The sequence below is a fragment of the Pituophis catenifer genome, unplaced genomic scaffold, assembly GCF_029215685.1.
Source record: "Pituophis catenifer annectens isolate HBS135680 unplaced genomic scaffold, rPitCat1.0.hap2 SCAF_3, whole genome shotgun sequence".
In the NCBI taxonomy this organism is placed as follows: Eukaryota; Metazoa; Chordata; class Lepidosauria; order Squamata; family Colubridae; genus Pituophis; species Pituophis catenifer.
This window is the reverse complement of record NW_027256883.1, coordinates 89550068-89838425: the sequence shown is the minus strand read 5'-3', so window position 1 is coordinate 89838425 and position 288358 is coordinate 89550068. Positions and strand designations below refer to the sequence as shown.

General features: G+C 38.2%; 3 protein-coding genes across 7 annotated transcripts; 1 reads left to right on the top strand and 2 right to left on the bottom strand.

The window, feature by feature from the left end:
* The first annotated feature begins 31612 nt into the window (after positions 1-31612).
* Positions 31613-142768, top strand: SLC12A7 (solute carrier family 12 member 7). 5 transcript variants are annotated; one of them, XM_070940779.1, is made up of 26 exons: positions 31613-31902; positions 82339-82433; positions 83974-84096; positions 85600-85746; positions 88583-88637; positions 92438-92568; positions 93620-93846; positions 95688-95902; positions 96378-96545; positions 100435-100533; positions 101187-101244; positions 101552-101726; positions 105018-105136; positions 106575-106673; positions 108010-108129; positions 109197-109301; positions 109508-109676; positions 112126-112321; positions 114833-115002; positions 116389-116520; positions 118553-118660; positions 122938-123054; positions 126525-126706; positions 129242-129256; positions 136599-136732; positions 139620-142768. In XM_070940779.1, exons 1-26 carry the CDS (start codon positions 31704-31706, stop codon positions 139709-139711), a joined length of 3450 nt encoding a protein of 1149 aa, XP_070796880.1. In that variant the 5' UTR covers positions 31613-31703; the 3' UTR covers positions 139712-142768. The 5 variants fall into 5 exon arrangements, with proteins under 5 accessions (XP_070796880.1, XP_070796882.1, XP_070796881.1 ...); XM_070940783.1 differs by lacking the exon at positions 31613-31902 and adding an exon at positions 31929-31945; XM_070940781.1 differs by lacking the exon at positions 122938-123054.
* A 4496-nt stretch (positions 142769-147264) lies between these two features.
* Positions 147265-156524, bottom strand: CAVIN4 (caveolae associated protein 4). Its single transcript, XM_070939104.1, has 2 exons — positions 155935-156524; positions 147265-149551 (listed from the first exon to the last, which is right to left on the bottom strand). Exons 1-2 carry the CDS (start codon positions 156340-156342, stop codon positions 148907-148909), a joined length of 1053 nt encoding a protein of 350 aa, XP_070795205.1. The 5' UTR covers positions 156343-156524; the 3' UTR covers positions 147265-148906.
* Positions 156525-158230: 1706 nt separating this feature from the next.
* On the bottom strand, positions 158231-271393 carry TMEFF1 (transmembrane protein with EGF like and two follistatin like domains 1). Its single transcript, XM_070939103.1, has 10 exons — positions 271199-271393; positions 215616-215725; positions 212892-213021; positions 194079-194105; positions 186403-186499; positions 174398-174546; positions 170570-170635; positions 164583-164706; positions 162111-162269; positions 158231-158315 (listed from the first exon to the last, which is right to left on the bottom strand). Exons 1-10 carry the CDS (start codon positions 271371-271373, stop codon positions 158231-158233), a joined length of 1122 nt encoding a protein of 373 aa, XP_070795204.1. The 5' UTR covers positions 271374-271393.
* Between the last annotated feature and the right edge of the window lie 16965 nt (positions 271394-288358).

Below are 288358 nucleotides of genomic sequence, written 5' to 3'. Positions count from 1 at the left end.
AAAAAAAAAAAACCTCCATAAATTGTGGTTACATGACCACAGAATGTGACAGCTGGCTGTAAAAGTGAGCCAATTGCCAAGTATCTAGTTGTTAAGTGAGGACTGCCTGTATGAAGTGAGGAGAATTAATTAGGCAAGAGAGAGGATAAGACAAGGGTTACTGCCAGTGGATAAGTCAGTCGATAAGCTTCAGCATTCTTAAAGTACAATCACCTTTGCTGTAGTTTGTCTTACCAACTGTCTGGGTGAGAAATCAAATTAGCTCTCTTAACAGGAGGCTGCCAAATCAAAGGGACCCAGAATCAAACGGACAGAGACATATAAGTTATATATGGAATTGCTCCAGCAGCTCAAAGACTGAACTTCAAAAATAGACAGGACTAAGGAAACATTCTGGAAGAGAGGTACAGGAGTTTTAAGTGAAATCCATAGAACTTCTGCCCAGACATCATCATCATGTAGATGATTGTAGATTCACTACTAAAGGCTGTAATTTGGACCCCCTTAAAAAGTCTGCTATTGACACCCACCCCATCCCCGCCTTAGAAGATACCATATTATTCTTTCCTCTAATCTATCCTCTCTCTTCACTGGGACAGAAAAGTTATTTTTGGCATGCAAATCTCTGCAAAGCAAGATGGTGAGAAAACTTGTTCTTGAATCAGACTTGCTATGGCATAACATATCCTACATTTAACTGTGCCCTGAAAAAAGTACATCTTTTTGGACTTCAGTAGTGTAAGAAGTAAAAACCACATCAGCTTTTCTTTTGTTGCATCACATATTCACACTCAATTCATAGAATTGTCAATTTGCTTCAAGCAACAATGCCTTCATCCACCCACCCCCTCCCCAAATTAAGCAGTACAGTGTAACGTTGAAGAGATAATATTGCTCTTAAGCTTGTAGCTATCTGTAATTCTGCAGAAAGTATGCTAAGGAAAGGGGAGAGTAGAGATATAAATAATTTGTTCAGAGAGTGTTGAAAGAAGTGGCATGATAACAACATTGTTTGCAGTACACACTCAACCTACTATTATTTCTAGTCACACATTTACAGTTTTTTTATGATTTGTCTAACAGCTGCAATACTGGTTTGGACAGAAACAGCAACTGATCAAAAGAAAACAACATAATCACCACAACTAATGTCTCTCTTGCATTACTTTCACCTTACACAAAAATGCTATCTGTCATCAACCAACAACTGCAACACTTACTGCCCACATTCAGCAGATCATGCCCACAAATCAGAAGCCTTAATCCTTAGGTATTTGTTTTGAAAATGCCTTTCTGTCTTCCCATCAAGGGTATTTTTGTTAATGCGATTATTCATAATCAGTTTCCCATTGTAATAACACATGAGGTAGATTCAGAATTATGACTTCATTAGATTAAGAAGAATATAGCCACACTAAAACTAACAGAATGATATTTTTACCATGAGGAAGATGCATTGTCTTTCAAAAATGAAATGAGTGTAGTTGATTGTCATCAAATGTTATATAAATGAGAATATTTTATTTGGTATGTATGCACTTTTCTGCTCTGGCAAGCACTCATGATGATTAGCAACACTTTTAAAAATAAATAAAATTTAAATATACCAATCACAATTTGCAACAAATTTAATACTAAATTCATCTAGCAGTAAAAAATCCGGTGAAAGAGATGAGTCTAAATTGTGAGATAGTGAGTGTTTATAAGATGGTTACCTAAGGGAGGCAATGATTCTAAACCAGGAATTGTATAGGTATCACTCTTGTTTAAAGGCAGAGACAAGGCAAGGAACATAATCAGGAAATCCACTTATGTGGGATCCTCTTCCATGACGGAGAAGAATTTATTACATCAGTTACTCTCAAGCACTTAATCTATCTCTTAGGTTTTCAGCAGATGAATGAGGAATTTCCCAAGGATCTGGCAGGCAGTTCTTGACTCTGGTTATCCACTGGAATAAGGAAGAGATTAGGGTGCCTGATTGGATTGCACTAGAATAATCTCTCCTGTCATAGCTCAACTGCAGCTCTTTGGTTTGTTAAAGAGCTCAGAGAAGTGAAGCAGCTGGAGAGATACCTAGAACGTCACTGGAAGTAAACCCATCTGGAGTGTGACTGCCTACTGATAAAAGCTCATGTTCAGATCTATACAGAGGTGATTCAAGCAGCAAAAAGGTGTGGTTTTTGCCATCCTGATTGTATCTGCAAAATGCTATCCAGCTCTCTTTAAATTCTGTCTTGAGAAAAGATGTTCTCCAAGACTATCTGAAGGCCCATTGTGAAGAAATGGCTAATGAAACTGCTCAGATTCAAGAAGAACTGGGCTCTACAAATGCTAATAGGGATGCTGGGATTTCATATTGTGAATTATCTAGAATCATTTTGAATCTGTGAATTCTGGAAGAGAAGATAGTGACTTTGTAGTTTCAGCACCATCGTTCTCTATTTGCATCTTCATTTCTCATGGTTGGTAAGATCTCCTATGAGGTGAAAGAAGGTTGAATTTGGATAGTAGTCAACACTTCTTTGAATGAGAGGGTATTTCTGTCATCTCACAAGGAGGCTATGGCATGTCTCTGCCAAAAAGACTTTACTCACTCAACTATTTGGGGTAATTTTAGATGTCTCCAGATTTCTTAGAAAGATTTAGAAAGAATGGCAGAGTCCTAGAGGAAGCTGATTATATGGACAATTGGTATGCAGGTTTTGGACCAAGGTACAGTACAGAAACAATGTTGGTCACACTTGTGGATGACCTATAGAATAACCATAATTGGGAAGTGTAACTGGCCTGGTCCTCTTTGATCTTCCAGTAGTTTTCTAAACTATTAACTATGATATCCTACTGGCTTGTTTCCAAGGAACTGAGTTGGGAGGGGGGAATATTTTCTAGTGATTCTCTTACTTTCTGAAGTGGTAAATCCAATTGCTGGAGAGAAGAGCTTTGGCAGAGAATTAAAACTATTTCTTTTTATAAGCATTTATATGAATGGATCATTTGTATTCAGTTTGCTCCACTTTCCTTTCATATTTTAAATATTTTTGTTGTCCTTGTTTTTAAAGCACACTTGTACAGTTTGTACAATTAACTTTCTGTTACCTAAGAAAACAATAGAAGGTATGTAGCGATATTATGTGCCTGCTCAATCAGTACCCCAATCAGTGGTGGGTTTCTACCAGTTTGCCCCAGTTCGGGCAAACCAGTAGCGGCAGTAGCGGGAGGCTCCGCCCACCCACCTGGAAATCATCATGGACGCTCTGCACATGTGCAGAAGGTTCTGCGCATGCGCAGAAGCACTGTACACAAGCACGGGCTCACAGTTCCGAACCGGTAGCAAAGGTAAGTGAAACCCACTACTAACCCCAATGGATACCATTACTTCAATTCTACCCATACTATTCTGCATATTTGCAAAACCAGTTTTTAATACCTTATCTCTGAAAGAACAAAATTGCACCAAGTAAATACTTGCTTGGAACCAAGTCTCACTGAATCCAGTAACTTTTGCTTCCAAGTAAACATGCTCAAGTTCACATTGGAAAATATATTTTCCAATATGAACTTGAGCATACTTGGAAGAGAGAGAGAGAGAGAGAGAGAGAGAGTCACTCTTTCTATTTATTTATTTATCTATCTATCCATCCATCTATCTATACATTATATGTCTTAGAAAAGCAACAAGTATTTTTCTCCAATTTAGCTGAAAAGCAGCAGTGAAGGTAGAAGTTGTGAAAGAATTAATGCTGAACTTATCTCCAATTTCTTGATTTTTCTTCAATTGTTTTCTCTAGAATTATATGTCAGTGGGAACAAATATTAGATTTTTTAAAAAAGGAAAAGCAGTTGCCAATAAAGTTGAAGGGTGAATTTCCTTCAGGTGTATTTTGAAGCCGATGAAGAAAAGGAGAAATGACTAATTTGAAAACACTTAAATTTTTTCTCATTAAATTTCTCTCCACATATGTACATGTTTCTTTTCTTGAGTTATATTAGTCTTACATGAAGCTTCAAGGAAAGTAATAAAAAAAATAGGACAGAAAATACTAGCATATTAGTTCACCCTTTTAGAGACATTACAAGTGTCTGAATCTGACATGAATGCATAAAAGAACCAACTGATATAACTAGTGTGCAGTTGTGTCCAAACTCTGAATATTGAATTTATTTTATTAACCCTGTTTAAATGGTTAATGCGAACACAGTACATTCTCATTTGATGTTTTTATTTTATTTTCAGAAAATGATATGGCCTCTTTCAAAACAAGGGGCTTAAGCTTCCAATCTTAAATAGCAAATAAGAAAGGAATGTGTCCATTCCAGTTTGCTTCTGCAAGTGAAGTGGGAAGACGCCATCTTGCCTTCAAAATACTTCTTTGGGCTAATTTAACCCTGTCTCCAAACTGAGAGAACCACTTGGAATTTGCATACGCACACTTTAAAAACAAAAATTCTTTTCTTATTCTTATGTTTTCATCCATTTTTAATACTGACTGGAGGGAAAATAAAAAGAGCAAAAAATATGTTTGTAGGTGTATGAGTGTATGAGAGTGTTTAGGATTAGGTGGGGGGGAGTAAAGGCAAACTTTTTGTGGACTATGATGGCTGAAAACAAAAGATAGGAAGGAAAGTACTCTCCACACCTTAACCCACTTACCTTTTTCTTTTGCTGCCATCTTGGCTTTACATAAACCCAAGTAATCTCCTGAATTTGCAATAAGTTCTCCAATCAGAAACTCAGGCCTCTAAATTCATACTTCCATACTTAACACTTTCCCTGCACAGCACCCTCTGCAGGATCTCAGTAAACACTCAAAATTTCCTTTTCTTAAACTCCTGGCAGATATTTTCCAAAACACTGCTAACAAAAGCAGCAGTCTCATCTTAATTTGATCTCAGTCATTCCATTTGAGAGAAAGTTGCCCAGACATACCTGCTGTCTTAACAGAGGAACCCTTTATTTAACCCATCTTCTGGGGTGCATGGAATTTTGATTTTTTTGCATTTAACAGTCTGGTGATTTCTAGTTCCTTTGGATGAAATTGCTATTGGCCTTAGTTAGTAAATCCAGTAGGACAGAATTATAGGAGCTGTAGTCTGGAGAGCACCAAGTTGCTTATCCCCAGGAGTGTCCACAGCAAAGTAGGTCCAAGCTCCATCTTTACTATCCTGCATCTTGATCTTATGGGGGACAGGGATTATGGAGTGACATCATTGCACAAGCTCAGATATTGCAAATCACATCTCATTTCTTGCTTGCTGGCAAAAAAACAGACCAGCCAGCTTGTTTTCTGCTGGTAATTACTAATTACCGGCCATGAGCAGACTGGCAGTTATCCTGATTTTGCCAGCAAGTAATAATTATGTTGCAATATTTTCAGGATCAGACTCAATAAAGATAATAGAAGTTAGAGATTTAAATATATTTCTCTTTAATCATAATAGGCATTCTATATTCGCTGAATATTCAAGATAGAAGCCAGGAAAATGGGGAGGATGGCTCCTTATATATACAAGGGGTGGAGCCAGGAATGGGAGTGGTAAATTATGAATACATTAAAGTCCAAAGAATAAGTTAACCCATGATGTTCCATATATACATTATTTACACATTAGAGAATAAGGCATTTACATCTGACAAATCCCCCTCTAAATGCCGGTTCGTTATACAACACCAGTTACATTCAGATTCAGGACAATATAATACATATAATTTAGAAGTTAAATATTTGTGTTGTTTAGAAGATAAGGGTTTTGTTAATATATCAGCTAATTGTTCAGAAGTATCACAATGTATTGCTTTGATGAATCCGTCTTGAGATAGTTGTCTCACGTGCTTAAATTTTATATCAATATGCCTGGACCTTTGTCCAATTGCATCGGATCTAGATATTTCAATGGCCGCTTTATTGTCTTCATGCATAATAAATGGTAAAGTAGGTTTCTTCCAAACATCTGTGATCAAATCATTGAACCATACAAGGTTATTTGCAGCTTTAGACAAGCAAACATATTCCGCTTCTGTGGTAGAAGTGGCTACCAGTTCTTGTTTACCAGTATACCAGTAAACTGGACAATCGTTCAATAGAAAAACATAACCAGAGGTACTCTTTCTGCATGATGTATCACCAGCCCAATCTGCATCAGCATAACAAGTAATTTTTGGTTCTTTGTCATTATTTGGTTCCAATATTAAACAAAAATCTAATGTACTTTTCAGATATCTTAAAATTCTTTTGACAGCTTCCCAATGATACAAGGTTGGTTTGCTAACATATCTTGACAATAAATTGAGAGGTAATGCAATATCTGGCCTAGTCCAATTAGATATATAAAGGAGTGAACCTATAACTGATCTGTAAAATGTGTTGTCTTTAAACTCAGGGGAAGATTCATCAGTGTTTCTAAGAAAATCAGTTTGCATAGGTGTGTCACATGTTTTGGCATTATTTAAGTTACATTTTTTTAGGAGTTCAATGATTTTATCTTTCTGAGTAAGTTTGAATCCCCTTTTAGTTTTGTTAATTTGTACACCAAGGTATTTATTCACTCTACCTAGTGATTTCAATGAGAAATGTTCGTTTAACTTATTTACAAAGATTTCCCTGCTCTCTTTATGCTTTCCAATATATAAAATATCATCCACATAAATTAATACAAATTCAATATGATCATTACTCTTTTTAACGAAGAAACAGTTATCAGCAGTGGTGGCGTTGAAATCCATGGTCTTAAGTACTTTTACCAAACAATCGTACCATCTTTTGCCAGATTGCTTCAATCCGTACAGACTCTTATTTAATAACCAAATTTCGTTCTTATTAGTGTATTGACTGTGTGGTGCTCTTACATATATTTCCTTATCTAATTTTGCGTGTAAGTATGCAGTCTGTATGTCATATTGAAACACGTCCAGATTGAGTGCAGATGCTACTACAAGAGCTGTTTTGACACTCTCTGTTCTCACTGTTGGTGAATAAGTGTCAGTATAGTCTTCTGGATATTTTTGTGCATAACCTTGTGCAACTAGTCTGGCCTTGTATAAGGTATTACCTCCTTCCAAATTCTTAATTTTATAAATCCACCTGGTACCTATAATTGTTTTATCCTTAGGTGCGATCGCAGGTGTGAATACATTTAATCCTTGTAAACTTTCCATCTCTTTTTCCATAGCTAGTTCCCATTTTTCTCTTTCTTCACGGGGAAGTTTCAATACTTCCTCATATGTATTAGGTGTTATTTGTTCTCCATCCATATGCATTATGTAATCTTTGTATTTATTTGGTATTTGGTTTCTATTGTTTCTAATATTTCTTTCAGGTTTGCTATGGTTGTCATGCAAATATCTGGCTTCCTTTTTTGTTAATGTGTCTGTCTTTATTTTATGCTGACTATTTGTCCAAGTTTTGGTTTTGTTCTTACTTTTGTTAATATTTTGATTTTCTGTTGTTCCTTCCTCGCAAGATATATTATCTTTGCTTTTATTAGGAAATATTTCATTAAGGTGCAATTTAGACCAATTGGCCTGCTCATGGAACACAGCTGTTCTGGATACTATAAATTTGTTATTATTATCAATGAATCTGTACCCTTTGGTTCCAGTTTCGTATCCCATGAATCTTAATCTCCTGGATACGTTTTCTCCCTTTCTCCTCAATTGTTTAGGTATGTGTACGTCTGCAGTAACTCCAAATATGTGCATGTGTGCTAATTTGGGTTTTCTATTGTACATCACCTCATATGGTGTCTTATTCACAATACTGGACCATGTTCTATTTTGAGTGTAATTTGAATAATGTAAGGCTTCTGACCAAAATTGTTTGCCTAAACCAGCATCCTCTAATGTGCATCTAATCATGGTTTGTAGTGTGGAATTCTTTCTCTCTGCAATCCCATTTTGAAATGCAGAAAATGGATTGGACGTGAAATGTAGCATCCCTCTATCCTTTAACCATTGGGAGAATTCTTTAGACATGAATTCACATCCCCTATCTGTCATAATTTGTTTTATTCTGATATTATGCTGTGTTTCTATGCGTTTGTAGAATTCCTTAAATTTCTGAAAGGTTTCATCCTTGTGCTTTAATGTGTAAACAAAACCATAGCGACTGTAATCATCCACTATTGTTAGGAAGTAACGTTTTCTATAGGTAATTGATGGAGTTAATGGACCAACTAAGTCCATATGTACCAAATCAAAAATATTGTTAGTTGATCTGTTAGATTTTTTTGGTCTGGGACTGGTTTTTAGTTTAGTGGATTTACATACTGAGCATTCCAAATAATTTTCACAATTTTTTATTTTGACACCTTCTGCGTGTTCAGTCATTTTTTGTACTACGGGAAAGCTTGCATGTCCTAACTTCCTATGTAAGATGTGAGCACACTCATCATGAATTGGTTTACCTATTTTTGGTTTCTTCTCATTGTGTGTATTTTTGTTATCATGAGTTATTTTACATTCATCATTGTCACTGTTACTGGCATTTTCATCATCTGCTTCAATACAATCTTCCATATTTGAATCAATGTTATGTAACCATCTTTCTTTGGTTATCAGATAGGGTAGACCCCCTTTTATCATCACAGTACCTACATTTGTTTTGTTCTTTTCTATAGTTGCTTTCCCCTTTGAGAAAACTATATTGATGTCAGATTCTCTGCTTAGTTTTATAGCACTCAGTATGTTGTGAGGTATTTCTGGGATTAATAATACCCCCTCTATTTTCCCTAAACCAGGCAAGGTCACATTTCCTCTGCCTAATACTTGAACCTTTTCTTGATTAGCTACCTTTATCACAAACTTATCTTCTGTAAATGAAGATAATATACTTTTGTTGTTGGTGGTGTGATTTGTTGCACCAGAATCAATAAGCCAATTATTGTTCTCATCTTGTTGTGTTCTGGTGCTGTCTTGTTTATTTAGCCCATTTAGTGACCCAGATTTTCTCTCTTTTGAATTTTCTCTACCCCCTCTACTTTCTCTGTAATTTGGTGGACTTCTATATTTGTGTCTATCTGTGGAAGATTGTCTGTAATTGTATTTGCTCCTATATTCTGGCCTATGTCTCTCCCTTGGGACTTTGGGACAGTCTCTTCTACTGTGTTCCCTGGATCCACAATTGTGGCATCTAAAGGCCTCATTATATTTATCTTGAAAGACTACTTTCCTAAAAGATTTGTGTTCTGTTTGGTTACTGGAACGATTTTTTCTAGAATTGTCTTCTGCTATCAATTTGTTAGATAGACTTTCTATTGATAAATATCCCAAATTAATGGTATCTAAGTGTGACATAAAGCTATCCCATGATGGATCAAGTGAATTGATAATAACACTTTTCATTGTTTGATCTGAAATCACTTCCCCCCTCAATTGCAGCTCAGCTCTTATTTTGTTTAGATTTATCAAATGCTCACTTATAGAAACCCCTGGTTTCACTCTAGAAGAAAAGAAATCCTTAGACATTCTTGTGGTTGTGGCTACGCTATCGCTGTGAAATAGATTAAACATGCATTGAATTATTTCTGATACAGTTAGGTTTGGTTTGATGCTATGATACATTGCAGGAGACATGCTAGAAATTATTATGAAAAATGCTCTATGATGTAAACAATCTATTTTTAAAGTCCAAGGTCTTCTTGGAGGACTAGTTATAAAGAATAGTAAATTTTCTTTCATGAAAATAACCTGAAGCTGTTGGTACCACTCTTGTAAATTAATGCCATCAACTCTAAGTTTTGGGAAGTCACTGGGTAAGTTCCCCACATTATTTTGTCCATTACTTACAACCTGAGGCAGTCCGTGGTCTCTCAAGTGCAGGAAATTACAGAACGGCATTGGGATGCTTGTAACGAGTCTGCGCGGTTCTCTGGCCAGTTCAAGTCTTTCGGGGCCGTCTACGTAGTTTTGCACATGCGCGTTGCTCATTTCTTCTTTGGCGCCGTTGTGGAAGGTTCTCTCCATTTCAGCTCTCTCGATCCGCTCCTCTTCAGATGAGTCGGTCTCTGGTTCGGTTTTTGGGGCTTTGGTGATGGCGACGGTTCTTCTCTTTCTCTTGTGTGCGCTGGCACTCGATTCTGTCTGCGGTGTAGGACGGAATCGGCATGGCTCTCTGGGCTCGGGTGTCGTCGTTTTCGAAGTCAGGATGGGAGCGTGCAGGTTTTGAGTTGTCGGTTTGATTTCTTGCTTCTTCGTTGATGTCTTGGAAATTTTCAATCTTGGCCCAAAAGCAGCAAAAAGCGTTTTCATTGCTGACTTTACTTGAGACTTTGTTAAATCGTCTTCACTTTCTGATTTTGGTTCATCTGAAGAGTTTGAGACTTCTTTTTCACTTTCTTCGTCTGATAGCGTTTTTCGCGCCAGAAATTTTGAACTGAGCGTTTTGATTGGCTCTGCTTCACTCTCTGTTGAAGTTCGTTGGAACCAAGATGGCTGCCATTCAAAATTTCGCGCGAGGTCACATCTTTTCTTTTTTACAACTATTTTCTCAGTAGTCATTTCACTCACAGTTTTTTGATCTTTGGGTTTTTCTTTAATGACGTTTTTCTCTCTCGCTGCTCCGCTGTTCCTCAGCATCTCCTGGAGGTCCGCGATGAGGCTTTCATCATTCTTTTGGCTTTTTAGTATCTTTAATATCTCTGACCTGAGTTCGTTATTTTCTATCTCAATTTCTTCCTGGTCGTTGTTTTCACTCATCAGTTCTTCTTCTTCAGTGGTGTATTCTTCGGATTCTCTCGAAATCGCATTAGTGGATTCGTTGATCATCTCTTGATCAGTTTCTATTTCTTTGCTGTAGGCCCTGGTGTTGGGCCTATCTTTCTTGGACATTTTTAATTACTTATTGAGTCAATTAACCATCCTCTGCTACCAGCTTGTTGCAATATTTTCAGGATCAGACTCAATAAAGATAATAGAAGTTAGAGATTTAAATATATTTCTCTTTAATCATAATAGGCATTCTATATTCGCTGAATATTCAAGATAGAAGCCAGGAAAATGGGGAGGATGGCTCCTTATATATACAAGGGGTGGAGCCAGGAATGGGAGTGGTAAATTATGAATACATTAAAGTCCAAAGAATAAGTTAACCCATGATGTTCCATATATACATTATTTACACATTAGAGAATAAGGCATTTACATCTGACAAATTAAAGTCTTGTATTCCTTTTCTTTTCTTTTCTTTTCTTTTCTTTTGCTGTTCCCTGATTAATCTAAAAAAAAAAATCTGCAAATCGAGTTACGTTAATTAACTTCACTACCTGTGGTGCAGATACTCCTATCCTCTCTTACTATAATATATCTACCTAGATACTTAGAAGATGTAGAAAAGCAATTTCCATAAAAAGTTAAGTTGTTCTACAATACGTTTCCCCTTAAGCAGTGATATAAGTTTTAATGCAAAACTTCAGTTTTACAAAAACCAAAACTGTGATAGTATGAATGCTCCTCCTTTGGTACTTATCGGTACCAAAATATAGTTTCCAGCTTATGACTATAAAAGAGCCCAACATTACTGTTGCTAAATGAAACATTTGTTAAGAGAATTTTGCCCCATTTTACGACCTTTCTTACCACAGTTGTTAAATGAATCCCTGCAATTATTAAGTTAGTAACATGGTTGTTAAGTGAATCTGGCTTCCCCATTGATTTTGCTTGTAAAAAGGTTGCAAAAGTTGATCACATGACCTAGGGATACTGCAACTGTCATAAATATTAATCAGCTGCCAAGTGTCCAAATTTTGATCACATGACGATGGGGATGTCACAATGGTCATAAGTGTGGAAAATGGTCATGTCACTTTTTTTTGGTGCTATTGTAACTTTGAACAGTCACTAACAAATTGTTGTAAGTGGCAGATTACTTGTATGCATAAATTTACCCAAGCCTTTGCAGGCTTGTTCCACTAAGATCATCAATTTCAGAGATTATGATTTTCAGTCCTTTTTTTGTCCGGAAAAGGTACAAAATAGATCCATTAAGCCAATATATAATATAATGCATCTATTTTGCTTTTGTCAGAAAAGTCGTTTTCTGTTTCCAGTGAAATTACTACAACATGTACATGTTTCTGCTGTTTTCAGCAGCATCCCTACCCCCAAAAAACTGCTACTTTTAAAAAATATCACTTTTTCTAGGATTAATTCTAAACTTAGAAGTGAACTTTTCTAAAAAAAAAAAAAAAACTGGCTGCAGGAATTGCTCAGTAATCTGCACACATGCTTCCCTTTTGTCTCAACAGCCGTCCTTTTTGTGAACTTTGATAAGTAACTAGAGCAGGTCTTTCTTTCTGAGGCATGTTTTCATACATGTTTTTATTCCTATCACATCTACTTTGACCTTTACTTTAGTTGTTAAGCCCTGGCCAATGTCAGAATTATTTTTTATGAAAAAGAGCACTGTTTATTCTAGCTCATTTAGTTTTTCCCTTGTCTTTTCAATATTCTGTAACTTGATAACCTCTATATTTCATTGTAATATTAAATATCCTTTTTTTAAAAAAGTTGTAACTACTCTATATAGCTTCGGCAGATTCTTCTGTTGCTCAAATAGCAGCCAAACTATTGCTATAAGAAGTGAATAGTTTTCTAGGAATAAACAAGTTTTTAATTCTGAAGTTTCTTATCTAAATAGTTCATCAAGTGGGCAAAGAACCAGCACTTCTGTCCTATCTGTCATTAAACCTATTTAGAACAGTTTTGATTTATGCTCGATCTTCTCATAGTCAATTTTATCTTAGTGTCAGTCTTTCTTTTTGTGGTCCTTATTAGCAATATTGTTACTAATAACAATAAATTAAGAATTAAATATGCTTTGAATTCTCTGTATTGATGTATAACATAGTTTTATACACAAGGTCACGATTAACTGTTAATCTGTGCTCCTTATAAATTCAGCTGCTGTTTACTAAACTTTCTGTAAGTTTTCCAATGTTCGTCTTTCAAAAGTCCTGGCCTTGTAATGCTGCATGAGAAAAACATCAATAAAACCAATAAAATGAGTTTCTGTAGCAAATCCCACACTCCTAACTTTAACTCCCTGTGTTTGGAGCAATGTTCTTGGCTTCAGTTTCCTGGGACACAGTTCTTCTGTAATAAAAATAAAAATTTATATGTTCTCCATGAACAGAAAACAGTCAAAAAGTTTGCAATGTAGGAGCATTTTCCACCCATGCCATTGTGCTGTGTGCCCAGACAACTAGTTACCTCTAAGGGATGGGTTAATGTTCAATGTTTTATGGGCAATGATTATGATTTTGAGATTTCTTTCACATACGTTGGTTACAAATTGTAGCTTAATCTACTGGAGAATCATAACGTTTCAGGATGCTTACTACAGACTCTAGAGCACATCAATGTTGCAAAGAATCTCCAGTGGGCATAACCTAAAACGTGACAGGTACATAGCTGACTAACAACAATTCAGATTATAAAATAGTAGAATCTCATCAAATAATGCTTTGCAGCATTTATACAGAAACCAAAAACAATAGGATACATTGAAGCTACAGCATCTCATTCTGTTATATAAAGGACAGAAAACATATAGTTCACTAGGAACCTATAAGTACAGTATCTACAAATGAGTTTCTCATAAATTTTAGGCACTGAAAAATATGGAAGTTTTGAATACAACACCATTCTTGGAACTTCCGTGAGCTTCCTCAGAGCTGCTCCTCTGAATATTTGCAGATCTTAATCCGCTTACCTGATGTAAATTGTTATTTGCAGAAGCCCATGCTAAACAAATAAGAAACCTCTATTATGCATCACACATTATATTTAGGTATTTTTTTTTCTTTTAGTGTAAAGTATGAATGAAACAATATATTTGTATATAAATACAGGTGCACATCAAAGGACTAGGAGTGCTGTAATTCCCTGCCATGTATGTAATAGTTGGCTTGGTTATTCTGTAATGTGTGGCATCACTTTTTAACTTCATGGGAAAGAAAGAGATCATCGCTAATATTTCACCCAGTGAGAATGAAAAGGGGCTTGCTGTTTTTAATACATCTAATCTGCTTAATACACTAGCTTGGCAATGGTGTATAATGGTTAAGGAGAAAACTTCTAATTTTGGCACATTACTTCAGCCTGGAGTACATATCTGTGAATCCAATCAGCATTCTTAAATCAGATCTTGGCAAGTGTTTCACATATCCAAGGAAACTAGTCCTGCCATGGGCGGAGAATTATTGGCCTCAAGGGATTAGAAAGTTTTTCTGACTTTAATTGTTGTCATGGACATCAGATTTAACTCACTTTTATTTAGATAAGATTGGCAGGATAAAGGGAACAGAGATAGGACGGATGGAGGAGAAATGTTAACTCTAACAAGTCATTAGCTTCCCATGCTAAAGAGCCAGTATGGTGTAATGATTAAGATATTGGACAGGCACAAGAGAGCCAGGTTCTATCCACTGTAAGAGGAGAAGCTTTCTAAGTAACTTTGAGTCAATCACTTTCCTTCATCTCAATCTACTTCAGAGGGTTGCTGTTGGGAAATATTGGAGAAAGCACTGTTATATGCATTGTCTTGAGTTCCCAAATGAAAGGCAGGATATAAATCTAACAATAAAAAAATAGGCATGGAAGCCTAACAAGGACTCTAGAAATGAAGAAATTACCTTGCTCCATTGATATCAACTTCATATCCATGGAAATCCTGTAGCATAAAAATTATATAAAAGAACACCAGCACACATTTTTTTTTTGCCAAAGACTCTCCTTCCACACTATTATTTCCTCTCCAAAACTACTGGGGAAGAGCCACAACTTATAATTTGGGAAGTTGCATTAAAGCAGGGTTGCTTTACAAAAATATGTTTTAGTTTCCTTTTTGTTCTACTTTTTTATAGTACCATTAAACTTCAAGCATAAGACCTAATTTTAAATTCCAGGAGAAAAGCAGGGGATAACCCTACCAAATCCAGGCTGCAATCATCCAGAGTGAAAGTTTTCTGTATCACTTTGCTATTATTTAATGACTCTCTGGAGTTTTGCATCTCATTCTTATAGCCCAAGAAAAATGCCCAAACAGTTATTAAGTGTTGCCCAAATAGTGTGTACAGTTATGCAATCATCAGAGTTTCTGGTTAGGCAATAGTTTTGGTTTGTTTCCTTTTTTAATTAAGGGTACTTAATTATCAATTATTTATTTTATTTATTTTTATTTATTTTAAATTTATATACCGCCCTTCTCCCGAAGGACTCAGGGCGGTGAACAGCCAAAGGTAAAAACACAAAATATAAAATTTAAAAGCAATTTAAAAATAAATTAAATAATTTGGCTCAACAGTTTAAATACCCCATTAAAATTCAGATTAAAATTAAACAATTTAAAAATTTAAAAAATTAGGCCAGCCCGGCTTGGTGAAATAAGAAAGTCTTTAGGGCCCGGCAAAAAGTTTGTAAGTCCGGGATCGTCCGTATCTCCGGAGGGAGCTCGTTCCAGAGGGCAGGTGCTCCCACAGAGAAAGCTCTCCCCCTGGGGGCCGCCAGTCGACATTGTTTAACCGACGGCACCTCGAGGAACCCCTTTCTGTGGGAGTGTACTGGCCGGCAGGAGGCTCTCGGTGGCAGAAGGCAGTTTCGTAGATATCCAGGTCCTAAGCCATGGAGTGCTCTAAAGGTGATAACCAACACCTTGAATCTCACCCGAAAGACCACCAGAAGTCAGTGCAGCTCACACAGGAGAGGTGTTACGTGGGAGCTCCAATTATTATTATTGTATGCTCCAATAATAAGATCATAGCAAAGTGTAACTGAGATTCTTAGGAAAATTCTCTTCTGAGCCTATTGTATGTTTTAGGATATCACTATTTGCATTCATTTACATAGCAGTGGCCTTTTCTGTAGTGACAGCATATAACAAGCTATAAAAGTTTGTTTCTAAATAGGACATTTTAATTCTCGTGTTGCATCTTAGAATCAGAGCTATCCAGTAACAAGTTATTGAGATCCATGGTTGTGAGAACAGGTAAGTAAGAGAAGCTCTACAATGAAATGTTATAACAGTATCAGGAATGCCGGAGGAGGCTTTATTCCTTACTGCCATAGTAGGATCATCATACATATTTCTAGCATTACATGTTTTGTTAATTTTTTTCAGAAATTTTCAAGCCATTTTGAATGCAAAAAATATGAAAACAGGATTCCCTGCAATTGCCCTTTAAATGAAAAAAGGTGACTATGTCTATTTAAACTGTGAAAATCATTTTAACAGGGATGGAGAAGCCAAGGTTAAATGAGCTGTAGTGTCCAACCCCAGATATATCTGTTTTAATTGTAAGTCTTACTGCAAAGAGCTTTGAAGATATACATTTGAACACCTGCAGAATTATTTTGCTAATAAACACGATCAAACCTACTACTCCCTTCTTGCAAACAGAGATGCAAAAGAGAACAGGTCTGTTCCCGTTTAGCATAACAGGCTGTATCTGTTGAATCAAACAGAGCATATAATTAAATCTCTCCTTCTACACAGCCGTGGTGGTCTGTATCTTCCTTAAAGAAGGCAGATTAGGAGAGTTGGATATCCAGTAAGTTAAAAGTAAAGAACCATTAGAAGGGAAAGTTATATATTTCTGTTTTAGGTTGTAGCTAATTTTTAAATTTGTACCTGAGTATGTATGTATATATACACATATGCCTATATCTCTTGATGACCCCTTTTGTTTCCTTTTGAGTGATACACATTCCTCCTCCCCAAAAATACTAGCTGCCATGATAACCTCTCTTTAAATTAGGTTTAACCACTGATCACTTCAAACACCTGTCTATGTATTTGATAACAATACATGGGTTTTTCCACTGTTGTCTTCGAACAGTTTTATCTTTTGACTTCCCAGTAAAAATACATGGGGCATTCAAGGTTTGCACTGTAGGTTATTATGATGATGATGACCCTTGTAGAAAGCATAGTTCTCAGTTTCCTATACAAATCTTAACCTGGTCTCAATTCAGATTTTTTTGGACAAATTTGTGGATATTGAAAGAAAGAATAGCAAGTATGAGCAGGATTTCCTTCCCAGTCTGATGAAGTGAATTGTAGCTCATTGTACTTTTTAATAAAACGTGTTAATCTGAAAAAGTGCTAGGAGACTCCTCCTGATTTTTAACTACCATAAAATGAAAAGACTCTGCTCTACACTCTGTTCTGTGGATAACTGAAATGGATTGTTGCATTGTTCAAAATATTTTCAAGAACCAATCCTTTATGGACAGACAGCATACAAATATAGTAGTGCATATCCTACTTTCAAAGCCCTCCAAGAGCTTGTTGTTCCTCCTATCTCTTCGGCCTTTATCACTTTCTACAATCTTCTGCCATCCAATTTCTCCTTCAGCTTTCTTTTGTTGCTGCCCTTTTCAAGGTAACTACCTCTCAAGTGCATGGAGTCAATTACTGATATCTCCCTTGTTTCTTTTAAGTCCTTCCTCATATACACTTTCTGGGGAAGCACAACAAACATTTGAGTATCTACTGTATTATAAATAAACAATGTAAATTGAAATAAGCACATATTCGTCTGTTGCTTACCTAAGCATTTTCCTGTTTCTGTTTAGATTGTAAACATATTGGGTCATATACTATCGTACCTCAACCCTTTACAGTATTCATAAGTACAAACAATAGTAATAATTACCTTAAAGATTTAATGCCTTTTGTTAATCATTTGAAATATATATATATTGGCAGGCTTGTTTAACTATGGCTTGTGAAATAAACTATATTGTAAATTGGTTCTCACTAAAGCCATATACCATGAATTACAAGGCATAATAGCTGAGTTTGCACAGGATGCCATGGTAAAACCAAACAAGTTATATTAGAGCTCAGGGTATATACACATATCCTTGATTCAAGACAACCATTAGTTTCATTCGTTGCCCCCATATACCCTCAGCATGTGTATGTGAGTGTGCCTTTGAGTCAGTTTTGACTCCACAAGGGCTAGCCTCCAGAGTTTTCTTGGCAAGGTTTTTCAGAAGTGGTTTGCTGTTGCCTCCTTCCTAGGAAAATCTAATCAGGAATTGTGGGTAAGCATTTAGTTGTTTTAATGGTTTCAGAAGGGTAATGGAAGAAAATCAGCTGGTGTTATTATGAATATGGTATAAACAGGTATAAATGGTATAAACAGAGAATATTTGAGAATGGTTTTGAATAGAATTCTTGTGAAATAAAATAAAAACTCAAATTTGGCAATCCATGCACTATGATTTTCTTTTGTACTCAACATGCTATATTTCTACAGAATAATCATGTCTTTTTTAGCTTTGGTTTGAAATATCTAGCCAAACCATGACATATCTAAAATTTGTCCAACAATGTTTTATAAAGAGATTTCAAATCATTCTTAAATTAAATGGCAGCAAAGAATACACATCTAGAAGCATTTTCCCTAGCTTCAAAGTGCCTTAGCACTTCAAAATTCTTAGAGCAAACATTCTTAGTAATCCTTTTTTGTTTTATTACTAAATCTTACTACACTTTAATAATTATGACTTGCATTACGTTTTTAGATAATTGAGGGATAACTAGGTAGGCTAACAGCTCAAGACCTCAGATTGTGATCATCTAAATTGTTAATAACCTTTACCCTTCAACACATGGCCATCAATAAATTAAATTGCTTCTAAAATACAGATGTAATATTTCTATAGAATAACAATGGCATGAAGTCTCTTTCATATCCATGACCCTTATTTGTTATAGATTATCTATAGCTCACCAATCACCACCTTAAATAAAGCAAATACCGTAATACTGAAATATTATAATGATAGCATATTATAAACATACCTATTAAACAGATCTGAATTAGCTATTACAGAAGAATCAGATATCATTATTGCATTACTACACGGTGGTATACTTTAACAGATAATATTGATTCTCTAATAACATTCCAGATACAGTGCAATTTGATCATGTTTTTGCACATTCTGCTCTCTGACACTTGTACTCTAACTCCCATTCTGACTTGGAGAAAGATTAAGGAGTTGATTGCAATCTTATACACATGTACCTAAGAGTTAAGTCCAATTCAGTTCATTTAGACGTATTTCAGAAGAGACATACATAGGATTATGTAGCTGAAAACTGATCATTATAATTCAAAGACTTTTAGGGTAGTGATTAAAGGTTAGACTGTAAATTGTAAGACCAGCAGTATTTAATTATAGAAGAAATTACATAGTAACCATGACTTAATATAAGCTTGATGAAATCTTAAAAACCCAACATAACTACTATAGTAATGTTTAAATACAATAAAAGGGAATTACAATAACATAAAAGCACTAGTTAGAAATAAATTATAAGGATATATACTGCTGAAGGATAGCATCATTTTGCCTTTAAATCAGAATGCAGACTAAGAATAATTTTGTTCCTAGAATAGGGCTACTATATCTGTGCTGCAGGAATCCAAATGACCACAAGATAGCAGCATGGGCATATGTCCAGAAAACTGTAACATGCTACCATCTAGTAGTCATCCTAATTTTTGCAGTATAAATTACGATAGGTATTCCCAGTTAAAATTAACAACAAAAAAGATGAGCATATAGCTATGCAGATTTCTTTATTTCTGATATTATTTGATGGTGGGAAAGCATGAAAATATTATTGAAGAATCAAATGAGAAAAGGAAGTATAGAAGATCCTGGAAAAGTATTCTTCAGGGAAGTAGTGGGAATTCAAGTATGCCTCAAGGTATTTTAAATTCCTGAAGTAAAGGGTGGCTAAAATATTTGTCCTTACAGACAGAATAAAGAGAAATGGAGCCCTCTCATTGTCCTTGAATTGCTTATTGCCAGGACCATTCTAAGCTGAGACTAAAAGACTAAATTTATTCTGCAAGTATAAACAAAGACATAAAACACAAAAACATAATATGAGGTCTCATGTCCAGAAGCAACCTAAAAGCATTTGGGAGAAAAAAAGGACTGTGTAAAGAAAGAAACAGGAATAGCAGTAGTCTTGTAATTAAAACTGTATATTAAGTAGTTCTGCCAGTAGAAATAATGACTAAATTATTAATTTAAATATAAAAGTGGTATGTACAGTAAGCTGGAGAAACCTGCATCTTCCCTTCAGTTATTTTTGCTAAACTCTGTATTGAGGAGCAGATTAATTTATTTAGGATATGGCTTCACAGTGAAAACAAAGCTGACTGTACTGTAAAATTTATCTTTTTGTATTTCGCCCTTCCCTTCCTCTCCTGCTCAGTATATAAACTTTAAATGTTTGAATTGTACCAAAAATGAATACATTCCATTCTAATTTATTTCAGAACACACTCTACATTTATTCTGGGAGATAAATCAAAATCAGATTAAAAGCAAACATTTGTTACTGATTCATTCTAGAATAAAATTGCTTGCTACACAGATTAATGTACTTTTCACAATTCTTTACAAAGCTTTAGAAGTTAAATTTAAATGTAAATGGTGGCAAGTGTCAGACAAATAGTTACAAGGTGATTGCTTATGTTCCTTTGTTTCATTTGCCTTCCAATGTACTTTTTTAAAAGTACACTTGACAGAATGGGATGAAGTGCTCCTCTATGGAGAACTCAGGCCTAAGAAGCTGTTTATGAATAAGATCAGGGAGGGGTTGCTTATGATTTGTTTGGGGCTTTTAGTAGGCGTTATTAAAGTGATAGAAGCTTACATATGATCCTAGTCAAAGATAATTCAGACAACAGGGAGTCACCACAGGATTCACAGAAAGTGCTGTAAAATAAAGATATATGTGAATTATACAATAGCTGAGGCAGACACATTTGGATATATGGACATTTTCCAAGCAGCTGTCCAGTTTGCCTTCCTTCTTGGTCCAATAGATTCACCAACTTTGTTTTATTTTCTGCTTTAGGTAGAAACTATTAACAATCTACTGTGCATTGATTTACAATATCACTTTACTGAAGAGCTATGGTTGGGGAACCCTGGTAAAACTAACCATTATATAACCATTTAGAGCTGGCAGTCTCAAAATTGGCCTTCCCTTCTAAAGTTCTTTCTTTTTCCCAAGGGAAAAAACTTCCCCTGGAGTTTTACTTACATATTTTGAATTACCAACAATTTTTTGGAGAATCCAGATACTGATTCAGTTTTCCGAGATTTCCTGCTTGTGTTTGAACAATTCTCAGATCTACTTGAATCTCATTTTTATCAGGATCTGACACATTCCAAATTTCAACCTAAACATCATCCCTAATGTAAGTCTTTGTATTGCAACGCACCATTGGATATGGTAGCATTTTATCTCAACAGTATTGATTATCAAAGTAGTTTTCCACCTCTCTCATAATTTTGATTGCGATTATTATTTCTTTGTCATATAATCGCAATCAAAATTATGAGAGAGGTGGAAAACTACTTTGATAATCAATACTGTTGAGATAAAATGCTACCATATCCAATGGTGCGTTGCAATACAAAGACTTACATTAGGGATGATGTTTAGGTTGAAATTTGGAATGTGTCAGATCCTGATAAAAATGAGATTCAAGTAGATCTGAGAGTTGTTTATACATAAGAGAGTTGTTTATTTATAATTCAGTTTATAAAAAGCATATACATATTTGAATCCAAAGTTCATAAATTAATTTCTGTAATTGTATGAGTAGCTTGAAGCATGCCTTGAATTAAAAGGATTTTTTCTGCCAAAACTGTGATGTTTCCTGAACTGATGTTTAATAATTTTAATGTCCAGAAAGGAACTCTTGCTGCCATGAATTAAATAGCTTGCTTAAATCCACCAACTGTTTGTAGAGCACAATGTGGTAAAAAGGTAGTGCAAACCCTGATTTCAGTAGGAGTATACTAATTAGGGAAGATTTTATTTTATTCTAGTATGGATGACAATGAATGTTCAAAAACTCTTCAGTACAGTCATGTGCTATATATGATGCCTTATCTATGTGTACTGAAGTGTTGGGCTTTATCCTGAATTTCAAAGTAAATACACAACTAATTTCAGAGAGGAAAGCCTTGACAACATTAATTTCTATGAAACCAAATGGAGCTTTGCACAAGGTTTTTTCCAATGGCTAGTGCCTTATTTCTTATGCCCCAATAATGCAGGGAATTAAAACATTGCATGGTGGCATGTATTCAGATTGTTTCTATTAAATATTGTGTTGCAAAAAAAGCCCCTCACTTTTTCCCACCCAAGTAACATATACAGTCATTATTATATCTGTGAGATGTAAATGCCTTATTCCCTAATGTGTAAATAATGTATATATGGGACATCGGGGGTTAACTTATTCTTTGGTTCCTAATGTATTCATAATTCACCACTCCCATTCTTGGCTCCACCCCTTGTATATATAAGGAGCCACCTTCACCATTTTCCTTGCTTCTATCTGTGAATATTCAGTGAATATAGAATGCCTGTTATAATTAAAGAGAAATATATTTAAACCTCTAACTCTTATTATCATTATTGAGTCTGATCCTGAAAATATTGCAACAAGCTGGTAGCAGAGGATGGTTAATTGACTCAATAAATACTTAAAGATGTCTAAGAAAGATAGGCCCAACACCAGGGCCTACAGCAAAGAAATAGAAACTGAACAAGAAATAATCAACGAATCCACAAACGCGATTTCGAGAGAATCCGAAGAATACACCACTGAAGAAGAAGAACTAATAAATGAAAATAATGACCAGGAGGAAATCGAAATAGAAAATAACGAACTCAGGTCAGAGATATTAAAACTATTGAAAAGCCAGAAGAATGATGAAAGCCTCATCGCGAATCTCCAAGAAATGCTGAAAAACAGCGGAGCAGCGAGAGAGAAAAACATTGCTAAAGAGAAACCCAAAGACCAAAAAACTGTGAGTGATATGACTACAGAGAAAGTCGTTATGAAAAAGAAAAGATGTGATCCCGCGCGAAATTTTGAATGGCAGCCATCTTGGTTCCAACAAGCCTCCAAAGTGAGCGAAGCAGAGCCAATCAAAATGCTCAGTTCAAAATTTCTGGCGCGAAAAACGTTATCAGACAACGAAAGCGAAAAGGAAGATTCAAACTCTTCAGAAGAACCAGAATCAGAAAGCGAAGACGACTTAACGAAATCCCAAGTAAAGTCAGCAATGAAGACGCTTTTTGCTGCATTTGGGCCAAAATTAAAAATTTCCAGAGCGACAACGAAGAAGCTAGAGAACAAGCCGATACCTCAAGACCTGCACGCTCCCATCCTGACTTCGAGAGCGACGACGCCCGAGCCCAGAGAGCCATGTCGATTCCGCCCTACACCGCAGACCGGATCAAGTACCAACGCACACAAAAGAAAGAAAAGAGCAGTCGCCGCCATCAAAACTCCTAAAACCGAGCCAGAAACCGACTCGTCTGAAGAGGAGCGGAGCGAGCGAGCTGCAATGGAGAGAACCTTCCACGACGCCGCCAAAGAAGAAATGAGCAACGCGCATGTGCGAAACTACGTAGACGGTCCGGAAAGACTTGAACTGGCCAGAGAACCGCGCAGACTCGTTGCAAGCATCCCCATGCCGTTTTGCAATTTCCTGCACTTGCGAGACCACGGACTACCTCAGGTTGTAAGTAATGAACAAAATAATATGGGAAACTTACCCAGTGACTTCCCAAAACTTAGAGTTGATGGCATTAATTTGCAAGAATGGTATCAACAGCTCCAGGTTGTCTTTATGAAAGAAAATTTGCTATTCTTTATCACTAGTCCTCCAAGAAGACCTTGGACTTTAAAAATAGATTGTTTACATCATAGAGCATTTTTCTTAATAATATCTAGCGTGTCTCCTACAATGTATCATAGCATCAAACCAAACCTAACTGTTTCAGAAATAATTCAATGCATGTTTAATCTGTTTCACAGCGATAGTGTAGCTACCACTACAAGAATGTCTAAGGATTTCTTTTCTTCCAGAGTAAAACCAGGGGTTTCCATAAGTGAGCATTTGATATCTCTAAACAAAATAAGAGCTGAGCTGCATTTGAGGGGGGAAGTGATTTCAGATCAAACAATGAAAAGTGTTATTATCAATTCACTTGATTCATCATGGGATAGTTTTATGTCACACTTAGACACCATCAATCTAGGATATTTATCCATAGAAAGTCTATCTAACAAATTGATAGCAGAAGACAATTCAAGAAAAAATCGTTCCAGCAATCACACAGAACACAAATCTTTTAGGAAGGTAGCTTTCCAGGAAAAATACAATGAAGCTTTTAAATGCCATAATTGTAGGTCCAGGGAACACAATAGAAGAGACTGTCCCAAAATCTCAAAGGAGAGACATAGGTCAGAGTATAGGAGCAAATACAATTATAGACAGTCTTCCACAGATAGACATAAATATAGAAGCCCACCAAATTACAGAGATAGTAGAGGGGGTAGAGAAAATTCAAAAGAGAGAAAATCTGGTTCACTGAATGGACTAAATAAACAAGACAGCACTAAAACACAACAAAATGAGAACAATAATTGGCTTATTGATTCTGGGGCAACCAACCACACCACTAATAACAAAAATATATTGTCTTCATTTACAGAAGATAAATTTGTAATAAAGGTAGCTAATCAAGAAAAGGTTCAAGTATTAGGCAGAGGAAATGTGACCTTGCCTGGCCTAGGAAAAATAGAGGGGGTATTGTTAATTCCAGAAATACCTCATAACATACTAAGTGCCATAAAACTAAGCAGAGATTCTGACATCAATATAGTTTTCTCAAAGGGGAAAGCAACTTTAGAGAAGGACAAAACAAATGTAGGCACTGTGATGATTAAAGGAGGCCTACCCTATCTAATAACAAAAGAAAGATGGTTACATAACATTGATTCAAATATGGAAGATTGTATTGAGGCAGATGATGAAAATGTTAGTAACAGTGACAATGATGAATGTAAAATATCTCATGATCACGCAAATACACACAATGAGAAGAAACCAAGAATAGGTAAACCAATTCATGATGAGTGTGCTCACATCTTGCATAGGAAGTTAGGACATGCAAGTTTTCCTGTAGTACAAAAAATGACTGAACACGCAGAAGGTGTCAAAATAAAAAATTGTGAAAATTATTTGGAATGCTCAGTATGTAAATCCACTAAACTAAAAACTAGTCCCAGACCAAAAAAATCCAACAGATCAACTAACAAAATTTTTGACTTAGTACATATGGACCTAGTTGGTCCATTAACTCCATCAATCACTTATAGAAAACGTTACTTCCTAACAATAGTAGACGATTACAGTCGCTATGGTTTTGTTTACACATTAAAACACAAGGATGAAACCTTTCAGAAATTTAAGGAATTCTACAAACGCATAGAAACACAACATAATATCAGAATAAAACAAATTATGACAGATAGGGAATGTGAATTCATGTCTAAAGAATTCTCCCAATGGTTAAAGGATAGAGGAATGCTACATTTCACGTCTAGTCCATTTTCTGCGTTCCAAAACGGGATTGCAGAGAGAAAGAATTCCACACTACAAACCATGATTAGGTGCACATTAGAGGATGCTGGTTTAGGCAAACAATTTTGGTCAGAGGCCTTACATTATTCAAATTACACTCAAAATAGAACCTGGTCCAGTATTGTGAATAAAACACCATATGAGGTGATGTATAATAGGAAACCCAAATTAGCACACATGCACATATTTGGAGTCACTGCAGACGTACACATACCTAAGCAGTTGAGAAGAAAGGGAGAAAACGTATCCAGAAGATTAAGATTTATGGGATATGAAACTGGCACCAAAGGGTACAGATTCATTGATAATAATAACAAATTTATAGTCTCCAGAACAGCTGTGTTCCATGAACAGGCCAATTGGTCTAAATTACATCTTAATGAAATATTTCCAAATAAATGCAAAGATACAAAATCTTGTGAGGAAGGGACAATAGAAAATCAAAATATCAACAAAAATAAAAACAAAACCAAAACTTGGACAAATAGTCAGCACAAAATAAAGACAGACACATTAACAAAAAAGGAAGCAAGATATTTGCATGATAACCATAGCAAACCCGAAAGAGCTATTAGAAACAATAGAAATCAAGTACCAAATAAATACAGAGATTACATAATGCATATGGATGGTGAACAAATGACACCTAATACATATGAGGAAGTATTAAAACTCCCTCGTGAAGAAAAGGAAAAATGGGAACTAGCTATGAAAAAAGAGATGGAAAGTTTGCAAGGATTAAATGTGTTTACACCTGCGATTGCACCTAAAGATAAAACGATTATAGGTACCAGGTGGATTTATAAAATTAAGAATCTAGAAGGAGGCAATACTCTATACAAAGCTAGATTGGTTGCACAAGGTTATGCACAAAAATATCCGGAGGACTACACTGACACATACTCCCCCACAGTGAGAACAGAGAGTGTTAAAACAGCTCTAGTAGTGGCATCTGCACTCAATCTTGATGTATTTCAATATGACATACAGACTGCGTATTTACACGCAAAACTAGATAAGGAAATATATGTAAGAGCACCACACAGTCAATACACTAATAAGAATGAAATTTGGCTATTGAACAAGAGTCTATACGGATTAAAGCAATCTGGCAAAAGATGGTACGATTGCTTGGTAAAAGTACTTAAGACCATGGATTTCAACGCTACCACTGCTGATAACTGTTTCTTTGTAAAAAAGAGTGATGATCATATTGAATTTGTATTAATTTATGTAGATGATATTTTATATATAGGAAAACACAAGGAGAGAAGAGAAACCTTTGTAAATAAGCTAAACGAACATTTCTCGTTGAAATCTCTAGGTAAAGTAAACAAATACCTTGGTGTACAAATTAACAAAACTAGAAGGGGATTCAAACTTACTCAGAAAGATAAAATCATTGAACTTCTGAACAAATGCAATTTAAACAATGCCAAACCCTGTGACACTCCTATGCAAACTGATTTCCTTAGAAACACTGATGAATCTTCCCCTGAATTCAAGGATAATACATTTTATAGATCAGTCATAGGTTCACTTCTTTATATATCTAATTGGACCAGGCCAGACATTGCATTACCACTCAACTTATTGTCAAGATATGTTAGCAAACCAACAATGTATCATTGGGAAGCAGTCAAAAGAATTCTGAAAAGTACATTAGACTTTTGCTTAGTATTAGAACCTAGTAATGATAAAGAACCAAAACTTACATGTTACGCAGATGCGGATTGGGCTGGAGATATATCATGCAGAAAGAGCACTTCTGGTTATATTTTTCTATTAAATGACTGTCCAGTTTACTGGTACACTGGTAAACAAGAACTGGTAGCCACTTCGACCACAGAAGCGGAATATGTTTGTTTGTCCAAAGCTGCAAATAACCTTGTATGGTTTAATGATTTGATTTCAGATGTTTGGAAAAAACCTGCTTTGCCTTTTGTTATGCATGAAGATAATAAAGCAGCCATTGAAATATCCAGATCCGATGCCATTGGACAAAGGTCCAGGCATATAGATATAAAATTTAAGCATGTGAGACAATTGTCTCAAGATGGATTTATCAAAGCAGTGCATTGTGATACCTCTGAACAATTAGCTGACATATTGACGAAGCCTTTACCTTCTAAACAGCACAAATATTTAACATCAAAATTATATGTCTTATATTGTCCTGAATCTGAATGTAATTGGTGTTGTATAGCGAACCGGCATTTAGAGGGGGATTTGTGAGATGTAAATGCCTTATTCCCTAATGTGTAAATAATGTATATATGGGACATCGGGGGTTAACTTATTCTTTGGTTCCTAATGTATTCATAATTCACCACTCCCATTCTTGGCTCCACCCCTTGTATATATAAGGAGCCACCTTCACCATTTTCCTTGCTTCTATCTGTGAATATTCAGTGAATATAGAATGCCTGTTATAATTAAAGAGAAATATATTTAAACCTCTAACTCTTATTATCATTATTGAGTCTGATCCTGAAAATATTGCAACAATATCTGTTTTTCTAAAGATAAAGTCTTTTTTTGTGATGTATTTACATCAATGTTTCTCTGGATAGATTTTCCCAGTACAGATTTTCTCTTTAATCCAGCAGTTTGTTTCTTAATTAATGTCTTAATTAACAAGATTCATTCATGCTTTTAATATATTTTATATGGCTTTATAACGTTTTTATACTGAAATTATTTTAATATTATATAATAATTTAGACAGTAAATCTATTATATTTATAAACTCCAAGTTAAGAACTATATGCAGTATTTTAACTATTTTAAACAAAGGCACACGTCCTATATATAAACCAGACTGCTATCTTTCAAACAGAAAATAGTGTACACAGATTCCATAGTGGCAAATCAGGAATGAAAGAACTGTTGCTGGTATCATCATCTTTGCATGGAGCACTTCAAAAGATTTCACCAGCCAAGCTAGTTTTAGAAAAAGCTGCTCTCTTATGTTTAAAGGTCAGGCTTAATGGCTTTTGCTGCTTATTCTTCTCCTGCTCACATTTCTGTATGTCGGAACAGAGATTGTTAGAGATTGTGTCACTGAAAATAAGACAAGGTAATCTACTTTTTTAAAAGTAATACTTGCACTTCGGTAATTCTACAGCATGGTTACTTCATTTGGTTCACACACTATACACATACAAGTTTTCATTGCCTAGTACATATAAACCCAGTTACTTTGTCAGCTTCTGTTTTAACCCTTCAGTTTCCTTTCAATGCATCGGGTTTGATCTCATATTACCTCTGACACTGTTATAGCCTCATTCATTATTGTATGGAGTTGCCACTTATATCTTCTCTAACCATCTTGGTTCACTTACTGTGGATACATGGAAGTAATTGTCTCCATGACATGCCCACACATCATAATATGAGACTAGTCTGAAGCTGCCAGAGCCTAAAAACATATAGGACAAAAGCCAGGAATATTATCAAAAATATTCCTTGGGGAGATAGATAAGAAGGAAACAAATAAATAAGAATTAAAAGAAAAATATCACCTGAAACAGATAATGGAGGCAGGTCCTGCATAGAAAACTGAAACTACCAAGCTTATAAATCAAACAAACAAGGACTTTTGGTGATGAAAGGGGTCCTGAAGTCCATCAACTCTTTGAATCATCCTGGATTTGAATTTGGCAGCTTCCCTTCCTCCAAATACTACCTGGCAGCTTAGTTGAGAAGGACTTGGTAAGTGGAGATACGGATGTCAGTGAGATAGAACAAATGTATATTGTAACCAGTAAAGTTTTGCTGTTACTTTAAATTCATTGGGTCTCCATGTACTCCAAAAGAACTTGAGGTGCCTCAGGTTTGATTGAAAATTACTTTGGGACATTCCTGATTATTTCCTGGCTATTGACCAAACATTGTGTTTTGTCTGCTTTAGCTGCAATTATCTGGAAATCCAAATAAAAAGCAAAAGGGCTTTTAAGATTCATGTGCACCAGTCTACAGATGCATGAGTGACTATGAACCAAACCTATTTGTGCAATGGTGATGGACATGGGAGGTGGATGAACTACAGGGATCTTGTCAGGTATGGCCTGTATGATCATGGCTTGCAGTCTTCTGTTGACTTCCCAAATTGCTTTGCCGATATATTAAGTATGTAAATACGTACAGATAATAATACAGCTATTGCCCCCCATCCTGAGGTAACATGCCACAGTAATCTACTGCAAGAGCATAGGTTGTGCCTGTGGTTGAGATCTGGACCAATGCGATGTTTGATATATGACTACGTGCACAAGTTGCGTACTAGGGCCTTTGAATAAGAGCAGAGCCTTGGTGACTGGCTCCTGTCATGCATGCCTAGGTTTCCATAGGCTGTGATGGTGGTGTAGCTGAACCTGCTTGCAGGGAGAAAACCCAGTAAGAAGTGGTAAAATGCTTCTGTCTACAACAAAAGCAGAAGAGGAAAGGAATCTGCCGCATAAATATGCTGGCTGCTGAGCAGCCCATTTCTTTGTCAGTGATGACAACTGTGGGATAACACCCTGTAAAGGAAATGGCAACGTTGAACAGATATAGCACTTGACAGTGTGATCTTTGTGGCATGCTTCAGTCCTGTGCCCTGCATGCCACAGCATGAAGTGCCTTCAAAGGAACATCTTGTTCAACTGGGATTCATCTCTTTTCTACCGTAAAGTCAAGATACCTGGAGGCTAAGGACTCTCAAGCATCTGATGCTGGGGAAGTTGAGCAAGACAGTCCCTTTGAAGGCACTTCACGCTGTGGCATGCAGGACATAGGATTGAAGCATGCCACAAAGATTACACTATTAAAGGCTATATTTGCTCAACATTACCATTTAGCCTCTCATCCATGTTTCCATTGTGAGGACAAATGCCCCAGGAAAGTATCCAATGGCAAATTTCAAGATATGCCATAGTCAGACTAAATTCACTAAGGCATATCCTGAAACTTGCCATTGGGTATTTGCATGGGGCATTTGTTGTCACAGTGGAAATCATTCCTGGGAATTTAAAGGATTGGCTTGGATTACTGGTAGGTGAAGGTTCACATAGCTTTTAGCATGAGCAGGAGGCAGTTAGACTGCAATGTTGCAGTACAACATAAAGGTGGAAATGACATTACTTGTGGTTTGATAGATATGTGATCAACCAACCATCACAATCCATGATTAGGAACCAACATGGACATGAGGCTTTCATTGATAGCTCAATTTGCCTTCATGCACTCAACTACATAGATGGGGGGGGGTAGAGTGAGTTCAAAAATGATTGCCCTGGTTTCTGAGCTTACGTGGAACCAGTGATGCTTATAGGGAAATGCAATAGCAACTCCTTGATTTAGTGCAAAGCAATCTAGACAGAGATGCTGAGTGTACTTCCTGCTTAAAGGGCAGTGTGTGAGCAAATAGAAATTAGCTGCTTTTCAGTCATCTGGCACCAGTGATAGTTATGTGGATTTGGCCTGATAGTGCATACAAAACCCCAGTTTATTTCCTCCCCGTGAGAGATAAAATTAAGTACCAGATTAAATGGTTTATATGTTCTCCATTTAAAAATTCGGTGACTTTATGTTTTAAAATTCATGATCATTAGCTTTTTATTAATGAATACAAGTATTATCTCCTAAACCAGGTACTGTATGTACTGTATGGGCCAGCTGTGACTATCTTGTGGGAGATGAACACAAATTTAGATGCACAACGTTGACTAATTTGCATATTAGAGAGTTGAACTGTAACATTCAGGACAAATACTATGGAACTCCCCCAAATCAAGTGCTTTAAGGCTTGTATGCGAAACCAGTGGCATACAGAAGGAATATTGAATACGCCTGCGTTTCTCAGAAGTGTATAGAGGCCAACACAGCAGATTGAAAGAAAAGATGCACAGACGTTGCCGGTAATCAATATGAAGAGAAAGGCTCTTCGCTCTCTTCCCGCCTTTTCATTTTGGAGAAACGGCCCTTTCATGCGAGGCGCCTCTATTGCCTGGCTGATAGCAAAAGAGGGCGGCAAACAAGGTTTGTTGCCCGGGCAGCCGCTCTTAGGGGCGGAGAGGAGAGGCGGAGAAAAGGGAAGAAAGAGCCGCCCTCGCCGCTCTTCCTGCCACAACTACCCAGGAGGGGGCAGGCGGCGGGTTGTGGTTGTGCGAGGCGACTCTGGATCTCTCCAAGCGACTTAGCCACAGGCTAGCGCTCCGGTAGAAAGAGCGCTGCCATGCCTACCAACTTCACGGTAGTGCCGGTGGAGGCGCCCGCTGGCGGCAACGAGGCCCCGAGTGCCCAAGGGGTATTGCAGCAGCCGGAGCCTTTAGACGAGTCAGCCAATGAGAATAGTAAAAGCCAGGGCTGCGCTGGTGCCCACGACCGGCAACCACAACAAAGTGAGAGCGGCAGCGTGGAGCGCGGGAGCCAAGGTGAGTGGCCGAGTCTCCGGCTGGGATGAGAACCGACGAGCACGTGAGTCACAAAGAGTTGCCCAGGAAGAAAGGGAAGGGTGGGGCCCGCGTGTGCTGAGGTTAAGTCCATTCTGTCCGGCCGTCTTATTTATGTGAGTATGCGGGCGGGGGGGGGGATAGGGGGCGGGGGGGAAAGATAAATTTCAGGTCCTTTTCCTTCCCCCCCCCCTCCCGACGTGTGGATTTTTTGAGGTGGTGCCTGGTTGGAGGAAGCCCCGCTTAGGCTTTTTTGCAGCAAGCATGCAAGTTTGGGGCAACTCTCCCCTACCCCCAATGCAGAAACATATAAGGTGGTGCGGAGGAAACCTGTGAAGTCATTTTGGCTGATTGACAGAGCTGTATGAAGAAGTGAATTTTTGTAGGGTTGGGACTTTGCTGTTTGTTCTTGGCAGCAGGTCCCACAGGTGGCCTTTCCTGGCAGCGGATAAAAACAAGGAGGAGCTAACTTAGGCATTCTCGGTCATCGAAGATGGGCATTTTTTTCACTATGGGAAATTTACTAGAACAGACCTGCCTGATGTATTTTCTTTGTGAAGTTCATTCTCATTCGGCTCAAACCAATTTACTCCGAAATAGCCATGCATCAGATTATTTCTTAAAACAATTATATATGTAAGGAAGGAAGAAAGGAATTTTTTTCAGGAGAGAAAAAAACCGGTATACAAACGATTTAAGCATGATAGGGTAGTAGATTTGTAGCATGTGTGGTTTCATTCTGCAAAGGAAACGGCGAAATTATTTCAAAATACACTAAGTCCCAAATCTTCAGAATGTGTACTAATTCTGTTTTTGCCTAATATGGTATAGAGATCATCACCTGGTTGTACAATTATCTTGGACTATGGCACTTTAAATTGCAGATAGGATGTAGTATTTTGACTGATGGTTATTCCGTTGTAATTAAAAAAAATAGCACATCAAGAAAAAACATCTAGGTGAATTGTGTCTCCAGTTAATAACAATGTAAACATTGAAAAGTGAGATTCCTTAATTTTAGCATGGAGTGGGCCCAGTTGTGCCTAGTTCAACTTTCTTTGCTAATTGTATAAATCAGTAATAAGACATATTGTATAAATCATTGATAAACTTTTGGATTGGATAAACTTTACACCCATTTACTGTAAAAGGGTAAAAAAGATTCACTAGTAAAAGGGAAGTGAATGGCATACAGGAGGATAAATGTAAAAGTAATTTTAAAAGTTCCTTTGCTTTTCCTCTAGGGGGAAGGCAGGGGAGAGAAAAATACTGCAATAGAAAATAGGGCTGCATATGAATTAATTTAAATTTGGGGCTTTAGCTTTGGTCTGTAATAATGGTAGAATGGTAATATAATAAAAATACAGGGCTCTCTTTGTGTTATATGTTCTAGACAGTTAATCCTATTTCATCAGATTGCAAAAATACTTCACAAGTAATTTGCATCACAACATATACTGTACTTCAAATGTATATTAATAATGTGAGCCTGTCATCTGGCTAGTCCTTTGTTAGGTTGGTACTGTACCTAGGAGACGTCTTAAGTCATAGAAGGAAAGGGATAGTGTCTGGATATTATATTTTAGGAAATAATTTCTAGAGGGTAATTATGTTTCAGCATAGAAAGTAAAGTAAGTGACACTTTCAGTATTGATATTTTCATATGCTTTTGTGAATACGTAACTTTCATTTTATAAGATGTATGAACTATTATCCAAGAATAATTTTTATTTATAAATATTATATATATATATATATTTTCAATGAGAAGGAAAGTAAGATGTAAATAAGTTAGATCAGAGATAAAACTTATGGAATATTCAGATAGACCTGTTTTTAAATAGTGACTTTTCACAAGCATTCATTGAGAATAACTTGTATGTTCTTGTTTTAACTACTTATCTAGTGTGACAGAAATCCATTGTCAGGTATTTTGTAATTTGCATCATGTAAGAGCTACTAACTGTTGTAATTGCAAACTGTAAGCATTATAAACTATTTTAAATTTGTTGGCAGGAAGTATAAAAGGTAGAAGGAAGCATGAAAGTATTTGTCTAAGAACATTCAGAATTCTGTTGATAAGAATGATTGTCCATGTAAGAAAACAATTTACAAAAATATAGAATTTTAGATCAAAGCTGAACATCTGGTAAAAATAAAATCTATAGGCAATTTTCAATGTATGAAAATTATCTAATTATACTAGTTTTCAGCAGCGCCTGATAGATGCTTAATTAATCCTTCATGTTAAAAGTTCCTGGAGATAGTGGAGAGAAGGCAATGAAGATGGCCATAAACAATGCAAAACATATCTTATAAAGAAAGGTGTATAAGAGAATACTGAGACAGAACATCAGATCATTCTTGAAATCTTTGGAGGGCTAAATGGATACAGTAATTACAAAATTAAGAGAATCTTAATGACCAGTAGAATAAATTTGAGAGTAGAAATCAGATTTGTAGTGGTTGCCTCTACCCACCCTTTTTGGATGATTTTAAGAATGGGTTAGTTGTTTGTGGCTTTTAAGTATTTGATACTATTCTGGTGCACTGAATTGTTGCTTTTGCATTCTAAGATCTACATAATTATAGTGGTTGGTTTCTTTTCTTTCTGGTTTTATTTTTTTTAAAAGAACCTCTGGGTACAGAATACAACAACAATTTGCAACTTTTTTTTTTGTTTAAAGTTAGCAAATTGAAGAAATGCACTCTGGTTAAAGAACAGACAAATTTAATCTACCATATTAATTGGGAAAAAAAAGAACTGGAAAAAAATAGTTTTTCCAACATAGGATCAAATGTGTTGCTTGAAATTGCCTTTTTGTAGTTAGGAATGTGGGACGTGGTGGCTCAGTGGCTAAGACACTGAGCTTGTCAATTGAAAGGTCAGCAGTTCAGCGGTTCGAATCCCTAGTGCTGCATAACAGGGTGAGCTCCCGTTACTTGTCCCAGCTTCTGCCAACCTACTCAGTTCAAAAGCACGTAAAAAAGGCAAGTAGAAAAATAGGGACCACCTTTGGTGGGAAGATAACAGTATTCCGTGTGCTTTTGGCGTTTAGTCATGCCGGCCACATGACCATGAAGATGTCTTCAGACAGTGCTGGCTCTTCGGCTTTGCAATGGAGATGAGCACTGCCTCCTAGAGTCGGGAACGACTAGCACATATGTGCGAGGGGAACCTTTATCTTTACCTAGTTAGGAATGTAGGGCAGCTTAAAAGTATTGTAGAAATTTATGTAGATCACATATTGATCCAAGATAAAGCTGGGGTTGAAATCCAGATAATTTCAAGACCACAGTGACAGGGATATATATATATACAGTAGCCCTCCAGACAGGGATATATACAGATAACTGTAATGGAGCCTGCCCAATATGATCGAAAGTTGTAATGATTGTAAAATGAATTGGTCATGTAACTGATCTGACTTTACCATGATTTTTGCTACAGTCGTTAAGTGAACACTGCTGTCATTAAGCAAAACCATTGTTCGCTATATCACAGTTCTGCCAAAAATTGTAAGTGCCAGTTTTCAGCAAAACTTTGTAAAACCGTATTACCGGTCATGGTGTGGTCACATGACCAGAAATATGGTTGTGTTGATGAGTACCTGAAATGTCATGTGACTGCGGGGGTGCCTAAATATCAGAAATTTGGATCAAAAGCTCTGTTTTTCAGGTAGGTCATAACTTTGAATAGTTGCTAAGCAGACGGTTGTAAGTCAAGGGCTACCTATCTCTTCCTGAGACTGTACTACTTCAGAATGCAAGTGGGTAATTGGATGTTTAAAGCCTTTTTAGAGCATCTTAAATTATGTGTCAGTAGTAAGAATTTTTACAGAGCTTTCTATTCTGTTCAGGAGGTAATTTTTTAAGTAGAGTTGTTTTACTGCAGAAAAGATTCTATAATAGAATCTTTTATCGGCGATTCAAGTGACACAGTCCTAGAAAGATTATTCCACAAATTATTGCTGCATAGTTACTATTTACATTTACATAAAAATGAAAAATTCAGAAGCACAAGAACGTATTTGGTAAAGATTACAAAGACAGGAAAACAAAACACATGAGAACTCGCATTGGGACCCATTCAACAACAGTGGAATCCATCAATTAGCTCTTTAGAACTAAACACAAATTCTTACTTAAACTGAAACTAGAAAAAGCATTTCCCCCCAATCTTGTTAGCCATTACCTCTTAGAATCTTAATATGTTTCCTTTATAGCAAAACTGTTTGTGATTGGGCAGATATGGATTTAAAAATGTTGCAATCATTTTGAAAGTGAAAATTGTGTTAGTCATAGAGCAAAAGCAATGTGTGACAAAGGATAATCAACCGTATCCCAAATCCAGCACTTTCTTTCAACTCTTGCACAATATCACAAATGTTAATTGGAAATAGCAAATATGAAGGACTAATTCTCAAATGTTTGCATTAAGAACAATAAATTATTCAGCAATTTCATTCACTATTTGTTTTGTTCAGCTACTCCTCTATTTCATATCACTTCCTTCCTTGTTCTCCTTACTCTGTTTTTCTTTTCCCAGCCTTTGTTTCTTTCCTGTTTTTATCTCTGGGATTTCCTTCCTGTGGTAATTCCTAATTTATAGATTATAATCACATCCATTTGTTTTCTCCTTTCTTATATCTTATCAGTTGTTTGAAGTTCTTGATGCTGAGTTAAAAGTTTAATTCAAGTACTATAACCTAAACCCTTCATATATTTTATGATAAATTAGTCTCAATAAAGTACTGTCTAACTTTGAATTCCATTAAAAGTCATTTATCTCGTTATCTGTCTTTTGGTTCAATTATATTTGGCTTCATCGAGATTGTTTCACTTAAAAATTTTAAAGATACTTCAGGTCTGAATAGTTTCTGAGAATGATACAAATTATATAAAGCAAAACAATCTGACTTGTAGGTCCATGTTTACTTTATATAAGAAATGTATGGAAATAGAAAGAACAAGTTGCAGATTCTACCGAACAGTATTTCTAGGTGATAAAAATATTCAACATTAGCAAGAATGTGTGAAACTATATTTTTTCCCTCTTGAATTCCCAAACCTTTTACAATTCTTAACATGTCTATTTAAATCTTGGGTTAATGTGAAAAATAATTTCAGTGCACATGTATGTTGAGTGGTTTATGTTTTAGAATACATGCAGAAGAAGTGTCATACATATAGCAGGCAGTGGGAGAAAGAAAAATTAATAGGACATTTGTGGCAAAACTGAGAGATACACATAGACTGAGTTGGAAAGAAGAGTCTGTTTTAATTTCTGTGAATAACTTCATTTATGACAGAGCAATCCAAAGTTCTCTTCTCAGACTTTGAAGCATTTTAAAAGAAGAATTCAACTTCCAAGAAAATGTGCTGGTGGCAGTATAGAAAGGTGGTAAGGAGAAAGAAGAAAAGTTATTTTCTCCTATGATTTTTAGCTTTTACAAAAGCAATTTCCCCTTCCATTGCAATAAATTGGCTTGTCTAAATTTCCTTAGGAGTTTGGAGAAGGGCAGGAATTACAATTCTCTGTCCTATCACTGCAAATCAATTTATTTGCATTGTTAAGTTGCATTCCCTGGGGTGGTATTAGATGTGTGGGGATGAACCTGTTATATAAAATAGTAGGAAATTACTTGTAAATAATACAGGTAAGTAGGAACATTTTCAAGAATAGGCTGTAGAGTATTTCATTTCCTGAGTAAATAAATTGAAGTAATGCTCATGGATTTTAGGAGGGGGTGATAAAGCAGGTTAGACATGAATATAAGTATAGCTTTGTTTGGTCAGATCAGTGATTCATCTTTTCATAGAATCATAGAGTTTACAAGGTTTCTTTAGACCTTGGGTCCAAATTGCTGATTAATGCAGGATTCCAAATTAAAGCATCTCTGATAATAATACCCCTTCCCAATTCTTTGTTTATTAGTAAGACATTCAGCTCATCTGAGCATGGGGGTCTTGTTCATTTCTAATATCTAGTCATTGATAAACCTGTAATCTAGGAATATGAAGGCCTCATTTTAAAGCTACCTAAGCCTACAATCATCATAACATCCTATGGAAGAAAATGTCATGAATTTATGGTATGCATATGAAATGCTGCTTTCAATTTTTTTTCCTGAAAATATTTTGTTTAGATATTTCCCCCCTCCACCTTTGTTTAGGTTATGCATAATTTAAATTGTATTCCTTCTTGGAGGGTTCTTAATACAGAACGCAGAGTAAACTGTAACTTAAAATCATTTGTTACCTAACAACTTGAAACATATTTGTTACTTATTAATTTTAGACATACATAGTTCACTGGTTTTCTTTTCTTTTTTAATTTTTATTTTAATTAAAATGGAAAAACAAACACAGATATAATAATACAATATACACAACGAGTAAACATAAATCAAGTCTTACGACTTGTATTTTAGATAGTCACATCGGTAAACTATATTCATCAATATATATCTCTACACCTTTACTTATATAACAATATCTTAAATTCCCTTTTTGATTTATTGTTTTCTTAGTTGGTACTTGATTCCTATCTAACTATTCCATTTCCTTTTTTGTGTTCCTATTTTTATTTTATTTTTCTTTTCTCTAGCCAATCATACCATTTTTGCCATACCAGGTAATAATCTGTTTCCTCTTTTTCCTGTATTTCTTTCGTGAGTTTATCCATCTCTGCGCACTTCATCACTTTTAAGATTATTCACTGTTTTTTTTATCAGTTGTTCCTCTTTATGTCTGCTGCTGTATTTTTTAGTACTTGTAGCATGAACCATAAGTGTATATTTACTAACTACACTGTTCTACATTTTTTATAAATGTAATCAAATTTTTCTGACTTTTTTTTTGCAACAGTGAATTTTATTGGTGACCGTAATATATTAATTGCTGTTCAACAATTAATGAAAATGTTCTTTGTGTATAAAATACTTCATATACAGGCAAAGCAAAGATAGAACATGCTGTTCAAGGCTTTCCCTGATATCCTAATTTTTCATGTCTTGTGAATGGTTTATGTAGAGGAAAATGAAATTGTTTGATCATCTATGCAGTTATTTCATATGGGAATGAAATGTAATCAGTTACGTGAGGGCTACAAGCAGTCTAATTATGTGATACATGTTTATTTACTTTTGAAGACAATAAGTTATCATGATTTAACAGAAGAAATGGCTGTAACAAAAAGGATAAATATATACAGGTGGTCCTCGACTTACAACTGTGTATTTGTTCAAAGCTACAGCTGCCTTGGAAAATGTGATTTGTAACCTGTCCTTACACTTAACATTTGTCACACCATCCCCATGGTCATGTGATAGCAATTTGGGCACTTAGCAACTGGCCTGCATTTATCACTGGTTGCAGGATTCTGCAGTAACATGATTGCAACAGTCTAGGTCAGTTTCCAACAAGAAACATCACTTGGGGATCTGGAATCACTTAACGACCACAGTAAAAATGGTCATAAAATTGGCCCTGGTCATATATTGGCTCACTTTACAACCTCATTGACTTATGATGAAAATTGTGGCCTCAGTTGTGGTTGTAAATCAAGCACTACATATAAAACTACCTTCTCCAATTTGGTATTACTTTCCAAATTAAAATAGACTAGTAATTCCCAGACTCTATGGATTTCAGATTTACACTTAAGTGCTGAGATGCATTTTTTACTTCATTTTTCTTACTGCTGTTTTGTTCCAGCATGATATGGTAACCTGAAAAGTTAAACTTTCACTATTATGTTTCACATCACAGAGAGACTCATTGGTCACAAATTCCTAGTTGGCCAAGGAAAACAAGCATATGTACGTGTTTTTTATAGACACTCCTTGTATCCCCCAAATGAAATATGAATGTTGAGTTCATTTTCCTCATAAAAGTTTTATAAATATTTGGATAATTATTTTATGCGTGGCTGTTGTAATTTACTCTACATAAGGTTCCCCTCACACATATATGCTAGTTGTTCACAACTCTAGGGGGCAGTGCCCCTCGCCTCGAGACAACAGGGAGAAGAGATGGTACACCCTCCACGTGCGTCACGCTTTATGCCAGTACATTCGCAGGACGGCCTCCTTTCGTCGCACAGAAGCTCTTCTGGTATCATTTAATCCGGCTTCCATGGGCCAGAAGATCTCAGCCTCAACGGTCAGTAGATGGATTAAAGCCTGCATCGCCCTGGCTTATGACCTGAACTGCCAGGCCGCGGCTGGGCAGGATTCTACCCCACTCTACTCATAGTGCAGCCACTACGGCAGCCTGGGCCACGCAGGCGTCAGTAGCAGACATTTGCAGAGAGGCCACCTGGTCATCGCTGTCACCGTTCATTCGCCACTACAGGATAGATGCCTATAATTCGGCGGAGGCCTCTTTTGGTCGCAGAGTTCTCCAACGGGTCCTGGCTGAGGAGGACACTAGAGGCAGTCAGCCTCCCGCCCGTGGAGTTTAAGCTTGGGTATATCCCATTCATGGATAGTGGGAGCAGCGCACAGGAAAATGGACGTTGTCTTACCTGAACGCCCGTTTTCTGGGCACTGCGTACACTATCCATACCCCCTCCCTTGAATACGGCTGCCTGCCGGGGCGAGTTCTTAGCCCGTTATCTGTTGGAATTGCTGGTTAATAAAGTTACGTTATTTTTACTAGACGGAGGTTGTCATTTTGCTTTGCCTTCATTCAGACTGGGGTATCACGGGAGTGGGGGGCATGGCTAGGGAGCCGGGAAAGGGAAGTTTCTTTTAAAATTACTCTCAGTTTTTGTCAAAGGCTGAAGGATTTAACCCATTCATGGATAGTGTACGCAGCACCCAGAAAACGGACGTTCAGGTAAGACAACGTTCATTCTATTTAAGATATATAAATAATTTAGTTTATTCAGCATGAAATGGAGCTTAGTTATGTAGCATGAGGCTGTATATTCTGCAACACTGGGACTATCGGTGAGTCAACAGTGGGTCAAAGGAGTAGCAGAGATGACAGTCTTTAAAAATTATGATTTAAATCGAATTGATTTAAATCAAGCCTTTTTACTAGTGATTTAAATCATGATTTAAATTGTGATTTAAATCAACTCGATTTAAATCAAATCCACCCTGATTTGAAGGGACCTAGATCCTGCCTTATCTGTTACAGCACCTGCCCTTTGGAATAGCATTCCGTTTAAATTACCCCAACCCAATTTAGTTGAGGTTTTATGCAAACTTAATACTGTGGTCAGAACAAAAACTTAAAAAATGATTGCATGGAACAATTCTCTCTTTTAGTCAAAACTGATACCATTATATAGTACAAGGTATCAGCAGGCATGTCTACTTAGGAAAAAGTTTGAAGAAGAGGATGAGCTCAAAAGTCTTTTCAATGGCAGTCCATTTATAGCCATTCTAGTAATTATAGAGATTTTTTAAAGTTATTAAGGACTCAAGGTAACTTTTCCAACTAAAACTGTGAAGTTACTCCACCCTCAACTCTTCCCATTGTATTGTTGATTGCAGGATCATGATGAAGTATGTTGATGATACTCAACTCTATATATTCTTATGACTATAACTTTGTTGTTTGTATTTTATGATTTATGTTGATTGCTTATTTAGTACCTGTAACTATCACTGAATGTTGTACCTTATGATTTATGATGATTGTATTTTATGATTATGATCATGATTTATCACTTGTGGCTGAATCATTGTGGTTGTTAAGTTAGTAACACTTTTGTTAAGTGAATCTAGCTTCCCCATTAACTTTGCTTGTCAGAAGGTCGCAAAAGATGATAACAGGACCCAGGGACACTGCAACTGTCATAAATACATGCCAGTTGCTAAGCATCTGAATTTTGATCATGTGACCATATGGCAATGTTGCAAAAGTTGTAAATCTGAAAAACTGTCATAAGTCACTTTTTTCAGTGCCCTTGTAACTTCGAATGGTCACTTAACGAATGGTTGTAAATTGAGGACTACCTACAGTACATCCAGAAACATTTTCTCTTTTTTATACTCCATTTCCAGATGAAATGGTACCTGTGCAATAAGTAGTTCTCCTTAGCACATGTGTGAATGCTAACTTTTCTAAATACATCACCATCTTATGGACTGTGCCAGGAAGCTTGCAAAATTCTGGCTGCTTTTGTTGCAGCAAGAGTCTTTGTTTCTTCTGCCTTTTCCTATAACTGAACCTTAAATAAAATGACTCACTTGTTGACTTCCCTCATTTAACCTGATGCTCAGTTAACTCCAGTTAACAATTGTTTTTTTTTTTTTTACTCTACCACTGCAATTAGTAAAGTTAGTAACACGGTTGTTAAGTGAATCTGGCTTCCCCATTGAGTTTGCTTGTTAGAAGAGTACAAAAGATGATCACATGACCTGGAACACAGCAACCATTAGAAAAAATGAATCAGTTGCTAAGCCTCTGAATTTTGATCATGTGACCATGGGGATGTTGCAATGGTCATAAATGTGAAAGTCATTTTGTTCAGTGCCATTGTAACTTTGAACGGTGACAAAATGAACTGTCGTAAGTCGAGGACTACCTGTATTTTGAATCTGTAGAAGAAAAGTATGGGTTCCTTATTTGAAAAGGATCTCTGTCTTTCTACTTTAAAAGAAACTACACTTAACAGTAGTTAAAATCAAAACTGTCAGATTTTGACTATTCCATGTGAGATTGTAAATGTGTTTAGAATGTTTTGTTCTGGTTTATGTAATTCTTATTAAATCGGTCCTACTGAGCTAATTTTTTTTTTTTTTTTTTTTTGCTTTTGGTGTATTTTACGTTGATTATCCTTGGCTAAATCTCAACAGCAGCCTTTAAAATCAGCCAGTTACAGAGGAGATAATAGTTCAAGTTATTCAAAATTTGGAATTATGTAATTTGCCTGGAAGAGAACAGAAGTGGAAATTTGGAATTATGAAATTTGCCTGGAACAGGCAAATTCTCTAGGGAAGTTTATACTGAATTTTTGTTTGTTTAGTAGAATTTCTTCCACTTCTTAAGAGGCTCTTCAAAGAATATTTTGGAAAGTAGCAAAGTAACAGAAACTTCGTAATATTGCAAAATAGCCATTTCCCATACCCTAAATGAGTTCAATTATCCTGCTACTTTGCTAAACAAAGAAGATAACCTTCTAACATATTCGTGCAGTTGATCAACAAGTTTACAGTGCAATGCACTCCAGATGAGTAATTGGTTTATGTGTCATGCTATACATAGGATATTTAATATATTAATATGGCCTCAGGATATGGTAGGATCTAATTGCTCTTTCCCACTCTTTAATAATCTTGGGAGAAGGCAAAAGCAAACCACTCTTGTAATACTTTCAAATCCATATCATGGGTGTAGCCACCTGGAGTTGACTTTCAGTTATTCAGAATTTGAAATTGTTATTTGCATGGAATAAGATGATTCTCAAGTGAATTTATACTTTTTTTAAAAGTACAATTTGTTCCACATTTTATTACACTTCTGAAATACTTTCAAATAGGTGTAGCCATCAAGAATTGAATCAACTTGATACAAACATAATTTCCCTCCTTTTTCCAGAACGCTGCTACTACACTCCAGCATTGGGAAAATCCTCATGTCTGACAGCAACTGAGAGAACTTAAATTTAAATTAGCCTGCCACTCTGTGCTCCTACCATGCCCCCTTTTGCACCCGAATCCCCAGTCTTTCTCTCAGTTGCTGACAGACTGAGAGGGTTTTCTCGGTGCTCTGGAGTTGCGTTTAGGCCTTTATTTATTTTTGATTAGTCCCTTTTTTGTTTTTTTGCTTTCCTTCGTGGGAATAGTTAATTTCTTCATCTCAGTGACCTGACTTCCCCGCCTAGCAGCTGTAGGTCGGTTTCGTGCCGGTAAGCAAGGCCGTGCCGACGCGAGCGCTGTGAGCGCTTACAGCCACCGGCTTCTGTCCCTGCGAGGCGGAGCCGGCTGCCTTTGCCGCTGGAGGGCTTGGGGCTGGGCGGTTCGCCGTCCTCCCCAGCCGTCTTTCGATTGAACAGCGAAGCGGTGGCGGGTGGAAGGTGCCGGCGATTTGGTCGAGTGGACATTGCCCAGGCTTATTCCGGCGTCCGTCCCGTCAGGTTCCTGCGGGCGGCACCGCTGCTAGGCCCGATCGGCATTACCAGGATCGGAGGTCGTGAGTGAAGAGTGGGGGGTGTGTGGTGTGGCTCGCGGTAGCTCGCCACCCCTCCGCAGCCTTATTGGCGATCGGGGATCCGTTCCCCACGTGGCGATCGAGGGTCTGACGCCACGGGGCGCTACCGGCGTATTGGCGACTGGTGAGAGGTTCGCCATTACTTGCTGCACCACCTTTCTGGGGCCGCCATTTTGGACACGTGGGCGGCCGCCATTTTGTGAGCCTTCATTGCCTCATCATTGGACTCGGCCTCTAGGTGGTTGGAGAGCCCTTCGGCGGTGATTTTGGCCTTCCTATTAAGGCACCATCAGAGAAAGGGGGGGAATCGTTAGGCCCTACAGACCTTATTGATTAATTGAGGCTTATGTGTGCAAGGCATCAGTGTGAAGTCTTCCTGTGCCTCTGGTCTGCGTGCTTTAATAGCTCCGGGCCTTCCCCCCCTGAAGCAAAGTGTGACCAACTGCTTCTTCCATGAGAGGCTTTCTCCTGTTTGGTCTTGATTGGCCTAGCCCTAAAAAAAAACAAAAAAAAAAACACCTGTTTGCCCTCATGGCGGACTCCTCATTTTCTTCGGATGTGGAACAGGAGGCCAGTCCTGTGAGGACCACCAAGTCCTGAAAAAAGAAGTCAAGCAAAACTTCAGCTTCCAGGGGCCTTGGGTCTCACTTACCTAAGGGCACCTCTACAGCTGACTAGGACGCCCAACGACGTCACAAGGCCTTGGAGCGGCAGTGGGAGAAGGCCAAACAGGCGGCCGCATCATCCTCCAGCCGGGAGGCGGGGCCTAGCCAGCAGTACCCTTCCTTTCCTGAAGGCCAAGAATCGCGAGCAGCGGAGCCGGTCCCATCGACTTTACGCAGGGGCGTGTCTCAATCTATGCCAGATGTGTCGCTCGCTGGTCTGGATTGTCGGGGCCACCTCGACATCAGCCTTCAGCCACCTTCACTCCTACAGCGGCGGGGCTTCGGAGGGTGGACCCTTCTCCGCCACAGTCGCAGATGGACTTTCAGTCAATGCTTTCTACAGCCTTGGCATCTATCACTTGGCAGCGAGTGCACAAACGGCGGCCCAGACTCCCTCGACTTGATCTTCTTCGCGCGAATGGTCCGCCTCAGCTTCGCGCAGAGCCCGGGCTTCTCGAGAGGAATCCGATTCGTCTGAGAGCTCTGAATGGGAGGAAGATGAGGGCGAGGTCCTGGAGTTTTCTGAGGACGAGGGTTTGCCTCCTGACACCCTGGCCTTCACAGGCTTGTTCCGTCCAGCCTTTGACAACTAATTTGGGGTCGGTGGGGGCACAGCCATCGGCAGCCCAATCTGAACTGGGGCCTCATGATGCCTTGTTCAAGCAAGTCAAGCAGGAAAAGGACTTTGTACCATGCCCTCAGCTGTTTACGGACGTGTTGCAGGCCCCTTGGAACCAGCCAGGGTCGTCCACCGCTCCCAGCAATCTAGACAAGAAATTGTTTTGTCCAGCTCCTGAGCTGGAAGCTCTGTTGAATTTACCCTCAGTGGACCCTCCGGTTGCGGCTCTCACGACTCAATCGATGGTTTCGTCTGATCCGCTGGATGGTCTCAAGTCGGAAGAAAGGCGTACTGAGTTGGCCTTCCGGAGGGCCCATCAGGCGGTGGCCTGGACTATCAAGACTGCTTCGGCCACTTCTTTCTTCAATCGCGCTTCCTTAATCTGGTTACGTCAGCTTCGAGAATGCCTCCCTCCGGAGGAAACCCGCCTACGCCATGATGTCAATAAAATCATTGCAGCCACGGAATATTCGGCGGACGCCTCGTTGAATTCAGTGAAATTTGCCTCACGTGCGATGGCGGCTGGCATTACTTCACGACGCCTTTTCTGGCTGCACCCGTGGAAGGCTGATGTTAAGACTAAGTGGAAACTGGCGGCGGCTCCATACAAGGCTTCCAATCTGTTCGGGGAAGTCTTAGAACCAGTCCTGACTGAGGACAAGGACAAGAGGAAGGTGTTACCCTCTTCCTTTCGCAAGCAGGACAGACGTTATACCACTTATTCTCAACGCCAGCCCTTTTGTCCTTATTCGGGGGGCCAGAGGCCCCGCCACTTTCAGACAATCCTTCCAGCAGTCCGACCCTTTCTCGGATAGGCAGCGCTTCCGAGACCGCAGCAGACATCAGACCGCGTCCAAGCGCCCCTTTCGGGGGTCCGGTTCCAAGTCTTTCCAGAGGGGTAAATGACTCACCGACTCCGAGTCCTGTGGGTGGTCGTCTTCGAGCCTTTCATCGCAGATGGGAGATGTCCACTCCGGATCAGTGGGTGCGTCGTACGATTTCAGACGGCCTCTCGATAGAATTCACAGATCGACCCCCGCGACGGTTCATCCGTTGTCCGGTTCCCTTGTTGCTCGACCGTAGCAGACTCATGAAGGCAGAGATTTCACACTTGCTGGCAATAAACGCTATAGAACCGGTTCCATTAAGCCAACGAGGGACCGGATTCTACTCGATTCTATTTCTGGTGCCAAAGTCTTCGGGAGGCGTCTTGAACCAGACGGTACGTTATCGCCGCTTCAAGATGCACTCCCTTTGTTCGATTCTGGCTTCGGTCCGGAAGGGGGACTTTCTGCAGTCGGTGGACCTGAGGGAGGCCTATCTTCATGTTCCGGTTCTTCCCTCGCATCGACAGTTTCTACGCTTTGAATATGCGGGCGAACATTACCAGTATTGTGCGATGCCGTTCGGGCTTTCTTCAGCACCCAGGACATTCACCAAGCTGATGGCGGTGGTGGCAGCGACTCTCAGCACCGTCCCAGTGAGAGTTCTTTGTTACCTGGACGACGTTCTTGTCCTCTCGTCTTCCAGGGTTCAGGCAGTACGAGACATGGAGCACGTGCTGTCGACTTTCAGAGGGCACGGCTTCACGATCAACTTGGAAAAGAGCCATCTCGTACCTTCTACTTCGATCCTACACCTTGGGACCGTGATCGACTCTGTGAAAGGGCAGGTGTTCCTGTCGCCAGAAAGAGTTCAGAGCATCCACACGCTGGTGGACCAAGTCCTAGTCAAGAGATCAGTGTCCCTGCTGATTTTGTCGCAATTATTGGGAAAGCTGGTCTCGTGCTTCCGCATTGTGCCTTGGGCTCGCAGGCACTCCCGGCCTCTTCAATGGCTACTTCTTCCCTTTCAGAGGAAGGGCTGTGCCAACTCTCCGAGGAAGGTGAGCGTACCCCCCCAGGGCTGAGGGGGGTGAGCGTACCCCCCCAGGGCTGTCACTGAGGTGGTGGAAGTCTCCTGCTCTTCTGAAAGGTTGCAGTTTTCTGGATCTGGACCCGATTGTGGTCACCACCGACGCCAGTCTTCACGGGTGGGGGGCCCATCTGGGAGTCCAGGTAGCCCAGGGGCAGTGGACTCTGACGGAGAGAGCTCACAGTATCAATCTTCTCGAGCTTCGGGCAATTTGTCTCCACTTCCGCCCGTTGATCCAGGGGCGCCATGTTCTGGTCCTCACGGACAATACTTCTGCGAAGGCGCATGTAAATCGAGAAGTCGAAGGTGTTGGTGCTCGAATCGGAGTGGCTGTTCGGTTGGGCAGAACGCCATCTGTTGTCCATTCGTGCAGACCATATTTCGGGGACGGCCAACACTCGAGCGGACTGGCTCAGCAGGGGGATGATAGATCAAGCCGAATGGCAGCTGCTCCCGAGGCTGTTTCAGGAGGCCTCTCTTCGTTTCGGATGACCGGTGGTGGATTTGTTTGCCAGTCCTGCCAATGCCCAACTTCCCAGGTTCATCTCTCGTTACCCATCCCCGTTGGCAGAGGATGTGGACGCGTTGAGGTGTCGGTGGCCCGTCGGACTACTGTACGCATTCCCCCCGATCACACTGATTCCCCAGGTGATCCGGAAGATGATTGCGGAGAAGGCGGAAGTGTTGCTGGTGGCGCCCAACTGGCCGCGCAGGCCGTGGTTCGCGGACCTCGTGGAGTTCTCAGTGTCCGATCCGTGGGTGATTCCGCCTCATCGGGTAACCCTGTGCCAAGGGGTCATTCACCACCCAGACCCCCAGTGGCTCCAGTTGGCCGTTTGGCATTTGAGCGCGTCATCCTCAAGAAGGGGCGCTTGCCGGACACCGTGATTGGTACAATGCAGGCAGCTCGGCGACCTTCCACGACTAGAATCTACGAAGCTTCTTGGAGGGCCTTTTGTCGTTGGTGTGCCGGAGCTCACGTTGATCCGACGTTGGCTACGATTCGGGACGTTTTGGTTTTTCTTCAATCAGGACTGGACAAAGGTCTCGCCCCATCGACCTTGAGACGTCAGGTGGCTGCCTTGGCCACGGTGCTCTCCTTTCCTCCATACACTTCACTGTCCCATCACCCTTGGGTGAGGGGGTTTCTCCACGGTGTCACAAACCTGAGGGCACCCACTGTTCATCGTTATCCTTCTTGGGATTTGTCATTGGTTTTGCAAGCTCTTACTGTTTCACCGTTCGAGCCTCTGGGTTCAGTTTCACTCAAGGTGGCTTTCCTGTTGGTGATTACTTCGGCCAGGCGCATTTCGGAACTGGCCGCTCTGTCCGTCCGGGATGATTTGTGTATCTTTCGCCCTAACACAGTGGTGCTTCGTCTTGATCCGGCATTTACGCCTAAGATGAATTCGTGGTTCCACCGTTCGCAGGAGCTGGTTCTACTGGATTTTTGCCCATCGCCCAGACATCACCGCGAAGTCCTGTGGCATACACTCGATGTTCGCAGAGCTTTGAGACGCTACATCCGGAGGACGGCTTCGTTTCGGAGATCGGAGGCGTTGTTCGTTTCGTTCCATCCGGCTTCGATGGGTCAAAAGGTGTCATCAGCAACGATTGGTCGTTGGATCAAGGCTTGTATTGCCTTGGCTTACGAGAGGCAGGCCAGACCTGTTCCGGCGAGACTCCGGGCCCATTCTACTCGGAGTGCTGCAACGTCGGCTGCTTGGGCGACTCAGGCTTCTGTGTTGGACATTTGTAGAGCGGCTACTTGGACTTCGTTGTCGCCCTTTATTAGGCACTATCATATTGACTCTTTTGCTTCTGCTGAGGCGTCCTTTGGGTGCAGGGTTCTGCAGAGTGTGGTTTCTGGATCTGCGGGGGTGAGCAGTCAGTTGCCCGGCCCTGATAATTAGGCTTGGGTATGTCCCAATGCTGGAGTGTAGTAGCAGCGTTCTGGAAAATGGACGTTGACTTACCTGAACGTCCTTTTTCAGAACGCTGCGGATACACTCCATCCCCCCCGTTTGGGTTTTTCTCTTTGTGTTTGGTGGTTGCCGTTGTATTTGGTTCAATAAAAGAGTTTGTTTACTGTCCTGGGCTGTGTCTTCGTTCAAGACTGGGGATTCGGGTGCAAAAGGGGGCGTGGTAGGAGCACAGAGTGGCAGGCTAATTTAAATTTAAGTTCTCTCAGTTGCTGTCAGACATGAGGATTTTCCCAATGCAGGAGTGTATCCGCAGCGTTCCGAAAAAGGACGTTCAGGTAAGTCAACGTCCATTTTTACTGTAATAATAACATGTTATTAATTTTAATAACATATTGCTATATTTAATAACATGTTATTACTATTACTTATGTTATTGATCGTGACCAGGTCAAGGTTGACTCAGCCTTCTGTCCTTCCAAGGTCAGTAAAATGAGGACCCAGATTGTTGAGGGCAATATGCGAATTCTGTAAACGGCTTAGAGAGGGCTGTAAAGCACTGTGAAGCTGTATATAAATCTAAGAGCTGTTGCTATAACAGACTATGTTATAACCTGTCAGTCTTATGTTAATAATTATAATTCTTAAGATTTTGTTGCCAAAAATATATGACTGGATGGTTTACTGTCACCCATAAATTGATCCATTGACTAGTCTTTCAGTTAGAATGATTGGTGAGAATTCCAAGATCATATTAATGAATGTGAAACTCCATGCTTTTAATGTGTTTGGAAGGAATCCATTTTTACCTAATCATATAAAAGCCATATCACCCCTACTTTAAAATCTTTTAACTCCAGTATTTTAAATCTTTTCAAGATTCAATATAATTTGAAAAATCAGGATTTTTTTTAACATGAGCACTGAGTTAATTATTCAAAATCTATCTCATTTTGCAATGAATTTTCATTTTTTTTATGTACCAGAACATCCCATTTATACTTGCCAGTTGCATGAAACCTATCTTTTGATACTAAACAGATAAAACAAATCTACAAAAATGAAAATGAAAGTAGATTATTAGTCATACTGGCTTGTATTAAAATGATGGTATTGCCTAAATTCTTATTATAATCCCCTTCCCCAAATTATTTTTACTACCATCAAAGGATAAAAAAAGGTGTGTTTTTTTTATGATTGTAAGTCAAGGTTAACCTGTCGTAATAATATCACCAGCACAGACTTTGCAAAAATCACTTGGAAGTCTTAAGGTTCTATTGTTTTAGAGGTATTCAATACATTTGGGTTTTTTTCTGACTTCCTTGAATCTTAATATTTTTAAAAAATAAGAAAAATATTTTGTAATATTTAATTCCTTGCTTGAACAGAAATCCTGCAATTTCTGTTAATTCCATTTTAGAATAGGGGTGTGAGGGTGTCTTGGAGACTGTCTGTCTTGCAGTTTTCTTGGCAGGATTATTCTGAAGTGCTTTGACATTGCCACTTCCTAGGACTAAGAGAAAGTGACTAGGCAAAGGTCACCCAGTTGGTTTTGTGCATAAAGCAGGACTTGAACTCACAGTCTCCCAGTTTCTAGCTTGATGCCTTCATTACACCGGTAAAGTTATCAGTATAATAGTAGTTTTATCCAATAAAATAGCAAAGTATATTTAACAATCTTGAAAAGAAATAAAGGGTGTGACTATAATCCTTTTTCTGTACCTGTGAGAATTCCAGAACTGTCCCATTGGCTTTAGTTGAAGACCAATGTTGACTAGATTTGATAGATCTGAGTTATTAACCAGAAAGGCAATTTTGCCTGATTTTGATAAAAGTTGTTTCTACTATTTTGCTGTCTGTATTTCTATGCCTTTAGCAAACATAATCACAGTAAACCAGTTCAACTTTTACCAGTATTTCCCAAAGGAACAGACATGTGGCTGTTCAATGCATGAAAGTACTAATATAATTATAAATACCTTGAAAACTAACGTGTTAAGAATAGCATCAAATTTATTTATCTGGATCTGATCAGCAATAAATATTAATTCTGGTGACCTTTATACTGACAAAGACAGCTAGAAATAACCTGTTCACAACAAAAACAATTAGATAATGATCTCATGTACAAAGGATCTGTCTTTGCCTTCTGAGTCATATTACCCAGCAAAGCTACTTCTATGATAATAATTGATATCAGATGTTCCATTAAATTGAATTACCTCTATCTTTTTCAATAGGAACATTTTGTATGTAGTAGAAAAATAGTGAGGTTTGTGTTTATATCAAACAAGTTAAACACAATCTGAGATTCACACATTTTCTGATGTATGATCATAATAAGTGTTTTTTAGATTCACACATTATAATATGTTTTTCTTAAAAATAGCCTCTTGAGTAAGTTGGAGTGGTAATATATAAATTTTCTAGTATAAAATAACCATATTGCATAAAATTGAAATATTGTACTTTTTGTATTTTTAAACACTTATAAATATAAAATCATTCATTCATTCATTCATTCATTCATTCATTCATTCATTCATTCAAAATATGTAATTCTGAATGGGTAATCATTCTTAAAAATGAGATGAAAACAATGTAACAAAATAATAAATAACATATTTAGTAGCCAAGAAAAAAATACACCCAACATCAAGCACTGTAACAACGATAAGAGCTCAGCCCCATAGGGCCCAGACTTGACAGCAGAACCTGGACTTCAGGTCCTTATGAATGGCCAGTAGAGTTGAGGTGCGTCAATCTTCAGGGGAATGATATTCCAGAGAGAAGGTTCTATGACAGAAAATGGCCCCTTCCTGGGTTCTATGAGATGATATCCCTTAACAGATGGGGCCTGGGCTATGCCTCTCTTGCTTTAAAATGTATATATTTTAAAGCACCCCAATGATGCCCTTGAAGTGATGTCCCAGTGCCTGGAGGCCGTGCGGGCCTGGATGGGGAGAAACAGGCTCCGACTCAACCCTTCTAAGACCGAGTGGCTGTGGCTTCCGGCATCCCTGGTGCCATCGCTGGCTATTGGGGGTGAATCACTGGCCCCCACGGAGAAGGCTCGCAACTTAGGCGTCCTCCTGGACGCACGGCTGTCTTTAGAAGAGCATATGACGGCCGTGGCCAGGGGGGCTTTTTATCAGGTTCGCCTGATACGCCAGTTGCGTCCCTTTCTGGATCGGGACTCCCTACGCATGGTCACTCAAGCACTCGTCACTTCCCGCCTGGACTACTTCAATGCTCTCTACATGGGGCTCCCCTTGGGGTGCACCCGGAGGCTGCAGTTGGTCCAGAACGCGGCCGCGCGGGGGATTATGGGAGCGACGGGGCTCTCCTGCGCGAGCTGCACTGGCTTCCTGTGGTCTTCCTGGTGCGCTTCAAGGTGTTAGTGACCACCTTTAAAGCGCTCCATGGCTTAGGGCTGGGGTATTTGCGAGACCGCCTTTTGCCGCTGATAGCCTCCCACCGACCAGTTCGCTCACACAGAGAGGGCCTCCTCAGGGTGCCATCGGCCAGGCAGTGCTGGCTGGCGACCCCCAGGGGGAGAGCCTTCTCTGTGGCAGCACCTGCCCTCTGGAATGACATGCCCCCTGAGATACGCATGATATCAGACCTCCGGACTTTTCGTCGGGCCCTGAAGACACACTTGTTCCATCTAGCTGGGCTGGCTTGATCCCATCCTCTTAGTTTTTTAATCGAAATGCAGTTTTAATTGGGTTGTTTTAAATTCGGGCCAAAATTATTTAATTGTTTTTTAAAATGTTTTTAAATTTTATATGCTATGTTTTATCCTGGCTTTACACCGCCCTGAGTCCCACAGGAGAAGGGCGGTATAGAAATATAATAAAATAAATAAATAAATAAATAAATAAAGTATGATTGGTATATTAAATTGAAAATATAGCTTATCTGAATAGTAATGATACATTGTTGTGGAGTTTATTTTAAATTGGGTTATTTTCATTGTAGATGTAGAAACTGATAACTTGTAAGCTATGCAACATGTCTACATTTTTGTCATTTTGCAGAAGTAAGCAGATAAAAAGCCAACAGTAAAAATAGAAAAATGGTCAAAATTGGAGTGAAACAAGGTCATGTGTCCTGAATTACATCCTCCGGTTATGAAAGTGTCACTTTTTAGAGAACTAAATCTAAGAGCACAGTTTGCCAAATGGAATGTTGTTTAACCAGTCACAACCTATGGACTGGTGATTTGAATCAGGGTTTCTCTTTATTCTGACTAAACCTTCTAGTCTTGTTTGAATGTATTGTGACCTACTAAGCTGAATATAAGACGATCCAGTAAGTGCTTTGTAAATGCTTGTTTAAACAATGTTTAAATAAAACAGTGAGGGATGGAACCTGCTCATCAAACACTTGAGAGGCATAAATAGTTCTCCATGTTTGATACAATGGACCACACATGATGCAGGACTATTTCAGTGAATGCACAGAACAATGGTTGATATGAATGTAACACTTAATACAAAAATACAAATGATCATATTTAAGGGGATGCTTTGGGAGTTCATTGTATGCTTAAGTGTGCTGAACATTGTGTTCTGAATTATGCACTTTAGGAGCTAATATTTTATATAACAGTTTGATGGCTGAAAAGATATGACATGTGCAGATTGGGTTTCAGAACATGATGCTATTTGCAGAAGGAATGTCTAATATTGTAATCTCAATGATCCCAGTCTAACATTTGTACTTTATTGATATTGCTTAAATACATGGTGCTTAGATGGCAGATGGAGAAATGAAATCCCAGCTTACATAGCAGTTGTACCATCTGTAATGTCAACTTTTGCTCCCTCCCTCTCTCCAAAATTTGTTTCTATATTACATTATTGTAATGTCTGTCTGTCTATCGGCTTGGAATCAGGGCTGAATATCAATCTATCTCTTTAAAAAGAAACTCCTCTATGGCAATAGTTTTGTAGTGATTGTCATGAATATACCCTGTGCATAAGATCTCAGATTCTGGACCGGCATTTTCATATAACAGGGTGGATATTAAGCTTGAAATAAACCTTTCCAGAGACATAAGCCACATATTTAATACATTTCCAAATTGCTAGTGCTAGGTTGCACAGTTAGAATTCTGAGAGCATATTATGAGTGCTGCTACAAAAATGGTCATCACGAGGATGCTTGCTTACTGTATTTCCTAAAGCATATGCAAAGCCAGTCACAAACTCCCACTCTATTTATCAGAAAGTAAAAGTAATGGAAATGATCCTTACTGCTTTCTCTGTCTTGCTATAATGCTCTCTATTGACCCATATCTTAGCTTTGTCTTTTTTGTTAGGCACATTTAGCAGTAAGGCATTCCACAATTATGTTCTATCTCTGTTTCCTAGGAATACTTGTGGGGTTTTGGAAATAACGACAGGTTAGGACTTTAATTATAATATGCGAGCATCTCATAAAACATGTTTAGGTCAGGTAGAACATGCATCTAACAAAACAGAAGTCCTGTGAGGACATTAACATTTTGTCTTATCCTTTTTCTCCCGCCTTCCTTCCTGTCATTTTGTTTTTCAGTCAGATCCATAAAATTCCAGCTGCTGGTTCTTCCCCGATGTCTACTTAAAAAATAACTATACTTGGATCTTTGCTAGAGAAAAAAAATGGCTAAAGAATAAATTAAAAATGCTAGCAAGGAAAGGATACAATTCTCTATCCTGTGGTTCACGTGCTTAAATTGTAGCCTTTCGAAACAACATTTGTTTTTCTAACTTTTATTGAAAAAAATAGGAAAGCAAGCTACATAATACACATTTGTATTTACTGGGTTGTTTGCTTCTCACTTCAGGAAGCATAGGCTAGAGTAAGATATATTGGGATAGAAAAGTAAATATCCAAAACCTTTTACAGGGAACTTTTTGTATATTTAGTTAAGCATGTGGTAGTGCAATTGTTCATTTATGTTACTGACCTCTTTCTTAATAGGCTTCAAATAAAGTGTACCTAGTTTTCTTAAAAACTGGAAAATATTGGTCAGGTCTGGCAAGTTTCTTTCAACTGAGTTATTTTTGAATGAGAAGTCCAATAGTTTGTACTGAACTCAAATTAAACTATACTTGAAGAACAATTTTATGTTTATTATACTTGAAAAACTATTATATTGATTATGAAACGAAATGCAGAATATGTCTGAGGAAGAAATATAGGTGTGACATTACTATTGTATTTTTAACTAAGGTGGATTGGCTAAAAATTGAAGCTCTTTTTTTTTTTTTTTGGAAGTCTCTGGGATCTGGAGAAGCTGATCCACAAATATTATCTCTGCACACTCATTTACCAGCATGTATGAATTACTGAAATAAAATAGGATTGCTAGATGTTGTCTTTTCAGAAAGAGTTTCTCAATGAAAATATAGAAGAAACTCAATGGAAACCTCTTTAAAGCATAGTGCTTAAGGGGAAAAAAGCCAGCCAATGATTAGCTAGAAAAATGCTGTGGATTACATTTGGCCCAGAGATGTTGGTTCCACAAGCATGTCCTACAGTATAGAAATACAAGGAGAATTTGAATCATAATTCTTTATTGAGAATAAGTCTTTCTGAATGTATTTGGAGTCACTTTTAAGTTGCAATGGAATTCTGTGTTCTCCTAATAGGCTGCGGAATGGTCCAGGAATGGGTTGATACAGTCTGATCTGCCTGGAGACTAAGTCATATTCCGTGTTTTCAAACAAATATTGGAAGTAATGAGCTGCTAGAAGGCATTTTCATTTCACTGTTAATCTTTGCAATCAACATTGGTTATACATTTGTAGCTAAACATTTAACACAAAAATCCCTATCAGGTCTAAGGATAGGTGCCTTCAAAAAGCTGAAATTACGTAAAAATGATGCTACTTACATGATTATGTAATGACACAAACTCAGCCAATACATAGCTGTTGAAATTAACGATGGTGCAGTGTTTACACTATGAATCATGTTTTGTCACTTGTCACCTCTGCTATGCAGATGCCCATGCAGATGTTTCAGAACAGTGGATTTAAGGAGACTCTCTAAAATTATTAATATTTAGAAACACAACATTGATAAAGAGTGATTGGAAATTTCCAAGAATAACTTGGATATAAAATCTCATCAGGATTCTGCTATCTCACTCTAAATGTAACAGTTGGTCTCTCTATAGGTGAAGATAGAGATATAGAAAGGATGTAGACATATATATTGTTACAAAAAGGCCTTGCAACAGATAGCCTTGCCAATATTTCAAAAGAAAATTTGTAGCTAATGTAGGATTTTCATAGTTAGGTTCTCTAATAAACCTGTTAAGTGTTTATTCAGATCATTCAGGTGTCAGTCTTCAGAACTGTAGTCTTGTTCTGCTTCCCATGCTCTCTATGAAATTATTTATTTAGCATATGGCAACTGCCTACGGAAACGTGAGTGTATACAAGTTTCATACTGGTTCATGTGTAAAGAATGTGTGGTCTTTGACTGCAGGAAACTTTAGATTTTGGTTTTATTCACATTTTAAATTTACACCACTGACTGTTAAGGTCTCTTGGCAGTTTACAGTGTCATTCCTTCTGTTTGTCCCTCATTGTTGCAGGGTTTGGTTGTTTTATGTAGTCATTGCATTATTAGAAAAAAGCTATCAATTCATGATGAGACAAGATATTTTACTTTTCAATTGGTTTGTTGCAGAACTAGCTGATTTGGGCCAAGATTTACTCAAGATTATCTAGATGGCTTCCCTTTCGTAAGGGAGGACAATTACCTGGGTTTCAGGCTCCTACTCCATTACCTTAACCACTACAATCTATGAACTGTGCCTCAGTAGCTTATATAAAATATGAAATCCAAATTAAAACCTTGGATACTTAACTAATTTGATACTCTGATTATAAATAATTAGGATCACTAAGTTTTAGCTATGAAGTTAGAGCTTGGGAGGGAAGCATATTCCAAAGAAGTGGAGCAGATAAAGAAAAGCTTTGCCCAAGTCTCTGTGAGTGAAATCTACAGCAACAATACCCTAATTAACTCTGTAAACCAGCCAGATCAGACAGAAAAACTATGTATGGCTGTGAGAGGAAAAAAAAATGCTGTGGCTAAATGCTATGAAAACTCTGTGGCTTGGCATATCTTTCTCATATGTATTTGTTTTGGTCACTTAGGTCATTGAGATCCTGTTCCATGTACTCCTCTAGACAAAGGACTTTTGACTAAGATGAGAGCTTTGTAATCCATGGCATTCCATGGAACATTGCTTAGTGTAATATATAGTTGTTGCCATTTTAGTGCTAGAAGAAGATGCCCCTCTTTTAGATTTTAATGGTTTGGGGATAATAATTCTGGTATGAGTGTTTCTGTGTGTCTTTTGCCAGTTACTATTCATAGTCCATTCAGACATTTGCTGTTGGGCAAACTGAATGTACAATAAATGTGTGCATTGGACTGCAACTCCACTGAACATGGCAATTGCAGGATGTGGAGAGTAGTTTTGTGAGGCAGCTGGAGGGCAGGCAATAACCTGAAGAAAATGAAATAACAAATTTAGTGATTGGCTAAATCTCTGCTGCTACAAGGAAAATCCTTCTAAATTTCCTATAAGATGTAGTCTCTGTTAAGAATATCTCACCTCAACCTGTAAATATTTTATAAAGGCCCAGACCTTCCTCTGTTAGTGTTGGATCAGTTCAAATTAAAAACAATGCAATTACACTTGAGGATTTAGGAGTAAAATTTAGTCCGGTAAGCTACTAGTAGATAAATTGCCCACTGTCTATATAATCTGACATTTCCTGCCTTTATTTGCACAGGAATTGCTTGTCTAATGAGCATAGTTTATTTAATGAGACATCTGTGGTAAACATCATATTCATCCTACCGGTATGTGTAATTGAAGACTTTCTACCTGGTGGCATTTGATGATAGAGATGTAGGTTTTATCCTTACTATTATGTTTTTGGCTTTATTACTGATGAGCATCCCTCTCAGTTTAATCTGTTGTAGAGAATTGACACTGCACTGCAGCTTGGCTTGGGTCACATGCATACTTTAAACTGCATGAAGCTCTGATGACTTGCTTCAGAATTAATCCAGCACTATCGAGAGGCAGGATTTGAGGTCTTGTACAAAACGAGAGTGCAACTGTCAGCTTTCTGCTCTTTCACTTTTTAACATTTGGAGCGTTACCTTTCTAGTTATGAGTGTACAAGATTATGAAGGAGGTGGCCAAAATTCAGGTGAGTCTTGATTTTTGAGGGAGAGAGGGAAGAGAGGGAGGGACGAAGAAGAGAGAGAGAGAAAGAGAGAAAGAAAGTCTCTTCTAACCTACTAGTTGTTCCTATTTTAGTGAAAAGTTTGCTGGAATCATATACACTTGTTCCGAAGGTGCATTTTCCTTATATTTCTTCAAGTTTAATTTGTTATATTGAGTTGGAATTTCATGGCAACATATTGTGAAAGTATGTCCCTAAAATATGTAATGTCATAGTCCTCTGTTACTTAAGGCATAATGTGATTTTTTCAGAATTTTGGTACAATATAGGTAAACAAGCCCCTATTTACTGATACTAAAATATAAGATGGATTTAATGCAAAATATTAAATGTGCATTATAATATTTTGGATTAAGTAAAATAAATACCTTTGGATTTCATAAATGGAAGCAAGGCACTGTGGTTAGGAGAGTCATAGTTGAATTATGTTTGATTGCTTTGTGATCACTGGTAATAAAAATTGAGTTCAAATGGAGAAAAGCAAAATGTTGTGGGCAAAATCAATTCCGGTTTCTTTTTTCTTCTTGAATGTGCTAGTTTCTTTTCTGACTAATTTAGATGCTTTGTTGGAAGGCTCCGTAAGCATACAAAATACCGTGTCTGGGAAGTACTGGATCATGTTGCAAAAATTCTGTTATTGTTGTTTTAGAAAATTCTATTTTCTTATCAGAAATGTTCATATTTAGTTAATAACTAAGGTGCAGATTTTCCATCTCCTGAGACCCAAGAAAATTCCTTAACGTTTGTAATCTTACATTTTATTCATGTTTTTGATGATATAATTCTTAACTCTTCAGTGATGTTAGGCTAAATTTCAGTGTTAAGCCTATAGTTCTGTTGTGCAGTGGTAAGATATCGCAGGGGAAGTGCAACATGTAACTTGATAGTAGAGTATATGATTTGCCTGTATGATTCTTTGGATTTTATTTTTGAATAATTATCTAACACCCTGGAAAATCTGGATTGGTTTAACTAGCAGCTTCCTGTTAGCATAAAAACCTAGCATTAACATAATGTTAATTGAAATTAAAAAAAACTCTTTTTTAGTATTGCTTCACATTTGAAAAATAAACTTTCATTTCAAATGTATGATGAATGATTAAAATACATCCCTGACCATTAAAAACAGAAGACTAAAGAAAGTATTTGTGTGCATATTATTTCAGTGTATATTGAATCTTTAGTTGATTCTCAGGAATATTTTCATCATAAAAATTATATGCTGGAATTATTTTTATATGATTTTTTGGGGATTAGGTTAGTAGTGAAGTTGAGTTCTGCTTTGAGTTGAAGTTCTGCTTACAAAAAGCAGGCTGTTGTTGAGCTTTAGAGCTTCACCCTATGGTTCCCATATTGTGTATTAGTGGTGGGTTGCCCCTGGTTCGGACCGGTTCTCAAGAACTGGTAATAAAATTGGCAGGAGGCTCCGCTCACTAACCCGGACATCATCATAGGTGATCTGCGCATGTGTGGGCGCGATGCGAACCGGTAGTAAAGGTAAGTAGAACCCACCCCTGCTGTGTATCATGATACCTTGGAGTGTTCCAGCATATTCACAGGGGGTGCCACAAGATATTTTAAAATTTTAAGGGAAACGCTACACATCTATCAGATGCCACACAAACTACTTAAGGTAGTTCACACTTTTGGCCTAGAGCTCCTTGAAAAAAATTACTGAAGCAACTAAGGATGCCTTCAATCAAGAAAGTTTTGAGAACCTTTGACCTGACGTATTCTGGAGTTAATGAGCAGGGGAAAAAAAAAAAAGAAAACTATTGGTTTTTAAAGTATAGTGGAGTGGATTATCAATATACATAACACTATAAAACATTCCAGTTAATTAGAATTCAGTGGATGCGTTGGTGTTGAATAGTGTATGATCAAAAAATAAGGAGAAATAAATCTGTTTATTATTGTTATACATAGCAAACTTTTATGGATTAAAAGCACTTTTTTCAAAGTATTTGTCAATTATATTTTTTTTACTATCTTTTGAGACACATGGGTACTGCTCAGTTATTTGCCAATGATGGATCAGGATGAGAAAGGAATTTGAGGCCACCCTTCATATCCACAGCGAAGCTGTTGCTTCAGTAAGATCTCCTAAGTCACATTGCTTCACAATGTAATATTTTATGCAATAGCAGAAAAGTTTAATGAAAAAAATCATTTTTGAAACAAAGTAAATTGTTTCATTAATAAAAATTTCTCTGGTCCTTACTCTGTTAATGCTGGTTATGCCAAATAAGAAGTGAACCACTGTAGTTGATTATGGGAGGTGTGATTGTTCTCTGAAGAATGTAAGATATTCAGGACTGTTTGAATAGCAACTGTCAGGACAAGCAAGCTAACAATTAATCTGTGGTATTGTTCTTAGAGTGAATCTAGTAGGGTAGCTGGCATAGCTATCATTCATGTAATAACAGCTACATTTGTACAACCAGCAGAACTGAGAAAGACAGATATAAACTATTGGTGTTGGGAAACAACTGGGAAATGGTTTGCTTGAGTAAAAACAATAGCATAAAGATGTTAAATAGTGCAAGCTGAGCAAGAACTGCCAATTAAAAATTGATCTTCATGGTGTTGTTCACAAAGTAATTCCAGCAACTAGGTAGAATATTCAATGATTAATTCAATCATTTTTATACGAATATGGTAGGTCAGTATTATTATTCTCATTTTAGACATGGGAAGTTTTATTCAAGACACTACAAAAGTCATATGGTGGCTTCCCTGATAAGTTGATGTGAAAGATTTTAAATGAAATTTCCCAATGCCATTTTTATTTTGGCCAAAAAGTATTTTGGGGGGGGGCATTTTCCCAGGTGTATGGATGCTATTTATTTTATTCCTACCTTTATCATTTTTACAAATATCTCAAGGCAGCAAACATATGTTCCTCCTATTTTCCCCACAACAGCAACCTTGTGAGGCAGGTTGGGCTGAGAGAGAGTGACTGGCTGTGAAATACTTGGTTATGAAAATGAGGAAAAATGTTGATTATATGGCATCTACTCTTCTTTTTCATTGCTAATAATACTACTATTAGCTTTTCATAGCTTATAATACTATCATAATGATTATTTTCTACAGAGAAAAGAGCATTGGGGATTATCTCCCCAGGAATGTTTCCTTTAGCCAAATTAGGAATGTAGTCACAGTCCCTATATCTTGAATAGTGAAATATGTCAACAGCAACTCTATTTGTTATTGTTCAGTTGCTAAGTGATGTCCAACTCTTTGCGACTCCATGGACCATAGTACACCAGGCCTCCTGTCCTCCACTGCTTCTCAGAGTTTGCCCAAATTCACGTTCATCACATCAGTGACACTATTTAACCATCTCATCCTCTGCCTTCCCCTTTTCTATTTGCCTTGAATCTTTCCCAACATTGGTCTTTCCCAGTGAGTCTTCTCTTCTCATTTAGTGGCCAAAGTATTTGAGCATCAGCTTCAACCATCTGTCTTTCCTAAGAAAGTTGAGGTTGATTTCCTTTGGTATGACTGGTTTGATCTCCTTGCAGTCTGAGGGACTCTCAAGAGTCTTCTCCAACACCACAATTTGAAAGCAAATCTTTAAGAAGTCTCTTAAAATGTAGTTAATTAATTGGGTAAATTGGGGGATTATGTTGGAGTTTGTAAGGAAGTTAATATCGCAGAACTATTAATATAGGGTTCATACATTTCTTCATTTGATTGTCATTATTGCTTTCTTATGCATTTATTTAGTAGCATAAGAAAAGACATTTTGTTATATATTTTGTTTGTAAAGAAATAAATAAAAATTTAAAAAAATGAAAAGACATTTTGGTAGTTTAGGATATGCAACATTCTGTGTCTAATGCTAATACTAGATCCAATTATTGTTGGATTATTCTTATTATAAGAAATACAAAAATTGCATAAAGAGGGGAACCTATAAATAAACTTCCAGTGAGAATTCATGGTGAACTAGACATCCCTGAAGGAATGGTGACAGTACTGCAGCAGAGATCTGTGGTCTCACAATGAATTCTGGCTGGATTAGTCTCTCCAGAAAAGGAGAGATTATTACTCTGGACATCTGCTACTTGTGACTAGACTGCAGGAACTGAGTTTTTTGTGGTCAGCTCCTGAGTTGAGCAGCTGGGAGTCAAGGGATTTCTATCAAGCTCACAGCTGTAATGCAGCCTATATATGGACATAAGGGCCACACAAGCCTTATTTCATAAACATGTTTGGATGTAACTAATTTACACCTAAAGAGAAAGCAGCAGGTTCCTGAGCAGCAGGATAAGAAAATTTCACTTGGTGAGTCAACATTCTTTCTGGATTATAAAGGGAAAATGTTTTAAAGACTTAAACACTTTTGGCAAAAAGCTTAACAAGGAGTGGATGTAAGAAAATTTAAAACAGATAAAGAGGATAGTTATTTTGAAATATTTTTTATGCAGGTGCTTTTGAACAACTTGGAATTAAAATAGACAAATGAACAGGACTTCTGTGGGAATATTTTTTAGTTTATTATTGAAGAGTACAGATGATTGATTTTACAAAACAAAACATAATGGTAATACGAGCCAGACTGTGATACTGACTATAACGCTGATTGTAACTATGGAGATGCTGACAGTTTTGCTGACTGTAAAAAAGGGGAAGCTTGCTTTTTTTCTTTTCCTTGTTTGAGACACTTTCATGTTTGGATTATAATATCATAATGTCTGCTACCAGAAAGCAGCAAAAATAGTAGAGGGGAGAAAAGGATTGCTGGAGCAAACTGCAGAAACGAATTACACAGTTTTTATTCAGAAAATGCCTGAGGAACTGGTAGTAAATTAGCTGAATCACTTCATCTCAAATTGACTAAATCACTTGATACTAAATTGGTAACTTTTGAGAAAAGGGTGGATAAAAAACTTATAAAGATAAAAAGGAAATGAAACAAGAAATTTCAGTCTCAGTTGCAAGAAGCATTTAATGGAGAAAAAAATAACAGGGAAACCAAATGACGGAATTATTGTGATATACTAGGGTTTGTCAAGAGACATGAAAAGAAAATTAAGAGAAGTTCTGGTGCCGATGGAATATAGTGACCAATGATTTTCTTATTTACAGTTATTAGAAAGTAACAGAAGAGTTCATGGTTTTGAACATGTGAGACTGAGTTTGAAACTGAATTGTGTAGAAATTATGAATATGTAATTGCTGAAATGTATAAACTTTTAATAAAGTTTGAAGCAAGAGCAAGTGAAAGAATGTATCAAACTGGGTTAAAATTTTAGTTATAACATGTAGTACCTTATGATTCTTGACAAATGTATCTTTTCTTTTATGTACACTGAGAGCATATGCACCAAGACAAATTCCTTGTTTTTTATTTATTTTATTTATTTATTAATTTAATTTGTATACCGCCCTTCTCCCAGAAGGGACTCAGGGCGGTGAACAGCCAAAATTAAAAAACATACAAATGCAAAAGTTAAGATAATTAAAAGAATTAAATCAATGGCTACCCAGATTTAAAACCCCAAATCCATAAAATTTAAAATCCCAATTAAAAAAACCATTTAGGCTAGGCCGGCTTGATGAAATAAAAACGTCTTCAGGGCTTTACGGAAGGTCCGGAGGTCCGGGATCAATCGTATTCCAGGAGGCAGCTCATTCCACAGGGCAGGTGCCCCCACAGAGAAGGCTCGCCCCCTGGGGGCCGCCAGGCGACATTGCCTGACCGACGGCACCCCGAGGAGGCCCTGTCTGTGAGAGCGTATTGGCCGGTGGGAGGTTATCGGTAGCAGCAGGCGGTCTCGCAAATACCCTGGCCCTAAGTTATGGAGCGCTTTAAAGATGAGAACCAACACCTTAAAGCGCACCCGGAAGACCACCGGGAGCCAATGCAGCTCGCGCAGGAGAGGTGTTACGTGGGAGCGCCACGTCGCTCCCATAATCACCCGCGCGGGTGATTATGTTTGTCCAATCACACTTGGCCAATAAAGAATTCCATTCTATTCTATTCTAGATGGAACAATGGGAAAATATATGGTTGAAAACATTAATATTTGTGCTATGTTATAATCTTAAAAAGGTTTTTTATAAAATGATGAATTATTGATATAATCTGAGAAATTGTCTAGAATATATAAAGACATTTCAGGTTTATGTTAAAAATATGAACACAAGAAGGGACATTTTATCATGTTTGGTGGACATGTAAAAAAGCTAGAAAATTTTGGATTCCAATACATACACAGATTAAGAGGATTTTAAAGATCAATATCCCATTGAGATCAGAGATGTGTCTTTCAGGATTGATTCACTCTAATTCATTTTTTGTAAATGCCATAATATTAATAAGACTTATAAAACATCAAATATATTCCACAGTTGGGTAAGCTTTCATGAAGTTTTACGTATTGGGAAATTTTGCACATTCCTTTCAGTTCTTTTCCATCTTTTTAAGAGGAGATTTCAAGCTTATGTCATCTAAATGTATTAATTGTTAATAGATGTAAGCTTGAAATCTCTTGATTCAGAGTTCCTGTGCCAGTACGTTTGTCTAAATTTCTGGATACGTTCAATATGATGATTTGAAGGCACAGATGAAAGTTATGTTGATGAGAGTCACTTACAGGCTCTGGTTACAAATCTAATAATGCCAAATTAAAGACCAAAGGTATCTGAAGTGTCTGGAAATAGTTTGAGGTTGCAAAGAGTTAGCAAACTTTACACCATAATAAATCTATTAACTTTTAAGATTATCAGATCAGACTCATTGGAAAAAACAGAATATGTCCATAGAAAGAGCTGCAGGATGAGAGAAAAAAGATTTCTCAGACAAAAAGATTTAGTTCTTTATATATGCTACTTAGTATTTGTTCTTGTGAATTGGGAATTTATTATCTGTCCATCCACCCACCCAAACCAAAGATGTATTTCCAAAAAATAATATTTATAAATGGACAAATAATTACTACAGTTATATGATTAATGCTCAATACAGCATTGTTAAATAATAAACCATACTAAGCAAAGAATACTGAGTTGTTTTCATGAAATAAAAGCCAAGTATAAATTTTTGAACTCCACTATATTATTATCTTTTTTATTCATTAAACTTTTTTATTCATTAAATATTGACTGAGTTACATCAACTGAACATTTAAAAATGTGTCACAAATATGATTGACTGGTGCTAATGGTTGTTACGGGTTACTGCCAGCATCCTAGATATAAACCAAGTATCTTCTTAATATATATGATGTTCCAAGTAGCACAGTTTTTTGCAGTTCCGCTAGTGTTATTGCAGGAAGCTGCAATTTCTTGATGTGTTTTGTAAAATTCTTGGACATGGTACCAAGTGCCCCGATGACAATGTATCACTGTTACATGTTTTATCCATAGCCGTATAGTTTTGATGGCCAGGTCGCTATATTTCGTGATTTTTCCCAGTTCTTTCTACTACAGTGAGGGTCCAGCAGTCATGACAGGGTTAATGCAGCCTTCCGGTCCGGACTGAGTCTGCAGTTTGTGAAGCTCCTTCCATTTCCTCTGGCTTCCCAGATTTCAGACTCAGTCTATCAAAACGGACTGTTTTTAGCTGAGCTGCAATTAATTTAATTAATTTAATTATATAGCTGACAATTTTTTCTGATTGCATTTACCATGACTTGGTTTCAAAGCTGCAGGGCTCCCAGGGATCTGGTTGAGCCCTGTCTCTCTTCCAGCGAGAAGGGCTCATGCCCGAAACTGCTGAGGACCGCATCAGCGATTTTGCCTGGCTCTCCCGGTTGTCCGGTTGAGGGCCATCTATTCCAACAAGAACGGCTTCGGTCGGAGACCGCTGAAGACTGCTCTCGTAGCAGTGGGTCTGCCAGCTGGCAGATCCTGGAATAGCGTCCCTGAGGTTTCGCCCTCACACGCTTAGCAGCAGAAACAGCGGTTTCTATCCATCGCAGAGTGGGGTGGCATTTTAAGGGCTCGCGATTTCAAAATGCATCACTGGATCCTGGTAAGCCCTTTCCAATTGATCCGTTTCCCGGATCTTGAGGCAAGAGACCTGTTTTTCCTTGGGGCGAATACGGAGCGGGGCTGTTCGCAGGCATTTGAGTCATCGTAGTTGGGCTGCCATTTTGTGGACTTGGTGCGACCGCCATTTTAGGCACAAATTAGTGCCGGCTGCCATTTTGTTTGCCCTGCGTGCCTTCTGAATCCCGTTTCTGGCGATTAATTGAATTGGGATCTTATTAGGCCACATGGAGTCCAGAGCTTCTTCTCGCCCCTCAAAGAGGACAACCTCTACCCAGGGATCAGATTCAGCGGGCCCCTCTGATCAGAGACCCTCTAAACACAACAGGTCTGCCCCTTCAAAGGAGCCTTCCTCTAGAAAGCCTTCTAAGGCTAGTGAGAGAGCCGAGTCTTTGAGGCACAAAGCTATTGAGCGGGCTATTGAAAAAGCTATAAGGGAGGCCACTAAGAATGAAGCGTTCCAATCCCCTCAAGCCTCTACTCCTGCTTCTGAATCCAGGGCTCCTCCAGAGCCTCAGCAGGCACCTCCAGCCTGGTCCCCGGATGGGGATCCAGCCCAAGCCTCACCTGCACAGGCTGCAACTAGTGTTCATTTATTTGGAGCTGGCCAGTCTACACCTCCTCCAGCTCACATATTTCCGGTGGTCCAGGTGATTCCTCCCCCCCAGATGGCTCCTCAATCTCCAGAACTACCAGAAGGTCCTGAGGTCTCCCAGATTCCTCCTGAAGTCCCAACCACCCAAAGGGAGGTTCATCAGCCTTTGAGGGAAGATCTCCCTTCTCATCCCACTGATTTAGCAACTCTTATCCAAGAAACTGTGCAGAGAGGCATTGCAGCAGAAATGCAGCGTAAAACTAATTCTTGGGTTTCAGACCAAGCTGGTTCTCAATGCTCTTTTCAATCCCAGGGTTCTGCAGACCTGGATCAGGCCAGAGATCACGTTTATTCTAGAACCTCCATCAATCAGGTCAGCAATAGGGGAGGATTTGGGGGAACCTGGTTTGTCGGATGATGAGGATCTCTCCCCACATCAACCCGCCTTCATTAGTTTATTCAAACCGCAGGTTTTCAGGTCTCTCCTGCACAAGGCCAAGCTCACCACAGGACTAGGCCTTCCTGCACCCAAATCTAGCCCTTTGGGGGAGGTAGTGGGTCCTTTTTCATCCTTGTTTGAGGAACCCACCCATGAAGCAGAAGAGATCCCAGGTCCCAAGTTGTTCAGAGATGTCACACGCCAATGGTCCTAACCCTACCGCCTTAATAGGCGTTAGGACCCAACATTTTGGGTCCTAACCCTAACGCCCTTGATAGGCGCCTGTATAATCTGGCATCTGACATTCCCTCCTTATTGCAGGTTCCTGCAGTGGATCCCCCTGTTGTCGCTCCGTCAACTCCTTCGGTCCTTACAGGTCTTCCTGAGGAGGGCCTCCGTCCAGAGGACAAACGCCTGGAGCACTCCCTAACTAAGGCTCATCAGGCTGCGGCTTGGGCCATCAAGGCTTCTTCAGCCGCTTCTTTCTTTAACAGGGCAACTCTCATGTGGGTCAAGCAATTGCAAGACCGCTTGCCAGCCACGGATACCAGGGCTCACCAAGATGTGAACAAAATTTTGGCTGCCCTTGAATACTTGGCAGACGCCACCCTAAATTTCTCCAGGTTTGCCGCCAAAGCTATTGGATCTAACATCACCTCCCATTGCCTCCTTTGGCTTTGCCAGTGGCAGGCAGACGCTAAGAATAAATGGAGGTTGGCGTGCTCCCCGTACTCGGGGGAACTACTTTTTGGTCCTCCTCTTGAGCCATTACTTATCGAGGTAGGAGGGGGAGGTAGCGGGTCCTTTTTCATCCTTGTTTGAGGAACCCACCCATGAAGCAGAAGAGATCCCAGGTCCCAAGTTGTTCAGAGATGTGGTCACACGCCAATGGTCCTAACCCTACCGCCTTAATAGGCGTTAGGACCCAACATTTTGGGTCCTAACCCTAACGCCCTTGATAGGCGCCTGTATAATCTGGCATCTGACATTTCCTCCTTATTGCAGGTTCCTGCAGTGGATCCCCCTGTTGTCGCTCCGTCAACTCCTTCGGTCCTTACAGGTCTTCCTGAGGAGGGCCTCCGTCCAGAGGACAAACGCCTGGAGCACTCCCTAACTAAGGCTCATCAGGCTGCGGCTTGGGCCATTAAGGCTTCTTCAGCTGCTTCTTTCTTTAACAGGGCAACTCTCATGTGGGTCAAGCAATTGCAAGACCGCTTGCCAGCCACGGATACCAGGGCTCACCAAGATGTGAACAAAATTTTGGCTGTCCTTGAATACTTGGCAGACGCCACCCTAAATTCCTCCAGGTTTGCCGCCAAAGCTATTGGATCTAACATCACCTCCCATTGCCTCCTTTGGCTTTGCCAGTGGCAGGCAGACGCTAAGAATAAATGGAGGTTGGCGTGCTCCCCGTACTCGGGGGAACTACTTTTTGGTCCTCCTCTTGAGCCATTACTTATCGAATCCAAGGACAAGAGAAAGATCCTCCCTAATCTGTTCCAGAGGACTGAGTCCCGTCCTTCTTCCTCTTCCTTTCATTCCCCATCCTTCAGTTTCGCATCTTCCAGGGCTCAGAGGTTCTCCTCCCCTAGGCAGGACAAATTCCAGGACAGACAACCCAGCTCCAGCCTTAGAGGTCAGGGCCGCAAGCCCTTTAGAGGGGTGAGGGGATGTCCTTTCCGCAGATATCGCCTGGCATTGTTTGTCAGCCAATGGGAGTTGTCGACCTCGGATGCCTGGGTCAGGGAGACCATCTCCCAGGGCATCTCTCTGGAGTTTCTCTCCACTCCCCCATCCAGATTCCTCCGATGCCCGCCCTCTTGGGATTGGGCTCAAAGGCTTCTGATGGAATCAGCGATAGACCAACTTCTTCAAATCCGGGCGATCAAACTGGTTCCTCAGGACCAGATTGGGCAGGGGTTCTACTCCCGCCTGTTCATCATTCGGAAGTCCTCGGGGGATTGGAGGGCGATTCTGGACTTGAAATCCTTGAACTGTCGGGTAGTCTACCGGCGGTTCAAAATGCAGTCTCTTCAAACCATCCTAGATTCCATCAGGGGCGGGGATGTACTCACGTCAATCGATCTGACGGAGGCATATCTCCATGTTCCCATCCATTTGGCCTTTCGCAAATTTCTCCGCTTCTGCCATGCGTCTCGTCACTACCAGTACCGGGCTTTCCCATTCGGACTCTCCTTGGCTCCCTGAGTATTCACCAAATTGATGGCGGCGCTGGCGGCCTACCTCCAAGCGATTCCTATCCAGATTCAGTTTTATCTAGATGATCTTCTGATCCAGTCCAGCTCAGAGTGTCTAGCGTTACAGGACCTGAACCATTTGGGTCCTGTAGAGCCACGGGTTTTCCATCAACAAGGCCAAGAGCCACCTGGTACCGACGACTCGCATCCAACATTTAGAGGCAGTGATAGACACGGTTCAGGGCAAGGTGTATCTTTCCCAGGAGTGCCTGACCAGTTTGAGGTCCCTGGTCAGGCAGGTTTCAATGGGGCGGGCCGTTTCTGTACGGCTCCTGTCCCAGCTCCTCGGGAAGATGGTTTCTTGCATTGGCATAGTTGCTTGAGCTCGCCTCCACTGCAGGGCCCTGCAGTGGTTCCTTCTCCCTTATCAACGGGCTCACAGGAGCTCTTCTGGCATCCTAGTTTGGATCCCCCCCAAGGTTCTCTTCTCCCTCTGCTGGTGGGTTTCGCCGGCTCTGTCCAAGGGCTGGAATCTCAGGGAACCCCAACTGGTGGTTCTCACGATGGATGCCAGCCTTTACGGCTGGGGGCCCACCTGGGGACCGATTTTGCATAAGGTCGGTGGAGTCAGGCCGACCTGTCGAACGGCATAAGCTGGCTAGAGCTATGGGCCATTCACCTGGCTCTTCGAGCTTTCCGGGCCCAGGTTCAGGGCCGTCATGTTCTAGTCAGGACAGACAATGTAGCCGCAAAGGCTCACGTGAACCATCTGGGGGGAACCCAGTCACGTTGTCTAATGGAGGAAGCCGAGCGTCTGGGCCACTGGTCGGAGAAGCATCTGGAATCCATCACAGCATCCCACATCTCTGGAGCTGCAAATGTAAGGGCGGACCTTCTCAGCAGGACCACAGTGGACCAGGGTGTGTGGCATCTCCTACCATCCATCTTCCAGAAGATCACGCTATGGTTCGGCACTCCAACGGTCGATCTCTTCGCCTCCAGCGAGAATCATCAGACGAGCAGATTCTTCTCCCGGTTCCCAGCCCCGGGAGCGGAAGCGGTTGACACTTCGGAGCCCCTGGCCCTCGGGTCTTCTTTACGCCTTTCCACCGCTGGTGATCATACCCAAGGTCATCTGGAAGCTGCTGATCGAGGAGACCGAGCTGATTCTCGTCACCCCTCACTGGCCTCAGTGTCCCTGGTTCGCGGAATTGGTGGCCCTATCGGTAGCACCTCCCTGGCGTCTTCCTCTCAACAAGCGAGCTCTCAGTCAAGGACCCTTGTTACATCCAGACATTGATTTTGTATCTTCATTTTCATGGCATTAGTTTGTAGTGCTTGTTCTTGAGCAGCAAGTATTAAACCTTCCGTTTCTTTCTTGATAGTTTCCATCTTAAGCCAGAAAGTTGTTATCACACTTTCCTTCAATGTTTTTCAAGAGCTGCCCATGCAGAGCTTTGGTTTTACATCCATTTAATCTGTCATCCAACTGTTTTTCCTTATATTCTGCCTTTGTTTCTGTTGTTTTTATAATGTTCTCCGTTTTCGCGGCCTGCAGCAATCTTTCTGTGCTTTGGTTCACATAATCATTCAAACTTCGTTCTTCTTCTTCTACAGTCTGATGGATTTGCAATAGCCCTCTGCCCCCTATTCTTCTTGGCAGGTACAACCTGTCAGTGTCACTTCGTGGATGTAAACATGGTACATATTCAAAAGTTTACGTGTTTTCCATTCCAGGTTTTCCAGTTCAGCCACAGTCCAGTTGATGATTCCAGCTGGGTAGCGTATCACTGGAACTGCCCATGTATTAATGGCTTTAATTATGTTTCCAGCATTTAGTTTTGATTTTAATATTTTGCGGACCCTCCTGATGTATTCCTTTTGCGTTGACTCTTTGACTTTTCCATTCAAGATGTTATCTGCTTCCAATATGCCTAGGTATTTGTAACCATCATCCTTTGCTAATGCTTTCACAATGCTTCCATTTCCCAGTTCTATTCCTTCTATTTTTTCCATTTTTCCTTGCTGCATGGATAGTATAGCACATTTTTCAAGTCCAAGGTTCATTCTGATGTCGCTTCTGAACAGTCGAACTGTGTTGAGTATTGATTCAAGTTCATTGGGGCTTTTTGCATACAGTTTTAAGTCTTCCATGTATAGTAGATGGTTTATCTTGCCATGTTGGCTTGAGATTTGGTAGCCCAGTTTTGTGTTTCGCAGGATTATTGTCAGTGGAATTAATGTGATGTTGAACACTAGTGGCAAAAGTGAGTCCCATTATTACTACTACTACTACTACTACTACTACTACTACTACTACTACTACTAATCATCATCATCATCATCATCATCATCATCATCATCATCATCCTAAAAAAAACCCTGAAAAATAATATTGTGTGATTGGTCCAAGATCACTGAGTTAGCTTCATGCTGAAGGTGTAAGTAAAACTCACAGTCTCTCAGTTTTTAATCTGATGCCTTAACCACTATTCCAGACTGGCAAATATATGTCAAGATTATACAAATCAAAATAATTGATTTATGAAGAATAAATTAAACCTATTTCATCTAGAACCATATCCAGTCTTTCACTTTAGCACTCTCCGTTGCTAAAGAATTAGTTCAAATTGACAATATTTTATTGAGCTAAGTCTGTTATATGCACCTGCTTTCTAAAATCACATAATCTTTAAGAGCTGATAATGTTGTTTTTCCTTGTCAGACTTGGGGAGTAACCAATCTGTTAATTTTATATCTCAAGAAATATCACTGTTTAAGATAATGGTTTTTACTTTCACCAAGGCATATATTCCTTTAAAATTAGCTGATCTTGCAGTGGCTATGCTAATATCTACAAGACTTTTATATGCTTTCTACTAGAAATGATGTCTCAAAGTGTGCTTTGATGCCAAGAATAATCTCTTATGTAAAAAGTAAATTGATGAAAATTTAGTTCTAATTGGAAACTATTCTTAGTTTATAATATTATATGGATTTCTGCCTCAACCAAAATGTGGGTTCTCTTATCTATAGACTCAAAGCAGAAGTCATGTAAAAGAAATTTGAGTCTGAGGCAGAAATGTAATTTTAAGAAAATGTCTCTACCTAGTTGACCCTACCTAATTATCACAAAGATAAAGGGAAGGGGGGAAGAAGTGTATTCAGACTTGCAAATGTCTGTTGCTGTAACTCTGCAATTCATACCTTGGGTTTCCTTGTCTGGTCTATCTTGAAGAGCTGACTGTTTGTTAAAAAATAGAAAAAACACATTGAATTATCTCACATTTCATAGACATAAAAAATTAAAGGGTTGATAATCAGCCATATAATAATGTTCCCAAGTCATTCCTGCTGAGAAATTAACAAATAAATTATCTGTAAATATATATTTCTCTTCACCCTCCCCACCCCCATATACTTTATACTTAATAAAGCATTAATTGGTTATTGGGTGAACAGTAGATGTGTGTAATATATGCATGCAGGACTTTGCTTCTAGGGTTGTATTCCTATTTTTGTATAATACACTGCACCATTAATGAAGTTTGGAACTTATATTATTTTTATTGTTTCATTTTTAAGTTCTATTATGCTTACTGTTTTTCCTTTTTATATGCATACAGAAGTATATAACAGTTCTACTATTAGATATTTTATTGCATCAGGCCTTAGTAAGAAACTGATGTGATTTGTTTAGCAGCTTGCCCTGCATGTAGTGTGATCTTGACATTCAGAAAAGAGTCAGGAATTGAAAAAAAACATTCTTGTCTGCCAGGAAAGCCTCAGTTGATTGTAACTTTTGGTTTTCATTTGAACAATAGATTGTTAGGAATAGTTGAACTGTACAACCAGGATTCTTGGAAATACTGTATATGTTTTTTAAACTATATTTGTTTAAAAATCTCAAGTTTAATATTAACAGTAATTGTTTAAGAGTTTGACCAATATTAATTTAAGACATAATAGGTGATGAAATGTCAGCAGTATTGCCCAATACAGAGGAACATTTCGGGTAAATTTCAGTCAGGTGAATTGAGTAGATTTTGTGGAAAGGGAAGAATAGGTTTTAAAGGAAGATGATTCAACAGTGTTATTTGAGGGATGAAGTTTAAATTTCTGGAATTTCTTCATTTTATTTGTTCAATTTTCTATGCCATTGTTGAAAACTCTAGGCAACTTAGAAATATTATTTCTTTTGTCATGGAATTTCAGGGTATGATTTTAATTCTGTATGTAATTTTTTAATTTTGGTTTTACAATATTAAGTAACAATATTACTCTTTTCCTACTTTTGTATTTGAGGTAGTAGTAATTTGCTAATTGTTTATTGTCTCTTAACATTTCTTTAGTATCTTTTAGTACTTTATAAATACAGTATTTTCATATTTTGTTTAATTAATTATCTAAGAATTGTACAAAATATTGGTCACTGATAGTAATAAAAATACAACTAACAAGACATTACAAATAAGACCAAATTTTAAACAGTAAATAAGTCAACCAATGTGCCAGCATTTAGGAGCATCTTCATTCCACCCCAGGTGACCCTGAAAAGCCACATTGACTTTTAGTCATCTGGAGGTACTGAAGAAGAGATCTGTCACTTAGGGAGTCAGGCCTTCCTCAGCCCTGTAAACAGAACTACATAATCATTTTAAAAATTTAAACATATGGTATATTAGCTGAACTACAGCAAAGGATAACTTACAAACTAAATAGAATATAGTAGTATTCTTTCCCCTTTTAAAAAATTGATATGTTGATATAACAAAATGGTAGAAATTTTGGCACTCAGCTCAGAGTCTAAAAAAATCTTTAAAATCCTTTTCCTTATTATTAAAAAGAATGTGTTCTGTTTATGTGTTTATTCTTATGCTGAGCACAAACTGTACAATGTCCACTTACTGAAATTATATTTTTCTTTTTTTTTTTATCTTTTTCACTTTCTCTTTTTTAAAAAAAGATCAATAAAAATGATTTAAAAAACATTCCTCAGCATACATCCTCTCCCAGGTATGGCAGATAGACAATGGAAATTTTTGGAATCCCAAATCCATATCTGAAGCAGCTTTAAATTTGTCTCATTGGGTGGGTGTTTTTTTTTTTATTGTTTATGCTTTCTGACACTCAACTGTCCTGATTTTTTTCTTTTGATTCTTTATATATCTAGTTAGATGAAAGTACCTGTTATTCTTCCATTAAATCAATCATATTGTAATTTTTTATTTATCAAATATATACCTGTCTCATTTGCCAGACATTTTACATTTTTCAACAGTTAAATGAAAAATGAGCATTTAAAGTAACCATGCATCCAAAGTGGGGCTAAGGCAAATAGAATAATAAAATGTATAAATCAACCAAACTAGATATCATCCACCATAGCCACTTCAGAATACTGAAAATAAATTTCATCTAGTTTACTGTTCATGTGATTCACAGATAGTCCCTTGCTAATATGGAAAATTACTTGAATATAAGGATAAATTGATGCTTTCCTTTTCATACAGTTTACTGTGTGATGCATATGCTGGAACAAGAGAGCACCTAACCCTAGATTATTGATGTGACAGAAGCAAGTGCATTAAATAAAATTTTGCTCTTTAAAAAAATCACACTGCAAAGCTGGAAATTTTGCCCTTTTTTCTGATGTTGACATAGTGCTTCCACAATGTAGGGAATCAAATTTAATACTCCAGTAGAAGAAAATATATGAAGCTCAAGTTTGAACTATGGAGTTCTTGGTGTTTTTTGCGCTCAGTTGTTTGTTTGCAGATGTTTCATTACCCAACTAGGTAACATCACTGTTAGTGGGGGGTGGGGAGGTGGCTGAGTTGCTCCCTGGTTGCAGGGTATACAATAGCTTGCTCTGGCAGTTTAGGTATGGGTGTGGTTTTCTTCTTGGTAGTTCCTTGATTAGGGTATTATTTTCTGCTTGATTGTTTGTTTTATATTAATCCTTCCTTGTCTGAATGTTGGCTGCTGGAGATGACATATTTTAGTCTTCTTGTTCTTTTCTTAGCTTTTTTATTGTCTCTTGAATGGTGTGAAAATATAGTTATTTCTATGTGTCCATTGATGGCTGATTTGTCTGAATGCCAAGCTTCCAGGAATTCCCTAGAAATTTTTGGATTTAGCTTGGTCTAGGTATAACTGGGATTGAGTCTGTCCATATGTTGAGAGATTAAGGAGTTTATATTGTGTCTTCTGACTTCTGGTTGATGTTCATGAATGTACACAGGGGCTGTTAAAGTCCTTACAGTGTGTGCTGTAGATGATTTCTGTTTTTTCTTGAGCTACTGGGTCTTTTGGTTTACTTAAGATGTTTGGAAGGCTTTAGTTGGTTTGTGTGCTATGGTTGTAATAATTTGTTGGTTGTTTCTGATGTGTTTTTGACTATGGTATTCTTATCTTTTTATAACTTGTGTTGTGCTGTAGTGAGTTGTCAAGCACTTTTTGATAAAGTTGGGTGGGGATCCGTTTTGTTGGAAGATGTTGTATCGGAGATCTGTGTCCTTTTTCTGGTGTTCTGGATTGCTTTATATTTGTATGGTCTTATCTAAGGCTCCCAGAAAAAAAATTCTTGAAAAAGAATTTAACTCTATCAGTTAAATAGAGTAATAAATAGATTTGATAAAGAAGCAAAAGGATGCAAAAATTCTTTAAATTTTTGGGGAGAGATGCTAATTTGTTGTGGAACTATTTATTCTATTATGGCAGTCAAGGAAAAGTGCTCTGTGATGAAAATAGAGCTGATATCTGGCTATGAGTTTAATACATTATATTGAACTTTATGTGAATAGATTTATATTTCAACAGTGGGCATTCTCTGGTTTTGGGATAAATGATTTTACACACACACACACACACACACACACACACACACACACACACAGTGAACATACATAATACCTCTGCCTCCTGTTTTCCCAGAACAACAACCCTGTAGGTAAATTGGTTAAAAACGTGTAAGAAAATTCACCAGATTGGACCCTTGAGTATATAGAGGCTGCATTTAAGTGTAAATTTAACAAGGTGGTTGAGAGACATCTTGAGAAAGTTTGTTAATTATGTATCTCTTAAATCTGTCATCCCTTAATGAAGTGGTGCACTTATAGCACTACATATTGTTCAAAGGTGTTGAAGGTCTTTATTAATTTATATAATTAAATATAATTGTTTTGCTATCCCTTTGTTCTTTGTTAAGATCTCTTATCTCATGAGTCAGCTCTTCTCTGTACACAGGGCATTTCTGAAACTATCTAGTACTCTGGTTAAGAAACTTGCTGTTCTTTTCCTTCTCTTTGCCAGATGCATTTCCTACCTCTGTTCATGCTCTAATGAGTGGAACATTTTCCTACTCATCACCTTTGTCTGAATAGTTGAATTCAGTACCCATTTGCTATTTCGATATTGGGAAACTCAGAACAACTTCAGTAAATTTCCGTCTAGATATGGAGCAGATCCAGACATGCTTAAAGCTGCTGTGCCATAACCCTTTAACCTTCTGGAGTTTTTGGGCCCTTTTATCAATATGCTTTTTCTTGTTTTATAATTATAATTTCACGATGTTTAGTAATTCTTTCCTGAAGTTTAAACAGTCTTGATTTTCTCTTTGTACTTATTGCTCTGCAACAGCACGGAGGAAAAGTTGCAATGTTGAGCTGATATGTTTAAAATATCTTACTTCGTATAGATTTTTTTTTTCCTATGTCATAAACAGGCTCACATTTTCTGTTCTTCCAGATTCAAGTTGCTGTCTCAGCACTGTCTTACATTCATTTATTTCCTGTATATATATAACAATAAAACTTGTGACATGTACAGGTAGAGCCTGACTTACAAAATAGTTCATTCAGTGACCGTTCAAAGTTACAACGGCATTGAAAAAAGTGACTTTTAATTGGTTTTCACATGAGTGTTGTAGTATCTCCATGGTCACATGATCAAAATTCAGACACTTGGCAACCGATTCATATTTATGACAGTTGCAGTGTCCTTGTGTCATGACAAGCAAAGTCAATGGGTCACTTAACAATGTTACTAACTTAACAACACCAGTGGTTCACTTAACTGTGGCTTTTTGCAGAAAGGCCGGAAAATGGGGTAAAAGTCACTTGTCTCACTTAGAAACAGAAATTTTGGGTTCAATCATGGTCATAAGTTGAGAGCTATTGAGAGCTACCTGTATATTAGATTGTAATTTCTGGTCCCTGGTTGTTTATGTGAATTTCTAAGGGACATTGGCCCCTGTATTTCTCAAAGAATATCCTTATTTGGCTTTCAAATGAGCAATGTTTGTGGCTTCCCATTTTCAGATTAATTGCTGATCACTCTACTGCATTATCATTCTGTTTCTCTTTTTTTTTTTTTCATGACCAAATGTTATTTAGCTAATAATATTTAATTTAGAGTTCCTTTGATGTAGTCCTTTGATGATCAAATGTAGATTTGATGTGATCTTTTATGCTAATTTGTACAAATTTCTATTAGGATTTTACAATGCCTGAAGGATGTTCACAATTTTATACTTCGAGTAAATGTTATTGGTCTTATTTAAAGCAAACCCTCAAATGTTTTAAGGGCAGTATTATTGTTTTATCAGTCAGTGTGATGGAGAGCTGGATATAAAAAGTATTTCTTTTATTACCAAGCTGGTTTGTGGTTTTTAGTTTAATATAGAAATCTAGTTTCTATATTAAAACTGTTACATTCTATAACCGTTTACTTTTGCACATGCTGTATGTAGTAGGTGCTATCTTTAGAAAAGTTCTTTATCTTGCAGCACCAGTACAGATGGGCTAATGAGGATTTCCTTTTGCAAGGACTTGTAATGCTGAGGATTTCTAAAATAAGATTTATAGGCTTCTCAGGGATAAGGCTTGCTAGAACTGGAGGTCAATAATGTCTATGCTGTTTGTATTTTATGATGCCTAGTCCAGGTGTTAATAGATCAGGAAGTTGGGAATGTTTATTTGTAAGAAAGGAGCTTGCATTTTTAAAAGAATTTTATTACAAAAAATTAAACAGTTCATTGCTAATTCATTCAAATTGGCTCTTCCCATCAGTTTTCACAATTCATATAATATTTAGCATCCTCATGTAGCTAATATGAACACAATAACGTATCGTATACAATGCTTTCATGCTTGATGCTAAGACGGCACCAAATTTTTAAATATCAAGAGGGTAGTGAAAATACCCTCTGGAATTGATATAGAAGTAGGAGAAGCAATTTAAGGGGGTGTCAGAATTACATTGTGGTCCCCAGTCATTAGGGAAGACGGATCTGTGAGGAGATTTTGCCACCTTTGCAAGACCACATCTGTATATCCTTACCATTTATCTGTTGTGACCCAGACCCAAGTAGGTATTATCAGACACAAACAGTTCGAAACAAACAGACTTTATTAGAACAGCTGAGAATTAACTCATTCTCAGCGTAGTCCAAACTAATTCAAAACAAATTCTTCATAACACAATTCCTCAGCCTTATCATCAACCTTGGTCTAATTAGGCAACCTGTCAAAGGCTTTTCTTGGCAAAAGTTCAGAAGCAGAAGACGCCGACAAGAAATAAATGCAGCAAGACAAGAAACAAATCTATCAACGTTGTTTTCCAACAAAGAGCCCAAGAGCCGTTGCTGGTCTTTTAAGCCTTATGGGAGGGGCCAATGATCTCTTGGCCCTACTCCCGAGTCGTCCTTTTTGCTTTAGCTGCTCTTGCCTTTTGGCAGCTCTTCTCATGCATGCACTAGGAACAGGTTCCTCCTGTTCCTCTGCCTCTCTGCTGTCAGCCTCTGGAGGCTCCGGAGTCTGCACATCACTCCCAGATGGCCCTGGCCCCATCTCTGCCTCCGACCAGAGCCCTCATCCTGGCCTTCCTCAGCCTCCAGGACTGGCCCATGTTCTTCCTCAGCCTCCTCACTGTCCGACTCCACTGCCAGCTCCGCAGGCTGCTGGCGGACCACAACACTATTTGTGGTGAAGTAGTCTTCAAAATGATGATAAATTCATAGCAGTAATATTAAATACAGTGTAACTGAGAAAGTATATGTCATATTGATTCCATCTTCAGGTGGACAGGCATAGGACCCGAGCATTGCCATAGAACCAGAGACCCTTCAATAAAAATAAGCATTCCATTTTTCATGACAGTGGAACACGAGAGAGGCATTAAACATTTCAGCTGGTCACATATTTGTTGGAGCAACTTGCTTCTCTTGTTCCACAGCATTTGGAAATTAAAAAGATGCCAAACTGTACACAGTGAGAGATGATCAAATAAGAGAAGAGGTAGGGCAGAAAGGAACTGTTTTCTATCAAAAGTCATTAGTGTCATGTTTTGTAAACCTCTTTGAGTGAGAGAAAAATAATTATTAGAGAACAAATCCAGTTTGATGTTCCAATTAACATTCTTCCTGCTAATTGGTGGATGTGTTGCAATGTATTTGGTAGAGATTTTTTTTTTGGGTGATAGTGATGAGAACCCCATTGTTTTGAAAAAGAGTATATATTATTCAATAATCTGTAAACCATAACAAAACTAATACAGGATTTATCTTGCCTATTTTAAACCCTAAACATATAGCTTAATAATGCTTTTAAATCTTCATTGCAATGACTAATGAACAGTCAAACATTTTTTTTTATAATTTTTATTAATAATAAAAAGAAAAAACAAAACCAACATAAATACATTGAAACAACATACAAAACGAACACACATCAATTCAGTCCAATGACTGACTCTTAGAAGATACTACAACAGTGGGTTATTTTTCATATCTCTATTTGTATCAATATCTACAGTCACCTATTTACTTGGTTATATATGTACATATATAGTTGACTCCTTATTTACTTCTATGCATTTCTATTGAATAGTCGAAAATCGTCTTTATATTCCTATTTTTGCCTCCAGCCAGCTGTACCATCTTTGCCATACTAAATAGTAATCAGTATCATCTTTCTCTTGTATTTCTTTTGTGAGCTTATCCAATTCTGCACATTCTGTAATTTTAGCTATTATTTTGTCTTCTGTGGGTAACTGTTCAGATTTCCAATGTTGGGCAAAGAGTATACGTGCTGCTGTGAGGATATGGATGATCAGATATTTTATTTCTTTGGTATATTGTGCTGTGATTATTCCCAATAAAAAGGTTTCCGGCCTCATTTCCAGTTTTTGTTTCGTGATTTCTTCAATCATTGTTTTAATTTGTTGCCAGTATTGTTTTGCCCTTCGGCATAGCCACCAGAGGTGATAATATGTCCCTTTCTGTGATTTACATTTCCAGCACATCGGAGATGTATTTGGGTAACAGTCAAACATTTGAAGTGTGTTTATTGCTTCACAGTTACCCTAAATTAATGTCTAAATATACATTTACTAATTTTTCTTAAGGGTTTTCTTTCTGCAATAGCCGTAAATTTGCAGAAAGGTAGATAATTGCTTCCCCCTATTATTTTGGATTTTTTTTATGATTCAGGTTGAAAGTCTGACTTGCATGAGAGTTTTTACATAAACAGAAAGTATAATTAAGTTACCAGCCATAGTGGCCCCCATGTTATATATATGCAGCATTTAGACCAATGGTCCTCAACCTTTCCAGTTTGGTGACCCGGTCTGCTGCAGGGGAGGGGATTTGTAAGTGGCAGATATGTGAGAGCACAGCTCCATTCATGTGAGTGGTATCATGCATCTTCCACTCACATGAATGGAACTTCGTGTGCAAATGGAGGGTGCTTGCCCTTGCATGTGAAGCTCCATTCACTTCTTGCCTGCCACTTGTGTGACTGGAGCTTCACACGCATGCTTACCCATTTCTCCCATGGCCCAGTTTCGAACAGGCCATGGCCCAGTACTGGGCCATGGCCCTGGGGGTTGGGGACCCCTGATTTAGATTATGCTTCCAATGTAGCCAAATATTAACAAGCAGTCTTGGGCTATTCCATGGAAGGCCAATATCTAATTCAGAGTCTGCTTTGCAAGCCAATATCCCACCAATTGGAAGGTACATAAAATACTCTGACTCTCAGGATATCTAAGATAGAAAAAAAAGCAGCAATTAATTGTGCATTGTGCAATTGAGCTGGTAAAAGAGTGAAAAATAATAGAACATGGAGTTAGATTTTAATACTTGCTTACTGTATTTTTTTATTTATGTACTTTCTTATAACTTGCCCTGTATCCTTAAATATCTCAGAGTTGATAATCAAAAAAATACAAAATAAATGAAATAAAAAAATATTTAAAAACACACCACTTCCAGGCCATGCACATCACTATCAAATCTGTATAACTGTGTAATTTAATAAATTAAGGCCCCAACATAAGAATCTATCTTGTGTGTGAAAAATCCAGCCCCCAATTGTCTAATTATCTCATTCAGTGGCTGATGGACCCTATAGTCCTTCATAGCCTGACAGCTGTTTGTCTAAGCAGAATTATCCCAGCTTCCTCCTCTGGGCCTCTTCTTTTATAAGGTGAAATCTGTCTATATTTACAGATCATCATAACTAGATCTCTCACATGCAGGAATAGGGAACAAATATGTTATTGTTGAATTTGTCATTTAATTGCCTGTTTGCTTCTAAGTATATTTGTTGTCCCTTGATAGGTGATGGAGTCCCACGGGAAAGTAGCCCATTCATCAATAATTCAAGTTTGGAGAGAGGAAGACTCTATGAAGGAAAAAATATGGCGCTCTTTGAGGTAATATTAATGATTAATTTCAGCAAATCCTTGTTACTGCTAGTACATTTTAAGTGCACTAGTTGTTTGTTTAAAATCCATTGATGGTTTGCATAACACAGATGACTGAGTCAGCCACTTCCTGGTCACCTTACTTATTCTGTGCATCAACAATACACAATCACCAATGATCCAGACAACATTCTCTAAGCTGACACAAAGGAAAGTGAGAAATGTTCACATCCTGCATTTTATTTTTTTACTAAAGCTAGAAAATAATGGAACAAAGCCCCACAATTATTTACCTATTCTATTTCCTTTTCACCCAATAAAAGAAGAGAGAAACTGATCTCTCTGAAAAGCTCTGTTTTCTACAGGGCTGAAAGAACATAATCTCTCTGTCAGAAGATATAAGGAACATTACTTGCTAGCCTTCTACGATTTCCCACTAGCAAATAAGTGCATAGGATTTGACAACTGACAATTTAAAAAAAAAACTTTAAAATGATTTTCACTTACCTGAATAACATTAACTTTCTGTTCTGACCTAGGCTTCCTGAGACAGTAAAAAGCACACAATTAGTCCCCAAAACCCTCTTTTTATTTCAACGGCTATGAATTATGTTCATTCACAGCCTGTAATGAGTCACAAATAGTTTGTAAAGAGTCCGACAGAAGTCTGCCACAGTCCTTCGGGATAAGGCTGATAAACACCCACCTTTATCTCCCTTGACACACTGCCAAAGATCTAATTGGCAATTAGCTTTGCAATGCCACACCGAGCACAGAGTGAAAATGGAACTTCAGAATTTAAACCGACCAGAACGAACAAAGTTGCTTCCTGCAAAGGCTCACGTACCTTTGCTCCTCCTTTATGTCTTATGTGAGGGGCCAATCAACTCCAAGCCCTACTCCTGAGTTGTCCCTTTTGTCTTAACTGTTTTTGCCTTCTGGCAGCTCTGCACATGTGCGCATTGGAAACAGGCTCCCCCGTTCCTCCACCTTGCTGATGTGCGCCTCTGGAGGCTCCGGAGGCAGCACATAACTCCCAGATGGCCTTGGCCCTCTCTCTGCCTCCGACGCAGAGCCCTTGTTCGAGCCTTCCCCAGATTCCAGGACTGGCCCATGTTCCTCCCCAACCTCCTCACTGTCGGACTCTGCAGTCTCCAAAATCTGCCTAAAATTATGTTTTGCTATAAATGTTGCTGCAAAAGAGTAGTATTGCAGTTCCATAGCCACAAGGAAATGCCTTATGCTGTCTTCTAATAATGTTATTTTTTTGTGGCATAAGTGTTTCTAAATCCACACTATTTTTTTTCTGCTGCATAATCTCCATGCGTCTTATCCGAAATTGTAATTCAGCACATCTGAAGAAAGGGCAAGAGTATACTTCTTAGATTGTATTTTTCAAGCTCAATAATTGAATTATCTATATTATGGGGCCAAGCAATATTTATATTTTACATTCATTGGCTGTTTATATCACCTTTAAATATGTGATTATTTTTGGGCTAAAATGTACTCTTCTCTTACCTATTACTATGTTCCAAAATTTCAACAGGAAGAAATGGATAGCAACCCCATGGTATCATCTCTTCTTAACAAATTAGCCAATTATACCAATGTTACTCAGGGAGTGGTAGAGCATGAAGAAGATGAAGATACCAAGCGGAAGGAAATCAAGGTACAAAATGCACCCTCCATTCTCTCTTCATTGTCATTTCTATGAGTTGGATACAGTTGTGGCTATGAATATTAACAATATAGTTCCTGATCAATGAACCCTAGAAATTTTGATGCTTTTCTTTTGTCAGATTACGGTCAAACAAGCTAGGAACTATGTGAGGAAGATTTGTGCAACAGCACCTTCTTTCAAAGAAATAACATGTATAAATTGTAGCACATACATAAACATTCTTAACATCAAGATTCTGCTAAGAGTTCAGTAATTTTCAGTTTTGGTAAAAAAAAATTAGGGAAGAGTTTCATTGAATCAGAGCAACTAGGTTAATATCACAGAAAATAATGAAAACAACAAAGCAAATGTGAAGGAACATAAAAGTGTGTGTTATCTAGATGCTCTGAGATATACACTTTATGCCGGAGTGTCAAACTTGATTTCATTGAGGCTGCATCAGGACTGTGTTTGACCTCGGTGGGGGTGGACGTGGTGGGCGTTTGACACAGTCTCAAGATGCATTTGTTTCCCTTTGCATTCAAAATAGCTATTCCAGACAAAAGGAGATTTACTTTCTGGCACAAATAGTCTCAATTCCATAATGTAGAGAGTAAAGAAATATAGAATCCTCAGCTGATATGGGGCTTGACTCTTTTGTATAGGAGCAGAGCATAAATGAAATGACAATTTCTCCAGATGTCTCTAAAAGCTGTCTGTCCAACAGTCTATTAATCTTGGTTACTACCTCTGACTCAGCCTTAGAAGAGGACTTAATATTAGTAATAATTTACAAAATTGCTATACTACCCAATTCTGAATGACCCTGGGTAGCACACAACAATCAAAAAATTAAATGTTACAATTTAATTTACAATTAAATCAATCACAGGTAAAAGATTAAGATAAAAGATGACAAACTCAGTGATACGAGGGGCTCACTTTCTCTCATCAAGGAATTGGGTCAAGAGTCAGATGTTTTTTGCTCTTCTGAACAACAGCCATCCAGATCTTGGGGGGGGTACCTAATTATATTTGGCAGATGCTGCTAAAGAGAAGGTGAAGAAGGTATTGCCTTCTGCAGCCATCTGCCAGCCGAAAATGGGGCACGGGGGGAGGGGCCCCGTGCCCCCCCGTGACCAGTTTTCGGCCTCCACAGCCTCCTGCAGCACTCTTGCCAGCTGAAAAGTGTGGGGGGGGTTCGCACAGTCCCCCACAGCCCGTTTTGGCCAGCAGAGGCACTGCGGGCCAGTTCTTTGATATTTCCAGGCCCGCCTTGCGGACCAGATCTAAGCAACCTTGAGTTTGACACCCCTGCTTTATGCTATACACTATTCCGGAGCATCTAGCGTAAGAAATAGAAGATAATGAAAAAGGAAATGTAAAACCATGTGAATAGAATGTATATGTAATCTTTATGAGAAATACAAAAAAATTTCTATGTTGTGGCCTTTGATAGTCTTTTTTCAAAAAGATTATTTCAATCAATTTTACATGTTATCTGATTTTTAGGCTCCATGTATGGGTACTTTCATTGGTGTATATTTACCCTGTCTACAAAATATTTTGGGAGTTATTCTATTTCTGCGACTGACATGGATTGTGGGAACAGCAGGAGTTCTTGAGTCATTCATTATTGTATTCATATGCTGTGCTGGTGTAAGTATAATATATGCTTTCTTTGATATTTGCTGAACTGTATTCTGCATTCTAATAATTTTTCTGTTCTGTCTTGATAATTTTACAAATAACTGGACAGGCTATTTATAGCAAGTAAGGCTTGTAGTAATAGAGGTGCACTGTTCCATTCCTATGTAGCCATATTTCTTAGAAGCGGTGCTATTGACAGGTTAAAGCAGTATCAAGTGTGTTAAATGAAATCCATCTACTTGTTTTGTTTATTTCTAGAATGAAAAAAACTCAGTTTTAGATCAGAAAATCTCACGAGTAAGCCCTCTTCCTAACTTAAAGTAGAATTCAGTCCAAATGCAGTAGTTGTTTAAGAACAGAAAGTTGGAAGCTGCTTGATGAAAACAAATAAACAAGGCTATACTGAAGTAGATAGCACAGAATTTCCTCTGACTCACAGTAGTTTTATTTGCTAAAATAGTGGCCCTGAGTTTCTTGAGCTGCATGTGAAAGTTACAGTCAGAGGTTTGATTGGTAGCACCCATACCTAGACATTTCTAATCAGTAGAAGTATCCTAGAGATTTCTGGACCACCCCAAGAAATAATTATGGAAGCAATATTTATTCTAGATATTTCAGATATGATATCTGAAATACCAAGGAGCCCTGGTGGCACAGTGGTTATGATGCAGTATTGTAGGAAAACTGCCCACAGCTTGGAGTTCAATCCTAATGGGGCTCAAGATTCACTCAGCTTTCCATTCTTCCAAGGTCAGTAAAATGAGGACCCAGATTGTTGGGGGCAATATGCTGATATTCTAAACTGGATCTAGTGCAGGGTGTCAAACTGGCAGCCCGTGGGCCAGATGCATCATGTGCAGGAAATTTTCTCTGGAGGTAACTCATCCACAGAGATAATAAATAGGATATGAAGACAAAGGAAACACTTGCTCAACAGCTGATTGACTTGATTTATTTCCAATTGTTCTTGCTTCAAATAGCAACATTTCTTAGTGGCTTATAGACTCTGAGTTATTTCCGATGTTGAGAGCCAATAGATACCGGTAGTGCGTAATTTGGGTGAAACCTGCAAATAGGTCACCTTCAGAATTAAATTTCTAGGCTGTCCAATTCCAAAATTACTCTAGTCAGCTTCACAAAGTTAAACAAATAACATTACATAAAAAATAGAATACATAAAAGCAATCTCCATATGAGGAAACAGAAACCATTTTTCCACATCCCCCACACCAACATCCTAACCCCAAGCCTGTGGGAAAAGCCCATCTTAAAAAAGATTTCTCATAAATGGCCGTGGTAGGGGCCATACAGATATTGGGAGAACAAAAGCAGCAGCAACAAAGAAAAAGACTGCGTCTGAAGGCCAGCTAGATAACACTGCTTTGTCAGTGAGTCCAAACCAGGCTGACCAAATCAAGCTGGAATGCATAAGATGGGTAGATGATATAGGAAACAAGCAGTCTCTTAAAATAGCAAGGGCTTCATGTGTATCAGCCCTTCAAGTAGGCCAGATCAGAAAACTGAAGACTACTGGAATTCTAAAAATCTATGAAGATTCTCAGTCATCCAGGTCCTTGTTGTCCCAAAGGTGCTTTTTCAGGAGGTAATTTGGACTTCCTTGTTTTTTCTTTGAAGACATTTTATTTGTCATCTGAAGCAAAATGTCTTCAAAGAGAAAATGAAAAAGTCCAGTTGCCTCTGAAAAAGCACTTTTGGGACTACTGGAATTCTACTTTATTGTTGCAAGATACAATAAAATCTTGAAAATTTAGTCTCCCCTCTTATATCAAGTGAATCAAGATGTGGCAATCTTGAGTTTCTTTCTCACTCCCCCTCCTCTCTTTCCAGGAAAACCTGGTATTCAGGTAATGGTTGTTGAATACCTAATTCAAGGTCATCTCCATCTACAGTAGGTGATAACCATCACCTTGAATTACAGTCAGAAGCCAGTTTGTATCCAATGCAACTCGCACAGCAGGGATATTATATAGGCATGATGGGGCTTGTCCATCTCTGGTTGTGCTGCTCTGGTTATTCAGCAATAGCTTCCAAGTGACCTTCAAGGGCAAATCCATTACACTAGAAGACTGTGTAATAGCCCATCCACAAGATAATTAGGGTATGAAAAACATTACTATATTGTTCAGGATTTTTGTACATTTTTACATCTAAAGATTTGAACATGGTTTTCTTGTAAGCAGGTAATGCTTGTTTTAAGCTTTGTGATGCAAATAGTGATACACATCTTGCAGCAAAATGTTTCTCATTGTGCCAAAGTTGGTTAAAACTATATAATTTTGTGTGTGTGTGTGTGTGTGTGTGTAGATGGATGGATAGATAGATAGATAGATAGATAGATAGATAGATAGATAAAAAATGGGCATTTTACAGCCATAAGATATTCCAATCTGTTCCACTTGTTCTAAGAGCTAGGTTACTTGACGGAATACATGTGGCTACATTGGTTTCTCTTTAGTGCTCTGTGCTTCAAACTGAAGGAACAGTTACAGACTATATAAATAACTAGAAGGGAGAAGACATAAATAATGTATAGTATTTCTTCTTCTCATAACATGGATGAGCCCTTTCCAGACAAATAGTCAATAACATTTAAAAAAATGTTACTATAAAAAGTATTCCTGGATGTTGTCGCCGCATGGATCTTGCTGTCTTGGTGAATAATGTAAATTTCTACTGCTCTGTACTATTCTATTTATATGATTTTTGCTTTTTATAAAATTGAGTATTGTTTTCCACTCTGTAGCTGGGTGAATTCTTTTATATCTTGCAAAGTCATAGTTCTTTATTTCTTAATAACATTTATTATTATCATTTGTTTTTGTAGACTATGCTGACTGCAATATCAATGAGTGCGATAGCAACAAATGGTGTAGTTCCAGGTAATAACAAAATATAATTGTGTCTTAAGATATTTCATGCACTTTATAAACAGTCCTCCATTACTGGTGAAATATTGATCACTATGATTAAATGAGACTTATGGAAGGTAAGGAGGAAGAAATTGCTTAACATATAATGTAAGATAATAATGCTTTCATGCAGAAAATTGTGTTTGTGAGAAAACCCAAAAAATGAAAACTTGGCTTGATTTATTCCTGTTCTTGTCTGTTTTGCTAAGACATAATGAATGGAACAAACAAGACAGGCCATGCAAAGGACAAGATAATGCCAAGTTTCCTTTGATATCTACAGTGCAGCTTCTGTCAGATAAGTTGGGTGGGTACAGTGATATATGAGGCTTCCCCTTTGTTCTTCAAATAACAACAGAAAAAAGCCAAAACTAACATGAGAGATATCCTACCTATTTATCAGATAGCAGCAGATAACCAATTAGGCCTTTGAGAGAATAGGTGAATTCTAGCGCCAAAATAATAAAGGCCAGGCATTTACTTCAGAGTCTGTTTTATTTCAGAAGAAAACTACTTGGTTTTGAATAGAATATACTCTGAGAAGTAAAATTGTTCTGTCTTCTATAGGGGAGGGGATGGAATATTGCATTAAAAGGATCTTTAATAATCTGGGTTTATAATGTACATTACCAGTGAACTTAATCCCTGACTATTACTTATCTGTTTATTTTTAAAAATAATCTCTGTATCCCTTTTCTCTATAAAAAGTTTATAATAACCATTTAATCATTCTAGTGTAATATAATGTAAAAGAAGTTTAAATACAAATATCTGAAATAGAATTGTTAACAAGGATTAATGGTTTAGGAAGGGAGTCAGAATAAGATGGAATTTAAAATATCTAAAACATTGGAGCCTCAGTACTACAAAAGGAAGTCACTGCATAGCCCACTTTACAATACAGAAGTGATAATCTGCAATATGGAACATAAAAGAGCAGGACCTTCCCACAAAAATTCTAACTATCTGTGGAGCTGATGTCACCAGTGGATGTTCTTTAAGGAAACCCACCTCTAGGTGGTATAAAACTGTATACTAGTATCAAAATTTTGATTGTAGCTTGATACCAAATAGGTAGTTGGTGCAGATATTTTAGTGCAGCTGTAGTGGCCATGTAAAAAGCAGCCCAATCTGATACTTTACCACTTCAGTGCCTTAGTTGTAGATTTCAAACCAGTTTCAAGGGTGGCCTCAATAGACCACATTATTGTAATTTTTGAAGTCACCTCTGTATGGTAGTCTTTATGACTATCTTTGTTCAGGAGAGGGTACCAGCCTATTAATAGCAGGCACTTCTGACCATAAAAATTATCTCCAGCGATGATGAGCACTACCAGAATGCAAACCTGTTCATTTAGAGGGAGTCAAACATCCCCCAGAGCAGATTTGTGTTTACTTTTTAGAGTAGGGATATTCTTCTATCAGGTACCCTTAATGTACACTGCTGTATTCTTACCAGGAATCAGCTTAGTTTCTTGACCACCATATTCAAGCATTAGTTTAGATTAGACATTGTATTTCTTGATTGCAGTATTACAGAAAAATTGAACTGGTTTTCATCCCAGTGTGGTGACCTTTTTCCAAATCTAATGACATCTGTAAACATGCAATGAAAGAAATTAATTATATTGTGTTTTTCTGTGAATTCGTAAAAACATATTAATGCCATGAGCATTCACCTTAACATGAAGTACAGTTAGTCTTTCCTTACTTGTTTACCATTGCTCCCAGCCCCAGTTACCCCCACTGCCCTGTACTCCCCAGGATCTGCCACTTACTGCTCACCTTCAGAATTTTTTCTCCTGCTCTTGACACACCCAAGTAGCCTCTCCTGGGCCTCTGCAGGCCTTCTTACCGAGGCCACATTGCTGGATATGCCTGTCTGCAGCTGGAGAAAAACAATGAAGGTAAGTGGGGTGCAACAGATCTTGAGGAGCACCGGGCAGTCGGGGCTTTTTGGAATGGTGCTAAAATGGTGGGGTGTTTGAGAGATGGTATTTCTCAGTAGTAGTGGTATGACTGCTAAAGGCTCCAGGCCTCTCTTTAAACTCCTGCCCTGCCACCAATGAGATTAGAGGTGAGCTAAGTGGGTGTGGGGAGTTCCATTTCCTCTGCAATCATAAGTGCTGCTGGGCCAGATGAGTGACTCAGGCTTCCTGGTCTGAGGCAGCTTTATATGCACTGGTGGGTTGAAGGCAACTGAACTTTCCAGGGGCAGCTGCATCTTTGCATACATTTGTTGTGAGTTTTGCCTCATTTTACAACTTGTCTTGCCACATTTATTAAGTGAATCACTGCTGTTCTTTTATTAGTAACACGGTTCTTAAGTGAATCTGGTTTCCCCATTGACTTTGCTTGTCAGAAGGTCACAAAAGGCGATTACGTGACTCTGGGACACTGCAGCCGTCATAAATGTGAGTTGGTTGCCAAGCATCCAAATGTAAATCACATGACCATGGGGATGCTGCAACAGTCGTAAGTGTGAAAATGGTGATAAGCCACTTTTTCCAGTGCCGTTGTAACTTTAAACGGTCACTAAATGAACTGATGTAAATCTTTTCCATGTTCAGTTGTCTATGAATAGTAGCTAGGCCTGATTTTGATCTCCAAAACATCTCCAGAAACAACAACACCTCCCAATAAATGAGATTGCTTTCAGTCTTCTTCAAACTTTCATTAAGTGTTAAGTAATCTACCTTGGTATATAATTGTCATTAGTTACCTCCTTTATGCTTAACATTTCTTTTTAATAAGCAAAGGGCTTTCTAAGTGAGAACTGATCACCGCAGAGGATTATTTTAGTGTATAGAGTCTGAGATTTGCTTTTTAGTTCTATTATAAAGATATTGTGTCTGATACAGTTTATTTTTAAGTGCAAGGTATCATTCTGTTTATTAGACATGAGTGGTATGATTGGGTATGTAATATTTAAAAAGAGGGAAAGAGTCTAAAACAGCTAGGAAGGAAAGGTGGTAAAATGGGACAAAACTCACTGAACATTTCTCTTGCTCATTTCTCTTGCTCAGCAACCAAAATTTTGTGCTCAATAGTGGTCATAAGTTGAGGGCTACCTGTAGTAAATATTTTATATTGCTAGAAAGTTAAGTTAGAATTAATTTACATTAATAAGTGTTTTGAGAGACAGTTCAGTGTGGTGATTAAGGCACTAGACTAGAAATCAAGAGTCCTCGTATTCTTGTCCAACCTTACACATGAAGCCAACTGGATTACCTTGGGAAAATCACACTTTCTCAGCCCTAGAAAGGAGACAATAGCAAATCATTTTTGAAAATCTTGCCAAGAAAATTTCAAGGACTATAATCCAGGCAGCCACCAGGATTCAAAATTGATTTGAGGATGGAAAAATAAATAGTTTTAAAGATAGTAGACTCATGTAAGCCTCCCTCCTTGAAGCATTGGTGTCATATTATCTGTACATGGGGTATGCATGCTCACACGTAGGATAGCCTTTGAAATAGCCACACAAGTCCTCCAAAGAATGCATCTGCTTTACACTTTGAGAGAATACTTCTAATCTGTTTGGTGGAATACCCCTTCAGTATGCATTGCAAGCTGTAGTATTTTCCACCATTGTTAAGTAGTGCTTTCTCGCTAAAATATTTCACTTAGTCTTTCAAATCAGATTGGCTTTCTGGCATGCTTCATCTGATTTAGTGTCCCAATTAGTTAAGCAAGACAAATATGCTTTGAATATGGTTAATGTGTTCTATACCAAGCTAATGTGTGTCTTTTCCATTTTAATTTCACAGCTGGTGGTTCATATTATATGATCTCACGGTCATTAGGGCCAGAATTTGGTGGAGCTGTGGGACTTTGCTTTTACTTGGGCACAACTTTTGCAGGAGCTATGTATATTCTTGGCACAATTGAAATTCTACTGGTAGGTCTTTTATTTAACATTATGTTTTCCTCTTCATGCTATGTATTAAGAATGTAGTTTTCTTATGTAATAAATACCTTACCCCCTTCTCAATGAAGGGGTTGCTAACTGTGGCAGAAACAGTCCTGAAGATTCCAACCTGCCCATGTTAATATGTGTATGTGTATATTTGCCTAGGCATACGTGCATGTGCACGTATATATGTGCCAGAAGCCACAAGGACAGAACAAAGAAATCCCTTTATTTTGTTTGAATTAATATCAGTTGTAAAATGAGTTACCCCATTTACACAATTAATTGTTCCCCATCTGCATATAGCAACCATTCCTTCTTAATAAATACAAAGACCATGTTCCCCTACTGGTACATAGAAATACTGAATGCACACAATCCATCCCTCCATCCATTAAAAGTAGCAAAGAAGAAATAAAGCAGGATAGAGCTCTTAGTAAGTGAAAAGTGAAAAGTGTAAACTGCATTGGGATATGAAACAAAGACACAGGAACAAAACTGGGTGGAGATGAGTCAAGGTGGAGAAGTTAAATAAGGAAGAACAAAAGGCAAGGGAGAAGCCCCATTTAGGCAAAACCATTGAGCAAGAGCCACTCCCAAGCACTATCTAATCCTCAGGATAATTTGCTCTGTGCAGCATTCTTTCATTTTCATCAATTGCTTCTCTTCTTAGATATGTCTCCTCAATTTATAAGAAATTATTTGGGTATAAAATTAATCTTCCTATTTTGTTTATTATATATTGATATAGATTTATAGATACTCATTGAGCATTCTGCTTGTACTGGTCTTTGGTCATAATGAGTTGAATTGAACCAGAGGTCAACCAGCTGTGTATTTTTCTTTATTAAATTTATATGCCACCCATCTCACTGTCCAAAGTGACTCTGTTGAAGTAACAAGGTTACCAGTTATCTCCTTTTTATTGTAAAACATACATTTTAGTCTATAATCTTGCTGTTGATTCTTACTGCAGTGATTTTAATTATTTATGTTTTGGAACTTTGTACTAAAACGATATTCAATATTTGTCTTACAGAAATATATTTCTCCTAATGCTGCTATTTTTCATGGAAGTGAGGAGGCCACATTAAACAATATGAGAGTTTATGGGACGTGCATTGTTGCTCTGATGGCGATAGTTGTTTTTGTGGGAGTCAAATATGTCAATAAGCTTGCATTAGTCTTCTTGGCTTGTGTAATCCTTTCAATTATGGCTATTTATGCAGGGGTTATTAAAACTGCATTTCATCCTCCAGACTTTCCGTAAGTGCATGACTACATTTAAATATCAATGATAGTTATAATATTTTAATCTTGTTAAAAGGTAAAATAAAAAATATGTGCAGTAGCACATAATGCTAGTGATGCTTGCATTAGATCAGGTCAGGCCCTTGAAACATGTCAAAAAGTCATCCTAGATTTTCCAAAATGATTCCACTCAGGTATATCCATGGATGGGAGAGAACATTGTTGCCATAGAGTTTCAAAGCCTGATTTCCACATTTTCTGATGTTTTAGACCTTTGGACCACTAATTGAACAGATGTTTATTCAGTAGCCTGCATAATAGCAATTATTTAAATTGTTGTGATCTGAGCTTTCATAAAGATATACAAAGAAATGTGATTGGGGGTTTTAGAACACAGTCATCTTTGTAAAAGGTATTTACATGAAGCTGTGGTAAAGCCTCACATTTCAGTTTTTTTTAATTATTTTGAGTTTACCTTGAATCCACATGTACTATACCTTTGTTTTGGATAGATTCTATAGAATAATGCAGAGCACTCATTAGTCATCTTCTGCATTATTATGAATGCACAGAATTTTAAATTGAATAGAGCATAGAATACACACATTGTTACCTCAGTTGGCTAAAGATAAAGTTGTATTTCCATTTGCTTGAATATGAGTATATCTGTGGGATCTGAGACCTTAATTTTTTAAGATCTCAGTTCACATAGAGAAGAATATTTGCTTCTGATTCTGGAAATATATCTGTTCTTCTGATGTCCTTGATACACATCAATAGGGATATTTGGGAAACCTCATTCTGTACCCAGAGTAAAGCCTTTCACATGTTCAGGCAAACACTCAAAGTGGGCCAGTATTTTTTTTGCGGTTGTCAACATTTTAATTTCTATTGCAATTCCTCTAAGCATATGATTGTGCCACCCACACTGGTAGCTTTCTCAATCTACTTCCTAATCTCTTATGCTCTTCACAGATTATAAATGATCTTCAATCATTTACACATTTCAGTTTGTGGAAGAGTTGTTGCCTTACTACCTGATACTTCAGGTAGTATCTAAATAATAACCCAAATAATAGACAATTACATTGGGAAGAGGTCAAAGTATCTCTGCATGCACACTCATACAGACAACCAGAAGAGGCTTTTAAAGCAGCCACATGGGCCTTACACTACATTAGCCTTGTACACAATGCTGTTGTTTTAATGATTTCAAAGAGGTACACCATACTTGCATCCAAATTTTAAGAAGGACCTCTTTTGAAACTTTTGTTCAACCCAAGTAAAGAAATGTGAACACTTGTATGTGAGCACATTCAAATCAGTGTTGCCTCCTATCTGGACTATTCCCTGCAGTTTTTTTGACAGGATTTTCTGAAGTGGTTTGCCATTGCCTGTTCCCTAGGGCTGAGAGAGAGGGGGAATGTCTGAAATCTTCCTAGCAGGCTTTCTGCCTAAATTGGGATTAAAATTTATAGGCTTCAGGTTTCTTGTCTTGTGCCTTACCATTACACCAAATTGATTCTCTATAAATACTTATATATCCTTTTCAGTACAGCCATTTAAAATAAAACAGCAATAATTCCAGAAGTTACTTCATTCCTAACCCTTCTTTCTCCTTCCCTTTGTTTCTTTTTTTAAAAAAAATTCCCATAGCACTCTTTTCAAAATATTTTGATGCCACATGACATTAATAAAAAGTAATTTAAGTTTATTGTAGACTATTTCCTTTATGATCAGAGCTTTTAACATAAGCTAGAAGTAGGATATAGATGTCAACAGTTTAAGATTTATTGTCTCTAATTTGTCTTAATAATAAAAAGTGCCTTTAAAATTTGTTCAATTATATTTTCTAGTATATGTCTTCTTGGAAACCGTACCCTAGCAAAAGATAAGGATTTTCCCTGTGCTAAATATATTGAAACAAACAACGTAACAGTAACTACCCAATTGTGGAGATGGTTTTGTGGCAATAATCCCAACTTAAATGCTACTTGTGATGAGTATTTTCAGTTAAATAATGTCACAGAAATCCAAGGTATTCCTGGAATTAAAAGTAGAGTCTTACTTGGTGAGTCTGGAATTCCAATGGAAATGATTTTGGGAATTAAATTTTTTTTGAACTAGTGATTTTCAACTGATAATTATAATTTTGTCAATATGATTGATACAAATTGTTCCTTAATTTAAGGGAGCCCCAAAATAAATGGCAGCCTTTGTTTAACCCCTTTTCTCTGTCCATTTAACTTTGAATTCCTGATTTATTTGTTGCATATGTTCAGCTGCTTTATGTTTCCGTTTTGATTTGTTTTAGCTGTATATGATATTACCCCACAGTTTCTGTGGGGTATTGGCTACATTCATCATATCATTTTTATGAAGTAGATATTTTCCCCCAGAAACAAAGAAAGCTTTGTAATTGGTATGTTTGGGACAGAATCAGTATTGAGAATAAGTTTAAAGCTTTTTGCCTCAGGACTGGTTTATTTATATATTTTTTAAAATGGTTGTGAGTGAACAAAATCTTGTGTTTTTTTCCATGGCAGATAATTTGTGGAGCAGCTATTCAGACAAAGGAACAATTGTGGAAAAACAGGATCTTTCTTCAGTTCCTGTTTTAGATGAAGCAAAAGATGAACAAGTCTATTACATTTATACAGATATCATGACTTATTTCACCATGCTAGTAGGGATTTATTTTCCTTCTGTGACAGGTATTGCTTCATACTCTCTGCCTCCTATAAGAAAATGTAGTTATTATACATTATTTATCTAAAATTTTGTTGAGCTGCATTTTAGGGTACTAACCTCACAGTGACATATGTAAAAATAAATGGCAGTATAGATAATTGGTGATGGAGTGTAGCAGGCTCAATTCCCAGGAGAGAAGGAGTGCATTCAGAAGAATAAAAGGTAGCTCAATCCAGATATTTTATATGAGAAAAAGAAGGTGAGGACAACCCCTCCCTAATAGTTCTCAGAGTATATGCTTGATGTAAATAACAGAGTGCTTAGTTTGTCGAGAGTCTGCCTGTAAGTGTGGATCAATAAGGAATTCTGCTTCTAAGAATCGCCACATGTTTTTCTTCCTTTTGTGACTTGACACAATCAATCAGAACTGAAGAAGCCTTTGGGATGAAAAGCAAAACATCTTCAAGGAAAAAAAGAAGTCTAGTTGCCTTTTGGAAAAAAATCACTTTTGGGATAAAGTTTGGAAATTATGACTACTGATACATTTTTATGAATACTTTAAAAGTGCCAAATTGAAGAATACAGTAGATAATCAGAGTTATGATATTATTATTGTACTTTCACATTTCATACCTGATGAGCTAATTGGCAAGGAAAACAACAGAAAGGGATATCAAAGGTGATTTCCAAGAGAAATAGGCTCCACCATGTAATATAGCCTGCTTACTAAACATGTTAAAACAATACTGTACCACAACCAAATAATCCATTTCTCCTGAAACAATTCTAGCAGAACCTTGAATGAATGCTAGCATCGAGAATGAAACATTGGAGATGAAGCAGAAATTATTCAGTATGTGTTTGGCTTCAAGGAAAGCAGCCCCCACCCACCCCCACCAAAATCTATTTTTACTAGGCTGGAAAAAGCAGTAATCAAATACAGCCTTTGTAGGTTTCACCTCTGTATGCCTTCTGTATACATCTTTGAGTAACACAAATACTGGTGGCAGAGAAGAACAGTTTCTTCATTGACGGCACAAACTCTAGCACACCAGCAAACACATTTGCATGCAACCAAATCTTTTTGACATATTTCAGGTCAATATACTCATTCAGATCCTGGTTAGCTGCTATTTTTTATTTTTGTCTCCTTCACTGCCCAAGAATTCAGTATAGCAAGAACTTCAACACATAGGGACTTTCACCAAAACTCTGTCTCTGAGGGAGACAGATAAGGTAAAATAAGTTTTAAGATAAATAAGATAAATAAGTTTTTGAAATTGGGAATCATAATAAATTCTATTGCATTACTTTCCATTTCTCCCCATTTTTTTCTTATCTTTCGTAAGAAATTTATTACTTTAAAGAGTGTATGGCTTGTTTATAATAGCCTTCCCCTGTAATAGTTTACAATCTACAACATATACACACCATTTCTCTCAAACAAGTGGAGTTTGCAACATGTGTAACTTTGTCTCTTGGTTGTGTTTTGCTCCAAAAGATAAGATTTTTAGTAGCAAATGTTTCCTTTTTTTGCAAAATAATACCTAAAACGAAATAGTGCAATTAAAAAGGAAGAATTTTCCCTCAATATTTGCTCCTCCAATTAAAAAAGATTCATCTTTTTAGCTGCATTTTCTCCTTGCTGCATATTGTCACATGCTCTGTTGCTTGAAATACTGATTTTCCCAAATGCAAATCTAGATACAGAAGAGTTCCCTACCCTGTTCTTGGAGCTTGATGTCTCTAGAATTTAAACCTCAGCCAAGCCAGTATTAATTTCTTTTATCATTCAGCTCAGAAGTTCCTGCTGAAAAGTCCCTAATAATGCTTAAATCCCTCTAAGGGGACAGAATTATTTTGCCCTAGTCTTAAGTAAACTATCTTTATATATAGACAAATTGTTCCACTCTCTTTCACCAAGTTGGAGAGTGTTTGTTCGGGGTGGTATTCTGTCCCTATTAAGAATAATAAATACTATACTTGTATTTAAGAAAACATCAGCCACACATCCCAAAAGACCTTTCATATTTCTTGAGTACTTTTAATCCTCTGTATCAACAATTTTAAACTGTCTATCTTTTGGTTAACCTTCCTAACTTTTTTAAAAAACTTTTTGCTAAGAAATCTCTTGGAATTTTACAGAAGATTCTGAGGAATAGACTTTATCTCTATATTATGTTCAAGCTATTTTGTTCAAGTAGTTTTCACTTAGGGGTATTCATTCCGTGTCACCCTCACTGCTTAAACAGTACAGAACAAGAATGTGATAGCATTATTAATAACTGCTTTATAATTAATAATATTATTATTAATAATAATATTAATAACTTATTAATAACTTCATGGAGTAGGTTTGTTCCATATCTCGTAATTTCATATAGGCAAAACATGTTCTAGAAATTGGCATACATGTTGGATTACTGAAAAAATTCTGCTTGTTTTAAATTCACCTGAGGTAATTCCTGAAAAAAATTTGCTCCTTGGCACATAGAATAATCTGTTTGTTCTGTGTTCACTAATGTCTCCAAGTTATTTTCCACTGTTCATATGACTTCAGTTTTGGTGTCCTTGATTTGAAATATAATCTAATTTAAAAAAAACATTAAATTTAGTAATGACAGAGAAAATATCTGATCACGCTTTATGCCAATGTAGACATTAAAATGGAAATTTGTCAGTGGCTCTCACTGTGCCTTAAAATGTGTTCCTTTGATTTCTCTGAGTAATGAAAGAGGGTATCTGAATGTCTTCCCTCATGTAAAAGATACTGTTGAAATGTCATATAGTCATCATGGTTACACATTCTTAACAATAAATTGTCTGAAACGTCTCCATCCAGTAATGGACAATTTGAACTCTTGCACTGTCATCTTATATATCATTGTTCATGGCAAATTAAGGTAGATTTCTGTTTCAGCCTTTGGCATATGTGTGCATATTATTAAGAAATTAATCATGCTTCATGGTAAACAAATACTCCCACTGAAAAAATATTCCTGTTGGCCAGCCATTAAGGTTAATAAGAGGATACATGCTTGTATATTTGGTGGCAATTTTAATATAAGAGATATAAGGAATTTGTAGTCATCTACAGTAGAAGCAAAATTGTTCCTCTCCAGAGGATTTCAGCAAATGGATTATTCTGTTTGGTGGCATTAAGTAGACCCTCATTCTGCTTGTACTTCCAAGCAGTCCAAAGTACGGTACAACTACATTTATAAAACAACATAATTTCCTGAGTTCTAAATTGTATTTTGTGAGGCTTTTTGCATCTGCTTTCGGTTAAGATTATGCAATTTCTTTGTTTTATAGTCATCTGCTATAATCAGTAAGCATATAATCCTACAAAATATGAACGTGTATAAATAGAAAATAATTTAGGGGTCAATTAAGTAACTGAATTCTACTTTTACAGAGAGAAAACGCAACACAAGTGGCCTATTCATAAGTAAAACAAACACACTTGGGGGATTTTATTCTTTTTATATTGGGGTTTTTATTGTTTGTAAGCTTCCTAGAGTCACTGAGATTGAGTGGGCGGCCATATAAATCCAATAAATAAATAAATAAACCAACTAGCCAATGAGGAAGAATAGAAAACTCATTTTTCTGTCTCAATACTCTTCTACATATTGAAAAATAATTATTTTCCTTCTACTTTCTCAAATCTTGTTTATTTCCTTTCCCATTTTCTGATAGTCTGTATTTGAAATTAGTTTTAAATCATAATTGGTCATTGTCTAATTTTCCCAATGAATGAATGAATGAATGTGAATTGAGCTTAGTTTGTTGCTGTTTATATAAAAATTTAACAACTTAGTGCATTCACTTCAGTTCAAATGATGAACTAAATAGACTGTTCTGTTCCTTAATGACATTTTTAATGGATTATTTTGTCCTTGTGTTTAGGTATTATGGCAGGTTCAAATCGGTCTGGAGATCTTCGGGATGCTCAAAAATCTATTCCAACTGGAACAATTTTAGCCATCTCAACAACATCATTTATCTGTATCCTTTTTATGCAATTTCAAGAACAACTGTACTTCATTTCTGTATTTAGTACATATACTAGAATATAGTCAGCCATCTGTACTGTATATACTCCAAAGCAAATAACTAATAGTGTATATTTCAACAAATTCTAATTTTTGCAAAATTCTAAATGTTTCATTTAGGTTTTAGATTTTTATTTATGTAAAAATTTAAAATTAGAGTTAACCAGACTATGAGCTGAAATCATTTACCTCTCTGTGAATAGGAATGAATAAAGTTATTTGGCATACATACTTTGTCTCAGAAGTAAAAATCAATAAAATGTAAGATAATACTGATAAAAGTTACATTAAATAGATACCAGATCTACACTAGAAGGATTTAATGTATATTGTGAGATTATAAGAAAAAATATATTAACACATTACTAATAATACAGTTTTGAAATGTTATGTGGAAAAAGGCTTTTCTTGCACATTTTATTTTATGTGTGAAAACAATAGAGAGTGAAATACAAATGTGATAATTTCTGTGATAGAATTAATTAGATTTCTCAACACAATTATTGTTTTCTTCAAAATGTTCTATAATCCTGGTGTACACAGTGTATTAAAGAGCACTTCTCCCAATTTTGTTTGCTTTAAAGTTCCTTGAGTCATATTTTATAGATCTTTCCTGTATAATTCTTTTTGGAGCCTGCATAGAAGGCGTGGTTTTGAGAGACAAGTATGTAGAAAGACCTTTTCTCCAGTTCTTTTTAAAATCTATTTAAAATTAAGATATAATATTTTTAACTGAATGAATGTGGGGAATGAGAAAGTAAAATAGCAGAGAACTCAAAAGCAGCTTTTATGAAGGGGAAATAGATGTCCTTCCTCAAATGCATTTTTGTTCATCATAAGAAATGTGTGTATGCCCACACCTCTACATTTTCCTAAAAGGAGTTTTTTTTTAATTGAGTTAGCGATTTTGTGTGTATAATTTATTTAGCTCTCCTTGTTTGTTTAATGTTGCATGTGTTCTTTCTCACAAGATTTGGACAAGCAGTTAATGGAAACCTAGTGATTGGTACGTTGGCATGGCCCTCTCCATGGGTTATTGTAATTGGTTCATTCTTTTCCACATGTGGTGCTGGTCTTCAGAGTCTCACTGGTGCCCCCCGGCTACTGCAGGCAATTGCAAGAGATGGCATTGTTCCATTTCTTCAGGTGAATTTCTGTGATTGTTTATTTATTTATTTTACTGTTTTTACATCTTTGCTGTAAAAAGAATCTATTTGGTGGGTAATTTTTTTCATTTGTTTAACTGTAGTTTTGCTCCACTTGTGCGGATGATGGTAACTAGATTTATTGAGTAGTTTCTAAGGCAGTCACAGCTGTAAGAGAAAAGGACATTTAAGCGTTATGATGCAAGAGAAGATCTGATATCATGATATCAGGTTGAGATTACTGGATCACATGATATCAAAAGAGAAGAGCCATAATAGCCTATAGTTGCAAGAAAATCATGGATTTCCATCCCACTTTTCTCCCCCCCCCCAATTTAAATCCTACATCAGTCAAGCTTTATGCTTCTGATAAAATTAGCCACATATATAGGTTTTTCTTCTAGCCAGGTTTTTTATATATATATATATATATATATCTTCTTAGTCTACCGCTTCCTTGGGAAGCAGAGCACCCTGTTCAATTTGGCTTTGCTTAATTTCTATATTTTAAAGAATGTCGTATTTCTATTCTCCTATATGAATTGGAATTTCACATGGAACATATTGCGGCTACTGATCGTGTCACTTCTTGTTGTTGAGACGCACAACTGAACTCATTTAGATTAAGTGGGTGGAGAGAAGAGGGGATGGGGCCAGGAACCAGAAGATATATATTACTTACATAGATCACGCTAAAGAATTAACTGGTGGTTGTCTGTTCAAAACAGCAATCCTTACAGATCAATTTGACCTCATTTCACCTGCTGTGGCTTACAGAGCAATTCAGCTGGGCTAAATAAAGCAGGGGACAGTACAATAAGTCTGTTGCTGCTGCTTGCTAACTATAACTGCAGCAACAGTTGCTGCTGTCATGTTTTCCTGTTGCAAAGGGTATTCTTTTCATCACATCACCATCAGAATGGCAATGTATGTACATTGTATAGGTCACAATCTATGCTAGCCACAACCACACAGGAGTTGTTATTCCAGACAAGTGAAGAAATGATGATAAAATTAGAAAGGGGGGTGAGATCAAGGCAAACCAAGTATGTGTCGTTCAAATGAGCCATATTATCTGTTTTTATGCTTCTAGGAAAAGACACCAAAGGGAAATTTTCAGGCTCATGGTACAGGGTTTAAATTTAGCGAAAGTGAATTACTCACTTCCCATTGTAAAATTGCAGTTATCAGATTGATCTATAGGACTGAGCTGTTCTTGTACTTTATTTACTATGTTCAGTAGAATAGAGGTTATTGTAAGTAGCTATAAACCTAGTTTGACATTTATTAGACATTTATTACCCTGTTTTCCCCAAAATAAGACATCCCCTAATAATAAGCCCAATCGGGCTTTTGAGCGCATGGCAATAAGGCCAAGCGCTTATTTCAGGGTTCAAAAAAAATATAAGACAGGGTCTTATTTTCAGGGAAACACGGTAGATTTGAGCCACAAAAATCTGGACTACTTCAGTGAAAATTAGTTTTTAGTATCTCTTTGGGTAATCTAATAAATATCCAGAATTTTGCAGCCCAAATCTTGAAGCCCTAATCTGTTAGGGCCATACACGTATCTCCTTTACACTCTCTGAGCCTAATTTTACTCAGTATTTATAAGTCTGGGAAACCATGTGTCGTTTAATAATGAACTATTGCAAGAATTATCAAAGTATGGGAATGTCAGACCCCAGAGAGAAGTTGTAGTTGTTTGGAAAGCATAGAACCATGTCGACAATGTTCCTGCTTTGAGTGGGAGCACAGCTCCAAATTCCTGCAGTTTGCCCAGACAAGTCCACAGAGGAAGCAGGAAACGAATTCTGTGAAGATTGACAAGCCTGTAAGTCTGACAGTCAACATCATCCACCAACCACAGCACTTTTATTTGGTTATTTATTGGGGAATTGACACAAAATACTTTAGCCTTAGAGATACACAGTATCACCAAGTTTAAAAATACCTGGACTACTGAAAAACCCAAAACTGGCTTAAGTTCTCATGATAAGTTAATAGTTTACAACCTCATTGACTTTCATATAACATACTAACCAAGTCGATCAAATTACTTTATATCTTTAAAATATTCTGTGATAATAATACAGGTAGTCTTTGAGTTATGACAATTCACTTAATGACCATTCAAAGTTACGCAATAGCACCCTCCCAAGTATTTACGACATACTCCCAAAATTACGAATGTTGCAACACCACAGCAGTCATTCATCCTTGCGAATGACCGCAGAGGCACTACAACATTCCCACTGCCTATCCCCGCTCCCCACAATTGCATCCCTTCTGCCATCCTGCCATGCCAGACTCACTTACCATACAAAGATCTGTCTCCTCTCTGCCGCGTTTTCTTTACTACCTGCATATTTTAGTGCTCGCTCTTGCTAGCCATGTGTGCCTCTTTACTGAGCCTCACCACACCTCCCTTGCAACTCTGAGCCTCGCCACACCTTCTTCATACACCCCTGCATACCTTCTACATGCCACGCCTTTGAACATCTCCCCCCACGCTTAGTGTGCCTCCCTTGCACACACGTATGCACACTGTCCTGAGCCTCACTATGCCTCCCTTGCCCCTTTGTGCATCCCTCTGGCAGCAGCCACATATCTGTCTGCTGGCCTGCTTGTGAACTGCCTGGGATTTGCAATTACCTGCTGGCTTCTTTGCTGACTTGGTGGTGGGAAGCTGGCAGGGAGTTGATCATGGGACTCAGTTAACAACTGGGGTTACAGGTATAGCCATCATTTAGGGATGGAAATTTGAGTTCCAATTGCCATTTTGTCTACCTGTATTCCAAAGGTGGTATGCCAATCTAAGCTTGAAAAATATACTGTATTTTTCACAGTATAAGACGCACCTGACCATAAGACGCACCTAGATTTAGAGGAGGAAAACAAGAAAAAAAATAATCAGGCGGAGCCTTAGAGGACCACAGATAGTTGTCCTCTTATGTGCCAGCTCTGCCTATGACTCCTGCACTGCAGAAAAGAGACAAAAGAGACAGGCAATGACAAAGACAGAAGAGGTGGGGTTCAGCTGCTATTCATCAAAGCTGCTATTCACCAAAGGACGCAATATTCGCTCCATAAAACACACAGGTATTTCCACCCACTTTTGGAGAAAAAAAAAGTGTGTCTTATGGAGCAAAAAATATGGTACTTGTTTTGAACTAAGCTGCTTCAGATTTGTTACTTTCAAAAAATATAGAAGATAATCTATTGCATTGATAATTATATTTGAACTGAGTATATTGTATCTTTTCAGTAAACACAGTTATGTTTTTTTAAGGTGTTTGGTCATGGAAAAGCAAATGGAGAACCTACATGGGCTTTGCTCCTCACCGCATTTATTTGTGAGATTGGAATTCTTATTGCTTCTCTGGATAGTGTGGCTCCAATACTTTCCATGTATGTATATCTATGTAGATTTTAACATATTTGTTTTGCAATTTATTTTAAAATCATTTAAAAATTGCAGTCTTATTTTTAGGAAGCACTCTGGCAAAGTTGGGTATCAAGTCATAAGGAGTATCGGAGACAATATCCAAAAGACAAAATTAATAGAACAACTTTAAAAGGAATAGAATTGCTTTAATAAAACCCAAAAGCTAAATCTGAAGAATACTAGCTAAATAAAATATTTTAAGGAGCCATTCTTACATAAAAAGACTACTGAAATAACAGATGCAAGAGATAGTGTGATATTTAGTCACATCAAAAAGATAGATAATAATTTTATATTAAAAAACAATATCAGACAGTAACAATTGAGTAGGCAGATTGGAGAAAAGAGAAAATGAAAGACAGATTAAGAATTTCTCCTGCAAATTTAACACCATTTCTTACCTGCATTTGTAACAATATATACACTGGTAATGATTTGAGAGTACTGCTCTGAGAAAGTAGTCCCAGACCAAGTACAAGGTGCAATTAAGAGAAATTGCACCTTGTACTTGGTCTGGGACTACTGACCGAGCACTTACTCATTCAATCAGGCATTTCCCATTTGCAGCTGATAAAATGACATAGAGCCAAAGTTGTTGGGAGAAGTGCTTATATGAAAGAAAGATACGTGTTTAATGCTAGGTCTGTGCTTACAAATCTGGTCACTTTTTGCCCTTTGAATCTGGATGGTAGCACTGTATTACCAAGCACTCTTATTGCGTACATTTTCAGTCTTTTTGCATAGTGTGAGGTTGCAGCATGCTTGTAACCCCACAATAGGGAGACCATACCAAGAAATGTAGGTTTACAGTGGCCGTGGAGAAGGAGAAAATCCCTCCTTTAAATGTGACATGTCAAGGTTGTGTGTGTCTATTTAGACTTTCCCCACAGAATTAGATTCAGGAAAAAGTTTCCTGTCTCTTTTACTGACAAACATGTTAAAAATCTGATGGAGAAATAACACTGTTATTTGTTTCTCCACTACCAGCCTTATACTTTCTTTCGCTAGTGAGTATCAAACTCATAAAACACAAAATTGGGATAGGCATTATAGTATATTATGGAACAATGGCCTTTTTATTTAATGTTGTGAAGTGTAATATAGAATCACACTCTGGCAAGTCTTGTTTCTTTTTTAATACCTCAAACTTCAGTTTTTGTGTTAGTCTGAAAGGAACCTTTGCTTTTTTGAAACTGCAGAAAGGCGACAAATCACATGCCTCATCACTTAATTACAAAAATTGTCTGGACTGGCTTATTATACTATCAGAAATCTTTTAAGATTGCAATTTCCATCTGTAACCTTGTCCTCTTCTTTTTCTTTCACTGGGCTATCTCTGTTCCCATGTCTTGAGTGAATAGTGCCATTCATTTAAATTATAAACATGGTTTTTTTCCCTAGGTTTTTCCTTATGTGCTATCTGTTTGTGAACTTGGCATGTGCACTTCAGACTCTTCTCCGAACACCAAACTGGAGACCTCGTTTCAAATATTATCACTGGTACACCATGTTCTTTACCAATTTAATTCTGGAAGCATTTGGTTTATAAATTTATTGTTTTTTAAGATAATTTATATTTTTAGTTATAAAATATTTTTGTTTATTTGCTTATTTATTTCAGCATTCCATAATATAATTTTGTATAATAAATAAAGGGAAGAGAGTTATTTCCCATTATTTCCATAGGAGAGCAAGGAAATAGATAACAAGAACAAAGTATTATTTTTGACTGAACAGAATACAGGAATTGGAAGTATATCTCACTGCACAGGCTTACATATACAATTTCACTTATAAATGCTCCTAAAAATATGTATTTATATTTTTTTATTTATAGACTTCTAATGCAATATTCTAGTAAATGGATAATCTAGTAGTGGGTTGCACTGGAAATTTAGTACAAAGCATTTATGTATGAATTTATATAACTGGTCTTATAAAACCACAGTGAATGAAACAAGCTTTGACTGATATGGTATAATTGCAACCCTTGTAAATTATATTAAAACAAATGGTACAGATTAGCATCACCCCTAATTTATAACAACAACAATAATAATATATAGAAATATATAGTACTGGAAATCTTTATCCATTCAATAGTAACCAAGCAAAAGGCAGCTTCTTTTCCTAGAGGAAACACATACTATTATGCACCCAAGAACTGATGAATTAGTCAGGATTTAATGGATTTTTTGAGTAGAAGGGAGGCCTCCACTTAGACATTTGGGGGAATGCTGTTCCTTAAAACAGGAACAGCATTTGAAAAGGCCCACTTGCATAATTCCCAAAAATGACAGTGAAACAAGTGACATAGAGTGAGCCACCCTGCTATCTAAGTGGGCAGATACTATAGAGAGAAGTGCACATATCCTAAACGATGCAAGGCTCAGGAGGTGACAATCAAATTAAAACATATAATAAATCAGATAATGCTGTAGTTTTGTTTGTACTATGAAAAAAATACTGTAGATTAGAAAGAATCAGTATCTGATAGAACATGCATATATTTCCAAAAGAAAATTGGTTTATGGGTACATCTTTAGAATAATTTTAAATCTTTACAGTTTTCTATTTGAAGAGATATACATTTAGCATTATAATTTGTGGACACCAGTTCATTTTATAACACCAAAACCATGTCACTTAGGATTGTTTTACATTACCTTGAGTTCCTCGATAAAAGCCAGGCATAGCAATATGATTAATTATTGTATTTGCATTATTCTGTTAAGCATGTATATTGAATGATGTTAGTTTAGAAACTCTGTCATTGTGTTAGATTAAGTAGAACATATACATAAATATGACCAACTAAGAACATGTTTCCTTTTAGGACTCTTTCATTCTTAGGAATGAGTTTGTGTCTTGCTTTGATGTTCATTTGCTCTTGGTACTATGCCTTGGTTGCCATGCTAATTGCAGGATGTATTTATAAATACATAGAATACAGAGGGTAAGCATACACATTTATTTATTGTTTGATTAAAAACATTTATACACTTGGAGGAAAGTAATTTTTATGACATGAATGCAAAACATTTAATTAAAAGTGTTATTTACAGTATATATAATTTAGTATTCAATTTTGTTGCAATGTTCTTTTAAAAAGACACTAATTATTTAATATGTTTATTCCATGTGCATTTTTCAGCTAATTTGTACTTTTAAGAAAAAAACTAATGCTGAATATTATATTACTTGGAATATGTAAAAAATGGAATATATATAGTAAGGAATAAGCAAGTTTAATGCTCATTGGATGCTTTAAAATATAAATCATGTATTCCTTGCCTATGTTGCCTGTGCTTTTGCAGTTTGTAATCCAGCATATCTAGTGAAGATAAGGATGTTGCCCTGATCGGTAGAAAAATTTTAAATAATTAAAAATATGGGAATTAGTAGTTTAATGATTGCGGAAAAAGCTAGTTATTCAAATATTTCCACTTTGGGGAAAAATGATGGAATGGATTTATTCAAGTTTCAGTACATTCAAAAGCAAAGATGAGATCCAACCAAGATTTGTGAAATGAATGTGCAATTGTGATTTATACTATGACCATTTCTTTCAGTGAAATATCAACGTTGAATTTTATATGTAAAATATAGATATAGATGACAAATATTAGTGATATTTATACTTCAAAGAACCTGATCATCCATTCTGGTTACTCTGTAATCCACTAAATAAATAATATTTCTTTTGGAAGAGATTTAAATATGGTGAAACAGACTGCAGATATTAAATGCATTATATTATATGCATTTCTATCAGTCAGTAAATTCTAATTACACATCTGTTAAAAAGTTGTTACAGTTTCATGAACTTTCATTCACGTGAATTCACATTTGTTGTATGTCTATAATTGCCATTGATAGCACTCAAGGAAATTTGTCTAAAATAAAGCATAATGTATAAACTTGTGCCCCTGAACCCCCTTTATATTGTCTATTATATCAAAACAAAATAGAACTATCACAAATATGTCATGTTTGTGAACCTCTGTTACTTCTCATTTTAAGAGCTGAAAAAGAATGGGGAGATGGAATCCGAGGTTTGTCCTTAAATGCTGCTCGTTATGCTTTACTTCGAGTTGACCATGGTCACCCTCATACCAAAAATTGGAGGTAAGAATGCATTTAATATTTAACACATCAAATCCTATTTTCAGTTATCTGGGAGTAAACATAATAGGGAGAGCCACCTGTAAATTGTAGTGCAAATATATTGAAACTAAAGCGTATAATAATATGAAACGCTAATTTATTGTGTTGGAAAATTATGATCTTGAAAAGGCATCCTCTACGATTTATTTTTATATTATATACTTCAGACCTCAAGTCTTAGTACTGCTGAATTTGGATTCAGAACAGTTAGTAAAACATCCTCGGCTGCTTTCTTTCACCTGTCAATTGAAAGCTGGAAAAGGATTGACCATTGTGGGATCTGTACTCCCAGGAACATATCTTGATAAATACGCAGAAGCTGAAAGAGCTGAAGAGGTATGTATATATATGAACAGCAAGAAAATAAGGATAGTAAGACTTAATATTCATTTGCTTTCTAGTATCACAAAACCGATAGTGGAAATTTCTGCTTTTTATGTTAGTTGCCTAGCAAAAACCTTTACAATATTCAAAGAATCGAGACTATTTTGTAATTTATAAAAACACTTATTTGATAACAGAAGTTTCTCTAGTAATTGCTACATGAAAGATTGAGAGTTAGTGCAGATAAGATATTCATAAGAAATTTCTTCTTCTTTAAACTTTTCTCATCTTTATTTTTCTTCCTCTTCCAATGAGTCTCCCCCTTTTTATAGCATTTATATTTATAAAATACATTTATACTTGAGATTGCCCATAATAATACCAAGCATAAGAATCCTGACTATAACTCTATAGTCAACATCTGAAGGTGATTAAAAGCCAGTCAAGAACTGCATGTAACTGCAATATAATACTAATACATTTGGTGCTGAGGTAAAAGGTAGAAGTTTATTTGTTGGTTTACTTACTTAATAATTGATGTATATAGCCACCCATCTCAGTCACAACAATAACATCAATAAGTAACCATAACTTACATTGTGAAAGAAAATATATGTATATCAAATTTACAAATTGACTAATTATATTTTCTTCATTGGATATTCACTTTTAGTGGAAAACTGAACACTAAACCTTTTGTAAAGTAGATGGCAGCACTTGGAGAAGGATATTTATAACAGGGATACTTCTTTCATGTGCTCTGGCAAGAATTCCTTATCACTATAAGTTTTTGATTTTAATAATAAAGTGTATTGATTGATTAATCTTATCGCTATATGGGGAAACATTGTCTCTTAACCAGGTAGTAGGAATTCCAATTGTACAAAAAAAAAACCCAATAAACAAAAGGTTGCTGTTCTGTGAATGGCATCAAGCTCAGGTTGGTCACTCACTATATACTAAGAGGAGAGATTTGTTGTAAATCTGGTTTTTAATTTTTCTACAGTTGTTAATTCTTAACAACCACATAGATAATTTTTGGCAGGGTGTTCTGTTTCCAATCTTGGACTTCAGAACATCCAGTATTAACTTGTAATCGAGTCCATCCATCTTGCTGTTGATAAAGGAAGATAGACATTACAGCTAGAAGTTATCGGTACAGTCCAAGTTATTGGAATAGGGAATATGATATGCACAAAAACAAGAGATAGTGATTTATAGCAGATCCTGACCTAACTAACAAATATAGTAGAAGATTCTTTGTGCTTCACTTATGTATTCTGCAAAAAGAAAAATAGTCTATTAATACATTTTGTTTACAATTTTTTCAGTTAGAATATATTCAGAATTCAATGCATGATACCTCAGGCTATCAAATTTCTTGCACAAAATATTTTAATGTATAAAAGAGAGCATAAAATGTGTTGTTATTAATATCTATATTTAGAAAGTTTGAATAGGGCTTTTTCACAAGAACAGGGTTTGAATTGCCTGCAGTACAGAATTAGAATAAATTTGAGATTATTTGAAGCAAAGTGCTTAGAGAAATGTACTTTAATCACAGCTTGTATGAAGTCAGCATTGACTTAATTGTATAATCCTCTAAATATTTAACAAGATAGTGACAGAAGTCTCTTTGGAATACTTTCAGGAAAAGAGAATGGTTCAGCAGTTTGTAAATGATTGCTGATATAAATTTTTTATCCCACTATTTGATTATTTTAAAAGCAATATAGCAGTTCAGTGCTATTTCCTAAAATTAGATGGTATTTTGAAATTGTGCTTTGCTTTTCAAAATAAAGTAAAAGAGATTGTCTACATGGAAGAATGTACTTCACTTGAGAAAAGAATAAGTATGAGGAACATTTCAGGAATAATTACTGAACCCTGGCTAAGACTAAGTAACTTAATTACATATAACCAATATAAGTTATTTTGCATACATAATTATGGAATCAATAAGACACTTAGAATAAATTTAAAACAAGGAGAAGCTATAGTCCATGCCAATTTTCCTAATATTAAAATCTATGCTATTATATTAATTTATATTTAGTTCTGGAAACCCAAAAGGAGATTGCACAAGTAGAGTTAATTACACCTAGTCGTCTTCCATTTTCTTACTCATGGAAATTGCTTTATTTGCATCCTGTTTAAGAAGTAAATCCAATTTCCAGGTAACAAAGGTGATAATTGGTCCATCAGTAATTCATTTCCTAATTTTTAGATCTTTAAATGTTTTCATTTAGTCTGTGGCTTCTTTCCTTTTGATTTAGCCAGATCACTTGTTCATTTAAAGTATCTTTTTTTTTCCAGGGATACCGTAGTTTCATAATTAGACTGGCATTCACAAGAGCTTACTTGAGAAACTTATTAATCCTTTAAATGCATTAAGAATCTTCATAATTTTTTTATTGTGTAAATTACCTTTTACCCTAATTTCTATTTTTTCCCCCTAAAGAATATTCGATCTTTAATGGGAACAGAAAAAACCAAAGGATTTTGTCAAATCATAGTGTCCCCCAGTGTTAGAGATGGAATCTCTCATTTGATTCAGTCTGCTGGTCTTGGGGGGATGAAACATAATACTGTTTTGATGGCATGGCCTCAATCCTGGAAGCAGACGGATAATAGATTTTCTTGGAAAAACTTTGTTGGTATGTGTTTTTTGTAAATCAATATGAGTAGATTGAGAATTTATATTTATTGAATTGACTGTTATGTTGAAAGTTTCAAAGAGAATTGTATTTTGATAACATATTTTTGATAACAGAGAATTGATGGCTTGATAACAGAGTTAATTGAATTGAACTTCACAGACAGTAATTAATGGTTGGGATATAATCCACTTGAACGTATACAAATTTATGTATCCATCTGTGTTTGCTCTGTACCAAGTTAAACTCCTATTTAAAGAAGCATTCAAGAATGAGACTTCCATAATCTAGTCTCTGTGATTCATATACAGGGCGAAATTCTTGATAAATCTTACCACATACCCTTCCATACAGTTGAAGCTCTGGGGCAATTATAAGATATTTGCTCGTTCTTTTGAGGGTTATCTGATTCATCAGAGTGACTATCAGTGCCATTTCAGTGAGTGTGAATGTTAAACTTCTTTTTATGCCAACAGATGCAAATGTCATAGTGATAAGAACTATTTTGCTCATCTCTGGAAGTGTTCCTTACAAGCATGTTACCTTAGCATCATTACATCTGGTTTCAAATCTCTCCATCTTTGGAATTTCTCCATCAAGCTCCAACTTTCCAATGTATCTGCAAGCTGTAAATTGATGCTTAGCTACAGGAAAACCTTACTAAAGGAGCAATTTCTCTGATGCAGCTTGTCACCACATGCTAATTTCTGAGTGAGAGGCACATCTTTAATACATCCATGGATCTTGGTCTCCATCAGAAGTATCTTAGTACCCCGTCAATGAAATGATTAGCATTGTCAGCCTTCCGGGATCTATTTAGGTGTTAAACAGCTCAAATTATATCAGGTGATGCCAAGAAAGTGTTACTAAATCCACTCCACTTTTAAACCTCACATTTTCCATTAGGCAATGATCTGTATGATTTACATGATTGAAATCTACATACTGAATACAACCATGATCGGTTGATCAAGTAACACTAAAGCAATCTAGTTTCCCTGCTGCACACTCAGCTGATAGCAGAGGCAGAACTATTAGAACTTTTTATTCTCATGGAATGAATCTTTTCTGGTACCTTCTTCAACCTGGTCCTCTGCTATCAGGGTCCTTGCAAAAATCTCCAAAGAATCAGCCAGTTGCATCCTCATTGTCATGTAATAGGCTCAGCAGTGAAGAGTGCAGCTAGCTTGCTGTGAGAATATCTTTACGTCCTGAGATAACCTGCTACTAACTACTGTTCTATTATCTTTCCCCTTACAGCTTGAAGAATTTGACCATAACTTCCCTTCAGATTCACGTAGATAGGTCCTCCTAGCTTCTTGGAAGCCTTGCATAAGAACTTGTTATGCAGCTAAGTACAGATCCTTTGCAGATTATGCAAGAAAGGAATAAATTCAGTTCCCTTCAGTATCTTTCCTTTTTGTTTTTCCTTTGTTTCTGAAGCAGTGTGGCTTGGTTTTTACTTCCATAAACATGCTTCTTTCTTTTGCCCTCTGGTGGATACTATTTAACTCTTTTCTAATGCATTTTAAAGAGTTTTAGGAAATATTTGATTGTGTTTATCACTAATATCCCTCTCAGTTTCTGTATGGGATCTTTCCATGGTTCTAATGTTAAAGCCATTTCAACAGCGGGTGACTGGTCCAAATCATCTTTTTTCATGGAAAATTGTATTCTTAGTAGCAGTGAATTTGACTTTCTGAGAAATGTATTTCATAGGTTGAGATTCATCCTTATTCTTCATAAAATAAAATAATCCCTTTCACAGATCTCCAAATAACATTTTTCATAGGTTCCCTTGGTGTTCTAAGAGTTGCTTTCTGTGTCATAAAGTTACATCATTACAAAATGACTGGCATTTGTTTTGGGCTTTTCAAGAACCCTCTCAGGGATTGAGGTTTTCTTCTCAAAATTTTTTCATGTAGAAAGTTGCAGAAATCAAACTTTGTTTTGATCTATCTAAATGACAGTATCTCAGATCTTTGACCACTTTAAAACTACATATGTCATGACATCTCATAATATCAGAATATGCAGGCTGTTACATCCCACTTTTATTCTTCATTATGAACATCCATTCATGAAGACTTGAAGACCTGTGCTTTGTTCAGTCACCTTATGAGCACCAGATTCTCTACCGGATAACAAGCTATGTACATTATATGTATATAAAAATGGTTATTCACACAGTCCATTGTCTAATTCTGTTCAGCATTGAGTAATTTCAGCATTCCTCTCAGATTACCAAGGATTTAGTGGAAACTGCACCTGCTTATGTATGCTGCATACAGGTGTGGTTTCTAACAAAAAATTCCCTAAATTATAGAACATTGCAAATAGGCTCTGGTGTATTTATCTAACCTTTGTGTGTGAATTGGTAAATGACTACTTTGAGAAGTGGACTTGCAGCTAAATAATACACTTTCATTCTGCTGCATATGTTGATTCTTGTTAAGATCCTCAAATACTACTTATCCAACTCTAAAATACTGATTACCATTTGTGTTTCAGACACTGTACGAGAAACAACAGCTGCACAGCAAGCTCTACTAGTTGCTAAAAACATAGACTTGTTTCCAATGAATCAGGAACGTTTTAGTGAAGGCAACATAGATATATGGTGGATTGTTCATGACGGTGGCATGCTGATGTTGCTTCCTTTCCTCCTGAAACAACATAAGGTGGTAGCATTTATTTTACTTGCAAAGATTGAGATATATTGCTATTGATATATAAAAAGGTAATATTATTTCAGACTCATAGTGATCTAAAAACAACAATACAAAGAACAGGATGAAAGGGAGACAAGAAATCAAACTGTATAGACTATACATAGCCCATAATTGAAGAGAGGCACTCAAGAAAGGTAAATCTCAGAATGAGCTTGATGAGTGATGGTGAGAGCAACAACAAAAATTTTCTTAGGATATGTTCAAGGCAAGAAAGAGTACGTACAGCTTTTTACTGAAGACAGCAAAATACTAACATATATCACCACAGATTTATAATAAACAAGTCTTGCCAGGCTAACTTTACCTCAGTTTTTGATTGCATAATAGATCTTAATAGATTGCAGTTAAACATGTACCCTGACAAAACATTCAACAAAATAATCTCTGACATTCTAATTAGCAACCAAATTAAGAGTAGGCTAGACACATAACAACTAAGTAAATATAGCTGACTTGAAAAAAAGTGTGCTCCTCAGTAGTTCCTCATCTATCTGATGTGAGGTATCGGTTGTGGTTCCGTAAGATGTAAGTCTGGCTTCTCCCTTCTTCACTTTTTTAAATTAATAACTTGAATGAAGAGATGGCTTACGAGATTTACCAAGGACTCAAAGTTTGGAGGGATAACACCGCTGTCAAATTCCCAGCCCACGGGCCGGATGCATTACATGCTGGCCACGCCACACCCAGTTTAGCGAAGCGGGAAAGGTCCCAATACGTCACATGATGCCGCTGTGACGATTGACACCCCTGCCCTAGAAAATGAGAACTAAATGATATTCTAGATTGGATTATTCTCTGCTACCAGACAGCATCTAGTGATTGTCCAGATTTTTGCAGTTGAAATCTGGTAGTCCTAAATGTGACATCACATTTTGGCATTAGCACTATTAGCTTAATTCACATAATAGTCCACATGAACATTAGGCAACAGATGTACAATATTTAGCTGTTGATGAACTAAATCAAGTTGATGTTCCATTATTTCTCACTATTAGACACGGTAACTGGGAACCTCTTCAAAATACGTTTCAACAACACTGGAGGCTTTACATTGTGCACTTATCCACCAGCATTTCTTTAACAATAATTTGTTGGATCAGTTATTGTGGTCTGATCTACAATATGAACTGCTAAGGCACACCATCTGTGTTCATTTAAGCTGAGCTAAAAATAAACTATATTATGGTGGCATGCTGAAAATATATGTGCAGTGCTATATCTTTTCATAAATATCAGAAGCTTCTAGTTAAAAACAATCTTCCAGCAATAGCTGTACTGGTCAAATTAATTAGTTAAAATGTATTAATTGCATACAGTGTGCTTTTCTGTTTATAGGTGTGGAGAAAATGTAGAATGCGCATCTTCACTGTAGCTCAGATGGATGACAATAGTATTCAGATGAAGAGTGATCTTCAGATGTTTTTATACCATCTTCGAATTAAAGCTGAAGTAGAAGTTGTTGAAATGGTAAGGTCTATTAGTTACCAATTAATGCATTTATGAAGTGCACAATTTCAACTGAAAAAGTATGATTTCCCCAAATCAGTGGGAGAATTTGGTCATCTTGCAATAAGTCCTTTTGGAGAGAGCAGACAAGTTCAGATTTTAAGTTTTAGTTCCTGTGTGGGAGGAGTCTTTTTGAACTTCAAAGTAGATCCTAAAGAGTACTTAGGATGAATTGGAGCCCCTTTTCTCAGCTAAATCTATCTGAATTTCATTTTCTCAGCATCAGATTTTAGGGAAAGTTTGTAAGAGAATTTGTGCTCCAAGCAACTTCTTACCTGTTTCTATCTCCTGCCTCTTCTCCATTTCAGCCAAAACTGGTTTATTGAAACAGCCGGCACTTTGTCAATCTAGACTAGGCCCACTGGAATAGAACAGTAAATCCAACCAAACAACTGTGTAATAACAGAATATGTCATAGTGTATATAAAGAATCCCATTCAATGTAATTTTGCACCTGTCCTTTCCAGCTGTCAGTGAGCTTCCCACTCCTTTTCCTTGTCTACTTCACAGCCAGGAAAGGAATTCTTAATAAAGGAATCTAGCATGCTAAAAGCAGTGAGCGGGTGTGACTAACAAAGCAGGGAACAACCTTGACCCCAAATTTAGATGAGTGCAATATTAAGTATGTGCAAAACATGCTATTTGGGTTTCCCAAAGTAAGTGAATCTAAGATTTTTTTTGGGGGGGGGGAAACTAAGCTGAGAAAATTTGATAGTTGATACTGATGCTCATCAAAATGGTACACAAACTTACATTTTATATATAAATCATTTGGATTAGGATAGTTTAATCAGTAAAATTCATGAAATGGATTCATTTATAATAAAGGCTTCATTGATTATCATGATGCAATATAGGATGACATATCCTGCATTTTAGTGCCTTTGATGATGACTTAGACTATTTTCATTGAAAAAAATTGTCACATTAAATATAAAATTGGAGCTGTTCAATTTATAATGTTTGGCTTCAAAAGTTGAAAACAGCTTTTTGATCGGCAACTTTTGATGGCTAGAATCCACATATAGTAGTCCCGTAGGTGCATAGAAGCTGCTGTTGGTAATGAAATGATAGAGTGGGTGGAATCACGATTTTGGGGGAAGGGTGCTGTCTTTGTTTCTGAAGTATTGTTAAATGAATTTCTGGACTTATTTCTGTGTATTTGTTGTCCCATAATTATAGGAATCTGTGTCACTGACTTAATAATGCACTGGCAAGATGCTACTTTAGGTTCTTTCCTTTTCAAGGCAACTTAAACTATTGCCCTCCAGACTTTTGTATAAACTACAACATCCCGCAGCATTGATTGGAGGACTGCAGATTCTCCGTCACTGTTAAAGTCCACATAACCATTCTGCATCAGGCAAATCTATTACAAGACAAGATTTTGTTAAAATGAAAAAATGTACATCATGACATGACCATGCAAATGATATCCCTTACATACTTGTGGTCACATTCCAAGTACAAAAGGGTCAGAGTTTGCATCACAATGCACAGGATGGCCATGTCTGTATCAGCCTCTTATTTTATAATATAAAAACATTTTATAGCAGTGTAACAGGCTTTAAAACGGCATATGTAAATTTGAATCTGATTTGAAGCACTTGCAGGTGGTCCTTGTTTAACAACCACTCATTCTGTGACCGTTCAAACTTATGGCAGCACTCAACAAGTGGTAGTTACAACAGATTTTTGACATTCTGGCCATTCCTGTGGTCATGTGATTGCTATTTGCAAACTTCACTGCTGGCTTCTGACAAGCAAAGCCAATGGAAAAGCCAATAAGTCATTAATAAAAATGCTGGGCCTATCGTTGCTAAGTGGCATGATCTTATGACATCATGCTTTATGGTTGTGTTGCTTAGCAATGGAAATTCTGGTCCAACAGCTGTTATTAACTTAGTGCTAGATGTACAAATTTTGCCAAGAGTTACAGTATACTATAAAATGAGAGAATTTTAATATAACTAATACTAGCTTGTTTTTACAGTTTGAAAATGATATTTCAGCTTTTACATACGAGAAAACTCTTGTGATGGAGCAGAGATCTCAGATGCTAAAACAAATGCAGCTCTCAAAGAATGAAAGGGAGAGGGAGGTAATGAATTTTCTTTATTTTGGCAGTAGCATTTTAGTTAATGAGAACATTATTTCTGGATATTCCCGCAAACGGAGGTTAATCTTTTATGAATCATAAGTGTGACAAGTCCATCTCGGTTATTTCAGTGAAGAGGAGCAGTTAATCATTCAATATGTAGTTTGGAATAAATAGAAAAGTCTGAGCACAGTTTCTATCAGGGTTTAATTTGATTTCCTTTGAAATAAGTTCATTACTTTTTCAGTAATACTAAATTGTTAATGTTAAGAATCTTAAAACCTTTGATTGATGGCTAAAATAGTATGCTATTGAGAATGTCTTAGGGTAGGACTTCATTTTTTCATATTTGTTCTTTTCAGCCTTTTTAAAACAATTTAATGTGATTGTTTCAAATTAATATACTGATGTTTCGCTTTCATGTTTTAAAACGATCATTCTTTGTTTCTCTTTATTGAGACATTTTACAGATTTCAAAAACCTTTATACTGTTGGGAAGATGGGAGGGGGAACCCACTATTTTAACCTAATTAGTTTTGCACATTTCTGAACATTTTCAGAATCTTGGACTCCAGACTTTATATTCATGTCATGTTAGTGCAGACTTTACATTCAGCTTACATTCAGCTTCTACTAATTTGTTTTTTCTCCAGCAAGCTTGAGATTTTTGTCAGTTATATCACACATTCTTCATTGCAAATTTTAAGTATAAAGGGATCAAGTTAATTAAGCTGGCAATGAAAAAGGAGTGCTTTTTTAAATCTAAGACTGCCATTATTTAATCTATAGTGGGGCAAAAAAGTATTTAGTCAGCCACCAATTGTGCAAGTTCTCCCACTTAAAAAGATGAGAGAGGCCTGTAATTGTCATCATAGGTAGACCTCAACTATGAGAGACAAAATGAGAAAACAAATCCAGACAATCACATTGTCTGATTTGGAAAGAATTTATTTGCAAATTATGATGGAAAATAAGTATTTGGTCACCTACAAACAAGCAAGATTTCTGGCTCTCACAGACCTGTAACTTCTTCTTTAAGAGGCTCCTCTGTCCTCCACTCATTACCTGTATTAATGGCACCTGTTTGAACTTGTTATCAGTATAAAAGACACCTGTCCACAACCTCAAACAGTCACACTCCAAACTCCACTATGGTGAAGACCAAAGAGCTGTCGAAGAACACCAGAAACAAAATTGTAGACCTGCACCAGGCTGGGAAGACTGAATCTGCAATAGGCAAGCAGCTTGGTGTGAAGAAATCAACTGTGGGAGCAATAATTAGAAAATGGAAGACATACAAGATCACTGATAATCTCCCTCGATTTGGGCTCCACACAAGATCTCACCTGTGGGGTCAAAATGATCACAAGAACAGTGAGCAAAAATCCCAGAACCACACGGGGAGACCTAGTGAATGACCAGAGAGCTGGGACCAAAGTAACAAAGGCTACCATCAGTAACACACTATGCCACCAGGGACTCAGATCCTACAGTGCCAGATGTGTCCCCCTGCTTAAGCCAGTACATGTCCGGGCCCATCAGAAGTTTGCTAGAGAGCATTTGGATGATCCAGAAGAGGATTGGGAAAATGTCATATGGTCAGATGAAACCAAAGTAGAACTGTTTGGTAGAAACACAACTCCTCGTGTTTGGAGGAGAGAGAATGCTGAGTTGCATCCAAAGAACACCACACCTACTGTGAAGCATGGGGGTGGCAACATCATGCTTTGGGGCTGTTTCTCTGCAAAGAGACCAGGACGACTGATCCGTGTACAGGACAGAATGAATGGGGCCATGTATTGTGAGATTTTGAGTGCAAACCTCCTTCCATCACCAAGGGCATTGAAGATGAAACGTGGCTTGGTCTTTCAGCATGACAATGATCCCACACCCACCGCCCGGGCAACGAAGGAGTGGTTTCGTAAGAAGATCCTGTAGTGGCCTAGCCAGTCTCCAGATCTCAACCCCATAGAAAACCTTTGGAGGGAGTTGAAAGTCCGTGTTGCCCAGTGACAGCCCAAAACATCACTGCTGTAGAGGAGAGCTGCATGGAGGAATGGGCCAACATACCAGCAACAATGCGTGCCAACCTTGTGAAGACTTACAAAAAATGTTTGACCTCTGTCATTGCCAACAAAGGATATATAACAAAGTATTGAGATGAACTTTTGATATTGACCAAATACTTATTTTCCATCATAATTTGCAAATAAATTCTTTCCAAATCAGACAATGTGATTGTATGGATTTGTTTTCTCATTTTGTCTCTCATAGTTGAGGTCTACCTATGATGACAATTACAGGCCTCTCTCATCTTTTTAAGTGGGAGAACTTGCACAATTGGTGGCTGACTAAATACTTTTTTGCCCCACTGTAAGTTCATGTTTTAATTTTGCTTGATTGCTTTTTCTCTCCTCTTTCTTTGCAGAAATACGTTTAAAAATTAAACTGTAAAATTCTGGGTTTTTTAATTATATGGAACATTAATCCTGTTGATCATATGTAATGAGTTTCTTTGCTGTGATGTTTTATATCTTAAACAGATAACACCACTAGTTTAAAATACCTGGAGAATATGTTTTTGGTTTTGGCCTTCCCTTTATGATATCACATTCATCTAACTAATAAACTATTTATTTATTTATTATTTATTAATTTAATTTGTATACCGCCCTTCTCCCAGAAGGGACTCAGGGCGGTGAACAGCCAAAATTAAAAAACATACAAATGCAAAAGTTAAGATAATTAAAAGAATTAAATCATTGGCTACCCAAATTTAAAACCCCAAATCCATAAAATTTAAAATCCCAATTAAAAAACCATTTAGGCTAGGCCGGCTTGATGAAATAAAAACGTCTTCAGGGCTTTACGGAAGGTCCGGAGGTCCGGGATCAATCGTATTCCAGGAGGCAGCTCATTCCACAGGGCGGGTGCCCCCACAGAGAAGGCTCGCCCCCTGGGGGCCGCCAGCCGACATTGCCTGACCGACGGCACCCCGAGGAGGCCCTCTCTGTGAGAGCGTATTGGCCGGTGGGAGGTTATCGGTAGCAGCAGGCGGTCTCGCAAATACCCTGGCCCTAAGCCATGGAGCGCTTTAAAGATGAGAACCAACACCTTAAAGCGCACCCGGAAGACCACCGGGAGCCAATGCAGCTCGCGCAGGAGAGGTGTTACGTGGGAGCGCCACGTCGCTCCCATAATCACCCGCGCGGCCGCATTCTGCACCAGCTGGAGCCTCCGGGTGCTCCTCAGGGGGAGCCCCATGTAGAGAGCGTTACAGTAGTCCAGGCGTGACGTAACCAAGGCATGAGTGACTGTGCACAAGGAGTCCCGATCCAGAAAGGGGCGCAACTGGCGTATCAGGCGAACCTGATAAAAAGCCCCCCTGGCCACGGCCGTCATATGCTCTTCTAAAGACAGCCGTGTGTCCAGGAGGACGCCCAAGTTGCGAGCCCCCTCTGTGGGGGTCAGTGACTCTCCCCCAATAGCCAGAGATGGCACCAGCTGGCTATACCGGGACGCCGGCATCCACAGCCACTCGGTCTTGGAAGGGTTAAGCCGAAGCCTGTTCCTCCCCATCCAGACCCGCACGGCCTCCAGACACTGGGACATCACTTCGAGGGCATCATTGGGGTGGTCTGGGGTGGAAATGTACAGCTGAGTGTCATCAGCGTACAGATGGCATCGCACCCCAAAACCACGGATGATCTCACCCAGCGGCTTCACATAAATGTTGAACAGGAGCGGCGAGAGGACCGACCCTTGCGGCACCCCGCAAGCAAGGCGACTCGAGGTCGACCTCTGCCCCCCTGCCAACACAGACTGCGACCGGTCAGAGAGATAGGAGGAGAACCACCGCAACACGGTGCCTCCCACCCCCAGTCCTATTTTCAGCCCTAAGATGAAAATAAAATACAAAAAAGGCTTTGAAACCATACCACATCCCTCTTGGTAAGACTCTAGTGTGTGATTATTCATTTTCTTATATTAAACCTTAATTTTAAAAGTTTTCTCTCTTTTTTTTCTTTTTTCTTTTTGAAACCATTCAGTGTTTGGCCATTGCACTGACTGCCTATAGAAATAATTGCGTTGGATTTTATCCCTTTTTGAGAAATTGGTGTAAATAATGTGCCTGTGAGTAGATGCGATAAAGATTATGTTGCAGAACTAAAGTTTAAATGTGTTGGGTTTATTTCTTTTAATTAAACATTGTGTTTCATTAGCTAATGCAATATCCTTTTTCTATATGCTGATTGTGCCGGGTGGCCTTCCTGTCTCAGATTCAGAGCATCACTGATGAATCTCGTAGCTCAATCAGAAGAAAGAGCCGCTCTAACCCACAGTGTATTGGCCAAGGGGTAGACAGTCTGCTACCTAACGATATTCAGGAAGAAGAGGTAGAAGATACTCACCTAGTTGTTCCCTTCCCATCACAACACTTCAAGCGCCTCTCTAAACCATAACTGTACTAATTATTGCCAGTGCCTGTTTTTCTAATTCTTACTAAATGATTTTAACATTATATGCAGAGAACTCCCCTTCCACAAATAAAAGTACATTTTTTGTGAAAAATTCAATAGTGATTTTCCATAGTTAACTCTTGAATTAATACCATGACAATCTTAACTTAATGATATTGAAGGACTAAACAAAATAGTTTGTTCTGAATAACAACATCTATTTGGATTTGTTCTGGTAAGTGTTCATTGACTCCATGAGTTTGTGATGATATAAAGGGGAAAATATTTATTCGATGAATCCATTAGCTATTAATCTTTACAACATGAAGTATCCTTATTAATGAAGATCTTTTGGAAAGGAATGTTGCACATAATTGTACGGTACTGCCCAAACCTTATGGAATACTGTATATCCTGCATTGCTTTACCTGGACAATATACTAAAACAGATCAATTTAAAGAAAGGCTAAACAAGATGAAGTGCCTTATCAGTAGGATATTTGCATTTCTCTTGCTTAAGGATGTTAACTATTGATATGAATGTACACTGGAAATTGCTTCAGATTACTCCATTTTTATTTCAATTTCATCTTGATGTAGAATTTTTTCTGGCCATAGATAAAAGGATACAAACATAGGCAATTTGCCAGTGTAATGTGTAGAATCCTGTTTAAAGAGGTGGATTGAACATTTAAAACCCAGAAGGTAGGAGGAAAAGCAGGAATTTGCATAGGGATGTTCTATATTTCCCATTAGAATTCACATCACCATCTATTCTATATTTTGTAAAATTATAAATTTTGAAATTAGAAATCTGTCCATAGATCACTTGATTAGTCTCATCTGAAATCAAATGAATTTAAACATCCATTATTGCCTACAAACTGACATTCCTCATTTCATCTTTTCTTAGTAGTTTAATAAAAGGCATTGGCTATACATTTATTTTTGAATTTTAAATTTCTCATTCAGAAGAAATTTGCTACAGTACAGTACATGAAAAAGTGGCACTTCAAGTGTGGGCAAATCCTTAGTTCATAGCAACATGGAATATTGTTTTTGTAGTTAACCTTTAGTTAGTAAGTTCTGTGTCAATGTTTGCTTAAAAGAATAGCAAAAAATATCTCCGAAGTAGGATTTGGTAGATAATCATCTCCTTTTCATGTTTAATGTATTGTGCTTTAAAGCCATTGTTTCATGTGAAAGATTTTCAAATCATGACGTAACCGTCCTCTAACATCTGAGATAATTTATAATTCTTTTTCACCAAAAATGTAAATAATATAATAAAATTTAATGTAATGGCAGTGAAATGACTCATTATTGCACTTAACATAACTGCATAGCACCCGATAGAAGAGAACTGACTCCCTTGCTATTTTTTTAAAAAAGAAAAACATTGATATACATACCTGTTTTTATTCTTTCATTAATTCATACTCTTGCCTACTAACTTATCTTATAGTCCAGGTTGCAGGCTTTCATGGTATATGCTGCACTTCAGGACACTCTTGGTGATATTTTGAATAGTGCCTCAGGGGTAGCCTATTCAGGTTGGTGTGGCAGAGAGAAAAGAAAGGAATGCTATCATTTTCCTTCCTTCCTTCCTTCCTTCCTTCCTTCCTTCCATCCATCCATCCATCCATCCATCCATCCATCCGATCAACCTCTGCACCTCTGTCTGCTACTGGTTGTGCCTTTGCCACATATCCTTGCTTGTTTGGGATGATCAAAAAGCCTTTTAAATATCTTCAAAAAGATGTTAATCTTTGAAACCTGGCATATATTTAACACCCAAATTGTACTAAGAAGAATCCACTCTAATAGAATCCAGCCAGATTTTAAAATACGCATGATGTTATGAAGCAAAGTAGTGCCATCTAGAGGAAAACCCAGTGATAAAGAAGGATTGGTTGCACTCCTTTACTCACTCAAAAGATAAAATTACAGAAACAGAATAATAAATTAAGAGTTATTTCTGATCCTAGTTTCTGTGGTGTGGAGAATAATTATTAGCCACCTCCCTCTACTTTCCCTTTACATGAGTCATCTTTTCTTCAGACTGAAAATCCCATATTTCTTCAGCCCATAATTAATTTGGCTGGCAGGCCAAACCTTTTAGCAGGGCAAGGAAGAAAAATAATAATTTGTCTGTTTTTGAGTCCATTTTTTAAATACATTTTTTTCTCAATAATACTGTGTAGAATTTAAATATGAAAATAACTTTTATGAGGTTAGATTATAATCTAATAATTCAACAATTTGTCCTAATGAAAGAAATAAAAAATATAGTGATAAAAAAGGAGGAAAAAAATAAAGGAGCTCTTTCTGTGTGCAGTAAAGACTTATCCTGGATTTTAAATGCATTAGAAAAAAAAGCAAACTTTCAGAAGAAAAGGCTAATAATAAAAACATCCTAGATTTGTGTAAATACATATATGTAAATATAAATAATTAAAAATATAATTTAAATTTAAGATAAATATTGATTTATAATTGGTTATTTAAGTTTTTTAATAGAATGCAAAAAAAAGAAACAATGTTATAAAAAGCTAAAAATATACACATACAAAATGTATATTTAGAGAGACACATTATATGAAATAAATTGAGGCCCTAATTTATTGTAATCATCCTTGGTTAGTCTGTATTAATCAATTCTGCAAACTGCTGAATAGGTAAAACATATGTTTGTGTTTCCAATGCTGAACAGTAAATCTTTTTGATTGTAAGTCCATTTTTTTTTTATTTAGAGGTCAATTCCCATGTGATCGAAATAGAATACTTGGTTATTATTATTGATATTGATATCATTATAGTTGTTGTATCAGTAGTGATACAACAGTAGTGATAAAATCAATAAGAAATTACTGATTTTTAGATATACACGTCAATTTGAATTTTGTGAAAGAGGCTATATACTATTGATACTATAATATTGACTGTTCATGTCATGTGACTATGATAATGACAGCAACTGTCCCAATTATTTATGTGGTAGATGGGAATAGATATCATTTTTGCAAGATAATAGTATAAACTCTTTGGAAAGCATATATGTATGTAAGTGCAAATTATTATTGTCTTCTCAAAGCTATTTTGCATGGACTTCTCACCTATATTGAAATTCATTATATATGCATATAGTTTGTCAAGCCACAATATTATTGGATCCTCTGCAACAACATGGAAGAATGAATTTCACACTACTTTTAGAAAAACCCAGATTTAGCATTTTAATGGTATAATTACCATTCAATTGGGGAGTCAAGCTATTGAATGGTTATTGCAAGTTAAAAATGCAGTTTTAATTCCCAAACAGTAGATTCTATAAGAACAGACCTCTACCTGTTTTGAATTAGCTGACATGTCAAAAATCTTTACTTTGCTTGCTTATCTTTGGCCAGGCTCAGTTAATCCATGACAGAAACACTGCATCCCATGGAACAGGAATGGTTAAATTGCAGACAACTATTGCTGCCCCAGAAAAAGTACAGATGACCTGGACAAAAGAGAAACTTGTATCTGAAAAGCATAAAAATAAAGAAGCATGTGCGCCAGGCTACAAAGATATCTTCAGTATGAAACCGTAAGTGGTTACTTAAGGAATAGAAGAAGTTATTAAGAAGAGATGAGTTCCAGGCTTGTGAATGCTGCTCAATCACATATTTCAATGCTGAAACAGTGGTGGGTTGCTATTGGTTTGCCCCAGATTGGGCAAACCGGTGGCGGTGGGAGGCTCCTCCCACCTGCCCGGATGTCTCTGCGCATGTAGAGAAGCTTCTGCGCATGCGCAGAAGTGTCACAATCGCACCTGCACCCATGAGCAAACCAGTAGCGACCAAAATTGAAACCCAGTACTGTGCTGAAACTGTAAATTGTTCTATTTTCCTTTTTTGTTATACATCCTTCTTTTAACTAATATTCTATACCCGTGATGGCAAACCTATAGCCATTATATCATTTGTGAGTGTTTTTTTCACCCATATATTTATTTTCTTCTGAAAGCAGTGATCTTTCACTTAAATCAGAACATTATTCTGTCTAGTATTTTTCTGGTCTCTCAAACCATTGGAAAATGGTTTCCTTCTCTAATTTTTTGCTTGGACTGTACAGCACCATTTTAGTAAGACCAGTATTTATTCTTGGCCATCCAAGTCCCATCTAAAGGGCATAATCTGTCTATACAGGATTTCTCCAAATGCATAATAGCATCCATCAGGCTTTGCTAAAACTGACCAAACTTCTGATCTGCACTTAAACAATAACCGTCTTTCAGATTATTCCTGACCAAATTGTGCTGGCTAGCCATGCAAGCCTACCCCATTATCTTCAGTCAGCGCTATAAACTGGATCTATGTTCCATAGAAATGCAACTTTTGGAAGAGTTGCTCTTTCTTCATTATCTTGTGATGGCTACTTCTAGAAAACTCTGGACATAGCTCTGCGCAAGCTCATAACTCATATTGAAGAACTGCAGCTCTAGATAAACAACCAGTTCTTCTGAGACCATTAGCATTTTTTTTTCAATTCCTGAATTTCACATTCTTAGTACATAAAGATATGGACACCCATATACTTTCAGATATGCTTAATACAGTGTCTGTATTTATATAATTCTGTATGCTTTTCATATCTTTGCTTACTTTACAAAACATATGGTTCACATGGTATTTAAAATAAAGTAACAATTGTTTGGTGTAATAGCTACGGTAGTGGCCTAGAAGGCAGGAGAGTGCGAGTTCTAGGCCTCCCTTATGCATGAAAACCAGCTGGGTGACTTTGGCCTAGTCCCTGTCAGCTCATCCTACCTAGCTATATTACTATTTGCATAGTAGTAGAAGTAACAAATATCTCTATATCCACCAGATGGTGATGTAAACTAAGTAATAACTGCACAGAAAGGCAGCACCAGCTAAATGAAACTGCCTGCCTAAATAAATAGAAAAAAGCTCAGTGTTTTGATTGTAAATTGAAGGACACAGTGTATGCTAACATAAAATCACATTATAAGTTAACTTCTTATAATACTTCTTCATAAGCATGAATTACTTATTCTATTTATGAATAATAAAAGAGTGATGGAAATTGACTTTCTTGAAGGCGTAGAAGCTCTCACGTCCATAGCAACTTACAACATTGCAACCTCTGTTTACATATATTTGCATCTGCAAATATAAGTATATTGATCTAGGAAATTAATTGTGTGTGCCTTTGGAAAGATAGTGTTGCTTCCTCTGAGAAAATCAGCAGCTTTTTCACTTGTGTATTTGAAAATGCATAAATATCAGGTAACAACAGAAAAGCAAGCAATTTAATTTTAAAAATTAGTGTATCTTCAAACACTTCAAAAATAATATGGTCAGGTAATACTTTCCTGAGGAGGAGGAGATGATTCGTGCTGCCTTGCCCCTACATCCTTCCTTTCTCACCGAGTAGCACATAGTAACTTCTCCTTTCTGAGCACAATATTTATGTTTTTTTCAGGTATATAGGAGATAGTGTGGTACCATTTCAGTTTTTAAGGGGTGGGAATCTCGTTATGGAAGGAATATGATCCAGTTTAGGACAGACAGAAAGCAAGTTCCCAGCAGGTTCAGAGAACCATTCTCGACATACAAAATAGGATCCAGATTTAATGATGTTAGATTTAATCATGAGAAAATGACATTGCTTTAAGTAAGATTGAGATAATGCATAGTCAAACTCGTATGGTTTTTTTAAAGACCATTTATGGTAATTTTTCATACCTAAAGCCCACTAAAAATATAGGTATCCATTAGAAGCTGTCATGTAGCCTGAAATTTGGAACTTCTCTCTAAATAACAAAAATAATTCACACCTTGAGAAGATAAGTATACTGTTTTCTGGATCAGTCACAATTGACTTCTTCAGAAGCTTTCAGAAGTAAAAAGTGTATGAAAATGCCTAGCCATATCTAGGGTTAATGAGAGTGTCAACATTGAACAGGAGTTACTATGATAGTTTGGTTTTTAAATTATATAAAGCATATTGTTTACAGATGATTAAAAACTTGAAGTCTATTTAATTTGCTATATTTATTGAAAATATATGCCCCTCAGGGTCAAATAATGCATTACATATTTGTTTCTTTTCCATGTAGAGAATGGGAACATCTGTAAGTTAAATTTGCTGCAATTTAGGTTGTTTTTCTGTTTGTCTGTGCTTTCCTATTGAATTGTTAGTGCATGTCTCCTTCCAATTGGCTTTGTATTATGTGTTTCTTGTGTCTATATATTGTGTTTTAGCATGCAAGTGAAATGGCAGAGCATTCTTCTCCTGGTTTTTTATTTTATTTTTTTAAAAGTCACATCTCTGCTTTTCTTGTCCACTTTCAATGCAAATAATATTCTAGAACTGATGAAATTTTTGTTTATATACATCATTTGACTTTTTCTTCCTCAAAATCCCATGATGCAAAGTTTTTTTAAAATTAACTCATTAACCAGAAATGCACAATAGTGTTTAAATAAAAATAACATGTATTCATTTATAAACACATAACAGAATTTGCAAATAATTTGCCAATGACATTGAAAGTATTTTTGTTGCTGAGTGATTTGCTGAGCCATATCATTGTTTATTTTATAGTCATTTAAATTGTAAGAATATATCTTGTGTTGCATATCTCCAGACTCCCTCCTATGTTTTTTTTTAAAAAAACCCAAGAACCACAGTAGATCCTCTTATTAAAATAAGATAAGATATGTCATGTATCTAGGTATAACTATGGCAAGTGGCACATATTTTTCTTCTTACTTTCTCCATTTTTCTTTTAAAATACACTAAAGACCCTCTACTGCTTTTTCCTTTTTTTAATGGATTGTCTCCTGCATTTTCTCTGAGTGAGTCATCTTCTGTTTGAAAAAATCTTTCTACAGAGCACTAAAGTTCTGTTGTGCATATTAAACAGCAATTAAGCCTTTATCCACACCTATCCTTACTGTACGGTACATGACTACTCTGATACAACAAAGGGGTTCCATGAGCAAGTTTTGCACCCATTGATCTGGTTGATTAACAGCATAATATCCATTTAATGTATGTGTGTAGGGGGGTGTCACTTTGTGTGTGTGTGTGTGTGTGTGTGTGTGTGTGTGTGTGTGTGTGTGTATTCAGTCAAATATATGGAAGCCCATGCTTTGTTCCACATAGCCTTTTGTTGAACTTATGCAAAGGTTCCTTTGCATCTGTCGCTATAAAAAGGTTTATTATTTGCTCCTTCAGTTTTGGCCCATAATTGTTTAAAAGAGAGAAAAGATTGTGTTTGAAGTACAAGCTGTTACATAAGTGGAAATTCTAGCAAATGTAAACAAAATCAATGATTAGAGCAAGATTTTGAATGAAAATCATATATATCATATATATGATATATATATATATATATATTCAACTTCTCTTTCTTAATTCCAATTAATTAATTCCAAAAGGGATGAATCTCTTTGAAATTGTTTATAGTTTACTACCGTAGTTAGATTAATCTTGACTTCATAAAAACAATCTCAGTCCATTTCATGTTTCTCATTCACTTGGGATACTTCAATTCAGTGATTTCCTCAAAAGGGCCACCATTTAACTGTTGCATATGTTTTAATTGGAACTAAAACTGAAAATGTTACCCAAGCCAAAAAGTTGAGAAATGCAAGTAAGTTTGTTTTATTTACAGTATGTATATATAAAGACTTGTAAGACTGCCTCTCTCACAATTTGTAACTCTCAGTGGAGAACATTAAAAATAATGTAAAAATTAATAGATTGATAATAAAACACAATAATTGTATGCCTATCCTGAGCAATTTCATAGTATAGTCAGAAGAAACAGGGCTTGCAAATAAACTGACCCAAGTACCATCTAGGGTTCTATAGGTGATAGCCAGCACTTTGCATTACATTGGATGCTTACTGGGAGCCAATGCAGATCATTGAGTGTGATGAAGGGGATATAGAAATACATATGTATAGAAATATATATGTCACTGGTGAGTTGCAGCCTCAACTGGGGATTTCAGGAATCCAATCTGGAAGTGACTAAGCCATGAATGAACATGGGCCTCCCAGTCTTGAAGCAAGTGCAATTAGTGCAAAAGAAAGCCTTCCTGATCATGGCTACCAGCTGCTTTTCATATAGGAACTGAAGGAAGATCTCCAGATCGCAAAATGCCTCCAACTGAGATAATGCAGTCCAACCCAGAACCAAAAGTGGAAAATGCCTAGATCATGGCAGATTTCAAATGCACAGGCACTCAGTCTTGCTGTGATTAAGTCAGAGCCTATTCTTCTTCACCCAAATCCCAAATTTCATTGAGATGTTACAGAAATGTATTGTGTGTTAAGAATCAAGATGCTGCAAATTTGCAATGAGAGAAATTATTTGTAGTAATAGAATAAGAGGATAATGTCTACAATTCCTACTTTTATCCCAACTAAAGTTTATCAGTGATTTCAGATATGTTTGTGTTCAGGCTAAAAATGTTGCTTTAAAATATTGTTATGATAGATCATCTGATGTTCATGGCAGGACATTTGTGATAGATACAGCACTCTTAGTGGTCAAAATTTATCAGAGTTCAGGCAGACTAGGTATACTCAAAATATTCTGAGACCAAAATACTAAGTTCGTAAAAGCCATAATGACTGTTCTAAAGCCTTTATCATATGCTCAGGATAAAATGTTCCATGTTGGTTGCTCAAAACAAAATGAGATTGTTTTTAAGTGTCATGTGTTATATTATTTGCTTGTTCTCTAAGTCATGAGTGGCATATTTCAAATGTCAGCCAAGATGTTAAAGATGATATTGTGCAAAAAATAGACTATTTCCAAATAGGGATGCAAAAAGAAAAACCCTGATCTATCTGAGAAAACTGGGGGGGTTGACAAAGATGCAACTCCTGCTTTCGTAGGGTTGCTTGAAAGTGAATCCCTGGGCTCTGTCTGTGTCTTGTGCTGTAAAATTTGTGCATCATTCAAAAAGAGCCTGTTTCGTGTAGCGGCTAAGGTGCTGGATTAGAAACTCAGGGATCGTGAATTCTAGTCCCGCTTTAGGCATGAAAGCCAGCTGGGTGATTTTTGGCCAGTCACACACTTTTCAGCCCAACCCACCTCACAGGGTGGTTGTTGCGAGGAAATAGGAGGAGGAAAGAGTATTAGATATGTTTGCTATCTTTAAATAAAGTTACTTAAAAAGCAATAAAGGCAGGGTTAAAAAAACCCTAAAAAATAAGTAAAGATGTTTTAAGTCCTTGTTCCTTTGGAGCACCATGTATTAGAGACTTTCCAAGTTCATTCCACTGGAATGCAGCAAAGTTAAAACATTCTGATAGAATGTCATGAGTGGAGCTGTTTTGAACCGAGCTCCAAGCTTTATTGGGTACACCCATAAGGGAAACACAAAGCACAAACTGTTCTATTATTTTATTCTCAGTGGAACAATTCACCTTCCTTAGTTGTACAGCACTTATACATTATACAGTGTGAAACTGGACGACTTCATAAATTTGGTGACAACTCTATTTTCTTTGTAAAAGAATTTTGGAATTCATCGCCACCAATCCCCCAGTTCATCCCAATTTCATTTCTGTATCGGTCTAGCCACTCTGTGCATCTGGTGAATTGAGCTGCACCTCACAAAAGCTTTTGCCTTGTAATCACATTAGCTAGGCAGAAAAAAGTGCTACCAGACTCTTTCTGATTCTCTGCTAGGCAAGTTAGATTGACATTTGAGATGACCCTTTAAGTGTAAAGCATGAGCATCGTGCAGTGTAAAAATGCATATAGATTTGCCTTTTTCTCTGCAATGTTCTTATTTTGAGCAGTTTAGCAAGCAGGAACAGTCTTCTAACTTTCAGAGCATGTTGCTTCCCCGATTTTAGGAGGAATCTGCAGGCCTTACTGGTTGATACATCCTGTATGTAAGAACTCTAAAGACAGATTGTGTGTAGCTTTTTAAAAGCATGAAATGGCTACCATGCAAAGTTTCAGTTATAATGGATTCCAGGTGCTTTCAGCAGAGGTTGTTGCTTTGAAAGTATCCTTAGCTGGTTGCTACTCAAATTTACTCCATCTGGCAGGACCAAACACTTTGGCAGCCACTAATCGGTTTCTCATTTCTACCTACTCCAATATATAAGGCATGGGAGGAGGGGTTATCTTTCCTTTTTCTCCTCTTCCTTTGAATGTTTTCAAATGATTGAAGCCAACATTCCCAGGCTTTGGAGGAACTCCTTCAGCAGCTTTAAACAAAGCCTGCCTCCCAACCACCCCAAGACCTTTGGAACAGCAGAAGTTCCCTTAATTTCCCTGGGATGATTGGATTGTCTGAATCCTGTTGGGGAGGCAAGGACAGGTGGATCAGAGAAAGTGAAACAGCACAGCAGAAGAATTCCTTTTACTCTTACAATGGACACAGTTGCTGTCCATCAGAACATTTACTTCATGTGATTCTTGGCTCTTTCCCTCTGATTCCCGTGCTCTTTTATCTCATTGAGGATGTGAGAGTCTCCATTTTGGGGAGACAGCTCAGAGAAGTGCCGTCTTAATTTCCTCCCAGAAGGCCTTCCATCAGCATTGTCTTCAAAAGTGCCTAAGGTGGAAATCATGGCATTCCTTACCTGAATTAATCATTTTCTTCAAAGCAGGAAATTATCTCTCTGAGACACAAGCATTGACATTCACAAATTAGGGCTGGGTAGAGATGTTTTCTCAAGATCTAAGTATGTGCTCCAGATACTGATCTTTTGATTCTTCTGTCACCAGTATCAGAGGAGGAAGATGTTTGTGAATTGGACTCAGTGGATTCTCTGAAGCAGTACACACATGGCATCTTGCAGTGAGCAGATGGTGGAACCCTTTTAGTTCTGTAATTTTAATTGTGTTTATTTCTGCAATCTATGTGCCACTCATTTTTAGCACATTTGACTATGTGCCATCAAGTCATTTTCAACTTCTAACTGCCACACAGATTTTTCCACAAAGATCTGTGCCTAACCTTTTAATCGATCTTCACTGTAACTGAGTCCATCCACCTTTGCTGCTGATCATCCTTTCTTCCCAGTTTTTCTAATAATATAGACTTTTTTGGAGGTTGAACACCTTGCAATAATACAAAAGTAAACTAAAATTGAAATTAAATAATAGCCCATCCAAAAACTAACAAAGGCTTTTGAGAACAGCCACTTCTGCCAATTTTCTGAACTCCAGCAGGGTAGATGCTGACCTGAATTTGGTGAGCACTATTCAAAGAGTGGGGCAGCCCAGAAAAACATCCTCTGCTGGTCTCTGTTGGCAGTTAGTTAAGGATGACTCTAAAGGTAACTTCTCTGCTAGAGTTTACTGGACGGGCAGAAACCAATGCAAGAAGCAGTCCTGCAGATTATCAGGTGATCGAGTTATATATATTGTAAAGATAACAAGTAATAGGTTGAATTGAAGCCATCTGGCAAGTGTTGCCTTTCTCACAGCAGCAGTGTTACTCTGTGAGTACTGCTTCAGGAAACCCATTGGATCCAATTACTCAAACTGCTGCATTCTGGATCCATTGTAGTTTCCAAGTAGTGTTCAAGGGCAGCCCCATGCAAAATAGTTCAGTCAAGAAATACCAAGACATGTGCTGTGAATATTTCCTGATCCAGGAATGGCCATAATTGAGATGGTGTTGTGCTAAGGCCTAGCCAAAGCCGCCATATGTTCCTCAAGCAGGAGTTGTGAGCTGAGGAGGACCACCAAGTTACAAATAGTTAATCCAGGAGAAAGTGACCCCATCCAGAAATAAAGGTGCAATATCACTGGTCTTGGTTGGCTTCCAAACCTACATCCACCCCATCTAAGGGTTGAGCTTCAGACTGTTGTTTGCCATTTAGATCCTCGCAGCCTCCAGATTTGTTCTGCCTCCTGTACTGCATAAGTAACTGTGATCTATTAAATTGCTTAACATGCCTTCTGCCACTGGTAGGACACATGTTAAGCAATTTAATACATCAAGATTACTTATGCAGTAGAAAAGGAAGAGATCAGTCATGATGGCTTTCATTCCTCTGACATTGGCTTTTTTGCAAACAACATTCAACAAGACCCTGGTCTAATCTATATGAAAGCTAGATATCAATCCACTCACTTCCGGGGGGCACCCATCTGTACCTACTCTTGCACATCAAGAAATTTCAGTGCAGAACTATTCACCTCAATGTTCACAACACCCAGTGTAGAACCTAAAAACTTTGTGTTACATTCCTCTGTTCAATGAATACAAAGTTTTTTATCTGGTAGATGTTCTCCCTGGTAGTGAGCCAGACTGCAGAGTTGGTAGCCTTATCAGGAGGAGGAGCTCTGCATGTTGTTTCCAGCCTCATTTCTGACCATGCTTAATGCACAAGACAATTCTGTTTCTCATAGGATTCAAGATATATGCTGACTGTCATTCTGCCTGCACCCTGCGTGTTGCTGCTCAAAAGTATTGATACATTGCATAAACTAAACAAAACGTGGCACAGGTCAAATTCTCTCTGTTGCAGTAAGCTTCTATTGACTTTATTGTAGTTGTGAATCTGCATAGTTCCCAGCTGCAAGGTCCAATCTTTTGTCATTCTCTCATGACCCACTATACAAAGGAATATGGCCATCTTGAAAGCCTTTTTCCCCAGTGCGTTCAAAGCAGTAACATAGATCTCAATCTTGCCTTTACAAGACACTGCAAACTTAATTTCCAAGCTTCAGCTGATGCAGTCTTAAACAGAAAAGATTTGCAACAACTAGTACTTTTTCAGTAGCACATTCAGTAAAAAAATTCTACTTGGCTGATATTGCTGTGCTGCCCTAGCTAAGAATACCCTCCAGCTACAAAAGGAAATTGTTTATTGGATTAACCATGTATTACTTTTAAGGAATACTAAATGGTTGTTATTCTAGGATTCCTCTGAATCAAAGAACTGTAGGTTTATGGTGTAGCAAATTCAAAACAGTTTGACCTGAACCCAATTGCTTTGAATTTGAAGTGTCTTGGCTAAACTGTGATGAAAGTGTTTCAAGCTTGAGATCTGCTAATCCAAGTTAATGGGATCCTTAGTGCAGCTACAGTATTTCAGTCAACAGCCAAAACATGTTATACTTGTATGGCGTTCAAAGCATTTCTTCCAAATTATTTTTGAACTGTTCATGTCCTAATTGGTTTTGGTGCTTTGCTTTTTCAGGAAGCAGCATAATATGAATTTGATGGAAACTTCTTTCCTGGACAAATGAAACTAAACCCAGAGTTTTATCATTCCCTGATAAAATCTTATACTGTACACTATAGAAAATCAGATTATTTTGTCTAGATCCAGCTAACTATTGTTCTAAGTCAAATACAAGTTTTCACCTTGTGAGATGAATTGCTGATTAGCAAACATTTTATTTGTTAGATTTAGGAATAATGACTTCATCTTTCATTATCAATGAAACAGTATTTCTAATTGTTGTTCTATCATAGGAATGAATCAAATGTGCGAAGGATGCATACTGCTGTCAAGCTCAATGGAGTTGTGCTAAACAAGTCACAAAATGCCCAGCTGGTATTACTGAACATGCCTGGACCTCCCAAGAACAGACATGGGGATGAAAACTGTATCCTTCTTTTTTTTGGTGGGGGGGGGACTTTAGCCAAAGTCTAAAACTTGGGCCTAATCAATTTACAAAGCAAAAATGAAAAGTCTTCATTGTAACCAATTAATATAACTATGGAAACTTATTGTGATATTATATAATCAGATGAAAAAAATGGAAATGCAAGAAATAAGAAACAGGTGAACATACAGGTGAACGGATCTATCTAGATCCGTTCCAGTCCGGCTTCAGGCCCGGGTACAGCACGGAAACGGCATTGGTCGCGTTGGTTGATGATCTCTGGAGGGCTCGGGACAGAGGTTGCTCCTCTGTTCTGGTCCTATTAGACCTCTCAGCGGCTTTTGATACCATCGACCATGGTATCATGCTGCGCCGGTTGGAGGGGTTGGGAGTGGGAGGCACTGTTTTACGGTGGTTCTCCTCCTATCTCTCCGACAGGTCGCAGTCTGTGTTGGCTGGAGGGCAGAGGTCGACCTCAAGGCACTTGGTTTGTGGGGTGCCACAAGGGTCGGTCCTCTCGCCTCTCCTGTTCAACATTTATGTGAAGCCGCTGGGCGAGATCATCCGTGGTTTTGGGGTGCAGTGCCATCTGTACGCTGATGACACCCAGCTGTACATCTCCACCCCAGACCACCCCAACGATGCCCTTGAAGTGATGTCCCGGTGCCTGGAGGCGGTGCGGGTCTGGATGGGGCGGAACAGGCTCCGACTCAATCCCTCCAAGACTGAGTGGCTGTGGCTGCCGGCGTCCCGATATAGTCAGCTGGTGCCATCGCTGACTATTGGGGGCGAGACATTGGCCCCCACGGAGAGGGTGCGTAACTTGGGTGTCCTCCTGGACGCACGGCTGTCATTAGAAGAGCATTTGACGGCCGTGGCCAGGGGGGCTTTCTATCAGGTCCGCCTGATACGCCAGTTGCGCCCCTTTCTGGATCGGGACTCCCTATGCACGGTCACTCATGCCCTCGTTACTTCCCGCCTTGACTACTGTAATGCTCTCTACATGGGGCTCCCCTTGAGGAGCACTCGGAGGCTCCAACTGGTGCAGAATGCGGCCGCGCGGGTACTTATGGGGGCGGCATGGCGCTCCCACGTGACACCTCTCCTGCGCGAGCTGCATTGGCTTCCGGTGGTCTTCCGAGTGCGCTTCAAGGTGTTGGTTCTCATCTTCAAAGCGCTCCACGGCTTAGGACCCAGTTATTTACGAGACCACCTTCTGCCTCCGATAACCTCCCACCGGCCAACACGTTCCCACAGAGAGGGTCTCCTCAGGGTGCCGTCTGTCAGGCAATGTCGGCTGGCGACCCCCCGGGGAAGAGCCTTCTCTGTGGGGGCACCCGCCCTCTGGAATGAGCTGCCCCCAGGGATACGACTAATCCCGGATCTCCGGACCTTCCGCCGGGCCCTGAAGACGTTTTTATTTCAGCAAGCCGGGCTGGGTTAAAAAATTTTTAATTGGTGAATTTTATGGGTAATGGGGTTTTAAATTGGAGAAGCCTAAGATAATTTAATTCTGTTTTAATGTATTTTAATATTTGTATTGTGTGTTTTTAATTTTGGCTGTTCACCGCCCCGAGTCCTTCGGGAGAGGGGGCGGTATAAAAATTTAATAAATAAATAAATAAATAAATAAATAAATAAATAAATAAGCAGGGAAAATAATATGTTTAATGACAACTTATCATAAATCATAAATCTTCTGAACCTTTTTCTTGTTTATCAAATATTTTTAACATAACCACAGAATACAGATACACTTTCATTTGTTAAGTATAAAGGGGATATGAATTTCTTCTCACATTTGTTTATATAAATATAGGAAAGAAAATAATATACAGCATCAATAGGTTCTTATTTTTTACTGAATATCTTTTAAAAATGGTTCTTTGATAATTATGGCTAAAATATTGGGATTTTTTTACTCTTTAAATTACAAAGGGTATATATTTCCCTCTTGTCTCAGGGAAAATATAACATAGTTGCATTGATGTAATCTTGTAATATTCCATAATTTGTTTTCCTTTGCCTTTGTTTTCAGAGGTTAAAAGAAAATCCTGAATAGCACATCACGTATATAATATTATATTGTTTCAATATTAAATTGGGAGTCAGGTGGAGAGAGAGAGAGGGAGGGAGATAAAATTGAACTGTAAACTGCCCAGAGTCATTGAGTGAAACGGGCAGCTATAGTAATTTTTTAATTTTTTTTAATTTTTTTTAAAATTTTATATGCCGCCCTTCTCTGGAGATTCAGGGCGGCTTACAATGCGTTAAGCAATAGCCTTCATACTTTTGTATATTTATACAAAGTCAGCTTATTGCCCGCACAAATCGGGTCCTCATTTTACCCACCTTAGAAAGGATGGAAGGCTGAGTCGACCTTGAGCCTGGTGAGAATTGAACTCGCAGTAATTGCAGGCAGCTGGATGTTAAATGCTGCCTTAGTAGGAGGCATTAGCTTCCTACGCCACTCAGGCTCAGGCTTAGGCTTACTGAATTGAATATCTATTCAATTCAGTAATTGAATAGATAGGCAGGCAGGCAGTTAATAGGAAGAATGAGGGTTGGAGCTGATTGTAACCTGTTAAGCATGAGGAGTTGAGCAATATTACCTTTGCTCTGGATCTTTTTAATGTTGCCTTTTTAAGTACACAAGGTGCTTTAAAATTTATTTTCACGTTCAATTAGCAAAAGTAAATAATCTCTCTTTGTATGAATCTCAGTTTCATGGCTGGATGTAGATTTGAAAGTTCTGTCTGACTCTTGCTTAACATGTCTTCTGGGGTGCAAATTATGCATTTTATGAGAAAGAACGTCATAGAGTAGTAATATGAATGTCATATAGATTACGTGCATTCCTTACAACCTTGACTGATTTAACACCCAGACATGGAGTTTTTGGAAGTTTTGACGGAAGGCTTGAACAGAGTGCTTTTGGTGCGAGGAGGAGGACGTGAAGTGATCACCATTTACTCCTAATAATTTTACATTAGCAAATGTTGGGAGTAAAAAAATTTGGGCTAGACTCACGTTTCTAGTGTGCAGAATACAACATTTACAGTTGAATACTATTCTCTCTCCTGTTTATTACATAGATGTTTAAAGTTTGTCTTTACTGAAGAAATGGGGATGTATATATTTTTATATTGTTAATGTAGAAAACCAGGAGACTTATTTTTGTCCTTCACATGAAGATGGGATACTGAGTATGGTCATAGAACCTATATACAGAAAAGTCTTTTTTGGGGGGATAGAGGAACACGTTTTAGTATTTTTTTTAAAATAACGATGGTTAAATGATGGGTTAGAAGAAATAAACAAAAAAAAAATGGGATGGGATGGGGACTCCAGGAATTGTTTTATAAATGTCTACAATTGTCATTTTACTACTGACCATGCTGAGTTACAATCATTTTCCCCCATATCTTTTCTCCTTAGATCTGTGCTCTTATTTACGTATCAATTTGTGAAATGCCTAGCACTGTATTTTTATGAGAAAAATAGTTTAATAAAAATAATTTAATTTAGTCACCACAATTATTTAACTATTTGAAAGGGCACCTCTGAGTTTTATTTATTTACCCTTAAGTTGTTTCATTAAGAAGCTGATTTGAAAAGATCATTTGCCAGTAACAGGTGGATCAAATCAAGTTTGTATTCAAAAGAAGGTTACTCTGGTCAGTACACAAATGTGCACAGCACGTCGCACTAGGTCATGGAGTGGAAAGCACCCTGAAACCTACACAGATGATCCACTTAAACAGCCAAAAGGGTTTTGTTTCAGCCTGCAAAAAACAAACAAACCACCCCTTCTTTTAGTGTCTACACAATCTCTCCTGTACCCTTGTTGTGCAAACTACTTAGCCAGGCATTAGGTGACCTAGTCCCAAGACTCAGACAACATTCCCAAAATGGGCATGATGAAAACATGTAGATTGGTATATTTTTCCAGTCTGTGAGCATTGAATGCATCTAAAGTATGGCTACTGGCAGTTAGAACCTTCTCCCATAAGTAGGTTCCATATATTTTGAGCCATATCCTAGAATAGTTATTTTTTTCTGAATTCCTCAAGATATTTTTCTATCCTACTACATTTTCCCATTATCTTTGTTACTGTCTTTCCACGGATGAAGACTCAAACGATTCCTAACCTTCACTTGGTATTAATGTATCCACTATTATAGTGAACTTTGGTTTGTTGAATATTTCTGTGTCAAGACTCCACTGCAATATGATTACCATTTTTAAAAATATGAAATGGGACATAGCTTTTATATATCTACTGCACATTTGTGAATTATTAAATGGAAATATCTGTAAGTTGCATTAGCATTTCCACAAATGTAATGGCTCATATGTTTTTATCACAGAACTTAGTAATGAGAAACTTAACAATAGCTTCATTCACTATAATTTGTTCACTGTTTCCCTAGTTTATTTTTGTAGCTTAAAATTGATAGTTGCTGGCTAGTCATTAGGGATAGTCTAATTACTTATTGATTGCCCATAATGAATTTCACGGTTATAGTTACACAGTGTTCTGTACAACTCCACAAACATTTAGAAAATTGTTCTTTCAAATGACCTTAATAGGCTGCTTTGAAATACTGTGCATCATTTTAGAATCACGGAGTTTGGCAAATCACTTTGGAAAGACAAAGGAATTCAAAGTTATCTGGAATAATTGCTTGCCTGAAGTAATAAAATGTTCAGAAGCATATGCTAATAGTAGAGCATATGCTTTGTGAGAAGAAAATCCCAGATTTAATTGCCATGATCCCCAGGTAGAGAAAAATAAATCTAACTTCCTCAACCAGTATTCCCATTAAAAAGGAATACATTCCAATTCAGTTTTCCAATTTAAAGTATTTGATCTTGATTGGAGTCATTAAAATATACACTCCTTTTTTCCCCTTTGGATGTTTGTTGTCTAGAACGGGTGTCAAACTCTACTTCATTGAGGGCCGCATCAGGGTTGTGTTTGACCTCAGAGGGCCGGGGTGGGCACAACCAGGGTGGGTGTGACTAGCTTGACGTCACGTGTTGAGGGCGCCTGTGATGGCCCGAGCAGTGAAAACTGCTCCCGAGCTCCATTTTTGGCTGCAACGGCTGCCTGCAACCCTCTGCCAGTGAAAATGGACCTTGGGAGTGCTGCACATGGTGTTCGGGAGCTCCATTTTCAGCTGCAACGACCTCCTGCAACCCTCTGCCAGCAAAAACTGAGCTCCCTTCCGAGCTATCTTTTTCCTGGCAGAGGCATGGTGGGCCAGTCTTTTGCTATATCCAGGGCAGCTCCGCGGGCCATATCTAAGCACCCTGTGGGCTAGATTCAGCCCCCGGGCCTTGAATTTGACCCCCCTGGTCTAGATCTTCATTATCATTAGTAATATGGTAGGGTTTTTCTCTATTAAATAATATAATGTTTGTTTATTTGAAAGAAGTCGAAGGGAACCTTGAGCTGCTGGATAATACTCATTTGATCCTACTTGTTTCTCATTTTAGTATGTCATACTTTGTTATCCTTGTTCTGCTGGCAATTTATTTATTTATTTATTGGTTCGAGTTATATGCCGTCCTTCTCCGGAGACTCAGGTTGGGCCTTATCTGTTTTTCTGTCACTTGCTACATGGAGTCTTGTCTGTGCAAGTGACTTGTATCACTACCTGAAAGTTCTTCTAGATAAGCTGTAATATCAGTGAAAGTATCATGCTGAAAGGGGAAATTAATCATACCTTTGCAGAGATGTTTTGCTTCGTCAACCAGCTGATAATATTTTGAGGAGCTTTTAGGAATAATTCCTAAGGATATAACAGTTGGCCTGCAAAGCTGATGACATTTACTTAGCAACTTCTCAATAGTATACTGTGTTCCCAAAAATGGAAAAAAAAAATACTCAAAGCTATGTTAGCTATTCTTCGTCTGGCAATTAGCTGACAGAAGAAAAAAAATCTATTGTTAGTAGCTTATCATAAATATGGTGGATATGGGTGGCTGATGGGGGAATCAAATGTACATATATCAATAAACACTTCAACTGGTGAGACGTTATTGTTTTCATTCTCTGAGCTTTTTTCTTTGGGACACAATGGGACAGAGATTTTTCAAATAGGTTCTGACACCCTTCTAGGGAAATATATCTTTGCATCCATATATATCAATGGTGCTGAAGCAAAAAATTCAAGAATTCAGACTAAGCTGTAGTTGTATAATGAATATTTTATCTTCAGGGAATTTTCTGCAATTAAAAAGTGAATGCCTATATATAAATAGCAGACAACACTATTTCTATTTCGACTGTGCTAGCATGCCTTTGGGTTTAAGGTAATTTAGGAATGCCTAGTTTTGAGGTATTAACTCTTAGTTGCCAAGATTTGAAACCACAGGGGATAAGGCATGATCATAATCTACATTTTCAAAGATACTATTCTGACTGGAACATTGGTTTTAGATGATAGCTCCCATATTACACTGGAATTTATAACTCCAAATGTCGCTAGTATGTTAATTTTCCTAATATTCTCATTCCATGAGAATGTTATGGTCTTACTAAAAATTGTAAAATCTCCCTTGAGGGAGGTGGATGGTCTAGAAATATGTAATATAAATAAATAGGGTTTACCTTTACTCCTCAATTTCAACATGTTTTTATTTAGGTAGACTTTTAGTCAGTGGTGAAATCTAAAATTTGTTACTACCAGTTCTGTGGGCGTGGCTTGGTGGGGGGGGTAATGTAATTGGATGGGCGTGGCCAACTTTTTTTTTTTTTTTACGTTTAAAACCATTTTTTCTACAACCTCTTCGGCCGAAGGGGTTGTAAAAAAATGCTTTTAAAAGCCTCTGACAATCCCAGCTGAGTTGCCTGATCGTCAGAGGCTTTTTTTCTTTTATAAGCCTCTGACATCCCAGCTGAGTTGCCTGATCGTCAGAGGCTTTTTTTCTTTTAAAAGCCTCTGCCGATCAGGCAACTCAGCTGGGATCTTCAGAGGCTTTTAAAAGCATTTTTTCTACAACCTCTTCGGCCGAAGAGGTTGTAGAAAAAATGCTTTTAAAATTTTTTTTAAAAAGCCTCTGATGATCGCTTGGCTCAGCTGGGCATGAGGGGGGGGGGCAGGGATTTTTGCTACCAGTTCTCCGAACCACCCACCTCCATCGCTACCAAACCGGGAGCATTTCACCCGTGCTTTTAGTGCGAAAGAAAACATATTCCCATTTTTAAAGCACAGAGGATTCATTTTCACTTTTTCCACATTTTTACACTCTTCTTGTTGTTAGGTTTTACTTGGCAACTCTATTTATACTTCTGTCAGAAGAGCCTACCTTGAACTTTTCTAAAGATTTTTGAAGTAGTTTATTAGAACCCAGTCTCTCTTAGTTTGCTTAATGCTTATTAAATGTGTTAACTCTTATTAGTGTGAAATGTACTTAGATTAAAAAGAAACATTCTATGATGAGATGTTAAGCCTTGTAATTAACATATTTTGATTATGAAGCCTAGTAAGTGAGAAAATCAGCATCCTTACACTGAAGATTCTGATGTAGAGCAAAGATTTATTTTTTATTTTAAACATTTATATAGTTGCTTACCTTATACTGAACTCTGGGCAGCTTCCAGTCAAGAATTAGAACAATATCAGTAATAAAATAAAGCTACATTAAAACAGAATCATGAACATTAAAACCAAAAACCTAGCACCAAGTGAAATCTCTGATATGTACAGTCACTTTATCCTACCCAAGAGCTTGGAGGAAAAGAAGTCTTCAAAACTTTATGGAAGGCCAGGCAGGTATTTCAGAGGACAAATGTTCCATAGGACAAGGGCTGCTATAGAAAAGACACACTTCCTAGTTCTCATAAGTGGCAAGGTTTAAGGGAAGAGACTAGGAACACGTCCACTCTATCTAACCTGATAAGGCAGATGGCTGGCTTTTCCTTAGGGAAAGGCAGTCCTACAGATAACCTGACAATGCACCATATATGGCTTTAAAGGCAATAACCAGCACTTTGAATTGTACCCAGGAGGAATCTGGAAGCCAGTACTGCTTGTATAACGGAGGTGTTACATGGGTAAACCTAGGGCCACCTATCACTATGCACTGCCACATCTTGAATCAGACCATGTACGCATTTTCTCACATGACAATTGGTGGGATTCAAAAATTTTTACTACCCGTTCTTAGTGGGCATGGCATGGCTTGGTGGGTGTGGCAGGGGAAGGATACTATAAAATCTCCCCTCCCCACTCCAGGGGAAGGTTACTGCAAAATCCCCATTTCCTCCCGATTAGCTGGGACTCGGGAGGCAGAGAATAGATGGGGCGAGGCCAGCCAGAAGTGGTATTTACTGGTTCTCCGAACTACTCAAAATTTCCACCACCGGTTCTCCAGAACTGCTCAGAACCTGCTGAATACCACCTCTGGTGACAATACTTGTCAGCTCTTGCTCATCAGATCCTCAGATTTAGGACAAATCTGAGTATCTTGCTTTGAGCTGATTATGTGTTTTAATTTAGTATGCAACATCTCAATAATAAGAACCAATTTTAGTTTATATCTTACTTTCGTAAGGACCAATTTTCATGATAACTGCACAATGAAATAAATGGCCTAATCGTTAAAGCCATATACATTTTAAAGCTTGATTCATATAATAAAAATCAGGCTCTGATGCATATGCCAACAGCTCTTCTATATTTGCATATTTGTGAAAATAATCTTTGTAGCTGGGGTAACTGCGAACAATTTTTAAATTGCAAATGGATGTGAAACTGTTTTTTGCCCATATTTAAAAGATGTTTCTATGCCTCAAAGGAACTGAAAAATAAGGAAATTCATGGCCCAATTGCCTTTTATTCTGCTCTATACGCAGTGGCAGTGTCTCTAGAACTAGATCGGTTGCTTAATATGGGAAAATCAATTCCACTCATGCAATATAATTTTAACTTAAAAGCGGGATTAAAATATCCAAAAAGGCTACAGTAGACTTTATTTAATTTGAATTTAGTAGCTGCCCAATTCCAATGGATTTAAGACTAGCCTTCTACTCAAATATTTAACTGAACATGTGCAGAATTTTTATGTTCTTCCTTTATTCACTGGTAATCTGAAAAAAAGTTGCAAAGTGATTCCAAAAGTTTAACAGCATTTATTAGGGGAAAGGATATGCTATAATGGATGCCAACTATAAAATTCCTGCAGTGTTTCAAGCAGCAGCAGAAATAGCCACACTTAATTCTTGAGAGGCCACATAGGGTTTGCCTGAACTGCTTTCTTATTTAGAAAAAAGAAGTGGAAGAAGGAAAGATTGCCATGTTTTCAAGTCACCCCCAACCTTTCTTAATTTGTGCTACTCTTCTATTTTTATTCGTCCCCTCCTTGCTTCAGTTAAAGAGGATCAGTGGGAGCAGTGCACATTAATGTGCATATGAGTCACAACGAGGATAATCCAATAACCTTTTTTCCTGTCTAGATGAGCAGTATTTGGAAAAGGTGTCGTGATTTTAGAGATGACGGGGGAACCTAGATTTTGCACTCGAACATCAGTGAAAATATTTGTGTGTGGTCCTATAGCTTCCCATCCTAAAATATACCTGTCCAAGTAGGACGTTAAAAAAAAAAACACTAGACTACAGAACCCAGTTGGGTTGTTGAAGAGAATCCATAAACATATCCTGATGTTTACTGAATTAGAAAATTATCACGGTGCTACAATTAATTTCTGCAACATTGGCGCGAAAGAGGAACATTCCTTCTTCTGTGACTTGGAATATGTACATAAGGAATTGTTTTTTGTCCTTTTTTATTTTATAGTTCATTCTATTCTAAAAAGCAAAAGTAACAAATCATGCAAAGACCAAAATAACCTGGGATATCGTTGAGCCTTAATGAAACCTAAACTACCCACAAAGTCTATGTATCAGTTATTTGGGAAATAATTACCACACATTCTGTCTAACATAGTTACACATTCTTTTTTATTTGGTACCATTCTTATTTTTACAGTGTGTAGAAACATACAGTACATATGAAACTGCTTTCTCCTTATACAGCCTGTCTCCTCTGCCTTCCACTGCAGTTAAATCACCCATCTCAATCTGGAAACACTAATCCACTTTGAAATTGTTGAACCACTGAATGTAAAGTGTAGCATTACTTTCTTACAACTACTACTCCTTGGCGCTGAAAGTTAAATGCTATTACCGGGTACTTGAGAAACTAAAGAATACCAGAACTTTAAGCCAAAAATATGTTGGTCATGGGAAACAGTGTCCTGAACAATCTTGGGCAGGGGACAGAGAAGGACCAGAAGGTAAGCATATTTTTTCTATTAAATATGATTGAAAAAAATAAATTTTATAACACTCAAAAAGATAATATCTCATGTTTATACTGAGGTAGATGAGTCTCAGAGTTTTGATAATCAAAAAGCAGGAGCATTTGGCAAAGCTCAATATCATTACAATCTGCAGAATATAGTAAATTTTAGGAAAAAAAGTCGTTTGCATAATTTATATAGTCATGGGACTCTGCATATATTGATACAAAATGTGTATACTTGGATTACACTAAATCATCAGTGTTAAAACTATAAAATGGAAGCAGATTAAGAAACTGCATCATAATGGGTTATTCTGGAGCAAAGTCTTTGAGAGTTGACAGAAAACAATACCTTATTTAAAGGTCATTAACTCTGGTCATTAATGAGCACCTGGAGATTCTGCGGCAGCTCTGCATAAAAGTACCAATTTGGGGGTTTTTTTACATTGCAATGAACATGCTAAAGTTGAGTCAAGTTCTCTTATTAAACTAATGCAGCTAAAAGAATACATTTACAAACAGGCCCTTTACAGATTTATTTTTATTTTTTCATTCAAAGGATCTCACCACAATACTATCTGATTACAAGCCTCTGAAACAGAATAGAATATACATTGGTTGAATAAACCAACAATAAGCCACTCAAACCATTGGTGGTTTAGGATACCATGACTCCTCTATGTTCTCCCTCCAGAAGGATATTTATGCTGTCTTCCTAAATGAAAGGAGCCCTTTCATTCACAGAATGGCCAGTCTAAAGGCTACAGTCACTATTTATGAGCAAGATCCTAATGATCTTTTCCAGGTGGGGCAAAGGTGAATTCCCTGAACCCCTGAAGCTCTGCCACATTCCTGACTAGAGTTCTCTCCATATTTTGTCTTGCAAAGAAATATCCGATTCTCTGCAGATTATCATAATCAATTTTCTCTAACAAACCTATCTGGATAAAAGGGGTTGTGGGGGGAGAAACCTGTTTGGATAAAAGTACAGGGGGCAGGGAGAGAAGGAGTTAATGGTTACCTGTTGATGGATTTGTTCATGCTCACAATTCACCTACTTTGTGCAACAGCCGGATATCTCTTATAAGTCAAATAATGAGATTTACTTTTTGTAGTTGTCACTGTACATAAAAAATAAAAACAGAAGAAACTTGTTGAGAAATTAATGTCATTAAATCTGGGAGAGGGTGTTTCTATCACCTTTTAATGTTGAAATGTAATACCTGTTAGGGTAAATGGCAATTTGCATACACATTAAAAGGAAATTGTTTATTATTAGCAGAGAATCATCAGGTGATAAAGATGCACCCATTGTATGTAAAGGAAAAGACTATATATACACATACATATCGCACATCTCTTTATATATAGATTACAATTTTCCCTTGGGATTGCAGATTGTCCAGAAGAGTTTATCAATCATCAGGCAAACTCTATAGGATAACGTGTAAGATAGCAAAAGTCTGTCATTACTGACTTTCCTGTAAAATATTGGGAAATGCTGAAAGAGTCCTACAACTTTCTCCAACCAGCACCCTACAAAGTACCACTAACATAATCCATAGTAAGAATGGGGATAATGGGAGTTTTAGAAAAAAATACATTTGAACAACGCATGGTAGGAAAAGAATGTCAACATATGCTGCTCGGTTTGGTGGGTTGACAGATAAACCCAACTGACCAATTTGGCATGTCCAAATAGAAACCAAACCTTGGGCTGGGCCCCAAACTTTCTGCAACACGCAATACTTCAAGGTCTCTTCAGGCAGTATGAAAGCCACTGTTCTGCACCTCCAACATGACAGGAATTGCTCTTTCCCCGCCATACTGATACCACCTCAACAGCAGATGTTTGCCATTTAAACTGGCTGCTTTAGATCCATTAGAAGGGCATCCTCTTTCGTCTCTGGTTTGATCAGGTTCTTCTCAGGAGGAATCATTACTTTCTCATCTGCCTGAGAAAGGTGTTTTGATCCATCCCCTTTGTCCTTCTTCACTTTCGTTATCACTTCAGTGTAGGAAATTTCTTCAGTGGCTGGTTCAGCTTCCCTATTTTCTGTTGCTGTTTCAGGGCCAGATTCTTGGGTTCCTTGTTGGCCTTCAGCCCCTGGTTGCTCTTTAGTTTTCCTATACTTTTTCAAATTCTCCTTAATTGGTGCGACATTGGCAATATTTTTCTTGAACCGTATCCCAGTCTGTCTCAGCCTCTCTCCTGATTGCCTTATTCGTTCCCTTCTCTCGGGTGTTACTATTCGAGTACGAAGCCTATCCACCTTATTGCCAAAATTCTGCCTTGTTTTCTGAAGGTTCTCTCTTGAAAATGCTTTCTTGATGTTGTTGATGCGCCTCATCCCCAATTTCTTAAAACGGGCTGTTCGGCTTTCTTCTATGTAATACTCCTCATCAGAAGAGAGATCATCAGGTGGGCAGAAGGCATCTTCTGTGCTTTCCCCTTGTGTTCGGTCTTTGACAATGGTCAGAGAAGATGGACACTGAATGTCTTCCTACAAGTAAGAGCACAATGTTATGTCTCTATCACACTTCTCAAAAATGGCTCAAAGTGAATTTAGAAAATTCCAGATATTTGCTGCCTCAGTCATTCTGTTTTATGCTAAATTTTTCAGAACATTCACAAAGATTAAAATAGCATAAGGGCCACTCATTATTGTTATTCTGTCCCTGTCCAAACAACTTTCTAATTTTTCATATGTTAGGAGTTAGTGCAGACCATACCATTAATAAGAAATTAACCACAGAATCATATTCTTAAACTTTATTGCTCTTTCCTCTTTAACAGTGTTAATTACTGTTAATAACAGTTAATAATAACCCAGATTTGAGACCAGTTTTGGTCAAGAAGAAATCCTGATGAGTCTTTGTAGCATAATGAGCCTTTTATAGTAATAAATGTTAGTCACACATACACACACAAACCTTATGGGGAGTATACTTTCGATAGACCATTCATGATTAATTAAAAACAGTTTTGTCTATTCCAACCTTTGTTGTTTTCAGTACAGCTACTCTGGAAAAACTTTAGAGTTGGGTTATAGAACCAAGTTCAAGAATATGTGGAGAGTAAAAATGGGCAAGTGATCACAATCAAAACCAAGAAGACACCTAATGGGGATTGTGCCTATGGAGAAAAATAGAGCAGCAAGGCTTGGAATTCTCCAGGTGACATTTTAGCAGTGTCCAGATCACCAAAAGGCTACAGATTTACTTATAAAAAAGCAATATGTCCTGAAAATATTCTGTTTGATCTCTCTATCTGAAAGAAGATCATCTTTCCCAACTAGGAGAGCGTTGACCAGTTCCAGGTCTCGAAGAGAGATGCAAATGTGGCAATAGAAAAACTTGGAGAACTTTTTAATGTATTTATGAAATGAATATATTGCTTCAATGTATACACAAGGAACAGTGTACATAAAGAGCAGTTATAATATCATGCAGCTAAACAAATAAACATTACAGTTACTGTAATATAAAAATTAATGTATCCTGCCAACAACCTTCTAAATATCACACTAACTAGATATCATACTGACAACAATAGCCTCTCATGGCCTTCCAAAACAGCCTGGTCTATACCTAGAATTGTCTTCTAGGCCAACCCCCTACCCAGATTGTCACATCATACCAGGAAAATGGCTGTCCATTTTTTAAAGTCTTATACTGATGGAGCATCTACAACTCCAGGAAGGAGGTTGTTCCATTCCTTAATGGTTCTCACAGTCAGGGAATTCTTCTTTATTTCAAGTTTGGATCTCTATAAAGCTTCCACTCACTGGTTTTTGTCTTACTCTCAATTGCTATAGGGAGTCAGTTCAGTCTCTTACCACGAACATCCCTTCATGTATTGGAAGACTGCTATCATGTCTCCCCTTAGTCTTCTTTTCTTTATGCTAAACATACCAAATTACCAAATTATTCAAAATTCCAACCATCCCCTTACGATTCTTGTGGTTGTTCCTTGCACTTTTTCCAGTTCTTCAGCACTTTTTTTTTCCTATTATGTTGACCAGAACTGGTCAGTTTTCCAGGTGTGGTTTGACCAGCCGAACATAGAATGTAATATCACTTGCTAAGATTTTGACACCATACTTCAACTGATGCCACTCAAGATTGCATTGGTTCTCTTGCCAGCTGTGGCATACTGTTGATTGATTCTTAATCTGTGGTCTACTGGGATACCCAGGTCCTGCTTATAAGTACTGCTGCTAACCCAGATACTGCCTAATTTATACCTGTGCAACTGTTTTTTTCTGCTTAAATTCAGAGCCTTACATTTCTCAACATTCTCATGCATCTGGCTCTGAGATTTAGAGACTTCCTTGCATCAGGGAGAAGAAATAAGATATTCCAAAAGAGGGGAGCTCCCACAGAGAATGCTTGCTTCTGTGATTGCTCCCATTACACCTATTATGGGGAAGGTGTCTTAGCATTTGCTCAGATTGGGCAAGTAGATTGTGTTTGAGAAAGGCAGTAGCCTGAATTACAGTAAGATAGTTGATAAGGCTGTTCCTAGTACATCAGCTAAAGCTGAGACTATGGTTTCCAATTGCTCTTCTTGCAGGACTGTGAGTCCATGAGCAGCACAAGTTATCACCCTGGATTCTGCTTGGGACCACAAGTCAACTGAGAGACAAAGCTGGTACTATTCCAGAATCATCAGGCCTCTCAAATGTAGAGATTAAGGAAGATGACAGAAATATGTAAGCTTTGTTGCCAAGGTTATAAGGAGTAAATATGGTTTAAGTCTAGAACATCGAGTTAACATTTTGAAGTGGTTCAGGCAGATATCTCCCAAAGTCACAGAACTAAAAGAAGGAGAAGTCAGTCCTTGATTTGCGACCACTTGTTTAATGACCATTCAAAGTTACAACAGTACTGAAAAAAGTGGCTTATAACCCATCCTCACACATAAGACTCTTGCAGTATCCCCATGGTCATGTGAGCAAAATGGGTGCTTGGCAACCCACATGTATTTACAATGGCTGCTGCAGCCCCAGGCCAAGGAATTGTCATTAACAACTTTTCCAGAAGGCTCCCAACAAGGTCAATGGGGGAAACTGGATTTGCTTAATGACCATGTGATTCATTTAACAACTGTGGCAAAAAAGATCGTAAAATCAGCATGACTTGCTTGTGACAATATTGCTTAGTGATGGAGGTTCGTTCCAATTGGGACTATAAGTGGAAAACTACCTGTACAACACAGTCAGTTGTGTTTTGTTTCAATAAAGGTACTTTTAGCCTTCTGTGATTTTTTGGACTGGACTATAGTGGGACTAAAAGAACCAATAGCCGCCTTATCTTGCTGAGGGTGCAACTGATCCTCTTTCTCCCCATCCAGACCCTGCCATCTTCCTGCCAGCAGATTAGAACTTCCATTGCATTCTCCATTCAATCTGCTGTGGAGATTCTCAATTGAGTAATATCACCTTACTGATACCTCATCTCCAACTGGCAGTTTACTTCTTTCAGGAGCATCGCAAAGATTTTTTAATAGGACAGGGAAAATACTATAACAGCTTCTACTGGCATGCTCTAAGACCCAGCCTCTCCTCACCCACCTCAGTTACAACCACTCACTCAAGGAACAGAATCATCAGAGTATGGGATCTCAAACAACCCAAAAAGATGCTATTGAGAAATCTAGTAGAATAAGGATTATCATACTCCTCCTATTCAAGCTCTGCCACAGGTCATCCTTGAAGCTAGCCAATATGATTTGGAGCCCATAACATAGTTTAAAACCTGACTGTCACAGGTCCTAATAATCTTCCCCCAAAGAGGTTGAAGATAGATCCCATACTATTTAAATTAAGCCTCATTCAAGGCTGCTGGAATCTGCCCCCTGCAAAGAGGCATTGATTGCAGCCTGGATGCAAGGATGTTCTGGAGATTAATCACTATCTTCCATCATCTAAAAATGTCAGAGAATGAACCTGGGTCCCTGGGTTTGTGCATCACGCATCCCTAGTATTTCCTTGAAGGTATTTTGCTCTTTAATGGAACATACAGCAAGAAAAGGGAAGTTCAGGAAAGGTTAGCATATAATTCCAATTCTGAAAGATTTAGAGATATTGTCTAACATTTCACCCAAAACTTTGAGGAAAAAAATGTATTTTGCTTAGTTCAGCAGGCTCAGTTCTTCCAGAGAAAAGATAACTATGTTGATCCTTGAACCATTACAAGATAAACAAGTAAGCCAGAATTCATTTGTTTCTGACACAAGTATAAAGTACATGATAGAATGGAGTAATGTGATAGGTTTTTTTCTTTTTTCAAAATTAAAAGAAAAGGGTATATAGACTTAAACTATGCACCAACCTGAAAATGAGGTGGCATTCCTTAATTGTTCTGTTACTGATTTTAAGGTTGAGGTAGGGTTTCTTAAAACAAACCAATGTTAAGATTAACCAGATTTGAAATTTAAATAAGAAACACTTTGTTTAGATTTGAAAACATAACCTTCCCTCCCAACTTCTGGGAAAGAACAAACATGACTTGCTGTAGTTTCTTATTGCCGTTAAACATGGCTTTGCTGCAAATCAATCCATCCTCCACAAAACCCCACAAAATGGCTGCTTTCAGCTAAGCAAATCATATGAACTTAATTAAAAAATTATGCTTGGAAGCCATAGTCAATTTCCAATTATCTGTAAGAGCAATGTCTTCCAAATAGAGCAGTATATAAAACTATTGCTTAATACTGGCTTTTAAATCTTGGTTTGTTTGGAGGCTATTAACCATAGCTCAAATAGCTCAACTGCTATTTCCTCCAATATTACTAAGCAACTTCTTTCAAGCCTGTCAAAATCACAACAAAGCAAATTTTAGTCTGAAGAGTTTGAACTCTTGCACATTATACAAAAATCTAAATAATATTTAAGTCAACGTGACATTCAATATTCTTGTCAATGAAGTAAGATTGTTGACCAATTGTCTAACTAAATCTCTTGGAGGAAGGAGAGAATAATCAGTTAATTGGCAACTAAGGACGATATTTGCTGGTTTCCACTAAACTCCATATTCAATGATGATCAATCACTTTTGGCGAAAGTGCTTTCAATATTAATCAACTATTCTTCTGTGTTTTGGTACAATTTTGCTCCTTGTTGAGTTGGGGCATCTGCTAAGCATCATGGAAAATACAAACATACTGCTAAGCCTAGCTAAGCCCATGGACCATTCAGCCACTTGGCTATTTATATCCTATCTATCTAGCGACGATTAATTCTGCTTTCTAAATATTGGATCTTGCTCTGTGAAGAACAGACATAACTAGAGATGACATTTCTAAATTTCATAATCAACACATGCTAGCATAATTCAGAGAATGAATATACATATATATAATGTATTGAGTTCCACTGTTACAGCATCAAAACCCATATGTGCGAGAGGCACATACAGTAAATGTACCTAAGATTAGAATTTTTTGCTTTTATAAGTGAGCCATACCATCCACAATAAAAATAAAAGCAAACAGTAATGCAGGATGATTATTTTTTTTCTATACCCAAACATGACAGCCAAAGTCTAATGTCTTTTATAAACTGGCTTATCTGGAAATAATAATTCTCATGATTTCAGTGCAATCATAGGAGCAATCCGGCCAAAAGTAAGGACTGCTAAATTTATTTTTTTAATTTTTTAAGGAAGAGTTTACACAAGCATCTATAATTCTAATTTTGAAAGAAACATGAGTTCAATAGGACTCATCGCAGCAAATGAGTTGTAGCTGAAAAATATTTAGATTGGATTCTGCCCACTATTTGTTTCCAGTGCAGCACATCAATTTTCAATTAATGTGCTATGTCAACTTCCTCAGAGTATAAAAAATTACACAAATGAAGGCATTTCATGTATCTTCAAGAATTTTGATAGACAAAACAGCAATATTTTCCCACTGCAATTGTTATTCTTTGAAAAGAATATAATATTCCAATGGCTAAAAGTGAAGACAATGTAATACCTGATGACCTTAATGAGAAGGAAGGAGTCTGAATCTCTAACAGGATTTGGGATTCTTAAACACACTACTGCATTTGCAATTTCAATGCCCCTGCAACTAAGCACAATATTAATTATTCGGACAGAGCATACGAAATCAGTGTTATGCACAAAAAACACTTTGATTAGGATGGAACCATTCTGAATAACAAATTAATTTAACACAAGAACCGTTCACTTCTTTTCCAAATGGACACTTTGAATTTTGCAAGGCAGTTAACCTTATTTTCCCACCTTATTTTGAGATGTTCATTTAAGTGCCAAGATTTTGTTTTTATTTATTTATATTTAGACAAAAATATATATTTCTTTGGAGGAAAAGGGAATTTGGAAGCAAACTGTTGCATGGAAAAACAGCAGAGAGATAGCATACTCATATTAAAGGAAATCGGTTAGCAAAGAAAACACAACTCAGCTCTTAAAGGTGGGGGGGAATACCGTATAATTAATGGAAGCACTACACTGTGCAAAGAATTGCTGAGGCTGAATTCTCTACTTAACCCTCTGAAAAAATAACAGGGACGACAGTCACGCCTGGAATACTAGTCATGATACCCAACTGCCTGCCTCAGATTGCCTTTCACAGATGCAACACATAGTCTTGCTGATCTACACTTAATCTTATGTTGGCTGGCTGAGAGACTTCCCGAACTAATAATAGACTGACTGCCTTGCCACCAGTGGATTCAAGCTCCAGCACATTCAGAAGCAAAAAAATCAATGCTGGAAAACCACAAAGCATTAACACATTTTGAGATGGAGAGAGCTTTTTTAAAAAAAACATTCTTTGGATTGTTAAGCAAACCAGAAAGTGTGAAGTTGCAATAGCAGGTAACAGCAGATTTTTTTAAAAAAAGTGGTTTACCTGGTAAATGACAACACGAAACTTGTTTTTCCTCAGCATTTCTTCCTGTTTGGTCTCCACCTTTTGCACATTAACATTCTGCTTCTCTACTCGGGCTCTTACTTCTTTGACCCGAGCACTAACTTTGCGCGTTTTCTCCAACAGCTTGTTAACTGTGTATCCTGTGTTGCCATGGGCCTGAGCCAGCTTTAGAATGTCAATCTGAATGGTCTTGATGGCGTCTTCCATTTCTCTGTGGCGCTGCTCAATCCGTTTTTGACTGGCCTGCACGCTGTCTACTATGGTGGCTACCTTGTCCAGGACTCTGACAATGGTAAATGCAGCATCTTGTTCTTCTTCATCATCTGTGATGCTCGACTGGCGGTTTGGGTGGATTTTATCCATTTCCAGGGCTGCACGATGATCCATACTTCCCGTCCTCGGATCAGTCTACGGGAGTTGAAATATAACAGCCGTTCAAACCTCAGTGGGACAATCCTGGCACTGATGCCAGAAGGTTGCTCGACAGCTGTCTTTAAGGGAATGTTCAAAAGCAGGGTCTGAAACTCCACCCCAAGACACTTGTCAAATATTTATACCCACAAAATAGCCACGCCTGATTGTTCAAAGGCCTCCTGCAATATGAACCCTCTAAAATTAGGAAGCAGCACACTGGGAAGGGAACATGCACTGAAAGAAGCACATTCATATAACCATAAACATATCTGAATTAATCTATGGACAGTAAACAATATAGCAATCAAAGAACTAACCCACAGTCTATTAAAATCCATGTTGCTCCTATTTTTAATTTAAATTATTATTTTTCTTGCGTTCAAGCAGTAAGGAGAGGATCAATGCTTTCTAACAGACCTTTGACAATTGAAATGACATTTCTCATTTTCTTTCCAAATACATAGGTTGTTCCTTACAATAATGAATAAACACATTTGGGACAGATTAAATAAGAAAAGAAAACATTGCATTGACGTATGTTTCCAGTTGAAATATTCAAAGCCTTTTTATTGAACAAATTATTTATTCCTACATGCAGAATTGGAAAGCCTAAAACTACATGTTAAAACAGTTGGAACACACCCTAGTTACATTTTAGCTCTGAATCTTCCAAACATTTACTAACATCCTATTAATATAATAAATACAACCAGCAGACTTTATTTGGAGACACATTCTTAGCTCTTGAAATTATTCTTGACAAGAGCACAAAATCTCTTATACTATTTTTGTTTTTTGCATTTTAATCACAAAGACTATACAATTGTGTTTGCTGATGTGAAAACAGGTATCTTCTTTAGAAAACTGTAGTAAATATGAAAATTGTTTAAACAGTGGCTAACACAGCTACATCCCAATCAGTATGTGGATTATTAACATAATTCTTAACAAAAAAGCAATATATTTGTCTCTCCAGGACAAATGTGCTCTGCTCAGCTGAGCAGTTTTTCAAATAATGAACTGTATATTATAATTATTATTTTACAATTTAAAAATAAAGTGTCAGCTATTTATGAAGAAGATGGCACTGAAACCTGGGCCATATATCTTGGATTGGATCCAGACTAAAAAGCAGTCCTTTACATACTTACCTGGGAATAATTTCCATTAAACTGAATGGGACTTATTTCTGAGTAGAGATGTATAGGATTGCATTCTAAGTTAATTGCACAATTTGTTTTCATTGAAAACAATGGGAATTTAGATTAACTCGTCCACTGATTCTTATGAGCGCTAGGTAGAGCTAACTTAGTCTGGATTCAGCCCATTCTAAATGTTACAACTACACACAAAAACACATCTCCACATTTCATGCGATTGGCGGTGTCTAAAAAAATCCATTACTAAGTTTTAAAAACATTTAAATATCTACGGTATTTAAACACAGTGTCTTCTAGTTCCTCGTAAGAAAAGTATGTTGTAAACATCTTTACCCTTTTTGCTAGGAAACATGATGGGCTCCATTTTCATTTGTTGAATAACCATTGGTGAAATGTCTCTCTTTTCAAAATTCTTACATTCCATGATTAAAGCACAAGTCTTATCAATATAACTATGGGATACAAATACAAGAAATAAACTAACACCTTCCTCAAACCATGAAATGAGAAGTTACTAGAGCAGTCCATAGCTGTTAGCTGCTTCCTGGAATAAAACGAGACAGAGCTACACTAAAAATAATAATAACAATAATAATTAAAATGTTCAAAAATAAGGCCTCTGAAATAAATATTTCCATTGTTTTAAAAAAAGTTAATAAAATTGTACATCACATGGTCAATGTAGGTATAAAAAAATGCCGCTAAACCATTCTGGATGACGTATCTGAAGTAAAGTGGCCTAGATTTTGCTTCTGCCGCCGTCCTCTGTTGTTTTGGGGACATTTCCTGTTATCAGAAGCAAGCAGGAGAAAAAAAGGAGTCAGTAAACCAAAGTATTTAAAAGCACTTTTTCACAATTACAGGCAGTCCTGGCTTAGTGACACAATTGGAACCAGCAATTTCTGTTGCTAAGCAGTGCAGTCCCTAATGAAAATATCATGTGACTCTGACAGATTTATGATGTCACTTTCCATTGGGTCATTAAGTGAGCCACCGTGAATTGTTAAACGAGATATTGCATGAACATGACTTGCAATTTTAATGCCATTGACTTGGCTTGTCAGAAGCCGGTTGCAAAGCACACAAATATTGATCATGTGACACTGGGACACTGTTATGGTTTTAAACACCTGCCTGATGCAAGTGATCACCTGACTATGAAGATCAATTATTTGCAATGATTTTAAACACAAGCCCTGGTCATAAAGTTACTTGATCAGTGCAGTTGTAACTTTGAACTGCTGCACAACAGGGCAGTCATTAAGACAGGTATGTATGTATGTATGTATGTATGTATGTATGTATGTATGTATGTATGTATGTATTTGGTTTTTCTGCTGTTCTTATCAACAAGAGAATAGCTTAGATACCTTGGGCATTCATTAGAGTAAAAATACAGTAACTGTTTATAACAGACACTGCAACAAAAAAGTCATTGCAACCAGTCCACCTATTAGGAGCCTCAGGAACATTGCAGGAAAAAAGTTTGCACCAGCAAATAAATTCTTTAAAAAAAAGAACAGGTGCTGTCTGGTATCTATTTAATAAGGGACATGTAACCATCCTCCATATACAGCCCCGACCCCCCCCTCTTTTTTACAGCTCCAGATATTCCAAGATATTTTACTCTCCCTCCAATCAGGAAACCCCCTAGTTAGAACGCTTGAGTGTCCAAATAGACAGAAAGGAAGGTGCCATGTTAATTCTAACTGAATGAATGAACAAATATACACAATACTACAGCTAAGAATGCCACCCTGTCTCTTCCACTTATCTCGGTATCATAGCCCTTATGGCCTGTGATAGGTGAAAACAATATTTTTAAACATTAATTATTGTGGAGGGAAGATAATTAGTATTTCTTTTGTTATGTACAATTAATGTAAAACCTCTACAAAGAATACATTTGAATGGAGTACTCGATGCAATGATAATATAGAACCTGTTGCCAGCTCCTAATATTTGAAATTTCTGTATTACACACTTGTCAAAGCTCAGATTCCTGAATCCTTTGATGCCAGAAACTAGTGAGGCTCTCCTTCCTTTTCCTTGGAATTATCTGGGGGTGGGTGGGTTGTAAATGGGTATGTAGAATGAGAAAAAAGACATTCCAGGAAGAAAATTAAGAGTCATTTAATCAAGAAGCCACTATGAATCATCTTGGCATCGTTAACCATAGTTAAGGCTCACTAGCTTTGCCGGATATCCTCTTTCTCCCTCTCTCTTCATAACCTTGTTTGGCTAAAACAATGTTTCAATCAGTACTGATGGTCAAGTGCCAGAAACTAAGACCTAAATCTTATTATCAAAGGCTGCAATCCTGTATACATTTCTTGAGATTAAGCTTGTATAACTTGGTGGGATTTATTTATGAATAAATATGCCCCAAATTTAAGTTGATGGCCAAATACATGTATTTTCCACATATCACAAATCTGATCCTTTAACTGTTTTCCTGGAAAGTCTTATTGCTGAAGAGCTGGTAAAACTGCTTGACTTGCGTTTAAGTGTATCAGCAGAATAAAAAATGAAAGATAATTTTATTTTGCCTTATTGAACAACTTCAAAATTATTTGAATTTCTTTCTTTTTTATAAACCCACTCTGAGTTTGTTGCTAGAACACAGGCTATTCACTATCAGCTATTAAAGAAGAGAAGTTAAGAGAATTCTAAAATGATATGAAGGAGACCCCTCATACTCACTAATTCTGGGTTAATTTCAGCAACTGGAGGCAATCTGTATTGGGCAATTTATTGCTTATGTTGGCCATGATATGTCATCCAGCCAAGCAAGCAAGTGCTGACCTTTGAATTATATTTTGTTAATGCTGTAGGATAAAGCTTTGGGGATACAAAGCAGAAAACTATTTTGAGCACCGTTATTGTCCAGCAGGTTGACTGATGTATGAGATCAGTTTTTTGAAAAACAATGTAAGCCATTTGAGGAAGCAATAAGCGCAACATTATAGTATAGATAAGATGTAGAATTATAGAATAAATACATGTGGGTGGGTGTGCCTTCAAGTCAGCCTGTGACTCCTAGTGACTGCCTGGACAAGTCCCTGTAGGTTTTTTGAAAATGTTTTTTACAAAAGTGGTTTGCCATTGCCTGTTTCCTAGGGCTGAGAGAGAAGGACTGGCCCAAAGTCACCCACCTGGGTTTGTGCTTAAGGCAGGACTAGAACTCATAGTTTCCTGGTTTCTAACCTGGTGCTTTAACCACTGCATCAAACTGGCTCTCAAAGGTACATAAACCCAGTTTCTAAACCCACTAAAACTGTCACTACTTTGTTTGACAGCAGACAGGTCTTCTTCACTCCTGCAGACCATGCAATTGAGCTGACAAATTTATTTATTACTGATTTATTTATTCAGTTTATATAGCCGCCAACTCAGTCAGGTGAGAAGGCACCTACAACTTCATATATGAGAAAGTATTCTTGATATTATTTTCTTTAATATTTTCTTGCTCAAAAAGAATATTATATGGAGATCCAAGCACATAGTAAATGACTCACACAGATAGAGAAGAGATTCAAATTGTTGCTTCACCATGAGGAATTGGAATTAATCCTGAGTGTAAATAGGGCCACAGAGAATCTATCTTTGACATGGGCGTGGATGAGCAAGCAGCAATCCTGTAGAAGTATTTTAAGCCATAGCATGGATTAAAGGAACAAGAAGGGCTGGTATGTATATCATATTCCACAGCCTGATTTCCCTTCTATTTCTTTGCTGTACTTATTCCACCCCTAGAAGTATCTGAGATGAATGAAGCCAACATTCCTCCTTGTAAAACATTTTAGCAGAGTTTGAGATCAATGATATAGAAAGGGGGACAGGCAAATAGGATGACAAAGAGATAGGAAATAGGTTGATTCCAATACAGTATTGATGTATTCAGATCTCAGTGCCAACATATTATTGGGGGTGCAAGTTAGTGAGTGAGAAATTCTCAAGTTCTCTCTTCAGTTTTCAGGATATGTGCTCATTTTCTTTATATAACTGAACCTTTCATTATATAATTATATCTCCAGTGATTTGTATCCTATGCTTCAATTAAATCCCAAGAAAACTTAGGGAGAGAATTCCTCCTTCTGGCTTTTTTTCAATAGCAATCCAGCTGTCATTGCTAAGGGGGTGTCCCAGTTTTGACAAACTGCTGAAGAAATTCTCTGGCCCCTTTCTTCCTCTGCCCATTACAATTAGTAAATAATTTTGAAAGACCTTCAGCACTGAGCTTTAATTCAAACATGTTGTTACATGTATAAGTTTGATTATAGGACTGTGGCATCTTGTGACATTTACATCAAGAATACTTACCTAAATATTTTATCTTGATAATAATAGAACACATGTGGGCACTATATATAGACTCAGAATGTGTATAAGTGTTTCACATATATACACCTACTTCCATGGAAAGAGAGTGAAAGAGAGAACACATTTCAAATAACAAAAGTACTTATTATCTCAATCCATTAAGAAAGTAGGTGGGAAAGTACAAATCATGCCCTAACAAAATAAAAACCAACAAAACAACAAAAGATACCCCTTGTGATGTTGTGCCTCTGAACTTACCGGGTTATACACATAACAATTGCAACTATAATGGCAATCTGGACAGCTCCAATTATTGCTGCAATAAGCACGTGAGTGAACTTTTGTCTACTCGGGACAACATAAAGTATGCTAAAGTCTGTTTTTTCACAATGTTGTCCTGTGTATCCAGATTCACACCTAAAAAAGAAGAGTAAAAATTCTAGGAGTATTTTATATATAATAATATATATTCTGTGTGTGTGCATGTTGTATAGTAATTATACACACACACACAGTTAGATAGTAAAATAGTAAAAAAGCTCTACATTAGATAATAACAACAGACAATGGAAAGAACTAAGCATAAACAAAAACATTATAGAAAACTAGTTAGCAATATTTTCTCCCCTTCTGTTTTTCTCAATTGTTGATTGCAATTTATTAGTACTTTACATTGAACACTGAAATTATTACTAATATTTTTTCAAATCCTTTTGTCTATTTTTTTAATTGGTTCCATAATGTATTCCCTACAAACCATATTCCAAATGTCTAAATATGCTGTGTTGTATAATGTGTCGTATATAAGGAAGCCATTCCTGCCTAAATTTCTGTTTCTGTTGTGGAAATATAATCCATCACTGTTCCCCTGTTTCAATGATTTGTTGAATTTGTTCTTGCAAATTGTCAGTAAACTCAGTATATATTCCAGCAAATTATGATATATTTCAAGTATGTTTTCTGAGATTCTACCTAATAAAATTTTTATCAGTTCAAATTAAAAAATAAAAGAATATAAGATTGAAGGAGTATTTTTTAACATTCACATTGTTTTGTAGATTTCACCACACAAATGAGAAAGATTCAAAGCCATGAGCCTTTATACTAACGAAGCTCCACAAAGATTTATAGAAATGTACTGTATAGATAGTACAGAAGTTTATAAAATTTAAAATGTCCAAAGAAGACAAAATAAGAGCATGTCCTAGACTGATAAAGTGCAAAAGATTAGAAGCAACTATTTTTAGGATGTACCTATCACCACTGTATTTATATACTTATGCTAGACTAACTGGCAGACTTCTTTATTTCTTCTCCCTTAATGTCTTTTTTATCCTAAAATTGTCTTCTAGGTGTGTATGGGTCCCTGTGTACATTGGTTCAGTTCTTGGTTTTCCAGGAAATAAATTATTGTTAAATCAACATGACTATTACTACTTCTCCAAGCCTGAAAAATGTTTACGCTTTAATAATTTAATTTGAGCATTTTCAACACAGGCTAATCCAAATACAAAATCACAATTGCTTTTAAAACTTTTGCAGGCATAGTTACAACTTTAATTCAAGGTTAATCAATAAAAAGAGCAATGACATTTCATCTAACATGAATACAACAGTGACAAGGATTTCCCCCTTCCTTTTCTTTATTAAAAAAAAAATCCACAATCCATATCTATTTATGCTGGAGAAATGAGCCAAAGCCTTCAACTGATACCTTTATCCTCTCCGGCACATTTCAGCACCACCTTTTATCATCTCTTTATGCCATTTGAAAGTACCAACTGCAATGCTACTAAAGTTTCCTCAGGCAAAGAGAAGACTGGAAAGGCATACAGAAATGCATATGCGCTCCTGGCTCCTAACTGGAGTGGGGAGAAGTATGTGAACCAGGGTGGTGGCGGGGAACACTTATGCAAGTAACCCTGCTTGAACTGCAGCAAATTGAATCAAGATGAGGACCATTCATAATAATTCCTTGCACCCCAACCTTTTGATACTTGTTCTCCTTCTCTAGCAGATCTAAATATGCAAAAATTAATAAGCTTTTTGTAGCTTTAAGCAGGCTGGGCTAAAAAGATTAACAGGAAGTGCTGTTGATAGAGAATGTTTTTGTCTACTTTGGTTTGTATCTACTAAGAGTTCTAGAGATTTGTCCTTGTACCCCTGTCTATGTCTATATCATCTAAAATTTCACTGAAGGAGAATAGATCTTCTGTCACTTTCCCTGCCAGTAATTGACAGCTGCCATCAGTCAGCCCTTGGTAATTTCAAAAAACAAAGAGTCACTCAATTTTAGTGAAAACATCAAGTTGTTGACCATCCTTGTGCCTGAATTTGGGGGAAAGGGGAAGAGAAACCTGTGTATAAAGTATGTCAATGGCCCAACAAACAGACAGAAAGTGGCATTCTTAGGGAAAAAAATGAAACCCACTCCTTTTTCCTGTTAAGTTCTTTCCTTAGCTTTGCTCAAACAATTTTATAAGGAATCTACTCTGTTTACATAGCAGCAGGCAGGAGTAAAAAAAGGTAGAAAATAATAGAATACTATAAATTCAAAGTGATAACTTAACAAAAACACAACACTGGATTTAACCAAAACCATTCAGATATGAGAGAGAGAGGAGAACCTTTTATCAAACTATCTAGGGCTATTGCCCCCAGGACCATACTTAATAATATAGAGGAAATGTAGATTTTCAGATAGTGTTTTTATTAGTCTAATTGACTTACCGGCAGGAAGCTTTCTGTGTTGAATAAATGAATTCACATTTCCCATGGATGCAGTAGCTACTAAAACTATCTGAGCAAGGAATATGGCTTCCAATATAGATGTCTTCCCTTTGATCACTTGCATCTTTTGTATGAAACAAAAATGTAAGGCAGAGTAGCTTATTGTTTTATGAATATAGTTAAAACAATTATAAAAGACAGACACTTAATACTTTAAAACTAAAATGCAGGTATTTCCTCAGCAACAATACTACATCTCTGGAATAAAGCTGTCACTTTACCTGCTATTTTAGCGATATTTAAACATAAGATTTTTAAAACATATTTATTCTTTTATCACCAAAGGTAAAATAAAAAACAAAGAAAAAATATTTTTTTAATTTTCAACTAAATGAATTAATTGGGGGGGGAAATGTGACATAAATATTCTTATGTTTTTTTTTATTTAAATATTCCTAAAATATAGAAAGAACACGTAGTTAAGGTATTATGAAAGTACATTTGTTTAAATTTAAGTCTCAAAGTCTCGGATGAATATTTACACTTATTAGATAGTGTATTAATTTAATTCTAAAATCTAATAAAGTTAAATCCAATGTTGAAAACAACTGGTATCCATATTAAATAACAATGATAAATTAATTATTTAGATGTTAAAACTAGATCTAAATAAAAATATGTTGAATTGCATTAACGTGGATTAAATTGGCTTGATCCATTTTGTACTTTTTACTACAAAAAGTAATAACGTTCAAAAGATTGTAGATCTAAATAGTTAAAAATCTCACTATTTAAAAATGATAGTTCTATTTAGCTACTCAGAAAATAAATTTCATTGCCTTGCGGAGAAGTGTATCACTTCAGTCATGGGACAGTTTTTGATAGAGGAAAGTTTACTGCAATGTTCATTTTTATTCAGAACTAGATGTACCCGGCCACGCATTGCCATGGCTCAGTCTTGTGGGTATACAATATTTTTTGACCAAGTGCCAATAATTTCCCTCTGTAGCTCAGGTCACGCCTACTTTGTCTCCGTCCCACCAGTCTTTTCACTCAGTCAATTGGATTCAGACCTGAGTTGCCTTTCTCTACGTTTCTTTTTGGACTTTTAATGTCGCTTAATCAATTGCTTTCTTGGACTTTTACCTATTTGGTGCTTGTATTGGGAGAGCTGTGCATCATGGGAGTGGCAGAGGGCTCCGGCCGGGCTTCGCAGCGGTTGACATTTCCCACCATTTTGCTTGTGGGTTTGGCGGCGGCGGTGCTAAGGGGAAAAGACCCGGCTCGCGCCTGCTATTGTGGTGCTGCGACGTTAAAGTCCAAAAAGAAACGTAAAGAAAGGCAACTCAGGTCTGAATCCAATCGACCAAGTGAAAAGACTGGTGGGCTCTGTATAGCGTGTGTTGCTTTTACGTCCAACAGATGGCGCTGTTTTTCAAAAAGGCATGTTTTTACCTGTCACAGGTGTGACATCTATATAATATAGGTATATAAAAACACGTGCGTATTCAAATGCAACGTTGTGTCAAAATTTCAAAGCAATCGGTGAAGAACTTTCAGAGATTTAAGATTTTGAACAAACGAACATTTACATTTTTATTTATATAAGATGAAACCAATGTGACAAGAGAACAATCTTTGTATTTACAAAACTGGAGTGAGAGCAGTCATCCTTTAATCATGGATTGCACCACTGTCAATTATATCCGGCCTTCAAACTTCATCTGACTTCATGTCAGAAACACTTGGCCTGATTTTTTGGATTTTCTTTTCTCCTTAACCTGCTTTTGTTAACACTTTGCTTGATAAAGAGTTCTCGAAAGCTCCAACGATATTGTACTCTTTTGTGCCATTTTGCCCTATTTTAATTGGCTTTATATAGATTTGGCTTGTTTTGATTTTTTTTTCCTTCATATGGACCAATCCAGTGGTGGGTTGCTACCGGTTAGCCCTGGATTGGGCGAATTGGTAGTGTCAGCGGCGGGAGGCTCTGCCCACGCGCCCAGATGTCTCTGCACCAGAGGTATGTTTCAGCAGGTTCTGACCGGTTCTGGAGAACTGGTAGCAGAAATTTTGAGTAATTCAGAGAACCGGTAATAAAAATTATGACTGGTCCCGCCCCCATCTAGTCTCTGCCTCCCAAGTCCCAGCTGATCAGGAGGAAATGGGGATTTTACAGTATCCTTCCCCTGGATTGGGGAGGGAATGAAGATTTTACGTATCCTGCCCATGCCATGCCCACCAAGCCACACTCACCAAGATATGCTACGTCCACCAAGCCACGCCCACAGAACCGGTAGAAAAATTTTTGAAACCCACCACTGCTCTGCGCATGTGCAGAAGCGTTGCACGCACAAGTGTGCAAGTGCCCACAAGCGAACTGGTAGCGACAGGATTTGAAACCCACTACTGGACCAATCTTTCATAGAGATAGCATTATGAAAGCTTAAGGGGGTATGAGGAACGGGTCTTCATAATTCTGATAAATTAAATTAGCAGAGAGAAGAAAATAAGGATGCCTCGTCCCTCTTGCTTTTAAAGCAGACCAGCAGAAAGGTGGAAAGACTCAAATATGATGGCCACGGGTGAATTGTTTGGAACACCTAAAGAAGCAGGTTGGGAAAAGATCCTCCTGAAGAAAATGTATTTATGTGATCACTGACTTCATGGCACATAATCAATCAATTAAAAAGGCTCTGAAATAAAGCTTCAAGCTTCTGTGCCTGAAGGGGCAGCCTGTTTTGGGTCAACATGCTGAAGATACTGCTAAGATGTAAATCTTTAAGCTTAGACTGCAAATATTAAAAAAGCAAGATAGCCTGTAAGTAAAGATTTGCAAATTTCAGAAAAAAATGAATTATTTTATTCTTTCCACTATAGGATGATCTATGTTAAATAGGGCAAAGCAGAGGAAGAAGCCATGGTTTCTGTAAGCAGGGTCAAAAAAATCAAGATGGTAATCAAGACAACGTGATTGAAGCTCTGCCCCCTTTTTTACATGCATTGTGGCCATGTAGCCATATTAACTTTTTTAAAATCACATGCACATCTTGTAGATGTTGCTGTGTACAAGCCAATCTTTAATTTCCAAGGTGTCTTGATTTCACAGATAAAGAAGCATACTATATCATTAAAAACACATTCACCAGTGCTCTTGATTTCTCCATATCAAACTTTTCCAACCTGACACCTTCCAAATATGCTATACTAATAGTAGCATATCTGCACTCAAGTCATCCAGAAAGCAGCAGACGGTGTGGAATCTTTGATCCCTAGCTCTTGAATGTGCAAACGCACCCTAAAGTATGTTGATAGTATAAACAGTAATTTATGCAAGACTGTCAGTCTTCATGCAGTCTCTTTACAGCTCCAAGTTATCACCTATTGCTGTCATTATGAAATTATTCATATGAATACAATTTTTTAAAAAAGATATTTAAAAATACTTCATCAGCTAAACAGTAGGCCAGTGGAAAGAAGATTTAAAGACAACCATTTTCTTAAGCGTATTAATATACACACAACATTATGAAATGTAAATATAAATAAGCATTTAAAAAAGCAATTCAGTGGAGCAAACTAACCAATTGAATTGTCAGGCAAACCAGAAAGAGCCAGAAACAAAATGCCAAAATTGATAAAATTCTATTCTGTATACATTAAGGAGAGTCTCCTTAGTTGATTTTAAAACCTAGCACAGATAAGCTATCTGTCAGATTAATTTTCCATTTGATGGAAATTCGATAAACTTACGAAAACTAAGCATATACCCAAAACTAAATATATTCTAATATTCCTGATGCATCTTCAAAGAGTTAATAATGATTTGATTAATGAAAAAAAGAGCTGCTATTAATGGGATGCGGTGGCTCAGTGACTAAGATGCTGAGCTTGTCGATAGAAAGGTCGGCAGTTCAGCGGTTCGAATCCCTAGTGCTGCGAAACAGGGTGAGCTCCCGTTACTTGTCCCAGCTTCTGCCAACCTAGCAGTTTGAAAGCACATAAAAAATGCAAGTAGAAAAATAGGGACCATCTTTGGTGGGAAGGTAACAACGTTCCGTGAGCCTTTGGCGTTTAGTCATGCCAGCCACATGACCATGGAGACATCTTTGGACAGCGCTGGATCTTTGGCTTTGAAATGGAGATGAGCACCGTCCCCTAGAGTCAGGAATGACTAGCACATATGTGCGAGGGGAACCTTTACCTTTAAGCTGCTATTATGAATCCCCTTAAAAATCCACTTTATGCCCCAGAAATATTTCATAGCTTCCATATTTTTCTCTTTTCTTCTACAATAATTTTTCCAATAAACAATAAAAGTGTGAGAAGAGAAAGTGACAAGAGGAAGAAATTGCTTTTCTGTAGAAATAGCTTCTTTTGCCCATTTCCTTCAAAAGTCACCTTTAAAACTCAAGTGCAGAATACAGGAAATCTATTTTGTTCGGAGTCAGTCATTGCTCAGAACAATGTATGAAAGCTTCCTTTCCAGTCCTTAACAGCAGGATTATGTGTAGCATTAATATAAGAAATACATGTGGGGCTTAGACAATTCATAGCTCTATTCTTCAATTTCTAAAGGTGGGTGGGGAAGCAAAAGAAATACAAGATCAGTTTATTTGAAACTATTGATATGCTAAATTTTCTTGAATAAATAAAATTGGCTTCATTATTCAAAGTATGTGACTGTGAAGAACTGCCAAGGCCAACAGAGGTGCTTGTAAAATTGTGTTTGAGCAAAAATGGATTACTTTGAAATGAATTGGGGACAGCAACTTATTTTAACACTTTTTTGTCATAATTTCTATTGCACTAAATTATTAAAGTATTAAAACCCCATCACACTAAATATTTTCTGGAGCAAGGAATGTATGTGCATTTAAAGAAGAATGCCAGACATATCTTTGATTAGAATTAGCTATTGTGATGATTTATATCCTGTCTTTCATTTGGTGCCCAAGTGGCATATGTACTCTTTCCTCCTTCATTTTTTCCCAGCAGCTACCCAATAAAGTAGGAAAGTCTGGCATAGAGACACCCAGAATATAATCATATTAATAGAGTAACTGACATTTAATAAATTAATATATAATTATATGAACTAATACGTATTGCAGTATAATTTAGTAAGGGGTCAACAAACTATGACCTATGGGCCAAATCAGGCCTGCTTTTTGTTTTTGTACAGCCTACAAGCTAAGAAAGCACAAAAGGGTGGGCAACAGATTGCCAGGTCTGAACCTCAACTGAGCTTCCACGGTGAGGGGTGGGGCTGAGGGAAAGGTTACCCTAGAAAACAGTAGTGACCAATCAGCAGCCTCCTTGCTAACAGGCTGAGGACATCCAGTAGCTGCCACATTTCTTAGCCTGCAGACCTGCTAGCCACACCGGTACAGGCAGTGGAAGGGTGGGATCTGGTCCTTTATAGAAGATGTTTGCCAACCCTAATTTAGTATAAAGTATTTTACACTAGCATTACATTGCACTGTAAAGTAGCACTACATATTGTACTATGTTTTCCAGTATGATTTATATAATATATAATTAGTAATCTTTTAATTCATTATGCATATTAACTATGCCTAATGGTACGTAAAATGGTAGATTAAAAAACACTGCCCTTCTATCTATCCTGGTCTTCCCAAAAGCTGCATCCCGTATAGTTTTTTAACCTGGTCTTTGGCTGCCCTCAGTCCTGCTGGCTGGCAATTGTGAGAGTTAAGAAATCCCAGAACAACTGAAGGTTATGGGGGTAGAGAGTATGGGAGGTGATCTTGACAAAAATATGTAAGAATTGTTACCCAGGCAAAGAGGTCTGAAGCATACTTTAAGTCCTGGAAAAGAAGTGGCTCAGGCCAACACCTCCCTGATTCACTGGAATAGGAGGAGGAAGAGCAGGAGGAGGAGGAGGAGGCAGACTTGCAAGATTCAATTACTATACCATAGCTAGCATTTATACATAAAAGCTAACGTAAACATTAATACCTCACCTTTCACATCTGGCCGATACTGCATTCCATCATCCTTCTTCCCCAATAAGTTGGAATCATCAGAGTCTATTGGGAGGAAGAGAAAAAAGTACCAACTATTAACATACAATTACCAAAAAAAACAGTTTAATAAAAGATGGCATGCATTATATTCTCTTGCATGGCTATAACAATTATATTATCCAGGATTGCTTTTACTGTCCCAATCTATTAAGGTTTAATTTCAGAAAATGTTACAAAAACCAGAAAAAACATCATAGATATGATACTTTTCTATTCTTCCCACCACTGTGTAGCAGTGAAACACAGAGCAACATTTAGGCATGTTATGACCCCTTTATTATGTAATCATGACAGCCAGTTTGGATCAAGGCATGAGGCTAGAAACCAGGAGACTGTGAGTTCTAGTCCCACCCTAGGCTCGAATCCAGCTGGGTAACTATGGACCAGTCACTCTCTTTCTCAATCCTAGGAAAGCTTGCCAAGAAAACTGCAGGGACTTTCTAGGAATCAACTTTGACTTGAAGGCACCCCCTCCCAAAAAAAGTTATAATCATACTGTATTTTATCTTAGAATCATCCATTTCAAGCTAATCTTAACATCCAGCAGACTAATGCTGCTTGGAGGATATGTGAACTCCAACTCTTTTATTATTTATGGTTTTTTAAATGTCCTAATATCCTGATATTATTTGTCAATTGCAGATGTAACATAAGGCCTGTTCAATCAGACCTACAGTATATACGCTCCTCAGTTCTCCATCAGCACAGAAGGGCATCCCAAATCAACTAAGATTCAACCTCCTATGGTTGCAAAAATGTTTTTTTAAAGTGTATGACAATGTCTGATAAAGTTGGTTGGATAAGACTGTAGGTCAGTGATGACGAACCTTTTAGACACCAAGTGCCCAAACCACGTGCGCGCATGCGCAAACCAACAGGTCTGTGGGCACGCATACATAGGTGGACATGCCAGCAGAGACCCGAAGACCAGCTGGTGGGAGGCGGGGCATCCCAACACTGGCAGCAGGGCAAGAGGTAAGAACTTTTTCTTTTGTGAGCTTCTGTTTCATCGTTTGCAGGGAAACAAAAGCTCACGAAAGAAACGCCACGAAAGAAACGTTCTGACTGGAACTGGAAGCAACCTATTTTCCTGTTTTGCTTTGGAAATGCATGCCTGCATGGATGTTTCATAAAAACATTTCCATCACTGAAGATGTACAAAGGCAGAAGCAAATTCTGATATACAGTACAACATAAGAAGTTATTAACACATCTGAAGCCTTCAGATGCTTGTCATTCAGAGAAGATGTGGAAGAGCTCTATCAAGTAGAGGAATCAAAGTGTTGCTGTCTCCTTCATGTTGTCTTCAAACTTTGACTCCCCATAATGAGAGGAAATCTCTGGAGTTTCTATTTTGGAGTTCAGAAACAAATTCTGCAATCTGAAAGTTGGAGTGTGTGTTTGTGTATCTTCCAGGGAAGCAATAATATGAACAGAATTTTATGAAAAGGTTATTCCTGAAATCAGAGAGGAACTTGAAGATGAACCTAAGGAAGTGCAGTGACCTGACTATGTTTTGGATAATGAGTTGATTAAAGTAACCTTTAATAAAATAACTTTCTAGCAATGAGACATGTCTTCCATTAACCTGGCCATAGTCATACAAATTCTAAATTAAAATCTAGAAGTCTTTCCTAGAAAATAAATGGAGGTGTGTACAAAACTGAAAAAAATATATTATGTCTCAGAAACGCTATTCCAACTGTCCCAGATTGGCCTTGGTGCAGCAGAAGAAAAACCTAGAGCATTTTGCTTGATCCAGACCAAGACAAAATTTGGAGACACCTTATTAAGTAAGGATGATGGGATTTGAGTATTTTCTCCCTGTTCTTCCACAAGGCCTGAATTCCTCTTTGCCTACCGATTTTTCCAGCACCTTCCTTTCTATACTTATGCTATTCGTAACATCAAACAGCCATTAGAAGTGTGGTTATTTAACCAGTCAGTTCACCAGCTTGATCTTCCAAGCTCTTTTAATTCGTTATATTAACTCAGCCACCACTGTGGACTGCCAATTTCCTTGGCTTTAAGGGAAGCATATCCAACTGCCCATTTCAACATTTTCCCAGTGACTTCTTTGATATTGGGAAACAGCTACCCAGGCGGGGGATGGGGCTTTAGCACAGAATTAACTTTAAATCATTACACAACTGCAAAGATCCAGACTCCTCCCCTCTTTTAGTTCCATAGAGCTTTATCTATCTGTTCTCAGGTTAAAACTGGCTGTCTCAGTAAATTCTTGTATAATGGGAAGAATATTATAAAATAGTTGGCTTGCATTCTACATGTGTGTGCCTAACATTCTGCCCACTTTCCTTTAACTATTGACAATACTATGGGCCTCCAGCATGGCATATGAGGAGGGAGAGAAAGGGAAGATCAAAGACACAATGGGCCAAGAACACTACAAATGATGGTTAACATATTGGCCCATATGATCTTCCCAGTGGCTTCTCTTATGTTCTATCTGGTCATAAAGAACCAGAATTTAGGTGTTTTGTGAACAGAGCATTTTGCCCATACCCTAGAAACCAGCAAACTTAAAAATTTGCTTTGGTTATAATCAATCAAAAAGATGCTTCCCAACTTTAAACTTTGACTGTCCCAACTGCCATAAAATCAAAATTTATATTAATATATGAGAGAGTATGAAGAACAAACATGAGAAATACTGTGGATTAATTGAAAGATAATCAGATTTACAGATACATGTTTCTTGCCAATATACCAAGGTATTTCTTTTTTTTCTATACTATACAATCAGCAAATTATTCATTTTCACCTGAATTATATATACAGTGTGTGTGCGTGTGTATGTATGTATATATGTATGTATTAAATGTAACTTAAAATATGAGTAGGATCTTCTGAAACAAGGTATATCCTGACATCAATCATTTGTCTTTTATTTGAATATAACCAACTTAATGAATACAGCATTCAAGATTATCTGTAACATCTGAGGTTTTTGTCTACAACACTTTTTTCTGTCTGTTTTTTACAAAGGATTAAACTTTTGGCTGCATCTGATAGCCATGAGGAATGTGTCAACCCTGACAGAATGCATCAGATAACCTTCATTCATTACCAACACATGAAAGCCATTTTAATAGTAAACGTACTTGATTGTAAAAAAAAAAAAAAAAAATAGAGCCTGGTCATGTTGGCATTGAAGTGTGCCCAACAGCATTTGATCCTTGAGTAAGCAATGAATCATCAAGAAATTGTATGACAGAGGGCAGGGGAAAAGGGAGGAATAGCCTTGCCATATATGAAATTATTGAAAAACAAGTGTGCTGATGTTTATATTGAAGAATTCTTTAAAATAAATAAATACATCAAACCTCACATATAATGTACTGCTTCCAATTACTACCGTAATTATAATCTTTAATAAAATTACATGAAACATAAGTATGTATTTTTCTTTCCTTCGTAGAACACATACTCTATTTTTTATTAGTTATACAGTTTATTTTGCTTCCTGGATCACAATTCCTTCAAGCATAACTTCTTGTATTTCATTTAAGGTTTAAAAGAAAACCTCAACCAAGAAAAAATATTTAGATATATACTTGGGTACGTGTTTTTCAATGAGAACGTAACACAACATTTTAATTCTCAATGAAAGCCAACATTTTGCCTATGTTCTATTATTTTATGAAAGCAGAACCACAAAGAAAGCCTTATCTCAGATATAAGCAAATTATTTATAGTCAATCATCTAGTGAAATAATCACTATTGAAAAGTGAAGTTAAAGGTACCTGAGCAATGTCCAAGGTGTCTGATGTCAATCTGTTCCTGCCTCAGGCAAGATGCCTCTCGAACAAAACATGGGTTATTATAGGAGCTTCCATCAGATGCACAAACAGGGTTGAAACTGTAGCCACTACAGTCTATATTGCATACACACCTATTTACATAAACATGAATTAAATAATCAGTATGCCTCTCAAGATAAATGTTTTATTTGCAAGGCATATGTGAAATGAAATCACATTACTTAACACAAATACTACTTCAGTTTATAAACAGGAGAAGATAATCTAAAGTGTATCCATAAAGTCACTCAAATACAATCCCGCAGAAGACAAATGCATTTTCTCTCTGACAGTCAAGCATCTCTCCTAATAGAAGTTATCAGTTGTATCCCTCAAAGTGATAACCCACCAATAGATTTCCCTCAGCATTTCCCTACTGCTCTTCTGCATACTTTTGGTTTCATTTTATACAACCTAAACTTCTTAACAGCAACCAATTTGGCCTTTAAATGCTCATAAATAAATCATGACATTATTCCAGTCTGAATGTTTACCACATTTAAGGTACAGCCTCAGGACAAACAATGTAGTTCAGCTGCTGAAGCTAAGGAATCCTGCTTCTAAGTGCTATGTGGATTAAAGACCACAAGGAAATAATTTATGATTCAGCTTCATGACAGAAATGTGGTACATAAACACAGTGGAATCCACATTAAGTTAATAATATTTTGATTGCACTGAAATCAGTGTGAAAGTTTAGTGAGAACCAGTTTAAGCTCCACTGATTTATTATCCTAATCACTTCAGTCTTTTCCTGTATTCCTTTTTGTAATGTGTTTGTGTAATTTTGAAGCTATGCCTTAGACTCTAAATCTTTGGCCATCTCTACTTCCATGGCAAACTATTTCTCTAAAGGTTATACAGTATGTCGGATATTGGTTTTGCTACAAAACACTGTGACAAAGATAAAATAGAATTCAGTTATGTTTCTTCCTATAAATCAAGACAAAGTCGGTATTGTGTTATTTGTATTTTAAAGTCATACTGGTGCAGAAAAAAAGGAATCTTTAGTAACAATGACATATTAATTCCTTAATTAATATAACTAACTTCATTTATTCCCTTTTAATCAATTAATTAATAATTCAAAATTAATTTTAATTAATTAATTTCAAATTCCTTCCCATACAGGATTGGTTATGAAGTCTTGAAAGAATATTATGCAACCTGAATGATTTCCTACTGTATTTATTTAAAATGATAGTGGCCTTTTCAGCAGCAATATTTTATTTTTCTTGCTACAGAGAACTTTTACATGCAACATCTCTATAGAGGGGCCTGCAGTCTTGTGCAACTCATTCTGGGATTAAACACAGACACAGACACACACACACACACACACACACACAGAGAGAGAGAGACACACAAACACAGAGAGTTGCAAATATGCATGACGTGCACAACTCAAGGTTGAGATGTAGCATTAGAATGTGCAACCCCTATTTTAATATAAGTCGACAACATTTTAGGTCAGCCACAGTAAAGAGGTTGGATAATTGCTCTGGGACTTGTTCAGCTAGTAGGCTGCCAGTTGGATTTCTCTAGTCGAATGATCAGTTTAGAATGCATTTGTCTGGGTGAATGCTCCTCTTAATATACCTTACAATTCATTTGTGCTCTCAGTGAATTTATAGCTTAAATAGTGCAGAAAAAAAGCCATAAGAGAAAAGAAATAATGGGTTAGGATGTTTGCCCCGCAATATCATTAGAGAGAAAGACGTAAAGGAATAAACTTTAAAATGAGTACAAATTCGGCTCGTTCTTATTCAATATATGGTTATTGCTATTATCAAGTGAAAATTTGCTTATGTAAATGAGTATCATAGGTGAAATGGCAGAGGTTTCAAATCAAGTGAAAAACAGCTTTTTTTCAGTGCTTTACTGTAAGTTGTATGTATGTTGTTCAACAATTACTCAAGTATTAATTTCTAATACTAAAATTATTTTGGGCCGCAATCTTTATGCATACATATAAATTTGAAATCAAATAGGTATGTATGTAAATATACTTCATCTAACAGTTTTAATACTTGTATTGCACTTTTCAGATCTTAAACCTTTAAATGTTTTGTTTGTCCATACGTTTGCTTCCATTTTTCACACATTATGAAAATTAAAGGTGTGCCAGAAATAGTTTTGACACCTTTTTACAATTTAGCATCTTTTTTAGTCTCAAATGCAGAATACTGGATCAGTTTGTCAGTTTTAAATAGAATGTGCATGCAAAATTATTGAAATGCTACACTATTTTAGTTTTCCATATGAGGGAATATGTTTTAAATTACCAGATTTTATAACTAATTTTTAAGGAAATATGCACGCTCAATGTTTTCAGCAATTTCAGTCACTTTCTCTCATTTGCTATTTGTAGTCAAGAGGACTTGTTGGATATATTATCCTCATCAATCAGACTGTTTAATGATGCAGAATAGAGAAGGGATCGCCTGATATCCTATTTTGATCTTTATTTTGCTGTTAAAGGGTTAAAGCTAGATCATCCAAAAGCTTTGAGAACACCCATACTAATTCACTGTTTCCAAGTGGCTCTTGAAAATTATATGCTTTTGATTGATTGATTCCTTATACATAAAAAAAAAAAAAAGCTGAACTGATTGGTGCTGTCCTGTAAGCTGTACTGAATAGTATATGTTGCTGGTCTATCGTGTTTTCCCAAAAATAGGACCTACCCCAAAAATAAGCCCTAGTGAAGGGGGTGGGCATGGCCAGCACAGGAGGCAGTGGGCACATGCAAGTCAACAGTGTCTAGCAGCAGCCGCAGCCACACAGCACAAGTGAGTTGATTACCTGTCCAAGCAGCAGGCCTGCCTTCCACCCTGTCCCGCACCTCTGCCTCCATCTGTTTCTGGTGCCGCCTGCTCCGGCCCACTGACTCTCAGGTTTCACATGGATCACCTGCCTCCCCCTCCCCCTCATACATCTGCCTCCGTCTGCTGATTGGACGGGAATCAACTTACCTGCACTGCATGGGCTGCGCAGCCCCAGAGTGCACTGACCAAGGGACTGGCGGGCTGCAGCTGTTGCCAGATACCATTGGTCCCCTGCATGCTTGCCACCTCTTGTAAGTGTGCCATGGGGAGCGGGGGTCCCAGTCGGGATGATCACTTTGAAATCAAGTTTCCCTGAAAATAAGCCCTAATGCTTATTTTGAAGCCCACAAAAAATATAAGACCGGGTCTTATTTTCAAGGGAACATGGTAATTGAGACACAGGGACTGACTGGGAGTGTGCTGGGTGCAAATTACTCTGGAATTTACCCACAATAATGCAGAAGAAATTAAAGAGCATTTCACCTAGGACTTAGTGAGCATGGGACTGGGACAATACATTTGACGAGAGCATTTCTTCACCACAACATCTAAAATCTTTGTCCGGTAGCAGTGTGAAGTTCTACAGTTAGCTATTTTAAAAACAAATCAGCTTGTGATGAAATATTGGTTTCTTTTTCTCAGTAAGCAACTAAAGCGGCCTTGAGAGAGGTGATGTTTCATCCCAAGGGTTGCCATGGATACCTCCAGTCACAAGCTTCCAGCTGTGCCATTCAACCCTGTCAGTGTCATTGAAGGGTAATTGGAAACAACAGGTCACTAAGCAGAGTGGCATATATTTGTTCAAATGCCCACTTGGAAAGGGTCACCCGAACTAAACAAAGAAGGATGCAGCAATGCTCGTCACTTGGACTTTCACAGAACAGTATCTGCTTTGACAAATATTTCCCTTGAACAAAATGTGGATTTCTTTGTGATATGTGCAAACCTGCCTTTTACATCCCAGGAATTCAAGGCAATATCCAGCTCAACAACCTTCTGAGATAGATTTTGCTAAGGCTGGCTAAAAGTTGCCTGGAATTTTGCAGCCAGGTTCAAATATAACATCAAACCACAGTGACCCTTACTTGTTTTGGTTTTAGCATGAGGTGCCAACAAGGTTACTGAAGCAGCTTTAAGGCATTAACTAGTTAGGCACCATTATTGACTATTTGGCAAATATATGTTACCACCAATGTGTAAAAAGCTGGCATTGTATAGAATGCCTAGAAAATGTATGATGTTTTTAGGCAAAGTATGAAATGTCTCTGACATTAATATGCTATGTACTTTCGTTAGGCATTGTATGCAATATGTTGGTGGTAGTTTGTTCTCCAAGCTTGTTGTTTGGCTTCCGAATGTTTCATCACCAGGCTAGATAATATCTTCAGCGGAACTTCGGCTGAAGAAACTGAGAGAACAAACCACCACCAACATAACATCCGAGGTACAAATATTTTCCATCATCTCTAATTGTATATAATACATAGGCATTGTTCAGAATGACAAGAACTATTTAGGCAAAGTATGAAAAGAGAAAAAGGGTTAGGGTCAGGGTTATACCTAACTGTAACCCTTTATTTAAAGTAATTGACAATGAAAGAAGAAATGCAAAATAGAGTACAGGACTTTCTTACTGAAAAATAGACAAGAGAAAAAGACCAGTATTGACCTATTGTTGTAACAAGGAAGGCTAGAACGGCATTTTAGCAGGAGTATTTTATACATGTAGTCCTAAACTTATGACCACAACTGAGCCCAAAATTTATGTTGCTAAGTGAAAAATTTGTTAAGTGGGTTTTGTCCCATTTTACGACTTTTCTCACCACATTTGTTAAGTGAATCACTGCAGTTCTTAAATTAGTAACTCAGTTGTTAAGTGAATCTGGTTTCCCCATTGACTTTGCTTCCCAGAAGGTTGCAAAAGGTGATTGCATGATTCTGGGACACTGCCACTGTCATAAATATAAGTCAGTTGCCAAGTGTCTGAATTTTGATCGTGCGACCATGGGGATGCTGCAACGGTTGTAAGTGAAAAATGGTCATAAGTCACTTTTTTTCAGTGCTGTTGTAACTTTGATCGGTCATTAAATGAACTGTTATAAGTCGAGGACTACCTATACTTTACAGTATACTACCTATACTACCTATACTATACTTTGCCTTTTGCATGCCTGGGGAATGTGTGAAATATTAAGCGTTTCATACTTTGTCATCCCATTTTTGGCACTCTTGGAATTTCCTAGGCAGTTTACAAAAAGCCTAATTTCACACATTGACAGTAACATGTACATTCCCAGCCTATACATTATACCTTGCCTCTATAGAAAAATCAATTCACAAAGGTAAAAGCGAAAAACAGCTGTAAAAAGTGATAAGACAAATGAAGACAAGCCATTCATGAGACAGATTTTTACTTGCTTCCCAAACAGGTTCTAAGTAGGGCAACTCGTCACAACCAATTCACTGTGGCCAACTCACTACAGCCAACTCACCACAGGACAAGTTGTTGTGGGACAAAAGTTACATAATATCGAAGAAGTGACAGAATAGAATCACTAAATAAAGGATGCAAAAGAAGGGGCAAAATGAAAAGTGAATGACAAAAATTAAAATAATTTTTAGTTATTTTAAATAATGAAATAAAATTGTTGAATTGTCCCGTGGCAAGTTGTCCTATGGTGAGTTGGCCACGGCGAGTTGGCCACAGCGAATCGGCAGTGGTGAGTTGGCCACAGCAAGTTGGCCGTGTTGAGTTGTCCCATTCCATCCCAAACATAACTGAAACAAATGCAGTAGCAGTTTTATATTTACCTCACAGACTGATCCACATATCACACAGGTCTTTTGAAACTATCCTTAGTATAACACATAATTCTGTTAGGTGTCATGAGGTGCTGTCACCTAAGAACACCAAGAGCAAAGTAGCCTACAATATCTGCTTCTATGTTTACAAGTATACATTCTGTATATACTGTCTTGAAATAACCAAAACCTAGAATTGCAAATCTGATCAGATATTGTACTTTTAAGTTTTGGAATATTTTGGGGTTGGCAACTCAATGTTCCATTTAAAAATGCGCAAAGTATCTACAAAGCACATCACAAATTAATATTGCATGTTCACTTGTCCATGTACTAGGGAAAGATGATGCCAATTCTTAAACTTTCTTAAAGAATTATTTTTTAAAAAGCCACATTTGAAAAGATGAATCAAATTATTGTTGACACAGCTGGCTTTTGAAATATAGATACAAAAAGGAAAGCAAATCTCAGTAGGCCTTAAGTTATAATAATGTTTCAGCAAATCTCTATAAAAAAGTATTTAGTTCAGCAATAAAAATTCAGGTAGTTAACATTATAACAGGAAGATAATTACATTTAAAGAATCCTCCTTGCTCTTGGAAAATCACAAACCAAATATAAGTGACACATTTTATATGCACATGGAAATTGCATGTGTAAATAGGACAACAGGAAAGTACTTGTCAAGTAACTTGTTCCTTAATCTGCATGGACAATGGCTGCATCTCTGTTCACATTTTATTCACATTTAAAAGCCCTGCCCTTAATACCGCAGTCACTTCTGGTTCTGGTGGCAAGGCTTGTCCCCAAATCACCCTTTTCCTGAGGGAAAATAAGGAGGACACTGCAGCTTTCAGACATTTGAAGGAAATATGATGTAAGGTGAAGTTTAAAAAACAGAAGTTTAAAAAGTTTAAAAATGGCATTTACATCACCTTTCAGAATATGCTATTGATCTCCTTAAATGCACCTGGCATATTTAAATCTACATTTACTTACTTACTTACTTACTTACTTACTTACTTACTTACTTACTTACTTACTTATATACTCCTTGTATCTCAAGGTTTTCTCCAGGTTCTTAAAATGGCTTATATGGAAGTGTTTTTTTTTTTTTTTTAAATCCACAATGATAATTCTGCAGGATAGATTGATTGAGAGAGATTTTGTCACCTACTGATATTCCATGGCTAAGAGCAAATGTTGAACCTAGATCATTCCAGTTCTAGTTCCTTAAACACTACCCTGTACCTTACAACTTCTAGGCTGATAATTGGTTTTCATTCCAAAGCTGTTGTGAAGTTTCCGAGAGATGCCCTAATTAATTCATGAGCCACGAGCCAAACTTCAAAAGAAATACAATCATTTATTAGGAGCACCATTTCAGCAATAGTCGGATACAGTTAGAACTAATCCCACGTAGATTTATGTTTCTCTATGACCCTGTCTCTCTCCTCCTCCCTGGACCTGTCATAAATCACATTCTCCAATTAACCACTTTGGCTGGCTGTGAAACCCAACACTCTCCTACTGATTGCTGTGGAATGTAGGTTCAGTTAGGGAAATCAATCAGCTCTATCAGTTCTCCCTCCCTCCTGCTCATGGCAACTCGAAAGCTTTGCAAGTTGACATTCAGCTCCCCTCACTTCCTGAGGGCGACCTGCACAAAGCAAAACAATTTGAGTACAGATGTAGAGTCTGTACAGATGCAGCTGTATTGCCGAACCAAAAAAAGTGGCTTAGCATCAGTGGTGGGTTGCTACCGATTCACCCCAAATTGGGTGAACCGATAGTGGCGGCAGCAGGAGGCTCCGCCCACCTGCCCGGACATCTCTGCACATATGCAGAAGTGTCGCATGTGCGCACATGCACCCACGAGCGAAGCGGTAGCAGCCGAAATTGAAACCCACTACTGCTTAGCATGATCTCATAACTCTCAAAAATGTATCCACTTTTTAGTCGCAGTTAACATTTTAAAACAATAGGACTAAAATGAATTAAATCTTAGTGATTTCAGTATGTCTCCTCTATGCATGATTAAGATTGTACAACATTGTTTTTCTTTAGGCTCAAAGGTTATTATAATTGGCTAGCAGTAACTGAGTTTGGCTCTTGTTCCTTATTAAAATCTATAAAGTTTTCATTGCAGATGTATAATACATTGTCCCCCTCAGAACGGGATCGCAATTTGGGTGTCCTCCTAGACTCACAGCTAAGATTAGAGCAACATCTGACTGCTGTGGCTAGGGGAACCTTTGCACAGGTTCGCCTGGTGCACCAATTGTGACCCTACTTGGATCGGGAGGCTCTCCTCACAGTCACTCATGCCCTTGTCACCTCATGGTGACGCATTCTACATGGGGCTACCCTTGAAAAGTGTTCAGAGATTACAGTTGGTCCAGAACGCAGCCGCGCGAGCTGTCATGGGTGCACCTAGGTACACCCACATTACACCAATTCTCCGCGAGCTGCACTGACTCCCTATTGGTCTCCGGTCACAATTCAAGGTGTTGGTTATTACCTTTAAAGCCCTACATGGCTCAGGGCCAGGTTATCTTCGAGATTGCCTTCTGCCGCATAGCTCCCAGCAACCGGTAAGATCCCACAGAGTTGGTCTCCTCCGGGTCCTGTCAGCTAAACAATGTCGGCTGGCGGGCCCGCGGGGGAGGGCCTTCTTTGTGGCTGCCCCAGCTCTCTGGAACCAATTACCTCCTGAGGTCCGGACCATCCCCACCCTATTGGCCTTCCGAAAAGCAGTGAAGACCTGGCTTTTCTGGCAGGTTAGGGGCCATTGATCTCGCTCTTGTGATCTGGCGAGATCCAGCCATGAATGGTGTGAATGAGTTTTTAATGTTCTTAATGTTTTTAATTTTTCAATGTCTTCTTATAATGATTTTTTAAAATGTATTGTGAGCCGCCCTGAGTCTTCGGAGAGGGGCGGCATATAAATTTAATTAATTAAATTAAATTAAATTAAATTAAATTAAATATTCTTCTTGTGATTATGGATGGATACATACATTTGCAGAGGGAGCTGTCAACAATTGATCAATAACCTAACTCTAATCTATCTAGAGCAAAGGATGAGTCAGCCAAAATAAGCAATCTATTGATGTATGAAACTCACTGACGGGCAGAACTTTTTGCTGAGCAAAAAAAAAGGAAAGAGATCCCTCAATTTTCCTTTTTTCCCACTCTGTATGCTACAATGTATTTTTGAATGTACTTTTGAAACGATAATACAGATATTCCTTGATTTACCACAGTTCATTTAGCGATCATTCAAATTACAACAGCAATGAAAAAAGTGACTTATGACCGTTTTTCATACTTACAACCATTGCAGCATCCCCTTGATCGCGTGGATCAAGATTCAAATGCTTGACAACTGGTTCATATTCATGAAGGTTGCAGTGTGCTGGGGTCATATGATCCCCTTTTGAGACCTTATGGCAAGCGAAGTCAATGGGGAACCCAGATTCACTTAACAACCATGTTACCAATTTAACAACTGCAATGATTTGCTTAACAACTGTAGCAAGAAAGGTTGTAAAAGGAGGCAAAACCTACTTAACTAATGTCTCGCTTACCAAAATAAATTTGGGCTCAGTTGTGGTTAAAAATTGAGGACTACCTGTAGTGTTTCTAGTTATGATAGGTACAGCTGTCTTGTTATAATATAGAAATCAAAAGAGCTATATAGCTGTCATTTTAGCTGTCACTTCCACAACTAGGGGAATGGATGGACCAGCTACTCCCATCTAGGGTAGATGGTCCATCCAAAGAAGTAAGAAAGAGAAGAAATAGGTGTTGGGGGAAAAGTCTGAATTTTTTTAAAAAAAAAGGAGGGGGGAAGGCAGGAGATGTGATGCTTGAACTTTCATATTTAGTCTCTGCTTCATCCATTCTTAGAATTTGAAACTAAATACTTTGTAAAGGTAAGAATCTTTTACTCAAAAGATTTATTGATACTAGGTTCTAGACCCAAGTGTAGATTCTAAGTGGAGGGCTAAAAATCAGGGTGAAGAAGGTTTAAGGAGCACTTCCACGGCCATCCACCAAAAGCTTCTCTACTGCAAATTTTGTCGGATTCCATAAACTAAGTGGAAAACTGAATTAGAGCCAGGAAAACTCTATTTCTTTACCTGAAATAACCAGCCAAACCATAGACACCAGAACAATAAACAATATTCATTGTAGGCCATGGTGGCACAGTGGTTAGAGTGCAGTACTGCAGGCTACTTCTGCTGACAGCTGGCTGCCTGCAATTTGGCAGATAGAATCTCACCAGGTTCAAGGTTGACTCAGCCTTCCATCTTTCCGAGGTGGGTAAAATGAGGACCCAAAATTGTTGGGGGCAATATGCTGACTCTGTAAACCACTTAGAGAGGGCTAGAAAGCACTGTGAAGCAGCATATAAGTTTATTGCTATTGCTAGGCAATATTTGTCTCTTGAGTTCATTCCCTACATGGGAAATGTTGAGGGTAGGTAATGAATGAAGCCAAGATATAATTTGTCCCGCTTTGTGTGCTCAGCTGTTGTTGAGAGTGTTAACTATGTAGTTGTATGGAAAGGATGTTGTGTAGCTATGACAGGGAGCTAAAATAATCAGCTTCTTTTTCTTCCTGATGAAGTAACCAGTGCAAGAACTATTTGTGCCTCTTTTAGAGCTAGTTCTCTCTCCCTCTAATCAGATTCTCAGCATCACTCAACATAGTGATTTATGCCAAGCAGAAGATTTGCTGTTAAGAGATACACTTTAAGATATTGTAACTCGAGAGGGTTTATGCAATCTATAAGACTTCGGCGTATTTGGGGATGTTTTATATAACCTTATTTGTTTCTCCCAGAAGTTATATTATCTGTTGTTTATTTATACCTGAAATGGAAACCAAGGAAGAATGATATGTTAGTGATATTTTCTCCCTGTGATTCGTTCGCATATTTATGCGCAGTAATGTCACACACTGTATTCATCTGAATCTATCCAAATGTTAATTTTCCAACTGTGCTGTGCAGCTCGTGACAACCACCTGCTCAAAAGTCACTTCTTTCCCTTAATAAGCCCAATAAAAGTTAAAGGAAAGGAGGGGAAATGATGATGAATGTGATTGTTTGTATCTCTGTGCTGAATGTAATGAGTTGTGGTATACCTGACAGTCTAATTGCAGACTACTGCTAGAAATGAAAAATGCAAGTTTGCACTATGAATAATACTTCCCAGAATGCCGCTTGAGGTGAGTCCCTCATAATGGTTGAATGTTTCAGTAGATTTTGGGAAATTGATGTTCTGCAATGATAGGCAGGTAGTTGGAATAAAATTCTTTATCCTTTAATTCTCAGAGCTTTTCATCAAGTTGGGTTTGTTTTTTAAACAATCACTGGGGCCACGCAGAGCAAGCAATTATCTTTAAATTTCACTCTTCCTCATTTATATACCCATGGATATGCAGATCTGTGTGTTTGTATATGTGTGTGAATGTGTATATGTGTGTGTGTGTGTGTGTGTATGGCCATTCCATAAATTATTCTATTCACAGAGATCTCAAAGAAACTGCAGACACTCAATACTGATTCCTTTTTCCTCCTTCAGGCTACTCCAGATAGTCTGAAATCTCCAGAGAAACCTTTCTAAAGGCACAAGGCCTTTCAAGAAGTAGTTGTTAGAAAGATCAAATTTCATTTCTTATTTCCAGTATGAGAACCCAGAGAAGGGCTGTGTTGCTAAAATATACAGTATTAATGCATAAATTCATAACACTTAAACCAAGAGAATAACATGCCATAACCATCACCATTAGCACCAATCTTATGACAGACAAGACATCTACATGAAACATCCTTAATCCGGATTTCACTTGTGATTTTATCCCAGGAAAATGGATAATGTAAGGAATACTATCCCTTTTAACTTTTAGCTTCAAAGCAACAGATTGCTATTTTTCAAATAGTCAGACACACTTAAAAAGACTATATGTGTATACAATGCTATTCTATAATAGATAATTTTAAGTCTAACCTTTTTTCCTGATTTCATCATTCCATGATTTAAAAATGAGTTTAATTTTTGTATAATGTGATATATTAATAAATTATGGTAATATAGACAGAATGTGTCTTCATCAAGAAATACATCAAATCTACATTCTTACAATTGTTGCTATTTAAACTGGAAACATACCGCTTTTCAGAGCTCAAAATAGGCTGAATTCTTCAAAAGAAAGTGCTGTGCTAAGAAAAGCTAGGAGCTGTTCATATCTGTGGCCTTCTTAATTACTGGGAGAAGGTAGCTTGTGCCTTTGGGGACAGTCACTTACCCAACATTTTCTGCATCTTCATCACACTCAGCTCTGTACTTGCAAACTCCACATTTGGAATGTTTTCTATGAATGTCTGTTCCAGATCCTTCGTACTCTAAAACAAAGCCACATCAACAGACTATTATCTAATGAACATTTCCAAAAGAGTGAAAAATATTTTTCAGATACATATTATACTTCTCTATGGACATAAATTAGATAACATTAGTCATCCTACCTGCATTCTATCACTTATTCTCATAATTATAACCAATTCTGGTCCCACTTTAGGCATGAAAGCCAACCTGATGACTTGACTTTGGTCCAGTCAGTCTCTTTCAATCCATCCACCTGACAAGAATGTTTGTTGTGGGGAAAATAGGAGGAGGAAGGAGTTATGTAAGTTCGCCACCTTGAATTACTTGTAAATTATTGAAGGTGGGATTTTTAAAAAATCTTTTAAAAGTCCTATTCAGAACTCACTGAATAGATTAAAAAATATGCATGCTGTATATTCTAATTCGTTTTAGTTTATTTTAAATTTTGTATTTATATGTTTTATTCTATGGCTGTTCACCGCCCTGAGTCCTTCGGGAGTAGGGGGGTATACAAATTCAATAAAATAAATAAATTAAATTAAATATGATCCTGACAGAATCTAAATATCTAAAATAGCAACAGTCTAGATAGAACAACAATTCATAAAAACATAAAGACCTAAGGATGTATGGCTGTAAAAAGTTTTACTGAAGTGTATCCAGTATAGCTGAAATGTCTAGACATATAATGAATGTCAAGTTATTACCTCGAAATAAGAGCAGACTTATTTTTTTAGAATTATATAAAGCCCAAAGCCTTTTACTTAGTTCCTTATGCTAGTAATAATAATATTGCACATAACTGAGCCGAGGCTAAGTTATTTTAAATGTCACTGGTTTCATTGGGAGAGTTATGTGTTCAACTTCTTTTCATTAAATGGGAGATGCACTTAAATGTACACATAACAAGTATCCTTTAAACTATTGTGACACAATAGTGGCTATAACAAAATTATATTAGATGTTATTGTAACATGGATAAGAATTTAAAAACAGATTGCTGATCTGTTTTTTTCCCTGTGCCATTAATCCATTAATAAGATTTCATCAAGACGGGATTTTTTGTTTGGTTTGGTTTTTTTTTTTTGCACAAGCTTGTTAAACCAGAATATTATGTCAGCAGATGGCAAGAAAAAATACATGATAAATTCTGTCTGTGATTTATTTCACCAGGAATTTATAATACATCAATATATTTTGGGTTGAACTAGAAACTTTGAAGATCCCTTCCAGCCTTATGATTCTATATTCTAACGTGTTTCCCTGAAAATAAGACCCGGTCTTAAATTTTTTTGGGCTCCAAAATAAGTACTAAGGCTTATTTTCAGGGAAACACGATTTCAGGGTGATCAGCCCAACTGGGGGCCCTGCCCCTCCTGATGCGCACACAAGAGGCAGCAAGTGCATGGAGACTGACGGTATCCGGCAGCAGCTGCAGCTTACCATTCTCTTGGTCGGTGCACTCTGGGGCTGTGCAGCCCACACAGCACAGGTGAGTTGATTTCCTGCCAAGCAGCAGATGAAGACAGAGGTGCGAGGGGGGGGAGACAGGGGATTCGGATGTGCCATGTGGGCCGCAGGAAAGCTGAGTGGGTGGGCTGGAGCAGAAGGGTGGCCACAGAAGGCTTGTCTTCATGTGGCAACACCAGCAGCAGAGGTAGAGGCGCGGGGCGAGGTGGAAGGCAGGTGATCCCAATGCATATCTCCGACCTCCGGGTGTTTCGCTGTGCACTGAAGACCCTGTTGTTCCGCCAGGCCGGGCTATCAATATAATAATTTTAAATTGGGGTATTTTAAATTTTTTGGGGTTTTAAATTGGCCAAATCTATTTGATTATTTTAATTTTTAATCATTGTTGTGTCTTGTGCTTTTAAATTGGCTGTACACCACCCTGAGTCCTTCGGGAGAAGGGCGGTATAGAAATAAAATTATTATTATTATTATTATTATTATTATTATTATTATTATTATTATTATTATTATTATTATTATTATTATTATATGGCCCGCAGGCAAGCCAAGAGAAGTGAAGAGGAGTCTCCTGCGGCTGCACATTGCTCTGGTCCACTGACTCTAGGCTTCCCGCAGCCTGCACAGATCATTCAGATTGCATGCCTCCCCCCGCCTCTGCCTCCGCTTGCTGCTTGGTCAGATAATCAACTCACCTGCACTGTGCAGGTTGCGGCTGCTGCCGGATACCATTGGGCCTCGTGTGCTTATTTTTTGGGTAGGACTTATACTAGGTGTACACTTAAAATCAGGCTTGGGCTTATTTTTGGGGTAGGTTTTATTTTCAGGGAAACACTATATGCTTAATAGTATATAATATAGGAATATAAAGTAAAAAAACCCACTTTAATGAGAAAAGCACTGACACTTTGCATGTTATCTGAGGCAAAGATGTGAATCCACAAAATTGTATTTAGCAACTCACAGACAAAACTCATTTTGTTTATACACAGAACTAGTAGAAACAAACATTCAACTCAAGTATTTTTCAAACTTGGTAACTTTAAGTGTCTGAACTTCAACTTCCAGAATTCTTCAGCAATAAAGCTGGTTGGGGAATTCAGGGAAGTTGAAGTCCAGGCATCTTAAAAGTTGCCCATATTGAAAAACTTCAATCTAACTCCAAGAGATAAATGCCCTATTCTGTCACCCCTACAAGGTCATATACTCTTCTTTCTTTCATGTAAAGCTGTAGTTAATTTCAAAAATGGAATGTTTCTTGCATGCAACGATAAACTTCTATTTCACTGAGAATGCAAAATATTAAAAAATATTTAATATAACTAGTATTGGGCATTACCACTGTTTGAGTTTTAAAATAGTTAAAAGTAGTACTCCTGACTCCCCCCCCCCCAGTAATTGGCTAGCATTCTAACAAATGGGGATAACTTGCCAGAAGCTGGATAGAACATTCTCTGCTCAGTTCACCCTGTATCTTCATAAATAAAATCTAAAAACTCCAGTGCTAACTGCTTTTAAATCTCACTGATTACAATATCAGAACTAAATAACGAGCCACTGAAAAAAAATTCCAAAGATCAGACAAAACCTTCAGGCACAAAGCTTTGTCAAAGGCTAATTATGTCACAAGAATGCCTGGGAAGGATGTAAATCGGTAATGCTATAGTAAAAAAAATAAATAAAAATGCTTCGCTTCAAATCCCCAGATTTCCTTAGGAAATAAATGCATCTGGAATACCAAAGGAACCAAAGAGCTCTGCAGAACCTTGTCCATTGTCCTTGAGGAGTCCTGGCTAACTGGAAAAGTGCCAGAGGATTGGAGAACAGATGTAGCTCCTCTCTTCATAAAAGGAAAAAAAAGGACACCTGTGAGCCAGTGAACCTAACTACAATATCCGGAAAGATATTAAAACAGGTAATAAAGTAAACTATTTGTAATCATCTGTAAGTTAATGCTCTGGTTGCAAGGACCCATCATGTTTTGAAAAAAATAAATCATATGTGACAAATTTTGTTTCCCCCTTGGATAGAGCAACTACTCTAGTAGACAAGGGAACTACTATGTATATAATCTACCTTGATTTCAACAGAGCTTTCCACAAAGAGTCACATGGTGTTCTCATTAACAAACTGCTGATTTGGATAACAATACAGAAAGGTGGCTCAACAGCTGGCTGGCAACTGCATCCAGAATTAACTGCATTCAGCATGAATGGCTCTACATCAAGTTCACCAGTGCAACCTGTAAGAATCAGTCTTGGAGCCAGAATTATTCAACACGTTTATTAATGACCTGGAGATCATTAATGAGATTAATTGATTGCATATCAATTTGCAAATTATACAAAGTGGGAGGTCTAGACAAGATCTAGGTAATTGAAAGAGAATGTAGTTGATTTGAACAACTTTGAAAACTGGACTGAAAATAACAATGCAAGTTAAGTATTATATTTAGGGAGAGAAAAATGTAGGGCACGTATACAAAATGGGAAAAAAACCCAGAAAGAAGACACAGGAACTTGAAGAAATGTCCTATGAGGATTGGCTGAAGAAACTTTTGATGTTCGGTCTGAAGAAAAGAAAGTTTAGAGGAGGCATGACAGCCATCTTCGTAAAAAGAAGTTACAGACAAGATGGCAAAGAATTTATGCCCACAGGCACTAAAATGAGGAATAAGAGGTATAAGTTGCAGCTACCTAGATTTTATTTAAATATGTAAATATATATAAGGAAAAACTCTTTAACTAAAATGTCTGGACAGTAGCAGAACAATTGAACCATGAAGGTTATGGGTTCTTCATCTCTTGTTGAGGCTAGACAAGACATTTCTCATGGAAAATCTAATTAGTTTTCCTGCACATTGTAGAGTTGCATTAGATTATTCTTATGGTCCTTTCCAACACTACAATCGTGATTGAATGAAAAAATCTGATGCTTCAGTATTTATTATTATTAACAAATATTATAGTGCTTTTGTGTCTCTTTGTGTGTGTGTGCATTCATTCATTTAATTATTCATTCTAGTATTCCTTGCAGCATGAGATATAAAAAAAACATTAGTTCCCCCTTGGTGGGGACTAGTAAGTGAATTATGTTGAATAGCAATGGCAAAATCTGAACTGAAGCTTTTCGGTTTTAATCCAGACTTTCAAGCCTTACGCTATATAAATTCCTAATAGATTGTGCAACATTTCACTTGGGAGGATCATAATATTTCTAATTAGAACATCACTTCAATACGTACCTTCTCAAATGTCCAAAACATATTTTTATGTTTCACTATATGACATAAACTGTATATTCATAGAAATATGTAAATCTAATCTGCTAATAATCATGAGGAATTGTTCTGCAAATTGTGACAGCTGGCAGTCAACTGTGTAGGACATGATGTTTATCAATTTATTAATCAGTAAAAGCAATCTGCCACAGCTGCTCTACAATGACTAGATTTTAGAAATGAGGAATTCAAAACAAATTATCCAATAGTCTCAAAGGTGCTTTTTAAAGAGGCAACTGGACTTTCTAGTTTTTCTTTGAAGATGTTTTGCTTCTCACCCAAGAAGCTTCCTCAGAAAAACCAAAATAAAAAATAGAAAGTTCAGTTAGCTGTTGAAAAAGGAGCCTTGGGACAACAATGACCTGGATGACTGAGAATCTCCTTGGACAAATTATCCAATAGAGGAGAATACATGTAGCTCAGGATTGAAATGTGCAGTTATCTGAATTTGGTTGTGTGCTTGCAAATGTTTCATTATCCAACTAGGTAACATTATCAGCACTAGTGAGTGTGGGATTTACTCCCTGTTTATATACAGTAGCTTGCCCTACCAGTATTGATGGGGTTATGGGATAGTAGTTGCCCTACCAGTATTGATGGGGGATATGGGATAGTTGTAGTTCAGGTGTTGATCCTTCCTTTCTGAATATAGGCTGCTAGAGTGATATGTTCTGGTCTTTTTGTTTCCTTACCTTTTTAATTGTCTGTTTAGAATGTTGTTTAAATGTTATTTATTTGTCTCTACTGATGGCTGATTTATCTAAATGTCAAGCTTTGGGGAATTCCCTAAAGTTTTTGGACTTAGCTTGGTCTAGGATGCTCACAATTTCCCAGTTGAAACTATGGTTAAGTCTGTCCATGTGTTATGAGTTTAAGGAGTTTTCATCGTACCTTCTGACTGCTGGTTAGTGTTCAAGGATACAGAAAACAGAAAAACAGAGTTGGAAGGGACCTTGGAGGTCTTCCAGTTCAACCCCCTGCCCAGGCAGGAAACTCTACACCACTTTTTCCCCCTTCGCTAAACCAGGGGTGGGCATGGCCAGCGCATGATGCATCTGGCCTGCAGGCCGCGAGTTTTGACACCCCTGACTTAGGCGATCTATATTGCTGTTGTCCTTCAATTATGATCCTTCAATTATGTAGCTAGATTTGTTCAACACCTTATTCATAAGCTGTTCATTCAGTCTGGATTACTTTATTTAGAAAATAAAACCCATTAAGTTCACTGAGTTTTAATGTCAGAGAAGAATATAGAGGATTGTTGACCAAATGTAAGTTTGGCTTTCAAATAATTAAGGGGAAATTAGGCATTCCAAAATAAAAGATACATTCATTGCTTAACGCATTGTAAGCCGCCCTGAGTCTCCGGAGAAGGGCGGCATATAAATCAAATTAAAAAAAAAAATTCAACTCTTTCAAGGAGCTTTCCCCAATCTAGTTCAGCTGACTTTGATTTCAACTCCATCACTCCATGAAGAATGGTTGGAAAGGAACCACAGTTGGGAAACAATGGCATAGTAATTTGGAATATTTGTTTATCTGTGTTTTCCACAATGGGCAAAGTCTTTTCTTAGACTTTTACAAATGTATTTTCTAGCCCTACTAGAATAGAATAACAGAGTTAGAAGGGATTTTGGAGGTCTTCTAGTCCAACCCCCTGCCCAGGCAGGAAACCCTACACTACTTCAGACAAATGGTTATCCAACATCTTCTTAAAAATTTCCAGTGTTGGGGCATTCACAACTTCTGCAGGCAAGTTGTTATTAATTGTTCTAACTATCAGGAAATTTCTCCTTAGTTCTAAATTCCTTCTCTCCTTGATTAGTTTCCACCCATTGCTTCTTGTTCTACCCTCAGGTGCTTTGAAGAATACTACCTAAGAGCTATTTGAAATGAGGATGCTAGAGCTCAAATTTCTACTAAATTTCAGGCTCTCTTTGAATGTTCCATCCAAAAAAAAAATATTCATCATCCAAATAAAGTATAACAGAAACAGAAAACAGACAGAAACAGAAATTCTGTCTACACAATTTTGAAGCTAATGCATTACCAAGTTAACTTACACCACATATTGATTCATTACACCCTTTTGAATACTTTCTATCACAAGACTCTAGTAGTCTGTAACAGTGGGGGTATTCAGCCGGTTCTATACTGGTGAACCGGTAGCAGCAGCTGTGGAAGGCTCCACCCACCCGACCGGACATCATCACATCCCGATTTTGATGCTCTACAAATACGCGGAAGGCCCTGTGCATGCATAGAGGTGGCGCATGCGAGCAAAGCTGAAGGCCCTGCGCATGCGAAGCACGTACACATGTGCACTCACATTTGTGAACTGGTAGTGAAGGTAAGTGAATACCACCCCTGGTCTGTAACATGCACCAAGACAGCAACAATAAATATAAATCAAATTTCTAGTAAAAACGTTCACTCAAAGTGCATATGGAAACAAAAAGACTCTGTTATTCAAATCAAGCTACCCAAGTGTCTCTAATCTGTTGGGTTTCTTGAAGAGTTTTCTAAACTCAGAGAATACTAAGAGACCAACAATTCAACCCTGAGCTCTAGTATTAAAGTTCATTTCTGACAAATATACAAAGGATGCAAGTAAAATATGTTGACTCATAAGTTTAACCAGAATGCTCTAAGCATTCACTTAATCCCTTATTTAAAAATGCTCTCTTTTAACCATTCTTTTCAAGGAAAGTGAGAGATTTTAGAAAAATGAGATTCTAGGAAATTTGTGCAAAGGAAAATAAACTTGTATTGTTGCCAATAAATGCTCAAACATTTCAAGCTAGATTTCAGCAGTCATACAAATGAACAAAAGAATCAATACTTACCTCCTTCTCCTGATCCAGAGCCATTATCTGGAGACAGAGACAGAGGGAGAGAGAGAGGGGGGGGGGGAGGGAGAGAGAGAGAGTATTATTCAGGATGGCACTTTTTCCTTTTTATTGTACTGTATTTCCTTTTTATTTGTATTGTATTTCCTGTTTATTGTAGAAATATATTCTAGAGAAAACAGAATTGCATAGTTATAGACAAAGAACTCCTTATTTTTTTTCAAACTCAGAAGTCACCTTCAATTGTTTAACTAGCATTATACTTTTGTATTTACAATGCACATTCATTTCTCTCTCTATGTGGTTTAAAAGGTGGGGGGGAACTGATAATGAAACACATCTTGGCACAATTTACCAAAAGAAGAGCGATAAGCTGTTGTAGGAGGAAAAGATGAACATCTGAAGGATGGAAGTGCAGACTGTAATTAAGAATTCTTAAGGCTCACAGTTCTTATTCCCTTTCAGCTCTTTTACAATATATAACTGTCTAATTAAAAACACTAAATTATAGACATGATCTTTGTAATTGAATGTGTTATATACTATTTGGTCATAGCATTATGATTGTTTTAATTGTTTTTCTCTGATTTATAGAGATTTTTAAATATTGTTTTTGTTCTTAGCTGCCCAGAATTCATATGTAAGAAGGGCAGCCATGTAATTTTTTAAAAATAAATATTAAAAAGTAAAAACAAACACAATAACTAATTAACCCATAGGAATCCCACAGTTGTTTACCTCTGCGCCCTTCCAAAAATCAGGCACTCAACAATTAATCTTCAACAACTTCCAACCATTTCATAGCCTGCCAAAGCCACAATTCAGAGGTTTATTCAACAGATGTAGCATCAAATGTACAGAGGAATTGCAGGCTCAACTGGAGATATGATGCTGGAGGTTAGAGCAGTTCTGATTTAGTCCAGATGAACCAGAACCAACCCTTCCCTTCCAGAAACCAAAACCTTTGGCAGAGCTTTCTCTTAACCATTCATTCCCATTTGATTAGATTTTAGCCCTTTACAAAAATGAGCATTCTGATGCATATGTGAGAAATTCCAGTAGAAGATTGATTTTCATAGTGAAAAATGTCAAATGCTGTTTTTAACTTAGCTTCAACCCACAAGAGAGAAATGGAGCAGCATAATAGAGACAGAACAACTTTGAAATCTGTTCCCTCTTGCTCAAATACAGTAAAATACTGTGGCACCAAACCATAGATATAATGGGGACAAGACTAATAGATACTGTCGTATGTATCCAATGGAATAATGTAATGTCCTCAGATAAAGAACTGCTTTGTTTGTGTGTCACAGTTCAATACCCCAATACATGAGATACATATATCCTCCAAGACAGCTCTTTTGGTGGTGAACAATTTTTTTCTCCCATAACAAAAAGGAGGACGTAAAGAAACATTAACTAGCCTACAAAATGACAATTTATTTCGTAAAACTTTTATAAGCCCAGCAGTGACTTAATGGAAGTTGCCCAGATAACTGTTCTCATTTTATTTTTTTCCTTCTTTCCATTTATACCTTGATCCTTCCTCCTTTAGAATTTTTCTGCCATTGTAAATAATACCTTCTAGAAATACTCTACCCTGCATTTAGTGTTATAAAAATGAAAATGAGGCAGCTACTTGCAAAAAACACAAGAGAGAAGTATAACAGTGATCTATTAATGAAATAAGAAACACAAAAAAAGCTCTACATCTGAAGGAAATGTAGTTCATATTAAAGAACTTAATTAAGTTGCACAGAATGACAATAAATCACCCAACACCATTGCCCAAGCTATTTTTATTGTCAAAATTACTCTACAAATTGTTCCTGCAATATCATGATTTAACCTTAGCTATTCAATGGTGCAACTACTCAGGCACTGAAGTAATGAAAATGCATAGACTTTCCTCATCTCCTTTTTTTCTTCAAACAATTACTAAAAATGGAAGCATACAAGTGAAGTGGAGGAGATATGAGACCTTTAACAAGCACTGCAGATTGTGGAACGTAGATAAATCCTCCAGAGCAAATGTACCACCAAATGTTCTTATGCATTAAACTTGATTACCTTAATGTGAGTCAATTCCAGTTTTCTTTTGAAAATGAATGAAAACAATTAAAAAACTCTTAGTTTGTGATTTACATCATCTTCACATCACCTTGAAAACTGTGAATAAAGATAATGAATTAAATCTTCAGGTTCTTTCCCACTGCTTTACCAGCCTTACTTTCTTATATCTAGAAACAAATAAGGGATTGAAGATTTTTTTGGGGTGTGGGTTTGATATTACAGACTAAAAAGGCTACTCCTCTGCAAAGAAAGGAGAACTGTTTTAATTGCCCTCAAAAGACTTAATAAACTCATGTTCTGGTCACAATGAAGATGCAGTATTAGTCATGCCCCTGGGAATTCTGGGAATCTAATCCTAGCCCATCAGCCTCAGAGACAGCAAGCCTCTAAATACCACTTCCCAGAAAACCACAGCGAAGAAGAGTTATTGATCTGATGTTCTTGTAGGATCCATCAGACCTATTTGTTTAGTCACTATGGGAGACTGGATGGGAGACTAAGTAGGTTTAAAGCCATGTACAGGAAAAAGCAAGACAACAAACAGAATACAGAGAAGTCTAGTTATAGGACCACTTTCATCTTAAGTTATGAATAGGCTGCTGATATATTGTTGAACATATTTTATATCAACTTGGTTCATACCAAGTTTATGAACATATTTTATATCAAGCAAATGGGCGTTGTACTTACCTGATACGCCCCTTCTCTATTCGCTGTCACGGCAGTCAGGATTGGGTAGTAGACAGGGAGCTGGCCAATCGGACCGAGTCTACTGGAAGCTTAAGCTCCGCCTTCTTCTGCTTGGCTCCAGTTTTGAGGCAAAGGTTTCCAGCAGACTGACGTGTCTATAGAGAGAACAGAAGAGAGGTGAGAGAAACCCCCTCCCCTGCACCACTCCCCGGAACCGACCAGGGTGAGGCTGACTGCCGTGACAGCGAATAGAGAAGGGGCGTATCAGGTAAGTACAACGCCCATTCTCCTACTTGGCTGTCACGGCAGTCAGGATTGGGACATACCAAAGCTTCATGTCCTAGAGGGAGGGATCAGGTCGGATCCGTTGAAGAACCCGTCTCCCGAAGGCGGCATCTGCCGAAGCATAGGTGTCCAGTCGGTAGTGCCTGATAAATTGGGTCACCGAGGACCAAGTAGCCACCTTGCAGATTTCTTCCCATGGAGCTTGGGAAGCCCAAGCCGCGGACATGGCAGCACTTCTCGTAGAATGTGCCGTGATGTGTCGGGGAATTGGTAAGGATTGAACCTCGTAAGCCATGGAGATAGTAGCCCGCAGCCAGCGGCCAACTGTAGTAGAGGAGATCTTTGACCCCATGGAAGAAGGTTGAAAAGAAATAAAGAGGGCCTCCATTCTCCGGAAAGTCGATGTACGGGACAAATATATTTTCAGGGCCCTGCGAACATCAAGGGTGTGCCAACATTGTTCTAGGCGATGCTGAGGAGAAGGGCAAAAATTTGGAAGTACTAGCTCCTGCGATCTGTGAAAGGTGGAATTGACTTTTGGGATGAAGGCAGGGTCCATACGGAGTACCACTCTGTCCTTGTGGAATAAGCAGAGGTCAGATCGAACGGACAGGGAAGCGAGTTCCGATATGCGGCGGGCAGAGGTAATTGCTACTAAAAAGGAAACCTTGAAGGACAGGGGTTTCAGGCTGACCACACGGAGGGGCTCGAAGGGGGGGGCCAGTGAGGGCAGTGAGAACTCTGTTGAGGTTCCACGTAGGAAACCTGTGGATAACTGGGGGGCGTAAGTTGGTAGCGCCTCTCAAAAAATCATGGATAAGAGGATCCTTTGATAGAGGAGTAGAGATGCCAAACTTTAAAACAGACGACAAGGCAGCGATCTGACGGCGTAGGGTATTGGGAGCGAGGCCGGAGGTGAAGCCTTCTTGCAGAAAGTCCAACAACTGAACTACAGAAACAGAGGTAGGGTCCAGGTGGCGTCTCGAGCACCAGCGTATAAAGGACTTCCACATAGAGTCATAAATACAGGACGTGGATGGCCTATGAGCTGCCATGATAATGGAGATGGCTGCCGGTGAAACCTTGGATGCCGTCAAACGGAGCCGCTCAACCTCTAGGCGGTCAGTTGATAGGATTGAGGGTCCGGGTGGAACAGATTGCCCTGCTGCAACTTGATCAGATTGTCCGGAATCCACCATGGGGGAGCTACGGACAGCTCCACAAGATCGGCAAACCAGGGCCTGCGAGGCCAGTAGGACGCCAGAAGAAGGAGCTTCGCTTTTTCCAATAGAAGTTTGCACATGACCTTGACGATCAGGGGAAAGGGGGGGGAGGCGTAAAGCAGAAGGCCCTGAGGCCAAGGACCGTGAAGAGCGTCCACCGCCTCCGCGCCCAGAGTCTGAAAGCGGCAAAAGAAGCGAGGCAGCCAGTGATTGTTGTTGGAGGCAAAAAGGGCCACCTGAGGTAGGCCGAATCGATCCGTCAGTAGCTTGAAAAGGTTGGAGGGGAGGCTCCATTCCGTGGAGTCCAGCCGGGCATGGCTGAGAGCGTCCACTTGAATGTTGTCCCTTCCTGCTATGTAATCGGCCCGAAGTGAGAGTAGATGACCCTCAGCCCAGAGGCTGAGACGATGAGTCTCCTGCATGAGAAGCTTGGAGTGTGTGCCGCCCATCCGGTTTATATGAGCTTTGGTCGAGATGTTGTCCGTTAGGACCAAGACATCTCGACCGATGATGTGGGGCTCGAAGCGGAGGAGGGCTAGGTAGACTGCCCGCAGCTCCAGGATATTGATGCTGAGAGATTGTTCCTGTGTCGACCAACGGCCCTGAGCCGTGATGGAGTTTAGATGGGCCCCCCATCCCTGGAGACTCGCATCAGTAATGACGACAGCTCGCTGCGGTTCCAGGAACTTGCTTCCTCGCGACACTGCCGGCGAGGCCCACCAGCGAAGAGAATCTAACACCTTCTGTGGAAGCCGTATTTTCCTGGAGGAATTGGAAGAAGCCAACCGTTGAAAGGGAAGCAGGAGCCATTGAAGCTCTCTGCTATGGAGGCGAGACCACGGAACTATTCCGTAAGCGGACACCATTTTGCCCAACAAGGTGGAGAGATCAGAAAGAGAAGCGGAGCGACTACGACGAATGCGGCAGGCCAGGGAGGAAAGGCTCACTATCCTGTCACGGGATAAGGAGACCTCCATTGTCGAGGTGTCAATAATGGCTCCAAGGTGTTGAATATGAGTAGAGGAGACTAAATGGCTTTTAGACCAATTTATGGAGAAGCCGTGAGTTTGCAAAATATGGAGAGTCCTATCTAAATCCCGCAGAGCCTGGTCAGGGGACCAGGAGAGGATGAGGATATCATCCAGGTAAAAGACAGCTCTGATAGGGGTGGAACAGACATGGGCCATAAGGGCGGCCATTATCTTGGTGAAGACCCTGGGAGCAGAGGATAACCCAAAGGGGAGGGCACTATACTGAAAGTGATGCCCATTAAAACAAAATCGAAGAAATTTACGATGACCATGCCGAATTGGAACGTGGAGGTATGCTTCAGTTAAGTCAATTGAGGTCATAAGGTCCCCTTGGCGGATGCCAAGGAGAATAGTTTGGAGCGAGTGCATCTTAAACCGCCGATACACGATGTGCCGGTTTAAGGATTTTAGATCGAGAATAGCTCTCCATTCCCCCAAAGCTTTGGGGACAAGGAAGAGACGGAAATAGAAACCCTGTCCCCTCTGGGAAGGGGGGACGGGCTGGATGGCTCCAATGTCCAAGAGATGCTGGATAGCCAAAACCATCCTAGCATTCTTGATGGGGTCGCAGGAGGGAGGACATGGGAGGAAGAGCTTCGGAGGAATGGAGCGGAATTCTAATGAAAGGCCAAAACGAATAGTGGATTTGACCCAGGCGTCTGACACAGAGGCATCCCATTGGGCAACAAAAAGGGCTAAATGACCACCTATAGACTGAGGGGAAATAGGATCAACGGGACCTCCTAAAGGGACGTCCCCTACCCCCTCGAAAGGGCCATTTGAAATTAAATCGGGAATTGTGTCTGACCTGAGGATCCGAGGGAGCCGGACTTCTGGAAGTGAAGGGACGCTGAGGGCGTTGAGACAGGAAGGACTCCGTGTTCCGATAGGAGGAAGTGCGAAAGGAGGAAGTAAGCCTATTGTCGGGGCGTCGGTTGAGAGCTGGCAATACTTTGCGGTGGTCTCTTGTTTCCACCAGGAGTGGGTCCAGTTGTGTACCGAAGAGTTTGTCCCCAGAAAACGGTGAAGAGGCGAGGCGCCATTTACTTCTAATGTCCGCTTGCCAGTTACGGAGCCACAGTAAGCGCCGGGAAGTGATGGAGGTCCCAATCGCTTTGGCAGAAAAACGAGTCACATTTAAGGTGGCATCCGCGGAGAATTCCACTGCAGCTATAATTTTGTTCAGATCTTGATGTGAACAATGATCAGATGGTGGGAGGCGGGCTTGCAGCTGTCTCAGCCAGAGGATGGTGGCCCTGTTGAAAAATGACGCTGCAGATGAAGCCTGCACCGACCAGGCGGAGGCCTGATGGCCTTTAATCAAGGTCCTCTCTGTCTTCTTTTCCTCAGGGCGTAGACACTCCTCCGGAGGACCTGCAAGGGGAGATGGAGAGGAAAGAGCCAGCACAGGGGCGTCCACAGAAGGGACTTGGAGAAGCTGTGAAAATTCAGTGGCCATATTATAGAATCGCTTGTCCAGATTATTGGGGACCGGGCCGGAGCCTGGAAGGGACCACTGATGGAGGACCACATCAGAAAATAATTTTGGGGCCGGGACCACCTCCTTAGGAACTGCAGGCTCTTGAAAGAGGGCAGAGGTAGGGTCCGCTGAAACTGAAGATGTGTCTGGTAAAGTGGAAGAGTTTCCTAAACGGGTAACGTTTTGGGCCTTAAAAAGCAAAGAACGGAACATATGAGGCCGGAAAAGGCCAACAAAGGCCGGTTGGTCGGGTTCTAATCCCTCATCATCTGATAGGTCATGATCTATGACTAGCTCTCCTTCTGAGAGTGAATCTTGGCTCGCAGAATCCCCAAGTTCGCCTGTTTCTCTGATATCACCCTCTGCCTCCTGAAAGGCTTGTTCTGTGTAGGAGGGATTGTTGTCAACATGGATTGATGATTCAGAGGGGGCCCTCTGTTGAAGGCCTTGCGAAATGCCTTGGCGAATGGCCTGCGATATCAGCTCAGCTAGGGCGGAGGGGATGTTGGTGAAGTCCTGGAAAGATGGACCAGGTGAAGGAGCTGAAGGGTTTGGATTGGTTGGTTGTTCAGGGATAGGAGAAGGAGAGGCCTCATGAGCCACTGGGAAGACCGAATCAGCATCTGCATTGGAAGGAGAGCCCTCATGAAAGGACCTGTCAGGGGACAATGCCGGGGTAGGCCGAGGAGGAACCTCCCTAGTAGGTAGAGGCAAGGTGGATCGGGCCTCAGGACGGGCAGGATCTGGGCCCATGTTAGAGGCTGCCTGGGCCCTCTGGAAGGCCTTCTCGATGGCCTTGTGTTTTCGCTCCTCCTCTTTTGATGGCTTGCGATTAGGAGGAAGGGAGGCAGAAGAGACTTACCCCCTCTTATTTTTTGAGGGTCTCCCCTGAGAAGACCCTTCCTCAGGATCGTCCTCGAGAGGACGTTTCCCCTTGGCTAAAGCCTTGCGAGAGTGGCGGGAATTGGGAGCGTCCACCATTTTGAACTGATCACAACGAGGCCCAAGGGTTAAAATGGCAGTCTATGAGGCCAGGCAGCAGGGAAGGCAATACTTGCGTTTCGCAGATAAGTATTCAGGAAACTGTCCGTCAAGCCGCAAGCCAGATGGCTAAAATGCGGTCGTCAGCGCCGAGGGATGAATTGCGCAATTAGCCGCTGCTAGGCAGAATCGCCTTCTGGCGCAGCGAAACCGCCGATGGCAAAGGCGGGTTGGCCCGGTAACAGTCCCGATGCTGTGAATCCCAGGGGACTGACAAAGACCTCCGCCGATGAAGGCGGGAATGCCGGGGGACGTGGCAGGGCGAACCCGTGCGCGCGCCAGCAAAGCCGCCAGCTGGCGGCAAACAAAAATAGCTGCGGCCGCAGTTGTTGTAGATGAAGCGACCGACAGCTAAGGGATAAGGCAAAAAGAGAAGTCCAATCCGTTCCGAGTTCAAAAACCAGCAATTTACGAAGAAAAGTCAGAGAACACTATAGACACGGCTGTCCTGGCAGACCAAGTCGAAAAACTGGAGCCAAGCAGGAGAAGGCGGAGCTTAAGCTTCCAGTAGACTCGGTCCAATTGGCCAGCTCCCTGTCTATACCCAATCCTGACTGCTGTGACAGCCAAGTAGGAGAAGAGCATTTACCTATCCTGAAGAATTTTCTATATAGGTGGAGCTCAATTGCCTAATAATGTTCAGCTCCCTTCTGTACCATTCACTGAATAGGTTTATTTTTTCCTAAATCATTCTGTCATCCTTAAAACATAATCATTCTTTAATTTAAAAAATTAATAATAATTGGATTTTTTCATTGGATGAAGGTGTAATTTTCATTTCCCCGCCCCCCTAAAATTCTGCAACACCACTGAAATGCTACAGTCCTTCTGCCAAAAATTCTTTGTAGGCAAGACCAGTTTCAGACATTTGCTTTCATAGCTAAATTAAGTACCTATAATTAAATATGATTTGTGCCTTTATTTTTAAATGACACTAAATTTGGCCAATTAACCTATGAAACAAGGGTCAATTCAATGTTTTAAAGTAGAGAAAGGAGAAAGGAAAGAATCTGCACAGCCAATTCATTTTTTTCCATATGTAAAAAACTCCCATAAGTAGACCTCTTCTTCCAATGTAAAATTTGAATTGCAAATTACAATCAATAAACAAGAGTCCCATGGTTCACTCTATAGTGGAGGCTGGACATTTAAAAAAATTGAAATGCTCATGTTGGCACAACAATATAGGTAATAACATCATTGCAAGGGATGGCTGGGAAATATCCAGTGACAGCTTTTTTTCCTGAGGTTAAAAGCAGCATGGATTCAGGATTTCATCAGAAGAGGAAAAGATGAAAATTATTCACCCTGCAGCTGTTAATAATTTAAACAAATAAACAAGCTGTCAGGACTAGTGAGGCATTGAAGAACACATTGCCTGTGGCACTCAGGCTGGTGCAGGGGCTCATGGAATCCAATGTTCACCCTTTTTTTTAAAGCAGTACACCAAAAACAGGATTCCAGGAAAGACATTTGACAAAGACTCTTCTCCTCAACTGCTCATTTTCTCTGAATTGAAAGATCATCCAGTTCTACGTGCCCCACCTGCCATCTGAAATTACTCATCCCAGGTACAAGTTTACAACCCCAGTGAGACTCAGGCCCAATCTTCTAGCAGCATCATTTCCATCTGCTACCTGTTCTCTTTATATCCCTTCTCTTTTCTATCTACTGCATGCCTGCTGGCAATTAGCCTCCAGTCTCAATGTCAACAGCAAAGTTTCTACCTAATTGCCCAGAGCAGGACTGTTGAAGGTAGGCCCTCAAACTATTGCTTGGCAGGAGACAGAGGGAGGCTTTTTCTTACAAACTCTAGGAAAGGGTTTCCAAAGTTCATTCTGATTGCTTATGGCAGAGTCATTTGTTCCTCCTTGGCAGAAAGCACAAGACAGCTCCAGTTCGGATATAAAGAGAGTGTGGGATGTTCAGAAACATTTCCAACACTGTACAGTTTTAGATCTGAGATAGCTTTTGCAAAGAGCATCTACAGCATAACAGATATTTTCAAAGCATTTTCTCAGAATCCCTTTCCCAAAATGGATGTTATGTATCGTGCTTTAAAATATTCTCATATATAGCTAGATTTTGTAGCTTGTCTGAGTAACAGCTGTTTTGCACTGGTGGAGATAGATCTATCAGTTCAGCAGCTAACACCAGTATTACACCCACGTCAGGAACTTGTTACTTAGATCAGCAGAAGAGAAACTTGTGGGGCTTCTCCTGTGTGTTCTCAAGGTTACAGAATGCTCTTACCAGGAAGGTTCATTTGACCCCAATTTCCCAATGTTTGGGGAAATGGTCAAAATCCCCTCACCTTTTCTTTTTCTTTTTGCTATTTATTAGTTGACTGGATTGATTGTAATTGTACTTTTTAATTTTCCCATCATTTTAATTGTATTGTTTTATTCTTACTTTTTAATCATGTCTCACTGCAAGCAACCTTGGAGTGGTATAGCTATCAAGGAGAAATATAAATTTAATATATAAAGTGTGGTGGGAAAAGAGCTGCACCTTTCTGAACACTTAAGAAGATGGAGGGAACGCATGCTTGGGGGCTGCACAGTGACTGAATGATCCACATGTTCCTTTCATAGTATATGTGCTCTATGTAAGGAATGTGACATAAACACACAGCATGCACATAGGGAAAAGGTATAGGCAATGGCATGGTGTGTGTGTGTGTGTGTGTGTGTGTGTTTGTGTATACACACCAGTGTGTATACTGGTGTGCTCCCGGTTAGTAAAAGTGGCGGGAAGCTCCGCCCACTCGCCCAGACGTCATAAATGACGATCTACGCATGTACAGAAGTTTCTGCGCATGCACGTGCGCTCCTGTTGCGAACCAGTAGTAGAGGTAAGTAGAACCCACCCCTGATACACACACATATACAATTGTCATTAACAAGTTGCAAATGAAAGCCACTGAGTCCTGGCCATACATGCCTCTAATAACAATACTGAAAAGCAAAAATGTATGTCTATATGAATATATATAGGCTTTTAGATATAGTTCAAGGTGTCAGTTATCATCTTTAAAGCCCTCTATTGGGCCAAGTGGATCCTCTTGATGAAGCTATGTCATCTGATGGGCTCTAGGAAGCCCAACTTCTCTGTTATGGTGCCTTCATACCCTGGGGATACAGATAGCCTGGCCACACTGGCCTTTTGGAAGACCTGGCTTTTAAAAGACTAATGGAGCTCTGATCAGTTTCTCTCTGTGTGTAATATGTTTGCAATGACATTTTTATAGGGTCTCAACTTTGATTTTCCTTTTCTTTTTTCAATTTATTTTGATAATTGTATTGTATTTTTATTTCTGCTTGTTACATAGAATTCCACTGGTTACATAGCTGCCATATACATTTGTTTAATAAAGAAGTAAAAAGTAGCATTCCATTTCATTCAAAGTTTAGCTCCTGCTTCTAGTTTGGCCTTAATGTCTTAGCTATGGAATTGAACAGCAAAAGAGGATGGCGAAAACAATAAAATCAATGCTGCCACTCCCCTACCCTCAGTGCCCAGTAATATGGTCATCATTGCATTATTTGAAGTTTTAAGTACATGTTACAAAATTCAGGATGCTCTAAGCCCATAATAAAATTTAATTACTTCAAAATGTGGGATGCTAATTTGAAATTAAGTGTGGTCTTGGCCTTTTTTTTTTTTTTTTTGGTAAAATGTGTTTTAAAACAAACGAGAACCAAATGCATATCTATTAACCAATTTTTAAAAGTTTACTTTTAATTATAGAAATAACTAATAGTTGGGGGGGGTTTCACTTTAAGAGTTTTAATAAGAAAACGAGAAGACTGCACTTTCAAATAAATGTAACTTTCTGACAGAGAAAATTCAGTTCCATTCAGTTCCATTATAAAAGCCAGCTTTTATCAATCCAGGGAACAATTATTTGGGTTATTGTAGTTATTGTAGTTGGAAAATGCACAGCATTGAAAGAAATAGAAAGGCTTTACTTTTTCTATATCTAATTAGTCAGCATCCTGTAGCAAGATCTGTTTGAACTCAGAATGTGAGAACATGGTAAGACATGGAAATAATAATTTTATTAAGTAATGGAATTGCTTAATTACTGGAACTTAGTAATAAAAAAGGGGGTATTTTAGCTAAAGGTATTACTTGGGCAGCTAGGTATAATAATATAGAAACAAGTGGATAGCATCCCTGAATCTTAAGCACACTGTAATAAAGTGACTAGGAACAGATCACAGATTCACACTATAGGATCACAAGCTCCCTCTGCTGACACAAATTTCTTACCATCAGCAGGAGTTTTTGTAATTGTTCTATACTGTAAAGCACATGTGTCAAACTCAAGATCCGGGGGTGATCTGGCCTGGAGGGTGCCTAGATCTGGTCCGTTGTGCCACCCTGGAAACAGTGAAGGACCAGCCCGTGGTGCCTCAGCTCCATTTTCACTGGCAGAGGGTTGCAGGAAGCCATCGCAGCCAAAAAAGCAGCTTGGGAGCCCGTTTTCACTGGCAGAGTGCTTGGGCCACTACAGGGGCCCCGACATGAGTGATGTCGAGCTGGCCATGCTCACCCTGCGCCCCCTGTCCTCCCAAGGTCAAATACAACCCTGATGCAGCCCTCAATGAAATAGAGTTTGACACCCCTGCTGTAAAGTTAATACATAGGTTCCCCAGCTTATTCAGGATTTCAAAATAAGGTTTGAGTTTATGAAGTTAGACTCCAGGTAATCCTTGCTTAGTGACTGTTCACACTTAGTGACTACTGGAAGTTACAACAGACCTCTCCAGAGCTACTTACAGACTGGTTCTGAAATTCCAACACTTACGCCCTGTCCATGGTCATATGATCATATATTGGGCACTTGGCAACCAGTTCACAGTTATGCCATTTGTAGTGTCCTGCAGTCACATTACTGCAATTTTTGTCATTCTTTGCCAGTTTCCAGTTTACTTCTAGTTTGCAGCAAAATAAAACCCCACCAATTGAAGAAAAATGGGTTAACAATCGCCATGTTCACTTAACAACCAGCAGATTTGCTTAATGATTGCAATCCAAAAGATTGTGGTGACTTGCTTAATGCCATCACTTATGACTGTAATTCTGGATTCACTTAAGTTCATATGTCAAGGACTAACTGTATACATTTTCCAAAATAATGGGATGTATCCAAATCACACTTGTATTTTGAAACCTTCCTGCTTTTGTTTTCAAATGTTTTGTGGTACCAAATCTTAATTTTAAAGTTACTTTCCAATGTTTCCCCAATGTTTTTAATCTCCCAGAAAAAAAAACTTTTGATCAAGAATGGAAAAGTAACTCATAATAACTTGATTAACAAGTTGTAGTCAAAACCATTCATTTGCAACTTTAGATAGCTTTACACAACTTCAAACCATCAAAAATATCCTAGGTTTTTTTTTCTTCCAGCTGACATTGCGGCAAGATTGGACATGAGGAGTGGGTCTTTGCACTCCTGCACCAAATTCTCATTATTGGAGAGCTCCGAAAGGAGCTAAAGCCACTCTGGATGGGTGGTGAAGAAAAGAGGGGTGCCCTGCAGGTTGTGGAGAGCTGCAATCTCTCCTGCTTGACACAGGGGTTGTTTTTTTCCCCTCTCATCCACGATGAGAAGAGGCAGCCATCATGGCTGCCGTGAAGCTGGGACAGTCGAAGCAACAAAGAAAGTGCAGGAGTGGTGACGATGAATAGTGATTGGAACTAGGTGAGATTATTCCTTTTTTATCTAGAATTTAACCCTAAAAGAAAAGAAAAAAAAAACCAGGAAAAGAGACTTTTAGATCTATCTGATAAAGCAGCGAATAATTACTTAGAGAAAAATCCCAGACCCGAAAGAAAGGAACTAAGGAAAGAAAAGTAAAATACTTTTAAAACACAGAAAATTGGACTTTTAAAACTGGATAGGCGCTGGCTGGGGAAAGGCATTTTAAAATGCTGGAACTGTCTACTTAAATAACTGACTTGGCTTCCATAAATCAAATTAAAATTGGATTAAATACCTTGCAGGTTTGAGACACTGAAACCGAAGTGGAGGGCGTCACCTACTGATGAATGGAAAATATACCATACCTCTACAAATTTTTGGATAAGAGAAATAAACAACATTTAGCTGGAGGAGTGCGGTGATACCTACTGTTCTATATTTATCTACTTTATGACTACTGGAGGTTTAACTGTGAGAACAAGGATCCTGAACTACCTAAAAGGAACTGATTGATAAATCCTGGGATATAAAGAACTATCATTATTGTACTCTCTGAGGAGCAACATTAGGCCTGAATATATGGTTTTTGGACTATTGAGTAAGAGTAGGATTTATTAAAATAAGACAAGATGCCCCATCAGGGGGAAATGAGTGCAATTTTAAAAGAAATGGCATTGATGTTCCAGAATATTAATGACACTACGACGAAAAATCACAGGGAGATAAGGAACCTTATATGTGGCATTGATGGGAAAATAGAAAATACTTCACAAGGGACAATGAACAAAGCTCAAAATGTCCAGGAAAAGGAGAAGATAACAGAAAGAATGGAGGAAAAGATAGAACAGGCAAATCAGCAAATAAAGTAAGGAGACAAGAAGACAATAAAGATAATAATGACTGGTGAAACAAATCAAAGAAAAAGTATTTTAAGAGATTTTAAAATGAAATTAGATAAGCAGGAAAGGGTGATAGGGGCTTAGGCAGACACCTTGGAGGCCTGGCAGCATAAGATGGTAGAGATGGGAGAAATATTTAGACTGAACAGTAAAGATGTAGATGTAGATAGAGATAAAGATAAAGATAAAGATCCAAGAGAGGCATATAGGAGACAAGCCAAAAAACGAATAAGAATTGAAGTATTAAAACGGGCAAGAGATGATGGCTAGGAAAAGAAATCCCTTTTAATATATTGGTGGCCTGACTAAAAGTCAGAATAGAAGTAGAAATAAGAATACACACTTTTATATAATAGAATAAAAGCAACAGGTAGATGGAAAGATTAGAGGTTGAAAGATGGTATTATTCTAGATGTTTAAATAATATGGTGATTGGCATTAGAATGGCCCATTGAAACATTGAACAACTAAATAATGAAGGATTATATTCCAATACAAACACGTGTATCAACACTAGGACTAGCAACTAGTACCAGGACTAGTAATGGTGGCATGAATAAAAATTAGAATAGAGTTAGAAATAAGAAATAGGGGGAATATTAGTATACACATTTTTATATAATAGAATAAAAGCAATAACCAGATGGAAAGATTAGAGGCTGAAAGATGGTATTGCTATATATACTCAACTAATATTGTGATTGGCATTAGAATGGCACACTGAAACACTGAACAATTAAATAATGAAGGATTACATCTTAATACAAAAATGTGCATCAACACTAAGATTACAAAAGCTTGACTAATATAACAAATATTATTAATATTACTGTTATTTGTAAATGATACCCAGATGCCACACTGTTCCATTTATTGATGTTGATGTATATCTAAATTTTAAAAAATGGTAGGTTTTAAGCAAGTTTTGTTATCTTTAGGGCACACACCATGCTTTGCATGGTATGTTCCTTAGTGCTACACTACAAAAGTGCACAGGAACAAAGCCTATTTAGGTGGGGTGTTGAAAATTTATAAAGGGAGAAATGATTGTCTTACATATCCGCTCCTTATTTCCCCTTATATTTCCATTCCCCCCCCCCAAGAGCCAATTTTTGTCCCTATCTATTCTGGGACCATAGAACTGATGCTAGCAGCCATCAACAAAGTCATAATTTTTGCATTGTAGCTTTAAGGTATCATGGAATATTTAGTTGTTTTTGGTTATATCATTCATTTCCCTCTTTTAGAATTTCTCTCACAGCTAAAACCTTTGCAAAATTTCCATCTTTTCCTATAAGCACAAGAATATTTAAAAAAAAGTTCCCAAGAACTTTATTAAAATCTCATAGCTCACATCTACTTAAGGCAATGGAGCAACTTTCAACCAGAAGTCACAGGTACTAATGAATTTTGTTTTAACAGTAAAAGTGTTGTGATAATAAAATATTCCAAATGTTGTGAACTCGTAAGGTTATTGCAATAATAGTTAAATAAAGTAAATAACAAGAGCAATAAAACTTTATCTCTCTTAACATCTTAGGAAAAATAGTGTCTGCATGAATGGAACTATCAAACAAGCAAACAGCGCTAAGCAGCATTTTAAATACTTTTCATTCATCACCTTTTATAAGTGGGATGTTCCAACTAATTTTGTCCATGTTCTGAGACAACTTTTGAGATCAAACAAACCTTGCCCGAGTCTGTCTATGCATCAGAAATAGGGAGCAATGAAAATTAATTGCATGCCATTGTAAGGTAATTCATTAAGTGAACATAGCTGTTGACAATAATTGAATACTCACATAGTGTATGGAAAGCCTTCTAGTTTTACTACCTATGAATAATAAGAAGGTTTGCAATCTTAGTTGTTATTTGGATTTGGAAAGTTGCAAGCATTTGAGCTTGCTTTTCATTTCTTCTGTAGAAGACACTGTAATTCTTAAATGCATATGATATAAATTAACCAGTAAGAAGTATTTTAAGTATTCAGCCACACAGCAATTACAGCAGAAATTGACAATATGCACTGACACCATGGCATCCACAATAACCTTAACTTCCATGAACTACTGAAAAATTTAAAAACAGATTAACTAAAAAAAAGGCCAAATCTCACAAGATTAACAGCCCACATTAAACTTTGTTGTTCATGTACAAGGTTTAGAAAATCCCTATGTTTTCAATTTGAAGACCTTGTAAGATTCCAGCCAATTTTAATTATTACAAAGGATTATAATTTTTGATGCCTATGACCTCATGTAAGGTTGCGTAATGGTTTCCATCTTCTCCAAAGAATGCTAACCCAAGTTACAATATCAGGGAAGGAAAGAAGAGAGACTGACTAACGTTTTGAAGAAATATCATCTATAAAATATCCTTTCAGTCTCCCAGCCAATGCAGCCCATTAGATGGCACCAGGCGGAACAAAATCTGGCTGAAACTTCTACACAGTCAATAAAGAGCTACAATGAACTGTGAGCATGATTTTACTCTCCCTTTAGGCAATTATATTATTTGAATTTAATCCATTCTATTTTATCATCCAAATTGCAAATGAACCAAACACAGCAGCTTAACAAACAGCACTCAACTTTGCCAGAGAAAGAAAATAAAAGAAAAATCAGGGCTTGTATTCAAATAGCATACATTAATGATACACATGGGAGGATATTAGAGACTGTGTGCCTACTTGGTTCATCCCATTAGTATATGGATGTCAGCCAGTTAGTGTATATCCTATTCAAGAATTAACATAGTATTTAAACTACTTTTGGGAGTAGAAAGGTTGATAGACACCCATTTCCACTCTGCTTCAATTATAACTCACCAGATTTCAGTCTTCTTTCTGCCCCAACTAAATAGTTTTATTTATCTTGCCCTAATCCACTGGGGGAAGGGACAGCAATATTTTTATTATATTTTCTAATATAAGAGATTCTTTATAATGTTTATTTTATTGAGATCAATTAAAGTGCATTTTTATCATGATAAGTACATTTGAAAGCCTATTGATTTATTCTCATCTCAAAAGGTGCTCAAATTAATAATAGATTAACTGTAATCTAATTCACAGGAAGATGAAAGCGGTATGAAAAATAGATGGGGAAATATTTTATTTTGTAATCAAAGTTTGATTGTGGTGATAGTTCAACAAATAATACAAATAAAGCTAAGTTTAAACTTTAATCAGCACTTCTCTCTTTAGGCCAACAAAGTTACAAATATATAGCAAAAACAATAATCTAAAATCATCTTGCAACCATACATAAATTAAATACTGAATATAACTAACACTAAAGCCTATAATAACTTAAAAGGATTTAACACTGCTAAATATTTACACAAATACATATTTTAATGAAATGTCATCATTTGTGCAATAATAATTGATGAATAAACTTAAATGCAATAACATAATTAAAATAATTGAAAATGATTTTGACTAATATTCTATACATACAAATTCCTCTAGATTAATCTCCACTCAGGTCAATAAATGGAACACATTTAACACTCTCTCTCTCTCTCTCTCTCTCTCTCTCTCTCTCTCTCTCTCTCTCTCTCTCTCTTGTTTTTTTGTCTATAAATAATTCCATAATGAAGATTTTTTAATATACATATTTTGTATGACTATAAATACTGTAGAGTACTGTAAGTATTGCTTACCGTATCATCAAAACCTACTACTTCCATATACACTGAATATTTAACATCCTGAACATTTATACACTCCTCCAAATATCATAAATTGCACATCTATTACAGATAGCACAGATATAAAAAGTATCACTGTGATAAATAAAATATTGAGACAGCAAAACAAGACCAAAAAATGAATAAAATGAGCTGTACTTTGCATTAAATTTAATGCATGTCTATTAATATTCCAAGCACCTCTTCTACACAAAACTTAAATGTTTTGTTCAGTTTTCTCTTATCCCATAACTTAGATTATGATTGTTTTAGCAATTTTAACAATGTATCAACTGTTAACTAGCTATGTTAATAATGGGAGCTTTGCCATTTTTCTGTTTCAAAGAACAGCAATCAAATCCCTGCTGCTCTTTGAAATTCCAACGCATTTCAAAGTAAAAAGTTGTATCTATTAAAGAGTACATATTTTGGATATCTAAATTGCAAAATCTTTACGCTTTTAAAATTTTAACTGATGAACCCACAAAAACTAAGAAGAAAAACCCACTGCGTATTTTCTTCCAAACTCATTTCGGCCACACTGGAGCAGGTTTCATTGCCTCAACCACTGGAACATTATAACTAAATCCAAAACTTTCAGATACTGACATAGGCAACTGAAGGAGAGAGGCATAAGGCAGGCAACTAATGAAATGTACATTATGACATCATGACACAAACTCACCTGAGTAACATGACCCTCTAGCAACCACTGTTATATCTTTTTGATGCTTGCAAGCAGCTCTTCTGAGAAAGCATTCATTTTGATAGGTGTCTCCATTTGAACCACAAACAGGAATATAATTTGTATGACACTGGAAAGAGAGATAGGGAGAAGGAAGGAAGGAAGGAAGGAAGGAAGGAAGGAAGGAAGGAAGGAAGGAAGGAGGGAAATGTATGTTAATCTATGCATAGATACAACCTAAAATAATTCTGCAACAGAACTTCACAAGACTTAAAAAGTCTACTTGAAAAGAAGACAATACTGAATTTAAGACACTCCAAAAGAAGAGGCAGGGAGGGTAGGAGAGAGGTAATTAGAATTAATTACTAATAAAATTATTAGCCTATAAAATAAGATACATTTACAAAATTATTTGATTGGCATATACCAAGCGTTCTTCCTCATCCACTCAAATCATTTGCGGCCGCGCGGGTGGTTATGGGCGCAACCCGTTGTGCCCATGTGACACCCCTCCTGCGCGAGCTGCACTGGCTCCCAGTGGTCTTCCGGGTGCGATTCAAGGTGTTGGTTACCACCTTTAAAGCGCTCCATGGCATAGGACCCGGGTACCTCCGAGACCGTCTTCTGCCACCAATAGCCTCCACCAACCAGTCCGTTCCCACAGGGAGGTTCTCCTCAGGGTGCCATCAGCCAAGTTATGTCGGCTGGCGACACCCAGAGGGAGGGCCTTCTCTGTGGGAGCCCCAGCCCTGTGGAACGAACTGCCCCCGGAAATTCGTAAGATCTCCGACCTCCGGGTGTTTCGCTGCGCATTGAAGACCCTGTTGTTCCGCGAGGCCGGACTATCAACACAATAGTTTTAAATTGGGGTATTTAAATTTTTTGGGGTTTTAAATCTGAGCCAATTTATTTAATTATTTTAAATTTTATATTGTTGTTTTGTCTGTGTTTTTAAATAGGCTGTACACCGCCCTGAGTCCTTCGGGAGAAGGGCGGTATAGAAATAAAATTATTATTATTATTATTATTATTATTATTATTATTATTATTATTATTATTATTATTATTATTATTTACATGTAAGTTTACAAAAAACACACGCATTCATTCCCTTCCATCTTTCCAAGAGAAACAGCCCAAAAATAATAAAATTGATCCACTTTTTTTTTTAAGGGAGAGATATTTGCACTAAGAAGAGATGTGTAAGAAAGAAAGTAAACCGAGCCAAAGTAAGTGATAACGGAATAGCAGAAAAGAAAGAAGCTCTGCATAAGCATTACCAAAAGAGTTAAATTCATCATGCGAGCAACTTCTCTCAAACAAGACCTAATTTTAAAAGACATCCATGCTTTTCAGCGGGAAATGTTCAGCCTCTTCCTGAGTTTTTAGCAGCTTCTGTTATAATATGGGAATGAAAAAGTTTTCTCCCAATTCATAGAATTACTTGATGGGAAAACAGCATTCTTGTCAAACACGGTACCTGGAAATTACGATTAAACTAGAAACAATCCATGGGATTTTTTAGAATAATTTTTAAAAAGAGTTTAAAATAAAACACAAACTCACAGCCACAGGCACATATAGAAAGCATTCCTAAAAGGTTTATTTGTTAGTTAATAAATTATGTCACATGTTTCTTCACTAAAGGGAATGTATTCACACATTCACAAATACCCTACCATTATGAATTTGTGCTTTTTGCCTGTGTGATATAATATAGCATTTGAAAGAGAACTTCAGTGAAAAAAATGGTTTTTGAAAATTACTCTTCAGCAGATGTCTGGTGGATTTTGAAAATAAAAAAGGCAGTTTTGCAAAGATGCCATCATATGATTGTCTGTGATATCATGTTAACACACCTCCTTGTAATATTTGACACATTTTAAAGAGTTAGGGTCTAGAGCAATCTGCAACGTAAAGGATGATATGTAAATAAATCAATTTATATGTACTAATCTGAAGAATGAGACAAGGTAAAGGGATCAATCTACAAATCAAAATGGAAGTCAATATTTAAAGATTCAAATTAAAAGACATGCATGTCTATAAAATTATGCAACAACATTCCCACAACATATTGCAATTACTGGTAGTTCTCACTTAATGACTGTTCATTCAGCAACCATTTGAAATAATAAAGGTGCTGAATGGACATGACCCATGTTCTACTTAATGACCAATGTGATTGCTTAACAACCACAACTAGGATTGGGATCATTGAGCGAAGCAATCATGTATCATCTCATTTAATGACCACTTTGCTCAATGACCAAAGATTCCAGGCTCAATTGTGGTTGCAAATCAAGGACTATCTGTAGTATCATCACAGTAAGAAAGAATATTGTCTTTCTTCACTTTATATTTATATGAAGCTTCTAAAAATATATTATTTCTAATTTTTATTGTGCAAAATTAATTAAGACAATAAAAGTATATATTCCATATTAAAAGATAAGATCACATTTAATCATCATAATAAAGAAAATGAAAAGGGCCTAGCAAATTCAGTTGCAAACAAAATAACTCCAAAGACATTTGACCATAATGCTTGAAAGTCTTTCTCCTTGTCTCTTTGTCAAAAAATAAATGGAGTCTAATTCAGTTCTAAAGAATATGCTACACCACATTATATCATTTCCCAGAATCAAATTCTCAGAGTGACATATTTATAATTATCTCAACAGTTTCATTTTATGTCCATTCATAAATATGAAAAATCCTTACCTGTAATTGGCATACACATTTCCAACTCTCTCCCTCTTCCTTGCAAACACCCCCATATTTACATGATGATTCGTCACATACTTTCTCATCCAATTCTTTAACATTTAACTCTGAAAAATAGAAGATTAAACATCTGGTATATTGTGTGTTTTCAAAAATATGAACTAATTTTGCTGTATTGATTAAGGAGAAATACATGTAACAGAAATATGTATAATGAAGCACTGAATTTTTTTAAAAAAAAACTTTAATAAAAAGCACCCAGGAAGTTGCAATTGATCAATAAGAGTCTGTTGACTAGTTATAATGCTAAACTATCTCCCTGCTTTCCATTTTGCTGTTTATAATCAATAGACCATAACTTGCTTTTATTCAGGCATACCAGAAGTAAACCTTGGAGAGGAGTTGGCAGTTTAGAGAGGATTTAATTCTGGGCAGGGAAAAAAACAGAGCAAAGATGCTAGGAAAGATATTAACTATCTCTTTTCTCTATGTATTTATGATGCTCAGAGTCAAAGCTGCCTTGTTGTTTGCCCTTTATAAAATAATTTCTGATCATCTGTACCCTGCCCCTTCCCAGGCTGCCAGTTCTCAGCAAGATGTGTCAGCTGGTGCTGTTCTTGGAACACCACAAATGTGAAGTAACAAGATGAACTAGATGATTGTTCAAATAGTAAGGCTGTTGAAAAGAAAATACTACCAGCATTTGCCACCATAAATTTCCTGAGTCTACAAGCAAGATTATAGTTTTTCCATTTCAAGAAGAAGTTGGAGGAAACCTAAAGTGAATGTCAACAAGCTGCTAACTATTGCAGTAAATGAGAACCAGAGATGTATCTTGCGATCTGTGATTTATGCCCAATATATGTATACAATATTAAAGATAACATGCAGTTGCCAATATACTTCCTTTTCCCTGTTAAACCATGAACCACAAACTCTAGGATTCCTCAGAGAAAGATCAGTACTAATGAATAAGCCTCATAGAAGGCTATTTATCACTGCCCAGCTCCCACCCATCCACTCTCAATTCAATTGCAATAGGTGTTCCGCTGATTATGTACTTAGTGGATACTCTATGAACACTGAAATGTATTTCATCCTGAGCTGGAGGCATATGAATGAATGCTATTCCACACAAAATAATGTCTTATGTGTGGAAAACTGTTGGTCAAATGTTAGTCAAGAACCATTTTCACTGTCATCTATTTTTCTGTGGGTTTTTTAAAAAATGTGGTATGAAAGACCATTCTATCATGCAAATAAATCCTCTCTTGCCTATTTGAATGAGTTTACTACCTCAGCAATATCTAAAGCACTGTGTGTATTTTAAACATTCTGCAATGCATACTGAAAATGTTCCTTGAAGGTACAGTTCAAAGCTGTGATCTTTACAAATACTTGTAACATATATGCATTTATTTGGTACCCTTAAAGTTAGCAGCTCATAGGATTATATTTTAAGTCACTTCAACTGTCAGAATGTAACTGAAAATGTACACTGGACTTATATGTGTATGTATTTTTCACCATTTGTATACCGCATTATCTGCCTTCCACTTCATCTTGAAGTATAATTGCAAGAGTCTGATGATGTTCTCTCTGGTCCTCTGAGTCTTCCTAATTCTAAAGGAAGACCTAAAGAACACCAAGCAGCAGCACTACAGATATCTCTTATGAAGCATTACTGCTGGAAACAGCTGGAATGGCTGAACTTCTAGTGAAGTGGCTTTGGAGCAGGCTACTTCCAAAATCTCCTAAACTAATTTGAAATATGTTTCATTTTACCTAGAGATTATGGTCGGTGAGGTTTTGTGGCCAACGTGGGATTAGAAAAAGATACTAGGAGACTGTCAAACTCAGGTAGATCACAATAGACCTCCTAGTCCTAGTGTCTAGCTCCAGTGGAAAACCAAAATGACAGTGAATTAAGGTTTGGGTTGGGAACAGTATGATGGTATCCAGGTAGATAATTTTTTGATCTACATGCATCTTGCCATTCTTGGAGATTGATACATTTTCTGTTCACAGTCATTAAGTTCTCACAATCTCATCTTCTTTGTTTCTCATATATTCTTTCATCCAGCTACACATCCTGATGTTAATCTCCTATCTTTTCTATCTAGGCTTCTAATTTTTCCTTTCCTACTTGTCCTCTGATTTTGCTCTCCAAAGGGGTATCTAGTTTATCTATCACACATTACCTATCACGCTTCATTTCCTTTCACCTCCTATTCTCATCTGTTCCAATCGTCTGATCCTCTCAATCCTCCATTAACATATAGCTCATCTCATCTCAAGCAACAAGGATAAGCCTGCATACTTATTGCTGCTCTTAAAGTCAGACCTGAATAACTGCTTGCTAATGGGAGTCCAAGCATCTGTGAAGATGCTCCTTTGCATATTTAGGGGCCATATTTGAAAATGTGGAAAGAGAAATGTGGTGAAAAACTCATCCAATAAGAGCCAACAACTGGAAATAAACAAAAATGATCGTTCATTTTTCAAAAGACAAGAAGTCACTGGTCATTTTCATCCAAACCAGCCAAGCGCCCCAAAGTCATATAGGTCTATATAAAGTTGATCAATCTTAGCATTAATATACAAAAGAGCCCTAGTGGCGTAGCAGACAAAAGCACTGTTATTAACATCAGCTGCCTGCAATTACTGCAAATTCAAATCTCACCAGGCCCAAGGTTGACTCAGCCTTCTATCCTTTCTAAGGTAGGTAAAATGAGGACCCAGATTGTGGGGGCAATAAACTGACTTTGTATAAATATACAAAAGTATGAAGGCTATTGCTTAACGCATTGTAAGCCGCCCTGGGTCTCTGGAGAAGGGTGGCATATAAATCAAATTTTAAAAAAAATACATTAAAAGGAGTCCCCAATAGAGAGAACTGCTTTAAAACTGATAAGGAAAAAAGAAAAATCAGGCATTCTTCATGGTTTATAAAATGTTATAAACAGTCTTTGAAATGCAAGGTTAACAGCTTTGACATACTAAAAGTGTCAAGGTTTAAATTGTTCTTCTAACAAACTGACCATATACTTCACTGTGGAAGTGTGTTGAGAGTTAAGAAGCAGAATTACACATTCTTACATCTAATCTAAAAGCTTGAATCATGGCAACTGCAACAAAATCTATTAAACTGAGAGGTTTCGCTTCCCATCCAGGAAGTCAAAATAAAAAATTAGTTAGGTTGTGAGTTAGAGAGTCGTTGAAATGTACCAGCTCTTCCCATACCAACTACAGGAGCTTCTCCCAAAATGTATTGCAATATGTCAATGAAGTTATATTGATTTATTTGGTACCCTTTGTTATCCTCAATCTGGATGATTGGGTCTTCATTGACATATTCTTCCATCTACTCTTTTTCTACTCAAGACAGAAATTCTATAGGTATTTAGTCACCAGCAACAAATCTGGTTTGAGAAATCTGGATTGATTTGTTCTATGATCTAATTTATTTTAATGCCTATCCATGGCATTCTTATGAGTCTTTTCTTAAGAATACCTGCACTATTGCTGCATATTCTGATCTTTGTAGGGGCACCTTTTGTATGGAATCCTTTGAGGGAAGTCACCCCTCTTAGAAGAATGAAATATTTTGAAAAATATTTAAAAAGGCAGAATATTATATTTCCCCTAAAAGAGAAATAGAAATCTTAAGGGAGACAGAAACTCAGCCCCAGCTCCCTGCCCCCAGCAGATATTTGGTATCCATTAAGAAAGACTGGCCATCCTATCTACAAGACAAAAGACCTTCAGCCTCAGGGTGATGGAATTAGCCCTCACTCAAGATCCAAACCAGGAAAAAGCCATTAAGGCACAATAGGAATTGCGCAATACCCTTTCAGAACACAAGCCTCTTCATTATATCATCACCCTCCAAGCTTCAACCAAACCTGGGAGCTCAAACAACTTCAGCTATGATCCCTGCATAGCCTCATGGGAGTCTGACAGTAGCCAATAGAATACACAGGATAGGAACTTCAAGGGCAAGCCCCAAGAGAGGGTATAAATAACCATCACTCTCCGCTCCATGTGGTCAGCTGCCCAGGACCTCAAACCCATGTGTCCATCAATAAACCATCTTTCCAATCAGCCTCCATGTTTCCAGTGTCTTTCTCCCTGCTTGGAACTGAACCAAATGGATATTTCTTCCAACACCTTATTACAGTCAAACTCAAGGGCTGGAGGTCGGATCCGGTCCGCAGGGTGCTTAGATCTGGCCTGCAGGGCTGCCCTGGAAACAGCAAAGGACCAGCCCATGGTGTATCTGCCAATGAAAATAGGGCTTGGGAGTACTGTGTGAGGCCCTCCCAAGCTCCGTTTTTGCTGGCAGAGGGTTGCAGGAGGCTGTCGCAGCCTAAAACAGAACTCAGGAACCCGTTTTCGCTGGCAGAATTCTCAGGTCACCATAGGTGTTCCCAACACGAATGACGTTGAGCTGGTCACGCCCCTGGCCACCCACCCACTCTCCAAGGTCAACCACAACCCTGATGCGGCCCTCAATGAAATAGAGTTTGACACCCCTGCCTTATTACAATGCCAATAGTTTTCCTGTGGGTTCAAGTCCTGCCTTAGGCATGAAAAACTGGCTGGGTGACTTTGGGTCAGTTACTCTCTCTCAACCCAACCCATCTCATGGCATTTTTGTTGTAGGGAAAACAGGAGGAGAGAGGTGTTGGATATGTGTGCCACCTTATATTATTTATTTAAAAAAAAAGAATAAAGGCAGGAAATAAATACATACATACATATGCAAATAGCAACAATGGTTTCATTGTTGGAAGATGGAAAGGCTATGCTGTGAACACAACATCCTGGAGAAGGACTCTATGCAGTATTTTATTTGTATATAAATAAATGATTATAAGATATAATTTATTCAAGCTCAATTCTCCATCCTCCACAAGCAGAAAACATTGCTAAAACTGGATCAGATTTGAGTTGTGTGCCCAGGTTTAAGCAGATGAGTAGGACCTGGGAGAAGAGGAGTCAATAGATAGAGGAATTAGATGGGTAAGAGAGGAGCCAGCAGTTCCCAGGACTGACACAGCCCTGATGTAAATATGTAACTGCTTGGCTTCAGGGCCACCAAATGATGTGTGAAGTACCCATTAATTCAAAAGAGCAGGAGGAAAAAACTTTTAACTTTAAACCCTTCAGGGGAAAACCAGTATTTTATATCTTTGCATTAGCAGCATCTGCAATAAAGACTGCAACTAGACAAACTGTATCTGAGAATTTTCATCAGTGGAACTGTGCTAAGCTGTTATCTGTCAAAAGATCTATGATTTACTCCTGAACCCTGACAGCAAGCTGAGCTGAAATACTCTGCTGGTTGTATTTGACTCACAAGCTGCCAGTTCCCCACCATCCATCCAAACGGACAAAAACTAATTCAGATTTTCTTCATTCCCCTCTAAACGTGGAATTATCCTCTCAGGTGAAAATGATCTCTCACAAACTACAACCCCAGAATTCTTTGGATGGAATCACAACAACCAAAATACTTAAATTAGTAATAAACGAAGTTTTCAATTGTTTCTTAATTTAGATTTAAGAACATTCAATATAATTCCCAAGTTATTTCTGAGAGAAGAAATAAATGGGTATGCCAATAAGAATGCCTGATCATTCTACCACTTCATGTATCATCATCTGCTTCTGCTACTGAAGCCACCCATTCTAATTTTTTGCTGCACATCAACACAGAATTTCCATTGCCTGAATCACCTTGTCTACTCTGGCCTTCTATATATCCAGGCAAATTAATTCTTGCTAAATGAGAACTAAAAGACAAATTGATAGAGAAAGACAAAGAAGATTAGTTTAACTTCAGACCACTATTTCTCTTGTTATTATTGCATCCAATAATCAATTGTCATGTAGGTGTGATTGCTAGTAGTACGGATAATGACTGTTAACGATAAGGATTGATTTTTCAAAGAAAACATCAAGGGGGAAAATGTTAGTGGGAAAATTAATTTGATTTGGGGCGTGATTTTTAACCTAACCACTTTAAGTAATCCCACAGAAAGACAAATGAAAATATACAGTGTGCTGAAAAATACAATTCTCTAATTCTGTGGATGGATAGGGAATTTCTGCAGGAGACAACCAAAGGCAGAAGGATGCGATTTATTTTCTTCCTTCTCTTCTAACGTAATGGTAACTTCTCTGTGAATCTAGGTAAGGAAAAATTTGTAGGAAGAAGTTTCAGAAAATTTTTTTGGTCTATATGCCCATACTCATCATGGGTAACATCAGCTCTGCATTTCTATGTATGATTCAATAACACATCATAAATAATGCTTATGAGTCTAGAGGCCATCATCTGACAAACAGCTTAGGGTCATACAAGAGCCATGGATTTTTAAATGCTCTTTGACCAATAGAAATCCCTCTTTTGTAACATCAACACCCGCTTCTGAAATCACATCAACTTCAAAGACAGTGGAAATGTAGTTTCAGTTCAAGTTTCAAGAGTTAGCTTAGAAATAGAGAATCAAGCTACCAATCCCAGCCATTGGAAGCAGCATTTCCCCAGAGTTGTTCCTTCAAGGCAGGTAAGGAGAAGCAGAGCTAGTTCTTCAAAGATCTGACATCAGATTGAATTGAACATTTTTGATGGGATTCTTTGACTCTTTCTATATGGAAAAAGTCTACTTGGGAAAACTGTTTTCCTGCAGAGATGGGTGGAAGACCGAACCTCTTCAGAGCATTCTCCAACCCTTTTTCATTAAAAGGGTAATAGTGCTGGAGAACCTAATGTGACTATATATTTGTCCCGTAGATAGGTAGGTAGGTAGGTAGGTAGGTAAGAAGATATAATTATTATCAGTTTCAATCCACCAACTATGGCACAGAGGCCTCACTGTCTGTCTGTCTATCTATCTATCTATCTATCTATCTATCTATCTATCTATCTATCTATCTATCCCTACCTACCTATCATCTATCTATCTTCTTCATCATCCATCCATCCATTACAGACCCCCCCTCTCACTCACACATCCACAAAATCTCTCCCTTTCCCTCCCTCCCCCCCTTCTCCCTGCCTACCTACTGTATTTTTCGGAGTATAAAATGCACCGGAGTATTTATTTATTGTATTTATTGGTTCGATTTATATGCCGCCCTTCTCCGGAGACTCAGGGCGGCTTACAATGCGTTAAGCAGTAGCCTTTATACTTTTGGATATACCTGCTTAGTAGGGCTTCGGGGGGCCCCTAAGCGGTGTTCTTTTTTATACAAAGTCAGTTTATTGCCCCCATAATCTGGGTCCTCATTTTACCTACCTCAAAAGGATCGAAGGCTGAGTCAACCTTGAGCCTGGTGAGATTTGAACTTGCAGTAATTGCAGGCAGCTGGTGCTATTTAATAGCACTTTAGTCTGCTGTGCCACCAAGGCTCATATAAGACACAACTTAGTTTTTGGGGAGGAAAATAAGAAAAAAGCTGATTGGCGGGTGGATCAGCCTCCCGGAATACCACCAATTAGCTGTTCCCAGAGGGGAATTTTAGCAACAGGTTCCTTGGTTGTGAGCTCTGTGCCTTGCTTTTTTTTCTGCCTCTGAAACTTCTGAAACTTTGTTTCAGAAAAAAACTTTTTTTCCTGCATCTAAAGCCTCCGAAACAGCTTCAGAAAAAAAGCTTCTGAAGCTCTGTTTGGGGGCTACTTTTCGGAAGCTTCGTTTCTGATGCTTTTTTCAGCCTCTGAAACCTCGGTTTGAGAAGCTGTGCGGGGCTACATTCGGAGTATGAGATGCACCCAGATTTTCACTTTCTTTTTTGGGGGGGCAAAGGTGCGTCTTATACTCCCAAAAATACAGTACACACACACACACACACACACACACACACACACACACACACATCTCTTAGTCTCTCATACTAGATCAGGCAATATTCTGGTAATATAGGGGGTTGGACTAGATGACCTCCAAGGTCTCTTCTAATTCTGTTATTTTGTTATTCAATAATGATGCTTTAACAATATGAACTTTTATCACCAATTGCTACATTTCATTGTGAATAAATACAGATCGTGTGTGTGTGCGTGTGTGTGTGTGCATGCTGCCAATGGAAGACCTCTTTGCACTGTTATCGATGAGTTCCAGAGTGAGAGGAGCTGTAGAAAGAGGCAGGAGAAGGAAGGGAATGAACATGGTTCTCCAACATAATGTTGTGTCTGTAGTTAAATGTAGAAATTGCATAGCTGTGATCTTTCTTTTCTCAGAGAAAATGTCTTGACACAGGGAAAGGGTGGCAAGGAAAAATTGAACCAACTAATCTTCCCCACCCCCCAAAAAAAAATTCCACAATCACTCTGAAATGATATAAAGCAGGCTTGGCAAAAACTTCCTCTGAGATTCACAAAGTGCTGTGCCTCAGGAGTTTCTCTTATGCCATGGTGCTGTAGTTTCATGGCTAAACTGCTCTTGGGCAGAAACGTACCCTAGGCTGTGGCTAGTAGGACAATGGCTACCTAACCTCTACTTGAATGCGTGGGGAAGCAAAACTCTGATCTTCATCAAGTTAGTTCAACTTTACAGCAACTCTTCCAAGCTACTGGCTACTGCAGTTTGGTGCAGTGCCCCCCCCCAAAAAAAGTATTTTCTTGAGAACAGCAAAGGAGGCGCAAAGCCAGCATGGCACATTCCACCCACCTGGTTGGGATTATCTGCTCCCCTGTCAGTTCACTTAGCAGCAGTGCCAAAAATTATGAATTAGCAAGGTCACATAATTGTCCATCTGGTATCAGCAAGAGAGAAAGAGGCGGGGCTTCCCTCACAAAATACAAACCACTTTGGCTCAGTGAAGATTGCCATTTACCTTATCCCTTCTTAGAATTGTCACCTGAGTTGCCATTTTAATTAGGCATCCAATGCTTTGTTGGCTAAATGCTAAAAATGGAATACCTGGATTATTTTTATTGTCATGGCTGCTTTCTTTTTACCTTTAGCAGCATTATCCACACAACACACCAATGGTCTTTTAATAGGTGTATACATATCTTCAACTTACCTTGTTTCATTGAGAATTTTTAACCAAAGAATTAGACTTAGCATCTTATCCAGTCTGAAGAACCTGATCTTTGGAATTTAGGAAATTAGAAGTAGAATTTAAACACATGATGACCATTGTTTGTTTTTTTAAAAAAACTTCTAACAATGATACAGTATACATAGGTAGTCCTTCGCATACAACCACAATTGGGATCAGAATTTCTGGCGTAAATTGGTGTGGTCATAAAGCAAGTCATCTCATGAACAGACTCAATTTTACCACCAATTTTATTGCAGACATTAAACAAAACATGTAGTCGTTAAGTGAATCATACAGCCATTGAGCAAATCCAGATATAGGAGATGATCAGCTGAGACTGAAGGAGGGGTCAAATGTGTCATCAGTCTTGCGCTCACAAAAGATCTAAGTCCAACCCACCTTCAATTCCGTTGATTCTTATCTACCACCAATTTGCTTTAACCATTAGTAGTACAAATTCTTGTAGTGAGCATTAGCATACAATCAACCTATATTCATTTATATTGCCTGCACTTGGTATCAGCTTTCCCAATTGACTTTGCTTTCAAAGGTTGGTGGGCACCATGTAATCAGCAAATTTCTTAAATGAAACACCAGGACTGAAAGAAATCCAATGGGAAATTTTAGTTTTAACCTAGGCCCATAGACTCAAATCTGTGGATTAATGAACTAAACCTTTAATTGATTAATCAGTCAAGTCAAATTATAAACCAACAGGGGCAAATCTAAATCAATGGGACACGCTTCCTGAACCTATTTTGGTTCAGCAGGATGTTTGCAATAGACCCATATTCATATTAATATACATTATTCTCAGAGCAGTGTTGTTATTGGCCTAGAATATACATTATATCCTAGAATATACATTATATCTATTACGTTTTTGTGTCTTTTTTCTGATTTTAACACTTTATATGAAATATATGTGTGTATTACTTCATCTTGATTCTAACATTTTAATTGTTTCCTAATTATCTCTCTTTGGATTTTAAAACTGTTGCATGCCAATATGTCTCAGATTAGCTTGCTTTTTGTTGATTCTACATTTTCTCCCCCTATTATAGCTCGCATTGATTTTCTTCAGTGAAATATCCACAGAGAAAATATCTCAAGTTTGTATTCACAAACAGATGGTTTCTTTCCATTTTTAAACTAAAAACGGATAATCACAAAAAAACTAGTTATTAACAAGATGTCAGAGGAATAATTCGGCATCTTATTCACACATGAAAAAAAAACTGCAGCTCCGAAGAAGCCTGATCATTACTGGCCTTATGGACATAAGAAAGGCATGAAAAGTTCAAACATGCTTTTAACAAGATTCTACCGAATATGTTCTTAGAAATGTTTCAGTTAGTGGAAAAGTAGATCAAGCAAGGACAAAGCATGTGGAGTATGAAAGTTTATCTATCTATCTATCTAACTATCCATCCATCATCATCCATCATCCATCCCATCTTTAGAAAATGATATATTAAAAAATAATAATGCTACTATGTGGAAACCATCACTAAATTTTATATTGCAATAACAATATTCTTTCTGTAGTGAAAATATTGCATATAATATGCAAAAATGATGTTGGATCTCAAGTGCAAAGCTTTCAAAGAGTATTAAGCCCTCTAAAAGTCTGATTCATATACTCTACATGAAAACAATTCTCTGTGTGATTAAGAAAGAACAACCCACACTTGCTGGAATCGTGTCACATACTAACTTACTTGTATTGGGAGGCAGGGCATACAAAGAGGATCTAGAAATGTTAACATATATGCTAGCTAAAAACCTAATTATATTTACTGCATAGTAGCCATTGGAAGCTGAATTTAATGCAGCAGTAGCACTATTTTAATCACTGTGGGATCCCATCTGCACAGAACAAATTCTCCACGTCCTCTTTAAAGATGACCAAAATTATTCAGTTTTCTACAAGTAGCATGGATTGTAAATCAGGTTCAAATTGCAGTTAGAAACAATGAGTAGATGAAACCCCATCCTATAAATTTCAACTTATAATTACAATAAGAATGCCAATAAGCTTTTAAATATGGTAAAGATAGGGCAGCAGAGCAGTAAGGAAGTTGTTTAAATCCAATGTTGAGAGTGCACTGACCCCTAGAGCATAGGAGAAATGCATTATTATTCAATTAGCGATTGGATAAGAGGGTAGAGATAGTCCTCAACTTACAACCATTTATTTAATGATAGTCTGGAATTATGACAGCCTCAGAAAGACCATCGGAAAACCTTGCACCACCACCAGGGTCAAGTGATTGCAATCTGGGTGCTTGGCGACTTGTTCACATTTACAACTGATTGCCAAGTGCCGGCTTCCACAGAAAGTCAATGGGGAAGCTGGCAGGGAAGATTGTAAGCTGCTTCTGCTGCTGACTAGTGAAAAGGATTCCCTCCGACTCTGGGGGCTGACTGAAAGAGCTGCCTTTTGAAGGGAGCTGAACTCCTTTAACAGGGTCAGAAACTAAAGGTTTTGGTTAATTACCACTTCATTCAACAACCAAGATTCCTGTCCCAATTGTGATTGTAAATCAAGGGCTACCTATAAAGTTGAACTTAAATCCCGCTAATAGGATTCAGTTTTTTTAACAGAGAGATTAGCACTGTCTTCTCTACGGTGTTTTCTTTTCAACTTCCCACTGTAGAATTTAAACTGGAGCTGGAGACAATTAACACTAGTATCATACACATTCAGCTTTACAACTCGTTCCCAACTGACTGTCCATTTTATTAACTCTTACCCATTTGGCATTTCCTGATATTAAGCTATAATGATATTCTTTTGTCCCTTTTGTGTGTGTTTTTTGTTCTTAACAGATTTTTTTTGTAGTAAATCATGGAACTGTCCAAATCAAATAATTTAATCATGATGGAGAAGACTAAAATCAGCATTGCATACATGACCACAATCCTTGAGAAAGAATTGTTGGGTTATGGATAGACTATTTAAAAGAAGGAAACCTCCAGTTCACAAAATATTTTTATAGGAAAGACAACCTTATTTCTCTAAAAGTCTGTGCTTCCTACGTTTAAGTCCTGCTTCAACTGAGTACATTTGTAAACCAAGCGTGTATTTGATTTATACAGTACATCTTGTGTATAACATAGACCTAATGTGCACATATCTGCTTGCCACTAAACAGATAATAGATACACTATTCTATGTGCACTGAGACCAGAGACTCAGTTTTGTACGTGCAGAACTGATGCCACTAAACAATCTAGTTCTAATAGATACACTATTCCATGTGCATTGAGTCCAGAGACTCAAATTTGTGCGTGCGGAACTGAAAATCATCAAATTAAAATGTATACTGCCTCTCAGAAAAAAGTACCAAAGGACTGGAAGCAGTGAGAAAATTTTGAGCTTTTATATTATCAAGCTACAAAGATAATCACAGTTCCATTTTAATTAGAACAGCTCTGTTTTATGCAGATGATAAGAATGATAATACATTCTTCTGATCAGTAGAAATAAGCCACCAGGAAATATATTGGTTTTGCTGGGGTTTTTTGTTTGTTTGTTTTGCTCAAGAGCTCCACATCTCAAACTATTCAACCCAACCTAAGTTGGATAACATCAATGCTTCTCATGAAATGTGCCGCCACAAAAAAAAAAAAAACATGTTTAAAGAAAGTACTTCTTTTGACTGGTTGGAAAACTCAGGGCATTCAATTTTCCAGGATTTATTATTACACAGAAAGAAGAAATACTTTTACCCACCATGCTTAGGTTTATTCATCCTGATCATATTCTCACATTGTTAACTTTTATACAATAACAACAAATATTTTCTGAAGAAAAAGACACTCACCTTGATTCCTCCATTATACCTCTACAATATCATTTTTGAGATGTGCTAAATAGAACTGTATTCCAAGTGTAATAATAGCTTTTATTTATATGAAGGTAAAATCATTGAGTCTTTTCCTAAGGTAAGTGACCTGAAATTTATGCTTTTCACGATAGTCATAAAATCAGTTTCCATCAATTACAGTTCCACCTGTATGTTACTTAATATCAGCACCAAGGATTATGTGAAAATGGAATGAGAGTAGCTCTGATGTGCATTGCAACACGCTTCTGTACCTTAGTTATGAGTAAGGTACATGACGACTGATGTGCAAAGTTCATGAAAACAATACCAATTACCTTTTCATTGCTTCTGACAGACAATAGCTTGCTTGGGAATCCCAGATGTGATTATCTATTCTAATATGTAACAAAAGTCTTGTTTCTCCTGGCAGGTTCATAAAAGTAGTGCCTTTATAAATTTTGCTTCATTTGCCAATTTAGACTGGGAAGGCAATTTGATTACCATTACTCTTGAAAAGAAGGAATAATTTGGCGTAATTTGGTCTGATGTTTCTCTGAAAATAGAAAGCATAAGTGTCAGACTTTACAGTCTCAATTTGTGTTCTTAAAATACATGTTCACGATTCCCTCTGAAGTCAAGAAGACTTTTATCCTAGGGAAGCATTTTGGCTAAGAGCCAGTAATATCTTCCTTGTTAAAGCAACCTTGGAATATGATATTATATCCCTTTTGTCCCCTTTATTGGACGAAATGGCATTCATATGCTCTTATAAAGCTTAATCTTCTTTATAAAAATGAATTAGCCACTAAAGCAGTAGGTAGTATAATAAAAATTGCAGATATTATCTAGAGAAAGTTGAGCATCTGAGGTTTCATTGAAATTAGCTATACCAAAGTATTTCCTTTGATCCTCATAGGAATGTCCTGCCCTGCATCAGAGAAAGACTGTTCCCAGTCCCCTTACAAGACCATTTCAGGGTAGCAGACATTAACTATTTGGCTATAATTCAGTGCCACAGCCATATGCCAGAATGAAAAATTATTGGGGGTGGGGGGGGCGGGGTATCTTCCCTTATATCTGCATTTGAATACTGTACAATTATGGTGTTGAAGACATGGAACATGTATGAAGCATATTCTACCTAAATCCACTGCAGGTGGTAAGTTCATCACTTGATGTTTCCCAGTATTAATAAGTATAGATATCAAATGCCCTGGGAACATGCCCAACAAACTGGATAAAAGTAATATATGAAAAGGAAGTAGAGTTATGTCTGGTCTGATCTGATCTGGTTTTTATCAAACATTTATTTGAATAGCAATAAGCGACCTAGGAACATTTGGCATATGAGTCCTGTTCTATGTCGAGTGTTAATGTGAACTGCATTGATTTCTAACATGATATGCACCTTCCCAATATTATGATGAATGTGTGGAGGTGCCTGGACAGATTACACACAATTTTAGTTCCTACTCAGCAAGGATTTGGCCAGGGAAATCATGAGGCGTAATCAGTTGCTCTATTTTAACAGGAAATTTGGGGGTTATAAAACGGCAGGAAATTATAATAAATTCCTATCAGATTTGACAGACAGATTATCAATTTCTAATCTTTTTTCCACTCATCACCATCCCACACAATCATCCTCAAAGTGGATAAGCCTTCGCTACAATAATGTTCTAAAAGCTTATAAGAAAAGAGGTTGCACAAATCCACCTTTACATAATGAGAAAAATTTCAGCTAGGAACCTGAAGTTAATAATTCTCAACAAGATGAATTCATATATCCCTTTTTTTATTCCTTCACCACAGGATGAAATAATCATTTAGTACTGCTGCTATTATGAGCTGTGGTGGCGCTGTGGTTACAATGCAGTATTGCAGGCTAACTCACTACTTTCTCCAGGAGTTCGATTCTAACCGGCTCAGCCTTCCTTCCATCCTTCCATCCTTCCGAAAATGAGGATCCAGATTGTTGGGGGCAATATGCTGACTCTGTAAACGGCTTAGAGGGTGCTGTAAAGCATTATGGAGCGATATATAAGTCTAAGTGCTATTGCTATTATCACAAAAGAAGAATGGAAATGTTTTGGATACATGTCTCTAGTTGTTGGATGTTCCTTATAAATTTAGTGTCTTTTATTACCCCAAGATTACTCTTGAGGCATATCTTTCCAGTTTTAACATAAGTAGCACCCAATAATGCTTCATAACTGCCATTAAAAAACAAAATAATCTTTTTCTCTGTTCCTACATCATAGAATAGAATCACAAACTACACCGCACACTTTAGAAAGAATAAGAAAGCTCCCCCCCAAAAAAGATAACCAACAAAGATTATTTCTATTTTATAAGCAATAAATAAAGGCCCAAATTAAATCTGATCATAGAATTCAGCTGTAGCTACCATGTTTCCCCGAAAATAGGGCCAAGCCTGATTTTTGGGGTGGGCCTAAATATACACCCTTCCCCCCTTTCTCTCTCACACACACATGCACACACAGGTCCCTCACCCCAACACTCCAAGGCAGTCACATCCCTGCGAACTCCTGCACCCCCCACCCCTTTTGCTGTCCGCGGCCCTGATTATAGACCTTGAGCGCTCCTGCTCCTGCACCATGGTGGCAGCATGAGTCCACATAGCCCGCACTACCGAGTGCCCGCCACTGCAGCCCCAGCACAAGCATCATCGCCCCAGGGCTTCCTTGGCAAGGCAGCCACCAGCGGCAGAGAGGGGATGGCTGAGGTGCTTCAGGTGTTGCTGCTGCTGTTGCCTGCAGCCAAGCTCAGCTGCAGGCGAGGACCATTGGCCATGGCTGGGCCAGCCGAGCTGTGTCTCTCGGGGCTGCCCTTGGCGCAGCTGCCTGGCTCCTGGAAATAATAAACTGGACCTGCGGGAGGAAGGGAGGGTGGGCAACGGTCCCGCGAGGCTCCCTTCCCCAGGAAGAGTATGGCCAGATTGCCATCCAGTCCGGTGACTCCTGAGGCGGAGGGCCTTCCCGGGCTCACCAGCGGGCGCTCCGGTCAGTCAGCGCTTAGGTGGGGGGATCGGAGCAGAGAGGAGCAGGAGGGAAGGGGAGGCCTCTGGCGACTGTCACCATAGAGTGGGAAGCACACTCTCAGAGCGGCCGCTGCCCTTTCTGGGGTTTGGAAGCTGCAGAGGCAGAGTTTGGGGGAGAGAAAGAAAAACTTCTGCTGCTTCTGCTTTTGGCTGCATGCAAGGAAAGCAGCAGAAGCAGAAGAAGTATTTTTTTTCTCTCCCCCAAACTCTGCCTCTGCGGCTTCCCAAGTGGAGGTTGGGACAGGCACTTGCGCGGCTTGGTGCCTTTGGGCTGCTCGTGTTCTACACACACACCCTGCAGGAGGGGAGGGGCTTGATGGTGGTGTGCAAAGGGAGCCGCTCTCTGCCGGACTCCTGGCTGTAAATGCACAGGCCACCTGGGGCTTCCTGCACCCACAAAATAATGACCCCCCGATAATAAGGCCAAGCCCTTATTCAAAAGAAAATAAGACCCTGTCTTATTTTTGGGGAAACATGTTATGTTCAAAAGCTTATCTTTTGTTATATGAGCATGTAACTTTATCTTAAAGTTACAAAAATTCTGTAAGCCTTGGTCATGGAGGGACCAACATCCTAGCTTACTAGCAGAATCCATTCTACTCATGCTATTTCTGAGATGTTCCTATGTTCCCTGACAACAATAATAATAATCCATGTACCATGGATTTGGTTACCAAAAGGCCTACAGTCTTCCCACACTTCTATTATTTTTTTCCTGTCAGCTTCCAGTTAGCTCCTCCACTGTTTGCATGATTTCTTCCGAGAAGACCCAGCAGAATTTTAAAAAGCAAAGACATTTGAAATTTGAACAATTTCCTTTCTGCTCCTGCTTAAAATGATGTCACTTAAATCAGATCGAGAGGCTAATGTATACCAGTTCTGAAGACCAAACAAAGAGTAAATCAGAAATGAACCAACAAAAGTAAGATTGCTTCAACAGTTAATAACAAATGCTAATCGGAAGCTGAGCAAGATATCTGTGCAGGGAAAATCTAGAGACCAAAATATAAAAGAAGACTATCTGAAAGACAATCCAGATCAGGGTGGATTTGATTTAAATCGAATTGATTTAAATCACAATTTAAATCATGATTTAAATCACTAGTAAAAAGGCTTGATTTAAATCAACTCGATTTAAATCATAATTTTTAAAGAGCAACTGTCATCTCTGCTACTCCTTTGACCCACTGTTGACTCACCGATAGTCCCAGTGTTGCAGAATATACAGCCTCATGCTACATAACTAAGCTCCATTTCATGCTGAATAAACTAAATTATTTATATATCTTAAATACAAAACTATCTTACGATAGATTTTTACTACAAAAGTTTTTTATTAAAATAAATTCGATAAAAATAAAAAAAATCCGATTTAAATAAAAAAAATCTGATTTTTTTGATTTTTTTAAAAAAATCATTGATTTTTATCCACCCTGATCCAGATATCTACTATCTAGACAATTGGGAAGATGCTGCATTGACCTTTTGTGGTCCCTTTGAAAGCAAATTAATATACAAGAGATTGTGTAAACAGGTTCATGCCTTTGTTTATCTTCAACTGTAAGTCAAATAAACAATAATAATAATACACTGCCATGTGATTGGATAATCAAATGCCCAGAAATAACGTAAGTCACAGAAACATCAGAAGCTTTGTGCAAAGATTAATGGCAGAATGGAAGACACAGTTCCTAGTCAATGGTGATAGGCTGGGAAAAGTTAATATCAAGAGAGGAATGTTTAAAGGAGACTCACTATCCACACTATTGTTTATCATTCAACTGATTCCTCTGTCAATAATATTGAATAATTCAGGCCATGGCTATCAAACATTAAAAACATCTGCCAGGCTGTACCATTCCTTTACATAGATGATCTGAAGTTGTATGGAAAATCACCCTCTGAAATAGAATGGCTGCTCAATACCATCCATATATACAGCCAAGATATTGCAATGAGTTTGGATTGGGAAAATGTGCCACCCTCACCAACAACAGGGGAAAAAATAGTGAAAAATGAAAAAATCAAGATGTCCGATGGAAATAACATTAAGAGTCTGGATGAAGACAATTGCTACAAACACCTAGGCATCCTTCAATCTGACAGCATCAAAAAGAATGTTAGAAGTGAATACATCATGAGAGTGAGAAGATTTTAAAATCCAATCTCACTAGAGGAAATACCGTCAAGGGAATGAACACCAGGGTATTCCAGTCATGCCTGGAATAGTGGATTAGAGTCAAGCACAAATGGATAGGAAGACCAGAAAAATAATGACAGTGAATCATGCCCTTCATCCATGCATCAGTGTTGACAGGCTCTACTTACCAAGGAAAATAGGTGGACATGTTGCAAGTACACCAGACAGTTGAAGAAGAAAAAAGGGCATTGGAAGAATACCTGAAGGACAGTGATGAAGATGCACTGAAGCTCATATGCCATGAACGCTTATTGAGTACTGGAAAGACCAAATTGGCCTACAAGAATGATCAAAGTAAGAATAGAAAGGAGACATGACATGGCAAGATATTACATGACCAGTAGATTTAAAAAAATATAGTAGGCCAAGCAAATAACAACAATACCTGGAAACGGCTAAGGGGCTAATTCTATCTGCACAAGACCAAGCCTTAAGAATGAACCTATACGGTCAGAATTGAGAAGATAGCGACAGACAGCAAATGCCACCTCTGCAAAGAAGCTGAAGAAATGGACCACCTAGTTAGCTGCTACAAAAAAATCACATAGACTGACTGCACATAAGAGCATGACAAAATAGTAACAATGGTGCATTGGAAGATCTGCAAAAAATACTTATTCTCTGCAAGCAAGAATTGGTAGAGCTACAAAATAGTCAAAGTAACAGAAAATGAAAAAATTAAAGTGCTCTGTGACTTTAGAATTCAAACAGACAAGCACCTGATACTTAACACCCGAGACTGAACAACTGTTGGCAAGAAAAGACAAAAAAGTCTGGATAGCGGACATTGCAGGACTTAGAGACAGCAAAATAGAAGAGAAAGAACTGGAGAAAATCACAAAATATAAAGACCTGCAAACAGAAGTAGAACAACTGTGGCAAAAGAAAGCAAAGGTAGTACCGATAGTAATAGGTACCACAGATGCAGTCAGAAAACATCTGGAGCACCACTTGAACACCATAGGTTTGACAGTGACAAAATTACCATCAATCAATTACAAAAAACAGCTTTACTTGGAACAGCTTACATCCTATCCCCTGGTGGGATTCAGCCAGTTCGCACCACTTCAGGAGAACCAGTTGTTAACTTTCTGAGCAGTTTGGTGAACTGGTTGTTGGAAGAGATCATTAGGGCAGAGAACCGATTGTTAAATTATTTGAATCCCACCACTGATCCTATAACAATACCTTTAGCATCATCAAACAACATCTGCCTATTCCAAGTTCCTAGGAAGGTCTTGATAGATGGATAAAGATGTCAACTCCAGTCTAAACATCTGGTTGGCTGTGTGACAACCCATAATGATAATAATTTAGTAAACTTGCATGTCATCCAACTCTCAATGACTCTGAACAGCTCACAAAAATGAGACAATAAATCAATAAAATGCATAAACGATACCACCAGTACACTGATGACACCCAGCTGTACATCTCCACCCCAGGCCACCCCAATGATGCCCTTGAAGTGATGTCTCAGTGCCTGGAGGCTGTGCGGATCTGGATGGGGAGGAATAGGCTCAAACTCAACCCTTCCAAGACTGAGTGGCTGTGGCTCCTGGCATCCCGATATAGTCAGTTGACTCCATCACTGACTATTGGGGGCGAGTCCTTGGCCCCCACAGAAAGGGCTCGCAATCTGGGAGTCCTCCTGGATATGCAGCTGTCCTTGGAGGAACATCTGACGGCTGTAACCAGGGGGACCTTTTATCAGGTTCGCCTGATTCGCCAGTTGCGGCCCTTTCTTGATCGGGATTCCCTGTGCACAGTCACTCACGCCCTCGTCACCTCTCGCCTTGACTACTGCAATGCTCTCTACATGGGGCTCCCCTTGAGGGGCACCCAGAGCTCCAGCTGGTCCAGAATGCAGCAGCGAGGGTAGTGATGGGAGCAACATGGCACTCCCATGTAACACCGCTCCTGCGCGAGCTGCACTGGCTCCCAGTGGTCTTCGGGTGCGCTTCAAGGTGTTGGTTATCACCTTTAAAGTGCTCCATGGGATAGGGCCTAGCTATCTTCGAGACCGCCTGCTGCTACTGACGACCTCCCAGCGACCTGTGCGCTCCCACAGAGAGGGCCTCCTCAGGGTGCCATCAGCCAAACAATGTAGGCTGGTGACCCCCAGGGGGAGGGTCTTCTCTGTGGGGGCACCTACCCTCTGGAATCAGCTGCCCCCAGAGATAAGGAGAATCCAAGACCTCAGTGCCTTCCGCCGTGCCCTTAAAACCCACTTTTTCCAGCAAGGTGGGCTGGCTTAGGAAGAAATTTTTAAAATTTTTAAATGTTTAATTGGTTTGTGGTTTTTTAAATTTTGGGCCAAATTTATATAGATTTTAATTGTTTTTAATATTTATATTTCATGTTTTTAATTCTGGCTGTGCACCGCCCTGAGTCCTCAGGGAGAAGGGCGGTATATAAATTGAAAAAATAAAATAAAAATAAATAAATAAATAAATAAATAAACTAAAGGTAAAAGATGGCAAGTGTGGGGAAGGGTCCCACTTTCTCTCATCAGAGCATTGAATAGCCGTGGAGAGCCAGGTCTCCACAACTATTTTAAACAGCAGCAGAGGGAGGCCATCCAGATCACAGCAGACTGGACTTTGACAATTCTTTGCTTTGTGGAATTAATTTGGTATATCGGACTGAGGAGAAAAAACCTCCCTTAGTGAGTAAAATCTCTTGGCAGGCAGTTCATGGTTTGCTGCCAATACTGTTATCTTAAAGGAATTCCTGACTGTTTGATTCATTAACTCCTGGCTGTCTGTTTGTGTGTGTGCGTGCGACGGGGACAGAACAATTATGTTCTTCAATTGAAGGGACCTGGAGCAGTGGAGCATGTCAATGTCAATGAATGAAGTTGACTGGGCAGATGGTCTCCCATGTAACTTGGCACTATGTCATGGAAAAGGTTCCTTCTAAGGTCAGGGACTGTATCAGTGGTGGGTTGGCCCTGGTTCGCACCGGTTCTATAGAACCGGTAGTAAAACCGGCGGGAGGCTCTGCCCACTGACCCTGACATCATGAAAACGCTTCTGCGCATGCACGCGGCCCCATTGCGAACCGGTAGTAAAGGTAAGTAGAACCCACCCCTGGACTGTATACATTCTTCAGCCCTTTCTTGAGTTCTCCTATTTAGTTGCACAAACCAAACATATCAGGATACTAGAACCTGACTCTCACACATGTGCAAGTAGTACATGTCAGATGTACTGCAGGTAGTCCTCATGAAATGTCCATTCATTCAGTGACCGTTTGAAGATACAACAGTTCTAAACAAGGGGTACTCATGATGGGCCCTTGTAGTTGCAGCCATTAGTATCCCCATGTCACATGATTACAATTTGAGTGCTTGTCAACTGACTATCACGACATTGCAATATCTTGGAGTTGCATGATCACCTTTTGGGAACTTCACTGCTGGCTTCCCACAAGCAAAGTCAATAGAGATGCCAACAAGAGGTCACAAATAGCAATCAAGTGATTGCAGGACACAGCAACCTTGCAGGATTCGCCTAACAATAGCAACTGGGACTGGAAATGCCCTTGTAAGTCTGCACAGTCATGTGACATTGTGCTGGAGTTCTCAATTCCAATTACCACTGGAATGGAATGAGGACTACCTGTATGCACATTAAACCTTAAACTAGGATTTAAATTTCCATTATAGGAATCAAAATGTCTTCAAAGTATCCAACAGTATCCAGCAGAGCACATTAAAAAATCCTCAAGCGTTCAATGAACTCAGCATGCTAACATCACAATAACGCACGGATATAAAAAAAAGTATTATCTTTAATATCTAGCTTTCCTTAGGCTAAAATCCAATTGCCAATTTCAGGTTACATTCACAGAATTCAATTTTCTTTTAAAAGGCTATTTGTATTTATTTATTTATTCAACTTCTACAGCTGTCCATCTCAATCCAGTTGATTTATTTTTATAATCTGGAAAATCTCAGTTTTAAAAGAAATAATGAAATAGGTTTTAAATAACCAACTAAATAATTCCTCTGAGCTCATATTATGTCAATTCCATTTACACAAATAAATATATTAGTTCCCAGTTTTATTTTTCAGAGCTAGATATTTTCAATAGAAATATTACAAAATCTATGTATAGCTTCTTTACTGCTGCTATTCCTTCTCTTCTAATGTAGAAAGGGAAATCATGTTCAAGCACATTTTACAGGAACATTCTTAGTATTTATTGGAGCAAAGCAATGTTTAAAAAGAAAGATCCAAACTATTAACCAAAGAGTTCAAAACTACTCTGATTTTTACTGCAGAACTCTACTTTAATAGTGAGGGGATTATTTATTCATAAAATTTATTGGCCTCCCATCTTAGTTCAGGGAAACTCCAAGTGGCTTATTATCATCATATTTATTATAATAAATAAATATATTTCATTTAAGCACTTATATAGTTGTCCAACTCAGACATGACTCTGGGCAGCATACAAAAGATGAAAAGGAACAAAAGCTATAAACAAGGAATGCATAACGTATTTCCTTCAGAGTTACTTAAACAATAAAAGAATAAAATGGCAATCAGAACTGAAAGCTCCGATTCATGCTCTGCTCATCTGACCCCAAAGCTGGGGGAAATTGCGATGCACTGCTGGCCTTCAGCAATTGTTGGTAGGTTGGACCACTTCATTCATCTGCATTATCGTAGTCAAGTGAGGCTCTCAAGAAAACACACCTATAACCAGCACCTGTTACATTGGCATGGAAAGCACAGTTACTATATTACAAGATGTCTTTTCCAGTTAGTTCCTGAGGCAGATGGCAACTATTGCAGGAATATTTAAACACAACAGCAAGCTTCTTTTATAGTTTCCAACCAAGTTCCATTATGGATGGTCCATGGTCAAAATGACCCACTAACAACTCCCAGAAACAGTGTACTATGTATGCAGTATAACTGTACATTGTTCTATAACCTCCATTTCTGCTTTCAGAAAATACTGTACCTGCCACTCCACTAAGCATCAGCCTAAAAAACAAGCTAATCCAATCAGATGCTACCTGTGGATTACCTGACTCTCCAAAGCACTGGAACATTAAGGAATTGGCTCTTTATCAGTGCCATTATTGGCTCAGCAGCATCCAAAGACAGGTAGCAATTTAGCCAATTTGTCTCTATGGTAAGAAAATAATGCATATTTTTAAATGATGCAAGTTTGCAGCTCAACAGGCTGGCTGGGGCATCCACTGTCAAAGCCAGAGGAAGATACTACACTGAACATGTTCCAGAGAAGCAGGAATGGGAGGAATATAGCACCGGAGGGAGGAAGCAACTTTACTCTGGGTGGTGCTTTTCTCAAGACAGCAATTCTGTAGTACTCTGAAGACAGAAATAACTAGACCAATTTAGTCTAGTGGTTGTTAAGGCACCTGGCAGAAACTAGGAGACTAGAGGTGCTCTAGTCCCACCTTAGGCATGAAAGCCGACTTGGAGACTTTGGTCCAGTCACTCTTTTTCAACTCAACCTACCTCACAGGTTGTTGTTGAGAGAAAACTAGGAGGAGGACCAGGTATTAGGTATGTTCACTGCCTTGAGTAATTTATAAAAATAATAAAACCAGGATAAAAATAAAAAAATAAATAAAAACATAAGCAAGGCAGATTTTACATACAAATAATCACATGTGTTAGTCAATGTTTTTCAAACCTGGCAGCTTTAAGGAGTGCAAACTACGGAATTCTGAGAATTGAATCTTAAAGTTGCCAAGTTTGAAAAACTTTTTATATTATAGGGAGCAGTGGTGGGTTGCTCCCGGTTCGGTCCAGTTCTATAGAACCTGTAGTAAAACCGGCGGGAGGCTCCACCCACCCGCCACAACATCATCATGGGTGATCTGCACATGAACGCGCGCTCCCTCTGCAAACCAGTAGTAAAGATAAGTGGAACCCACCCGAAAGGGAGCCCAGCTTCTCAAGACATGCTAAAACAGACATTTATTCCGCAATTACAGATCAAATTAATTTATTTCTGGGGAAAGGTTTTACTAAAGGATACATGTAGTGTATATTCAGGTTAAAGATCAAGTTGATCTGCAGTCAAGTTTATCTAGACTAGACTTGAAATTAGAATTAGGCCAGATCACCTATAGAAGCAGACTGTTCATTTTACCAAAAATCAATGTGAACAGAGCACTGAGAAAGCTACGAGTGAGAAACAGCAAAGAATAAGAATAACAATATAGCAAAGTAATGAATTATAAATAAATGGGAGTACGGAATGAATATGAAATTACAATTTTATACTCAGGCAACATCATGCAGGTTATGAAAAATATTGTACAACCTGAGAGACTTCAGCTCCTGGGAAGTCTTATTTAGTACTAAAGATAAAGCAAGGAATTCATCCATTGCTTTGTTTTATCTTCCTGAAAATCTGATTTCTGTGATATTGTTGCCCATGAGTTTATTGTTGTCCATAAGGTTAAGCATAAGCTTTATCTATGCAGTTTTAGTCACATTACTTTGTAAGGTAAAGGTAACAGTTTCCCCTATCCAGTCATTTCCAACTCTGAGGGTACAGTGCTCATCTGTGTTTCTTAGCCAAGAGAGCCAGTGTTGTCCAAAGACACTTCTGTGATCATGTGGCCAGCATGAATAAGCCGAAGCACAGAGAGTGCTGTTAATTCCCACCAAAGTGGTACCTATTTATTTCTACTCGCATTTGCATGTTTTTGAACTGCTAGGTGGGCAGGAGTAATGAGTAACAGGAACACATCCCATCGTGCAGCACTCTGGTCTCAAAAATTCTGGTATTTTATACAAAGGGCAGGCAGGTCACATGGTGCTGAATTCAACAGTGTGGTAATAATTTGCGGACTGCTGCCCTAAAAAGAGCAAATTGGACTTTCCTTTGTTGCAAATGCCTTTCTTGTTCAGACCAGCAGGATTGTAGAAAGTATTTCAATCAGTCAATAAAGCTATGTCTTATTTTGATCAATCTTCACTGTTTAACATAACACACGTTGACTCTTATGGAAAAAAAAGATAAAATGGATTCACTATTTAAAATGTGCCTAATTTGAATGAGGATCTACATAAAATCATCATCTCTAAGAGAAAAGTTATTGTTTTCATCTTATTTGAAAATAATTACTCTAGCACAATAGATCTTCAAAGTAATCTTGGGCTTTCTGCAGCAACCCAGAGAACTGCTGGCAATTCATCTATCTGGCTAATGGAAGGGGAGCTAAGAGATCAAAACAGAAATCCATCTAGTCAAACATTTTGTTTCCAACAGTAGTCAATTAGAAGCCTTTGGAACTTCAAAGGGATCAAAAGCCAATTGTTCTCTTATACTGCTGTGTTTTCCTATCATACGTTGTTCAAATGCACACTGTCCTTAAGCTGGGCAGATAATTGAACTAGCTTAGCCACCAGCCAGCATCCAGAATGATTTTTGAAAGCACATAAGAAAATACTAGCAACATAAATACAGTAGCATAAGCATGAATAGCTCAGCACCCAAGGAATTTTTTTTTTTAAAAAAAAGTTTGGGGTGCAGGAGTTTATAGCAAAGAAACGAGAAGTGGAAACTTAAGGATAAATAGTGATGGTGGATATTGCAAAAGTAAAACAATTTCTTTAGTTTTTCATTGATACTGTGCAAGAAGATAATTGCTGCAAAGGTAAAGGGTAAGCCAAAATTTCCCATCTCTGGTGTTTTACCTTAAATGCTTGGGGAAAAAAAGAATCCCTTTTTGCTTATCTAAAATCAGTACTGGGGTTATACATCTGAAGATTTGTAATAATAAATTGGCCATCCCCACAATCTCTGATTGGATAACTTGTGCTTTATCTGGACAACTAATCACGCTGGCAGTGGATCTGCTGCCCACCAAGTTTCACTGAACTGCATTCCAATTCCAGCATTATCAAAAAGGAATGTTTCCTTTTTTTTATGAAGGAGCTTGTTTTGAAAGGCAAGGAAAAGTTCTTTTGAACTTTTTTAATTAAAGCAATTAAAAAACACTAAACTTTTTTTAAAAGTAGCTTTCCAGAAGTTTTTCATTTCTTACTCCTCCCTTATTGCTTGTAACAGTTCCCTGCCCTTTCTTATTATCACAGTCTCACTTTCTTCCTGTTCATCAGTCTTGCTCTCTTTTTTGGTCTGATGCATTGCCATTATTATATGCCTCAACTGTCTCCCACATGTAACTCTTCAAAAGCATTATCTAAATGGCATATTCTCATTGACTGGCACTGACGTCTCCATCCTGGAATGGTGGGGAAAAGCCTAAAGTGAAATTGATCAATGACACAACTGCAGTGGAAAAGCTGAAGCAATCAACTCAGGCTGAAAAAGATAAACCTGCAGGTGGGCATCCTGGCATCTATAAAGCTCCTTCTACAGCTTAATGTGTATTTTTCTGCACCAGGAAAGCTATAAGGACTGTTTTCGGTGACAATGAATTGTGGTATTCAATGGACTCTGATTATGCAGATGTACAAACACTGAGATGAATCTTGCCTTTGACATAAACTTTTTAGAGGATCACTGACACTTTTCTGTCACAATCTCTAAGTAGTAGTTGTAAGAGTTGTCTTATCTTACTAGCATATTGGCATATTGCAAAGGTGATAATATTCAGACATGTTGTTCAACTATTTTATTATTATTTAATCTTCAATTCGATTCACAGTCTGGGACTGGTAAAAACTTAACAGTTCAAGTCCTAACCAAGGATCTAAGAGCTGTTAAGCTAACATCTGAGTATATAGGCAGTTCCGAGTAAGATGGTTTTTATTTTTTGCAAAGTCAAAATATTCAGGTTTAATAAGTTCAAAATTTCCATATATCTAGGCAACCCTTTGGATATTCCTGGGTATTGCACAGGGGTTCCCATTACTATTGGTACAATCATTGATTTCTTCCATCACAATCACTCAACTTCACTTTGCAGATCACTGAATGTCGTTATTTTTTCTAGTTGTTTCTCTTCAATTCGGGCATTACCTGGTATTGCAATATCAATGAACCAGACTTTTTTCTTTTCCACAATAGTGATGTCAGGCGTGTTGTGGACCAGATGTCTGTTTGGTTGGTTTTGAAAGTCCCATAACAACTTGATCTGTTCATTTTCAAGAACTTTGTTAATTTGGTGTTCTCAGTAATTTTTGCTGCATTTGAACCCAAACTTCTGACAAACTTCCAATGTATGATTTTACAACAACAACAATAATAAATCATCGCACAGTCAGTCAGATGTTCAGACTGGGTTTGGCATTTTTGTCTACCTTTCAAGTCCTTACCAAGGACTTGGGATAGACAGATCTGGATGTTTGATGGTGTTACAGATATTGTTGCAAGATGGAAGCTGCTCCAAGTAAAGCCGCCTTCTGCAATTGACTGATGGCGAATTTTCAGTGTCAGTGGTGTTCAAGTGGTGCTCCAGTTGTTTTGGGTTTGCACCCAAGGCACCTATTACTATTGGTACTACTCGCTTACCTTTGCCACAGTCATTCTATTTCTATTTGTATGTCTTTGTATTTTGTTATTTTCCCCAATTCTTTCTCTTCTGTTCTGCTGTCTCCAGGTACTACCACATCCACTATCCAGACTTTTTTGTGTTTCTTATGACAATTGTTAAGTCTGGGATGTTATGTGGCAGGTGCCTGTCTGTCTGAATTCTGAAGTCCCAGAGCAATTTAACTTCCTCATTTTCTATGACCTTCTCTATTTTATGGTCCCACAGTTCTTGCTTGCAGGTAAATTAGTCACTCAGCCTCTTTCTTCAACTTTCCTTCTCTTAGCCGTTGCCAGGTCCTGTTATTACCTGCTTTCCCTGCTATTTTTTTAATGTACTGGCCATGTAGTGCTTTGTCTTCCCATGCCTCCATTCTGTACTTCATTTGGTCTTTCTTGTAGGCCAAGAGGTTGTTGTTGTTATATACTTTGGAATTAAGAATAGAAAACGCCTGGTCAATCTTATCTCTTTCTTCATGCTGAAGCAGAGAGCAATCAGAGATCTGGGAAATTTTAGCAGGCAAAGGCTCAAGAAAATCTATCTGATATCACCTGATCCCCAAATTCAGATTCCTGGATTGTGTTAACAATGTCCAAAGTCAACTAACTGCAGGGTCCTCTTCAAACGTTAAGTACTCTTTCAATATATAGTACTACATAAACAATAGTTGAAAAGCAAATCAACAGATTTACATTGAAAAAAGAGGAAAAAAGGAAAAAAGTCAGAATATGAATGGAAGTCAAAAGGGGAAAACCAATTTTGTTCAAGTCTTGTTGAAAACTCTCTTGCTGTCTATTGGTAGCTATTAAGGAAACTACTTAAATCAAGAATGATACGCATTTCTGTCAGCAGAACTAGTATAAAATTAAAATGTTGTAAACTATCTCTATTAATACACTAGAACAAGGGATGTTCCGATTGAAACAGAAAAAAGCTTTTTACCATGAGTAGTTAACCTGATTTCCTCCCATTTCTCTAACACATAATCATTTCAAATCAGGGTGAATAGAGAAATAAAGGGAATAGCAGCTTTGAACAATAGCAATCAATCTTTAACGAGAATATTAAAATGGTAATTTGAGCTCGCAGTGTACATTATATTCCAAATGCATACGAGTACTAAATTATCACTTTTGCATAGATGGGAGGGCTATGTAATTAAAAGGGTTATTCCTCTACAGTATCTAAATAAAGATTATGTATTTAGGAGGACAGAGCGCAAGGGTGGATCTCTCAGACTTGCTCTCCTACAGATCCTACAGATCTTTGCATCATCTTCCTACATTCTGCACTAACATAGCAGCTTGGTAGTTTCTGCTGCCCTGCCTTGTCTTCCAAAGGGCTTTCTCACTGGTCATTTGCTTCTTACTAACCTCCAGGGCAGTAGAGAGACAGAGTTCCTACACTTTGCTGCCTTTTGGGTGAATAAACAATACCAATGAAATAACTGCTGTGCTTGCTCTAATGTCATTTCCTGAGTGCACAACACTGAAATATGTGACTAGCAACATCAGCCCTTCTTCCATCCCTTCCTCATACACCCGTGTCTTGGAAAATAAAACAATCTCACAAGAGATAAAATAAAACTTTGTTTTTAAAATGAAACGGGAAGTATATTTCAAACTTTAAAATTGTAATTATGCTGTGCTGTAGGAACTAGGGCAGGGATGTCAAACTTGTGGCCCAAATGCGTTACATGCTGGCCCCTCCCCCTGCCTGGTTTAGCGAAGGGGGAAAAAGTCCCGATACGTCAACTGACAATGCTGTGACGATGCAAGTTTGATACCCCTGACCTGCCCAATTTATAATAAGCAACCACTGGCAAGTTAACTGGTTAAACTTCAAGTTTTTTAAAAAAACCATAAGATGGTATTGATATGTTACAACTCCCCCAGGTACCAGTTTTTAAGAGAGGCAAAAGATTTTCTCAAGGAAAAAAATAATAAAGTCGATACAATCTAATATATGTATAAAAGTGTCACATTTATATAATGATTGAACTTTATTCAGAGTTATAAATTATACCTGAACGTAAGGACACACAGAAACTATAACCTAAAACTTAGCACAACTTCTGCCTAGCTCACTGCACTTTTTCTCAGATATGATCTCAATTCCAAGGCAAAGTCCTTTTTACTTTTTTTTCTTTGAATCTTTGAAAATCCATTTTGGTAACTGAGGGTAATACCAAATATCAGATATCAGAATGGTTGAGAAGGTGTTATACTTCACTCCCTTCCCAAGCTCAGGCACAGCAATTTCTTTCTCTGTTTCCGTTTTCTGCCTACTCTTTAAAAAAAAAAAAGCATTTTCCTACCCAGGAGAGAGACAGGCTGGGGCACCTCCCTTTCCTCTGCAGGATAGAAGTCATGCCTCTCCCAATGCTGATTCTGTTTGAAAGGAAAGAGGATGCATTCCTCATATGCCTTTTATTCAAAGCCAAGGGATATTCTTACAGATTCAGGCAAGCAATGCAACAGTCAGTAATGTATATTATGTCACGTTCCAGCCGTCAGCAAGGAACTCAGAACAGAGCTAAAGATGGTTAACTGAAAACTTTATTCAATAAGAATTATTTATAATCAATGCAGATGGTATTAATTAAACTAGAATAATCTGTCAGGATGACTCAGAATTTTAATTTGGAATGTATTTATTCTGATCAATAAATTAGGGATTAAAAACCATAATAATCAACTGCTTCCTAAAAGCCTTTCTTTTTCCTCATTTCATGACATACCAGAAATATGGATAAGATCTAGTCATGTTTAAAATAACCCATAGAAACCGATAGGACTTCAGTTATTGGATTTAATATAAATATGACTAAGTCTAGATTGACTTAAATATGTATGGAGTGTTCAGAGGATAGTATTTCTGATGGAGGAGTCTATCTTCTCACATATCCAGACAAAGATACGATTTTACAAGACCTAGACCAGATTATTTGAATAACTCTCATTAGTGACAAACTTGTTATTGTGGGTAACTTCAACACTAGGGTAGGGACAGACAGTGACAACTGGGACAGAGTCCTTGGCAAGCATGGGATGGGAAAACTAAATGCCTCTGAACACAACCCATGCATCACTAACACAATGCAAGCAAGTACAAATCTATCTGGATGCATTTCAGGTCCAAACACTGTCACATGCTTGACTATGTCATAGTACGTCAGTGTGATCTTAAAGATCCAATGCTTCCAAGATGCATTTAATGAAAAACTTTTAGGAACCTGTCCTGAAAAGTTTAAAGATGTCATCAGACACAGTGTAATGACTGTACTTGGACTGAAAACCCAGGTGTGTCAACATTGGTTTGATGAAAATTACAAAACCATTTCAGCAGCCCTCCAGGCCAAGAACAAGGCCTACAAAGACTGGCAGAATGATCCATCACATTCTCAAAGAAAGACAAGTTTAAGCAGCTGCAGTTGAAAGTATGAACAGAACTGCAAGAAATGCAGGACAAATGGTCGCAGAAGAAGGCTGAACAGGTGGAAGGTTATGCAGAGATGCCTGCCACCAGAGAGTTCAAAATGCCCTTCCTTGCTAGTCTTTAAGAGGTCAAGCCTGATCAAAGATCAGGAAGGACTGAAAAACTACTACCTGAATTTTTTTTCTGATTTATTCAATAGGCAATTTCTTCCTCCAATGGTATCCTAGATGTCCCTTCTAGTACTTCATGTCCAAGAATTCCTCAGAAAGCCAAGGATGGCACGCACACAAAGAGGCCACTTAGGAGTAATCTAGTCCAAGGCCATGGTCTCCCAAGGCTGAACCAACTTTTCAGCCAAGCTGCCCATTAGATCCTCAAGGAAACTCTAAGCTCTAAACTCTAAGCTCCCCAACAGGGTGAGCTGATCTGTGTGTGTGTGTGTGTGTGTGTGTGTGTGTGTGTGTGTGTGTGTTCTTGTATATTCATTTATGAGCTCTACATATAAAGCCACTAGGCATGATAAGTGAATTTTACTGTATCTGGTGAAAGCAAATTAATTTTCCACCCAACCAATTTCTCATAACACTTTATTATGTCAAACTGAATATTCAACAATAAAAGTACTTTTATTTTTCCTGCATAAAGCTCAGCTATTCAAATAACTTTCACCTAACAACTCTAGTTGTTCTAACTCAGGCCTGCACAACTGAAGGTAAGGGGACACATTGATGAATTTAAAATCTTGTGGGCTGCAAAGGAACGCATGGCCAGCCAATCTGCTCTTCTGGCAGCTAGCAGACCTGCATGTGGCCCAAGAGCCATTAGTTAGAATAAACAGAACACTGATCAGCTGTGGTGAGTGTACCCCAATCCAATAATTTTTACTCTAACAGGCATCAGATTTTACAGATTTTGTAGCTAGGCTAACTCCCAAATATGTTAACAACGTTATACATTCCTCCTGTTGGAGCCATCTACTGTATGTAGTTTTGAAATTCAAGTCTAGGTTACAGTCCCAGTATTTCTTGTGATTTCCCATTTAAGTACTAAGTTGATCCAGTCCTGCTTACCTTTTCAAGCTCCACTAATGCAGATAGGTTTCATCACCTGAATGAGCAATTAATACACATGACCCTCTTTTATATTTTCATAGGCTTGGATTAGTTATCAAAACTGGAATTAATCCATGCTTGTCCCATGATGGCCACAGGCACCAAATGTTATTCTGCATATGAGAATGATGGTGGATGCAAGTTGCTATCACTTCATGTCTCAGATTGTTTTTTCAATGCATCTATTAGCCACAAAACACAAATTGTATGCAGGAACTGATTATTAGTCATCTTCAATTAGTCATTTGGAGTTCAGTTTTTACCCACTTTCCTTCAGTAAATGCTGACTTCCTGTCTTCCCAAAAATGCTAACAGGAATCTAGAATAAAGAGGTATATAATGTTACCATACAGCAACATCTCTAGCACTTAATGAGACACAGCGAACTCTTCCTTTTGCATATAAAGACTTTTTGTTTGCACTGCATCTGTAAAGTCTAGTTTATGCTTTTGCAAGATCAGCTTGGAGTTGCTTGGTCATGGACAACCAGGACTCTCCAAAGATCAGACAAGAGTCATGGAGACGTGAGAACCAGTCTGTTCAGCCCTACAACAGCAGCCAGGCTGAGAAAAGTGACACAGTTTGTAGGAGTACTAAATTCCTTCTTTATTGTAAGATGTAATCCTTTTGGACCTAAAAGATGCTTGAAGTGAACTTTGCTGTTTTTTTTAATCCCTCGACTCCATTGCTCTGAATATTTTCCAGCTTGTCCCCAATATTCAGAAATTTTAGCCAGGAACAAATACAGGTAGTCCTCAACTTATGATGACAATTTAGCCCAAAATTTTTGTTGCTGAGCGAAACATTTGTTAAGTGAATTCCGCCCCATTTTACAAACGTTTTTGCCATAGTTGTTAAGTGAATCACTGCAGTTAATAAGTTAAGTTAATAAGTAAATCTGGCTTCCCCATTGATTTTGCTTGCCAGGTCACAAAAGATGATCACGTGACCCCAGGACATTGCAAATGTCGTAAATACGAGTCAGCATCTGAATTTTGATCATGTGACCATGGGATGCTGCAATGATCTTTTCTTCGGAAGTTGTAGGAGCTTGAGACTTTCAAGAAGAGATTGGACTGCAATTTGTCAGAAATGGTGTAGGGTCTCCTGCTTAGGCGGGGGGTTGGACTAGATGACCTACAAGGTCCCTTCCAACTCTGTTAATCTGGAATCTGGTCATGTCACTTTTTTCAGTGCCGTTATGACTTCGAATGGTCACTAACCTGTTCCATAACCATATCAATGACTGGGAACAGTTATAGGGGAACACGTGATTTCTTTACTATAACACTTCTCCAATATTCTGTATCTGGACAAGATACTGGAGTGCAGCTTGATTTGAGTTGAGTGGATTATCTATATTTCTTTCCATTTATTTTAGCTCTCATTAAGATCCAGAGCCTGCTTTGGCTACCTTGATGAATAATCTATGCTAAAATCAGATTAAAGGAAATGCATTCCTATTAGTTCTGTGGTAACATTGTTCACTTTTTATTACCATATTATACAATGGAATAACCTAGCTAGAATGGGATTTGAAGGCAATAATTTACCATGGCTCTAGATGAAAGATTTTCAGAAAATTGTGGTTAGAAAATCCTGTTTAGTGCTGTGGCCACTGAGCAGTAGCATCCACAAGGAGTCAACAATGTGTGTGACAGTGAACAAAGTATTGCCTCTTTTTAACATGTGTTGCATTCACTGCATGCAAGGGAAAACTAGGGGCACTTTGATTGCTCTGGTTACACCTGCCATTTCAATTCTGTTGACCTCCCTCAAGATCCCCATATTACTGAACTACAAGGTTTGCCCCTGCCCCTGCAATTAATATATATTGGAAACTTTAGGAGAGGCTGTCCATAACTCTGCATTATGAGGTCATCAACCAATTTTATATCTCCATTCCATAAACCTACTCAAAATTAATATCTGATGCCAGCAGGGGTTGAATGAGGACACAATTTGAAACTTAATCTGGACACCATGACGAAGGCCTTCTGGTCATCTGAAGACACATCAAGAAAAAGATTCCTTCCTTGAATGAAGCTCAAGTATGTAGTTTGGGTATCCTCCTGGATTCAGCCTTGAACATTTATGTCCTTTTTTCAATTGTGGCCAGGAGAGCACAACTGTATCTGTTCCTGTTAATGTCAGATGTGGTCATAATGGTAAATGACTTACAGTTGCATTCTGTTCACACTACTGCAATTTAGTCAGTCCAGGACTCCATTACAAAGAATTCAGAAATTTTAGCGAGTTCAAAACTATAGCCACATCACTGACTGGGGATAGTTATAGGAAACATGTGACTTCTTTATTATAACACTGGCTTATCATTTTTTTAAATCTTTATTGTCAGTGCACAACATATGTACAATGAGATTGGTTGAGCTCCCTCAGTGCACCCCCACAACACAATACAACTCACAGTGAAGAGAGGAAATCCTTAACCCAATAAATCATATTAACAAAACACCCAGTCCTATTGCACCAGTGTGAACATGTTACACATTGTGCCGGCCCTGCAGTCCATCATACCACGTAGTTATGATTTTATTTGTCATTCAGGAGTCTGACAGCCCATGGATAAAAGCTGTTCTTCAGCCTGTTTGTGCGGCTGGCTATACTTCTATATCTTCTCCCCGATGGTAGGAGGGTGAAGAAGTGGTGACCAGGGTGAAAGTCGTCCCTGAGAATTTTCCTCACTCTTTTAAGGCAGCGAGCCCTAGCGATCTCATCTAGTGGTATCAGGGAAGAGCCCACGATGTTTTGTGCTGTGCTCACTACCCTCTGTAATGTTTTTCTATCTGCGGCTGTCAGACCGGCATGCATTCTGTGATGCAATAAGTGAGGACACTTTCTATTGTGGACTGGTAAAAGGAGGTCATCAGTTGTTGTTCCACCCTGTTTTTACACAAGACCCTAAGGAAATGGAGTCTCTGTTGGGCCTTCCTGGCCACCTGGATCGTATTGTTTTTCCAGGTGAGGTCTTTGCTGAGATGGACTCCCAGGAATTTAAAGGAGGAAACTCTCTACACAGCCCCCTCAATGTAAAGTGGGGTAGGTTCCTCTCTCTTCCTCCGGAAGTCCAACACCGTCTCCTTGGTCTTGCTGATGTTCAGGTGCAGGTTGTTTTTTAAGCAACATGTGGATAGTTTTTGAACCCCCCCCCCCCGTATGCTTTTTTTTGGGGGGAGCATGATGCAAAACACTGGTCATTATTTCACTAATGTACATTATTGATGTGCTAGATGCTATACAACACATATTTTTAAAAACATGTGTCTACATAAATTATGCACTGTTTGAAACTAAGCTGAAAAAAATGAAATCTCCCATTAAGTTCTTCTCAGTTCCAGCATCATTAGAGGTATTGTTGGAACATGAGAGAGGACTTTCTCAGTGGCTGATTCTGGACTTAAGAATTCTCTAACAAGAGACATGATATAGTTCTGCTCTAAAATACTTCTGCCTTCAATGAAGTATCATCTGATCCAGATAGGTATTTGATCTGTAAACTATTGAATTCTGTGGATAGTTTCTCTCTACATAGTGATGCATTTCTATATGCTTTTAAGAGGGCTTTTATTTTACTTGTTTATGTTGACCAATTACTACCCTTTATATGCCAAGGCTTATTTCAATTTGTATTTTTCTTTGTGCACAGCCAAAAGCATTTTAAAGGAATAGCCCAACCTTTCCCAACCTCCCATTGTCTCCATCTGTATCGCCACTGAGACTCTCACAACAGCCGAGTATGGTGTCTCCAAGTTGTGGAAAATTGCTTTGTCCACATGTGGGATTGATTTATTCTCTGACAATAAAAGCCCTCAGAGAACAATTAATCCAACAGACCATTCTATACTTTGTAGCTTCTCTCATGGGACTTCTCTGGTATGCCTAAAAATACATAAAAGCTCCAAATCAACTCAGCAAAGAAGAAGAGCCTCTATTAAACAAAAGCAAAGAAAGAACCCAGCAAGACCAATTCTCAGGGGTTCCTTCGACAGCTCATTTGCCAATGCCATTGTACTCTTCAAGGATTATAGACTGGGCACCCAATGATGGAAGATGTATCCCAGGCGGTTGGAAGAGGTCAAGGCTGATGCCTTGCCTATCCATTTCAATAAACTTCTATATACTTTAATATTTCTCCATAAAAAGTGCTAATTCGAAACCTACTTAGTTTGTATTCATTTTTTTGCTAGTGTTTTGAATTTTGGCATGGATTGTGTCATATTTGAAGCTGTTAAGAATTTGAGTTTATATTATGCTGATGCCTATCTAATAATTCCAAAGACTACAGTATGTTGACAAATCATATTAATATGTTGCAGAATGCTAAAATGGCCACATTCAGATTCTTCTCAAGAAAATTATTTTATTTTTCCAAAATATTGTGTTACTTATTTGAGAGAAAATGTCTTCAATAGGGCTTCACAATCACAAAATATCAAAAGCTCCTATTCTGCACAGTTATATTCTATTCAGAACTATGTTTTTTCTCTTAATTTCAGTTTGTAAGACTGTATAATTTATGCTCCTTTGAATAAAGCATTTTCTGCCTACGCTGAATGTTTTTCTGTCAGTTTGCACAGAAGCTGAACATTTTGCATCTCCTGGACTGTTATTCCTAATATACTTTAGGTTATCTGCCTATTTAAAAACAACACTTTATATATCTGATTTAAAAACAACCTGCAATCAAGCTATGCCACAAAAAAAGTTAAACTACGAAAATGTTCTCTTTCTCTATTGAAAGAAAAATGAAAGATGGCTATTTAGCCAGAATCTGTAGCAATATATTTCCATATGTAGTATCCTACTGAAATACACTACTGAAGTTTCAGAAAGCAAAGTAGTGTGGTGGGATAGGGAAAAAAAGTAGTAGTAGAGACCCATCAGAATCAAGGAAACATAATCATCGCTCTAGTTTAAATATGAGTAAGGCTGCATACTACCCAATGTGTGCAACTTGAATTCCCATGATTTCTTTCATTATACAAATGATGCCATTCATTTATATGGCTAAAAGTAAGCAATTAATAATGATATATACCTGAAAATCCTAATTTTACAAAAAAAGGTACCTTGCTTGGAAGTGCCTATATTCGTGGATGTTACATTAATAATTCTTAGATTCTTAGTTAGGACTTGAAGTATAAAATTTCCACCAGTTTTAGACAGTGAATCTAACTGTAGATTATCCAGATATAATAAGATCTATTCCATTTCAGGGATAACCCCATGTTTTGGGGGAGAGGCTTGTGATGCTCTGATGAGGTTGAGAGCTATGTTAGCAATCGTATATTCTACCAGAAGGGTTACTCGTGCCAGACAGGTCTTAGTGGAAGAGTCAGACTAAATGAATATATCAACTCATTTAATACAGTGAGCAAACAGAAAAAGAATTTTATACCAGATCGGTCATCACACCGGTCAATTAAAATCATGTCAGATGTTAGAGTTCCTGGGCAATTGTTGACAAGTAGGCAATGGGACTCAGGAGCTATGGCTGGGATTGTAGGATTAATGGAAGAACAACAAGCACAGACATAACAAAAGCATAAAGTGTTTGAAAATCATGCCATTATGGCCTGTTATTATAAATTGGAACCAACAAAATGGGAATACTTAAAGCGAATGCTTGAACATTGGGAAAAAAATTATCCAGACTCAAATATCACTGAACAATTAGCAAACCAAAGGAGATTCATTACCAGAAATAAAATATTCAGGAATGCAGAACTGGAAAAGATTCAGAAAATGGAAGTTCTCAAAACAATAGTAGAATAGTAGAAGAAATTCAGATAACACAATTGTTATTATAATAACATATAAACAAAAAGCTAATATGAACTTTAGAAATGATAACTTAGAAGTAGTAATAACAACATAGCCAGTACAGACCAGTCCTGAAACAATCTATGAATGGATTCTCCGTACAAAAAAGGGAGTGGAAAGAAAAAATTATGACATATGAAGAATGATCCATAGAAAGACAAAAACTGCCAGCACTGAAAATAGTGCCCCAAAAAGAGCTGGCATTTATAATGAAGGATATCAATGAGGTCCTTGCAAGGATTAAAATAGTATTTATCAAAAAGACCAATCAATTTGCCTACAATAAAAGTCCATTTGGTCTGGTGGTTAAAGCATTATGCTTTAACTGGAGACTGTGAGTTCAAGTCCCACCTTAGCCATGAATGCCAGCTGGGTGATCTTGAGCCAGTCACTCTGTCTCTGCCCAACACACCTCACAGGAGAAAGAACACCTCACAGGACTCACAGGAGAAAGGACACCTCACAGGAGAAAGATGTGTTGGTTCATTGCCTTGAGTTATTTGTAAAAATAATAAAGGAATATTGTTTATTTATTTGTTTGCATACTTATATTAAATTAAAATAAAATGCAACAATAGTGATTACAAGGACAATTGGGTATTGAAGTTAATAAACCAAAACAAAATTATATTCAATCCCAAAGTGGTAGATCAGACTGGAGGCTAAAACAAAGAAATTAAGATCAGATAGAATTTAAGGAACATGAAAGAGCAAAAAGAATGAAGGATCAAGACAACCATAATTTTAAAATAAATAATAAATAAATGAATAATTTTATTTCTATACTGCCCTTCTCCTGAAGGACTCAGGGCGGTGTACAGCCTATTAAAAGCACAAATACAGACATCAGTTAAAATAATTAAAATTATTAAATAATTTCAGCTCAAATTTAAAACCCCAAAAATTTAAAACACCCAATTTAAAAATCATTACATTGATAGCCCGGCCTGGCGGAACAACAGGGTCTTGCGGGCACAGCGAAATACACTGAGGTTGGAGATCTTACACATTTCCGGGGGCAGTTCATTCCACAGGGCAGGGGCTCCCACAGAGAAGGCCCTCCCCCTGGGTGTCGCCAGCCGACATAACTTGGCTGATGGCACCCTGAGGAGACCCTCTCTGTGTGAGCGGACTGGCCGGTGGGAGGCTATTGATGGCAGAAGTCGGTCTCGAAGGTACCCGGGTCCTATGCCATGGAGCGCTTTAAAGGTGGTAACCAACACCTTGAATCGCACCCGGAAGACCACTGGGAGCCAGTGCAGCTCGCGAAGGGGTTGCAACAATGGGTTGCGCCCATAACCACCCACGCGGCCGCATTCTGGACCATGTTCCTCTAACTTTTCAGATGGTTAGAAAGCTAGAAAACATCATCATTCCTAAGGTTACAAACCTTTCTAGCCTTTAGAACAGGGGCATTTGCTGGAAAAAGGGCTAGAAAACTAATGAACGCTAATCTTTTGAGCCTTCAGAACAACGGTGTTTACTAACTTTCCAGTACTCTTCTGTGTGCAGAAGAAAATGCCTCTGCTGGGTTGCAGAAATGGAATCTTTTGGATCCAAGGCCAGTTTCTGCAGCTCTCTGGAGGGGCTGAGCTCCATTCAGCAGGCAGCCCCCCGAGAGTATGTCCTCTCAGCAAGTGGCAGCAGCTTGCAATCTTCCTTCTGGTCTTCCCATTGACTTTCTGGGGAAGCTAGCAGAGAAGATTGCAAATGCCGACTGCATGATCACAAGGTACTTGGCAATTGGTCAGAAGTGCAAACAGGTTGTCAAGCATCCTAAATACTGGGTGATCATATGGGGGCCGGTGTGATGTTTTAGGATGGTGATGTATATTTTTCTTACATTCATTTAACTTAAAAAATTAATATATTTTAAGACTGGGAAGATTGGAAGGGATGACAACCGATGTAAACAGCTAAAATAGTTATTATCTACAGCTGTGACTTGACAAGGTAAGAAAGGTAGATGCTTTCCATTTGTGTTTTTAAAGATGTTTACTAAGAGTACCATGAACTGCAAGAAGAATGGGCATTGGTCTTACCTGATACGCCCTTTCTGTGATAGGTGGGCACGGCAGTCATGCCTGGGAGTGACACTGCCTTGCTCCAATGGGACCGAGTCTGCTGAAAAGTTCTTAAGTCCCGCCTCTTCCTGTGTAGTCCAGTTTTGAGACGAGGTAGATCAGCAGACTGTCTGTCTGGAAAATTAGAACATACATGAGATTGCCACCCACCCCCACATCCGGGAACGGCCCAACAGGGGGGGTCTGACTGCTGTGCCCACCTATCACAGAAAGGGCGTATCAGGTAAGACCAACACCCATTCTCATGATGGTGGGCACGGCAGTCATGCCTGGGACATACCAAAGCCAATGTCCTATAGGGTGGGATCCTGCTGGACCCGGGCAGCAGTCTCCAGATGAATTCCTTGAAACACTCTCCTTCCAAACACCGCATCAGCCAAGGCGTAGGTATCCAACCTGTAATGCCGGATGAACGGAGTAGGAGAGGACCAGGTGGCCGCCCTGCAAACTTCCTCCAGGGGAACCCTGGTGGACCAGGCCACTGATGTGGCCGCGCTCCTTGTGGAGTGTGCCGTAATATTCCGGGGAACCGGCAAGGCTTGGACTGAATAAGCCGTAGCTATTGTAGCCCTGATCCACCGGCCAATGGCCAAAGAAGATAGCTTGGCGCCCATGGAAGAAGGCTGGAAGGCGACAAACAGAACTTCCGTACGACGGAAAGAAGATGTGTGGGCAATGTAGATCTTAAGGGCTCTGTGAACGTCTAGAGTGTGCCATGTCCGTTCTAGTCGGTGTCGAGGAGAAGGGCAGAAATTGCGAAGAACAAGTTCTTGTGATCTGTGAAAAACAGAATTGATCTTGGGAATAAACGCCGGATCCAAACGCAGGACCACCTTGTCCGCATGAAAAATGCACAGGTCTTGTCGAACCGACAGGGCCGCCAACTCAGAAATCCGGCGGGCTGAGGTTATGGCTACCAGAAAAGAGACTTTGAATGACAGGAATTTGAGGTCCACCTCCCGAAGAGGCTCAAAGGGGTGTCTTGTGAGTCCTGACAATACCTTGGTAAGGTCCCAAATAGGGAACCTGTGTATGACTGGAGGTCTGAGGTTTGTAGCTCCACGTAAAAAACTGTGAATCAAAGGGTCTTTAGACAGAGAGACAGCTGACGAGTAAGACAGAATAGATGAAATAGCCGATATCTGGCACCGTAGAATATTCGGAGAGAGACCTGAAGAGAAACCTTCTTGCAGGAAACCAAGGGCTTGAACAACCGATGCTGAAGTGGGAACGATACTGCACCGTCTACACCATCTGGAGAAAGCAGACCATGTGGCGTTGTAGATGCGAGTCGTAGATCCATGCGATGATATCCGGTGGAACCTGAGCCTCCGTCAAGAGGAACCGCTCAATCTCCAAACGGCTAGCTGGAAGGACTGTGGATCTGGATGAACTAGCCATCCTTGTAGGAGCGATACCTGACTGTCTGGAATCCTTCAGGGCGGGGCCACCGATAGGGACACTTGGTCCGCGAACCACGGATGACAAGGCCAATGAGGGGCCACTAGTACCAGTTCCGCCCTCTCTCTGATCAGTTTCTGGATCACCCTAGCTACAAGAGAAAAGGGAGGAAAGGCATAGAGAAGGATTCCCTTTGGCCACGGGTTGCGTAAGGCATCGACAGTTTCCGCTCCCTAGGCGGGGAAACGGGAAAAGAAACAGGGTAGTTGATGGTTGACTGCTGAGGCAAACAGATCCACTTGAGGATGGCCGAACCGTTTGGAAAGCTCCTGGAACAGACGAGGATGTAGGCTCCACTCTGCCGGGTCGATTGTAGTGCGGCTGAGGGAATCCACTTGAACATTGGACAACCCCAAAATGTGTTCTGCGCGGAGAGACATTAGGTGGGACTCGGCCCAGAGCCCCAGCTGAAGAGACTCCTGAAGAAAAGCTCAGGAACGGATCCCTCCTTGTCTGTTTATGTGAGCTTTGGCAATGATGTTGTCCGTGAGGATGAGGACATCCCTGCCCTGGACCTGGGTCCAGAACCCCTGAAGGGCTAGGAAGATTGCCCTGAGCTCTAGGAGATTTATGTTGAGATCGCATTCCTGTGGGGTCCAATGCCCTGAATCATGTGTCTCCCCAGATGAGAACCCCAACCTACCAGGCTGGCATCCGTCGTTATGACTAACTATTGAGGTTCCAGGAAGGAGCTGCCCTTGGAGACATTCTCTGGTGTCCACCACTTGAGAGAGTCGACGGCGTTGCTGGTCAGATGAAGTAGGAGGTTTGAGGGACTGTTGAGGTTTCGCTGGAAGGGTAGGAGAAACCTCGCTGGTAGGGTAGGAGAAACCACTGCAACTCCCTGCTGTGAAGACGAGACCATGGTACTATACCATAACAAGACACCATCTTGCCTAGCAGGCTAAACAAGCTCAGTAGGGAAGCTGACCTGGACTGAAGAAACCTACGGGCCATTTCACAAAGACTATCCTGTCGATCCTGGGATAGGGAAACCTTAGCTGACACTGTATCTATTACAGATCCTAGGTGCTGAAGACGGGTAGATGGATTCAAATGACTCTTTTTTCAGTTAATGGAAAACCCATGGGTCCTTAAGATATCAAGAGATGTGGCCATGTCCCAACAAGCCTGAAGCTCAGATCAGGAAAGGATGAGTATATCATCCAAGTAAAAAAGAATCCTGACCGGATAGGAGGAAATGTGAGAAATAAGGGCCGCCATAATTTTAGTAAACGCCCTAGGCGCTGAAGATAAACCAAATGGAAGAGCTTTGTACTGATAATGATTACCATTGTAACAGAACCTGAGGAATCTACGATGAGCAGGGAGAATAGGAATGGGTAAGTAGGCTTCCGTTAAATCAATAGAGGACATAAAATCTCCCTCTCTAATAGCTAAAAGAAGAGTGTGAAGAGATTGCATCTTGAACCGGTGGTAGATTATGTACTGGTTCAAAGATTTTAAATCAAGAATAGCCCTCCAATCCCCCAAAGGTTTCTGCACTAGGAATAAACGGGAATAGAATCCCTGACTCCGTTGGGAAAAGGGTACGGGCTGGATGGCCTGTATCAGCAAAAGGTGTTCAATGGCTGCCTCAACACGAGCACGTTTGTTTCTATCCAAGGACAAAGGACAGCGCAGAAAACAATTGGGGGGACTGGAGCGGAACTCAAGAGCTAGGCCAAATCGAATAGTTTCTTTAACCCAAGAATCTGAAACTGTATTATCCCATATGTCAGCGAAAAAGGATAATCTGCCCCCAATCCTAGAATCAGGAGGAGAATTAATGGGCTCGGCGAAAGGGCCGGCCTCTGGAGCCTCTGAAAGGTCTCTTGGAGGAGAACCTGTACCCCTATCTGACCTGAGATTCCTGTTGGTGAGATCCTCTTGGATGAAATGACCGATGGGGACATTGTTGGTAGAAACTGGAGTCGTGGGCCCAAAAGGATCCCGAATGAAAGGAAGTCTGTGGGCGGATCTCCGACCTAGAAATAGATGGTAAAATCTTACGATGATCCTTAGTCTCCACTAGGAGGGATTCTAGAGGAGCCCCAAACAACTTGTCACCCTGGAAAGGAGAAGAAGCTAGGCGCCATTTGGCTCTTTGATCTGCTTGCCAATTTTTGAGCCAGAGGAGACACCTAGATGTAACTGAAGAACCTATAGCTTTAGTAGAGAAACAAGTTGCATTAAGAGTGGCATCTGCAGAGAATTCCACCGCTGCCAAAATTTTGTTTAAGTCCTGGTGAGACCTATGATCAGTGGCTGGAATTCTCTCTTGAAGCTGTTTCAGCCATAGGATGGTAGCGCGGTTGAAAAAAGAGGTCACAAAAGAAGCTTGTACAGACCATGAGGAAGCCTGATGTCCTTTAATGAGATTTCGCTCCGCTCTTTTGTCCTCCAGGCGCAACACCTCTTCAGCTGGGCCTGAAACTGGAGACGATGAAGACAAAGCTACTACAGGAGAATCGACAGAAGGAACCTGTAATATATTGGAAAGGTCAGTTGCCAAGTTATAGAAACGTTTGTCCAGAGAATTAGGAAGTGGACCAGTACTTGGGAAATGCCATTGTCTTTGAACTACGTCTGAAAATAGTTTGGGAGCAGGAACAACTTCAGTACGAACAGTGGGTTCCAGAAACACAGATGTTGTTGGATCAGAGGACAAAGAAGATGAACCAGAGCTGGAACTGGGAAGACGCATACATGTAGTGATTTGAGCTTTGAATAACAATGATCTAAACATCTGAGGCTTGAATAGGTCCACAAAGGCAGGCTGATCTGGTTCTAAGCCTTCATCCTCAGAAAGATCTTGATCTGAAATGATCTCACCCTCAGATAGAGAATCCTGACTTTCAGATTGAGGAGAGTCATGAGATTCCTGATGAATTACAGTATCTCTGGATTCCTGATGCCTATGAGAATGGCTCTGATGACTCTGCATCTCTGAAGCCTCAGAAGGAGCCCACTGATGAAGACCTTCAGCGATGCCCTGGCAGATGGCCATAGAAATGAGGGAGGCTAAAGCAGGAGAAATTTCTGGAATATCTTGGGCAGAAGTAGAATGATCACACACACACACACACACACACACACACACACACACACACACACACCAATTTCAGAGCCTGACTGAACAAGAGCAGTCAGAGCAACATCCTGAGTTTCAACTTGAATAATGCTGGACTCTGCTGTGGATACTGGAAAAACAGTGGAAGCATCTGCCAAATTTGTATCACCTTGCAATGATCTATCTGGAGATAGAGAAGGAGTATGAGAAGGCTGAGATCTAGCAGCTTGAATTTCTGTGGGAGGAGCCATTACAGAGAGAGGGGGGGCCTGGGGAGGGCCTAGGGCTTTGTTCTTATCAGCTTGAGCCTTTTTAAAAGCCCTTTCCATGGCTCTATGGCGTCTTTCCTCATCTTTAGAGGATTTAGATCCTTTAGCAGCAGATGAGTGAGCTACTTTAGCAGCAGGGTATGTGTGGGAAGAACAGCCCTTCCCTGGATCAGGCCCATCTGCTGCTTTCTTTCTGATGACTTGCGAGAAGCCTTAGAAGGAATAGCGTCGGCCATTTTGAATTTACTAGTTTCACTTTCCAGGTATTCTTAAAAGTACAGAAGCCTCCTACAGCACAAATCGGCACAAACAGTCACAAAATAAGCAATCACAGGCTCCAGGGAATTGAAAAATCCCAAATACTTGCAGTTATAATGCTCCTTGAGAAACGCCGCATTCTCTAGCCGTCCGGCTTGGCGCGACAAACAACTGTAGAGCCAAAGCCCTTAATCAGCTCACAGCCCTTCAAAACGCTCCAAAAACGGCTCCAAATGCCTCCAAATGCCTCCAAACTCCTCCAAACAAATATTAAGGGCTCAGAATGCCACGGAGCAAGCTCGTGGGCGGAAAATGCCTATGGGTCTGCCAGCCAGCAGACTAAAGCCGCTCAAGCGGCTCAGAGCGGTTTCCGGCAAAAAGCCCTTTCTCGCTCTAGCAATAGGCAATTCAGAAATAACAGAAATTAAAATTAAATTAAATTAAATTAAAAAGCAGAGTAAATACTCTAATTATAGAAGAGAAACTACAGACACGATTGTCGCAGAGAAGACCAGACTACACAGGAAGAAGCAGGACTTAAGAACTTTTCAGCAGACTCAGTCCCATTGGAGCAAGGCAGTCTCACTCCCAGGCACGACTGCCGTGCCCACCGTCATGAGAATAAATGAATCAGTCCTACCTAGACTACAAAAAGTCTGACTGGCTTTGAGATGCTGATCACTACGAGAAACATGACATAATTTGGACAAGTTATGTTAATAAGCAGTGGGCTAGAGAAAATAACTAAAATTGGCAAGGTAAAGGAAGTAGAAGAAAAAGACAATAGATAATCTAGATGGAGGGGATGAAAGACATTACAGTAATGTGGAAGAACTATGAGTTATTATTAAAGAAGTTCAAGATGGCAAGCACTGCTCATAGTGTCACAAAGGATTAAATCTGACTTAATGATATTTAACCATCACAGAGAGCTGGGTAGATAGAGGAGTTGATTCCAAAAGAGATTTAAATAAATGTTAACCTATTGTTAAAATCAGCAGGATTTAAATTTTTAGTTTTGGTTTGATAATCCTATTCTTTACAATTTAGTGAATAGCTTATTCTTCTATTTCATGTTAATTTTCTTTGTTCAACCACCTGAAAATAGGTTATTCAACTTTTATTTCAGTTTAGATTAATGTAAATCATGCAGCTGAAAGGAGGGAATTAGATTAAGAGGGAGGGAGGAAGGAAGATATATGAGAGAATTTTCCAAGGCTGAGGAGAAGTTTGAATTTGGTTATTTCCATATGTTCTAATCATGTTCACCAATCTCAATAGTACTTCAGTAATTGTTGTCCTTGTGTAAGTCAATTTGGATTCAAACAATATTTCTGTTTACTGAAAAGATGTTAATCTATTCAAAGAGTAATCATGTGTTCTAGTATACCTATTAGGCCTTAATATGTTCTGAGTTTTGGCAAAATCTACCCAGTCAAAAATGTTGCTGTAATCAACAAAACAAAGGTAAACCTATCTTTTTGCATTCCTTTGCTATTTTCCATTATCTGTCTTGTGTTAGCTACCTGATGTCATGTCCCTCTAACTTTCCTGAAAACTGACTAGTCACCCAATATTCCTACTTTCAAATATGGCTCTGTTTATTTTCTTAGCAAACTTAAGCAGAATTTATCTTACACAAGGTATTAGTGCCACTGAGCACTTATTTGCATCTCCCTTTTTAATATACTTATATGTGTAAAGCAGTCTTTTTTGATCTCTAGACTACAGAGTCTTGTTCCATATTTGTTGAAAATGAACTGCCAGAAGTTGAAGAGCTTCTCCTGCAGTTTTAAATAATCTAAGGAGTATTTGATATCTGCTTAGAAATAGCAGAAGATAATGATGGGCTAGAGCCGTGATGGCAGAGCCCTCTCTGCGGGCACATGAGCCATCGCCCAGCTCAGTTCCACCATGCATGCATGCCTCCCGGTGGCCAGCTAATTTTTGGGATGGGAGTTGCACGCACATGCGCGGGGAGAGAGGGGGGTCATGTGTGCATGCATGAGGGGGGCCACATTGCATTATGGGTGTCGGCACGCATGCCTACTATTGCACATTCATAGACATGCTTTCGGCACACGACGACAAAAAAGTTAGCCATCACTGGGCTAGAGCAACTGACCAGGTTCCCAAACAGAGGCTATGAAATGGTATTCCCACTAAATGTAGTTAAAATATATAATTATCCTCTTTGTATGCAATCAATATTTAAAATATTGTCAAGTTTTCAAGATACCATTTGCACAGAGGTCCTATTGTTTATTTGTTAAGGTATATTACAAATCTATACAGTATTTAATAAGGCTTTGCTATATAGAAATGTCCACTTTATGTATTATATTGTAGGCAAGAACTGCCTAAAGTCATTTGGACTCAATTGAGTGAGCATATGGTCTTTCGAAGCCATACTTATAAACACAACAGCAAGACTCTTCCAATCCCCACTTACAAACTCTAGCAAACTTCTAGTTTACTATTACAAATTTGGGTTCGGATATGGATATGGATGTTTGGGATATGAATTTAGATATTTCAGTAGCTATAATTGTAAATGTCTCGACTGAAAAAGGTCAAGCATATAATGTTTCTAACTGTAACTAATGAACAATCCCTTATGGGATTTCCACTCAAACCAAGAGGCAGTTGCAAATGTTTTTATTCTCCAGAATCAGGCAGAAGTTCTGTAAAATCCCAAATTGTCATCAATGCTCCGTCTACCACTTTAAACTGCACTATGTAATACACTTTCAATGCATATTGAATATCTCTATTGACTATAACGGAAGAGTTTCAGGAAAAGCAAGCATCTTACCTAAAGAAAGACAAGAGGTAATGCTGACTATACACTGAATTACCAGTGTCTGTGAAATATATTTTATTTGAAATGTCTTTCATATTATTTCAAATCAGCTTTCTAATTTAGAGATTTTTCCATGGTTTTTTAAAAAATTCTTTTTAGAATAAACTGCAGTTAGTTAATGGTTCTTTTTTCAAGGGCCTGGAAATTCCATAGGCTGTTAAGCAATAAGAAAATGTCAATGAATGGGACAATTGACAAGAGAAGTAGCCAAAAAAGCATGACCCCATTTTTCCTACTTTATACCTTCCCCTTTAGTATTCACTCCTTACTTGGGTTCCTCAAGCAAGTATTTGCTGTATCTCCAGGAAAAGTACTGGACAGAGACATTGATGAAAAAAGCCATCACTGGGAACAAGAAACCATCCTCATTTATCCTTCTATAAATGGTCCTTCTCCAAAAGTTCTCCTTCTCTTGTTACTTACAGTAAGAACTACATAACAGACTTCGTGTTTCTACAACATTTGCCTGGATCTGAATATCTCACTCATCTCTTTGAATCCAAAGTGAAAATATAAACCTTGAAAGAGTTTGCAATTTCATCTGAACTTCTATAAATACTAAAACCATGAAAAGGCTGGAGGCAGCCAAGAAGCACGTTCTATAGTAGTTACTTGTGGCTACTTGTCCATTGAAATAATTGATGATATCTTTCAATTATTGGCGTCATCTGTCAGAAAAGTTCATGATTCCCTTATTTCTCATCTTCCGTAACACTTAATTATTCTGTGACCTACTTCATTAGTTCCATTTCCCATATGTCATTATTAATACATTGTTATAGAATGGTGCTTTTTGGGTTTCTCTTAAATAGACTTTGAGGGAAAAGTAGTATTTGAAGAGCTGAAATAGATTTTATGATTATTTCATACTGGAATATTTATCCACTCCAAGACAAATGTTTTTCAGATAGAAAATGTACTTTATTGTTCTTCATGTAGACAAGCTGTTTAAAATTGTTCATCAAATTAGGCAGAGAACTATTCCCATAATGAACAGTCCATATGGAGTAAACAGTACAAATTAATAAATAGTTTAAAAGCATCTGATGTTGCATTGAGATTAAAGATAAGCAGAAGGAGAGATTATCAGCCCTTTGAATGGAAAACTAGCAGAAGAGCCAGAGTGGGGAAAGGCAGTAAAAGGCTTTCCAGAAAATATTAGAAAGATCATATTTATTGGATACAGACTTTGCATGTTGAAAAGTATGCCCATTTGTGGTTACTAGGATAACAGCAGAAGATCATTCTGGTTTTAATCTGTTTCCAAACATGGAGATAAAAAGAAATACTTCATTATATCTAATATTCTCAAGCCATCACATTTGCTATGACAAGATATAGTAGCAGCTACCAACTTGGACAACTTTACAGAGGATTAAGCAAATAGAAGATTAGGTATCAACAACTCCCATCCTCTCCTTCCCAAAAGCACTGCTCTTACTGATTTTAATCCGGTCCAGCAAGCCTTTCTTATGTTTTTGCTCAAACATGCAACATCACCACCAACAACGATATGGTTTTTATAATATACTAATTAATTTTTTTTAATTTCCCAAGTAAACCCATTCATTTCCAGACAATCCAAACTAAATTTAGCAATCTGCAAAAAAAAAAAAAAAAAAAAAAACATACATTTTAAGGAGATCATGATTGCTTTTATTTGTTTCTATTAGACATAGGAAGGGTTAAACATTTATAGTACCCACTGAATCACCTTCCCCCTGAACACTGGAAAAAAACCCACTGAGCCTGCAAACTTGGTAATCACACCTGGAGGGCACTACCCAGTGAAAACAACAGTGTTGAATCCATCTACAGTATTGCATTGTAGCTCATCCAGATAAGCCTAAAAGGATGAAGTCACCCACCAGGTTAAATCAAAAACAAATAAATCACTTGGTGTTATGCCTGAACCAATCTGACATAGAAGATTCACTGGGGCATCACAATTCACTTTCTTCCTTCCGCATGCAGCATTGATGGTAGCTCTCGCTGGGTGCACTAAGGCAACACCAAATGCCCTCATTTCAATTCCAGCACTGCTGAAAGATGCAGAGTCATGAAGCTACATTATCATCATCATCATCATCATCATCATCATCATCATCATCACCACCACCACCACCACCACCACCACCACCACCACCACTTCTTTATGAAACTTTTTTTTTTTGTTCTGAATCAAGGAGGTCACACTGCCCCTTTTCCCCACTCCATGCTTCCTCCCTCTTGAGAAGAACACTATAGCAGCTAAAGGAAATTTAGCCTGGCCTCAACCAGGCCCTACAGCAGAAAGAGCTAGAGGATCTGCTCCATTTCTCTTGCCCTATAACTACACTTCAGTCTGAGAACAGAACTACTATGTTTTCTCGAAGCCAGCAACCGGCAAGGGAAATTGCCCGCTCTTGTTGCTGCTAGCAGTTTTATCAGCAGAAGGACATTATTTCTTTAAATTAATATAAATGCAATCTCAATGTATCATTGCTCTCCACTGTCTTTGAAACTACATCAGATCTATTGACCAATTATTTAACTGAGTTATCCTCTTGCTTTCAGAAATCAAAATGCTTTGTTCTGAGCAAGAAAAATGTGAAATTTGTCATCATGAGATTGTCACTATTTTTGTTTACTGTCCTATCCCTAAATTTTTAACATGAGTAAAGGGGGAAAGCCACATTCTGTAGTTCAATAAACACTAATGAAAACCTGTCAACTCTACGTAAGTTTTATTTTCAGTAGAAGGAAAAATCTGTATAAATGATATAGCAATAGCCAAGTATCTGAAGCGGTGGATGGAGTTAACTTTGAAATTAGATTTACTGAACAGTTAAAATTTTAGGCAAGGAAGATAGATTCCATTCACTGATGTGAATGGAATGAGACTAAGCAATAATCTAAAATTATTCAATCCTAAAGTAGGTTAGTAAAATTTATAGAAGAAAAAGAACCCATCTCCTTCTTGCTTCCTCCAGCAATGTTGGTTGTGAGGCAGAAGATGATTGAGAGTTAAGGAATATGAGGAATTTTGCCTCTTGAAGTTTCATAAGGTATTTTATCATCTAAGTCTAATTCAACCAAACTACTTAGGGAAAGAGTTTGAAACTGCCATGCTTATTTGAAAGGTTTTTTTCCCATTAAGATCTTAATTAATGTCTTACTCATTATATCTTAATTGCCATACAAAGATGTCTGAATAATAGAACAATATGATCCAGGGAGGAATCCACTAGAATTGCTCATGCCAGGACAAGAGATTCTGATAGAAGAAGAATGTTAGCATGGATTATGCAAATATAATCCTGGCACTGCCTTGTAATTCTGTCAAATATCACCAGTACAATGAGAGATTAAGGCAGAAGGAAGGGGGAGAGTGTACATAAGGAATAATGGATTATTTGGATGACGGGAAAGAAAAGAGAAATAATTCTAGTTACAGTCGTAGGGCATCTGTATGACTTATTATCAAATATCCGCATAAGGAAATATAAATAAACTGGGAAACATGGTTCCCTATCATTACTGGACACAGTAACTACACAGTGAAAAAGGCAGGAACTATACTTTGAAAAGAACATCAGCTACAGCATCCTAGTGTACACCAGATAAATTAATTAGATTTGAAAGTCTGTGTTGTATCCAAATTAAGCAGCTCTGAATATAAAGAAGACCCTTGGGAGATATTTCCATACTAAGTATTATAATTTGCAGAATATGTTCTCCAATTATACAAGTAAACCAAAACCTTTGCAGTCTTGTCTTTTATGTTATACTGTTCAATTTTGTTTTCTTGTTCTTTACACTGAATGCATGTGATTTCTCTTCGTTTAAAACAGCACTACTATATTTATAGGCATTATAGGGAAATATCAGGTCCAAAAATCTGCTTTGTCTGCCAGCTTTTTAAAATGAATCTCATTGATTTTCCCATACAGCATGCAAGCTATATATGCTGGTTAGACGAACTGGCATTTGACAGTAGCAAATTAACCTACTAATCTTTCTTTGCACAAAACATGATAAGTCATTATGTGGATGCAAAAGGAAACCACGTAAAGCATGCAAGAGCAACACTTTGCTCAAATACACCATCAACATGTCTATAATCACAGCATGAGAAACTCAACAAGTAAGGATCAAGGGAACAAACAAAGGTGAAATTTACATTGTGGGATGACTTTTGCTTCTGTGAGAAATTGCTAACCATACCAACCACCCTTGTCAGAGCTGTCTATAACAAAGATGACAAAGAAGGCATAGTGCAATATAAATATTTTTAAAGTTAAAAATCCAATATAATAACACTTCCAGATATTAGTCTATGCCTATCTACATGGAAACAAGTCACTTACTAGACCTTAGATATATGTGGAATGCTACAGGGCTTGTAATCTTTGCTCCTCCCTACTCACCAATTTCTTCCAGTTGTAATTTAAGTGGGGGAGGGAGGCAGGCAGGGGTGGGGGAAGCCAGATTCAGAATGTTTAGAAAGATTCTAAGCATATTATGCTTAGAAATTTGGAGGAATCTGCAGGAAAGAAAGAGTTCCACATTCTCTTCCTCCTTTTCACTTTTCCTTCCTCATTATGTTTCAATATTCTAAAACATTGATCATTCCATTGTTACACCTGTTTAGAGGCTTAATTGCCTGCTCCTTTGATAGTCAATTCAACCCAAACCTATACAGTATATGTCTAAGGTTAATTCTGATATTTCCTATAGAATTTACTCTTTAGCAAGTCTCAAAAAGGCTGCAATCTTAATATTGCAATCCTATGCAAAGTTGCTTTAAAAAACATACATTGGAATTCATTCCTAAAAAGGCCAGGGAAATGTGCTGTCAATAACAGGACACCAAAACAGAACACTATATAAAGTGCTCAAAGCTGTTTAAAAAGTGGCAGCAGTCTTCATCTCTAGAGAAGACAATGAGATTGGAAAGAAGAATCTCTTATGAATCTCTCATGAATTTGACACTAGCAGTTGCAGGTAATTTCTACTAGCAATCCTTTCAGAGCAATCATCCATGCTCTTCAAATGTGGAGGAAAAAAACCATACAAAAATGACAGGTAGAATGCTTTGAGGAAGGCAAAGCACTAATCAAAAGGAACAATGAACTAGAAATATGCTTAAGAAAAATATCATTTTTAGAAACCCAATCCCAATTATAAGTTTAATTTCTTGTCATTTCCTGGATCTGTTTAAATACTACTAATTTGGAAAGATAACTTTTTAAAAATAAATGTGAGGTTAAAAAAACAGCATTGATTTCTGCAAGGTGTTGAAAGCGAATAAAGTAACCATTTAGAGAAGAATTTTTTTTTAAAAAAAATATATTTGTTCTGATCACAAAAGTATTTTACAATAAGTCTTTCTAGATAACAGAGGCTAGAATTGATCTAGGGCAGTGATGGCTAATCTTTTCCGGACCGAGTGCTCAAAGTGCCCGTGCACATATGTGCCCCAAGCCCCCCAAAATGCAATGCGCGCATGGGCCGACTGCATGCACCCCGCCCCCTGCACTTGAGTACACGGCCCCCTGAATGCAACCCACACTCCCATGCGTGCGTGTGTGGTCCCCTTGCACGCACCCTGCCCCCATGCATGCGTGGCAGAGACCCAAAGACCAGCTGGCCGGCGGGAGGCATGCACGCATGAGCAGTAGAGCTGAACTGGGGCAACCGCTCTTGTGCCATCAGAGAGGGCGCTGTGTGCCACCTCTGGCATGCATGCCATAGGTTTGCCATCACAGATCTAGGGGCTTGTATTATATTTATTAATGCTGCAAACCTGACAAGAAGCAAGCCAATTATCTCAATTATCTAAAGGTTTCAGAAGCAACATCTCCGCATTTGGAGTTTCTCAGGCAATCTTTTTAAGAAACAGAGGTGAAAAAAGATTGGGAAAGTGGTGAGTATGGATGCATTAACTGTAGTGATAAGACTAATATACATCCAGGACAGAGAAACAAAAGAGATGCTATCTCCTGTTTACTTTTTTCCTTTTGTTGCCTTTTGAACAGAAATTATTTTCTCTTCTTGTGCCACAACTAAAAACGTACAATTTTTAAATCGGAGCTGCACTGTTTTTCTTCCAGCAATAGGAAATGAACTCATATCACCTGGCCAGTCGTTCCAGACATGAACTGTTGACCCCCTCACTGCCTACACAGGGTCAATGTTCACATTTCCAGATTTATTTTCCTATGTTCATGTCAGAGGGAAAATGGGGCTCTGAAATGCATGCATGTGAAAGGAAACGAGGGAAAGAAGATGGAGCTTCTGTTGAGACCTCTTTGTATACAAAAGAGGTGTGGATGATAATGTGTGAGATTTTACAGGCCAGTGTGATTTTGGACCCAGGCAGTGTTTGGTTCCACAATAAAAGTGTACACATCTGAGGTAAAAAAAGAAAAAGAAAATCTTCTTGAACCCAGGCCTGTGCATAAGGTTTCAGGGCCACTAAACTCAGTGGGATTTACTTCCAAGTAAGCAAATTTAAAAAGAAGGTGTTACTAGTGAAACCGCCTGTACACAATACCTGAACGTAAGCCCAGGCGAATTTTGCTTACTTTGGAATATATACATATAGTATTTGGGCTATGAAGTAGTGAATAACATTTTGAAGATTAACTCGCAATCTCCACCTGTCTATTCAGAAAGGAAGACCTACCAAATATCATCTTGTTCTTAGGTAAGTTATAGAATTGCACCTGAAGAGACAGTCATTTTCAGGTGGCAATTCTATAACTTACCTAAGAACAATCAGGTGCAAATCCCCGCATAAGAAAATGGTATTCTATAGCCCAGGGCTGAACCTTGGGTCCAAAGGCAGACTGGCTGAAATTAAGCTCTTGACTGCTTCCATCCATGTCCATCTGCACAACCTGATGATGGCTCTGGGCAAGCGGATTCCCGGCGAGTTGGGATTGCGCTGCAATCAGCCCCTCTTCTTTATTTTGCAGATCGCGTAGTAGAGAGAGAGAGAGAGAGAGACAGAACCAGATCTATCAGATGAAACTAGAGGGAAGGAGGCAGAGCCTGCGCGGAACCTGTTTCGCGGCATATTAAAGAGGCAGAAATCGTCGCCAGCGCTTGAAATCCCGTGCATGTCGACGCGGAGCAAAGTGCCTCCGAATTGCAGCGGCTCTCGCTCTTCGGAACCGGAACGTGGCGCGGGGGATTCGGGGGCGAGGAGGGAGAGAAGGCAGGCAGGAAAGTGGCGTGATGGTTTTCAAAAGTGTGACTGACAAGCAAGACAAAGATGGGGCTGGCTACTGACGGCGCTATTAAGCATGGAAGGGAAGGAGGGGTCCACGGACGAGAACGAGGAAGGAAGGAGCCCATGTGGTGTGGCGGGCCGAGACGGGCGTCTTGAGGCGGAAAAACCCTGAGGGGTTAAGGGCGCGAAAGACGGGGACGAGAAGCCAGGGAGAAAGGATGCTCAGCGTGGGCAGCAGGAGCGCTTGTGGGCCGTCGAACCCTCCACCCCACTCCCCGCCCAAGCGCCCAGCCCGCCGGTCCTGCAGCTTACCTGAGCAGTTGCTGCCCGCCTTCCCCTTGCCGGCGCAATCGGCGGCGGCCGCGGCGGCGGGGGAGAGGGGGTTGGACGTCCGGACGGGACCGAGTGTGCAGAGAGCCACCGCCAGCATCAGGAACACGGCGTCTTTGCAGCCGGGCGAGGTCCGGGGCCGGGCGGTGGCCGCCATGGCGAGGGCTTGCGAAGGGGGACAGGAGGCCCTTCTGGGTCTCAATGGGCGCCGCCGGGAGGAGCGCGGACCCACCGGCCTTGCTGCCAGCCAGCGCTCCGCATCCCGGGCCGCCTCCTTCTTTTCCGAATTCGCTCCCGGCGGTGGTTTGGTTTTGGGGTGTGTTTTTTTCCCCCTCCTCCGGCTTCCGGAAGCCGGCAGGGGTAGCCTTGCCTCCCCGCGCCCCTTTGTGCGCTGCTCCTGCTGTCGTCGCCGCTGCCGCTGCCGGCGTAGCTGCTACCGCTCGGGCTACAACAAAGGGAAGGGAGGGGGAGATGGAGGCAGGGGGAGGGGGAGAAGATGGGAGTGGGGTCCACGTGATGCCGATGCCGCCAGCCTCCTCCTCCTCCCCCGGGACCGGGACAGAAGGGGGGTCCGACTCCAGGTCGCCACGCCCCCTCTTTCCCGACCGCCACCACTTCCCCGTGCGCGGCGGGCGGGGTGGGGGGTGTCGTTCAGTAGCGCCCGGGGCACCTTGCTCAGTCGCGCGCCGGTTTTGGGATTGTTCGGCAAAGAAAGGACGCACGCTCGGGCCGCTCCCCCTCGCACGTGAAGCTTGCCGTGGGGTGCGGGGGGGCCCCTGCTGCCTCGAAATCTCCCTCCTGTAAAACTGCCGAAAAAAGCAAAATCAGGGCTGTTTTAACCTCTTTCATAAAAAGGGAATTGGAAGAAAATAGAAACGCATTGGCTGGCCAGAGTTTTCTCTCAGGAGTGGGGCGTTTGATGACCTCCTTGGAACTAGCTGAGAATTAAACTGGCGAGAATTGAACTCCAATGTTGGCAAATCAGAAATCCCAGTGAGCTCCATAGTTGGGTTGATTCCCCCAAAAGCATGTTCAAGATTAGGCAGTACCTCATTTTTTTTGGGGGGGGGTTGATCTAGACCCTTTCCTCATTGCTGAGGTAGTCCTATCCACCAAGCCTTGAGTTGCCAGAACACAATAGTGACATGAAATGAGTTGTTCCCATTGCTGATTTCTTTCCTGCCTCTTTTGTTTCTGTTCTCAATCACTGCCAGTCATTCAAGGCAATGAGTGTAGAAGTGTAACAGATTGTGGCTGCCCATAGACGGTGTTGTAATAAAGGGGGAAACATTACTGATGCTATTGCTATCATGTTCGATACAGGTAAGGATGATTGAAAGTTGTTTCCCTCATAAATTGGGAATGACATGACATGGCAGGAAAAAAAAAGTTGCCATGGCGTGTTTGTGTAATGGTTAAGTCCAAGTGAGAAAGACCTGTAAACACAAGACTTTTTAGAAGCAAGATTTCAAATCAAATGCGTTATTACAATCAAACAAGGTACTATTTAGGGCGTTTTGCCAACAGCTCTCCCTGCATGTTGGTTTTATTTGGAACAAAGGGACAACAAAGGGGAATAAAGGAAGATTGCTTGCAGAATCATCATTAGTGCTAAAACCAAATATTTAAGGTGCTGGTCGCAATTCAATAGAGTTGCAAACATAGTAAGAGTTACTGAAGATTTAAGCCTGCTTAACACTATAATGTTTTGTGGCTTGTAAAATTGATTTTCCTCTACAGTAGAATAAGATTGAGGATGATGGAATATGGAAGTACTCTTTTCAGGCACAATAGGCACGGACCTCTGCAGTAAGTTATGGCAGGCCGCTGCATGTCATTTGTGGTTGAGCTGAGATTTGATCAAAGGCCTTCCCTGACCCAAGTTCAATTCTGTTCTCTTCACCAAAATGGTGAGTGGTTATTGGGGAAGACACAAAATAGATACCAATCTGTTTTGATGCAGCCAAATGATAAAACATGCGACCTTTCTTTTCCCATTATCCCAATCAGTGGACCATAAGTGACTGAGTATCTTCCATTTGTCATTTAGAAAAGGATTTTATGGAAGAAAAATATGGCAAATCCTACGGTATTTTGTAGAAGTCTCAGCTTTTAGCTTCTTGAAGCAATTCAAGAGCCTTCTGCTTTTCAGTAGCAAAGCAGTTACACAGTAGCTGTATAGATGAAGTGTGTACAGATTAATGGCCATGTAGCCTTTGTTTTTCATTTGGAGAAGAAATAAACTTTTTATTTTTTATTTTACTTCCATTCAATTGTTTTCACTTCTTGGACACTGTCTGGACAAGTTCCTGCAAGGGTTTTCAGAAGTGGTTTGCTATTGCTTCCTTCCTAGAACTGAGAGAAAATGACTGGCCCAAAGTCACCAAATTGACTTTGTGCCTACAGTAGGATTAGAACTCCTGTTCTTCTGGTTATTAGCCTGATGTCTTAACCACTAAACTGGCTGTTTAATCTTTTTAATAAACAATTGTTAAATCAACAATTAACATGTAAGCAATGCAGTAGCAGATATGCCTCCAACAATATTTGGTTTCCTGGAAGTTGACGTTGAAATCAGTAAGATTTCAACTCAAGCAAATGTAGATTTGTACTCCTTTGTAATGACTTAGTGAAAAGTGAGATAAATGTTTCATCAGGAAGTTTTCTGTCTCTATAGAAATAGGTAAAATGTTTAGTCAAGAATATTGTGGTATGTTTGAGTTGGTGCTCAGTCTAATTTACTTTCCCCCCCCTTATAAACTTAATTTATAAGTTTTTTTTTTTTAATTTGATTTATATGCCGCCCTTCTCCGGAGACTCAGGGCGGCTTACAGTGCGTTAAGCAATAGCCTTCATACTTTTGTATATTTATACAAAGTCAGCTTATTGCCCCCACAAACTGGGTCCTCATTTAACCTACCTTAGAAAGGATGGAAGGCTGAGTCAACCTTGAGCCTTGGAGAGATTCGAACCAGCAGAAATTGCAGGCAGCTGTGTTAATAACAGGGTGCTTTAAACCACTGTAGTACCAAGGCTCTAAGTGTTGTTATAAATTACAACATTTTGTGCACTCTCACTATTTTCATTATTTCCACTGGGCATTAAGATATAATATTGTCTTTAGACTATTCTTATGACTTGTAATATGATTTGGAAGTGTTGCCTTCTCTTTTCTGAGACCTAGTTAAAAACACTCATTTGTAGCATCTTGTGGTCTTCTTGGAATACTGCATTTTCCACCTGCAGCCTTAACCAGCCACTAGAAAGATAAAAACTATAACTTTAAATTTAATACAAAATATGTTTTAAGCCAATAGAAATAATAACACAGATGATAGATATCAGGGAATAGGAAGGTTAACAGAACATGGGTTAGAATGAAGCTCTGAATAAGAATTATATTTAGTAGAATTTAGAAATATTATAGAAGTAAAGTGATATACTTTAATGAGAACATTAATAATGCAATCTAAAAAGAAGAATAAAAGATATTTCCCAACTTTAATTGTTGAAAAGAATGAAGGGAGATATTTCAAAATAACAGTAAAAGCATTAATGAAGGCTTTCCTCACTAGTTATGAAAGGAAGAGGAGAACATAGCTGCATTGATTGGTTGCTGAGAAAGACTATCACCCTTATGAAGGTGGTAACCTATTGGATTGATCATGATTACCTTTCTCATAACAGCAATCAATTAATGGGACTATGTCCTTTTCTTGTCGCCAGGGCTGGTGAACTGCTATGCACCCTTGTCACGGATGTGTTTTCTATTCCAAGATTAGGTCTGTTTTGTTCTCATGTTTTGATCCAGACTATACAGTTCCCACCTTTCCACACCATTAGCAATACTGGCTAAAGCTGATCAAAGTTTCTTGCAGGAAGAGAAAGCTGAAGAGGGTTCAGATAGCAATTTAGTTATTTATAATTAGTTTTTATCCTATGGCTGATTTTTGTGAATGGAAAGGCCTCCTTGTTTGTGAGAGTGCCTAAACATAATCTCAATATTCCAGATGTGTCCAAGATATTAGGCATCTGTGATTCAGAAGCCCCATAAAATTAACATACTCATCACTACCATCACTGCCATTATCATCCTCGGTTGTCACATGTACTTTAATCTTGCTTGCTTGCTTGCTTGCTCACTAGCCATGTTTGTTGCTATTCTCAAAGTCTATTTTCTTTAATTGTGTTTACATGTTTTTTCTGATTGGTAATTACTAGCAGGCTCCTATATAGATTAGATTATTGACTTTTTTCCAGTCTATCACATTGCATGCTGTGTGCATCTTTATCAGAAAAGCAACAATTTATATTTGTCTCTGAATCTAAAATCTATGAAGTTATATTAGAGCAGAAAACAACTGCAGCATCCACCTTTATCTCATACCTGTAATATTTAAAGGGCATCTGTGTATCCCAAAGGACAAAGAAAACATGTGCTTAGAGTTCTCAGAAAGCTGAAATTCCTTGAGATGCTTTAGTTACATGTTCTTTGAAATGGAAATATCCTCCAAAACCTATTCAAAATGTATGATTAATCAACAAGGGCTAGTTTCAAGCCAATTATTTTAAGTCCTAGAGAAAATGTCCCATATTGGACCGGTTAACTAATAAGGGAAAAAGGAGGATCACAAGATATTAAATGGAAGGAGTGATTTTGCATTTGTCATGTTTAAGAGAGTCAATGCTACCTTGCTTTGGCTCTTCATTGCTTTTTATTTGATGCTTGAAAAAAACTGAAAGTAGAGAAAATATGTGCCATGTTGCATAGCTTAGAAACAAAGCCAAAATAAAATATAGGATATAGATATATTTAAAAGCTACCATCTGAACTTAAACCATTTGCTCAGTACCTATTTATAGCCTCTGCCAGATGCTGCTGTGGTGATATAATGTCTGCATTAATCACCTACAGATAGTCCTTGACTTGCAACCGCAATTTTGACCAAAATTTCTGTTGCTAAGGAAGGCAACTGTTAAGTGAGTCGCATCGAATTTTATTATCTTTTTTCCCCATGGTTAAGCGAATCACTGCAGTTGTTAAGTGAAGTTGTTAAGCAAATCCAACTTCCCTATTAACTTTGCTTGTCAGAAGCCAGCTGGGAAAGTCACAAATGGCAATCACATCACTGTGGGATGCTGCAACTACCATGTTTCCCTGAAAATAAGACCCCGTCTTATATTTTTGAACCCCGAAATAAGCGCTTGACCTTATTTTTGGGGAGGTCTTATTATTTTGGGGTACGTGGAGCAAGACGGGGATCCTCTTGCCGTCTTACCTGATTTCCAGCTCTGTCTCCCTAACCCTAACCAGAGGAAATGGCAGGGACCGGCTGTGCATGTGTTTAAATATTTTCAGGGAGGACTTATTTTTGGGAGAGGGTTTATTTTTGGGGGAGGGCTTATTCTCCAGGGAGGTCTTATTTTTGGGAAATAAGCCGAGCACCCATATTTTGATTTCGTGATCGTGGAGGGGGTGCTGTGATGGTCATAAGTGCAATAAGCAGCCATATGTCATTTTTTTAGTGCCATTGTAACTTCAAAAATCACTAAATGAATCTAAGTCAGTGCCTACCTACTATATACAGAAGTAAAGGATGATCCTACAAGAGGCTAGAAATCTTAATTCAGAAATGCCTAGTGTAGATACATAATGCTTCAAAGCTAAATTGCTAACATCTAAAATTCTTGCAAGAAATGGAATGAAATACTTTCATACGGACTATAAGATATTGGGTGTTAACTAAATCTCTTTGAAAAGAACCTTCCATATGTGAGGCTACAGAACTGGGAAGGCTCTTTCTTATAGCCAACCAACTACATTTATAGGTAATATAGGAGGTAATATAGGAGGACTTTAAAAGATGATTTCTGTTGTTGGGCAGCTGCATTTTGGACTGGTCTTAGAAATTTCCTAAGTAGTTCCATTTAATAATACTGAAATGGTGTCTTCTTTATTTAAGCAACTGTTTTAATTGTAAATGCTTAATAATTTGGTATCTCTTTATTTTTTAAAATATTGTATAGAGTCAATTAACATGCTAAGTCATAAAGTGGTTGATTTCATTTTGGTTTAGCATATTGAGCAGACATAGCTAGCTGAGGTTTATTTAATTCACAATGCCGGAACCCAGTAATTGTTTATACATTGGGGAAGGAAGCAAAGAAAGAAAGGCTTCATTTTTTATGATGTACACAGACTTTTTTTTTATATGGTTTCTAATCAAACAGTTTTTAAAAACAACAGTCAAGTTGACAAAACATATTTTGCAGAAGCAAACTCCATATCACTGCCTCTTTCAAATCACTATTAATTCTTTGGAAAAATATGTTTTGTCTGCACAATCTCTGAGCACAATCTCTGAGTCTCTGTTTGACAGACTGTTTAGCTGAGATGTATTTTTGCTGAAAGAGAAGCATGTTTACAATTGGCCTTAATATAAGAGAAAGAATATAGAGGAAGCAGTCAAAAAATAAACAAACAAAAAAAGCAAATGAACTTTATTTCCAAGCAACTGATAACTACTTCATATATCTTGCCTTCTTTACTAAATCTTTTCTACAAATTGAACAAGTTGAGTCAAATTCAACTAGGTTTGGGACCTAATAAAATAGCTTTTGGAATTGTCACCCACACAACTTCTCAATGGTCGTTTACTTTCTTATTTAAAGGAGCTCCCTTGGCAGTGATGCTCTACATCAGAACCCATACAACCTTTATTACTCTGAGGCAGTGGTGAAATCCAATTTTTTTTACTATTGGTTTTGTGGGCATGGCTTGGTGGTGTGGTGTGGCTTGGGTGTGGCTTGGGCGTGAAGGGGAAGGATACTGCAAAATCTCCATTCCCACCCCGCTCCAGGAGAAGGATACTGCAAAATCCCCATTCCCTCCTCACTCCTGGGGGAAGGATATTGCAAAATCTCCATTCCCATCCCACTCGGGGGCCAGCCAGAGGTGGTATTTGCCAGTTCTCCGAACTACTCAAATTTCCACTTCCAGTTCTCCAGAACCTGTCAGAACCTGCTGATTTCACCCCTGCTCTGAGGGCTTCTCTTTCCATTGTATTAATTTGAGAACATTATAATCTCCATCTTCCATGCAGAAATGCATTATGGTAATATGTTTTAAATCAATATTGTTGTTTTTTAAAATCTTGTTTACCCACTGCCTTTTTCTCAAACACCCCCCCCAGCACAAATTATCTTTTAATTTTGCATCCCTACAGATGTCCCAAAGGTGCTTTTTCAAAAGGCAACTGGACTTCCTTTGTTTTTCCTTGAAGAAATTTCCTTTCTCATCCAAGAAGCTCCTTCAAAAATCTCAGCTTCTTGGATGAGAAGCGAAACGTCTTTAAGGAAAACAAAAAAAGTCCAGTTGCCTTTTGAAAAAGCATCTGTGGGCAACCATGACTTGGATGACTGAGAATCTCCATAGACCTCCCTACAGATGCATCCTTTCCCCACTCCTTTCTCTTTGCCTTCCTTCCTTTTCTTTACATCTCTTATATTAAATCACACACTTTTCATTTCTTTCCTCCTCTGGAGATCCCTCTTCCTCTTTTTCTTACTTATTTCCCAAACAAATAAGATATTCATTTGCCCAGCATTCCCCATATTGAGCAAGTATTAAATGCAAATGGATTTTGCAGCATAGCCAGGCTGACTGGCTAGCTGACTTTGCAGACTATAAATGCTGGCACCAACTCCATCATGCTCCTTTGAATCCAGAGGGAGATGCACTAATGTAATTACAGTAATAGCTACCCTGCATATTAGCATACAAAAGAAATATATTTTAAGTTTCTGGCAAGTCTTCTTTCTCTCCCTTATTACCGGTGTTATATGAGATTCCCACAAGGAACTTGAAACAGATAAGACTTATTGGACATTTGGTATTCCCTAGATAGCTACAAATAGAACGTGGCATGAAAATAGTTTGAAGCTAATGCTTTGGCGATGTTATCCCATTTTTATCTCACCTCTGTACATAATCCATAACTGTCCTGTGAACTGAAATAGGTGTGTCCTTGGCTCTTCTTGAAATGGGAAATTACTGACAGTGCCATGTAAGTCATTTTATGTGTTTTAAAGGGAAAAGAGAGAGGGTCATAAAATGACTTATTTAAGCACTGGCTTGTTAAGATATTGAGGCTGGGGACAGAGGAAACCTATATGATTTAGCACAGCAGTTCTCAATTTTTTCTTCACCATGACCTCCTTTAAATACCTTTTGTGGACCACCAAGACTTAATTTATTCAAGCCTTCATTGACCCCCTGTGATGACATTGCAACCCCCTAGTTATCCAAGGACCACAGGTTGAGAACCACTGATTTAGCAAAATCAGCTTTTTAAAAAAGCATTCAACAAAATTTGCAACCCCACAAACTTCTAAACAAATTTTGCAATTATGGGATAAAAAGAAAGCTCCTCTTCTGGTATTAAGAATAAAAAGGAACCAAGAGGACAAAGAGGCTATTCTTACATTAGAAGAATCAAAACTGTAAAAACTTGAGATTTTCTAATGACACCAATTAATGACATATTGAAATGCTACCAAAACCCCCAAACAAACAAGTAAACCCCAGCTCCTAAAGAAAGTATCTAAACCAGGGAATAGGGTAGAAAATACATTTCAAAGCAACGAATTGTTTAATGAGGGTCATTGGAGTAAAAAAAAAATCTAAACTCACATATCTTGATTATGTTTGAGCTGATTGTGAATAGCAAGAAAGGAGTCACTCACTAAACTGTTTTCCCTGTAATGATGGATTGTTCATTGGAAAAAATGGCAAATTTCATAAATTTCATATTGATGATTATTAGGTATAATAATTATTAGGTATAAAAATGTGAATATCCTAATATTTTTATACAAATCTACTGTACATACCTATTTAGATTTTAAAGAATAAGAAGAACCAGATAGCAGAAATATATACAATATTGCATGGTTTTGACATTTTTCTTTTGACATTTGTATTTGGAGTCATGCAGTAAAACTAAATAGAGATTCTGACCAAATTTGCTTTCCATAGTACAAAAGGTCCTATGCATCGGCATTACAAGATGTCATAATGGCTGCTAAGTCATTTTAAAATGGAATTAGAAATGAAGGATATTGATGTGGCTATATATTAATTCCAATATGGAGAAATGGTACCTCTCAGTATCAAATTTTTGAGAACCTGGAGAGGAACAAACCATTACAGGTTCTGCTTGTGAGTTGCCCATTATGACAACAGAATGGAAAACTAAATCATTAATTGTAATATAACTCTTATAATACACATATAAAATAGATACATAGACATAAGTATTGTTTTAGCACAACAAGCAAAATGAGAGCTATAAGTAAGTGGAAATAAAAATAGATGGGGATATTTTTAGTGTACTTTGAATGGAAAGCAGAGATGGCTAGTTTTGGGGAGGGCTGGAGGGAATACCTATTTGCCAAGATGAGGAGAATTTCCTGTAGAAATGCTAGACAACCAGATGAAAACTATGGGTTTGAAAGCAGTTAGAACCTCCCTTGATAAGCATTTCTGTTTTGAGCCAATTGGATATAATACCTAAATAAAGTATTTGAAACAATGTCAAACCTCTTTCTAGGGTAGGAATAGTATGCCATTTCCTCTTGTTGCAGTTTCTGAAGAATTCATGCGCGTAAATGCATACTCTGGCAGCCATCCACCACCTACATAAAAATCTTCAAGGTAGACAATGGAAAAGAGTAAAAACCAAAGCCCTAAACAACTTTTACTATGGCTGAATATATTTTTTTATAAACATTATATATCAATTTCTAGAGATATCTTCACTTTTAGCACTTTTAAGTGTTTGGAGATATAATTCACACCGCTCATTTTCACCCTGGAGGGGGTTGGGATGGATTCCATTCTATTCAGTAATTGTGTAGGCATAGCTAACATGGCTTTAAACTGTTCCCTTATGCACTCTAAAGCCTACACTGCAGCTGATCTGCTCTATATTGATTGTAATTATCCTGAGTGCATATAGTAAGATTCTGATGCTATAGTTAAACTGCTACAAGTAATATTTTCCAATCCTGTCAGTAGGAGGTTTACAAATAGCATTAGGAACATAACACAAGAAATGACTTGCTGGATCAGCACCTAGGTTGGATCTGTTTCCAGCATAAGCAGTCAAAGGACTTTGGCTTCCAAGTCACTAGCAGAGCCAGAAGTACCGTAATAACAGCAATATATTCTTTTCCTCAGAATCCAACTACCATGATGCCATATACACATTGAGGTTTTGTGTAGCCTAGTTAATCTCTTTTTGTAAACTTATTTTCCATAACTTCAAAACTTTACCAATATATATACCCATCTAAGCTCCTGCAGGGGTTAGTATTTATCTGTTTATTTGAGCTCACCTCAGTGTAGAATGAGAGTCACAGATATTAGAAATAATAGTAAAAATCAAATACAGGTAGTTCTTACAATCATTTGTGACCATTCCAAATTACAATGGCATTTTAAAAAAGTGACATGACCAGTTCAGACATGACACCTGAAATACATTGGACAGTGAATTTTGTAATAGCATAGCATTTAGACTTATATTCCACTTCACAGTGCTTTACAGCCCTCTCTAAACTGTTTATAGAGTCAGCATATTGCCCCCAACAATCTGGGTCCTCATTTTACCCACCTTGGAAGGATGGTAGGCTGAGTCAACCTTGAGTCTGGTGAGATTCGAACAGCCAAATTGCAGGCAGCCGGCAGTCCGCAGAAGTAGCCTGCAGTACTGCATTCTAACCACTGTGCCACCGTGGCTCTAATACTGTTTCTCATTTAAAAAATTATCCAATTATTTAAAAACCCTGTGTGTGTGTGTTTTCTAGGCCTTGATTGAGTGATTATATCTTCCTGTGTCTGCTCTGGCTGAGGAGAAAGATTATATCTTTCTCTTGCTGCTCTGGCTGAGGAGCTGTCCAACAGGTCTGGGAGGAGGATTTCCTGAAGAGGAAGGGAGCTGTCCGATTTTAGATACAGGAACTGAAGAGCTGTATCTTCAGTGACCAGTCATCAGTTGCATAGCTTTATATCGGGCAGCTCCTCTTGCTTCTAATCCTTCCTAATGCATCCCTGGGTATATCATCCTTCAGAAGATGTAGTTGTTCTGGCTTTCTCCACCCAAGTAGACATCAAAGAAGCAGCTGCCAAGTAGGAACTGAATCCTGGTCTGGTTCTCATTTAGATGTCCCATCCATTCTATAATTCCAATTCTGAAATGGACCTTGAGAACTCTGGGGCCGAGGGCTGGGATCAGTCAGCAGTTTTCTGGGTATTCCTTCTATTGTTCAAGGTTAATAATGTTTTATAAAACTGCCTTATATAGAAAAAGGTTATGGGAGTAGTAATTAATGAATTGAGGGTCTCATGTTTAAACTGATAAATTAGGTTTTCTCCACCCACTTTTGCAGTGTGGCCTTCGATGGCCAGTCAAAGATTAATGAACCTCTTAATTTAGGAGAGTTATGTACCCTGTCCTGGATTTATTGCTAAGTCCTTGGCTTCAACAATTACTATTAATGATTTTACTATGCAAAGACAACTGCATAGTAATTAGATCTACAGAAACAACTGCAGATCTAATAAATAAAACTACCTTTCTCTGGGAGGATGAATAGCTAGCCAGCTAGAAGAATAGAATAGAATAGAATAGAATAGAATAGAATAGAATAGAATAGAATAGAATAGAATAGAATAGAATAGAGAAAGAGAGAGAGAGAGAGAGAGACAGACAGACAGACAGACAGACAGACAGACAGAGAGATGGATGGATAGAGCTGCCATCCAGTAATGGCAAATTGCATATTGTAACAGTTCAGCATCAACTAAATTATGATTAATGAGAAATTAAGGATTCCAAATGATATCTCATCATATTTTGTCATTATCTGTTTTTTTCATACAAATGCAGAACGTAATCATTTTTGTGCAAATCATGCACTTCCCCATTAAGTTAATAATGAGTTTATTCCAATGGACCATACCAAAAATAACAAATAATAGATTTATTGAGTTTTTGGAATGTAGAAAACCGTGTCTTCTGGATAATAAATGAGTTTGCTCAATCTTTCTCAACACACTAATGTCTGGGAATAATATAATAATTGCATCCTAAATAGAATATCAACAAATAAAGAAGAAAAACCTCCATTCCTTACCTAGCCTTTCCCTACTTTCTCCAGAGTTTTGCTTCCAGAAAATTTCAGTCTACCAAGCTGCCCTCATACAGATTCCTGATAGTATATAACCAGACAAAATCCATACAAACATAACCTCTGCCCTCAAACTACACAAGTACTACTATCTGAGTGATTCCAATATTCTTCAAACATCAAAAGATCTCTATCTTGGTTGCCCCTCCCCCTGAACACAATTAGGGGAGCATTATCTGGATCTCTGCTGATAAGCTCAAATGTGCTTTCGATCTCTTTGTTGCCATGGGGAGGAGGAGACTCCCAGTATGCCTTCTTTACCTAGAGGCCTAGATATCAGAACTGTAAATTTATCAGTTAAAGCCAGCATTTCAAAGTATACTTTGAAACCTATTGGCAGACAGTGTAGTGCCCACAGCACCATTGGTATATGATATTGATGGTGCTCACTTGCCTGTTAAGTTGGCTTCCAGAGCCTACCAATTGGAACTGGAATATTTACAATTGATAACTGGTAATTTTCAAAGGCAATCCTATATGCAGGTAGTCCTCGACTTACATCCACAATTGAGCCCAAAATTTCTGTTGTTGTGAGACATTTGTTAAGTGAGTTTTGCCCCATTTTATGACCTTCCTTGCCAGTTATTGTAGTTGATAAGTTAGTAACACGGTTGTTAAGTGAATCTGGCTTCCCCATTGATTTTGTTTGTTAGAAGATTGCAAAAGGTGATCACATGACTGGGACAGTATGAACCAGTTGCCAAGCATCTGAATTTTGATCGCATGAGCATGGAGATGCTACCAAGGTTGTAAGTGTGAAAAACAGTCATAAGTCACTTTATTCAGTGCCGTTGTAACTTTGAACAGTCACTAAATGAACTGCTGTAAGTTGAGAACTATCTGTAATGACATTGCAGTAGTTAATGAAACTAAAGTGTGAAAACAGAGGTAACATTGCCAGAGAATCATACTCGAGTCACAACTGGCACTCCAGCCAAAACTGAACAAAAGTCTCCTAGCCAGAGCTCCTCTTTGTCACATGTAAATGCCTTATTCTCTAATGTGTAAATAGTATATGAACGGGGTATCAGGGGTTAATTTATTCTTCACTTCTTAATGTATTCATAATTTACCACTCCTACACCTAGCTCCACCCATTGTATATATAAGGAGCTGCATACACCCATTTCCTCGCTTCTATCTGTGAATATTCAGTGAATATAGAATGCCTAATGTAAATAAAAGGAGAAATATTTAAACCTTTAACTCTTACTATATTTATTGAGTCTGATCCTGAAAATATTGCAACAATCTGGTAGCAGAGGATGGTTAATTGACTCAATAAAAATTTAAAAATGTCTAAGAGAGATAGGCCCAACACCAGGGCATACAGCAAAGAAATGGAAACGGATCAAGAAATAATCGATGAATCCACAAACGCGATTTCGAGAGAATCCGAAGAATACACCACTGAAGACGAAGAAATAATAGATAAAAATGATGATTGAGAGGAAATCAAAATAGAAAACAACGAACTCAGGTCAGAGATATTAAAACTATTAAAGAGCCAGAAGAATGATGAAAGCCTCATTGCGAACCTCCAAGATATGCTGAAAAACAGCGGAGCAGCGAGAGAGAAGCACATCACTACTGAAAAACCAAAAGATTCAAAAATAGTGAGTGATATGACTACAGAAAAAAATACTGTGAAGAAGAAAAACGGTGATCCCGCGCAAAATTTTGAATGGCAGCCATCTTGGTTTCAACAGACCTCCAGGGTGAGCGAAGCAGAGCCAATCAGAAAACTCGATTCAAAATTTCTGGCGCGAAAAACATTACTAGACAACGAAAACGAAAAAGAAAATTCAAACACCTCAGAAGATTCAGAATCGGAAAGTGAAGGTGATTCAACAGATATTCAGATAAAATCAGCAATGAAAACGCTTTTTGCTGCATTTGGGCCGAAACTAAAAATTACCAAAAAGCCAACTAGAAAGCAAGCGAGCAAGCTGATGCCTCAAAATCTACCCGCTCCCATCCTGACTACGAGAGCGCCGACGCCCAAACCCAGAGAGCCCTGCAGATACCGCCCCACGCCACAGACCGATGCAAGCACCAATGCTCTCAAAAGAAGAAAAAGGACAGCCGCCATCGTCAGGACTCCCAAGATCGAGCCAGAGACCGATTCGTCTGAGGAGGAGCAGAACGAGCGAGCCGCAACGACGAGAACCTCTCACGACGACTCCAGGAACGAAATGGACAATGCGCATGCGCAAGACTACACAGACGGTCCAGGAAGACATGAATTGCTGAGAAGACCGTGCAGGCTCGTTGCGAGCATTCCCACGCCATTTTGTAATTTCCAGCATTTACGAGACCACGGACTACCTCAGGTTGTAAGTAATGGACCTAATAATGTCGGAAATTTGCCCAGTGACTTCCCAAAGCTGAGGATAGATGGCATTAATTTACAAGAATGGTATCAGCAGCTCCAGGTTGTCTTTATGAAAGAAAACTTACTGTTTTTTATCACTAGTCCCCCAAAAAGACCTTGGACTCTAAAATTAGACTGTTTACACCATAGAGCATTTTTCTTATTAATTTCTAGTGTATCTCCTGCTATGTATCACAGCATTAAGCAAAATCTGACTGTTTCAGAAATTATTCAATGCATGTTCAATTTATTTCACAGTGACAGTGTAGCTACTACCACAAGGATGTCTAAAGATTTCTTTTCATCTAGGATAAAACCAGGGGTTTCCATAAGTGAACACTTAATATATTTAAACAAAATAAGAGCTGAACTGCATTTAAGGGGGGAGGTGATTTCAGATCAAACAATGAAAAGTGTTATCATCAACTCACTTGACCCATCATGGGATAATTATATGTCACATTTAGACACAATCAATCTAGGATACTTATCCATAGAAAGTCTATCCAATAAGTTAATAGCTGAAGACAATTCAAGGAGGAATCGCTCTAACAATCACATAGAACACAAACCATATAGAAAAGTAGCTTTTCAAGAAAAATATAATGAAACATTTAGATGCCACAACTGTGGATCCAGGGAACACAATAGAAGAGATTGCCCCAAAATTTCAAAAGAAAGACATAGGTCAGAATACAGAAACAAATACAATTATAGACAGTCTTCCATTGATAGACATAGATATAGAAGCCCACCAAATTACAAAGAGCATAGAGGGGGCAGAGATAATTCAAAGGATAGAAAATCTGGTTCACTGAATGGACTAAATAAACAAGACAACACTAACATACAGCAAACTGAGAACAATAATTGGCTTATTGATTCTGGAGCAACTAATCACACCACTAATAACAAAAATATATTATCTTCATTTGTAGAAGATAAATTTGTAATAAAGGTAGCTAACCAAGAAAAGGTTCAAGTATTAGGTAGAGGGAATGTAACCTTACCTGGCCTAGGAAAAATAGAGGGGGTATTACTAATACCCGAAATACCTCATAACATACTAAGTGCCATAAAACTAAGCAGGGATTCTGATATTAACATTGTTTTTTCTAAAGGAAAAGCGACCTTGGAGAAAAATAAAATAGATATAGGCACTGTAATGATTAAAGGGGGCCTACCTTATTTAATAACAAAGGAAAAATGGTTGCACAACATTGATTCAAATATGGAAGATTGTATTGAAATAGATGATGAAAACATTAGCAACAGTGACAATGATGAGTGTAAAGTAGCTCATGATCACAAGGATGCACATAATGAAAAAAAACCAAAAATAGGTAAGCCAATTCATGATGAGTGTGCTCATATTTTACATAGGAAGTTAGGACATGCCAGTTTTCCTGTAGTACAAAAAATGACTGAACACGCAGAAGGTGTTAAAATAAAAAATTGTGAAAACTATTTGGAATGCTCAGTATGTAAATCTACAAAACTAAAAACTAGCCCCAGGCCAAGGAAATCAACTAGGTCAACCAACAAAATTTTTGATTTAGTACACATGGATTTAGTTGGTCCACTAACTCCATCAATCACTTATAGAAAACGTTACTTCTTAACCATAGTGGACGATTATAGTCGCTATGGATTTGTTTATACTTTAAAACACAAGGATGAAACTTTTCAGAAATTTAAAGAATTTTATAAACACGTAGAAACACAACACAATATCAAAATAAAACAAATCATGACAGATAGGGGATGTAAATTCATGTCTAAGGAATTCTCCCAATGGCTGAAGGACAAAGGAATGTTACATTACACATCTAGCCCATTTTCTGCGTTTCAGAACGGAATTGTAGAGAGGAAGAACTCAACATTACAAACCATGATTAGATGCACATTGGAAGATGCTGGCTTAAGCAAACAATTTTGGTCAGAAGCCCTACATTATTCCAATTACACACAGAATAGAACCTGGTCCAGCATTGTAAATAAGACACCATATGAAGTGATGTATAATAGGAAACCAAAATTAGCACACATGCACATATTTGGAGCCACTGCAGACGTACACATACCTAAACAATTAAGAAGAAAGGGAGAAAATGTGTCTAGAAGACTCAGATTTATGGGATATGAGACAGGCACAAAAGGATACAGATTCATTGATAATAATAACAAATTTATAGTTTCCAGAACAGCTGTGTTCCATGAACAGGCCAACTGGTCTAAAATACATCTTAATGAAATATTCACAAGTAACAACAAAGATACAAAATCCCAAGAGAAAGAGACTATAGAAAAGAAAAATGACAACAAACATAGAAACAAAACCAAAACATGGACAAATAGCCAACACAAAATAAAGACAGACACACTAACAAAAAAGGAAGCAAGATATTTGCATGATAATAATAGTAAACCTGAAAAAACAATTAGAAACACCAGAAACCAAATGCCAAATAAATACAAGGATTACATAATGCATATGGATGGAGAACCAACGACAC

Excerpts from the sequence above, each read along its gene's own strand:
- SLC12A7 (XM_070940779.1), top strand. The coding sequence starts at position 31,704 with ATGCCTACCAACTTCACGGTAGTGCCGGTGGAGGCGCCCGCTGGCGGC. Across the intron at positions 105,137-106,574 it reads GTGGCTCCAATACTTTCCAT|GTTTTTCCTTATGTGCTATC; the intron begins GTATGTATATCT and ends TTTTTTCCCTAG. Across the intron at positions 118,661-122,937 it reads AGAATGAAAGGGAGAGGGAG|ATTCAGAGCATCACTGATGA; the intron begins GTAATGAATTTT and ends TTCCTGTCTCAG.
- TMEFF1 (XM_070939103.1), bottom strand. The coding sequence starts at position 271,373 with ATGGCGGCCACCGCCCGGCCCCGGACCTCGCCCGGCTGCAAAGACGCC. Across the intron at positions 186,500-194,078 it reads CTCTGGATCAGGAGAAGGAG|AGTACGAAGGATCTGGAACA; the intron begins GTAAGTATTGAT and ends GCTTTGTTTTAG. Across the intron at positions 170,636-174,397 it reads ACACCTTGGACATTGCTCAG|ACTCTGATGATTCCAACTTA; the intron begins GTACCTTTAACT and ends TCCTCCCAATAG.
- CAVIN4 (XM_070939104.1), bottom strand. The coding sequence starts at position 156,342 with ATGGATCATCGTGCAGCCCTGGAAATGGATAAAATCCACCCAAACCGC. Across the intron at positions 149,552-155,934 it reads TTCGTGTTGTCATTTACCAG|GAAGACATTCAGTGTCCATC; the intron begins GTAAACCACTTT and ends TCTTACTTGTAG.